Genomic DNA, 286,798 nt, shown 5'->3' with positions numbered 1-286,798 from the left:
CAATAGTGCACTTGTGCCACTGCTGTACATCTTCTCTAATGTGCATGTTGGGGTCAAGATGCATTCTGCTGGGAGGGATACAGGATGGAAAGACATGAGAGATATCTTTCTCAAAGGCCAAAGTCTTGTCACTGAGACCTCCATCCTGGTTATACTTGAAGCGAAGAGGGGAGGAAAGACTCGAGTCTTGAAGGTCGCTGCAGTAAGTAAACCTTATGGGCCATTATTGACAAAATCCTGGAAAAGAGAGAAAAAACTCTTGTGGCAACTGTGTGCTTGCAGAGATGCAGGCTTCCAGTTAGCTGCTGCTGCTGCTGAGCTCCCAATGCTTGCAAAAATTGATGCCTTTTCACCATGACCCAGTATAATACCCTGCCCAAGCCTATAATGCCACAGATCTGCTGACCCACCTCACTAGGTGTTGGGATGATGGACAAAGTTATTAACTTCTTCCAAGGCATGAAAGTTGTGGAGGGATATTTCTTCTGAGCACCTGCAGCTCTCTTACAGTATAGGTGTCCATGAATCAATGTTGCTCTAGGTTGCCTTCAGTGGAGAGAAACAGACATTTCTGGGTGATTTCATCTTATCTGAAGTAGACATCTAAAACAGGGCAGATGAATCATGTCCTGAAGGTGCTCATTTTTCTCTGTTGACAACAGACGCCAGCCCAAGGCAAGACAAATGGCTTTGCCCCTGTCACAACATCACATAGCAAATACAGATGCATCTCTGCGAAGGGACAAAGCTGTGGTTCCTGCAGGGAGGGCTCCTTCCTCCCAGACAGACCTGCTACGTGGCAGCAGCCCCAGTCCCCACCACTGGCCAAAGGTGAGCTACTTTTCCTGAATCCACTTCTGGAAGGACGGAAAGGAGGGACGAGAGACTATACCACCCATCCCTTTGCCCTGTAGAGCTGTTCACTAGCACATGGCTATAGGGTTATAGCGCATTACTTCCCTATAGACTGAAACAGCAGTGACAAGCCTGATGCAAGCAGATAGCCTCCTGTTGCTATGTATTACTGATCATGAATTCTTATTTCCTTATTCAAGCATGACTTCAGTGAGTACCAGACGCAGATTTAGACACCGTTCAGCAGAAGTAAAGGAAAAGAATCTTTTCCTTAAACACTAATTAGGATTTAAACCCAAATGGCACAATATTCAGCCTTTCGTATGTGATACTCAGGAGGAAGAGAGCTCACTGCTAGCTGGCACTCTGCAGCTATCCATTTCCTTAGACAAGAGGAATGATTAGACATGTGAAATCACCTTAGTGATAGTTAAGGAAAATGACAGTTGAAATACCACATTTTTTAATTGCTGAGAGATAATATTTAATTACATTTTTGATGGGTAGGTTGTTTTTTACACAGATAATTTGTCCATGCTCATAAAATTGTGGGCTTTTTTAATATCAATTTCCTTAAGGCACTGATTCTGTGAATCCAGTGTAAGAATCTCCACAAGGAGTAGCTGAAGAGATGAAGAGTCCATAGGCTGCATAAGCCATCTGAATGTGAAAAGAGAAATCAAATTAGGATTTTGAATGAACTTGATGTCCAATTAACCTTTTAGTCGGAAGAATAGGATGTCCATTGTTGCAATCAGATAAATACAAGTTTAGGAGGTGCTATTAAGACTGGACCACAGTGACAAGAAGGTGGTGATTTGCATTGCTACAACAGCAGTGGAAAAGTCCAAACACATCAGTCCCTTGCCTCAAGCTGCAAGTGACTGCTCATTGATCCCCGACTGCTGCACTGGCTTCATGTGTTGCTGTTGTTCTCACTTTACCTTGCAACAAACCAGAACATACAAAACCAAACAAAATCACAGAATCATAGAACAGTTTGAATTGGAAGGGATCTTAAAGCTCATCCAGTTCCAAACCCCATGCCATGGGCAGGGACACCTTCCACTAGACCAGATTGCTCAAAGCCCCATCCAACCTGGCCTTGGAATGAAGAGGAAAGCATGGAGGAAACAAAACCTTTTTCTTCAAGTGTTTTCAGAGTTCAGGGCTATGTTTTAAGCTGATATTTAGGCACTCAAAGGGACAGATAGGATGACTCTGATATTCCCACAGACACCTTTATCCCTTCCCTTTTAACCGTAACTCACCCGTGAGCTTAACTGCATGTGTAACTAGAGCTGCATGGCTCTTCGTGCCTGTGACAGAGTCTGCAGCCAGGGCACAGCCAGGGTTACCTGCAGGCAGCAAAAGCTCATGCTCCCTGTCCAGCATCTCTTTGCTCCATGTCACCTCTTCAGAGTGATGAAATTTATTAATTTCCCAACTCTTATGTCATTTTACGTGCTGAAAAAGAAGATACTCGGATGCCTTTAAGATAGGAACGGAGTGCATTTTAGCATTGCAAAGGCCGTTGAAAGGGAAGTGAGTTTCCAGGCTGCCCTGTCCTACAGACAGCCAAAAATTCGGAAAATAGCGAATACTTAGTTCAAAGAGGTGCTGGAGCACCTGATACGGGTACAGGGAGCACCATCTGGTGGCTACTGCTGCACAGTGCAGCATCTTCTTGATATGATACCTTCATGAACGGCTGGTTTCCATGCATGTCTAATAAAGGTATTAACAACACTTTGGAAGTCGGATGTAATGTTACATTCATGCAGTTTTGTCATTAAAAAACCCTTTGTTTATGAAGTCGGACGTGTAGGAGAGGGAATAATTACCACTAAAGCAGCTTTGGAGTCTGCCCCCCCCAACACACACACCCTTTTCTGACTAACTCCAGATTTTTTTTCCTTGACTGCACATCTGCTGTGCGATCGCACAGCTGTGCTTACTGCAACAACTCAAACCGAGCTGGTGTAGCACAGAACTGCAGAAGTGAGCTGAACTTCTCTTCAGTGACTTGAGTGGTTGTGCAGGCAATGGTCCAAACCCCTGCAGGACCAGGTCTTGCTAAAAGCATCCTGAGTTGTTCATAACTCTGCCTAATCTACACTAATGTTGCTGCCAGTTGTGCTGGTTTTGGCTGTGGTAGAGTTAATTCTCCCAATAGCAGCTGGTACAGGCTGTTTTAGATTTGTGCTGGAAACAGTGTTGATAACACAGGGATGTTTTTGCTGCTGCAGAGCAGTTGCTTACACAGAGCCAAGGCCTTTTCTGCTCCTCACACCACCCCACCAGCAAGGGCTGGGGATGCACAAGGAGTTGGGAGGGCACACAGCCAGTACAGCTGATCCCAACTAACCCAAGGGATATCCCAGACCCTATGGGGTAATGCTCAGCATATAAAGCTGGGGGAAGAAGAAGAAGGGGATTTCCAGAGCAATGGTGCTTGTCTTCCCAGGTAAACATTACATGTGATGGAGCCCTGCTCCCCTAGAGGTGCCTGCCTGATCATGGGACATGGTGAATGAATTCCTTGTTTTGCTTTACCTGTTAAACTGTCTTCGTCCCAACCCAGGAGTGTTCTCACTTCTACCCTTCAGATTCTCTTCCCTATCTAACAAGGGGAAAGTGAGTAAGTATCTGTGTGGGGCTTAGATGCTGGCTGAGGTTAAACAACACCAGCACAGGATCATGGTGAGCTTAGAACATGGCATTTACAACACCATTAACAAAAGCTTGTCTTTCCCTGAATTAAAATGTTGATTATTGCTACAGTTTCTAGCACAATTTCACATATATTTGACTATGGAAGATCAGGTGTCCCCCAGCAGCAAGAGTAATTGAAGAGAAATGTGACCTACAGCACAAATATTCTTCAGCTGCTCAGGGCAAACTTTTAACAGGGGCCATGAAACAGCCAAGTGGATGTGAGCTGGCCAGATCCCATTTTCTCACTGCAAGCTTTCTAACTGCAAGTTGAGCACAGCCCTAAATTTCCTCAAATATTTGGAAACTGAGTCCTTAAAGGAACCATTTAACACTAGAAACAATTGGTAAATGAATACGTCTATATAGCAAAAATGTTTAAACCCAACCCTTTTGCAGCAGCTGTGCTGTACGACTCTTCTCATGAAATGGAAAATGGGTTTCCAGCAGGCAGATCCACAAGCTTAATCCAGTTAATAGTAGATAAACAGGTATGTCATCGATCTGAGTCCCCAGAATACAATGTCTTGGGACGACCCAGCTCTCAAAAAGTAAAAATGATGCAGGTCTGCTTGGATTACCAGTGGTAATATTTCTATTGCTAGATTATTTCCACACTCTTACGCTTTAAAGCAGATGTCAGCAGTTCCTTTATTATAAAGTCCATCATAATGACTAGCTGCAGTCCCTAGTTAAACCAGGCAACATCACGTTCAGGTAATGCGGGCCTGAAGGACTGGCTGGCTGGCTGATGTCACTGCAGCTTGTGCATTCTTCCTGGCACCAGCTGCCAAGGTCCTACCCAGGCCCAAACCCTGCATTTTTCCAGGCCATACTGAGTGCATGCATGCACTCCTTGTTTATTGGTCAATATATAATTAGGATATCCTGAATTCTTGGGTGAGGCATATTGCTATGCTGTTGGGCTTAGATCATCTGCAGCTTGGGCTCCTCTTGTTGGTATTTTGTCTAATTTAACTGTCTTTAGATGCTTTAGTGTCACACTTCAGTGTCTATTTCAGCACAGGGTAGATCCAGCAGAGGGAAATTCTGGTCCAGTGGCTTCCCTGTGTTTATCAGCCAGTTCCTTCTGTTCCTCTGGCATCTGGCTCACAGGCTGGAGGTAAGCAGGTGAGAGATGATATTCCTGCTATTGCCCAGGCCTCTCTTGTTCAATCTGAGAGCATGGCCTATTGCTTTACTCCTCCCTTTTAAAGAAGGTGCAGTTCCCATTCTCCATCACAAGTCTACAATGACGAGGGCACTAAAGGAAATTCCTAGCATAGCCCACACAATCCCAATGGGATAGAAGACGGTGACTGCACAACCTGCTCTTCCATAGCATGACTATATCCAGTTCCAAACTGCCTATGCCCATGGGAATGCTGTGCAACAGCTGAGTATGGTCCTGGTTTCATAGTACCATAATTTTCATCATGTCTCATAAGTTATGAAGCTGCAGCAAATCTTTTGGTTATTAACAGCAATTGGAATTATAAGTTGTGGAAAAGGGAAATTATTTAAAACACAATGGAAGACTTGAGTCTCAACAGTTCCAGGGACATCACATGACAGAGGCCAGAGGCTGGCTGGGACCTCAGTCTCACCAGGAAGTCAGCTTTCAGACTGCTATGGCTTTCAGTAAGAACAGAACACAGTATTTCCTAAGATCTCAGCGTTGATGACAACATGCATGAAGGGAACAGTAGCTTAAGTGACCAGCACTTAGAAGCTAGCTAAAAACTTGAACAGCACAGACTAATACCACGCACCATAGTCTGAGACCTTCAAGAGATTGATGAGAAGGTGTATCACTGCAGTGATGGGGTATAGAGCATGCAGGAAGTCAGCCCCTAGGAAACCAGACTTGCATACTTCTGCTGTTCAGACACTGGTTCACCCCTGTCTCTTAAAGCCAGAGCAGCTCAAGTTTTTCTGGGTGATAACGTCAATCAGTTCCAGGTTAAAAAAGTGTGTCTGAAACAAGCAAGTACCTTTTCTTAGTCTTATAGACCCTGATCCACAAAGATTAAAGGGCTGCTTAAATCCCACTGATATCAACAGGAGCCAGCTACCTAGATACCTTTGAGTATCTTACCAGCAGACTGATTTATTTCCCTGTCCCACTTACTGTGTCTGCATCTGTCGGAGCAGGGTGTGCACAAGCCAGTCTGAATGCTGCTTGGAAGCGAGGAAGCAATCCCCTGTGAAAAGAGATCTGGCTACTCCTGCTATTGTTTTTAGAGAATTCTCAGAGTCCAGACACCACAGTATGGGGGTAAAGGGATTTTTGTTGGAGTAGGGGAAAAGTAGGCTAGATCCATTAGATCCGGCTTCTCTTGTGTAATCTGGTTCACAGAACTCATACCCCTGTGTAATCATATACTGGACCAAGGTTAGCCCTGTTGTTGATAGTGGCCTCAGTCTCCCCTCCTGCAGGTAGAAGAGACTTCAAGTTACATGACATAACAGTAGATGCCTTTGGAGTGCAAAAATTCTAAAAATAGAGATTTTATTTGTAAAGACTTCTTCAGAAAATCATTTAAAATACAACAAATTCTTCAGACAGCTTAAATACATTTTGCATAAACAAGTCCCAGGATTCCATAGTACAGGCCTGCTGCACATGGTCTTTGTTTCAGCAATATTTTGCAAGAACACCAGAAAGATTTAATAACAATGAGTCTGCTACTCAAAGTAGAACGCTCTCCCCCACAAAAAAAAAAAACAACGAACAACAAAAATCAAACAAACAGAAAAAAAAAAAAGAGCAAGAAAATGCTATTAACAGAAGCAAGAGATCTCATTTATATTTTCAACAATAGCTCACTGGATAACTTGTGTTTACTGACAGAATACATTGTCAAGTGACTGCTCAGTGAATATAGCACCAGAGCTAGCTATATTTAAAACCCACATAGAATAAATTTAACAACTACTAATCACACTGACTTCCCAACAGTGAGGTGGGCTGTGACTCCGTAGCCCAGACGTGAGCAGAGGGACAGCCAAGCTGATACTACATGGAAGGAAAGGGATAACAAGTCATGCAAGACCCCTCTTTCACTGGTCCCTGCAAAAACAATAATATTCTGGACAGGAACATAAGCCACCAACAGAACTTTGTGTGCAAAGACACCCCAGGTACTCACACAGCCTTCCCTTCTCAACCAGCACAGCCCACTGGCCTCACAAAGTGACACTGCTGCTAAGCCAAGGACAGAAGAGCAAGGCTGGATGTGACTTCTCTCATCAGGGTGATGATACAGCCTGCACAAAATCAACCTTTCTACAGTAAGGCCAGCTCATAAGATGGCTTCACCCTTCTGCTTAACTAGGGTTCTCAGCAATGTTCCCTCAGGAGCCATACTGTATGCAAGAAAGGAGGTATAAAAAAATTAACACTGGCTGGATCCAGAGGACAAAAGAGTTTCTTGTACACCACTACTCCTGCTGAGGTCCTTTATCTGCTGTGTCCCACAGCATGCTACAGTTCTAGATACCTCCTTACTCTATTCCATGTCAACTAGCCATAACATAGTCCACAAAGGCCCCAAACTGTTCAGGGCCTCAACATAAATGCTGAGCATAGGCATACACACAAAATACACAGACGCAGAGAGAATTGGTTTGTGATGAAATACATAAATTGGACTGAAAATATGCACAGCAGTCTACTGCCCTTTATCACTTGTTCAACAACATATCCCAAGCAGAAAAAATATGGTTTAAACCCAGCCACACAGCTCGTTCACTCACTCCCCCCTTTCTTGCCCTCCCCCTGCTCCCAGAGGGATGGAGAGGAGAATCGAAAGGAATGCAACCCCCACAGGTTGAGATAAGAACAGTTTAGTAACTAAGGTATAACAGAAATCACTACTGCTACCAATAATGATAATAATGATAAAGGAAATAATAAGGGAATAGAATATAACACCTCAGCACCAGCCAACCGGTAACTCATCCCACCCCACCCGACTGAGCACCAACTGATACCTTGTCCAACCCCACAGTGCCCTAGCCCTTCTGGGTAACTCTCAGTTACATCCTGGGCATGATGTGCTGTGGTATGGAATACTTCTTTGGTCAGTTTTGGTCAGGTGTCCTGTCTCTGCTTCCTCCCAGCTTCCCATCCTCCCTGGCAGAGTATGAGGCTCAGAAAAGTCCTTGGTCAGACCAAACATTTGAGTGTTATCAGCTCTGTTCCCAGGCCAAAAGTCAAAAACACAGTGCTGCAGCAGCTACTAAGAAGGAGAAAAAATGACTGCTACTGCTGAACCCAGGACAAATATATCACAGGAGAAATAGACTGTAACCTCATCAGGACTGCAGTTAAGAAAGGACAAGGGGCAATGGGTACAAACTGGAACATAGGAGGTTCCACTTAAACTTGAGAAGAAACTTCTCAGTGAGGGTGACGGAACACTGGAACAGGCTGCCCAGGGAGGTTGTGGAGTCTCCTTCTCTGGAGACATTCAAAACCCGCCTGGACACATTCCTGTGTAACCTTATCTAGGTGTTCCTGCTCCGGCAGGGGGATTGGACTGGATGATCTATTGAGATCCCTTCCAACCTCTAGCATACTGTAAGAGGAGTGAAAAAAGGTAAAGGTTATTTCTTTTCAGTGCCTGAAAGCACAAGATCTGGTTCAATGCCACAGGGTCCTTCAGGCTGCTTTAAGCAGACACTGCTTTGGCATCATCAAAAGCAAGGCAAAATGGCACTGTGTGACACATCCTCACCCAACCAACCATTTTTACCAGGCAAAAATAGATGAGCAAAATACTTTGGCACAAATTAACCTTTTTTCTCTCTTCCCCCATCTAGTAACACGTTAAGGCTGTCCAATTACATACACCTGTATTTAGCATACTATGCATTTTTCACATAAAGGCAGTTGTTTCTTCATAGCCCAACAATTAAAGAAACTAACCTTGAATTAAGAAGGTTCCAGATCAAACTCCTGCTCCTCCAGAAAGCCCTATAACAAACCCACACAGCCCAGCTCTATCACTCTTCCTTTAAAGACTCCTAACCAACTTGCATATGCTAGAACACTAATTACCCTGAACTCATTCTGCAGTCACTGGAGAGAAAAAGGCATCTTCATATGGTGATAAAAATCTCAGGTGAGGTGAATCACCCAAGTGCATAAAGCCTCACAGGATGACTGGGCTCAGCTGTGTGAGCTTAGGTGACCTGCCATAGGTACTAAGATCAGTTGCTGCCTTTGCTGTGTCATCTAAGTATGAGAATATTGAGTAGTTTGGATTATATCACTCTTCATACCCATTGGTTAGGAATCATTGCGGTAGCTATAGTTGATAGTCCAAACAGAAGTTTTTCCATACCTCACTCTAGCACATGCAAAATGGGGAGATTTCACCACTCCATACCTGAGAGCAATGTTAAAAGGATGATTCATTCATTAAAGGTTGTTAGGCACTCAGGAATTTGGTGGTGGCCATTGGGAAGGAGCGGGTAGGGTTATCTTAAGTTAACATACACAATTAACATAGAATTTAAGAAAAATATATTAATTTCCCCTCTTAACAAAAATATGCAAATGAAACCGAACACTTTTATTATAAGTGCTTGTAGACAAAATTTCCCAGAAGTCCTTTAGGTTCAACCAAATATGCAGTCGAACTTTTCTTCTTATAAATGTAAAACAATGTTATCAGAAAAATCAGCAGTAATGCAACTCCAAGTAAAACTCCAAGGACAATCACTGCCACTTTCCAGGGGGAATTTTTTTCAGTTGATGACTGAGCAGAAGAAGCTGGAAATTCAAAACAAAAAAATTTAAAATTTAGAAAATGTCAGCTAGAGACTAGTAGGTGTAAGAAGGCCTGGAGCCCTAAGAGACAGCTGCATTTTACTCTTTGGCAGCCTTGGAAATTTTGAATGATATTAAAAATATTTTTGTATGTGGTAAAGATTCAATAACTTGAAAATTTTATGGACCCCTCTCTATGAACATCCCTGTGGTCTACTGGTGACATCCATAATCATCAGCTCTGAGGATCTGCTTGATGAAAAATATCTAGAAGGTTCTGTGATGAGAGAACTCCAGTCTGTAGCTCAACAAAGAGTTGCTCCAAGGTGTGAAAAAGGGCCATGAAATGGAACTGTACATAATTTAACCCTCACACTCCTCCTTATACTTCCACAGGGAACTCTGTGAAATTAATCAGGATCTGATCTGCCATCTGTACTAACACCTCCCATTACTTGATCCACAAGACAGTGGACTGAAACCAGTCTCTAAACTGATAAGCCAAAACCAGAAAGCTTTCTGATTTCCAGATAAAGGCAATGAAAGGCTTGTAGCACATGTAAGCACACCTCATCTCTGTGGTAGAGATGCATGTAGTAATGGTGGAAAGGCACATAGACAAAATAATATTGCTAGCCAGTGTTTTATGAAGAAAGGGTATTAACTGGAGCAGAAGGAGCACCTGTGTTGCATGAAAAGCCGCCAGCTCATAGGAGCTCAAGGCAATAAGCATACTACCACTACCATGAGCATAACAGATACTGTATTTTGGATCAATATCCTGCACAATTTCTACTACCTATCAGCCTCTCTGCATCTCTGCAGTACTTTGTGTTGCTAAGCCCACACCACCTCTGGCCAAGGAAACAGGGGCCAAAGAGGATTGTCCAGCAGAAGAGGCGAACCCTTCCATCACATCTCTATCCAGAGGGAAGTATTGCAGATGCCACTACAGAAGAAGCCTCCTCATCCCCTTCTCCACTGAAAACCAGTCTTTTAAGATCATCTTGGAGGGTGAAAAGGTGATACACGCTACAACAAGAAGCTCACCTAGCCCTCCTGCTATGTGAAGAGAACCCACCAACCCTTTAAGTCTGGAACTGGGTATATGTTGTGGCTCTTTAAAACAGATCCGTAATCTACATGACATCTAGACTATCTATTCTGTGACTGTTTAAATAGGTCATCTGAAATACTTGAATCTCTTAAAAGAAAGAAACTAATTTATCATCTTCTGTGAAGAGCAGGTGATATGACCCTTTAATCCCCACGCCATCACAGAAAAGCTGTTTCAACAACACTTACATCGTATGATTACTTCAGTTTGGTCACCAAACTTGCTCTTCAGTATTTGACTTAAGTGTGTCTGCATAACAGTCACACTGATGGAGTCTTGGGTTTGCAATAGAGAAATAAAATCAGCGATCACACTCCCAGGTCTGAATCCAAGCACAATGATACTGAACTGGTCATCTTTCAGTCTAATGCGCATTTCTCTAACAACCTGTGTAAATTGAAACCAATATTTGTTCCATATGTGAGTCAACTGAAGCAGCACAGGATGCACGCATCAACATAAAGCAGGATATTTATTTTTTCCATTTTTATAATTCTCTAAAAAATTACTGAAGGAGGATTCTGGAACAACACATAGTTTGTGATTGAAACTATGAAATCTAAGTTTGACTTTCAAAGCAGTAAAAGCAAACTGTTTACCTAGTTATCAATGAATAATGCACTGAAACTAGCAATCCTCCTGCACAGGCTACAAACCTATGTGGGACCTGGACTGTACAATGTTTGAAATTATTAAGTGTTAGGTGTACAAAGCGCACCTAACATTTCTAAAGATACCTTCAGTGTCCCCTGGCTTTTTCAACATGTGCAGCTAAACTTCAGGCATAGTCATGCACACACTAACAGCAAAAACTTGATGTTAGAGGTTTAGAACAGGTAAAATGCTTTGTCACTAGATCATCAAAATCATGACATTACACGGTAACTATGCAAAGACAGACAAGGCTGTGATTTGTCTCTCAGTCACTCTAGTATAAACTAAGTATAATCCCATTACACCAATTGGAATGATTTAGGTTTATGCTGATGTCTCCAAAAGTACAGTTTTGCCCAGTGCTCATGTGGATATAGGGCAAAACCAGGCAGTCCTCCCTTCTAACTATATAAGACTGGTTGAAACATTTCTGTCAGGACTAATCTTTACAGAAAATTAGGTGTTTGATTCAACCCACTAAGAAAAAGGTATATTCTTGCTGCAGATAAGTGTGAAATTTTACCTGAAAAGTCTGAAAGATTACTGTGTTTCATGGATGATAATGAACCTTGTTTCTGAGTCACTGCTGAGTTGTCTACCTTCATCTTTCTCTGTGGGATAAACCCTCACCCCAAACTGCATGTCACACTAAGTTTGCATTAAAATCCAACACAGAAATTGACTACATTTTAGAATCATAGAATGGTTTAGGTTGGAAAGGACCTTAAAGATCATCTAGTTCCAACCCCTCTACCATGGCCAGTGACACCTCACACTAGACCATGTTGCCCAAGGCTCTGCCCAGCCTGGCCTTGAACACTGTCCGGGATGGAGCATTCCCCATAATTTTTGGTGATGTTAGTACAGCCACTATTTGATTTAGCCATTTTATAAAGAAAAGTGTAAAAAGGTCATGCTGACATAGTGCACAAAACCTGAGTGAAATCTTATTAAAACATAGTAACAGGATTCTTGTCGCATTTAATGAGGTTGGAGGAAGCCTCTTAAGTTTACTAAAATAAATTTTGACCACGACAAAATGGAGATGCTAGCAGTCAAAAGACAAGGTTACCTCTGACTTTGTGTTATGAGAACAAATTAAGTACTGCTTATGAAATCTGTGGAGATTCTTACCTAAGAGGTATGATATACTAAAAAAACCAATTTTCTATGCCAGTTATTTAAAAGCAGTCTACCCCAATCTTACAGAAGTTTTACCTTTCCAACAGGCTTATTATACATCAGGATTCCTGAGAGATGTATGAATTATTAGTCCTTTTATTTAACATCCTGATACAGACAGCTAAGTGGCAGACCGCTGCTTCTGCATGTCAGCTTTACTAGGCTCACCCACGCTCTGTAAGCTTCCACTTCCCTTCCCTAGTTCCACCCTGATATGAACCCCTCAAAACTTTCTCCAGTCTTGCAACTGCTACCATGAAGCAAAATGGCATTGATCTGGACAAACATTGCACGCTTGTAAAGGTCTCATATTTCCAGGTATGTGTTGAAATTTTATTTTTGAGTACTATTCTTTTTCCTTCTCCAAGGCATGTTTTTTAGTGAGATGGAAGAAAATAAACAAAATGGGGTGTTCCTTGTGCTTGCAAAAAGAGGATTTTAAAGTGCCTTTCACTAAATATCTTACATTTGAGAAACGGAGAACATACCCCTTATTGGACATCAGCCTTTCTGTCCTTCAGTCAAGACAGTTGTGCTTCCTATACTGTTTTACCAAGGAGGGATTATTTTTTTCTCCTGAGGGATTATATTTTTCTCCTGTCACAATACTGATTTAACAGTGAATCTAGGAGACTATGTTGCTAATCATAAAACTTTTCTTAGTTCATTCATGATGGCAAAGACAATTGCAACAACTTACTTCTGTTTTGATACTTTCAGACATTGTTTTGTAATCTTCACTTTCAGAGTCATAAAGTGTATGATTAAATGTCTGTTTTTTTTAACAAAACACTGCAGGAAAATGCTTGATAATCTGAAAAGAAAAAAAAAGTTAAATAATTAGGTTCATCTCAGGATGGAACTCCACAACTGCTTTTTGGACTTTATTCTGTCATGTATTTCTAATACCATTTGATAAAATAAGAAACTAATAAAATAATAAGAAAGTGTATCATACATGTCTAATCTACTAGATTTTGAACCTCCAGAGTTGAATCTCTTCTTCAATTGTCAGCCATCACAATTCTCACAACTTGTTAGTCATTCCTGTATTATTCAGGATGCATCTCCCTAAGTCAACAGCCACTCTCCCATTGATTTCATCAGAAACAAGATTGGTTTATTACATTTTCCAAGGCACTGAGCATGTTTAAATCCTCTTGAGTAGCTGGATAAGCCCTAAGCCAAAACAAGTATGCTTTACATAGTATCGTCCAGACCAAAAATAGAGTTGGAAGCTGATGCTGAAGTTCGATGAAGGCAGCTTCCTTACCAAAAAAAGTGCTTTGTGAATTGACACAATAAAGCTGTTGGCAAAATACTCATGAAAGTTATTATATATTGTGAAATAACATCCCATAGTTATGAATAAACAAATTTTAAAATTCTGTAAAACGTACATGAGCATACAGTATATTTCAAGTCAGGACAGGCAGTATTCTGTGGTAAGCAAAACTCAGTTCTGTTGAAACAGGAAGCAGGATCTGTAAAATAAATTTAAAAGTCAAGATAACTGCCTCTGTACATGTGTGGTTGTTGCTAGTAAGAAAATCATTAAATAGGAGAAAGCATTTAATCATGGCCAAGGAATGACTTAAGGAGCAGGGTTTTTTTTGCCCTGGAGAGCTTGGAATTGCAGATTATAAAAGTGGAGTATATCAGAAGAAGGGCAGGTGGTGGGTGGCTAGGTGGCATTTGAGAACTTCAGTGACATAATGTTGAGAACTCTAATTTCTTATGGGAGTTAAAGATATAGGTGCTACTGTTACGTGCTTGTACAACTCAGGTAAACTAGAGAGACTTTTCAGAAGTAAAAGTCACCTGCAGTTTCATTTGAAAACAATATGCATCATGGAGTCTGAAAACCTCAGTACTCTTGTCTGGACTGGCTAATCTGAATTATTTATAATGGTTCAAAACAGTAGTAAAGAGTGGTACTGCAGTTTTTACATGGTTAGCTTGCTGTGCGTAGCACTAGTTCTCCTCACAGAGTTGAACATAATCTTTAACTCCACATAAATTCCAGGTGACTTGATCCTTATTGATCTTTTTAATTGGCTCTCAAATGTCTTTCTGGTAGGGCAGATGCCTCCAGATTGCAAAAGAAAATGAAAGTTTGTGGGTTTGTTTTTTTTAAGTAAGGACACTAATAAATGAAAGCCACTGGACTGAGATATTGAAAGATTTGAATGGAAATAATGATAATTCCCTGGTTCTGTGGTTCTAAAGCCTAAGATAGAGGGTAAGTCACTAAGAAGGAGCCCCACATTTAACTGCTGGAATAATTGTCCTAGAAAGGTTTTGAGAATGATCAGACAATTCACTAGAGAACGGAAAAAAGTGTTACAAAAAAAGGCAGTTATATTTTAGGTCAAGAAATGCTGAAAGAAAGCAACGGTTGGCAAAAGGCAAGTTAGATCTTTCAAAAGATATTAAAAGAAATCATGAACATTTTCTCAACCTCTGACCAAGTATGATAAAGTGCAATACAGTTCTACCAAAAGAGGGTAATGCCAAAATAACCTATTTAGCTTCCTTTGACAAGCTGACTTTCATATCTCTTCCAATAGAAAGAGTTAGGAAAACAGAACTATACAGTGCCAAGTGGTAAATTTTTACTGGAAAAAGGTTTGTCTAAATAAATTGGCTAATGAGGAGATGGCAACTTTAAAAGAATAAAGCTTGCTTTAGTGGGATATTACTTGTGGTGTTCCTTGAGAATCAGTCCTATTGTAGAACTTGATCAACATTTCCATTATAGACCCTGCCAGCAATTGCATGTGTTTGCTCTTAAAATTTGTTGATGACACAAAGTTAGAAGGTGCCATTAACACAGGGGAGAACTGACATCTCTTCCAGAAAGAACCAGTTGAAGCTAAGGTTGGAGATGCAGCACTGGGATGAAATTCGCTGAAAGTTCTGCATTTGAGGATTAATAATAAAAATGCCTCCTCTAACCTGGCAGCACAAGCATTGAAGAGAAAATAACAATTAAACAGCCTGTCTCAATGTCTATGTCCTAAGGTGAAATTAAAAGATGACAATGACAATTAAGGACCGCCTGCGTTCACAAAAGCATGTACAACCTAAACTTCACCAGAATTCCTACCACAAATGCTAGCAGAATATTTCTTGTTAAATTCACAGTCAAAATATCCTGACTTCCGTACAAAATTATCTGGTTTAGAAATAGAGCATGGTCATAAATTTCACAGAATAAGCACTCTCTTGCAAACTTCTGTTTAATGCAAGTAGTCCTATCCAAGCAAAGGGATGAGTCAGATACGTGAAGATGACTTACAGGAATAATAGTCTATGAAATTAAATCCAAATCATATTGCAAAAAAGGTATTTTTAGTGTATACTCATTAAAAAGAAATGACAGAATGATTGTGGAAATACCTGTTCGAACAGTAACTGAAGTCCTGCTATCCCCAGCACAAGACTGTTCTTCCACAGATACTGTGTATACATGACCAGGAAGTAAATGTTCAAACACAGTTTTTGTCTCGTTTGTAGTTGTTTTGTTTATCTCCCGACTTCCATCCATGAGGGAGATGGTGTGGAGGCTTCCTCTCCTGCCACCAGTCCAACTGAATTGTATTGCGTACCCAGTCACATTCTGAACTTTGATGGACATTGGCACTGCAAAGTGAAAAGTTTCATATAGCTGAGGGTGGTTGATTTCACTTCTGCAATTCTACACATTTAATATTGAAGGAAAAAATTGCAAATTAAACTAATACCATTTTTTGTAAGTTTTTGTAGGGCTTGTTTCGTCTTTTCCCCTCATTCTCCCACAAAAACAAAAATAAACTGTTTGATCTATAGCTGTAAATCACACATTGATGTAAATTTTTTGATTATGTATTTTTGGTGGTTCTCTCAGGTTTCCCATTCTGAAATTATATCCAGGGATTTTACTTCACAGCTGATATGACTGATAAACAAGAATATTGTATCTGATTTTAATAACTCAAATATTTTATCTCTAGTATTGAATATCAAATATTTACTTACTACAAGGTCCTGATACGAATGTGGTGGTGAAAATTGGATTGGCTGTGGATCTTGTAAATCTAGCCATAGCACTTTCTGGAGGGACTGAGGTCATCTGTACTGTAAAATAGTAATTTGGAAACAGTAAGAAGAATTTCTTTTAAAGTTTCACCAAGTTTATACTATTTATTTTCACAAACAACCCATGTGCATGACCTTGCACTTCGCCTTGTTGAACTTCATGAAGTTCGTACTCAAGCATGTCAAGGTCCCTTGGGATGGCATCCATTCCCTCTACCGTGTTGACTGCACCACACACCTTAGTATCATGAGCGAACTTGCTGAAGGTACATTCTACACCACTGTCCATGTCACCAACAAAGATGCTAAACAGCACCAGTTGCAATAACAACTCCTGGGGAACACTACTCATCACTGGTCTCCACTTAGACATTGAGCTGTTATGAAATACCAATTTTTACCTTATGCATGTGCATATCTCCCACTTAATTCCATGACAGAACTATGACTCACAATCAGAGTACAATTGACTCTTTAGATCTGCATTCAAAGTAGAATACAATTATGCTATAAAAAGAGAAAACACAGCGCCAGTTTTGGTTTGGGCTTGGGGTTTTCTCTGGTGCAGAACAGAAAAAAGCTTCATTCTATTCTTTTCAAATTTGTTTTACCTTTCAATTAAAAAAAAAAAAAAGAAGACACATTAGTGCATACACTTAGCAACTTGGAAAAAAGTAAAGATATACTAAAAGAAAATTACTATTGCCCATAACCGCAGGAGTGGAGGAAGGAGCAGAGGACACGAGTGCTGTGGATAGGTGGGTTGTGGTGGCCAAGCTTTCCTTGGTGGTGCCGCTGGTGCTGCTTTGCTGCAGGATAGTAGTGGCAGCTGTGGAGCCATCAGAAGAGGAGAAGGAGGAATGGCTTGTTGCCACTGAGCTGGGAGCTGGACTGTCTGTCAGAGCATTTGTTGACACAGTGCCTGACCCAGTGCCTGTAGCAGCAGGAGTGGAGGAGGAAGCAGAGGACATGGGTGCCATGGATGGGTGGGATGTGGCTGCCAACCCCACGTCAGTGTTTTTGCTGGTGCTGCTTTTCTGTGTCATGGTAGTGGCATCTGTGAAGCCCACAGGAGAGGATGAGAAGGAGGAGTGGCTCGTTGTTGCTGAGCTGGGCTGGAGGGACAGGGAGGCAGCAGTGCCACTCGCTGTGTCCATGCTGATGGCAGTGGTGCTGGGCCTGGGTGTTGGGAAGGTGGCACTCGTCACCTTGCTCCTGGCAGACACCTCGAGTGAGCTCCCTTCCCAGGTTGGTGACGTGAGTGCAGCCTCTGTCTTCCTTTCTCCTTCCATCATTGGCGGTGTGGAGGGGGTCACCAACAATGTGGCGGAGAGTGAGGGCATCATCTGGGTGTTGGGATTCGTTGTCAGGCCACTCCCCTCGTTCATGTTGGGAGTTTCAACTTTGCTGGGAAGAGCTGTGTCTGGGTTAGCATCAGAGGTGGTGGCTGCGGCAGCCAAGGTGGTTCCCGGGGAAGATGAAGTGGCTTCCACCTCTGTCATGGCCTGTCCCTGCATGATGGATGTTGATGTGAGCTGCAATGCATGCATCTTAATGCTGCCAGACTGTGTGGATGACAGGCTGGCATCGGTGGTCTCTGAGACAAGGGACATGCTGGAGGTGGATGCCGATGTCGTGGAGCTGGGCGTGCTGGGAGCTGGACTGTCTGTCAGAGCATCTGTTGACACAGTGCCTGACCCAGTGCCTGTAGCAGCAGGAGTGGAGGAGGAAGCAGGGGACATGGGTGCCACGGATGGGTGGGATGTGGCTGCCAACCCCGCCTCAGTGTTTTCGCTGGTGCTGCTTTTCTGTGCCATGGTAGTGGCATCTGTGAAGCCCACAGGAGAGGATGAGAAGGAGGAGCGGGTCGTTGCTGCTGAGCTGGGCTGGAGGGACAGGGAGGCAGCAGTGCCACTCGCTGTGTCCATGCTGATGGCAGTGGTGCTGGGCCTGGGTGTTGGGAAGGTGGGGCTCGTCGCCTCACTCCCAGGAGGCACCTTGAGTGAGCTCCCTTCCCAGGCTGGTGACATGGGTGCAGCCTCTGTCTTAGTATTGGCCTCAGTCTGTGTGCTTGTTGTTTCCTCCAGTGCTGTTATATTCTTTGTACCTGGTACAATTTTATAAATGTGAGTTGTGGACATTTACAATATAACTGTACTTTAATACTCTACCAAGTATTACTTTTTTCCTGTGTGAAGATTTCATTTTTTTTTCTCATCTATGATCTTTTTTTTCCCTTTCCTTTCTTCATTTTCATGTACATTCTTTGTTCAACATTCTGTAACTACCTTGACATTCCTATGCTTTTTCATTTTTCATTTGCATAGAGTATCTTTTTACCTTATTGATTTTATGGTAATAATGTTTGTCTGTCAGTTTACAGTTTTAAATTACCGTATTTTATGCTCTCCTATTGCTTTCTACCTAGTCTTCAATTTATGTTCTTTTTTTTGTCTAAATAGAATTTCTTGTACAATGAGATACGTAGTTCAGTTGTCCTCTTGCAGTGCTATATTAATGGTTGGACTCTACTATAAAAAAAGTCTTTTCCAATCTAAATGATTAGATGATTCTATCAACGCTATAAACTGAAATATCTGTAGATAAACAAGGACAATTAATAATGAATGGAATGCATTTTTTCAACATCATTTTCTCCTCATCTTTTTGTGTATATTTTTATTATTTCTTTATTTTCAAGGTGATTTTGTCTTTCTTATGTACTGGCTATCAGGCAGGAAATAAAGCTTTTTACAGCTGAACCCAGGACACCTTGCATACCTTTATGTTGATGTCCTAAATCATAATAATCATGGGAGAAAATTCATTGCTTTCCTGTGTTTACCTGTATATCTATTAGTAAATCTTAACTACGTAAGTTTTGCAAGCATGAAGACAACAACATTTCTAGCACTCACAAAATTTCTTCAGAGGGAAAATCAAGTCTTTTCTTTTTGTTGTGATTAGATACTCAGGCTAATTTGGGCTTATTTCTCTTACTTGGTCAAGTAATATAACCTCGATTTTGAGGAGTGGTTTTGTTCATACTAAAACCAAACACAGCCTTCAGTCTCATACTAATATTACTTTTTAAAAACAGTTATTATCCTGTGTCCTGGCTTTTGGATGTATAGAACTTACATGATTCTTGAAGCAGGTGTAGTGGAGTATCTCTATCAAACTCTTAAGAATCACATTAATTAATTTCTTTTGATTTTACTTACCTGTAAAACCAAAGTTGTATTTTCATATAATTTAGTGTATACATAAAAGCCTGTAATGTAACATTAGGTATTTTGCAAAATTCTTCCTACAGAGTGATATATTTTCATATTTTCTGCATCCCAATACAGTTTGAGTTGTAAGACCCTGGGCTTATATTCTTTGGATTATTAACAGCAAGTACTCATCACACAAGAAACTTATACTCGTCTGCACTGAACGACATGAAACTTGACAGGAAGAATAAAATAATGCAATCTTCTGGATTTCTAGGTGTTATTTCAAAGACTCTTTGCAGTACAATGAGAACACAGAATAAATAATAAATAATCAGTATATGCTTTCTTGTGAGTCTTTTCCTAACAAGTCTCTCAGGGGAGAAAAATAGGCAAAATAGATCATTTACTGGCCTCATATCTAATCTTAAGGCTAAAAAAAGGCGTAAAATCGGGTCAGACACTTCATGTTTAATCTTTTAGATGACAGTTTTCCAAATACTTTGCTTTCATTCTTTTATCTACTTACAGGTCTATATGCATACTAAGATACCTGCTGAAATTCTACACATTCAAGAGAAATTTTAAAGATCCCAACTGTAAATATTCCATGCTACTGTTTTTTACATTAGCCTTCCAGACCCCCACCCCCAGATTATCCAGTGTATCTCAAGGTCATCCTTTAAATATATAGCAATGGTAAATAATCAAATGCATTTTAACTTACAGAGAAAAACAGAGAAAATGAAATGCCAAAAGTAGTTCCAGGTCCCCATGTTGAGTTTTCAGCTCCTTGCGGTAGTCTTTCCGTTTGTGAAACTGACATTTGGAGTTGAAGACTTCAGTAATTTAAATAGGGGTGAGGCTGCATTGTTACATCTCAGCCTCAGCTAATCCTCACACAAGTGGGAACAGTGCCAATGTAATGAAATTCTCGCACCTGACCTCTACTGCAATAACATTTGCAGTTTTCTGTTGATATGTGCTTGGTTTTCTGTAATAGAACAAAGTGCGAGTGTGATGCAAAGGCTAGTGAGTCAAAAGGAAAGACAAAATTAAATGGGCAGTGCATCATATGTGAGCATCTTTTTGCTCAGGATATTCAATAAACAGAATATTTTATCAAACTTCGACCTGGGCAACCCATGACTAAGACACAGAACTGAGGAGCCTTGAGTCTGAAAGTCTTGTCTTTACATTTTCCTGTATTTTTAACTATTTAAGGGTAAATGTTGAATTATTCAGTTATAACTTGTATTTTTATTGTGTTAGAATAGCAAATTACTGGAATTGCGCAAGCAGACATCAGCCTTTGGTTCTCCAATACTATAAAGAGGCTGGAGTGGTTGTAAACCTCTACTACTTCACCTTTTTGAACTATGTGGAAAATACTGGATAACCAAGCCTCTCATTGTTAGCTAAGTTTACCCACATTTTCTTTAGCAAGTAAGCTCTTCCTAACTATAGGCATTTGGTGTGGACAGTCACTGCTGGTCGCCTGCTTTGGGTCACAACCTTACCCCAGTGATACCATACTCACATTCCTTCTCTTCACTGACAAATCCTTATAGAGATCCCAGGCCTGTATGCCTGTGGGCTCATCAGTCACTTAAACATTTACGGTATGTCATATTTTTAATACCCTTTCTCCCTGGGGTTTATGCTGGAAAAGGCCTTCATAAATCGTTTTCAGTGAGACTTTTTCAGCCACACTGTGTGCAGAGGAATGCTGCTGAACAGACAGAGCACTTGTGGTGCTTTTGCAAAGGGAAGCAGTTCCCTCTTTGCAGCACACCGGGAGTTAATACCTGCCTCTCTGGGGGATGCTACCAGTGCTGGCACATCAAGAGCAGTGAATGTACTCAGATTTCCTGCTCTCCCTTGTCTGGAGTGGAGTGGGGTAGAGTAAAGCAGACTAAGTCCTGAAGAAGGACTATTTATCTGAACTTTCTTAAAGTTTTTTATATGATATGCCAAGATATGCTAAGACCTGGCACATCTGTAACTACAGAAACTCTAGATTTTTCTCCAACAGCTATGTTACTAAAATTGGTTTCACTTTGTCAGGGAAGTAAGATGAAAGGAAATAGTCCTTGAAATGAACAGGAGAAAGGGTATTGTTCTCTGGTGAAAGGTAGCAGCTTCAGGTTTGTGCCTTGTTTGATGTAGGAACTCCTGGCAGATGTTTTCTTAGCAATCATTTAGCTGAAATGTTTAACGAATGCATATGAGCTATTTCCTCTTGCATAAATAATTGGAAATCCAATCTTCCTTTTACAGAGGAGGCCTTCATGCTCCTCTCTCTCCTGGACTCCCATCAGCCTAACACCAGCCTTTAACTCATGCTCAGCTTGTGTGCTTATGGTGGTACCATTCTACACATGAGGGTATTGTTTGGACCTAATCTCCTCTCATGACCTCTTCAGGTCCTACTCATCTGTGAACACTGAGCATCAATGCTCTTCCATCCCTTTCAAGGAAAAGGCAGGATATGCCACTCCCTACCTTTCTTAATCAGGATCATCTTCTATGAAGTGATAGCTGTAGAAAATTGGCTGCAAAGTTTACTAAGTCAGGCTTTAACCACCTTCGAAGAAGCACCAGTGGTTTTTTAGTCTACAGTGACACTTAACGTATGTGAAAGGAGTCCTTTATGAATCAAGAGAACAAACCAAGTTCAGATTTAGGAGAGTAAGCTCACTTTTACTAACATACAGCAAATGACATATTAACTTTAAAAAAACCCAACTAAACCAAACTTCTCTTTTCAGGGGTTATATAGACCCAGCAGGGTGGCCGGTTGTTTCATTACAGCCTGTCATTAGAGCTGAGGTTCAGGTAAGCTTCTCTGTTAGGCAGCCTTGATTCCACACTTTCTCTTTTTACACCTGTGACAGTTTATGCCTCAGAATCATGTATTTTCCATTATGCCATATATTTTCCCATCAAATTTGCTTTCTGGTAAATGCAGAACAGGTTTTACCACATGCCTTGAAGATATGAGAGCTCCCACTAACAAAAGGATGACCCTTCCAAGATTTTTAAAATTCTTTTTGACTCATCTTACCAACCTATAAAACTCAACTTCTTACATGTATCTTTCAAAGCTTGTGAGGAAACTCATGTTCCGCCTAGAGGTACAAGGTGAAGATACACAAGGAAACAACAAGACTGAAATGCCATATAGTTCACTTTTTAAAACCTTGGCATTTTGGGATGCTCAAAGATTCTGGACTTTACATAGCAAAAAAACTCCAAAACCTTAAGATATTAATTTCTGTCTGCTTAAGAATACATTGTTAAGAACTTACATTTAATAAGGCCTTAGCTTTTTAGCTTCTTAGCTAAAAGAAAAGCATAAAGCAGCTTAATTGGCAAAGGCAGTATCTTTTATTAAGTCAAAGAATACAATGGGGAGAAAAACAAAACCCTTGTGGGCATCCAAGCCCTTCAGCCAACTTGAATCACAAGCAGCAAATACTGGAGAGAAATGCTAGTTATTTCACAGCTGAAAGACAAGCAACCTATTTTGAGGTACTCAGTTTTCTAGTGCTCCCTTCTGCCAGCCATCACCAAACACTTCCAGACTCTCACTTTCCCATTTATTAGTCAAAGATGAAATTTCCTGTGGAAGTGACAGTTTAGGAGAAGAGGATAATACTGGTTTTAACTTCTTTTATCATATCGTAGAACCAAACTAACATATCCAAGTACCTGCAAAACCAGATCAGTACTGTAAGTGAGGATGTGGAGTGCTCTGTGGGTATTGGGAGTGAAAGAAAAAGGGGGGCTTAGGTAGGAATTGTACTTTCCACATGGATAAGAAGACTGTGAGGCCACATAACTCTCACTGCTAAAAATCAAAATCTGTTGCACCATCTTTCTAGAATAACACAAAAGGAGCTCTGTAATGAACTCTCTTCCGTACAGTAGTGCCTCTAAATGAAACAGCTTTTGTTAAAAGCAAGATGTACTTGCACTGTCACAAGTGCAGTCGTAAGCATTCAAACCCTCCTACTTTCTACAGCCACTCAAGCGGTTTTTGCTAGAGGGTTAGTTTATTTCTTTAATACTAGCTGAGGGTCGGCGACATTTCCAGCTGACATTCTGTACCATTTACAACTTCACTTGTGTAAGAAGTGCCCTATCACTGAGGTTTTTCAAGTACTTGAAGTGTGAAAATCATTTCAGAGAGTTCATCCCATCTGAAAAAGCTACATTATTCAGTGTAAATCACTGTGTTTATTCTAATGTCAGTCTATTATATATTAACTCAGGACTGTCAACCTAAGAGGGTTGTTACTTTATGTTTGCTTTCTCATTAATCATGAATGGAAATGAGGTTCACCCTTGCTCAGCTTCCAGAACTAAATTCTCATTTCACAATTTCAGAGTCAGAGACAATGTGGGGTTTTTTCAACAACTTCACCTATTTGCAACTGATTCATGCATTTCTAATTCAGTGGGATTCCAAATAGCACAGGTATGACATGTATTTTCTACTGGTCTTAAAAGTCTAAAACCATTCAAAGTGTATGGGTTTAAATGTGCACTAAAAATTTATTTGCCATGAGGCTTTAAGGCGTTCCAGACCAAAAATGCAAGAAACAATGAGCAAAATGCTGAGAAGCATTGAATGTTAATCAGATATAAGGAAATCAGATGGTATTACCTCTAGGCATTCAAAGAGTGTAAACTGTCTTGACCAGAGACTTAAACAGCACATCATGTTCCAACAGGACCCATGCTCCCACATCATCCATACCGAAAACCTGGTTGAAACAATCTGGATTTCCCCTTTGTCTCTTTACATTTGGTGAGAAAACAATCAGAGGGAGGTTCAGGAGTATTCCTATCCCTCACCTTAACATCTGTAAAAAGAGGGGCATTTCATGGAATATGGGAACCATGTAATTCCCTCAATATAGATATCGTGCAAGTACATACTGAGAACTCTGAGAAGCTACTTGCTTTTTAGCACACAATATGAGCTATGTGTTATGAGACCACTGTTACACACTGACAAACTAAGGGCTGAAGGCATCTATTTACTCACAGCATGATTAAGATAAAAACATTCTTACTGGAAGGCCCCTGAACAATCCAGTTGATAAAAAGGAAGGAAATTTTTCCCTTATGCTACACAGAACTTCCAGATGCCTTTAGAAGGTTCCTACTCACTGAGGCTCACCTATTCTCCACTAAAGATAAGGCTGTCCCTGCAGCCTCCCTGCTTTTGTGTGAAGGAACTACAGAAAACAAAGTCATTTATGATCCCTCAGACTGTAATCTATGCTACCTTTTCTGAAATGATCAGTCGATACTCCTTGACAATGAATCATAGTATGCTTTATGCACAGCCCATGTCCATATTATGTAGATGGTGAGACAATTCTGAGGCATGCTTTGTGAAAACAAAGACCGACTAAAAAACAGAATTGCATGCATCTTGGCCATTTGGGGCTTCATGCAATGTGAAGAGAGGGAAGGGGAAAGACACTTCCAGGTGGCTAAAACACCTTTGTGGGTCCCTGACCACAAAATGAAAAAAATAAATAATAATTTAAAAACAAAAAAGACAAACAAACAAGGAAACACTCAGAGAAATAATTCACAAGAGCCCTGAACCCTTCTGATTTCCACCTCCCCATAGCTAACTAACAAAAACTCAGCTCCATCAGTCTAAGAAAAATCATTATTCCTCCTCAATTTGGGGAACTTTGAAGTTTAGGTGCTTTTGCTGCATTATAATGGTTGAAAATTTAGGGTAGAAGAACTAGGAATGCTGAAGCCCTGTGTTTGTATAAGAGCTTGTGGCTTAGAAGCCCTCAAGTGTCATCAAATAGGAAGGCTTGCAATGAAAGAAAAATGGTTTCCTAGAAGCTATTTTGTTTAAAGTTGGCAAAGCAGAGTTCCTTTTGTGGACATCTAATGAGGCAAGGTGCAAAGTAGAGGGCTGCAGGGGTAATACATGTGCTTTAATTTGCTCTTCGGAAATAAAAACTACATTTTTCTTTCCACACTTGCGTTGGATTATCCTGGAAAGAACAAACGACAGAAATCAAGAACAAAATGAAAGGACGATAGCAAACAGCAGATAAAGACTTGGAGATACAGCTGAAACGAACTGATACCCAGAGTTCACAATCCAACTTGGAAACACTGTGGCTTCCAAACAGGCATCTCATGGATTTGTCAAAATATCTACTCTGGAAATAAGAATAGCAGAAAATAGAGAGAAGCTTTCTGTGCAGAAGAAGAGGTTTGACTTCCTGGAGAGCAGAGGTATGTTCTGCATTTGGGCATTCCACAAAACCAAAAGCACACCATCTTCAGAGACTATCCATCTCACCCAATAGTACTCCACAGAGGGACCACTGAGATAGGACCAGCCAAGGTAGCTCTAGAACCAGAATCAAAAAAACTTTAGGAATCTTGATGTTTCACTACAGATAATTAGTCCTGAAAAAAAGGTAGCACTATACCAACGAGACTCTGCTGCTTCTGTGACTTTATTAACAACTTTCCTTGACTTCATTCTGTGCTGTGCAGTCTATGAAATTAGCTCATTTTCCAGGTCTGTTACAAACATCTTTTGAAACCCTGAACATACAGTCCCATACTTTATCTTCAAAAGGAAGATCTACTTTTCTATATGGGCTATTTGAATCTTAAATGCTATTTAAAGCAGTTTCCTTAAATAATTGGTATTCTTTAAGATAGATGCTGGGACTACTGCTTCTATGTATGAACACGTATAGTTTCTAAGCTTGTGTCTTATTGCTCATTGGGGATCTCTTTCTGTTCAGAGAGGACATTTGTAGATGTTTTTCTATGATTTTTGCAGGTAAAGGCACTGATCATGCCTTTTCCATTGTCTCACTGACAGGTGCAAGATCTGGAAGATTTCAGGACCAGAAGCAGAAGATGAATAAAACATCCTCATGCTAAGGGTATGTGAAGATCTCTCTTGGCTGAGGACCAAATACTGAACATGAATTAGTCATGGTATTAAATAAGCAATTTATTTCCAATAATTCATTCTATACCTTTGGCTTAAGCAACTGTGTGTAGCAGATAACTATTTCCTGTCTGAACACCCTTGCAGTTCAGTTGAGTTCTTACAGTCTGGGTTGGTACTCCCTGCATAAATAGCACAAGGCAATGGAGCTGCTCCCTGCTGATCATTCAGATCGTATGACCGACGCTGTATTCCTCACTAGTCCAGCATGTAAAGGAACCCACAGGTTGTTAGTTAAATTTTCTTTCACTGGTTTAATTTGTCTTTCACAAATAATTATTACTTTTGTTCACTAGCTACAGGATTCTTTTCTAGACAGGTAGCCCTTATATAGAATCATTCCAGAGAAAGTCTTGATCTTTCCTTCTTATTTACAGTAAGTAAATGAAGGCATAGATCAGGTAAAAAACAACATAATGAACATTTTCAAAGGAGTAAGCGTACATGAAAATGATATAATGATTCATATAATTATATGAACATAAATACTATATGCATTATAGCATGCATTACCTTGAAGGTGTGCACATCTGTATAAATATACAATATGACTCTCCCACCCCTCTGCCTATCTTCAGTACCATGACAGAATGTCAATGCCAATTAATACAATTAGTGAGAAAGTTAATTCCATGAGCATGTGGGTTATTGAATGCTTCCAGCTGCTTTTTTACTCCCTATGAAATAACAGCCCCAAGATTTGTGAATTTAAAAAAAAAAAAAAATTACCTGTAATGACTGCTCAGTGTACCTGGCATGGCAGCACAATCCCTTTTTGTACTCTAGAGCTACATAAAAAATAACCCTATGCAACACAGCTGTGGGAACAAGAAGTCTGCAATGTTTGTGAATAGGGTACAAATAGTTTAAATGGCTTTGGCTTGCTACCATCCCAACTGGAATAGCAAATTTTTTAGTCCTCTGCATAAGTTCATGGAGGATGATGTAAGTTAAGGAATGACTTTTAATTTTTCTGTGGCATTGATTGGAGCAACTCAAAGCCATCAAGCTCCTTTTCTAGGTTAATATATCTGCAAGGCAACGGCAGCTAGGCTTTAGCTATCCATGCCTGTTTCAATATAATTTGTGAGGAACCACTTTGCAAGTCAGATATGGCACCAGGAAGGGCTTAGCTGGAATGCAAATTACTCTTCAGCAGTCTGCCAGAATTAATAGGTGGAGTAGGGGATCAAATTCTTGGTTTGTTCAGCTTCGAGATTTAGTATAATGAAAGGCTCTGTTTCCTCATTACTGTCTTCCTCTGTAGACTCCAGTGTGAGATCAATGACTCAGATTTATTCCCTGCTGTTATTTCTTTGTATCTCAGCTTTTTAGAATGCTCTTTTCTTTCCTCACTTTCTTTAATTTGGTCTGATTTGCTCTCCAAAGGGATATTAATTTAATACATTTCTAGCCTACCTTTTGACTTTGGAGGCTTTCTCCCTGAGCCTATCGGTCCATAGCTTTCAAAATACACATATAATAATTTGGCATCTTTATCTAGAAAGGATATTCCCAGAAACAAAGGGATCTTCTTCTAAGCAAGTTTAGCTATTGATCCTTCTCTAAAACATAAATTCTATTAAAAAGAAAAAAAGATAAAGATAAAAGAAAAAAACTTCAAATTCCTGTAGGATCCCTGAAAAGAAAGTAAACCTGAGAAAGTGCAAATGAAACAACAGAAAATATATGTGAATCTTTTCTGCAGATTGTGTATTTGAAACTACTTATGACTACAGACCTCCTCTTGAATCCCTCAGGTATTTAAACATTTTGATGCTTTTTGAAACATTGGTAGCTCAGCAGAAATACTGAATGCTGTTCTAAGTAACAGCAGTGGGCAAAATTACACTGGTGGGTGAGGTGAAAGGGAGCAGGAAGACAAGCCAAGGAAGAAGCCTCTCCCTCATCCTGTAATCCCGAGTGCATACCTCACTTTGCAGTGCTAATAGTGAGGTGAAAGCCGCCTTCTCACCTCCACTTATCCTGTTAGTGACTCAAACAGCATGTGAAAAAAATTTATAAGGAAGGGTTTATATAGAAATGTGACAGAAAGCACATGGCCAGGGTATTTAAAGAAATACAAGTACTCTTAAGGTATAGTTCTTTACAGGTTTCTTAGTTAACTGCAGGATTTTTTTTGACTGAGTGAAAGTAATTTTATAAACCTGACTCCAGCGTTCACTGTAGGGGCTATCCAAATAAGCAACACTACCTGAAAGTTCATGTCAAGTCTATAAAATTAACTTACAAATGTCAGAACCCGCATTCATTTAAGGAGATAAAAAAAAATGCAGGTGCCAGTTCTGATCTTATTGCTGATCTGTGCTTGGTTGTATATCTACATTTTTTTCTCCTTCCTCTTGGAGCTAAGACATGTCTAAGTGCTTCATGACAGAATGATTGTTGAGGGCTTTTCCCATTGTCCATTGCTATGATGGTATGTTGTGGCTGACTGAACTTCATCTGCACAAGATATACATGAGGGAAGAAGGAGAGGACCAGGACTACACTACTTGAGAGTGAGGTGCAAGTGTGGTTAGTTGAACATGAAGGTGGCTTAAACCGGAAAAGCTTCTGCCCTTTCCCATACAGCTCACTAGTTCTAGTTTGAGCGCATCCTGGACAGGTGTCTTCTGCTTTCACTACTCAAACACAAAGAAAGATGACAATACTAGTATACAGAAAAAGGGCATTTTTGCATTTAGAGAAGCCTTAGTGGGTGTCTTCACTAAGAAAGACCATCAAAAGTTCTGGGAAATTGGAGGTTGCTATTCAGAAACAGCTATGTGGCCTCTACTGTTTCCCACATACCATTACTCTCCAGCTGGACACGTCTTTGTGAGACCCACTCCACCTTCCTTCCTTCCTGCTCCCCCATGTTTAGCTGTGACTGACATCAGAATGGAAGTCATGCTTACACACACCAAAAGCCTATGAAAAGAGATGTCAACAGAACAAAGATTAGGTTTGACCCAGAAAAAAACTTGTCTGTTTTTTCTGAATCAGTCAGTGCATCAAACTTATAAATATGTGTTCATATTTCTTTTTTATTTCTTCAGAAACTGTCTATTTGTTTTGGTGTGTTAAAATGCTGTCACTGCTTGGTTTGTACCTACTTTTGTTCCTGTCTACATTACAAATTTATTCTTTACAGGACAATTATCTGTCTATATCTACAGGCAGGATTCTTGTTTTCCTTATTTCCTGTGTAATAGCACTGGAAAACAACACTTTCCCAAACCCTATTTTACCATGTCACTTGAAATTACTAGCTATTAATACTGCTATCAATCCAGAAATGAGCGGGGGGGGGGGAGGGGGGGGAAGTTAGAGGTTCATCTTCTGACTGAAAAGGCAGGTTTTCTGTCTTGGGCTAATCTTCTAAGTTTTTAATCCAAAGGCATCCTCTCATAGGTTCCCAGACAGGTCTCACTCTTATGCCACAAAGCCTGAGATTTGGCTCATTTTGGTTATCTCCCCAAACTCCCTTAACATCCAAAAGCTTTACCCCCTTTCCCCAAGAAAGTAAAATCTTCACTTCTCCAAGCATCTCTCTTGCTGGATAAGAGAACACAACGATGGAGAGTTCTGGTGAGATTTACCACCTAAACTGTGGTTTCTTGCCACCATGAATGGATTCATTTGACTGGTGAAGTGAATATATCCACTACACTCCAGCCTTGCCAGAAGCTCAGTATTCTAGATTTTGAAAGTATTTTCAGTCAAACTATTGTTAACTGAAGGTGAGGAGTGTGTCCACCTCAAGGGAAAGGGCGGAGGAGGGGAAAAGGGAGAGCTTTGAATCAGGCATGAAGAAGCAGCTTTCAATAGTGATACAATCACACAGGAAGTTACCTCAAAAAGGTAAAACTAGAAATGCATTCCAGTTTTGATTAAGGAAGTTCTTGCTCACCTTCTAGCTGGTCAAAACTGGAAAAAAATGAACAGGTGTGGGACAGAACTTACCAACACACCTAACCTTGATGTTGTCTCACTCATACCCTTCTTTGGCTTGTTCCCCCAACCTGGGGAAATTCCCTTTAATGGTGTGAGTAAACAGTTAACAGCTTTGTAGATGGTTATCAGCGGAGAAGTAGAATGGTGTCATTTTGTCATCTCTGAAGAACAGTGACAAATAAATGTTTTATAAATATGGGAACATGCATCTACATCTGTTGATGCAGAAGAACAAAAATACTGCATACGTTGCATCAAGCCTCAAACCCTCTTTAGGCCATGGGATGCTTTCCAGAGAGGTTATGGGCAGGAAATACATTCAAGAGCACAGCAAAGGCAAAGCTATGTGAAGGAAGGCTCACACTATCCCTGCCCTCCAAAATTTGGGCCTTCAGTTCTACCTAAAGTCTTACCGTGTGCTACATTGGGCTGCATTTCCTCTTTGATTTCAACCCATCTGACCATAACTGTTCAAATCATGCAACTAGCTGCAGTAAGTTATTTGAGTGACTTAAAGCTATAGAACAGGATTTGTATTACAGACAGTATTTCCATTTGAAGAAGAGTAGAAAATACTCAGAATTCGGTTCTGTAAAGAAATGATATGGCATTTGATCTGTATAGCAGTGTATAGAATCTGTCAACCGCCACAAGGCAAAAAAAGAGAAAGCCATAATAGGCATTGTGTATTTATCAGATGAAACTACACAGCAACAAACTGTGAGCAACTAAATTATGATACCTGTTGTTATTTTAAAGGAGAGGTTGAAGAAAGTGTAGAGGAATGAGTGAGAAAATTCCTTCCTGAGGTCAGAACCATCTGCACAGACCTAAGAGGTAGTTACAGATCAGGCAGCTAGGGAAAAAACTTTTTACACAAAACTTTTTACATGTTTTGTGTGTGACCTGCGTATCACACATGGGTTATCAATAAAGAGTGTTTTGTGCGTGGCTCTGCAAATGCTTTTGACAGCTAAAACCACACATAGAGGATTTACATGCACCAGTGGTACAAAAGAATATGGCATATATCATGTGGTAATAAATTCACCCTCCCAAGACATGCCAAGCCATTAAGCTTTAAAATCTGCCAGAAAATATAATACTTTAAACAGTTTGTATTAGAAATATTAAACATGCTCACAATAGAAAAAAACACCAAAACAAAACCCATCTTTTGTTTACCTGTAAAGAATGTGGTTAAGTGTGGGATTCTTAGCATCTGTATCTAACACCACTCAGCAATGCAGGAATATGTATGTAGGGGCTAATCACTTCCCGAGGTCTGAGTTGACAAAGTTTGTGGGAACACTCGCGCTTTCCCTGTCAGCAATTATCAAGAGTCTTGGAGGCAATTAGCACTGGTTTTGACAGTCTTTCTCAATGAGTTTTAGGATTAATTAGTGAGCACCTCATTAAAAGTATGTCCTGTTTTTCCAGGCCATACAAATACAGAATGGATAGTCCCTTTCTAATATGTGTACATGTATCTAGTAGACAGAGCTTTTAGTAGGTGTCCAGCTTTCTCACAAGTACAAGAATTCTTCCATACTCAGCCTCTGTGATTAAGTGCAATGCAAAAAGTGACACAGTTAGAAATGAGAAGTTAAACTTCTCCAATGAAAGTCTGCTTTTCTTAGTATTAAATGTTCCAATTTCTATCTTAATTCATTTATACACCATCCATATAGCCAGGAAATACAATCTAAACATGCATTGATTGATATATTTGGGACATGGTTTTAAACTACTTTGAACAGTTAGTTATATATCCTCTACTTCATGAATTAACAGGAATAATGTGCCAAATCACTTGAAAATTCTCACTACAGTATTTCATTCTGTAGTGAGAATGAAACAATAATTTCATTTCAGATACTGAACAGCTTCCACCTTGTGCTGGGAAGGAAAGTGCATCAGTGCAAAGTCACACAAGGAAATAACAAGATAAAAGCACTTCCTTCATGCATAAGTCATTGCTGGCTTATCTTAGCACATCTACTACAGTTGTCACACCTTGGTTTTGTAATTATGATATCTGGAAAACAAAAGGAAGCAACTGACTTTGCAGTGTTACACAACAGGGTAAGAATTAAACATAAGAGGTGAGCTTTAGGGCTTGTTTATACTTCTGCTGATCTGAAGAGGAAATTTACATGCTTTCCACACCAGCCTTTCTTCACCTGAAGAGGTTTATCTTGCTTATTATATACTCACAGAATAGTCTGGGTTGGAAGGGAAAAGGGTTCCTTTGGGAAAATCCAAGGGAAAAATAGGAAAGCTTGATATAAGCACTGAGAAGTGTTACAGAACCCCAAGTTCCACTACAAGCTGGCATTATGGAGCTACTTTCACTGATATTTGGAAGTGGATCAGGTATGGTGTGGTAGGTTATGGGGTAGCAGTATTCTCAACAGGCTAACACAGTTTTACCCCCCGTCACCAAGAAACTGTGAAGGTGCCTCTGAATTCCGAGAAGAGACTGCCTTTCTGTCAGACACATTTGGGTAGAATTTCCATTTGGGAAAATCTTTTCAGCAAACAGTATCACTATATCCTCAGGAACGTGCTGGCAGCTAATAACACTTGACAGTCTGGGTTATTGATGGCTAATATTCAGTAATACCTGAACTCTTCAGATCCACTCAGGAAATGTCTGGTTTTGCCTCTTGTACTGTCTAGAGCTTTGATATGAAAAGCCAGCCACAAACAATGGTCCTATTTAGTAGCTGTCTTTGGCATCTGGCAATTTGAAAGGCTGGATCAGCAATATTTTGAACAAATGTGGCTATTACTAGTAGATGAAAACAGAAGGATGTTGTGTTTGTTCTAGTGCCAACTTTGAGAGACTAAGTGCTATATATGAGCACCTGTCTTAAGCTTAGTCTAGCATATTTAATTGTGCACTGTATCATACCTGCTCAGTGAGAATATAACATTGTCCACTGAGTTACTCAGCAAAGAATATGAAAATAAGTAAGTGGGATGTTTACTAAATGTGACATTTACTGAATCCAACTTTAAATTTTACATCTTTTCTAGAGCACAAGACCAAACTAAATGTCACAGCTGACAGGTTGTTTGAGGCTACATTTTGCAGTCCATTTAAAAATCAGCTCATAGATACTAGAGATACTTGATACTGCTGGCAATCTCCTGAGTTTCCCAACATTTATTTGACTACCTTTTTGCCTGTTCTCCTCCTTTTCACTTGTTTGGCTACAGCTGTAACATCTTATCCTTGAACAGGAGGAAGGCACCTCTGTTGTCTTACAGATGTATGAGAAGTACCACCTTGTTAAGTTTAGTCTCTCACCTGAAATGACATCTGACTCTCACCTGACTTCTATGAAAGCCAAAATCTGTACACAAGCATGCCCAGACTGTGGTTCTTGCCCTATATACTGGATGTCCTATATCCTGGGCTTCTCTTATGGGACAGTACTTCTGAAGATAAAATAGTGTCCCTCTTCTGCTGCTTACTAATACAGACCACTGGAGATTTCACGGCTTCCCTGGGAGCTTATATGTTTAGTAACTTCCAGGTTTGTTATTTCTAGCACTTCTCCCCAGAGCTGTTTCTTAAACAAATATTGGTATTTTCATGGAGTATATCGACACACATCAGAGAAAGGAACACCTGAAATGGCCCTATGCTATTGACTTACTACATTCCTTTGTTGTAATCATGAATGTAGTGCCTTCCCACAGATAACAGCAACTGATATTTGTGCCATGTCTTGGTACAGTGCATCTTTGCTTTTACTGCTTTCAATTCCCCAGCAAAGCCATTCATATGGTGAGGAATATGAAGTTCAAGGGCAGCCTTGGCTGCAGTGACCATGGAAAGGTGGAGTTTGAGATCCGTAGGATGCCAAGGAGGGTGCACAGCAAGATTGCTACCCTGGACTTCAAGACAGCAGACTTTGGCCCCAACAGGGGTCTTCTTGATAGAGTACCATGGAATAAAGCCCTGGAGGGAAGAACGGTCAAAGAAGGCTGGATAATATTCAAGGATGACCTCCTCCAAGCTCAGAAGCAATGTATCCTGACAAAGAGGGAATCAGGCAAAAATGCCAGGAGGCCTGTGTGGATGAACAAGTAGCTCCTGGACAAATTCAAACATAAAAAGGAAGCCTAAAGTGTGCAGAAGAAAGGGCAGGTAGCATGGGAGGAGTATGAGGCCAATATGATGCTTATGCATGCCCCATGAACAGGCAGTGGGAATTTTTCCACTTCTGGGGGAATCTGCTGTGTGTGGAAAGGTGCTGCATTGACAAGTCTCCTGTGTTACCCCCTGGCAGACAGTGTCACATCCAGACTACATGCCTGAGAGCTTCTTTAGCACAGGGTGGCAGCTGTCCATGCAGCCAGAGAGAGGTGAGTTGAAGAAACAGGCAGAGATTCCCCGAAAGCTCTAGAGTGAAGTACTGCCCACAGCTGGCCTGCTAGGACCAGGAGATAGCAAGGAGAGAAGAGAAATCTGAAAAACAAAAGAGAGTTGTCTTGAAGAACGGTAGTTATTCTACAGAGAGGAAAATTCTCAGTTGCAGATTCACCACAAGCCCTGCAGGACAGACCCCCAGGCAGTGTAGATGTTATGGAGCAAATCAAAGAAGCCGTTAGGTGGCTCTGTGCTCTCACCTTCTTACCAGATCCATACTAGTAGCCAACATCATGCTTTTAGATTAATTGCAACTAGACGTTTCCAGTTCCTTTAACCTGTTTCCTTCCACAGCCTACAACAAAACTTTCCAGACAGGCATTTAAAAGTCAGCTCCTTTATATTTTAATGGACAAGGAAATTTTCCAGTTATATCAGCTTTTTCCCAATCCTCCTGGGACCAGAGTTTGGCAACATTATAATATGAGAGAAAGGACTAATGATGTATCTTTTTATCAGGTGTCAAAAGTGGTGTGTTCTTAGGGAACAATAGAGACACTAAGCATACATACCACTGATCTTAAGTGCTTCTTAGGAAACAATGTAAGAGCTCAAAACTAAATCTCCATTTCTCCATATTTTTTATCATTGTCTCAAATCATTATCTAGATCCGGTGTTTCCTTAACAGAACAAAAGGTGTGCAACACCAGGCTGGAAATGGGGTTGGTCAGTGTGCTCCTCTAGATTTCTCCTTGGTCTCAGACTGACTTGTCTGGTGAAATTGCCTGATCACTGACATGGGGAGCTGACCACAGCAGTCAAGCCATAAGCCCTCCGAAGCAATCAAAACTTGTCTGAGCAGCAGATGGGGTGAAACAGTAGAGACAGAGGGATCCTAATGCACCTCCTACATTTCCTCCTTGATAGGAAACACCTGTGAAATGCCTCAAAGGAATGAGGGTGTGTTCCTCTAAAAAGGGTGACATGGTCAATAGCCTGGCTTGTGTGCCTCTGTACCAATGCACACAGCATGGAAGAGCTGAAAGCCACTGTGCAGCTAGCAAGCTGTGATCTAGTCACTATCACTGAAATGTGGTGGAACGAACATCGTGACCAGAGCACTGCATTCAATGGCTATAAAATGTTCAGAAGGGACTGGCAACAGCACTCTGTTGGTGTTTGGATAACATCATGTATTGTGTTTTGAGTGACGTTTTGCACACTATGCTGCTACTTGAACAGTTCATTATAAGTTGCCACATCCACACAATGCACATCCTCATACTTGTGACTAAATCATAAAAGGAAAATATAAAAGTACAAAAGCCACCAATGTTACAATAATGCTTTTATTAAGACACCAAAACTCTGCTAAACAGACGCAGCCACAATAGCAGTTTCTGCTGAGCATACAGGGTACCAAATACAAGCTACTGTTTTGCATTTCATCCTGAAGACGAGGGCTCAGCTTTTGTAAATGGCATAGGTCCACTGAAATCAATAGGCAAATCTCTAGTCCTGTCACTTTCAATCAGTTCAGGACTGTAAGTACTAAAAACTAGAAAAACATTTGTAGTAAAATAGCATCTCCTTTCACTATGTCCAGACGGCAAACACATTATATATTTGAAAGGAAATTGAGCAACAGTTAAGAGACACCTACATAATCAAAAGCTAGTGGTTATGTTCATCACACTCTGAGATTGCAAAGATAATTTGCAGTTTAATTAATAAATTGAAACCAAATGGAACTTTTTTTTGTATCAGGATCTGATAACTGGTATTTCAGCAAAGAAATGACAGCTCAAGGTTTTCTGATCCTTACAGATTCACTTGAATCCAAATCAGAACACAAATTATTATTCTGAAAGTTATTGATATATTTAAAAGGTATCTATATAACCAAAGATAAATCAGTACAACCTTTTGCAAAATGTAGAAGTCCTTTACCCAGTAATCTTAATAGCTAGCAGAAATTGGACTGGGGGGTGGAAGGGGTGACGTGTAAAAAAAGCAGCTTTCTATTGCTATTCTGTACCAAAATACAAAACAAAACAAAAAAAAAAAAAAAACCAACCAAACCAAAAAAACAGTATCCAGAATATGAGATATAGCTTCTAAGAGTATTTGTGAATTCAAGCTAATGACCAATTTCCACTTGATGTATTTATAATGGTGTCCATTGAACTTGTAGAGGAATTAGCTTGTTTAGTGTAAACTACCGGATTACTTGTGACCCAGACATAGCAGACTCTGTCACTGTGTAGGAGGAGTGCATGTGGCAGTCAGAATCAAGGGGTGGTAGGGACAAGTTACCACACTGCTTTACTCTCCATCTTCTAACACACTCACTGAAGTGGAGGTTTGGGGCAGCCAAGGTTGGAGCTGGAACGTTTGAGAGAGTGAAGAGCAATGCCCCAGGAAAGAGTCCTGCTGGAGATGCTTACTGTGTTCCAGTTTATCCAGCTGAGCAGATTGTTGTTGTAACCAGTGGAGCATGTAAACTGAATCTGTGCTGCTGCGCTAATGGTAGGGTCATGCAGCTAAGCAAAATTGAGCTCAAATTTATAACTATTCAGTTGCAATTGGAGTGCTGTCACTCAGGTGGGCACCGTACTCTGTGGTTTGACTGCACCACCGCTGTGGTGTAATTAAAGAGAATATGCAGGTACCTATTGACATATATGCAAAAATGGGACTGCCAGTAACAAAAATAGTTTCTTTTTCTATTTTTTTCCACTGAGTCCTTGTTAATAAATGAATATACATTCAAATCTCAAAACTCATGCTGAAGAACACACTGAATAGGTTAAGCCTCACATTCATGGTGCCTTTTCTTTATCTGGTGGCAAATCCAATACTAGGTCTCCAGCTTCTGTATGCTTAAGGCGTTGCACAATTAGGTCTTCAATGTTTGAAGCTGTAGCTCGAAGTTTCAACCTCACCTTAAGTAAATAGTGAATCACAAACGGAAAAGGAAATCTCTCTAAGGGTTTTTTAATTTACTTTCTGGAATATTTATAGAAACATTCAGCTTGTCAATAGTAATGGCACAAGTGATGCTAAGGTGGGCATATGGTAACATTGCACAGTGGGAGAGCCAAATATTGGAACTTGATTAGAGAACTATTAAGTCTTTCTTTTTTCCCTTCTATTTTATCCATAATAAAACCTGCCAAAATTCACTTCAATCTGGAGCTGCAGGGAAAAATAGTTCTCAGGACACCAGGGAAGAGCCAGATTAACAAATAAATAAGTAAATAAAAGGAGGGATTGAAGCTTTTTATATACAACATTAGTTTGGAAAAGTCAGTGCTGTAAATAGTCATGACCACCATTGTGAAGCGTGATGAAAGCCAAATGCTGAATGAAGACAATTTTCAGTTCTTCATGTGATGAGACGTGATACAACTAGAAAACATAAAAAGCAAACTGATTGTGACTGAGAAAGGTAATCAACAGCCTTCCAAGGTAAGTAAATACATGGGAAATAAGATATGAGTAGTTCCAGCATCTAAAAGGAGCCCTTAGCTGAGTCTTCAAAATAATGTATCATGTTATGTGCTTGACAATATCCTTTGTGCTACAGCCTCATAGCACAACTGCAGGATTTCCGCTGCTGTCAAATGTTGCAGTCACCCATGACCACTCATGAATGATTCAGAGTGATGAATGAAGACAAGCTATTCTTCTCTCAGCTGAGAGACTCAAAGGCTTCATATATAGGTTTTGACTTCAGGGACATAAGTATCCTCTTTACACTGGATTATGGCTCTCTGGTGGGATCTCTATCACTGATGGAACTGTACAGCTGCTAGCACTGTACCAAAAAGCCCTGGGTACCTTCCCTTTGGGCTCCTAACAGGAAGCCCTTTGGGAAGCAATCAGAGCATCACCCTCACCTGTAGTGAATTCCTAGGAGCTGCCCATAGATATATACAGAGTATGATCTTCATAATGTAAGACTGGTGGAATTAGAGCTAATCATGACTGTGCAAGATTCTGGGAGCTGATAGCTGGAATAAAGTCTTCCCTGACCTTTCTGTGTGATACATACTGAGTCATTGAACTTAGTGAGCTAAATTATCTGTAAATACCATCATGATGAGTCTAGAAGATTTCCTGTGGTCATGGAAGCTGCATTGTCTTATATGAAGCCTGTATCAGGAAAGAGTTACTGACAAACTCTTGTAACTATATCAAATACACTTGTTCCCATCCTTGAGCTGTGAAGCAGTGTTAGGTGTTCTTTTTCAGCAGCCAGCTTTCTCACCTATCTATCTCTCCTCCTCTTAAAAGGGCAAACATACAAATGGTGATGAGTAGCTAGAACATACTCATTTTACAGGAAAAGTGCTGAATCCTGCGATATTCTGGAAAAGTATTAGATTCTTAAGTTGCAGAGGCAGAACATATGGTAGTGGTCAACACTCCTCAGAGCTGTCTTTCCAGACTCTCTGCAGGCCCTTGTAAGTACTGCTTGTCCATTAATAATATTTCAAGCTCTTTACGTCTAAAATCCCACTATTTTCTTGAAAAACACACCCTAAAAAAAACCAAACCCACAAACAAACAAAAACACCAAACCAAAACAAAAACAAACAAACAAACAAACAAAACTCAAAAAAAAACCCAAGATTTTGCACAAAGGGATAACTTCCAAAGCAGATTTATAAAGAGAGTGGTAAAATTTCTCTTGTTATACCAATTCGTGATCCAAAACCAAAAGGGAAACACTTTTTGTGGAACGAGTCATTGGTGTACTTCTAAAGTGGTGCACCGTGTACTCTGAGACTGAAGCCATGAAGGAAGACAAAGAGAAAGCTGTCTTCCTCCTCTGTAGTCTGTAGGGTTTGAAAACAGCAACAACAGTAGAAATTTCATTCTTACTTCTATGACCTCCATCCACAGCAAACGGGACAAGAGGTTCAAATACCCATAAACAGAGGATGCTCCTCTGCAAGTATTTAACCATTTCAGGAAGAGATAAACTGCTAAAAAAATAAAAGTAACAGATCATAATTCAGTACTTACATCTGGCAATCTGGAAATAACTACTCGTAGAACACTTGGTAGCTGAAGTTGTCAGACTTGATTCTGAAGTTGTATCTTCCCATCTTTCTCTGGTATGTGAAGATGAGAAGGCTCACAACTCCCAGCACAACGCCAAACACAGCAAAGGCAATGAGGATGATGTATCCAACTCCCACGCCAGCCTCCTTCTGTCTCTTCAAATCAGATCCTGAAAAAAAAAAAACAAAATAAGATTTGAAAGAAAAAGGCTCTAAATTCCCAAATCTTTTCCTAAGTAAGAAAAAAGCCTTGCCCACAAATTAGCCAAAATGCATGTTGAAGCACAGAGCTGTCGATACTGAAGTAAATCAGCCTTTTTGGGCGGGTGATTCTTATGGAAATGTGTGTGAGCCACAGTCCAAGTTCTCTTCTTACATACAACTGCTGAGTCCTTGAACACATGAGTGTGATGTGTCTTTCAAATTTAACTCTGTAATTTTCTATTAAAATAAGAATTAAAGTGTCAGCACTGATGACTTCAAAATGCTGCCTTATTTTCAGAATAAAATACTCATCTGCCTAGAGGTGAAGCATTCTCCTATCTTAATCCTGCTCCCATTCATCTATGGCTATTAAAACCCACTCAATTTGCTTTATGCTCATCTGGAACATTTTTTTAAACACAAAAGTATTCAGGGAAGGATTTTCCATGTGCTGCTGGATCTCTAAGCTCCCTCCCATTCTGATCAGTGGAGCAGGCATGTGGCCAAGCAGTATCGGCAGAGCAATTAAAGATTTTTTCATGTTTCACTGCCAGCAGTTTACCTGACATCATAATTCATGTTGTCTCCTTCCACACAGAGATGCATGTCACTGTGTGATCTAGCCTCACATTTAAAATGTGATGTGAGCATCCCAATTGGAAGTAGGAGACAACATCTAGTAGTGCCACCTTTGCCTAGGAATCAGTGTAGTACAACACAAATAAAGCTCCTGTCACCAGAGTTCCTTCTGTATAATGACCCTTTATCAATTTTGGAAATGCACTGGGATCTCTGGTGAAAATGGGAGTGAGATCTACATGTTGTAAGTGGTGTACAAAGAAAGCTGTAATTGCTGAGTTTAAAAAAAAAGAACTAATTCAGAAAGGAATGCTGAACACCTAACAGATTAATACTTGCATATAATGGAAGAAGAATACAATATGCTAAGCCAGATTGAGTTTCTATGTCCAAAAGAACATTGTGACTGTCACAGCAGAGAAGAGAAAAATACCCTGAACCAACTAACAGTTCAGCATTAACTTACCTCCATAGTCAAAATAGCCTTAAGTGACTGGCAAAACAGGCAACCAGAAGAAGGAAAGGGGATGACTTCTATCTATTCCTGGTAGTTATGTGTTAGAACCCTGATACTGATGTGTACAAATGCTCTCAATGAGTGTTTTATGCGAATAAGATGTAAATGCAAATGACTGGAGGAGGCCAAATGACTGAAAATCTTAGAGGCCACAAGTACCCTTGAAAACATGGCTGGGGTTAATGCAGAAGAGGCAGATGAGTAACAAATTAGACCTTGCTTGTACACACTGCTAGTGTTCATTCTTTGTTAACCCATATTGTACCACTCCACCACATTGATCAAAGTGGTGTGCATCAGCTGTGCTCTGCCACTTTCTCTCATGGTAGCAATGAAGTCAATGCCAGAGAATCCAAGGAAACACAACAATACCATCTCTTTATCTCCTCTTATTTTGGACTTCAGAGCTCAGCATTATTGCTGTGTAACAAGAACGTAAACACTTGAAAGACTGGTTGCAATCTAAAAGATTACAGCTGCTTTCACACTTTGCAATTTTAATAACAGTTTGATTTTGTGCCTGTTGTACTTGCTGCCCTGTGCAAATAGCTGCATGAAGCACTTTATCCTTTTCTTTTCTACATTCCATTGACAATCTGAGAGTCACTTCACCACGGAGGCCACGTGCTTTTCCACACTGCCACATGGATTCAGTAAGAATGCCTGCTCCTCAGAAAAACAATGCAGGGGTGCATGGAAACCTTATATCACGGGTCTTCAGTTTCTTTTGCTAGTCAAAAAGAATCTTGAAGTGACAGTTACTTCATGTTCCCTTTTTGTAGGCATCTATTCATAACTCACCAGCTGATTTACATAGGGGTCCCCAAGATGTTCTGTGCGTAGCGATGGTTTCACCAGTCTTCATGAGTCGAACTGCACGGCATCTCTGAAACAATCAATTCAAACTTTAACAAGTAATATGGTTTACTAATTAAAAATAAAAAGCCTTTGAATGAGTATGTGAAAGCCCTGTGCAATTCTCACTCACTGGGGTTTTTATTTCTTAATGTTATGCTTTGTTAAACTGAAATGAGCACCAAATGGAAGTTCAAAAGAAATAGCAATAAGGAAACATCAGTATAAAATCTGTGATTAGTCATGCTGGAAGACACTGCTGTGAGCAGGCACTTCACACAGACAGTCTCTTTTCAATTAACTTCCTATTTGGTTTAGAGAAACCTTACGGAAGAATAAACTTCTCACTATTTCTATACGTCAGGACTTTGCACATATTTTTGTTTGGATGTTTCTACTGTCCATGGCAGGCACAACAGATACTACAGATACTACAGCCAGCATCAGCAAAGGCAGCAGCAACTTTCAGCCCTTACCAAGCTGTGTGTCATAGAATCACAGAATGGTTTGGGTTGGAAGGGACCTGAAGATCATCCAGTTCCACCCGAACTGCCACGGGCAGGAACACCTTCCACTAGACCAGGTTGCTCAGAGCCCTGTCCAACATGGCCTTGAACACTTCCAGGGTTGGGGCAGCCACAGCTTCCTTGGGCAGCCTCTACCAGTTTCTCATCACTCTCACAGTAAAGCATTTCTTCCTTATATCCAACCTGTCATTTGAATTAATGCACAGCTCTTCAGTGACACATAAACTACTAATCTGGGAACTACTAGCTTGAAAGCCCTGCCCTGTGAAATGCTGGGGATTAGGTGCTTTAGCTTTGTGTGAGCAGCACCTGTAGAATGCACAGCACACTCATCTTCTGCACAGTTCCTCAGTAGCACCATTTAGTTTGTTTGCTACCTATAGGTTTCTGAGGGGAAGCGTAACCCTTTGGGGTTATTCAGAAGATACTTTGACTCTCCTGGAAGTGCACATAAAAGGAGAGAAAGTGCGGTACCATACTAAAATCAGCCAATGGAACCAGGAAAATGCAGGGCTGTCTTAACCAGCTTGTCTATACAAAAGTGTCTTACCAGCACTACCAGCCTGGTTACACTGAAAAACCTCTACTGTCAGCAACAGTGTCTTTAGCTGCATCAGCCCCCAAAAAACCACCCATGTAGGTATGACTTTCACCTACCCTTGAATAGCTTTCCCAGCTAGGCAGATTTAGAGAAAATAATTACATAGCTACTTGACATCAATGACTTTTTGGTTCCATGTGGCCGGGGAGCAGCCACATTACACCAAACATATGCATGAAAGCAGAACATCACTGTCTTTCCCATTCAAAGTCATGTTTCTTACTCATTTCTTACTACATTGCTCCCTGGTCTCTCTGTGGTTTTTTCTACTCTGAACTATAGAGTACCTTCCTCTCTCCTGCCAGTAAAACAAGGAATAAAAAGACTGAGAAAGAAGAAATAATATACAAGATCTATGTCTCAATATTATGGGCAAAGGGCTGATACAAATCTGCCCTTAAGCAAGTCAGTATTTTCCAGATTAGCAGAAGGATCAGAGGATCACATCCTGGACCCTGGGCGCTTTCCCAGCCATCTCACATTATTTCCAAATATACTTTGTTCTTGTTTCAGTTTTCCTTGGTCTTTTCACCTTCTGCAGCTCCCCTCTTTTCTTTGTAAAAGCCATTGTCATCCTGTGTGCATGTCCGTAGTACCTGTCTTCTCTGCATAACTTCAATCTCAATCTCAGATACTGAATTCACTAACTTTTCATGGGGGTAAATTTTGCATAGGAGAAAAAATTCTATCATATATATATGAATATTATAAAATATATGAAAGAGGAGGGCCTCACTGACTAATTCTGCTGTGTCTTGTTTACTGTGGATGTCTATGTGAATCAATCCTCATCTGGGGCTAGCAGAATTACCCCATCAGAGACCCCTGTAATTCAGATCACAGTCAGTCCTTTAGTTAACCATGTTCTAAAACTCTAATCCGTACAGCTAAAGCCTGCTCTAACACCAAACTCAGAGACTCTCCTAGCAAAGCAACTGATTCCTTACAGCAACCATACCAGCCCATATAGTCCCTGTCATGTCCACCCCTCTTATGTCCCTGATTTGCACTCACCACTGTGTCCCTCCTCAGCTGTGCAGGACACGAAGTGAACATGGGGAAGGCACCACTTCCTCCAAAGGAGGGCTTAGGTGGTTGCTGAAGCACTGATCTTCACTGGGCAAATTCAGCTGTGAAATTGGAGCCATCTTTCAATCTGTCAGCTGTGTTTCCTGTCACTAGTTTGTTGGGGAAGTTTAATGTGGAGGAAGCTTTTTACTTTGGAAAGGAAACGGTTATCTTCTGCTAGCCATTTCTAATCTTTTAGGAAGAGATCATTTGCTTTGTAATGGGCTTAAACTGAGTTATTTAGATCTAGAGGAAAGTGTTAAACAATGGAAGAACTCCAAACTGCTAATGAAAACATCCTTTATAGGAAAAAAGCCAGGAAAGCTGGCAGAGGGTGAGGAGAATTCCTGCATGTCTGCTATAAAGAAAAAAAATAAAGCCATCATCAAAATCTGTTTTTTCTTTTTTCTATGGTAGCAGCACGTTTTTAGATGAAGCAATGTGTATCACTTATATAGAAGTAAAAAGAAACAGAGCAATGCTTTGGAGCACAGATATTTAGAAACCGAAGTTCTTATCAGAACACTGCTTGGTTTATTGCTTTATAAAGCAATAGCCCTTTAAAAAGCCATAATAAACTGTTGGAGCCACAGCCCTAGAAACTTAATGCCACCATGTTTCCTTTTCTGGCACCTAAACTCTCACCTGGAGAAGCAAATCCCTAAGGAAAAGAAAAAAAGGACAGAAAAAACATCCCAAATAAATGTACTCAGACTTGCCTGCTGGCACTGCTAATATGGGTGCTTGGTTTTTTGTGACATGTCCATCTGAGCTGAGACATTTCTGAATAGTCTATCTCACTGTGACTCCTCTTCACTGCCTTCTAGCCACCCATATGCAGAGGTGAAAGGTTCAGTTCTCAGGTCCCCCCAACTTCAGTTTGCCCATTTCTGTGCAAGCTCCATGCTTTTAAGTACAAGGATGAGGAAGAGGCAGAAAGGCGGACACTTCCATATGGTTGTAGTTCTTTCCCACCCATATCTACGCTCAGCAGAAAATGAAGGAAAACTTCAAGAGCTATTTTGAACCGTGTTTGAAAACATTACTCCTTCAATTCCATAGCAGGACTGCATATGGTGTGTTGGAGAAAAATAGCACATTGGAGCAAAACACTTACTGTCCTGCAGGTGCTTCCTGGTCTCTCCATACAAATACGAATTTTGCAGTGTAAGTAAACCACGGAATTGTTGACAAAGGAAAAGATTTTCATCTTAAACTGTGCTTTGCTTGAGTTCCCATTCTCTAGCAGTGTGGTGTATGTATCTGGGATGGGACAGCTGAAAAGGAAGAGAAAAACATACATAACAGCTAGGGCTATAGAAAGCATGTTCTGGTTATAGCACGTAAGTCACGTTGCAAGGCTCCTTTAGAAAGTCACAGCCTGTGAAGCAACTCTCCAGCAGTGTAAGAGCTATTTGCAGCTTTATTCTGAGTGACTAAATAGAACAGGAGATTTGAGAAATGGTTGGAGAGTTGGAAAAGAAGGGAAAGAGTGACAGAAGGATTTAAACTTGGCTTCACCAAACACAAACTGAAGGGACATATAAAAAAGAATAGCTTCTGTTACTGTGCAAAAGGACTACCCTGGATTTTAAAGTGGCAGGTGAGCACAGGGAATATGACATTGGAGTGAGATCAGGGATTCAGACAGGATAAACCTCCCCTTTTACCAGAGGCTGCATTAATATTATGTGTGAGTCACAACACATAGGAATCAACTAACCTATGTCTTGATTACCAAAAGGCACCTAAGTCCTTGGTAAGATGAACCACAGGTGAAGCACACACTTTTCAAATGCTCTTTCACTACTATAAGTGTGGCCAAAGCCACCTCTTTGTTCAGGTCAGAAGTACAGCTCCTTTAGAAAACTATGGGGAAGACAAACTCAAACAACCATCACATTACCCTTTGAAAACATTTTCTTTTCATACCTACCTTTCTTGTTCAAAGAAGGTGTGACCAGTCCAAATGGTAAGGGACTGTGTATAAGAATGATGAAAACACACATAAAAGGCATTTAAAACATAACAAATTACTACTCAGCACCATTGGAAGATCTGAGGTATGACACATGGTATTTGTGAGTGGCATTGCTGTACCTGTTGCTGATAAAAACAAATGAGAGGGGATCCACTGAATTATTAGTTGGAGTTGCCCAGCAGTCAGTTAGGACCACCTTGAGCTTGCTGTCTGCTCTCTGGATTCCCACTTCAATCAGTACATCATCACTGGCAGAGATGCTGAAATTTTTTGGTATTGGGGAGTTTCCAATAAACAGCTGCATTTCTGTTCTGAAGTGTCCAGATCCATGCAGATCCTCAAAGATGGTGTAAAGTCTGAAACACCAATAAACCTCCTTTAAAGACCACAGATTTGACTGCTTGTTTCTATAAGTCATAAATCAGTGCCCATTTCTCCACTCCTTGCACATTTAAATAGTGAGGAGTGATCTGCAGTCCAGGATGTTACAACACTGTTCAATAGGAAAAGATGAAAATGCACCAAGTTTTTAATTGGAAATGCAGGGAGCATAGGAACACAAGCATGAAAACCCAAAGGGTGGAATGTCTTGGCAATACAAATAAAGCAGAGAGAGACAGGTAAGCGAGGCAAAAGGGAAACAAGACTATGAACTCTCTTAAAGTTCAAAATAAGGAGAGAAAAAGCTTAGTGCAGAAGAGAGAAAAAAAAACAGAATGGGCAAATCTGAACAGTAAGGGAGGGACATGGGAAAATGATAAAGCTCAGAGAGAAGGGCCCTGTCAAAGACTTCGTGGGGGGATAGAAAGGAAAATACAGTGTTTGGTCAGGGTTATAAAGCAGAAGGTGGATTTGGTAATGATAGCATAAGCATGGTGCTAGGCAAGAGAGGAGGTGCACTTGCATGAAGTGAGACCATTCATCACCAGAGCAAAGCTTGTGCTGCCACCTCTTCTGTGAGAATGTGCTTGATTTTCTGTGAATGGTACATTTGATTCCATCTTACTTGAAGACAAGGCCTTCCATAAAAAAGTACTTGCATTACAAGCTGATCAAATATGTATTTGTAGGAGTTAAAAATCACAATCCTCAGAACCCACATAGCAGTCTGCATGCCTACATCGGTTGAAAAATCATTGTTCTGTTCTAAAAGCAGGAGAACACTGTTATTGCTACACATGATTGCCCAGGAAGGCAAAGAGAGGTTGGGAATTCTGACTCTTGAACCTGCACCAGTAGCTCCCAAAGGCGTATTTTCATCTGTGGTTTAGCCAGACAACAGCCAAGCTTGTTGACATTTGGATTTATTGACACATTACAAGGAGTAGTAGAGAAGCAGATGGAAAGGATCACCTGAGCACAGGACTCACAGGATGGCCAACTACTTAGCATAGCAAGCAGTCACTGGGTACAGCTAAGGTCCCTGGAGATTTTTCCACTGTAGCAGCTCTTAACCACACAGCAGCATTTCAAAGCAGGCCAAGCTGTTACTTACCCTTCTGCAGTGTATCCAGAGGAAGTCAAGAGATCATTTTGAAACACACAGTGAATGGGGCTAGCAACTTTTAAGTGGTAGATTACTCCCTGAGCATTCCGAAGGATGGTTTTCACTACTGTATTAGTCATGTTCTGCAATGCAGAAAGAAGAAAGCGCAACCTGTGAGCATCAGTTTTTCCAGGGATATAGCAGAGCTACAAGCTTACCAGCTTCAAATGCTTAGGCACTATCCATTCAACTAGCTGCAAAAATTAAACAGATTAAACCTCTGTATTTTAGTTGTGGTACAGTGAGACAATGAAAATCCACCGACCTCCCTCCTCTTTCTCAGTCTGCAATGACTATTGCTCCACAAGGGACTTTCTCTACTTTGGTGTGGCCTGAGCACAGCCTTTCATTTGGGATCCAGAGAAATAGCCATCACGTTTTGTCCCCACTACTGGCGGCAATTGGAGCATTCATGTACATGCAATAATGAAATTACTTTTAAGAAAGGAGAAGTTTCTGACAGCTACAGAGGGAACCCCAAGAGGCATGCGAAGTGACTCAGTTTGGAGAAGCCCTTGAGTTTTGCTGCCTGGTCTCTTTCTTGCCCTCTTTCTTGCTTGCCCTCCAGTCCCAAAGAGGTAATTTTCCATCATGGGAAGGGGGTTCTTTCTCCAAAGAAATCTCTTAGTCAGCATTTCAGCAATCAATAGACTGTAGCACCCAGCTAAGGATGTGCCATTGCCCCTCCCATACCTTCCCTCCCACTGACAAAAAAGTGCTCCGGGGCTTCTCCACAATCATCTCAGGGGACTTACAGTCTCAACTTCAGTGCCACAGTCACGCCAGCCTGCCTGCAGCACAACATGAGTGCCATTGCTGATGCTCACGTTGCAGTGAGGCTCCCCCAGGTACAGGGAGGTTTCAGGAATAGACTCCTGCTGTAAAAACCTCTTCTGGATGGCAAGGACGATCTTCTCAATTCCACAAAACACTTCCACTGCATCTTTAATGGAAACCTCCTGGGCAGGTTTAATGAGGGAAACAGGAGATGCTTGAGGAGAAACACCAGAAGTTGACACAGGATCCATGGTGAGAAGAGGCAGCACTACACTTGTGAATGTGGTGTCCTCCAGACCTTTGTGCTCAGTAGTAAGGTCCACTGAAGTAGAGGAAGGAGCTTGAGTTGAAGTTTGCAAAGATGTCACAGGTAAAACTGTGCTGTGTACAGGCTTCTCATCCATCGCTGTTGCCTTCGGGCTGATAGGAAATGCTGAAGAATGACAAAAATAAAGGTTCTGTTGTAATTTACAGGCTCAGATTGATTCATAAGGTAAAAGCAAACTCTTAGGAGGTAACTCAATTACTGGCAGAAAACTAGCTTCTTTTGGTTTTTTAACCCTCTCTACTTACTGCCAGAGGATGACTTTTGTTTTAAGAGAGTGCCCAAGAGATACATAAAGTGCCTGTGAGTAAAGGTAAAGTGCTTTATTTCCTGAGAGCTGCGGTAATTGGTGTATACATGTATACACAGCTTTTGGAAGATCAGTTCTTGAAGAGATCCCCAACTGTAAGCTGTTCAGGAAATGTTCATATGTTTTTGCCTAGTACTATAGGGACTGCACACTTCTGGACGTGGGCCACAAACAGGAGCAGTTTGTTAAGCTGCTGGCCCCTTTTGTGATCAGTTAGGATCCAAAGATATGACCCTGAGCACTTTGGAAAACCCATTTTGGGGGAAACGCAGGACAAACTTCCTGCAGCAGGCCCACACTGCACATACGTGTCCTGAGAGACACCGTGGAAAGCTGAAAAAACATGTCAGCAGCAATCTTTCATGGCTTCAGGAAAAAAGCAAGCAGAGTAAATGGGAAGCACAGACTGAGATCAATGAGTATGCCAAACACCTGACACCCAGCACAGGCTCTGAGGTTATCCTGTGGCTCTTTGGTGGTAGAAACAACCTAAGTATTCATCCACTGCTGACTTAGAAAGCACCGAGATAATAAACTCAATTTGCAGTGAAACATAAAGGATGTGTCTCATGGCACAAAATTTTCTCTTAAATAATTTTAATGGGTTATACATACAAATATCACCTATTACCCAAGCAACATATAAAATCTGTACATCTATAGATATCCTTCTGCAACTCCCCCACTTTCAGAAACACCCCAAATTGAAAAGGTGCAGGTTTGAGTGTATGAGAAAGAAAAATAAGTCTGAGCTCTGCTGTCTCCTCTGCTCCTGCTAATGGAAATAACTAACAATTTTGACAAGCCTGCCTAATTTTAATAGTAAATTTGAGAAAACAGAACTGTTAAAAGAACCTTACAAAGACAACATTAAATATTAATATAGTAAACTCTCATGACAGGGTATTTCACTGAGAAATACTTAGAAGTCCACTGCAAGACTTTTCCTATTGGGATCCATCTGAAAACAGCAAACCAAATTAATCCCTGGCAACATTTCAAGACCTGTGGCAAGTATGACCATGACCCAGGAAAGATCAAATTGCTCAGTGTTCAGTTAGCCATTAGATAATTAAATATTTTTTTGCCTTCACAACTTCTTCCAGGCTTTTCTGGGTGCACATCATCAAATCCTTCATTGCAGCTGCACTGGTAGAACCCAAATGTGTTATGGCACGAGGCATCTGGGGAGCAGTCATCTTCTTCACTCTCGCATTCATCATAATCTGTTGGGTGTATTTAAGCAAAAGGCAAAGGTGGAGAGTCTATAAATGAAAATGTGATGACTCTGAAACTAAAATCAAGTTCTATCATGATATCATGGCAGGAGCACACTTGTGATACTCTGCTGTACTTGTCAGGCAGCTGCTGGGTTTAGAAAAGGTGGGATACTAGAAGCACAGCCTAAAGGACTAATTTCAGGGCACTGACAAAACCCTCCAGGAGCTGTGCTACCAGTGATGCCCATTGGATACTCACTGAAATGTAGGCACCCTGTTGCAGAGCTCCTATCCTCCTAAACTGATCAACAGCCCAAGGGGATCTTGGCTTCTAAACCCAAGGGCTTCCTCAGCTGCCTTCCCCATTTCAAACTGTCAAGGAGATGAAAAGTAGATGATCAGCATGAGTGAAGGAAGAGGGTTGTGTGACTTGTGCAAGTTGCAGTCCAGTTGCTTTCTTAATTTTTATCTGGCCAAAATTTTCACTTTTGAATGGAAAAAATGTATTTTACCTCCGTTTCTCTTTAAATTTTTATTTGCACAACTTAATTGTAACTGTGCAAATAAAGACACACCGCCATAGATGGGACTCAGAAAGCAGCACCAACCACCTGCTGTGTGAGGGCCTGTCCCTGAGAAAACCATTTGTTTTAGCAGAGGTTTGAGGGGCACAGGCCCTCTACAAAGCAGTGCCACAAGATAGTCATGGTCTTAATAACTCACAGGATGTGTAACTTTCCAGATTCACAACTGTGAGGGTAACAGGCAAGGAGAACGTACAGGGCAGACCATATACATGTTTCTGAAGTCATTGTGTGTGGGATTCTAGTCAGTACCTTACAACAACATCCTTTGGACAAATGTATATAGACACAGAATTTGGTATGCTTTTTTAGAGGTGACACATCGACTCGTGAAACAGGATTCAACAGCAGTTAGTCAGGAGAACTAATTTTCTAGTTACTGACATAAAGGAAAAGAAGCTTTACAATCAGCCATTGTGCTGGTTTTGGTAAAGTGTGGACTTTCACCTGAAGTCCTGACCCACAGATGTGTGACAAAAACACGTACTCCCACTGCAGAAGAATTCACATGTTTGTGTATCTGTTTCATGGGGTTTTATCTCACGCAAAATTACCAATGCAAAGCAGAGGGTAATGTGTTTCCTAATTATTTTAAACAGAGCTAGTTATGTCTGTGTACAGGGACCTATTTCTTCTGGTAGGTTATAAACCCCTCAGTCTGTGACCACTGTTTCTAACATCTCCATATCTTCTTCTGTATAAAATTAATGCTAGCTATAGACAAAAAAGAGCAGTTGGCTTTGTCCTTTTGGATCAGAAGTAACTCAATTTTTATTTCATCTTTTGACATTCTCTGGAGAAAAGCTTATTGGATGGATAAGCAGGAGCAATATAAGGAGAGAGAATGGCTTTTCATCCATTTTACAGATACTTTCATCTCAAAAATACAGGCATGTTTCTAGCACTGAAGTACTATTCGGATACAAGCTGCCCCTTACCGTTTATGGAGAGACTGCTCTTGTCAACTGTGAAACAGGAGCTGTTTTCAAAGGCATCGTGAAAAGTGGCAATGATGTAGTAGATATCCACATCTTCTGCAATCAGTAAATTGAAACTTACCACTGTGCTCCCATTAGTAATACCTGTTACCAACACTTTAATTAGACCAGCATCCATCTGCTGAAGAACTTCAGGGGGCAGAGATTTATGTACCTGCAAAAAAACAAAATTTGGGTGGAGATGGACAGATAGAACCAATTACATTTTAGGCTTTGTACACTGCCTAGGAGAGAGCACTATGCATCACAGTTCTGCTTCGTACTCTAGAGGGAAGCAGACCTTTTGCTTTATAATGTTTCCACTCCACAGCAGCTGAAGGGTACGGTATATATTTAACTATGAATATTAAATAAGCTAAGTGATTAAGATACCTTGTCTGTCATTGGCACAGTTCCTTGTGTCTGGTAACAGAAACGGAGAGAGGAGACTGCAGGGAAGCTCCCATGTTCTGCCTCCCAAAATACCTTCAGGGAGAGAGGTCAACCCAATACAAGGAGGAGCTGCTGATGCAAGTGGAGATACCTCCTGACACTCCACACTGCATACATGTCTCAGAGGGCTCCCTCAGCTCAGGTATGTTACAGCTTAGAGCAGACCAACCTCAAGCCTTCCTTCACAGGTGATTTCTCACCAGAGCCAAGTCTTCAACCCGATTTCAGAAATATTTCATTAAGGCCTTTCCTAAGGAGTATCACATCACTTCTGCAAATTCTGTCTGTTGTCAGGGCACACAGCCCTGGCTCACAGCCCTCCTCCCTGAGAGCCCAAGCACTGGGCTAGGAAATGTCTCTGCACTGTTCTGAATAGCAACAGTCACCCTCAAAGTATTGCAGCACCAAATCACAGCTGAACTTAGGTCAATCTAGAGAAATCAATAAAATAAACATTCACAGTCAGTACACAGTAACCTTGGACGTCACTACTTGCCTAAGAAAGAAAATGCCACCCTTTTCAAATCACACTGAGTCTTAGTCATGATAGCTCCCTTAGCACAATGGAAAACAGAATGGTCCCTGCTTTCTGTAGGATGGGAAAACACAGCTCATCGCGAGACTTTGCATTAGCTGGGCTGCTCAGCGTCTCCATCACCCAGCTCAGATGGAGGCACCGACCCGCCTTGAAGAGATAAAAAGACTGGAGCTGTGTGTTCAACCTCTTCCCTTTCCACCCTCCAAGGCTGCGTACCTTTGGAGGGCAGCCACCCATGGGAACAGCTGTTCCTCCTCCCACAGAAGAGCATTTTGTAGGGTAGGGCACCTGGACTTATGCAGGAGCCCTGGGGGGATGTACAACAGCATTTGCTTTCCCAGCACCATTCCTTTCATCTCCAGGCCCAGCACCAGCCACAAGGAGGAGAAGACACAGGTCAGATGGCAACACCTCATAGGATCAACCCCAGACAAAACACAAGGATAGTATTAATTCAGCTTTAGAGGACATGGGTTATTAATAATAAGTTTCTTGTGCATGGCTCTGCAAATGCCTTTGGCAACTAAAACCACCATTGAGAATTTACATACATCTGTGGTACAAAAGGATATGGCATATATTATGTGGTAATAAATGCACCCTACCAAGACATGAGAGTCATTAAGCTTTAAAATCTGCCAGAAAATAAAATACTTTAAGTAGTTTGTATTGGAAATATCAAAAATGTTCACAACAGAAAAAAGCCAATTTGTCATTTACCTGTAGAGTGTGGTTACCTTGAGAGTCTTAGCATCTCTATCTAGCACCAACTCAGCAATGCAGGAATATGTATGTAAGTTTTCATCTTTCATAGCTTTTGTCTGAACATAGTTTTGTCTGAACACAGATCTGTGCCTTCACCTGTACTCCCTTCTCATCTGTCCTGAAGATTTTATTTTATTAGTGCTTCTTTTTACCTAAGGCTTGGGAGATTGGGATTTTTTTATTGTTTGTTCTTTTTGTTTGGTTGGTTGGTTGGTTGGCTTGTTTCTGCTCTTATTCACATCATTTCTCACACAGCACGTCTCAGAGTGTGGAGTGTCAGGGGACAGTGACGGTATTTGCATTTAGCCACTAAGTGGCACTACAAACCCCTTTATCCAGCACGCTACATGATTTCACAGGTACCACACCCTCGGTTATCAAAGTAATGGTCGATAAAGTGGGACTAGAAAAAAGGAAAAGAAAGAATTAACTTTTTAGAAGGAACTATTCGATGTATAACACCCTTGAGTATAAGGTTTTCCTACTAATATCTTGGGATCCATCATTTATTCTCCAACTTCTGTAGCACACGAAAGAAACATGAGTAATGACAGAGCAGGAGAAATCAGTATGCCAGAAGTGCAATAAGAAAGGGAGAGAACATGAGCAAAATTAACACCAGTGCTAAGGGAAGGGAATGTCCATTACCCCTGTCTTTTCCATGTGACTCCTTATAAAAGGGGAGTCTCCATCTTCTTTGTAGTCACCCTTTCAGTACTGGAACATGGTGATGAGGTCTCCCCTGAGCCTTCTTTTCTCAAGGGTGAGCAGACTCCCTTCTCTCAGCCTTTCCTCATGCGACAGGTTTCCCAGTCCTCTGATCATCTTTGTGGCCCTTCTCGGGACCCTCTCCAGCCTGTCCACATCTTTTTTGTACAGCAGGGACCAAAACTGAACACAGAAGTCCAGGTGTGACCTGACAAGTTCTGAGCAGAATGGAATAATGACATTTTTATCTTTACTGGGGATGCCCTTGTTGATTTGATCCAGCTTCCTATTGCTTTCTTTGCTACAGCTGCACACCGTTCACACACATTGAGCTTGCTGTTCACCAGGATCCCCAGGTTCTAGAGATGCTCCCCATCGTGGTAGATTCCAGCCTGTGCTGCAGTCTTAGATTATGTTTTCCCAGGTGCAAGACCTTACATTTGTCTTTGTTGAACTTCATAAGGTTCTTGATAGCCCACTCTTCCGGCCTATCCACGTCATCCAACAGGGTGACTCTTGCTTCCAAAGTGTCCACTTCCCCATTCAGTTTGGTATAATCTGCAGACTTGGTCAGGGTACACCTGATCCCATCTTCCAGATCACTTACGAAGATCCTAAACAGCGCTGAGCCCAATAATGATCCCTAGGGGACTCCACTAGTGAGAGGTTGCCAGTTCAAAAAGTAACTATTCACCACCACCCTCTGGGTGCAGCCTATCAGCCATTTCCCCACCCACCATCTAGACAGTAACATGTCAGTTTCCTTAGGAGGAGAGTGTGGGAAATGGCATCAAAAGCCTCGGAGAAATCCAGGCAGACAGTGTCCACTGCCTGTCCCACATTAACCACGCAGGTTACTGTTGTTGCAGAAGGTGACCGTTTCTGTCAAGTACAATTTGCCCCTGGTGAATCCGTGCTGGCTTCTCCCAGTCATGTACTTTATGTGACTTGTGATAGCCCCCAGGAGGATTCAGTCCATAACCTTCCATACCACTTATCAGTAAATCTGGTGAGCCAATAATTCCCTGGATCCTCCTTTAGGCCCTTCTTGTAGACAGGGCAATGTTAGCTGTCTTCCGAGACATCCTCTGATCTCCATGACTTCACAAAGATTATGGAGAGCAGTCTCACAATGACATCAGCCAGACACCCTTGGGTGGATATTGTCAGGGCCCATTGATTTGTAGGGGTCAAGCTCCTGTAACAGTTCGCATACCAAGTCTTCCTTCACCGATGGTGGGTCTGCATTTGCATCAACCTGGGTCTTTGTTCCCACGACCTGGGTCCCAACACTGCTGGTAAAGACAGAGGCACAGAAAGTGTTGAGAACCTCCACCTTTTCAGCATTGATGGCAACTAATTCACCTCTCCTGCTCAATAGCAAGCCAGTATTTTCCTTGTGCTTCTGCTTTCTTGTAGTTTTTGACATCTCTGGCCAATTTTAGTTTGATCTGAGATTCTGCTTTTCTAACTGCATCTCTGCACATCCTGATAATGCCCTTGTAGTTCTCAATGGGTATCCATCCACTTTTCCATCTCTGGTATGCTTTTTCTTGGGTTTGGAGCAGACTCAGAAGCTCACAGTTAAGCCAAGACAATCTCCTGCTTTGCCCACTTTCCTTACCTTTACATGAATTGTTTCTGTGCTTCCAAGGAGAGCACTCTTAAAAATCTCCCAGCACTTGCTAGCTCCTTTAGCCCCCAGGGGAGCTTTGCACAGAATCCCTCCGAACTGAGCTCTGAGCGAGCTTCTAAACTCTAAACAAGATTCTAAACTCTAAAACCTTTGTCTTAGTACTAACGCTCAGCATGTTCAGCCAGACTGCAAACTCCAGACCCTAGAACATTATGATCACTGCAGCCAAGGGTATCATTAGCTCAGATATTACGAAGCAGTTAAGACACCCACATTCAAAACAACTTTTCCACTCAGGTACTTAATGCACCTCAGTGAGTGCCTTTTCAATTCAAACCTTTTGTTTTCCTCATTTGTTTTCCTGAGGACAAGCCCTAGCTGCCATCATATTCTCCTTGGCTGTTGGCAAATGACAGGCTGAGTAAAACCCAGGACGAAGAAAATGCTCTCTCACCCTTAGCTATGTTGTTTTTCAGATGCATTGCAAGGAGGTAAAACAAGCCTGGATAATGACAGTGCGAGTTGTCACACTGAGTTTTTATCTCATTTTCATCTACACATTATTCAAAGGATGGTATTTCCATTTGCTGTGCTGCCAATTTAACCACATGGCACCTAAGTGCTGGGGCAGCTCTATGCTAAAGAACATTATACACATCAGGTTTTATAAATGCTCTGAATTGTAGATGGTGACTCCACAGAGATAAAAAAAAATATCTCTGGCAAAGTCTGCGTAAGTGGAACCTGATAGTACTTTTAAAGCCCATGAGACTTTCCTCTATTACTGTAAAGGATCAGTTTCTGCTCCTCATAACTTAAAAACAAAAAATCCAGATCTTTCTGTTTTCCTAAACTTCTTTTTCTTTTTTTTTGCATCTAGAAACACATTTGTAATAAAACACTCACAACATATTTTGCCATATAGAGTGGCCATGCAGCTATAACCTATAGGTGGCTCAGAGGTAGATGGAATCAACACTAACACATCTCACCAGCTGATCCACAAAAGCAGTATGCTGGAAAAAGGACCTAGTGCCTTATTATCAAAAGGGATCATTTTCTGCCTAAAGAGAACTGGGTAAAACTGACACAATACTTACTTTAGCTCCTCTGTGCAATCATTTTACAGATTTCCCTAATATATTTGCATTGGTGATTTTCTGGATGAAGTTACCTTAGTGAATGAAGAAAATAAATATATTCATTTGAGTCCATTTTAATGCTATGCTATTCCAAAATAGCCTCAGGCAGGAAGTGGTGCTGAATGAGAGTGAGGTCAGTGGAGAATTACTCCCTTTTCACTTTGCTAATCATGTCACTCTCATTTTGTAACTGTTTTGGTGATATGATAGCTTGAGGCCAAAACAACTCTGAGAAAGCTGTGCTCCACTAACACATCCAGAAAGGTGCAAACCAGCAATGACCAATGGGAAACTTATTTGATATCCAAGAAAACATCATTCACTGCTAAAGAGATTGCACTTTTCCCTCCTTGCAGTTGTCTCTAACCCCATGCTGGCCTGACCTCTGCCTGAATGCATGCTGCTGTCAGTGCACCCACTGCAGGCAGCTGTATTTCAGTGACAGGTTTTAACGCCTCTCACAGTGAGAGTCTCTGGAGGCCTCTGTGAGGTTTGAGAATTCATATGATTGTCAGCAATGGAGTTATCAGCACAGTTATCAAAAGCCTCCAAAAACACAGGCAGGGGAGATAAGGAATGCTATAAAGGAGCCCAGCATAAACTGCAGTTCTCCAAGCACAGGTGTGTTTGAGTAAACACCAGCAGGAACAAATTTCTGATAAATTCCCTAAGAAATTAGGAGAGTGATACTATCAAAGGCAATGCCTGGGAATTATGAGAGCATTATAGGCACAGCTGATGTCACAAAGTGCTTTGATAACCTGCTCTCTAATTAGAATCAAGGGCAGAGGTGACTTATCAAGAAACCACTCCCTTTCCAGCTACAGGGCTACAAAATCAAGGATGATTACAAGAAATGCCAGCTCTAAGGTACAATGGCAAAACAATGATACAGTTCATTAATATAGTGCTGTGCAGGGCAAGGATATCAGAGCACTTTACAAGTATGCATTAACTTTTCACCACACCCCTGGAGGAAATCAATAAGCCAGTATAACCAGGTTTGAGAAACAGAGGAAATGGAGGCACAAGAGAATCCCAAAATCCTGATCTCACTCTTAAACACAGCTGCAAGCTCATCCTGCAGTCTCAGACAGGGGAACTCAGACCTTACAGATGTGGTATATAGGCTTCATGGGAAAAAGATGGTACACGTGATTTCACTGAGATGGGTAATAGGACATGTCCTTCTTATCTACTTACTTCATCAACAAAGAGGTGTGCAAAGGCTTGATATTCCTCACTGCTTGTGTTGCTAAAGCTCAGAGAGTATTTTACATTTGTTATCCGTACTGTGCCACTAAGCTTCTGGACAGCTGCAAAGTAAGAAAAAGACAATTAAAATACATGTTTTATGGACTGTAGTCCCTGAACAAGTGTGTGACAGTCACCGGCATGTCCAGCAACATGGCGTATGCACCAATTCATAACAGAAGGCCAGCCTTCTGAAACGTAGCCGAAACCCCGAATGCCTAAACATTATTCAGCACCTTAATCTGCTCTGTCTGACCCCCAAATAACTCTCAAGAAGGAAGTCTTATATCTGCCAGCTTTACCTTAGATCCTCTGGAGCATCTGAAATGTTGCTCTATGGCTATGTTCAAGCACCCGAATTGTTCTCCTAGACTCAGCTAGCCTTCCCAGCTTGCCTCTACATGCAACAGGGCAACACCAGTTCCCTCCTGAGGGCAAATCATTGCAGCACCAATGTCTTCCCTCCAACCTCAGAGGAAGGCTAGACAGCCGCCCGAGATTACACGTCTACATTTTAGACAGCTGTTGTAAGACAAGATGAACCCCAACAGGGTTTTGCCTGCTTAAAGCAAGCTGCCGAAGCAGACTTCCTTTATCCCAGTATGCTTCTGATCCCAAAGGAACCCTTATCACCACCACCAGTCAGATCAAAGGATTTGGGCTTGCTTTTTGCTATGGCTTGTCCTGTCACGTGAACATGGGAAAAAGGAGATAAACCACATTAATTTAGGAGATAAACCATGTTCATTTAACTGATGGCAAGAGGAGAAAATGTTCTGAACAATTTTCAAACAACAAAAAAAATACCCAACAGTACTTAAAATGCTTGACAGAACATGAAGAGCTGGCTGAGGTTAATTCTCCAGGTCAGAAATGTCGCCACAAGGAGGAGCTATATATTAACCTTCACCAAACACATTTTTTCCCCTCAATTTCCTGCACAAGGCTATTGAGATACCACTATGGTGGCTCATCTTCTTGCTCCCCAGGCATAATCCCTCCACAAGCTTCTTTCCCAGCATTTGGCAGAATACTGGATTCATTTATTTCAGGGAAAAAAAAAAGTTTTTATAAACTGAACCTGTTTGTGTAGAATTCTTCGATTTATTTTCCAGCCACAAAAACCCCACAATAACAATTTTTTCACTTTTCCCTACATTGACAGATGGCAGTGGGGACAAAGCAAAGCAAAGGAGTAAAGGGAGATTTTAAATTCAGGTCAATATATTGTTTGGTCCAAAATTGTTTGCTTCCTCCATTTGGCCACCAAGGTTCCAAATGAGTTATTTTCCCAGCTCTGTTCCCAGGTTTCACCCATGCCAGGCAGAGCAAAGGATACAGTCTGAAGAAGAGAGAAGGCAGAAGCTGAGCAGTGGCATCAGCAGGGCTGCCCAGAGCTGAGCAGGACTGAGAAGTACAGATGCTGCCACCAGTGACCAAGACTGGTGGTACGAGAGAGGCTGGAGAAGCAGCAGAGCTGGACTTACATGGCTGAAATAGGTTTTCCATGGAGAAGGAAATGAGAGAGAAGCAGAAGTGGGGCTGGATGAGTGGAGATCCCAGGAGGAGGAGAGAGGGGAAGGGAAGAGGAAGGAGCAGAGGGGAGTGCATTTTTGGACTGGAGAGATGTGGAGGGCATGAGAAGTGGAATAAAGACAAGCAGACACGAAACTGAAATAGGTATCACTTACTGACACGCTAAAGAAAAAATACATTTAGTCATGGGCAGGGACAGCAGCACTCCCATCCCAAATAACCATAATTTGAAGACCAAATCTGACTCTAACCTTGAAATATGATTCAGCTCCAATCAGCAGAAAACCCCCCTGATTAGCTGCAGTACATCTGCCCAAACCCAAACAGATTAAGCCCTCCCGCCAACCTAGTTACTCTCAATTACAGCTCTCAAAAGGTTTCCATGCAACTCCTGCCCTACAAGGGATTTGCAGGGCTCTGCCTAATCCATCTTCCACTGGATGAGGAATGGGAAGACAGGTCATTTGCCTTCCTGGGTCTCGAAGATAACATTATAGTCAGCCATGGCTGCAGCATGCTGGTGCCAGAGGATGCAGGAGAAACCAAGATGTGTGGCAAAAGGACAAACAGCACATATTTCAATGAGGCACATTCAGCGCACTGTATTATTTCTTCATATGCTTTGAGAATAAAAACCAAACAAATAAATACTACTTTCAGAGTAAAAATTTATGAAACTGACTACTAGATTAGCAGAAAGAGGAATTATTTTGACATGTTGATTTAGGAAAAATGTGCTGATCATGTAAGAAAATAATTCTTGCATAGAAAAACTAGTTTCAGACACCTTTATCCCAGACCACTGATTCCAACTGTGTGTCTTTCCTGACTCCAGGTGAGGCACTGCTTCTCGTGCAGCCAAATCATTATGCATGTAAGCCCCTGCCAAACTCATACTCACTGCGGTTCATGGCTAGGACTGGTGTCAGGCTGGGAGCTGGAGAGGTGCCTGGCAAAGCTGGTGACCCCAGGGCTTCAGGGTGTTTTTCAGACCAAGAGCTGTTCTCTCTTCCCATCTCTGCATATGCTTTTATAGTGGTGTTGGCAGTGGGAACACTGGCATCCCCTATGGCCAGCAGAGCTGTACTGGGGCCATCTTCAGAGTTGGCTTGAGGTGCATCAAAAGCTGTGTGGCTTCTGGTGGTAGCTGTTTGATTTGGAAACACCAGCAATGACAAACTGAGTTGCCCTTGCCCAGCTGTGCCCATGGGTGCATTTGTGAGAGCAGCCACCTGCTGCAATGCACCAGGGGAAGCCTCTGCCATAGAGCTTTGCTGCGATGGACTTATGGCCAATTCCTTGCTGGCTGTGGCCCCTGCGGCCATGGGGCTGTTGTCCCTACTGAAGTCCATCTGTGATGCCAAGCCTTTTTCCCAAGGGGTTGGAGGAACACTGGTGGGAGAATGACCACGGGGTGCTTGCTCGTCACCCTGGGACAGTGCAGCAGGGAGGTGTACTGCAGTGCTAGTCTCAGAGCCTGTAGCAGCCACCATCTCTGTGGTGGCAGGGGAAGCAGGGTCTGCAGAGCTTACTTCTTCAGGAGCAAACTCTGTGCTGTTTGCTCTTTCAGGAGCCACTGTTTCAGGGAGAGGGTCTACAATCTCACCTGAAACACAACAAACACATTGAAATGGGACCTCAAACGAGATGAGGACACAACAGGGTCTGGCCTAAAAATGAGGCTGAGAGCACTCAGCCATGCATAATAGTGTTACAGAAATGGTTCTTGGATATTTCATTAACACATTATGGTGTATGTGGTTGTTATGATATTGAACCTGGTCTGTGCCTACACAAAGAAGCAGATTTCATTCCTGGGTCTTTTCTTCTGGTTGGCAGGCCAGGGATCGTTACAGTGGGAAGAAATTAGCCACAGACATAGCAAAAGAGGAAAAGGTATGCCTTATGTTCCTCAGCAGTCAGTTAGTAAGCTAATCAAGGGAGGATCTCAAAGATTTCACTTGAAGATGCATATAAGGTTCAGAGACAGGTCATATGTAGGCCTTCAGCCACAGACTGCAATGGTGCATCTATATACACATTGTGAGTTATATAAATAGCTGCAGTAAAAGCAGAGGTGAAAAAAGTTCCCACCATTCATGCCAAAGGGAAACTACATGCCAGTTTTCTGCTCACCCTCACAGTTTCTTCCAGGTCGGGACGGGTTGGTATCCATGGTTGTCTTGCATCTGCACGTGTATGAGCCCATCAGGTTGATACACTCCGCAGACATAGAGCAGTCATTCTCCACACAAGAAGCACATTCATCCCAGTCTGTAAGGCCAAAACCAGAACACTGGTCAGATAGCCTCCCCTCTGGCTGCATTAAGCTAGAAATAATCCTGAAGTAGTCCTTTCTTCAGTTTTTGAATTTGTGAATGTGGTTTTCCCTTCTCATCACTTAGGTGACAGCCAGGCTCTGAGTGATGCACAACACTGTCTGTGTTGTTATTCTCTTGCCCAAAAATCAATCTTTTGTCTTTGTAATCTGAGAAATATTTTCTCCAAGTAAAAACTTTTAAAATATTTTTTTTAAAGTAAACACTTATTCAATGTGAAAAAGAATATTTTAAGTTTGTACTATAGCTATAGCAAAAGCATAGATTGTACATAGACGTTCTGCATACAGTACCTCCAGATACATCAGGCAATGAATGGAACTGTTACCACTAGCTACCAGCAGATAGAATATTAAGTAATCCAAATAATCTTCTGCCTCCAATAAAAGGTAAATACAAGTAACTCCCACGAGAAGCACTCCTCAGTTCATAACAGAGGAAGTGCTAAGGGCAAAACTCTTTTTATAAAAGCTTTCTTGTCAAAGATAATACTGTAAAACTGTGACCTCCTTCTGGTAGTCTTAGGAAAGAGATCCTAGTTCATCAGTGCATGAATATGCTCTAAGGGTGTCCCTTATGTCTAACTTCAGCTGCTCTGGATCAGTTAGACATGCTTCTTTTCATATAGAAATATTTTATTGCTCAGTCTCTTTACTCTTTAGGGATTTAGATGTGCAGTCTTATATCACCATTTGCACCCAGCAAACATGCAAAGGCCGGGTAAATACTCTGGAAATGAATAATCTCAGTGAATCCCATGTGAGCCCTCCCTGTGTGCACTCCCTTGTGCATACACCTTGAGAGCCTCAGGGCTGTAAGTGAGGGAAAGCAGAAAACTAGACTGAAAACTGTGTCTTTGGACAAATGATTCTGATCAGAGGCAAGAAAACTGTTTTGAACAATGCGTTATTGTAACTGCTTGTTCTGCAGACATGCGGGGATTAATGACTGATTATTTCTCTGAAACAAAGAAAAGTCCCAGTCTAGAAACAGAAAGCACAGAGAAGGTGTGTGCATGCACATACATGAGTTCATCTTTCTGCTGTGCTGACAGCCTTTCCCTTTTACTTCCTTCAGCTAATATTTCCATTCTTTCTCTTCTTCATTAGATAATTGTTGCATCAAAGATTGTTTCCATTAGACAATTTCTTGTGCCTATGGCCACATCTGCCAATTATGTTATAGCCTAAGCCATTTGGAGGGAATACAGAAGTACCCAGGACTGACTAAAGCATCAGCAATGAAAGTGCTCTCATTAATGAATTACTATGCTATGAAGTAATTGTGACCCTTCAAACACCATCGGAGAGATGCTCCTGTGCTGATTGCCAGATAATTTATGTTCACTGGCTCCACTGTCTCAGAGGGTTTTCTTTCTCATCACTTAGCATTGTGATAGCTAATGGCTTCACATGGCTTAGCATGGCTTTTTAAGCAAATTTCTTAACCTGTGACGGCCACATTCAGTCATGCATCGGGCCAAAACAGTTATGTTCTCCGTGCTTACTGTCATTTGCTCTGAATACCCACTGTATCTATAAGAGATAAATACAATAGGTAAAAATCTGTGAAATTCTTTGACTAATGATATTGCAGATGGTAAAGATTTGCATGAGTTCATGGAGATCCCAAGGAGGAGAAACCCACAGAAATCACTCTGGATTCAGGGAGTCCTGGAGCAGAAAACAATTGGTAGCTAAGAGAGTATTAGTGAGAAGCATCATACATCTTACTGTATTGTTCTTATTTCAGTTTCTCCAGGAACTGGCTCCTGGGTGCTACTGAGGGCATCATACTGTGCTAGGTGGATCTTGGGCCTGACTCAGCACACATCCCTTTTTCTTTTCCTACCATGCCTCACGCAATAGACAGACATTTTAGTGTCTCTGTTCATCATGGCACTAAACTTAATACTTTATGAGTCTTCAAAGAAAGATGCAATTGCTCCAATCCCTTCAATTATGCTATCCCTTCTGAATTCTCGCTTTTGGTGTTTCAAAATTGAATTCCCTGCTCTGCCACTGTCACTAAATCAAACACATAGCCTTTTGGTGGCCAGGCTCCACCATGGATAGAGGTGGAATTGCACCACTGCTGCAAGAGGATTTGTGTGAGCGTACTATCAAAGGGCATGGCCCAGGACAATCAGGAATCATGAAGTAAAACATCCCATTATACAGATCTTTTCTTCATATACCTCACTCCTTCACTTTATTTTCTACCAAAAAAAGCCTGTTTGGTTAGAGCCAAGAGATAGCCCCCTTTTTTCTCCCCCATAAGGAGGAGTTGGCTGAGCTCCTGGCTGAGTGGTGCTACTGGAGCCCATCTGGTTTTCTGCAATCAAAGGAACAGTTCAGAGCTATTGTCTTTTCCCTCACCACTCTTTCGGGCCCAGGATCAATAACATTTTGGCACACGTCAGGATCCTGCAATTCAGCATCCACAACCACTGTGTTATTTGTAGGCTTCAGGTGCAATTTGTCTCTTCCTGTTTTTTTTCCTGTCCTGTTCTCCTTTACCTCCATATGCTCTACAACCCCAAAGGGAGTTTTCCCTGAGCACAGTAAATAAGCTTTTAAGGGTTCAGTATACTGGGACAGAAGAATAACCCATTCTGTTGGCTTTGGCAACTTTCTGAACTCTGGCTGGCTCCAGCAGCTGAAAACCTGAAGCCAGAACTTAGCTCTTTGAAGATAAAAATGGTGATTAACAAAGATCAAACAAAGGCCTCATTTAACATAAATTCCATACATGTTTCTTTAGTCCTATTCATTGAGAGGACATCTGGGAATTTCTCTCGCTGGATTTCTATAATGAAGATGTTAGATTTCTTAAACTCTGGCCCAAATACAGCCCCACAGCTTTGAAGCACAGAACTGTCTAGAGGCCATGAGTATGTAAAGGCTACAAATATTCCACAGTAATCATATCTGCAGTTCAGTGAGAGAAAGATATGGCAAATTTCCAACTGCTCACAAAGAGGAAAGGGAGGAAAATCAATAAGGAAACCAAGAGTTCCACTTCTCCTTGAACACAGTGGAGGGCAGCAGTGCCTGCAGGTACTGGAGACAGCCAATGCTGCTTCTTCTGACCCCTTCTGAGTTTACGGATAAAGGCCTACAGATGAGTTCTCACATCATGGTTTTCCCTGCAACAAACCATGTACTTTGTCTCTCTACAAAATACTTTTGATGAAGAATGCTGGTGAGACTGTGCACCATCAAAATACAGTCCCTGTTTTCCTGTAAAAAATAAGTAATTACCTTCTACTGCAGTGTTTTGCTGATCCACCGAAAGCACCGAGCCATTGTGCAGGTAAGAAAACACCAGGGCAAGTGTGGAGGCATCAAGTGGAAACTCGGGATCCTGCACAGTGATTCTGAGCCTCGCAATGATGCTTCCAGCTTGCAGGGATTCCACCTGCACTTTCAGCTTCCCAGATTTGTATAAAGCAGAAATGTTGGGTGGAAATGAATTTTCAAGCTGAGCAAAAGGAGAGACACATCAGCGATTAGGAACCCAACAGGAATAGCTCCTTTTAAAACTGAGCTATGGTGGTACCATTTTAAAGATCTATATATACATAACATAGAAAATGTTGTAAAAAGAAAAATTTCAAAGAGTTTCAGAAATCTTACTTCTCAGAGATTACTGAGGCACACAGAAGTGTGGCTCTCCTTGGTGCACATAGGTATCCTTGGAAAATGGTACCCATCTGACCACTGGTCTTACAAACCAAGCTTAATTTTGGCTCAAGAGAGCAGAATACCTTTTGCTCCTGTTTACCAGCATCACAACTGAACTGGCCCACTAAATCTGCATGCAGACTGATGTTAGATGTGTATGTTATGTAAGCTTTTTGTCCCAGGCCTCCTATACGTTTGCTTCTGCACTTCCAGACTCTGGGAGTCTGGTTTGTGCCAGTTGGTGTTAGTGCCAGAGAATGGTTCAGGAAATGTTTCATTTACCAGTAGAGCATAGCTTTAGCTCACAGGGAGTATTTGAAACTCACCAGCCCAAGTCCAACTTGGAGCTGAGTCCAATGATATAGAAATCTCAGGACGAGAGACAAAAAAAATGGAGGGTGTAACTTCAAGAAAATGTGTTGGATACAGCCCAGCTTCAAGGCAATATCACAATTACATCATGGTTGATTATCAAACCAGTAAGCAGACACATTCATTGACCAAATGGTGCTACTTTGAACGTTAAAGCTGGCATACTGCTGTCAACATTTGAGCTGTGCAGGAGCTGGCAGTTTTATCTTCCATCTCCAGAAGGCATCTCTTTGCTTGAGCCTTTTGCTCCTACATACACCTCAAAAAATGCCTTTGAGCACACAATGTAGAGCCATAAATCAACACAGCTTTGCTCCCATTCAGTCAGAGTTTGCTCTAAAAATTACTCCAACCAAGATGTGTAACTGGTCTAAGCTGACATCAGGGTGGGAAGGCAAGAGAGGAGAGAGGAAATGAGATGGGAATGTTATGCTCACAAACACCCAAGGGGGCAAAGGTAACAGGGATGGGCAATGCTCCTGTGCCTTCCTTACCCCATTATGACCATTAGGTCTGCGTTAGTCTCAGAGAAGATTAAATCACAAAAATCCTTCTGTGCAACAAATGTGAACAATCTAAGCTACGGATGGGAAATAAAGCCATGTCAGGAATGAGCAAATGTCTCTTCTTTGCTGCCTTTGAAACGGTCTTTTTCCTCACATTTATATTCACAAATGTTTATGTGTCACACTTTGGTTTAGGAATGTCTTGTTTTGAATGGAGATCCCAATTCCTCTTTATGGGCCTTGCTCTTACAGCAAAACTAGAGATTACTGCACCTGCAATGTCCCCCCTGTTTTGGAAGCTGAGGGCTGGTAATAGACCTCATGACTCAACTTTTGTTTATGGCTGATTACAGCTGAGCATGGTCAAGTGTGTGCATGCAATGAATGGAGCTGGAGAAGAAAGCCTGATCCAGTTACTTTTCCTAAAAGAAGGCAGACCCTTGAGAGCAGTCAGACATTTATTGAGAGGACAGCACTGAAATTAATGCCAGCAATGTCATTTCAATAATCCATTAAAAAGCCTCAAGTCAATTTAGTGCGAGTTTACTGCCAAACTATAGATCCAAGGAAAGGGTCCTTGTTGCCTGCATTTTTAATTCCTTTACTCCTCAGTAGGGGAAAATTCTCATTGGTTCTACTGTTAATAAGGCCAAGGCTTTGATCTGTCTAGTCAGCTGAATTTTGATTCAGTTATAAAGAAAGGTCACAGGAAACAGAATGAGGATTTTCAAGGGGCATTTCAGCCAGGCATAAAATTCTCTGTTATATTAAATAAATTTTAAATTAAAAAAAATAAAAACCAAAACCACATATATATGTATACTTATATATGCATAAAACTCAGAGATATTTTAGCACTACCTCCATAAGCAGCAGTCTTGAAAATTCTTCATATGCTAAGCTACTGGCATTCTTGAAATCATCAGTGAAGTTGTAGTTGAGAATCCTCATAGTAACACCAAACACCTTGGCTTCTGTAGGACATAATACAAAAATACACAGTGACAAAGAAGAAGATGGAAGGATTCAGTCAAAACTGAGCTACCCAGACCAAAATCTCAGATGATGGAGGGAGAAGGCACGGAGAAGGTTGAGAGAGTTTGGTATTAAACTGAGAAAATAAAGCAAATGTTCTGCTACAAGCTTCCTATATAATGAGGAGATGCACATATGTTAGGTCTATAAATACATTTAGGTGCCTAGTTAGAACCAAATGTGAACTGGGTGTGCACATATTCTCATGGACCTGACCCTTCATAACTCTTGCGCTTGAGTTACATCCAGGGTTGCATTGCCTCTGAGCTCATCACTGGTCTTCCAGTCACAGTATTTACTTTTTTTTTCCTGATCTTGGTATTATGGATATAGTAAATATATTCTTCAACTGGAAATAACAACAAAAATGTGCATGCCACTTCTCTGTCTGGTGAGCCCTGATAGATAACATACAGAGCTCATGAACCAAAACCAAGAGCCAAGGAACCTATAACCCCTTTAACCTGTGAAAACAATCTCAGGCTGTTACTCTTTGGACTGATCTTTGGAAAACCTTTATTTTAATAACTACTATTTTTCTCAAGGGCTCCAACTTCATACCCTGAACTCCAGCCCCCTGTTCCTGTAACCACCAGACCTCCTACTTTTCCTGTACAAAGGGAGTAATTTCCTTCTGACCCAAACTGGAGTCAGCCCTCATCTGATCAAATGGGAGGCTTTTATGGATAAATATAAACAGCAGCATTCTCACTGTGGCTAGTATTAAATAGCTCACTGCCTGCTTTTTAAAGAAGATGGGGATAGGATTATTTCTTTATTTCCATGCAGGCTTAGGAAACAATTTAAGGATAAAGGAAAGGCAAAAGTATGTTTGATCAGCACACTAAGGCCCAGGTTGCTAGAATCATGACCTAATTGAACAAAAGCATCCAGGTACTCTGCGAGCTTTCTTACACAGCCCTGGTTATTCCCTTTAATCCCCGTCACTCACAAACACTCAGCTGAATCTGGCCTTCCTCTGGGCACTCTTGGTAGCTCAGCTGATCCCTTGAGAAACCAGTTGACTGGATTTCTCACTGGCCACAGCCATCAACCAGGAAAAATGGGGCTGATGGGAGATGGGCAGCAGCAGAATGCAGTGCCAGGCACACACACACAGAAGCATTCTAGCTTAGTTTGATACCTCTAATAGTCTGAGTCAGCTCCAGCACTGCTTTATTAACTAAGGCCAGAGCTCTGCTGCTTGATAGTTGAGGTCACACAGATACTGGGGTAGATGACACAAAAAGTGCTGAAAGAGGTGGGAAGATGGGAAATGCAGTTCAAAGAGGACCAAATGGATCATTGCTGACCTGCAAGTGAGTGAAGGGGTGAAGGGAGGAGAGAATGCATATATATTATAAAGTTATTTACCTGTTTTAACATTTTGACGAGAGATGCTGGTTTTTCCACAGGTTTCATAGCTGATCTCTACTGAATACATCACACCTGCTTCCAGCTGAGACACATCCACTTTCATTTCCTCTGTCTTCAGGTTTTGTACAATCTCTTTGCCCTTGAACACTTGGACTTGGAAAGTATGGTTCAGAGTAGAAGTGACATTCCAGGACATTTCAAAACTGCTGCTGTTGACGCTGAAGACTCGGTGGTTTCCAACTGTAGAGGGATCTGTTCCAATCCCAGGAAGAGTCATCACAGGAAAAGCAACATTTAATCTTTAAAGTATTGTGGTATTGTAAATCCACTATAGACAAGCTCTTTGACAATCAATAGGGGAAACTCCTCTTTATATTACATCAAGACAGAACCTTCTCCTCTCACACTACAAGGTCCCCTCATCTATAAACCATCCCACTAGAGCGATTAATTTGGTGCTTACCTTTTTTTATTTCCTTTTACTGTAAGTATTTGTGCTGGACCTCACGTAACACTGACAATCAGACAGTGAGTTACAGGTTCAAGCAATAGGGTTAAGTTTGGAATAGTGAATCTGCGTACTCTATAAAAATTGACACCTACTATCCTTCTTGTCACTTTTATCATCAAAATGCATGTCTTCAGGCAAAGGCTGCCTTGATTTATGCCTGGAGAAACCCCACAGACCCCAGCTTATAGAGGCTGGGGGCAGAGCAGCAGGCAGCGTTTCACCTATATATGCTACTCTAGTCCAGTGCAATCACTGTTGTGTCAATGGGAAAAGACAGGACCCTTCAGAGATGATTTCCTCCTCGAAGGAGGAGGTGGTGTCTAAATTGAGTAGGATTAATTGCCCTCTAGCAGAGCCAATCTGTATCCACTAACTACAGGCAGAGCCCAGACTAGACACTTGTCCTGTAGACAGCTGGGGTCAGGTGAGATTAACATCATCCCCCATGCTAACCTAGAGACCACAGCATGCTGCTGCCACAACTTCAATTCTTTCATGCTAATGATTAGCCTGAGAAAAAAGTTTGTTTTCTGAAACTGTTTCAATAGAACATAATTGTTTCCATGACTCTGAGGCAGGTGGCTGCCAACCAGCCCAAAGCCATACTGCTCCAGCACTAGGGGGACTTCGGTTTAATTCCTCTATCTCCAGCTTGAATCAGAAGCTGTGGATGAAATCAAGAATATCCAGCCTGTCTCCCTGAATTAGGCAAATAACTACTTCGAGCTATTTCCTCCAACAAGAAAAACAGGGTGTTGTAAACAAAGTTTGGGATAACTCTTGCCTGAATGGGCTAAAGTCATCCATATAAAGACAGATCTACTGGGGTTTGTTCCCATCACAGTCCCTTAGACAGCTGTAGTGTACAGCAGGGAGAGTATTCACAAAGGTTATTTCCAGTGTAGCACAGCTGTAGCCAACCTCTCTGACTCATGTCCCCCATCAACAACTTCATGGATTCAAAAGCAAGAAGTGCCCTCATCCTGGTGTCTGTGGTCAGTGGGAGCTCCTGTGATTGGTAGCAGATCCTCCCCTACCTTGTTCCAGGACATGCAGTGACCTGTGTTCCAGGTGAGTGAGTGGTGGTGCTGGCCTCACACAGCCCTCACTGGCAGGCTGCTTGTGCTGTAGGATTATCTGTCACAAGTGCTGTGGTGAGACACGCATTTGAATGGCTCACCAGGCCACTTCCAAAAGGCCAATTCCCTTCAGTAGCCATGGGAATAGCAGTAGAGCTTCTCCAGTGGTCAATTCACAGCATCACAGCCCTTGAGCTGAATGTCCCATTGGGGAAGCCTCTCTCCATTTCCATCAGTGGAGAGCCACTCCAAAATTATTACTAGCTTCTGTGAACATCCCTCTGTAACTCAACCAGCCCCAGGAATAAAGGATCAGACAGTGGCTGAATCAAAAACAAGACAATATTCATGCAAATTCAAGGTTACTTACAGCACCCAGCATCTGTAGGTTGGTTAGTTATGGACAACAGACTTGAATTGCTTACAGGCAGGGAGCTATAGTTGGTGTTAACAGGACCCAGTGCTGAACTTGGAGTAGATGTTGCTATGCCTAGAAGGAAAAATAATATCATCAAAGAATTAAAGTATTCCTAACAAAGCAAATCCGAACGAATACTATTCATGTTTTCTGCAGCTGAAATCAGCAATAGATGAAACAGAAATTAAAATAAATGTATTATCCTATCACGAAAGTATAAAGTAATACATTATCTTCTTTTTTGAGATTAAAGGACTGTAAAATTATTTTCTAAGGCATTGGATCTGCAAGCACTTATTTATCTCATTAACTTAAAGCCTATTAGCAGGCCCATTGATGTCTGTGGGACCTAAGTGTATGCCTCTATATTTTGCCGAACTGGTACTGCAAAGTATTATTTCACCCATTGCCAAACTCCGTCTGCTCCAACAGAGGACTCAGTGACCATACAGCAGCTCAAGGTGGGATTATACAACCTTTGTGCCCTGGCTGCTGTCACACAGTCAAAACGGGAAGGAGACTTTGTGGACAAATGATGCCATTAATCATATTTTCCTAGGAAGCTGCGGAGGTGCACTGACAACAGGGTCTGAAGTTAAAGGTTTTGGCAGGTGAGTGAGGACAGCTGAGGGTAGGATAGGAGAAACAACAAAGAACCCTGAAATAAATAGACTGCAATTCAATCAGAAATAGCTAACAGTTGGGAGGTGTGGTATCTTCTCCCAACAGAAGGAGAAAGGGCACTGGGTGCTCCAGAAATCTTTGCCTTGCAAGTGATGCCTGGGATAGGCCACAAAGTCCTGCAGAAACATTCTCAGTATTTCCCAAGGTGAGATCTGCATTTCCTACCTTCCTTTCTTCTGCTCAGCTGGTGAGGAATGACATCTGCATGCTCATGCTGAGGGTCACAGCTGTAATAACCCTCCAGATTTACACAGGTGCTCTTCTCAGGACAAGCATTGAATCCCACATAGGAGCATTCATTGACATCTATGAAGAGGAACACACCTTGCACAGATGTTGATAGCAGCATCAAGACTGATCTGCAGTGTGTGTACACTAGGCTCTGGATATGATAAATTCAGTGTAAATCTGCAGTAACTCTCCAAAAGCAATGCTGGATGTATATGGGAGCAATGAAATTAGAATGCTGCCCTTCCCTGAAGGAGTGATTTCTCTGAAAGTTGGGCTGTGTTTTCCAAAATAAACACAGAACAAGAAGTGACGACAGTGGTGCTTATTGATCTATTTTAGGAGTGAAAATGTCCAGATAACTACATAGTAATAAGGAGATTAAAATAATTTAAACTGAATATATTTAAATTATTTACCTAATATTTAAGAAGTAGGTAATAATATGCCATAGTAATTAACACACTATGAGTAGAACTTGTTTCATGCAAGCTACTGGAAGTAACACATCTCTAAAAACAGAGTATATCTGCTTCCCAGGAAAACGCTTTTTTAAGAGCTTGTTTAACATAACTAATGATTGTGCTACAAATATGGCCCTCCTTGCTTTTTCATCTGAAGATGCTATTAGGAGAAAATAAATTTAATTGAGGAATCAGGAATATTTCCCTCCAAATATTCTCTCCAAAGTAATTATTAACTACAAGCTTCTCCTTCCTACAATGGAAAGGTTAGGGCCATAGTTACAAAGTTTACAAGACCTGCTGTGCTATTTTTGAAAGTAAATGGACAGTCATATAGATGAAACCCCAAGTGAAGAGGGTTGAAACCCCTACAGAAGTTCCACCCATCACAGGATTATAACAAATAACCTTGCACTTCCGTATCAATGACTTCATATGTGCGCTTCACGATGTCCTTCAAGGAAGAAGAAACTTGCATGAGCGGAGCTGGCTGATGTAGTCCAATGAGAACCTGGGAGGCCACTGTCCCAGCATATACTTCTGCATGGTTACTTTGGATATGGTGTATGGAGGCACTCAAGGGCTCTAATGCACCAGTAATCTAGAAAACAAGGGCACAAACACTTCAGTACCTCACACCTCTGCTAGAGCTCTATTTTTGTTTGGTTGCCTCAGACTGTTCCTATCTCTCATGCCCGGGATAGGAAAAGACATGCTGTGCTGCTGTTGCATGGCTCTGCAAGCACTGCTGTCATGGCCGCTGCTAATCCATGCACATGAGCCTGGCTGTACAGCAAAAGCAGCACGCTGTCATCTCCCTCAGCCTTGCTTCTGTGGCAAGAATGACAACAAAGTGCCCCTGACCCAGACACAGTCCCCCTGCACTTCCTCAGCAAAACTGGCGCTGCTGAGTCCACCTGCCCTCTAGGTCCCAGTGCCGTGGGTCAGGTTTGTCTCTTGACAGGTTTAAATGAAAACTGCTTTGATCTAATCATGCTTTGCAGATTTGCAGACATCCAGAGCTGGTTGGTCATAGACCAAAAAACTCAGCTGAGACAGAGATGGAGCAAGCATCACTCAGGCAGGAAAAAGCCCTGTATTTTATAATTGCCCTCTGTCTCTAAATTGCCCTTAGAAGAGACCTGAAAAATTTCCTAAATCAGCTGATAAATCAATGTCATTTGAGCTGCTTGAGGATGCAGCTGACATTCAGTAATTAGGAACAAATTAGGGCCAAATACCCCTGATCTGGCAGAACAAAGCAGGAGCAAGTAGCTAGCAAGGTTATGACTATGAAGCAAGTGGTGGTTACTGAGTAACAGAAACGTGGACGAAACAAGCAACGCAGGGGAGCATTTACATTTAGTACATACCATGGAGTGCAAAAGGCGCGAATGATTCAGAAGATGGGAATCCACTCTGATTAATTCATCAAAATCCATTTTCACAAGTACTGTCACGTTGTACCAGAATGTACTTCCTGAAGCATACAAATGAAAACAGCCAAGTCATCTATGATCTGATGCTATAGAAAGTGACAGAGCTATAGGAAGGGTCTAGGAAACCAAAGGAAGCTTTAATTTGGCAAATATGAAGGCCCACACACAGCCATCATCTACGGCCTTGTTTGCCATATGCTGCAGGCAGCAATGCCAATGAAGGAGAAGAAGCCAGAGAAGGTCCACTGGACCCTCAGCACCCACACACCATTCAGCACTCCTAGGTGCAAGTACTGAAGCTGAATGTCCTGGAATTGATTCAAAGCAGATTCCCATATTTGTTTTATGAAAAGCTATGGTAACAGTTTTTCTGCCCACTCCCACCCTCAGAAGGAAAAATTATGCATATTTCTCTTAGGAGCAGTGTTGAATTTATCAGTAACATACCCTCTGGCACTGGATCCACGCAGCCTGCTCCTTTGGAAGAGTTGCAGCATTTTTTAAGCCCTGGACATTCAGTATCGAAAGTGCAAGGATAATCCGATGTTTCCATATTCTCCTTTGGACAAGCACCAGGTCTTGAGGCAAATACACTGGATCTATTGAGTGCTAAGTAACAAAAACATTTATGAGAACAAAAATACAGAAAAATGTTTCCATAAGACTGTGCAGTTGAATTTATATCAAACACCTCCTCCTCATTTCAGAAGTGCGTCTGTTCTGAGGTTTTCACGGGGAGAAAATAGCAACCTAAAGTACCATTACTTCATTTCAAGAGCCTGAATGTTCCCAGTTTTTTCTCTTGTTCATGAAACTTCTGTTACTAAATTTTAAATTTATAATTTTCCATTGATAATTATGGATAAATGGGGGGGAGAGAGCAAGAGACTGTTTCTAAATATGGTTGCACTAGAAGCACTGCAAACCAGAAAAGGCATCTGATGTCAGCTATGACTAATCCAAATAATATATAATGAGCAAAGGAAACAGGTAATATCTGAGCTAGAAATCAGGAGTTTTCAGTTAGGATTTTGTTGCAACAAAGTTAACTATTAGTTGTAGTAATTGAAAATGAGAGTGGAGACACAACGCTGTTCTCATGTACACTTAACAGGGTTACAGAGAGGGACAGAGCAGAACTGAGCCTGTGATCCACAGCCTGACAGAACTTGCTCTGTATCAGACAGCCACCTTGGTAGGTCAATAGCCCACACTGGACAGCCCTGTGGAGAGGGCAGCTAAGGCAGAAAGTTGCTGATTCCCAAGCCAAGGGCAGACAGTGGTCCTGGTTCAATGGCAGCAAATACTCTTCCTCACAGGAAAAGAGAAAATATTTCTAAGCTCTACAAACATTGCTTTCACTCACGCTTTTAAACATAGCTCCAAGGAACACTCAGCTCTGATCTTTCCAATCCACCTTAAAGATTTCTCTTTTCCATTCTTTTTGAACCTACAGATTTTTGGTCTTTCCCACGACCAACTCTGCCTCCAAAAACCATTTTGAGTCAGAGGCCTAGGTTTGCAGTGGGAGGATGGGGTGAAATTCAAACCCCTGCAATCTTACTTAGAATCATAGAATAGTTAGGGTTGGAAAGGACCTTAAGATCATCAAATTCCAACCCCCCTGACATGGGCAGGGACACCTCACACTAAACCATATCACCCAAGGCTTCATCCAACCTGCCCTTGAACACTGCCAGAGATAAAGCATTCACAGCTTCCTTGGACAACCCATTCCAGTGAATCACCACCCTCACAGTAAAGAACTTATTCCTTATACCAGGTCTAAACTTCCCCTGTTTAACCCGTTACCCCTTGTCCTGTCACTACAGTCCCTAATGAGTAGTCCACCCCCACCATCCCTATAATCTCCCTTCAGATACTGAAATGCTGCTAGGAGGTCTCCACGCAGCCTTCCCTTCTCCAGGCTGAACAGCCCCAACTTTCTCAGCCTGTCCATCAGTTCTGTAGCCCCATCATAGAAGGCCAAAAGTTAAGTTACTTAAGTTACTTCTGGGTCCAGCAAGTCACAACAGCCCTATTCTGTTTTCCAGCATGGACCAGAAACCTTTGCTTCTGGCTCTGGGGCTGGCACTATGGGTTGCTCCCCCAAACAGGCTCTGCTGTTAGAAATCCTTTTCCTGATTTCTAGTCTAAAGCCACAATAAGGTGTGATGTGGCCTCAGTTGCCCTTAGGTGAGTCTCCCACACATTCCCAGTCTCATGCAATTGCTTCATCCCAGCCCCCTGTGCCAGGAGGCTAAGCAGCCTCTCACACTGGGAGCTTGCACAGACATGAGCAACAAGAGATTTTCCTGTATTAGTACATCACCAGAGCTCCTTAATATCCAAACCAGGTAGATCTTGGTAAGATGGACTGAAACAATTCCTCTGGCTCTGAGATTCAGGTGCAGCTCAAGCAGTTTTGAGGTTCAAAGCAGCTTTTTTCCACCTAGGTCTTTTTTTGGCCTGTTTAACTACAGTGTAAAAGGTTTAATGAGTCACATGCAATCTCAGAAAACACTATTGAATCCTGACCGAGTGCCACACCAGCCATTTATCTAAAATCAAAAGGTCATCATTTTCGCATCAGCAGAAACAGATGGATTCACATCACATTTCTGCCTAACTGTGCCAGGTGCACTTTGAAATTCAATTTATGCTCTCCACTTCAATCACATTTGGGACAATCACCTACAAGGCAACACCACCAGCACTGGAGAGCAAGCCAGCCAGCTCCTGCCAGCTGGATAAAGTACAGGCTTGTTCTCCTCCTTTATTTGCATAAATGTACAGAAGCAGAAATGCAGCACCCAGTGCTTAGCAGTGAAAGGTCAGCTACCAGCTTGCATGAAAGCCACGGTGTCGGCTGCGAGCACAGGATGGGAGGATCTCCCAGGAAATAGATGCTGAGGATACCATTAGCTCAGCCATAACCCCCTTCCTCTTTCTCCTTCCTCCTAGAAGGGACAGGTTTCATCCAGAGGGTGCGGCAGAGGCAAGCACCAACACCCTGCACTCATCTCAGGCGTCAGAAGGTGGAGACAAACCTGTGAGGTTATAGAAAGGGCTCCTGGCAAAGCCTGTTAAAAAGGCAGGCTGGCAGTTTTCATCATATGACCCTGTTTTCAGGGTCTCTGAGCACTGCTAAACTGTACCTGCTCAGATGGATGTTTTCCACCCTGACTGCTTCTCGAGGGTTAATTGGGATGGAGGGCAGCGTCAGGATGTGCTAGTTCAGCATCTGACAGATATTTAACATTGCCCCCTCTGAAAAGCCGTATCATTCACTAGAACATAATCAGGAGGCAATGGCTGAAATTCAGCAAGGACACAGCCTCAGAAGAACAAAACCAATCTGCTCATGCTCAGAAGAAATCTAATGAAATTTAGCCACTGCCACCTTCAGAGGGTTCATCCTGCCAGCAGCACCCTGCCAGGTGCTCTACCTGGCTCATGCTCACATCAGCAATCAGTAGAGAGCAGGCAGGGACCCGTGGTGATCAGATGCGACTCAAGGGGTTAATGCAGCCATGAAAGGCACAAGGTGGGTAACTGAATGAAGCAGAGAACTTGCAAGGAAAGACTACTAAAAAGGCTGGGGGTTTTTGCTGTGTAGATGGGAAGGCTGAAGGGGATATGATCAAGGTTTACAAAATCCCAAAGGCAGGGAAGAAGGTGAAAGCAGAGCTGGTATTCACCATAGCCCACAGTAATAAAATGGGTGAAACCACACACTTCTTCACCCAAATGGGAGTAAACTTATGAAATTTGTTGGCACAGGGCATGTGGAGGCAGACAGCTTCAGTGGTCCCAAAAAAGGACACGACAATTCCTGGGCAGGAGGCCCATAAGCAAGCAGACCCCATAGGCAGGGACACCTGTAATTCCATTTCTACAGCTGCTGAGGGACACAAGGGACCCAAAGTGCAGGGCAGGCAGAGACACCTGCTTCTGGGTGAATTCTGGCACCTTCCTACCCCAGGCTGATGCTGCAGTGCTGGTCTCATGACCCTAGTGACACCACTGCCCAAGCAGGGGAGAGAGCTGTGCCACAGTTCCACATCGCTCTGGTGAGACTTAGCATGAGATCACCTGCAGGCTCTGAAAAGTCCCAGCCCCTATGAGGCACCTGGGTACCAAAGATGAATGTGTTGAAGTTACACAAAGCATACTCTATTTAAAGCATGGCCTTAACACTCCAAATCAAGTACTCTGAAATGAACAAACCCCAGGATTGAAGTTGTCTGGGCCTTCTGATTTCATGGTATTTTTATATATGTGTGTTAAAAAAACAGCCTTCATTACATGCTGATGTGCTCTTTTACTCCATAGCTGGAGATCAAGCAGGGGTGTATGGCAGATAAAGAAGCTCTCTGGTTTCATCTTGTGCATTAAGGTGGAAGGTGGCAGCAAACCAGTCAACAGAAGTAACTATACCATTGATTCAAGCAGCTGGAAACTAGCCTGGAGAACTGGGCCCTGCCTCTACCTAATAAAAATGCTGGGAAAATTTTGTACAACAAACTCATCACAGCCTTTTAGAGCCACGGGCTTCACAGCTCCAGGAACCTGACCTGCAGCCCTGGGACCTGCCTAGCAGTTAGAGGACTGCTCATAGTCAGCATGGAAGGACATGAGGCTCTGCGCTCCAAGCACAAAGGTGTTGAAGGCAGCACGAAACATTCTGAATATCAAAATCAAAATAAATGGAATAAACAAATTAAAACCATGCCATAAGTGTCTGGAAGTGGGCACACAAAATTATTCAGTCTCAGTTTCTCTGCAAGTAGTTGTCCAGCTGTGACAGAGAGAGAACCTCCCTCCCTTCCCACAGGCTTTGTGAAGACAAATTGCTGTATGTGAATCGCCCCAGGGTTCACCTTAAGATGTTATAAATATTTTTCTGTTCAGAGAGAAGCTCAGCAGAGCCCTGCCCCATGCACTGAATGAGAAGACCAGGAGAACACGCTGCTGGCGAGCTCTTTGGAGAGGCTCCATCATCCCTGATCACCTCAGGGAAATGTGGTCCTCAGGGCAACGCAGTGCCAGATCCGGTAATTAAAAGAGTTTACTAATCTGCAAGCATAGGCACAAGGAGAGTAAAAAAAGGTTGTCCTATTTAATTCTGCCTTTAAAATTAATTCTATCACTTCCTAACTCTTAGATATTTAATTTTTTTTCCATTTTTATTTTTAAAAGGTTAAAGTAATTTGTGTGTGCATAATACTATCCTAATAGATTGATAGGCAAATAGTAAGAACTACCAAAGTAACTGGACTATGACCTAGACAATTTTTCCCAACAGTAAAGAAACAAGAAAAGAGGGACCTGTCATATCCCAGGCAAGAATAAATGTTTTCTTCTAGGAAGAAAAGGTGGGGAGTGGCCAGGAGCAGGTTGCTGTGAAAGGTCATGGAGACCTTTCCACTCCTAGCAGGATAGAGAGCATGCCAGTATGGATAATGTCAAGAGAAAATAAGAGTAGTTCAACAGCATGCTGCACAGTGGTTTCAGCAGTTCCAGTTTCTCTTCTCATCATTTATTTAAGACTGTGTCTAGACAGTGCATTACCATTCACAGAATTTATGACTAATGCCCTGAAAAGCAAAGATACCGGAATAATGTAAACACAGAAATCACAAAGAATCCATACAAATCCTTTTATGGTTTAAAATATTCCCAAATTAACTTTGACAGGAAAAGCAGTCAAGGTGACCACAATATTTCATGGACAAGCCTGCCCAGAGTGCCCAACAACGTGGCAAGGGCAGAGCAGAAATGCTGCAGCTAAGCTCTACAAGAGATGTACGTATTTGTTAATGTTAGATGAAACAAGCCCATCAATCACTCTCAAGCCTAAAATATCCATACAGATGCTTTTAAAAGGCATAGAATTATACCAGGAAAGAATATTTAAAGTGTTGTCAGGATGTCTTTTCTTTCTATCCAAGAAGATGGTCTTGATTTTCAGGGGTTCTGAAACACCTTGAAAATCATGATTGCTCACAGAGTTTCATGTGAAAATAGAGACAACCATAACTAGCTATTGACTCTTGAGCATTTAGCTGACACATTTATTTGGCAGGATACAGTACATTAAAAACAATGTGTATCTAATTATGCTTTCATTTCTCATCTCTAGAAAATCATTTTAAGAAGAAGCAAAATACAATGACCACTTCTGTCTTCCCATCTTTCTGTTATAAGCATTTTCCTGTGAGACACAATATTCTACAGTAACTGTTGAGAAAGGTCTGGCAAAGATTCTTTGAAGATTCATTTTCCAATGCTCTGAAACAACTTAAAAGTAGGATGAAAACATTGTTCTGGACGGATCCCATGACAAGACATATGGCTCATACCCCCTCATGTCACGTTATATGATCTGATGCAGGAGTGGGTTAGGGGACATTCCCATAGATCTGAGTCACAAAAGTCTTATGACTCAAAGCAAGGGCCAGGGCTGCAATAGGACCTTTCCTTTTTAATCCCTTGTTACAGTGATGTGACTATGTGTCCCAGAGCCACAACTTGAAAAGGGGAAATGGAGAAAATGCAATGTCATACAAAAAAATAGGAGACAAAATGATGTCCTACAGAACTTTTTGGAATGCTGGAACAGTTCAGTCCTGGCCTAGCTAACCCTAACCCCAGATGCCTGTTCATCTTAAAAGCATGTGGCTTAATCCATTAAAAAAAAGAAAAGAAAAAGATACTTTTTCCTAAGCAATTCCTTCCATCTACATCTCAAGTTCTCCTAAAACTGGTAATTTCTTATTGACAACTGGTATCCTTGATGTGGGAAGGAGAAAAACCTTCCATCTTGAGTTGAGTCAAAGATGATTAAGTCCTCCTGAATAGAACCTTGTTAAAACTTTTAAGTTAGTTAGAGCAGATCCACAAAAACTTTCACCAGTTTCCAGAGCTCCAACATAGCCTTTCTTAACCAAGGAAGCCCTGAGAAAATGGCCCTTAATGTAGTTTTGATTGGAAAGCAGTTGGTAGTAACTAGCTATGAGGCTGCAAGTTGTTTTAAATTAACATCAAATTGGGTTTGCATCCTGAGAACTGACCCTGCTCCAAAACAAAGGAGATGTTATCCTAAGTGCATCCTGAATTACTTTTGAGAGGAAAGCTCCAACTGTAAATGCAAGTATGCAGTACTAAGCAAGGCTACATGAGTTACTACACTTGGCCACAGATATTGACACAAACCAGGACAAGTAACGAGCCCCTGCAAGGGGTAGCAGGTAAGTGTCTTCTTCATGCTTACCTGGAACTAGTGAATTTGTGGTTAGGGATTGCAAAGAGCAAAAATTAGGAGCATTAGTTGTTCATTTCTACTCCTTACCACAATGGACTAAATTTTCTGTAGAATTCTGCAGAAGCAATCATTTCAGTGAACAGGAACCTACTGCCCAGAACCAAATTAAGCCTTTACATGTCTCAGTTCAAGTGAATCCTCTTCCATAAGAAGCATTTATTTCAACTCTTAATCTGACTAAAGCTTACCTAAGGAGCAGTAGAGTCCAACTTGTTCGTATCCTTCACAGCAATCTGTAAGAGTGACGGTTTCAGGGACTTCAACAGTATGATACTGCATTTTATAGTATGTCTTGGGACACACCATCCATGGTATCCATCCTCCACAGGAAGTGCTTTTCTCATAGGACTTGTGGTAGGCAACCATTTTAACCACGTTTCTGGTCAGGCTGTAGTTGCACAGATGGTACCCAAGCAAAGAGAGGCCTTTTTCTAGGGAGTTAAAAAAAAAAAAAGCAGGAAAGAAGGGGGTCAGCACTAACTTGTTACCCCAGAGTATAAGCTCCCTGCAGTGTCTAGTTAAAAATACTGTTATGAGAAAGCAGTGACAGAACCTACATAGGTGTGCATGATTTCCAGTAAGGCTGATGCTATGAAGAAAATCACTTCAGAAAATGGACAGACAAAAGAATTAGTAGTGACTGCTTGTCATAGGCATCACTTCAGTCATAAAAAGGTGCAGATTGGCAGACAATTCAAAGAGCTCTCAGTGTCTTCAGCTGCAAGGCAGAAAAGGAGCGATTTAACTCAAGTACAAAGGAAATTAATGTACATTAAGAATAGGCACTTTAAGGGCAGAGTCATCCAAGTACTTTAGATGTCCACTCCAGGCTCATGCTGCCAAAATATTCATCTTTCTCCACCAACTATAAAAGGAACAAAGGGCAAGGAACTCATGGGCAGATGAGTCACGGTAGATGTCTGGAATAAGACATCCTTCAGGCATTGTCCTGCTAGGCTAAAACTGGGTACATACATCAGTGCAAAGGACTTCCAGGTGTCTGATACGAAAGGTATTTCCAAAGCCCCTATGTTGCCTATCTGCATTTGTAGCAGACCATATCACACCAGGCCCTTTAAGAGCAAAGGACTTCCAGGTATCTGATACGAAAGGTATTTCCAAAGCCCCTATGTTGCCTATCTGCATTTGTAGCAGACCATATCACACCAGGCCCTTTAAGAGCTGCTGCAGTGGTTCGTTGACTCCAGTATAAATGAAGTCACTGATTAAGTTCATTAACCGCACAATATCATGCAGACCTGGGAATGGGACTCAGTTTCTGAAGTTCTGAAACCAGTCATGATAAGGAATGAAATCGTTACACAGAATCGTAGAATGGTTTGGGTTGGAAAGGACCTTAAGATCATCTAGTTCCATTCCCCCTGCCACGGGCAGTGATGCCTCACCCTAGACAGTGTTGCCTAAGGTATGCTTTACTTAAAACTGAAATACTTGAACAGGAACAGGAATAAAAAAGAACACAACACAAAGAAACCAAACCACAACAACTGAAACAAAATCAGATGGAATTTAAAAATTAGAAGTAAGCAACCAATAGTCACGTCACAAACATCAGGCTGTCTCCTAATGAGACGCTATAGAAGGGAATGAGTCATGCTGTGTCCCATTTGGGAAATAGATGGGATAGAATTAAAATGCCTCTATCCTCCTTTAGACAAAGCAAAAGAAACTTTAATAAAGATAAATATGAATTGGTTGCAGAGATTCAAGTATGACAGGACTGTTGTTTCTGAGGTGATGAGGGCCAGTCAACAGACAGACTGAAGCTAACATAGTATATGCAATAGGCATACAACTGAAGTATTTACATCTTATCTTATTTTTTACAACTTATCTCCTGCATGAAAAGTTGAAACATATAAAAACAATTCAAGAAGAAAAAAAAAAAAGAAAGATAATTGTCAAGTTCTTAGGAATTATATGCCTTCATCATGTTTAGCTGTCCAGCTAAACAAAAGATATATGCACAATTTGAGCAGGACTGGTGAAAGTTTTGAACAGAATGATCCATTTGTAGTGCAAGGACAGTCCAAAAGAAAGTACAGAATAGATATCAAAGGCCAAAATACATCCCTCGAGTCAGCTGAACTGAGTCACCCAAGTGGTCTTCCTCTAGCCCTGATCCTAGACACTGCTTCAATAAGAACAGTCTGAAAGACTTTCCATGCTCTAGATGTTCAAAAGGCCATGGAGAAAACTGGATTTTCTTGGTGCAATTCCCAAATAGAGGCACAGGCACCTTCCTGATGACAAGGGCACTTTGGAATTGCAGAAGGGAGGAAAGGGGCTGAAACTAACTACAGCCCACCCCCAGCATGAGTAACTCAAATCTGACCGGACCCAGAGAGAGCATCATGCCCCTGGGAGCCCAGCTCTGCTCTGCCTAACCCATCTGTGCCTTCCTCTGGCCGCAAAAGGCAGAGTCGGATGTTGGGGCTTGCTACAGAGAGCACATGTGAGAGTGAGAGACCTCCCAGCAGGCCCCAGGGAGCCCTGTGCTGCTGCTTACATCAGCTCAGCGGGAGAATACTGAGAATAAGGGCATAATTGGAAATCCCACTCTCTGCTTCTTCCTCCTCCCCAGCCTCAAGCAGGGCATCTCTGTGTCTGGTCCCTGAAGAGACAGCAGCTGAAAGGTCTTCATTCCCCTAAAAAGCACCAGGGCTTTTCTTTGTCCTTAAGGAGAGAGTAAAGGAGATGGTCATGAAATGCAGGAAGAAGGGCACCCAGCCTGTCTCAGGAGAGAGAGGCAACCCACACCCTGCCTGACCAAGGAGAGGACCCCAGTGGCCAGGTTGGGGGTCTGACCAGGACCATGAAAGCCCATACTCAGCCACGGCACATAAGTGACTATGCAGGAAGAAACTGAAGTTGAGTGAGCCATTGAAAGTAATGTGTCCTCCCTCCCTGGTTAGCACATCCCTCTGGGAGAGGGGAAAAGAGAACAAAAGTGAGTTCTGTAGCAGGAAGCAGAGATCAAGGACTGCTTTTTATCCAATGCCACTTTGCATCTGGCAGTGGTGCCTCACAAGAAACAGGTAGCTGTCATTGCAGTTTGTAAAGCATTCCCTTGCCATGTGATAATCGTGCTCCAGGAATACCTATCCCAGCAAATGGGCATGTAAGCATGGGAAGAAATGGTATCTCATTGCAGCTGGGTTTGGGGATTTTTTTTCCCATTAGTTTGGGACCCGAATTGTTAAATACCCAAAGTGGAATTGAAAGAATACCTAAATCATTTTGGATCTAGCCTTTATCTAGAAGGAGTGCACAGGCATCTGTTAGTGATCAGGGAAGGTGGGAGGCACAGGTGAAATTTTGTCCTATGAAAATGAGAAAAATAAACTATTGTATTAAGAAATCATACTGTTGTAGTATGAAATTCTGTTAAGGGAGGGTAGGGCGGGAAAAGAAGAAGCGTTCAGCATGGTTCTTCATTGCTACAATCCCTCCATTTCCCCAGAGCTCACGTATTAGCATGAACAGAGCAAAGCAGGGACCGGAAGAGAACAACCGAGTAAGGAGAGCACTGAGGATTCGTGTTGTCCGTGCAGAGCTGAGGCTGGAGCAAGAACATAGTACTGGAAAGCTAAAAATTCCAGTGTCAGCTGAGCTGGCTTAGGCTCTATAGCAATGTGCAACATAAATACAGGTATGAAACTGAGAATAAAATGGTGTAGAATTAGACACAGTTTATAATTAGAAGCTACAGCTGTCAGAGAAGATATGAAACCATATTTCATACTTAAACACTGATACTAGGTATAGAATGAGGCTGCCAAAGCCAAAAGAGAATGTTTCAGATATGGCTATGGTGGTACAAAAAGAAGTTAGACAGAAGGTGACAGGGAACAGTGCATCACCACCAACCTTACTATCCTCCATCATTTCCATACACTTTAAAACAAGCTTTGACACTCACCACAGTTCAATTATTTGCTGACAGCAGTTTCCTGCTGAGCAATATGGCTTAGATCAATTTGGGCTCTTTAGCAAATTGGCTTTCTGTTCTCATTACCCCCTTCTACAGGATTATGGCACTATCAAATGGAATTAAAATGCACTGAATGTTGTTTCCAGCAACACAAAGCTGGTCAATTGCAAAGCAGGAGAATGCAGTCAACTGACATTAGTAGGGCTACATTATGCCTATCATCTCTGGACTTGAGGCTTTTTAATTAGCAACCACCAGCTTTCCAATATCATGAAAAGTATAAATTTTATGTCAAACAAGAGCACAAACAATTAAAGCAAATACTTTATTAATAGAGAAAAATACTGAGAGGAAGGGCTGAAAGAAAAGTCTGCATGGGAGCAGGCTGCTTACAACTGAAGGTCTAACCCAGATCAGAACTGAGAGAGCAATCACAAAAATCAGCAATAAAAACTGCCTGATAGAATTTATGCCACACTTAGCTGCAGTTCTGGAAACCTCAGTGCTCAAGTGCCAGGAAAGCCACTGTGAGCTGGATCTGTAAAATCTCGTGGGAGAACAGCAAGAGCCAAAGCCAAGCCCCTTTCTTGTCTTGGCTTAACCTGAATAGTAATCTTTCGGAGCAGGTTCATAATTCAGTTTTAAAAGGTGAAGGCTCAGAGACATGAAGAAAAATGGATTAAGGGCTCAGTTTTTATGGGTATTCAAAATTCTTTTCAGTGTCAACATCACTGATTTTAAATGGCACTGGTATGGGGGTTCTGCTGACCCCCAATCTATAGAAACCTCTTTCTCAGCTGTGATTTTGACAGAGTAACAGAAAAGTCACTAAGGTTTGAGAAATGTGGTTTGTATTTTAACTGAGACTTGCAAAACCCCTTAAGTAAAAAAAAAATGCAACAAAAAGCAGCCAAAAAGCACATCTAAATATTATTTATTTGGAACCAGAAATTAAGAACAAATTAGGATGTAATTTAGCAGTTACAATCTAGCAATTGGGTTTGGGTTTTCCAAATTACAGCCCATACCGTAGGTGAAAGCTGTCTTCTACACCTTCATTTTATGCATCTCTAGGAATTTGCCAGGTACATTACTGCATCATTTCCTCAAGAAGACATTTTAAAGAGAATTTTCATCAAAATTTGCACATTACTGAACGCAAAGCTGCAATCTTACTCATTCATTTCTGGCACAAAGGAAGTGACAAGGCTTTTGCCTGGGGACAAAGGTTGTATTTCACCTTTGTTGGATTTTCTTTGTTTATTTGTCAGCAGAGGATTCTTAAATAGCCACTGAGATGTTGCCAGTTCTATGGAGACTGGACACCTTGGCCGGTTTATTTCAAATAAAGAGATATCTCACATCCAAAGTAAGCCATCCTACAACAGCCATGGTCTTCTGACCAGGTTTGTGCTACTCACCTGTAATCTCATTCCCCCTTCCCTGTTGCGTGGCTGCCCAGAGGATGAGAACAGAAGTAAGAATGATCCTGGCCATTGCAATGCCTGTTCTAGATAAGCCCTTCTTACCACTTTGTTTCCAGTGTGGTAAAGCTTGACCGTCCGTTCATGTAGGCTTTTGGATTAGGAGAAAAGGTGCTTTGGTTTGTTACCTATTGCAGGTGAGTGATGACTACTGGCAACAGAAACAAAGAGGTTCCGGTGGGAATTTTGCTGGCTCTCTCTCCTTCGTGCTCTCCCCAGGGAGCCTGTTTCTTCTGCCTGCTCAGCTTGGATCCCCGCCTACTGCCTGACTTTGAGGAGAAGGCATTTCAAAATCGCTGGCTTAGTCCATGTTTACCTTTCTGAGCACCTATTCCCTCTCGCACCTTGAACACCCAACAGCCAGGAGCCAGATTTACATAACTCAGATGTCAGGTGTGTGTATCTTCAATTTCATTTCTGTCCACACACTAGGTGATACTATTTTGTAGGTCCTGAACTCTGTCCCTCGAAAACAAACTAAATGTAAGTGCCTGTTGATGTTTTATCCTGAATTTAAGCTGTTTCACTAGCTGCTCTCATTTTGCTCCTCGTATCATTGCAATTTCAGCATCACATAAACCAGAGGAATGATAGGCAAACAAGAACCTTATTAGGCAGGGCATGAATCAGGAGATTTGAGAAACCAAAATCCCTTTCTTTTCATTGTGTAAATAATGAAGGCATGTTCCCAAGATAGATGTGACTGCAGCTTTACAATGCAAGACAGTAACTTCAGTGCAATATCACTTCGCTCACACAAAGAAAAGGAGCAAACACGATATTTTATGAGGAGCTGACAATGAAGTATGGAAAATGACAGGTACAGTTCTCGGTGCTGAGGCAACCAGCACTTAAATACATATTACAGTACTGCAGGCAATTTCATGTGGATGAAAGAGACAGAGGTAAGAGAGCTGGAACCACAAACTCTCTCACTCATGTACACTCAGAATATCAGTAATATCACTTCTGTAGAACACTGCTGGGCAATCAGAGTGTTGGCACTTACAAGTTAGGGGAGCTGGGGCCCTGAAGAACATGCAGGACTGACAAGGGAGTCACAGGATGGTTCAGATCCTCTGGCAAAGGGCAAAGCCAATGCTGCATGCAGTGCTGAGGAACTTGTCAGCTGTTCTTCTGGACTGGAAAATAAAACACTAAGCTTCATGGGGGGAGGGAGGGAGGGAGGGAATGGTAAGGAAAAAAAGGAAAATTAAGGCTTGTCCAGACTTCAACTGAAAAAAAAATTTTTGCAGAAAATGGGAAAACGGGTAGAGAAGAACATTAAAAAAAAAAAAAAAAACACCAAAACAAACAAACAAAACCAGCACACACAAACACACACTAAAAAAATAGATTTTGGAAACATTTCTCCTGTGTCTAAGGAGAATGTGTACCTTAGCACCCTTCTTCTCCACGCACCAGGATCTCTAGTCAGGCTGTATCCCTCAGGTTGCACCATCTACATCTCCTGTCAGCACAGGGAGGCAACAGGGAGGTCCTGGCTGTAGGCTGCACAGAGGATACCATCTGACCTAAAAATCCCATTAATAAACAAACAAATCAATAGGACTTCTGCAGGGAAATTCAATCTGCAAATTAAAATATTTCTCTTCGTGATCTATATTTATTCTTTTCAAGTCTCAATTTTCTGGAAAAAAATACCTTGATTGAAATTTTTCTGCCCTTAGAAATTACTTGGCACCTTCTGTAAAAAGTGTATGTCGCAGACAGGTTCAAATATAGGTAATGCCAGACTGGTGCCTGAATTGGACTGCATCTGGGGTCTCCCACTTAGAATCCTAAATTGCTGAATAGGGGTGCCATATGTCTTAAACAGTTGCTGCTTTCCTGACTTAGCTATAAAACAAATGTGGTCATCTTCACCACTGAGCACTTCTATGAACAAAGTATGATCCTCCAAATTGCAATAAAGGACTAACATCCCCACTCTAAAAGACTTAAGTATACATATTCATCTTTAGGACTACAATAAACATGGATAGAGCTTTGCATATTTACAGCTCAGTCTTGCAGCTGGCAGCTGTGGCAGGCTTATGTTCAGGGTGAGGCAGCTAACAGCGAGTTGCAACTTTATTGCAGTAGTGAATGAAACAGTTCCTAAATGCAGATTATTCTGAACTCCCTTTTCAAATGAAACTGAGTAAAGTCAGTGGGTGCTTAATCCAAACAGTAAATAAGTCATGATAATTTCAGGATTTACAGTGCAATTTTCAACTTCTTTCAGGTTCTGATTCACATCTGCAGTATTTCTTCAGTTGCAATCATTTAGGCACACAGCAACTTACTTTTCAGCAATGCAGACACTGTAAGAGACCACTCAGGCAATTAAGCATGCATCCTATGTCCTGTACAGACACATCTACATCTTCCAGACGTACTCTTGCACTGCATTACCTGCAGTATGTTTAAGATGATGCCCTGCATCCCAGGCAGCTGCTGCAATATGAAGAGCACATGCTTACCCAGTACAAGCTAAGACAGAATCTCTTACAGGGAAACTAAAGTAGATTCATTGACCACTGTGGAAAGCTGACCACTGGGCATGCATGGCTGATTACATATAATTATATTTTTAGTAACCATTGGTGTATATCATAGATAAATTATTGGTCTTTTTTCCTTATTCATTCCAATTAGGTGGGGTTTTTAAGACCCCAGTAGAAACTCTTGCTCTGGTGATGAGGAAGGTCAATGGAGAGAGGAACAGAGGAGATGTTTAGTGGAATAAAAAACCTGGTTGTGTGTGCTCGAAGTGAGCTGGACTCTGCTCTGGAAGGAGCTCATCACAGTCCTCCTGGCCCAGTCATCTGCAGCTGATCAGTTCTCCTGGCTCTTCTTCTGTATTTTCTGTAGTTTCACTTGTAACGTCTGAATTGATCTGAAGTATCCAGTTTATACAAAGAAGTGCAATAAAAGCCATGTCAAAATCTGTTCATCAAGAAGCAGATTTTTAGAAATGGGATTTGACTCTCTTAGACTATACAGTCAGTAATTGGAATATTGTGGCTGGCAGCAGGCTTTCTCATCATACTTTTCAGGCATTTATTCTTCTATTGATTTTGACACAGAAAGGTCAGTAGCTGGAACATTTCTTTTTGCTTTGCCTTTTTTTTTTCTTTTTTCTTTTTTTTTTTTTTAATGAAATAATCACTATTTCAGATGCCCAAAATGGGGACATTTCAAGACAGACTGCTTTGCATCCAGGAAACAGGACTATGCATTTGGGCAATATGGGAATCCAACAAAAGCTGTCTTGGGCTCCAGAAGCCAGCATGCCTTCCTGCAGATGTATAGGATCTAAAGATTGAGAACCATTAAATCATTTAACCTGGCCTCTCAAAACTGCCTGTCAGTAAATTTCTCCCAGACACCTCTTCCAGACTCCCACATTTCAACCTGATTACAGTCTGTCAGTCTGAGAAAGCCCAGACTATGGCCACAGCAGACTGTGGGAATGGATGGAGGTTCCACCAGCCCTTCAGATCTCACAGCAGAAATAAACTGATCCAGATCAGGAATGCAAAGGCAAAACCATGCTGCTAGCTGCCAATGAATGTGACAAGAAGTTCAGATGAGACCTGATTTCTCCTCAGTGATTGATTTCCCTGGTGCCTGTGACTCCCAGTGAATTTTGTCTCACCATCAGGGCAGCCTTAAAAAGTGTTCCTACTGTGACATTTCAGATGTTTAGTAAGGGCTGAGATCAAACTAGTCTTTCCCTTAGTGGGGCATTGCTAAGGTTTCTTTCCTCTTCACTCCTGACCTTTGCGAAGCCTGCAGAAACTTAACTGCCTTTGAGCCTGCAGCTGATCTGTCAAAACTGGCTTAAATCCGTCAGCAGGGCCAAAAGGTGTTAGAAGAGAACAGGCTGTCTTAGCCAGAAGCAACCGTTTTGCAGCTAAAGACAAAACAAAATAAATCACTCCTGCCATCAGGATACGAACTCATTCCAGCTTCTGAAAATCAATACATATAATGGACACCTTAATGTCTGCTTCCCACAGAGACCCGAACTTCTCAGAAATTGTAACTATTTAGCTCTCAAAGATAAAATGCTAGTCCGCAGTTCCAGGGACGTGAATTCCCTGCCTCCTGCTCGTGTAGCCATAAGCAAGTCGCACAGGCCACTGCAGTGAAGTCATGACGAGGACAGAAAGCCCACTATTTCAGACCTCATGAAAGTCACAGCTACAGTACTAAAAATATGGTTTTGTTTATTTTACCTGAGAAAAACAGTAGAACAGAAAAATCACTGTTTTGTCAGCATGTGCTATGCTAGGATGGTTAACTGCTAAACTGGCAATTTTTGGAAAGGGTCCTCATTTCCCTGAGCTTCAGACACACATACAGAGAATGGAATAGTATGCTTGCTTATTTCATTGATGCATTTCAGAGGAAAATACATTAAAGATGAAGGAACATACACAAAGGACACTAAAAAACGCATTCACTTATAGCCCTGAGGGTTAATTAGCTCAACTGTGCAGGCAGAACAGCCCCTGACTGCGTTCAGTGGTTTGGTCTGTCTCACCAATAAACTGCTCCTCAGGAAAATCTTTGGGTTGTGTTTTTTCCCTGAACATGCACAAACTGCTTTAAAGTGACTCATGAGGAAAAAGTTCTTATTGGTAACAGGAGGAAAAAATATGAGTCAAGCGGAGGTCATGCTGAACCTCTGCCTGGCCTCGCTCCTCCGACAGTGCTAGTTGTGCAATCTCAGCACAGAGAAACTCTTGTTTGCGCCGGTGCTTTGATGGCATGGTCCCATTCCCAACACCACATTTGGTACCAGATGAGACTGTTGATCACACCTCATACGTGATTTAGCAGTGCTGCAGGGATGTAAATTCTAAGATGTTTCATAGCATGCTGCTTGGTTTTAACTTTAAACCCTGGTATTCTTGAAAGAAAGCAGTCTGGGCAGTGGGTATTGCCCTTTGCTATGAAGGCTTGCTTGGAAGAGAAGTCGGAGGGTCTCCCGCTCAGCATCTCCCCATGGGGTGCAAGGGCCAAGTCCACCTGAATGTCCCATTCAGCAGAGTATTGTGCCTGGCCTGTATGAGCACTTGGCGATGGGCTCAGAGTGCCTCCTTGCTCCGTCTTGCTGGCTGGACCATCAGCTCCCTGCAGTGAAAGGCCAGAAGTTCAGCCCCAACATGGATCTCACACTTCCCCGCTGACTCAATGTCATGGGGCTCAAGAACAGCAACAATGTCTTGCAAAAACCAGTGACCCGTCCATGGATATGGCCAGGCTTCACTGGTTTGTGCCAGTGCTGCTGCCTGTAACCCTAATTTTGACTGAAAGCACCTGCTGCTCCTCTTGGAAGAAGGATGTCTTCCCATTTCTTACCCCTTTTAAACCCATCTGATACACAGCCTGGATATGAATGGGATGGACAGAGGACTGTGCATGCAACTGGCAGTTCCTCTTGTGAATCCATCTCTTGCATACACATGCAAAGCCTGCCTCTATTAAGCAGATTTGGAGCACAAAATAAACCAACCAAAATATATAATCTGCTTTCTGCTGTTAGTCAAGCTGAGATTTAGCCCTTACCTTCCAGCTGAGAGGTACAGAGAGGTACACACAGACCCAAGCTCATGTTTCTGATGAGAAATTCTTCTAAATTGTTGCAGAAGACAATCTGTAGTCCAAAACCCCTGAAAATTTTTCACAATTTGTTTAAGAGCTTTTATGGATGCATTAGAGTTAAACGCTTACAGGAAGATTCTTGCTTTGAAGCACCTAAAGGAGAATTGTTTCTGCGTGCTCCTCAGACAGCTCAATTAAAAGCAGAGAAGCTTATGAAGGAAAAGGAGCTTCTCAAAGCAGGAACACTGGACTAAAGGAACCTACTATACAGGCAAGGCAAGTGGCAGCACCCCATGCCTGCTGTGTGAATACTGAGTAAGGGCTTCAAGAAAGGTTTGCATAAAAGCACAGAATACTTTAACCCAGTTAGAAGGTACAAGCACTTGAATAGGTTTAGAAGGAGGAATGCAGGAAGTTGTTTTGGGGAGGTGTATAATTTCTTTTTTTCTGCCTGTTAATACCTGTAATTGTGATCAACCCAGACAAACACTGGATTACTCAGTGCAAAGATGTAGGGAGCTCTTTGAGTGGGCAGAAAAACACCAAATGACTAAAACACCAAATGATTAAAAACCATAAGGAGTGGAAGCCTGGGGTAAAGGGAAGCTAGGGCTGAAAGAACAAGAGTTTTAATCTTTCTGCCAAAATGCAACGAAGACAAGTTATGAACCCAAATCTGTGTGTCTGAGGGAATCTGAACAAGCAGAAAATTCACTGGCAGTTTCAGGGATCTCACAGTATACAATGAGGAAATCTTTTTCTTTTTTTCTGCTTGGCCTGCTGTCAAGTGCAACTGATGTTTCAAAATTATTTCTGTTTTGAGATTGATACTAAATCATTAGAGTGATTAAAATAAAAGGATCTTTGGGTTTTCCATGCCCTTCCCCCAGATAAAGATTACAAACTACTTGTAAGAACCCCTGCACCAAGCATCTGCCTGAAACAAGCCATGTCTGCATCCAGACTTGCCCAGAGGGCACTACAGAGCTAAACCACCCTCTGAATTACTCAGCAGGAGGCTATTACCATCCTGCTCTGACTCTGCATTTTGACACGTATACATTTGCCATGCTTTTGCCCACCGTGGGTTCTGTCATCTCAGACATCTGTAGAGTTCAAGCTTTTGCTTAAACAGAGGAGAGCAAAGCTCCAGCTTGCTCAGTGTTTTCTAGTGCACCAGCAGGATTTATTCCGTAAGTATCCATGAATTAAATAATGGAAGAGTAGAAGTCTGATATTAGCCCCCAGGTGTCTCGCAATGGGGGTGCTTTGCAGGACTGTGCAGCCAGAAGGAAGCCTCCATCCTGGAGTGTGAGGAATTTTATATGTTATACTGGGTAAGAGCTGTGCTCCCTCTCAGAAAAGTTTCTCAGCACTGATATTACCACTTTTGATGCCAGGAAAACTGCTGCTCGTCCTACACCCTCTCCTACATGCAGCACCTGCCTCAGTTAGGTAGCATTGCCTGCTTTTCCAGGTACTCAGAAAAGAAAATCATTCCTACCACTGAACAGCATCAACTGCTGACAAAAGCACTGGCAGTTTCTCTACAATTCCATAGTGTTGAAAGGGGAAATAGAAGTCTAAATGATTAGTTTGGAATAAAGACTATATTGCATCAATGGCTTGGTAATCTGCAAAAGAAACAATCGATCACCTTGTTTGCAAATCTAATCAGGAAAAAGGAGTGATGCATGGCAAGGAAGTTTGATGTTTGGAGTGCAAAGAGACTTCACACCAGGTTTTGGCATTCTCAGGTGAAGAGCAATATGTGGTTATGCACTGTAAATAGGAGGAAAAGAATTTTCTTGTTTTTTCTCTCCTTCTGGATTTCAGGCCACAAAAACCACAGCTAAAATTATCTCACTCTATTTAACTGAAAAAAAAATAAAAACATCACATTTTGCCAGATATTGACAGTTGATGTTTAAAGCTCAAAAGGAGATGCTTTTCAAAATGTTTATTGGCTTGTGAAAACAATAGGTTATTTACTGAATCTATTCTGCACCCTTAACTAGTCCAAACGCCAGTAAGGAAACTTCCTGTGTGCCTTCTCCCATGCTGACCTTCTGCATGAGAAAAATTCCCTAGCGAAAATAGATTTTCACTCCCTCCTTGAAATCAAAAACCTGGCTTAGGTTAAGGGGGCACATAACCCTGTCCTTGGTGATACTTGGATTGCAAGTGCTATGGGACAGGGTGCATTTTCTTCATTATTTGCTACTGAAAATGACAGGGCCTTCAGTTCATAAATGCAATGATGACAATGCTACCACTGAAGGATGATGAGAACATGATTATTGTAATGATTAACATTAATCTATAATTCAAATGCCAAGTATAAATACCAGCATGCATTTTTCATTGTTCTTTATCTTTGCAATTAATTTCTATCGTATTCTAAAAACTATTGAATGTTGACCTACTTGAGAGATGGAGCTTATGAACTGATCTAATGCCTCAGATTGAAAGGTGGCATCAAGAGTGTGTCAGTCCCCTCAAAAGGTAGTACTGCTGATATAATTCTGTGCATCTGTTACATCAGTTTCATAAGAACGAAAAGAATCTATGTGCGCTTCTTAAAATGTGTGAGGCAAATGAAATAGGATTGCATTTAGCACATTTTCACTTAGTTATTCTCAGAGATCTGATGGGATAGATGGATGGATGAGGGTGCACTGGCAAAGTCAGCAAAGGCTTTAGGATGGTCTACAGAGCTTCCATGCCCTAGCTGCAATGGATTTAAGAAAGCAAAAGCTTAGCTGATGACAAGAGTAAACGGATGCTTTGCCTATATGCCCCTGATTCTAAGCAATCATGCACCTAAGAGGAAATACACTGAAGAGGAACCTCATTCCTTACGTGCAAAAGATCTGGTTCTGATAGACCTTCTATTTGCAGAAGCAAGTGGGACAAGAATACTTCAGACACTGAAAAAGTTCACATGAGGAGCCCTAAGGGCTTATACACAGCAGCAGATGGGTAGACCCTTAATCATCAGTCTGAAAAAATCACCCTGATGTCACTGCTGGAATTTGATGCTTACTCCAAGATGTGATGAGCAAATTTCGTTACCAGCAAGGTAGAAATCTCACGCTGTGGAAAGACACACAAAAGTATCCTGGTAGGAACAAGTATATCTTTATAGTAACAGGGGTCCAGTAAGAAAGTCTTATCCTATGTCCCACAACTAAAGCAATATTTCCATGTCAAAAATGGCATGGCTGAGTCAGTTTTGCACTCTGAAGAGCTGCAGTGAGTGACAAAACACACAAAATCTCATCAAATTACCTGGAGCTTCATTTGGCACAAGGGTGACATAGACTTGGAAAAATGGGCTGTGTAATTCTCTGGCCCTTGGGTCACAGAAAAGGAGGAACAGACAGAACATTTTTGCCTTTAAGATGTTGCAAAAACACCCTCCACCAAGTAAAATATGATCAAGATGAAGCAAAGGCAAATTCCGGCAGTACTGGTATTCCCTTCCCTTTTGCTGTGCCAAGCAGAAAAATGGGAGGTCTAGCTTTTTATCTGAGTCTTGAAGTCATGTACCTACCTTATGCAACTACAGTCCCCAGCAAAATCAGCTGATTTTCAATCTAGAGTTGTCTAAAAATAAATATGAGAGGACTGTCTGCCAAAAAGGGTAAGGGTTATGCACATAACTCAATGTCCACTTACGAAAATCTTTCTGCATTCCTACAAATAGCAAAAACGATTATTCAAGCTGAAAGGTCTTTTTAATCTAATTTACTTTTAGATCCTCTTCTGTCTTTCCCCTTTTATATTTCTATCAGTCTGAATAGTAAATGAAGATTAATGCTTTGTTTAGTTTTTATTTCTTATCATGTCTCCACCATTATATAATTTATTTTATATATGTATCTTTATATTCACAAACATATGTACATATATATAAACATACAGGTACATGCATAAATATGTACATGTATATACACACATATGTGCAAGGATACAACCGTTGCAAGAGGAAATCTATTTGATTCAACACTGTTAATATTTCAATTTAAGGTAGAGCTGTACCAGCCTGTTGCAGCTTGATCTTACAAAACCCATTTTTCAACCGTGATTATTACACCCTTTAAGCATCACAACTGATACAGAAAACAACTGCAACAAGGAAGGAGCAGTTCTGGCACAGGTAGATGAAACAAAGGTATAAAAAAACCCCAGTGGCTTGCATGACAGTCCCCAGCAACTATGTGCAATCTGTGAGGAGGGAAATGGCTCCCTGTACATTAGATGCTTGAGCTGGATATTGTAAACACCCCCGAGAAGCTTTTATCTATCAGTTTAGTTTAAGCCTCTATATTTAACACGTGCACCATAAAGGCAAGTCCCATAGCACCTTATTAACTTGTTTATTCTTTTCAGCTCCCTGCATTTGAGTTAAATCACATTATGCAATTAGCTGCTATGAAAAGAAATGAACTGCATTTTGGTTTTGCGCGTTTAAAGATCAGTTCAAAATCTGTTCTCTTCAAAAAGTATTTGATGGACTGACTTTGGATCAGCTTGATGTCTGAATTACTTTCCTACACTATGAAAAGAGGCTGCTGCTGAGGTTATGTTAAAAACTACTGAGATGGTGAAAAAAAAACCCTGTGACTCAAACAGTAAATTTTGATGATCTGGACAACTTCATAACCTTACCCATAGGAACAAAAGAATTCATTATTTTTAGGAGGTAGGTGTAACTGGGTGGTCTTCACATGCCACAAAGTTCATCCTGTAGCATATTAGTATTTTTTCCGTTGAAAAGTCTAAATATGAGTATTCAAGTGATTCGGTTATTAACAACTTCTCCTGGCAAATAAAAGGCAGCACATCTCATCTATGCTACATGACGTTTATTTGTATGGAAAAAAGGAAAGACAGTTACCATGTAAACAAAAGAAAAACAAGAACAACATTTCACTCGCTCAGTTGAGCTCATCACCAGCTAAGCCTAATTTTGATGAGCTCTCCCATCAACAGCAGGATCCACTCTAATAGAATTTACCATAAATGGAGATTTGGGGGTTTACTGTTATCAGAGGGATTGACCAAATATTAAAGTATCAATGGCAAGAAGAAACTCAAACTATTTGAAACCATTGGTTTCAGCATACATTTGTTTTCTAAGTGTGTAATAGGTGATCCATGGCTATCATCAGAATGGCTCTGCATGATTGACTTTATGACCTTCATGGAGTCAGTTATTACATGCCTATTTCCAGTGTTAATGTGTTCCCCAAAAAATAAAGGCTATATGAGACAGGTCACAGAAAAAACTCATCCCAGCCCAAGAAACCATTAAGGTTTTTTTCCTCCTCTTATCAGTATATCCCAGGAAAACAAAGGCATTCAACCTCTTTTTATTACTGGGAGATATATTCAGTCACAGAAATATCCCAGTTCCACAAGTGATGGTAAATGCTGTTGTTCAACGGGGGTAGGCAACAGCTTCTTTGCCTGAAGCATACTATGAAATTAGGGTCTTCACATTCTTCTATCAAGCACAGGACATCATGGGTGTATGAGGTCCCCTTTAAACCAATCATGCGTATTGTACGAGCAGTAAGCTATCTTCTAGAGATACACTAGAAAAATTCTTAGTACTCTTTTTAAAAAAGAAAAAAAATTTGCATGCCATGTGAAGACAGTATTAATAAAAGAGTGTACTTAAAATAAACTAAAATTTATATTATGCTATAATAAGCTATTTAGGAAAAGTCCAAGCTGGTTCCCACTGAAAGTAAGTGGGATGAATCTGAGAAAACACAAGGGTGTCTTTCAGTAAATATTTATGTGAAAACAGAAAGAGGAACAGAAACTCGGCCATAAATTTGCCAAGGAGAATAGAAGGTGTCATTAACATTTGCTATGAGCCATGGGTTCTTCCTCCTGGGGAAATCACAGTGGAAAATTGTAAACAAATTTTTCTGCACAGCATCATAAAATAAATTCCCAGTTCTGTATTCAGTGCCGGGGATATTGCCAGGCAACAGCAAATGATTGCTGTATCTTGAGAGAATGCCCTGAATCTATTATTTTTAGGTCATCCGTTAGTGACACAACACAAAGTTTCGCCTAGGTTTTACTCCAACGAGCCCACACTTGAAGCTAAACAGATGTCCAGAAATTTCAGATTAAAATACACAAACAGATCTCTTTAGCTCACTAAAATCTGTATCTATCAAGTGACAACAATCAGTGTGCTGTTTAGCAGGAATTAAGTTTGGCTATGTCCACTTAACATTACCCTTCAGGCTGGCCCATTCGGAGCTTAAAGAAGTCTTGTTAGGGTTTTTTGCTACAAGCATTTATTACCTTTTTTTGCTTAAAACATATTCAGAGGAAATGCTCCTTACTTTTTATTGTTTGTTTGTTTGTTTTTAAATTGGAGAGGAGATGATACTGAAAAGTTCAAGTCTTTCAAGCAAGCAGAAAAGGTAAAGCTCTACCAGAAGCCATAAATTCAGTGCAGGGTTAACAAAGAGTTTTGTGGAGTGTTTACATGCAGAGGTGTATTACGTGATTGTAATAGTCCTCTTTAACTTCAGATTTTTAAAATCCCTGCAAGTTCTGTGTAAGTAGTAATGCAAATGACTTCATTTTCAGATGCTTCCTCTAAAATGTAAATGCATGCATCATCTTTGAACACAAATCTATTAACAATTCGGCATCATAGATGGCATTTTTAAAGACTAAACACTTTGATATTCACCATCCTTAATGGTATTTTATTTTGTCCGCCAACTGTCTAAAAACATGTTTACAGGCAGATTTTTCAGTTTAGGTGGCACACAGTAATCTGTTAAACTATAGTTAGCTGCAACACTTGCAATGGCCTCTCTATACCCATCAGCTGCACCTAACTTACATACAGAGATATGGAGATACAACAAGGTTGAGCCCATTTTTTAACCACTGTATGCAGAAGCAGCTGCTGTCCTTGTGTTGGTACGTGCTCAGGCAGAGGGCTGTTCTTGGTGGCTGACGGCACAGGGGGAAAAAAACTACTATGTCACCCCCTTTGTGCTGGGACCTGCTGCTAAAATTGAACGGCAATAGTTGCTGACGTAGTACCTAAAATACTCAGCAAATGTGCTGGTCCAGGATGTTTCCTGGCGTCCAGCAAGGGTTTTAGTGAATACCTGGCTGCAACTTAAAACAGCATGAAAACTCATAAGGACTTTCCTCTGACCTAACTCCTGGCTAAAGAGAAAAAGTCACATTTTAGCAGCAAAGTGAGCAAACCCTCCAGCTCACTCACTGTAAAGCTGTACTGCCATAAAGATGAAGAAAGAGACCACCTGGGACTGAGGAAGGTGAGGAGGGGGGATCAGGGAAAGCAGAGTGGAAGGGAAAAATGGACGGAGGAATGAAAGGAGGAATGCAGGGAGGGAGGAGACAAATCTGTATGTTGTTAGAAATAGCATTTGTCAATTCCATATACATGTAATAACTCCGAAAGGCCCAATTAAGGCAATGGAAATGCAGAAGCAGTAATGCAGAGATGAATCATCTGACCTAAAATAGAGGGAATGATGAAACGTATAAGGGAAGAAAGTGTATCATTTTAGTTTTAGCAGCAAAATAATTCCAGGTATAATTTTCCAAAAAGGTTTGGCCAGTAGAAACCACAAGACAGTGTCGGTTACTACAGCTTTATCCAGGTACAGCGGAGAACTTCTATCTATTACAAGCTGTTGTTTAAAACTGACATGTCTCAGACACAAAAGCTAGGCAGCACCCAGAGCACCACACATGCCAGCCAGTCTCCAAGAGTGACACCGCCAATTAAGGATACAAAATAAAACAAAGATCAATTTATCAGCTTTTTAAAATAGGATGTTGAATACGTTGTGAATTACAGAATCCCCTCTCACTTTGCCTTCTGCAGGACAGCACTGCACTAATGAATAAAATGAGACCACAGCGTAGCTCTCATCGCAGTACAGGTCTGCAGCAGTTATGAAGCAATGGGGAAAAGTTTCCAGTGTAGACTGCCCATGCATATTCCCAGAACTTTTACAGCTCTAATTTAAATGAAAAACTGTCAGCTGAAGGGCTGGAACCATATCCAGGCAGCTGAGCTGCCTGCCAGAGGAGAGGACAGAATTTCTGTTCCACATCACACATTTCTGCGGATTCCTGGGAACAAATACGCCCGTTCAGTAACTCCAGAGTCCATTGACAAGACTGTAGGGGTCAGATTCCTCAACCACTGATGTCAGGATTTAAGACTAGCTCTAAATCACTCAAACCTACCCTCTCCTCCAGCCTGAAAAATGCTAATCTCTCCTGCCACCGTGTCAGGTTCCAGCAGCAGTTCCCCTGTATGTCATCCAGGCAGCATGCACCCACTGCCTTTTCCCAGTTCAGCTATCTCCATTGTCCACCTACAAAGGGAAATTTATATTTTCACCAGGTTCCCTCCAATAAGGAAATTTCCCTTTTGTATTTAAAGACAACTTTAAGCTACTTTGTGCTAGTTTGGAACTAGCAGGAGACATTAAGAGGAGAAAGGACAGCCACATACACTGAAACACAATAGCTAGGTCCTTCCATGCCACTTTTGAGACTCTTGGTATTTTCTGTTCTATAATTACCCATCTGGTAAGTGCCATCATCTTTTAACCCAGCACCAAAATATACCTGCATAAGCATAAAGCCAATTTCAACCTAACAGCCAATGTCCACTTACGATTTCTCTGGAGCTAAGCCATTGGGTATCATAGCTCATCAAATGCCTTCTATGTGCAGTACAGACAATATTTTAGACATACAAATATCACAAACTACAAAACCAAAAACCAGCTTAAAGCCAGATTTGCCTGCATAGCTTTATCCTCTTTACAATGATGCTCTTTAGCTTCATGATTTGTGTAGAAAAACTCCAGATATTCAGCTGCTTGTGGCAACATGCCACAAGGAGTTACAATGCTGAGGCTTCACTGCAGTCTGCCCAGAAGTCCACATTACTTATGAGGTGGAAGTCCACGGCTGCATTAAAATTGATGCTTAGATACTGTGCACCAAGGCACAAGTAGCCCACGTGCACTTGCACCACCATACAACCCCAGTTCAGGCTGAAGTCCTCCTTGTTATCATTTCCATCTCACTGACCCCTGCTCTTTCTAACTTTAATGCCAAGTGAGGATTCTTGACCTGCTGCTTAGGTAGCTGCATAGGAATCTCCCTTAGGTCTTCAAACTTTGATCAAAACTTTGGGTAGTCTTCCCATTAAAAAGACTTTTCTTTAAAAAAAAGTGGGTTTTTTTTTCCCCTCCATAAGGCCCATGACAGCACTATGGGAGATGCGGCAAGAAGTAATCAGATTGAATCAGGCAAACCAAACAGTATGGCTTATGTGTGAGATTTTACCAATGGAGTTGTTTTCAAGCCAGAAACACTTGCCCTCCAGTTCTCCAGTACAAATTCCAGTTCTACTAGTCACACATAGTCTACAGCTATGATCTCTGCCAACATAACTAAGAGAATGACATTAGTGAAAGCAATGCTCATACAACTGAGGGGAAGCCAGCTGTGTAATGGCATGGCCAAACTTTGCCTCTTCCTATTTAGCATTCAAAGTGGCACGTAGACATAGCACTGTGCAACCACATGTACCTACCAAATCCCTGGAATACAATACATTAGAACCAGCTAGGCCCTAAGCAAGATGCTTGTACTGGAGAGGCAATCAGCCTCTTTACTGTCTATGCATAATTGGTTGATATATAATGAATTACCACAGGGAACTGGGGGGGAAGGGAGCCAACTTGACAAAAAAGCAAGTCAGGTGAAAAGATCTCTTCCAGAGCACTGTTTCTGTACTTCAGCACTGTAAAGCAACATCTACTAAATAAATCCCCATTCTGTTTTAGGTCTGAACTCATCATGCACAGAATGTAATGTGACAGTATAGAACTGACAATAATAAATTCAGTCAGTAGCCTGAACATAAAGCAGTAATTCAGTGTCTTGGTTATTTTTGCTGTGCCACTTGAACTTTCTACTCAGCAACAGATAAATCAGCATGGAGATGACATCAGTAAGGCTGCACAGGCCATAGAAATGTAAAAGCTGACCCATGGCTTTATAGGGCAGTATTTCTGCATTCACTGTCTGAAAGCAGGTTTCAGCTCCTCATCCCAAACCGTGGGCCTGTCTTTATAGCACACAGAAAGGTGTAAGAATAAACTTACAGCTACTATAAATTGCATCCTCTCCTTGAAATACATATTTTGTAGCCTTGGAATCAGCATGTTAGTATCATATATGAAATTACTAAAGTTACACAACAGCACCCTCAGGTATAGTACCTGCAGAAACAAAAAACTCAGCTTTTTTGACTGCAAAAAAAAAAAAAAAATACCACTTAGAAATAACATTTCTGGCACTATTTGATGAATCAGAGAAACGTAGACAGAGTTTTTCAGCAAGACAATAGGTTTATTTCATAACTGTTGCATTTTTGTACTTGATGAAAACTTACCACAAATCACCTCTTACATTTAGATACAGTCTTCTGGAAAGAAAAATAGTCTACACTACATACACCGCATTCTTCCAGCATCTTCGCAATGCATGAACACAAATGAACTTGCTGCAATGCTGAAAATTGTATCCATCTTTGCATAGTCTCTAACCCCAGCAGATTGTTGAGGCCAAACTGTCTGACTGATACTGAGGAATTAAAGCATCAAGCTGACTTTTAAAACATACCACAGCAATAGCAGCTCTTTGGTGCTCTCTGTGATTCATTTATATAAACCTTCTAGAGAACTAAGGCTACAATCACAGTGCTTTCTGCCAAGAAACTTGCTCCCTAAAGCCACATTTACAGGAAAACAGGATGATAAACGTATCTATTGTACTGACGTGAAATTTTGCACAATCATTCCATTTGTTTTTCCTGAAAATAAACGTTGCTAAACACGAACAAAAGCCTTCCTTTTTTATAATAAGCACAAGACACTTCATCTTCCTTTGCTCTTCCTTACTTGGAGTTAGCTTACAGACAGTATTCTAGAATATACTTGCCCTATCATCTGTCTTTCCATTTGCTTCTTCCTTCTTTACATGCAGTTTGTCTCAAATAAAAGGCTGGGATGTACACACTGGTTAACTAGGAAATCAAAGACACTATTTTAATATTGGCTCACACACTTCCACTGTAATCAGAATACTGAGGATTTTATTTTTAGAAGGCTTAGACACTGAACTCCAGCTGAAGTTAATCAGAGCTGTGAAAACTGATAACATGAAATTGCGCCCTGTCTGCTGCACTGTGTCAGATTTTGTATTGCAGTTGCTCCTGCAGCTTTTTATCAACATCTGTCTTTTTAAGTACCCATGAACAGCTTACTAGTTGCAAATGAAAATATATTATTCTTTTAAACAATCATAGTGCCAGGACCATCTGCTTGTTTAAAGAACGTGTGCCTTAATACCTGCAGCATATTTTTCTCTGAATCATTGTCTGACCTGTGGAACTATCACCTGTTTAAGTAGGTACCTATTTACTACTATGTAGTAATATTGCCCTAGAAAACTGCTATCCAGCTTGTCGTGTCTGGCAGCATTTATCTGAAACTGTCCGAGCCATTAGGCAGGTGAATTCTGAGTGGAAAATATTAACTAGATTGTTCTATTTGCAGAAGAATGAGGGTGACAGCTAAAAAAAATATTGGGACTTGGCAATTAGAAACTGCAATACCAGGAATTAGAAGAGTTTTACATTATAGTGTGTCACAGTTATTTTCCTGGTAAGAAATTTAAACCTTCAGAGTCCTGCCTGTGTACTTTGTTTCACACTGGTTATGGGAACACAGTGATTTTTCTAATACTCCCATAGAGTACCTTAATGCCTGGTTGTTTCTCTGAATACTGGCAAGTACTTTTGCAACAAGTGACAGATTTTAAGTAGAAAAAGTGAGATTTCTTTCTACCTGCTAGCACCCATTATGGGAGGTTTCATGCAAACATATTAGGAAATGAAAAACACAAAAACTGAGGCACCCTTTTCCACGCACAGTTGTCAGCAATCAGAAACCGGTAGAAAATTCTATGTTTTGGCAAGTCATTAGGTTTTGGCAGATTATTTGGAACCAAAGCTAGACCTTTAGCGTTTCCAGAAACACTGGCTGCATTCAACAGTGGCTGAAAGGAACCGGTGCATTCAAGTGTCCTCTGCGATCACAAGTGACAGCTCTTCATCTCTCGGAAGTTCTGGGACAGAAGCTGGGATCTGATGGCATGGGGGTAGCAGCCATAGCGTGTCCTGCAGCATTAGCATTTGCTCCACTGATAAGATTTTCAAGGCCAGCTGAGAGACAAGGCAGTTTCTTAGAGATTAATTATCTCCTTCTGCAGTATGTCCTTGGCAACAGTGATTCCAGAGTTTTCAGTGGGAAACAAGTCAGACATAACTCTCTGTCCCTCGGGTACTGCATTTCTGTTGTTACAGCAGCTGTGGGAGAACCCTAGGCTTTGAAAAGCCATGCTGCTGAGGAAGAAGGGATGCAGCAGCAGCACATATTCCTAAAGCTATCAAAGAACAGAATGAACCCCTCTGTATGGACACAAGGCTCAAAGAAAACTTACCAAGATGAAAAATTCTAACATCTATACCTGAACAAGGTTCCCCCATCAAAACAAAGCAAAGTTAGCCAGCATGGCATTCCTTCTGAGGTGTGTTCCTTCTTTAATCTATCTCCTTTCCCAAAACCAAGCTTTTTCTTCTGTCAAACCCTCCTGTTAACACAGGAGTGCCCCAAGGTATCTGAGACACTCCCAAGGCTCTCTAAAATAACCTGACATCATTAGCTCTAAATTAATCACAAAAAAAGTCCAAATCTTCACTGAGAAAATACATCAAAAAGGACTGAAACTACAAATCTAGAAAGACAGCCTAGCTTCAGGATACGACTTCACTCCTATTATTTTTATACTGAAAATGAAACAAATGTTAGCATTAAAATAAAAATAAACTGTCCAGAGTACAAAACTTGGGCCTATAGTACAACATTTGTACCACAAAAAATAGTAAATTCTCACACATACAACCAGTACAAGTGGTTTAGTATTTTCTAACACTGCATGTTTTCTCACAAAATCCATGTCTATTAATCCATATTTTTAAAATAGCTTGCTTTACATTCCACATTTTGCAGGGGTTCAGCTTTTAACAAAATTCCAGTGATTAAGCTTGTTGGCAAGTATGATCAAAAGCTGATCTGAGTAGCTACTGGATACTCCGAATGGAAAACAAACCTTATACTCAACAAACATGCATCTGGTAATAACAGCTGCAACTGCACTCATAGAAATGAAAAATACATCAAACTCAGCACTCCATCAGAGCATTTAAAATTAGAAATGCTTGAAAAAAAATAAATGTTCGTAAACAAGCTATTCTTGAAGAACAAGAAAGTATTCAAATAATGTGAATGGCGTATATGACAAAATTAACCTACTTAAAGACAACTTAAACCCCAAACAATTCTACAGCATGAATTCCTTGCCTAGATTCCACCAGAATCAAGAAAAATCTGCTTTACAGGGAATTAAGGCATCCATACAAGTTGAATAATATCAAGTCAGACTCCACCATGGAATACAGACTGAGCCTTCTGTCCCTTTGGACCACAAAACCTTTCAGAATTATGCTTAAAACTATCTCAAATCATCTGCTTAAGCTTAAGAACTACAGAGAGTACCTGCTGTCTGTTGCCGGTATTACACAAGCCCCTGCATGGGCTCCGTTCTCATGGGTGTACTTTTACTACGGAAACTGACAAATTAAAAATACTGGTAATAAATAACTGTGCAGTAAGACACACTTATACACCTGTGTGTGGGTACACCTTAAAGGACAGGTTTTTTCAGCAGGATAATTCCAGCACAGAGGTTCTCCATCTGTCACATGTGCCCTTTTGGAGAAGTGCAGACAAGAAAATAATTATGGAAGGGCAGTTTGTTTCTGCTTGGCTGAGAACCAACTGAGTGCATATGAGAAAAGTTAGCAGGGCCCTACTAGATTTATGAGCTCAGCTTAATTTCAGAAGTGCTTCACTAACAGCATGGGCAGCGTCACTGCATAAACTGGTTATGCAAACATATCCAACTGCTTTCCTCGTTTTGTTCCCTTTAGCATTGTAGGTCCTGTTGTGCCTCTGGAACACAGCAGTCTGTGTTCCCACACAACAAACACAATCATGGAACTACTCTAGGTGAAATCAAATGGCTTGCTTCGTGGTGGCTCATCACACAGCCACACTCATAGAATAATTGCATGGCTTGGGTTGGAAGGGGCCTTAAAGATCATCTAGTTCCAACCCCCTGCCACAGATGGGGACACCTTCTATTAGACCAGGTTGCTCGAAGCCCAGTCCAGCCTGGCCTTGAACACTGCCAAGGATGGGACAGTCACAACTTCCTTCGGCAATCTGTTCCAGTGCCTCACCACTCTCACAGTAAAGAATACTTTCCTAACATTCAACCTACATCTCCCCTGCTTAAGTTTGAACCCACTATTCCCTGCTGGAACAGAAGCAGCAGTGGTGCAAACCTGTGACTGAACAAAAGCAGCATTAAACATATTACACAGATTCCAGTAGCTGCTTCAGAGCATTTGTGACTTAGGTGGAATATCTAAAAGCCCACTTTGAAAACACATATGCAGATTAATGTTAATCTCTAAAATTTGATTCATATTTAATGAAAAGATAATGGGACAGATTATCCTTCAACAAAAACAAGGGAAATCTTGTAATTCTAAATTCTATTTTAATACTTGTATTTCAGCACATAAAGCCCTATTCAGGTATTTAATTCAAAGTGGATAATATCAGATGAGAAGCAAGCCTGAAGCGATGATAAAGTCCATTATAAATTCTCAAATCACATCAAGACGAACCAGCACAGCAGTTACAAAGGGTCTCAGCCAAAACCCACCAGGGCCCCTACTAATTCCGGGGAACAGTGGACTGGCCTGCAAGGCAGGATGCCACGTGTGTGCCAGTGGGCACAATGTTTCTTCATATACTGAGCTGGTCCTTCACCTCCTGCATTTTAGAAAAACATGGATTAGAATTAATAAACCAAACCAAACCAAAAACCCAAATCAAACGAACACCCCCCTCTCCCCCCCCCAAAAAAAAAATCAAAACCACCAAACCCACAGCATATGAGGCTGTTAAAATAGGTGAACCGGGTTTCCCTCTGCAGCCCCCCACCCGCAGTACACAAGGTCCAGGCCAAGGAGGGGGCACGGGTTACCATAGCAGCACCCTACCGAATCCGACTGTCACCGGCCCCACAAGGGGGACACCGGGCCCTGCCTCTCCGTATGTCCCCCTCCCCCGCTGCCTCAGTTTCCCTCCCGCAAGGGAGCTGGGGGAGCGGGTGCGGGTGGCAGCCGGAGACGTGCTCGGGGACTCCACGCGTTAAGTCGCCGTCCCCGCCACGCGGCGCAGATGGCCCATGCGCGTGTGAGGGCTGCCGCCCGTCCGGTACCTGTCGGGAGAGCAGGCGGCGGGTAAAGGAAGGGAATCCCCGTCACCGTCTACTCCCCATTAACCTTCCCCGCCGCCGCGCCAGCGCGACGGCTCCTCCAACTCCAACCCCCCCCGCCCCTCCGCCGCTCCCCCGCCGGCCAATCGGAGCGCCGCGCACGTGACGAGCGTTCCCTTCGATGACCTCATCCCTGGTGTGGGATGACGTCAAATTCAAGATGGATGGAATCACGGCGGCGGCGGCGGCAGCAGCGCGCGCGGGCTGAGCCGTGAGAAGGAGGCGCCGTAAGGGGGGCAGCAGGGGTGGGGCGCGGCCGGCGGCGGAGAAGGTGAGTAACGGCCAAGCGTCGCGCCCGCTCCGGGGGCTGCCCGCGCCGCGCGGGTCTCCCCGTGTACAAAGGCGTCTTTTCCTGACGTAACTCTGAGGTGGTGTTTTTTTTACCTCCCCTCCCCCCTCACCGAGCAGGGCTGCGGTCCCTGAGCCGCGCCGCGCGCATGCGTCGGTTACGAAACTCCCGTCGTTCGCCTTCCCCCTCCCCCCCCCCGCACCCGGCGCATGCTCCCTGCGCATTGAGGAAGCGGCGGGTGTCCGCCGCCGACGGCCACATAAGACTCGCTGGGGGCTGCCTCCTGCGCATGCTCCGGCTGCCCATCGCGCGCGTGTGATGCGCAGCCCTCCTTCCTCCGCCCCTTTCCCTCCCCGCACGGCCGGAGTCCCGCGCAACTGCGCCGGCGCGGCTGTGGGAGGGCGCGTGTGGCCGTGCTCCTACTTTACGCGCATGTGGGGTGGTGTCGTTGGTGGATGCGGAATTTCGCGCAATTGCGCCTGCGCCCCGCTTGGGGTTGGGTGGGGTGGCGGGAAGGCAGGCGCGAGCGGCTGTACGCCCGCCCGCTCGTGTCGTTCCCCCACCTTCCCACCTCTACCTGCGCGGGCGGGAGGGTGGCGGCATCGCCTCAGGAGGAGGTTGTCCAGCCCCGCCGCGCCGCAACGGCCGCGTGAGGAGCCGCCGGGACGCGGCGCCGCGGAGGCTACCGGCGCTTCCGCCTGTGGGGCTGCCCCCGGGCAGGTGCCGGCTCCGGTCTTGAGCTGTGAAACATGGCAGAGGAGCCAGGGGGGCTGCGTCTCGGTGCTGTAGGTCCTCCCCGGTGTGTCTTGAAGGGAGAGCCGCGCTAGGCTGCGCGTTTCAGGGCGGAAAGCATCCCAGCAAGGTTCCTGCGGCGTATAAGTACATGCAGGTATTAAAGTGTAGCCTGACTAGTCCAAGTGTTCTCTGGCTGTGTTAGTCATGAGGAGAAACGAGTATCTCGTAATCTAGCGGGAAAGTCCTTCCTCTGGACTGCACAGCAGCGTGTGCTATGCCTGCAGAAAGCTATGGGAGGTGTTTGACCTGACCACAGCTGTCAGACAATCTTACTTAAGTCCAAACTGTCACTGTATGTCCAGATTGGATGCAGCTCATGTGAAGTACCGAACGGCAGGAAAACTCAAAGGAGTTGTTACTGAGACAGGAAATACTGTGGAATCTCATTCTGTCCTGAGTAAGCTCTTAATAATGAAATGGCACTTGTTTTAAAAGTTGTCTTTTGGTTGTAGTGGGAGTAAGCAGTAGGTAGGCAGCATGTTTAAGAAGATTGTGGAGAATTCCATACGGTGAGGATCTTGTAGTTTAATTATAGATAATATTGTTATCCTTAGAAAAAAGATTTTGTGAATATAGATTTATTTTTTTTTTTTTGTACAACAAGGTTTTCAGTACTAAATGAGGGGTAATAGATGTGTGTTACAGGTAAACATATTGCTTTTTGTTTGTGTTGCCTGAACGCTGCCAGTTACAGTGTTCTGTTCTGACTTTGCAGTAACTGACAAACCAACTGCTTCGACTAAAATTTTCCAGCAGGGTTATGATGATGTTCTTAAGGGGAAGTTTTGAGCAAACTTTAGCAACTGTTCTTATAAACCTCGTTGGCAAAAAACCCACAAATTATGTGGCCATCTTGGTGGTGGAAGGGCATCTGACATCGCTTTTTTTCAGAAATTTTATTATCCACATGCTGTATGGTTGTAATCTCATAAGAACGTTTGGTTTACCTGTAGGGAGGCCAGACATCTGAAGATGCTGGGAACATCTAAGGAACTGTCATTTGCATGTTCTTAGCAGGGACTTGCAGGGAGATGTCACAAATGACAACCTGTGGAGTTTTCAGCTACAACGATGTGTGCCAGACCAGAATTTATCCAGGGGTTCTCCAGCTCTGAGCTCCCCTGTGCCCACTGGTGTGAAGATGATCCCTTGGGCACAGAACTGAGTGACCATGTCTTTTGCTCTCAGTGGTGTTCTTGCTCCTTCACTAAATTTCAGTATTGCCTTGTGATCCCAAACAGGATTAAAGTCATAATGAGTTAGGTGCTTTTTTTACTGCATAAGGTAACTTACCCTTTAGTATATATTATCATTTATTTGATGTAAAAAGAGGCAATAGATTCTAAGTTCCTGAGGTCCTTTTTGCATTCTACCTTTAATTGTACACCAATGTGATATATGTTGATATTTGCACTTCCTTTTCCTATTGTGTGGGTTCCTGGTGGCAGGGTGATACTTAGTCAGGTGACTCAAATTCAACATGCTTCTCAGTCAGAGAATGCTGCAGATCACTAGAAGCTTGATATCGCTAAGAGATTGGGGTTTGTGAGCTCATGTTTTTGTGTCTGTGATGCTAGAGAATACCGATATCCAGAGAATTAAATAGTTGGTGCTGTGATCTTATAGTAGTGCTGACTATGCTTTCCTTAAAATTAGAGGCACGCTGATGTTTGGGTTTAAAGGACAACTTTACAGGAAGACGTGAGCTTTTTTACCATATTGAGGTTGTTTCTTTTTGAACTTCAGTAGCTGTGAAGCAGATACCATAAAAATAACATCAAGTAATTTCCCATTACAGTATTCAAGATTTTGACAGTTGTTTTATCTGAGAAATAGTGATAAGTATGGTCTATAAACACGTGTAGACTTCCAGGGTGGAGGAAGGAGGAGCTGGGAGAGGAAGTTGTAACCACCATATGGTTCGTACTGCACTGGGAGGTACTATGCTCTGAGTCACACACCACAGTTGCAGCTATTTCCAGCTCTCATTAAAAGAAATTATCAACTTCTGAGCAAGTGAGCTGTTTCATAATGAACTCTACTACGTTTAATGATCTGCAATGCTTGGTGGGGAAGAAAAAGAAATCTTGAGAGGCAGCAAAATCTTTTGTTGCAAGTGGAAAGATTGCAGTATGCCCTGATTTAAAATGTAGGTTCTGTGCAAAGGGATTTGCTTTCCCCAAATATTTATAGTATAGATTGACTATTAGTCTATGTACTGTCATATTTTTTCCTTTTTTTTTTCTTAATGGTGGTATTTAAGACAACAGTTCTCTTACATTTTCTTTCATTCAGCAGTGAAATAAAAAAAGTAACGATCTGTTGTCTTTGATTATTGGCTATTTTATGTATTATGTTGTTCCAGAATAGTCTGGGCATAATTTATGAGCAGGAAAGGAAATGTTACGCAGTAGTTCCACCTTCCTAAACTCATTTTGCCTCCACCGCTACCACCATCAGTTCAGCAGCCTTACAGACCATCAAAATAGAATTTTATCACCTAGTCCTGATTGTTGAGGGGATTTTCTTGCTGAGATTTAGTGAACACACCTCTGTTGTACAAAACCTTTCTTACAATCTGTGATGAAAAGGCATGAAAAATCCTTTGGCCAAATAATTTCAAAAAAATGTTGTAATGCTGTGTCCTGTCATAGTAATTTGTATACAGTCAAATTGCAGTCTTCAGGAAAGGAAGAAGTATTTTCCCTTTTTTTTGTCTCAGAGCATTAATCTCCTTATCCATGGTTTGTCCTACATCAGCACTTTAGCGGTGTGAGTAATCTTTAGGTTGCAGTTCATTCTCAGTAATCTCTTTTTGATAAGTTGTGGTGAGCACAGAGACAGTTCTTACATGGGGAACAGCGGCTGTCTCTGCCACTCTGCACTCCCCATCCCTCTGATCCACTGCTTTCCCTCCACCATTGTGTGGCTCATGCACAGACCGGCACCAAGCCTGACACCAAAGTACACTAGAACTGGGATTGTGCCAGTATTCTCAGTGGGGTGGGTGAACTATTTGGTGTTCTGGTCTGACTACATTTGTGAGTATCTTCAGAGAATCTTTTAAAAATTGTGCACTGGAATAGTAAATATGCCTCACAAAGGTCCTTTTGAGGTAAGAAACATGTGAGGAAAAGCAGCAGAATTACAGTGGTTTCTAATCACTGTTTGCCACAATGTGATTTACCTGTCACAACCAAAAAGAATTGGTTTGATTTGTGCCAGGGTATAACTCTAAGTACAGTCTTTCACCTATTGAGGTAAATGGCCAAATTCCCTGGAAGTTCAGTAAGAACAGGACCAGCTCCTTTTTCATAAATACTTTTGAGGAATAAAGTGTTCTTGTTCATGGAGGGGGATTTTTAATTATATATTTTAAGGTATGTGAGACGTTGCCTGCCTCCAAATGCACGTGGATTTTGAATAAGCTGAAAATCTTCCATGTGCTATTCATGACCTTATAAATCTCTTATGTAAAACTCATGTAAAATTGCTGTTGTCTTTCCCCTTTTGCAGTATCGTCTTCCCAGTATCTTGCCCATAATTACTGATGGCTGAATGGAGATGATGGCTGAATGGCGTTTTCTTTGGATCCCTTCAGTGGGTGGAAGATCCCTGCGTTCCCTGAATCATAGGTTTCTCACTTGGCAATTTTTAGGCTCAGGTTTTATATTAGTTTTGCATGTTTCAGAGTAAGTGCATGACTTTCCCCCCAGTCTCTTGTTCTCATACAGAAATCTTAGCGTAAACACAATTCTGTTGATAGAAAAGTACCTTATAGTTATATAATTGGCTTCTCTTCCCATCTGAAATATACTTTGCCTGTACAAAGCGCCTTTATATTAATAGAAATGTGCCCACAAGTAGGGCTTGTCATTTTCACTATACCAGCAAAATCAAAAGCAGTATGTAGACAGGATTTTATTGTGAATTGGGACAGTTAAACAGGGAAAAAGTGGCTTGTATAGTAGAGCAGATGACTGAATATTATTCAGTTTGGTAAGTGTATCTCAGCATTACCAGAAAAATAATAAAGTCAACCTGGAGAAAGAATACATGTGTATATGTTTGGTGTGTGTCTCCCCTTCTTCAGATTCTCAATTTTATGCATCTCTTACCAAAAAGTCATATGAAATATTTCTGCAGATGAGGTTTTTGTAAGTGTTTATGTTGTATAGCCGTCAAGCCTTTTGGGCTTGCACCATCAGAGACTAATGGCAATGTTACGAAACTCAGGAGAATGAAACCTGAAGGGATATTTAGTGAAAGGTATTTAAGTTTCTTAGTCCCTTGATTTAGTTTACAGAAACTTGGATGATGAGTTAGACACCTTTCAGTTGAGGCACTGAGGCTAAGCACAAATACTTTATCAAACTGTGTTTGCTGTGTTTTGATCTTCATGGACTCTTTCAAGAAGAACCAGAAAAGCTCACAGCTAGGGAACATTCCTGCCCTCTCCCTTACATATAGTAGCTGTGCAATCCTGCAGCCCACTGGATCAGTTTACTGATCTGATAGCGAGCTAGCCCTTCCCTGGTGGGGGAGGAGAGATGAATTGCTCCTTGCAGGAGCAATCCCTGGTTAGGTTAGACTGAGAGTAAAATGACATTGCACCCTTAGCTGCTGCTTGTTTGTAAACAAGAGTAAGGACCAGTGGAACTTTGTGGTGCTGCTCTGACATCTTGTAGTTTGCTGCGAGTTGGGAGGAGCTATTTTGAGTGTCGGTCGGCAGAATGAAGAGTACTGAGTTTGAAAAGTAGCTTCTAATTTCAAAGATAATTCCTTATATCAGGATAACTGTTAATTCTTTGTCTCTAGTGGGGGGCAGAATAGACTGCACAATATTATAGATTTTTTTCCTTTGCTCTCTAAATTTCTGCTGCTTTCTGTGTGAAGGATGAATGGTTGAAAATTAATACATCAGTTTCACACACTAGCAAATACATTATTTGTCTGATTTTATGCCTGTCTTCATACCAATGTCTCCTTACTGATCACCCATTGGAAGAGAAAAAAAATCTGTCTTCATGGAGAAAGTTTGCAGTATTATCTCCAGTGAAAACAGTGATAGCCATTTAAATCACATTTAGTTCAATCCAGAAGAACAGAATCCCCAAACTTGCAATGAGAGATTACTCAAATATTTGGTTAGAAAAAGATTATACAAGTGCAAACAATCTTGCCCTGCATGCTTGGAGCTTGCACATACAGCTTTTGGGGATGTGTAGCAGGGAGCGTGTGTATAAATATATATACATGGACTGTAGGAGAGTATCTGTGTTGCCAAGGCTGTTGGTGGGAGAAGAGGCATTTGATAAACTGCTGTCAAACTGACATAATAAAATCCAACATATGATCCTTGAGTAAAAGTTTAAGCAGTGTAGGTTCCTTTTGTATCTGAACTCATGATGAGTAATGGAACATTTTTCCCCCGCTGTGTCCGAAGCCGCATGTGAATTTTCAGAGCCTTCAAATCCTGTGCAAAGCGCTCACAACTGAGTGCAATATTCCCGAATTTATGTGGGGATACACCAGGAAGTCACTTGTGTTTCCTGGCTGACTCTTATAATCCGTGTTGCTTTGTGTTTTTCCGTGGGTTTGCTCCCACCACACTTCTTGTGTACGTTATCCCTGTTGAAACCCCTGTTCAGTCCCCAGGCTTGCCAGTCTCCTCTGTGTTTCCTCCTCCCTTGTATTCTCTGCTTCTAGCTGCGGTTTCTTACAGCCCTGGCGCCTCCTTGCTGCGGCGTTGCATCTCATTAAGTGTTTCAGGTTCTCACTGCCACCCCCAACATGCTGTTAACACAGCTTTAGCTGACAGCTATGTTGTTGTAATGGAAGTCAGCAGGCAATATCAACATCTTATTTTAGTCGCTTGTGTATTTGCAAGTGCAAGCTGTTATGCTGAAAATGTTCACATAAATACCTGCCTAATTCTACCAGTAAGGTTTCAGCATCCGTCACTTCATTGCTTCTTAAGGTCAAGTTTCAGATGGGCAGAGCTGACTGAACCACTTGCTGACAAAGAATGGGTAGGTTCTTGTCTTCTTTTGCTGCAACTCTGGTGCTTATCTGACCTCTCAGTGAGCTGGTTAAGCTCCTAACCAATAAAATAGCAAAAAGATCTAAAAAGCTGGATTGATTTTGTTTGTTTCCTGCTTCATTTTAGGGAGCTGAATCAACTTACTGGGAGGGTGAGAGGAAGGGGAAGTACCACTTCAAAAGCAGGTGTATGTTGAAGATCAGTAAGCTGCTGGGCCAAAGATTAAGCTTTTTCACCCTTTGCTTGTGAAGAGCAATTTCCTTTTGTCAGAAAGTAAACTTGAAATAGTTGAATTGTCTTTTCCTATCCTTGTTCAAAACCAAAATAAAATAATCTTGCACCAAATTTGGTACTTAGATTTCTGAAATCTCTTTTGCTGAGATCAGTAGAGAGGGCTGTTGAAGACTGACACTAAAATCTGTTCTTGGCTTCATGAAGGAAGGCTGCAGTCCTCCAGCTGAACTAGCCCTTCTTGGATCTGGGCTCTTGCTATCTCTGTTCCTCCTGAGGACCAGCAGCTGCTGGTGTGTGGCACCTGAACACAGACGATGGGAGATTTTTCTGTTATGCTCCTACTGTTTCCTTGATGTCATGCATACATCATGGAATTGAAGAGGAAAAAGCTTTGTTTCCAGTGAGTAGCAAAGACGGTTGGAAAAGAATGGTTGGAGAGAATAGAAGCAGATTATCTGGAGGAAAGACCTTAGGTAGTTAATGGCAAAATAATCTTCGGCTGAGGAAGTATGAGTCCTCAAACACCTGTAATCACATCTAGTATTCAAGAGACTGCCATAGTTATGTTATCTGCAGATAACAGGCTAGGCACACCTTTTGTGTCAGGCTGAGTACAGGGAGCCAAGCATTGGCTGTGAGGACAAACTGTTGTAAGGAGTTTTTGTCTTCCTGTGGCTGCTCCACTACCACAATTTGCTGCCTCTTCAGTTATGCCAATGCAATTGTTCTTGAGATTGTGGTTTAATATAAAAATTGACCAGCATTGGAAAAGAAACAGTATTTGGGTTTTTTATTTATTATCTGATCTGCTGTGTAAAACATGCCTGCAAATATTTGTACTGGCAGGGCTGAAGAAGTGAACTGCAGTGTGCAGTCTTTGATCAACTTTGTTATTGAAAAGTGCTCATGTAGTGAAATTTTAATTCAGTGTACATTTGCTGTGGTAGTCTTTGGGGGTTTTTTTGTATCTAAGTATTTCAGGCTTTCAGTTGATCTGTGTAAACATCTTAAAATGGTTCTGCAAACCAGTTCTGGTTTGGTTCTTGAAGTATCATAGCTTGTTTTATTTCTGACTGTTACATTTAAAGGCTATTAAGCTGAAAGTCAAGCACTTGAATTAGGAAATTCCAGGATTAATGCTGCCTTTGCAGGATTAAATTGGTCCCTTGTCATTTGTGTATGTTGCAGCCTTGGTTACTGTTAAAGTGACAGAGTTATATTGTACAAAAGGGTCCTGCCTCCTTCACCTCACAGAAGACACTGCTCTGAGAATGAAAGGGAGGATTGTAGTAGAATGCTTATCCCTGTCTTATTTAATGTAATAAATTGAAGGTGTCCTGTGAATAAAAAGGAGAATGTGGAAGAAGGATGCGTGACTTGGATTCTGCTTTAGACCTGCAGATATTACACCTGTCTCTACTAATAGCATTACTGGTTTGTGATGGACTGTTGTGAGGAACACATAGTAATTACATGGTGTTTACTCTGTGAGTGTCTTACACAAAACACAAGGCCTGGGTAGCGCAAATTAAAATGAAATATTTGAAAATATTTCAAAACATTTGACTAACATATTCCTTTCCTACTGTGTTCTTGAAGTATGGGTTCTACAGCTGCTTCTGTTGGATGTCTCTGTAATACTGCTTCAATTCAAATCTCCTTCTTAAGCATACTATTCATCTATTACCTCCATATCCTATGCTACAACTTGCATCCCAGATGAGTCTCTTGAGTTTGCAAATTCAGTTTCTTTCAGATGAAGCTAAGAGAAAAGATGCATGCCTGGAACACTTGTTCTAGTAACACTCCGCGTGTTAATGCATGCTTAGGCCATGACACTGGATTAGAGCCAGTCAGACTCCACCACTTTATATTGCAGTGGCATCCACAAAGGAGATGGGTAGCACTGACAGTACTTCTAAGCAAAACATAGAAAGCCAACTAAGTCAGATTGGTTTCTCAAATTCATAGAAGCTTGACTCCTCTGAGTTTTTTAGGGGGGTTGGGGAAATTATGCATTGTAACTCTGATGTGAATTAAGGATAAATTAGTGTTTATGAAACGATACTGCAAAGCACTGGAACACTCAGTACCAATCGAGTGAGGAAACAGAATTCTGCTTTTGCTATAATCATAATGCTGTTAAGTCATTCAGACAAGGTAGTTTGAGACGTAGAAGTGGTAGCTTAGCCCTATGGTATGATCAATGCCCCGAGACTCTGAATGCAGCACACTTTAAGTCATTTCTCAATAATACCGATTTAGACTTCAATCACTTACTTGTATCCATTAGCTGTAAAATTTACCACCCTCATTAATCAAAGGGTTATAGCTTCTTAATATTGTTTTTTATTATCAATTTTCCTTGTGAGCTGATGAATAGTGAAACCTTTTTGTTGTAGCGGCATACATCATGTATAAACTATAAACTAAAGAGTAGTTTCTCAAATCAGCTGTGAAAGAAGAGAATTGCTTCAATCAGACATACCACTGGCTTGTTTTACTACCACCATGGAGGAAGATAGTGTAAAATTCTTAAAGGTTAACTTGAACAGAATTGTAAGTGCATCCATGAGAAAAGAAATTTGATATTGCTGATTTCTCTGTGTCTGCGCATGCGCACAGATAATACAAATTTAAATTAGTGTCCCAGAAGTTCTTGGTTTAAACCAACTTAAAGATTAAAACCTGAGTCTCTTCTTTTGTTAAGATCTAATTAGTAGCAGTGTACTGAGTTCCTGACATATCCTGCAGTATGGAGCAGGTTGTGTTTTGAAGCATATGGAAACGGAGATTTCTGCACTGCAGTTTAATTTGTGCTTAGTATACTCTTGGATGCATCTGAGGATAGCTGTTCCTCAACTTTATGGGTTGTGGGCATAAAGTGCTCTTATTTTAATGAATAAAACAAAGTTAGAATAAAGCAATGCAGGGATACTTCAGTTATAATTGTGTCATTTCTAAGAAACCAGATCCTGTCAGTGCAGCTATAAGTGACATATTTGATAGCTAGAAGTATATGTTAACAATGCTGATTAAGCATAAGCAAACATGATGAATGAATCTAGATTACAGACAATAATCCTCCTTTCTTGTCCCTTCCCAGTATTGTTCTTTCCATCATCCTATTAAAAATGATAACAAAATCCTGTTAATTTGTTTAGTCAGCAGGAAACTGACAGAGTTACTTAACCTCAGAAAAGGGGCTTGGCGTAACTGAGCTTTAGATATCTGATCCAGATAGTTTATCAATGTTTGTCAAGATAGATCTTCATAAAGCTAAAGCTGAGAAGATGATAGTGAAAGGATTGAACTGTTCCGTCATGTGGACAGATGTATTGCTGGAAGACAACACAGTCCACCAGTTAGTTACGTGTAATATTCTGGTTGTAAAATGAGTATTTAGCACTGTATTTGAAAGCGGGCACATGAGGTGGTTCTTCTCATGGCTGTGGTAACAGTTTTATTCTAATTCTCATAGCTTTCCTCCAGACAAGATGCTTTCTTCAGCACTGTTGATGTTGGGTTAGCCAGTTTATGAAATACAAAGGGATTAGGTGTGTTTCCTTTAATCTCTAACAACAGTCACAAGAGGTAACCTACAGCTTCTTTTTTGTTGTTGTTCTTTTTCAGAAACACCAGAATCATGGAGGGGCTCTTGCATTACATAAATCCAGCACATGCTATTTCACTTCTAAGCACACTGAATGAGGAGCGTCTAAAGGGACAGCTGTGTGATGTTGTTCTCATTGTAGGAGATCAGAAATTTCGAGCTCATAAAAACGTTCTGGCTGCCAGCAGTGAATACTTCCAGACTCTGTTCACGAATAAGGAGAATGAGTCTCAGTCAGTGTTTCAACTTGATTTTTGTGAGCCAGATGCTTTTGATAATGTATTAAACTACATTTATTCTTCATCCTTGTTCATTGAGAAAGGCAGTCTTGCAGCTGTGCAAGAACTGGGATACAGTCTTGGAATATCCTTTCTTACAAACATTGTTTCTAAGAGTCCTCAAGCTCCTTTTCCTGCTTGCCCTATGAAAAAGGTACTGTATCAAGATGAAGATGAAAGTAGTTCTCAGAAGAGAAGTGTCATTGTCTGTCAGAACAGAATTGAAGCACAAGTGAAAGGTATAAATCAAACACAACATGATTTAAGCCATACTTCTAAACCTTCATCCTCCGTTGCTGTCAAAACTAGCAGTAGACCACAAGTAACAAAACCAGCTGAAACCCTTCACAACTTGTCACTGACTGAAAGGAGATGGCTGAAAGAAAGCCCTGTGAGCTGTACCAAGGTTCATGAAACTTCTGGAACTGTGGAGGATCAGAGCAGAGGTGGTTTACTGAAAAGGAACACAGTACTCCCTCAAATGCCTTTAGCAGAAAAAGAAATTGCAAGTGATGAACCAGGAAGCAGTGGTCAGCTTTTAAGAGGAAAGGCTGCAGAGATGTCATTAAAAAGATCACGCCCACCAGTCTTGTCTCTACGCGGTACATCAGAATCTACGTTTTTGTTGCGAGAGGCAGGAAAAGGAAATTTTCAAGGTGAAGACAGGAATTTGCTATACTACTCAAAGTTAGGGCTAGTAATCCCATCTAGTGGATCTCGTCCAGAAAACCAAAGTATTGACAGAAGTGGGCCACTTGTAAAAAGTCTCCTTCGAAGATCACTGTCCATGGACAGCCAGGTTCCCATTTACTCACCTTCTGTTGACCTAAAACCTTCACAGGTATCATCATCCTCCTCACTGGGAACTAATGATGCCCAGAAGACATTTAATGTTGTATCTCAAAAGTCATCCTTGAAAGAGTCATCAGAGAAATTAGTCGTAGATGAAAAACCACAGGTAATACACCCACATCGCCTTAGGTCTTTCAGTGCCTCTCAGTCAACTGATAGGGAGATTGCTTCTCCTCTCACAGAGGTGCGAATAAAAACTGAACCTAGCAGTCCACTTTCAGATCCTGCTGAAATAATAAGAGTTACAGTGGGTGATGCTTCAGCATTGGCAAATAAAGACTTTTCTTTTAAAACTGAGGATGATCATAAGGAATCAAGTAGCCTTCCAGCAAAAAGGAGATTTCAAGCTGATAGAACAATACCATTCAAGAAACTGAAGGCAGATGAGCAGGGTTCTCCTAGGTCAGAAGATAACTTTGAGGAAGGCTCTAGTTCTACACACCTTGATGCTGATTTTCCTGATTCTGATGTCAGTAAAGATGAATACAGTGAGTTGGAAGAAGCAAGACCAAATAAAAAATTTAAATGCAAGCACTGCCTTAAAATTTTCAGGTCAACAGCAGGTCTTCATCGTCATGTTAACATGTATCATAATCCAGAGAAGCCCTATGCTTGTGACATATGCCACAAGAGATTTCACACAAATTTCAAAGTGTGGACGCACTGCCAGACACAACATGGAATTGTGAAGAATCCCTCACCAGCTTCCAGTTCGCATGCTGTTTTGGATGAAAAATTCCAAAGAAAACTGATTGATATAGTGAGAGAGAGAGAAATTAAGAAGGCTCTAATCGTTAAACTAAGACGTGGCAAGCAAGGTTTTCAGGGACAGTCTGCTTCACAAGCACAACAAGTCATCAAAAGGAATTTAAGATCGAGAACCAAAGGAGCCTATATTTGTACCTATTGTGGGAAAGCGTTTCGTTTCCTCTCACAATTTAAGCAGCACATAAAAATGCACCCAGGGGAGAAACCAATTGGAGGAAATAAGGCTCTTAAGCAGAAAGATCATATTCATATTGAAAGTCCAGCAGAAAACAAAGAGGTTTATCAGTGTCGTCTTTGCAATGCTAAGCTCTCTTCACTTATTGAACAGGGAAATCATGAGCGACTCTGTAGAAATGCTACTGTCTGTCCTTACTGCAGCCTTAGGTTTTCTTCTCCAGAGCTGAAGCATGAGCATGAAAGCAAGTGTGAATACAAGAAGCTTACTTGTCTTGAGTGTATGCGTACCTTTAAATCATCCTTTAGTATTTGGCGTCATCAAGTTGAAGTTCATAATCAAAACACAATGGCTCCATCAGAGAACTTTTCTTTACCTATCCTGGATCACAATGGTGAAATAACTAGCTCATCAAGATTGCCTCCTCAGGCAGAATCCAATAAAATGAACAATTTTGTTACTGCAAAGGAAGACAGTGTGTTCAGTGATTCGTCAGAACAAATAAATTTTGATTCTGAAGATTCCTCGTGCCTACCCGAAGACCTGAGTGTTTCCAAGCAGTTTAAAATTCAGATCAAAGAAGAGCCTGCGGATGATATAGAGGATGAGGTCACCGAAACAAGCAGGGAGCCAAAGGAAGTAGTCTCCAACAAAGATGCTGGTTTGTGGCCCTGTGAAAAGTGTGGGAAGATTTTCACTGTACGCAAACAGCTGGAGCGTCACCAAGAGCTCTTATGCTCTGTGAAGCCATTTATTTGTCACGTGTGTAACAAGGCCTTCCGAACCAACTTCCGGCTGTGGAGTCACTTCCAGTCTCATATGTCACAGGCTGCAGAAGAGTCCGCAAATAAGGAGCCTGAGATATGTCCACCAGCTAATTCTCCATCACCCCCACCCTTACCTCCACCCCCACCCCTCCCCAAAATCCAGCCTTTGGAGCCTGATAGTCCGACAGGCTTATCTGAAAGCTCCACTACTACTGAAAAATTGTTTGTACCACAGGAGTCAGATACACTCTTCTATCATGCTCCACCACTCTCAGCAATCACTTTCAAAAGACAGTACATGTGTAAACTCTGTCACAGGACTTTCAAGACTGCTTTTAGTCTTTGGAGCCATGAACAGACACACAATTAGCTTTAACAGATAAGTTTAAAAGGTGGTTCATTGGAGGCTGTGTTCAGGATCTCAGATGTATGCCATATAAACTAGAAATTCAAGAGGATCAAAATGACAACAAGGATGATGAAAAATTTGGAATTTGTGATGCTGCTTTGATTTGAAGATTAAGGTAAACCAACTTGGTTAATAGATAGAAAGCAGAATAATTTAAAATACTGTGGTCTGGGATCTAATAGTAACAGAATGATTTTTATTTCATTTAACGCTGAAATGCGATCACATCTGGATTGTATGCATGGATCTTCATCCTGTGATGTTGGTGTGTGCGTGTGTATTATATATGAAGTTATATATTAAATGAAAGAGTAACAACAATTTGGAGTCTAACTGTGAGTTTATAGTAGTGAAATACTGTAACCAACTTCATTATTTTATGGGTTTTTTTTAAGAAATCAACACATGAGCTCCATATAAATACTTGCCATGCACTTGCAGTTAGGGAGGAAGTGGATGGAGTGTCTTGCTGGATTGACTTAGGTCTTAGAAACCTTTAGCAATAACAAAGAAACCTCAAGTTTGAGTAATCCTGATGTTATAGGATACAAATGTGTGATATTTTAAGGGAACATAGGATTGTTTTTTTGTTATATGGAAGTTGTGCAGATTAAAATAGAAAGTCAGCAATATTATTATTAAGATTTTATATAAAAAGTAGCAGCAAGCCTGCTTTCAGCCATTTAATTATATGTTTCTAAGGAAAATTGGGAGGGAGGGTGTACTTTGCTTTCAGTAATGTCCAAAGACTAATTTACTACAGATACTTTGGTAGTTGAAGTCGTATTAACAGCCATCATAATGCAAATGGTACTGTTTATAATATGAACTAAGATTGAATGGATGTCAAACAAGTTTCATAATTTTGTTTCCACTATTTGTACAACTGTTTGTAATTCTAACTACAAAGGAATGTATAAGTATTAAATCAAAAAAAGAGAGCTCATTAAGGGACAGAAGATGAGTTCTGTTCCTACACAGAGTAATAAGCTTGGCCATAAGTACGAAGATATGTTTTAATATAAACTAAAAATGTAAATATTTATATAGACACCTGTATAAATGAAGAAGTATGTATTTGAAATTTGTATTAAGCATACATATCCAGCTCAAAGCAGAGGAAAAAGCATCACACTACAATCACTGCATTTTATGAATACAGTGCATAGAATATTTCTTTCTGACGCTTTCTCTCATGTGTGATACTGTGTTGCAGTTTTCTGATTTGTTGAAAATCATGGTAATTATCGGATGCAGGTATTCTGTGTGGTTCTGTTATTTTACCTCAAATCAACTGGAGTGTTTAGTATGAGATCATTGATATTTACCAGAAGCTATAGTAAGGGTCCAAAATTATTCTGTAAGTAAAAGAAATATTTACCCAGAAGTAGGTGGGAAACTAACGGTGAAAGATTCTTCTACTAGAATTTAAACTGGGTGGAGTGGTGATGAATTAAAGTGAACATAAATGATGCAAACAGTGTTTATGATCCTGACCAACTTTACCCTGTGTGGGTTGGGATAAGGGATTTGCATTCCACACTACATACTCTTGAGTCCAGTCTGTGTTTGCTGAAAACAACAGGATTTTGGTCATGAGTTCCAGGGGAAGCAAGAAAGAATCTTTAATTTCAGCATCTCAAGTAAGAAGAATTGCAAGCTGATACAAAGATTTAGCAAAATCAAGCACAAATATAACTCCTAAGAATTTGAAGATGGGAATCCTTAGTTAGGCACATGCAGGAGGAGATTCTTTTCTCAGTGAAAGCCCAAGTGTGTCAGAGCACACAGGTTTTTTAATCATTATTTTTCCTGTAAGTTAAATTTAAAAGAATTGGCTCAGGATGGACCCCTGACGTTTTTTCAGCTACCAAAATATTGCAGTGTTGCTTTCAAGCCTCTTCTGTTTCATTTGTGTTTAAAATTGTTACAGAACACTTCTAATAGTAATGCGTTATTCTTTTTTGTGGTCCTCTTTCAGGCAAATTATACCTGAACATGATTACGCTAATTTGTTAGAATATCAGTTAAACTCTTTTGGTGACATTGCAATTAAAACAAGGTACTTGTTTAATAGTGACATTTCTAGTTACAGACTTTTTTATTTCACCTAATTAAGACTAAATCTCTTTCTTACCAGAAATAATTTCAGAACAAGTTTATTGCACTTCACCTGGTTTAATAAAATCAGAAAAACATAAAGCTTCCCTAAGTATCCTTTAAATGTATTTAAGAAATCTGTGCATATAAAATATAATCATGGGGTGGGTTTTTTTTAATGGTTCCTAAGTTTTCACCAATGATTCCTCTACACAACAGTCTGCAAATTTATATGTAGCCTTTTAAAAATCAGTGTGCTTTCTGAAGCAAGATGGCAACTAGGTCAGCTGCGTCATAGTCATCTAACTTCCAACTGGAATTCTGCTATGTAATACAATGATAAATTTCACACACTTAAATGGAAAGCTTGTGCAACAGCTTTGAAGGAACCTTGACGTTTTTCCTAGTACACTATGTGTTATAAAAAAATACATAAAATATTTTGGTCTAAGTAGCCTCTTTCTAAGGGTTTGGGGGGGGGGGGTTGTTTGAAATTTTTTTTGAGCTGTGTGGGTTGGGTTTGTTTTGTTTTTTTTTTAAATTCAGTTCCTGTTGTTTAATAAAGGAATTCAGGATCTCTGAAGTTTAAATAGGAGATATTTATATAGCAGTTGTGGTTTTCTATTAGCTTTTATACAGTATCTTAAAAAGCCCTTGATAGAAGTGTTTATTTTGGAGGATACCGAATAAATATGCTTCCACTTATATAACTTTAATATATGTTTTAAAACTTAAATTATGGAAAAAAATGTTAGTTGCTTGTTTATAAATAAAGGTCTTTTGAAGAGTGTCTAGTTTGGCCTCAGCCAAAATAAAAGGCAAATTTATTGATACAAAAGCCTGTCTTCATCATACTTTGTTTAATATTTTAGCTGTGTGCTAAAATGACACAAAGTTCGAGGTCTTGTTAAATATAAAAAGTGGTTTGCTTCTTAAATTTTGTGACAGGAATGTGCAGATGTTTTAATATATAGATTAGAATCTTTAATTCTTCATTTTTTTTGCTATTTTTATAATCTGTTTGGTGTATCTCAGAGGACTATCCTGCTTCAGTAGAAATACAGTGGGAAACGTTTTTTGCATTTAAGAGGAGCAGGGTTGAGCCATGAAACGTATTTTGATTTGATTGTTGTTGGTTTTTTTCTTTTCAGACACTGTGTTGGCAAAGTGTCTAAGTTAACTCCCTTTAAGATCAGTCTTAATTTTTTTAAAACATGTGCTTAAGCTCTTTGGTACATTGGGACCATGATCAACCTTGAAAGAGCAATGGCAGAAAATAGGTACAGAACCAAAAGTTTAAGTTAATTTTCCTCTACATAAAAACTGCATCTACAGCTAGGGTATAGTTCTGTAGTTTTATAAAAACAAAGGACATGAACCAGTAATAATAGAGTCTCTACTTTGGGGGAATTTTTTTTTTTTGTAAGGGGGAGTGACACACCCTCTGACAGTTAATTGGGCAGATAACCTGCTGAAGCAGTGGGTGACACTAGAATTTGTCTTAACGTGTTTCAAAAGGGAGATGTAGCCTTATCCATGAACCAAAACACAGCTCTAAAAGTCTTCTTCCTGCTTTTCCTGTTTAAGCAGGCCTTCTAGTGACATCCAGTAGGTTGTTTTTTTTTGTCTGATGTTTGTTTTTCCCCAAGTAAGACACGCAGGTTTGGTCTGAAGCTACGCGTACTCTTTGTTTCCAAGCTTCCAGTGATAAAACTAGAAGTTACTCACATGGGATAAGGACAGACTATGCCTACCTTTTTGGCACTAAACAGTGAGGGTGCAAATATCTGGCATAAGCCAGTAATCTGGCAGGTGCCTATACTGCTTAATAAAATTGTTTACATTTTCCTACTAGAAGATTTAGATAAAAATCAAAGAAAGCTTAAGGGTTTGGGATTTTGGGTTTGTTTGGTTTTTTTTTATGTTTCTGTTAATGAATCAGTGTTAAAAACTGTGTTGTTGTTTTTGTTGAACACAGCCTAATAGTATTTTTTTAATGTCATTGATTCGTGTTTATTTAAAATGACTTGTGGAAAACTGTACTATAACTGTTGTACATAAAGGGACACTATCAAGAGAAAGGTTGTATACAGTAAATGTACTTACCTGTAGTAAGAATACTTGATATTAATAAAATCAAAGAATTTAAAACCAGGGATTGAGTCATAACGAGCTGCTTTGGCTTCCTCAATTGTTGCAAGGATGTCTGAAAAATACATCTGAGTTCTGTGGGTTGAGCTTATTTTCCATGTTGCTTTTTCTCTCGCTATTCCAGAATAAAGGACTCAATCCATTTTTTGCTTTTCTGGTTCCTCAGACATACAAATTACCTTTTAAAGATGCAAGCTTCCCACTACTGGAGCAGCATCTTTAATTAAAACACGTACATAAAACCAGAACAAACTATCTTTTGCAATGTAACATGCAAAAAACATATAAAGTGCACATTTTAAGGCTTATTCTTGACAGTGTCCCTTTAAAAAAAAAGCCAGGAAAATGGGATCACTTTTAGTGCTTGGGTACAGAGGAATAGTTTCTTACAGTTTCTAGAAATTTGAATTACCCGATATATTTGCTATGGAGTTTTCCAGTTACACAAAAGCACTTGTCATTTTAAAGGATTATAGAGGTAAGACAAAAGAAGCTGGTTTTATAATCCTGTATACTTTACAGTCATTCTATATCTGTTCAATACCTGAGGATGGCTTTTTACTTTTTTTAGGAGTGAGACTTAATAGCTTAGGGTAACTTTTTCTTTAATGTAATGTAAATCCATTGCTGCTTTGTACAACTTTTTCTACTGTGTGTTTTCTTTACTTAGATCTTGACTAAGAAATGTTGGCGCCCAATAAACTTACACTTTGTTTCTTTTGAATTACTGTGTCTTATACTGGAATCTCTTGGCAAAGTGTGATGTTATTGTACATACCATTGTGTCTGCGGGATGGGAATTTTGTTTATAAAAGAACATCTTTTGATCTATTTGTTGGATGTAAATGGTATTTTTTACATCACTAAAATAATGGCTTTTTGTTTGTTTTAGTACATGCCCCACTGAACATTTTACTGGAAAATACAAGAAAACCAACTGCTCTAAACAATCTCAAAAAGTTGAGTACAGCCCAGATTCGGCTTCCTATTCAGAATGGAGCTTTCTGGAAGCAAGGTTAAATCAACTGAGTATCTCTTTCATCTAAAACTGGAGCAAGCCAGATGTTTGCAAATACATGGTCAGGAATGTTTATGGTATTTTGCAGTGCTCTCATCGAAAGCAGTTTTGCTGCATGTATTTCCCTCTTCAAAACCGCCTGGGTGTGGATTCCCATGATGCAGAAAACTGTCTTTTGGGAACAGGGTTTACTAGGCTTCTCTTTAAAGTAAATGAGACATGTTTGAGAACTCTTAGGCCAGTTTTCTCAACTTCTTGGCCTCCACAATGTCTATCCTTTGTGCAGTTTGGTTGAACCCATTGACCAACTTCACTCACATTTAACAGAGGAGACAAGGTCTCTCAAGTTAATCGTTAACAGGTTTCATAAAAATCACTGACTGAGTAGCAAAGAATGGTCTTAGTGGGAAGGACAAGATGTACATCAAGAGCATGTGCTGAGCAGTTATCTGTGGTTTTTATCCCAGCACTTGACATCCCAGTGTGTGCATGTGTACTATCTTGTCAGTGTAAGTGGGGCAATAGGTCAGGTGAAACATATGGCAGAGCTGCACTTCAGAAGTCAGGTGAGCTGTGGAAAAGGCAAAGAGAGGGCTGATAGCTGTTCTCTTAAGTTGTTCACAGAGTCATAAATCACCAAAGGTTTGGCTTCCTCTTTCTCCTTTCTGCATAGGGAACTCCTCCAGCTCTTTCCACATCCAGGTAACATCTATATACAGTCCTCTCTCTGTTACTGTTTCAGAGCAAACTAAGATCTACTTAAATGCTTCATAGAAAATGCCTCTGCTCTAGAGACCATGCAACCTATATTTGACATAAAAGCCAAAAAGCAAACCAAAATGATAAAAAGTTACTGATAATGCTGTAAGTTTTATGCCTATTTTCATGGTGGTTATAATTCCAGCTGTCTGCTTCTCAGACAGTGCTCTGCAAACAAATCCAGTAATGTTTACTTACTTTTCCCTTCACAGGATGTTTCCAGTTATCACCCTTTTTTTAATATACAAATACCAAGAGGATATTTTTTACTTCTTGTATTACAAGTAACCTATGTGGGTAATATTTGTTTCCAGTCCTGAAATACTCTGATAATAAGAATTTTCAAGGTCTTGGCTGCAGCAAAGCAATGTACACAACTTTTATTTCCCCTTCATACTACATGTGTTGAAAGAGTGTATCGAAAGCAAAGCCAGTTTCTGCTAACAAAGAATTTGCTTTAAATTGTCTCTGCAGTTTTGATACTATTCTTAACAGTTTATTAATGTCTTGTCAGTCCAGGGTCTAGGATGGATACAGCTCTTCAATATCATGGAGCCTGGCTGTAGACATTAGCTTAAGCTGGTATTTGTGGGTGCATGTTCTCATCTAGCAACATGCATCCCTACAGTGAGGTCCAGTGGTGTTAAAAACGAGGCAATGATGCCTTTTAAAAAAAGAGGCAAAGATGCTGTAACATCTGTGAAAAAGTTGAAGGGAAGAAAACTTCCCAAAAGATTGTTTAATACTATTTCCCTTACAATCTTGCCTTGGAGAAAGTTCAGATCCTTTTGGAGCACCCTTGCACATCACAAGGGCTTCACCAGGAGTGGCAATTATACCTATGGAGATACATTGACAGTTTCTCCCCCTTGCCACATAAAAGACTTCCTCTCTGTATGGCAGCCCAGGGCTGTGATTAACAAGGCAGCTGCTGTTTCCTGCTGCCTCTTCTTCACTCATCAATCGACTGAGCAGCCAAACACCATGAAAAGGAAACTTGACTTTGTTAGTTTGTATTCAGATTACTTGTCCCAGGATAAATTTGACTGAGGCATGTAAAAGCATGTAAACACATCTTTTAAAGGCATGAGAAAAAAACCCAACAAACTATACAAATACCAAACTGTTGCTCTGAGCAAGCCTGGAGGAGAATTACAGATACTAAAAATGAGATTTGAAATTGGGTGGGGTTTTTTAGCAAGCATTACTACAAGACTGAAAAGGGGGAGATCCACACAGAACCTTTGTTTTATAGAGATGATCCTATAATCTATTACGTACCTCTAACACTTGTGTGCATGCACTAGGAGGAGCCAGAAACAAAAGACTGAACCATCACATCCACCTGAAGAGCCACACTTGAAAGCATCACACCAAAGGCGAACCCTTCTCTATATCTATTTGTATGTATATAAAAATGCATCTGAGTGTGTTTAACTATGGCTCAGTTACACTGTAAGGGCCGAGTCTGGATAAAATTCCCTGTTAGGTCAAAGGCATGTTACAATACACTTTTGTCTAAAAGCTAGCTGTCTTCTCTGGAGTATTTTCACTGTTCTAGAAGGCAGCATGGATTCTGAGATTTTTCAAAAGCCTTTATTTCATACTCTTGCTACTGATTTCCTACAACATTGTTTGAAATGTGTTTGCTCTCAGTCTAATATTTGAAGATCTCTTTTAGTACTTAAGAAGTCCTTTCTTCTTTCTGATGCCCAGTGTTCCCAAAGGTAGTTGGGCTTAGTGTCCTCAAGCATGTGTGTGAGGGACATACGAGTGTTTGTACTGCATGGAAGAAGCACACATCCCTGGGAAGCCAGCAGCTCCTGGGCTGGAGCCTAAGATTCAGGAGAGGCAGGAATCTCTCCAGTAGTTCTTTGCTGCTTCTTCAGCTCTATCTTTGACATAAGAAGCCTTAACCAGTTGGGCACAATGTTAACTCTGAGGCTAAATTAACCCATAGGCAAGAAACGATGTAACTGGAATTACTCGTTGTGTCTATAGAGTGCCGTACTTGAGGAACGCAGGCCACAGTACTGCTCATGCGTATATCAGTCTCTCCATCCCAGCACCATCACCTCTGGTGATACTTGCGCTCTCTGGTGGAGAGAATAGAACTGGCTCCAGCAGGTGGAAATAAAAGAAGCTTCTCTATCATGTTTTAGTTTCTAAAAATTCACAGTATTTTAGTAAATGTATTTTCTAAAAGTAATCATCATAGAAAAAAATAATACTTTCAAACATGTTTTTCCTTCTTCCATTGCAGTGCCAGGTGCAAGTAGTAAAAGAAATAACCATCAATTCCAGACAAAACATCTGTTGCTAGTCTTTGTTCCTCTTGCAAACCCCTTACAAACAGACTATTTACTGGATATTGGAGAGAGGGAGAAGTGTGATCCTACAGAGAAAATAAAAACAGTTATAACAAAGTGATAAGAAACTTCTGTAATTAATGGGTAGAACACTGATATGTTGCAATGAATACTAACACCATGGTGCCATTGTACACCTTGATAGGCTGTAATTCTCCTGCATGAATGGCTTCAAAGAAAGTACAAGTATCCAAGGTGTACCAGCTTGGGTCCGTGGTTGCTCTAATAGAACTGAAACATGGCTTTGCAATTTTGCTTTATACCTGAATATGAACTTTGAAATGATGATTGGTCAAAATAAAACATTGTGACCCATTTCTTTTGAAACTTATCCTATTTGTCAATAATTATATTTTTGGGGCATAGTTGTTTTTTCAAGTTTTTTCTTTTTTTCTTTAGGAACAAGTGTGTGTATGAAAAACATCTATAATAAAAAGCTGTGAAAGCGATTTTCTGATCTAATGAAAAACTCAGTTCCTGGCAGTATGCTTTCTTAAGCATTTAAGAGATGTAGGTGTTCGGGCAAAGAAGAATCGAATGGCCTAAATGAATTGAAGTTTTTCTACTATGAGGTTGTGGTGGATGTATTACTCCTTGTTCAGTAGAGATTGGTGTTTGGACAGATTAGTATCCCCTGGTTTTGCAAAAGGACCAAAAATAAGAGCAGTTAGTCAAAGTGCAAGTCCAATAATGTCAAACCATGTCATCATCTCACAGCTTTTTTGCTATGGAGCAAGACTCCTCCGTTAAGAAGATGTTCTCTGGCAGACACGAGTTGGGAGGAGTTATTCCAGATCAAAAGCCAGCAGAGCTGGCCTCCTTCCCCCCACACTAGCACCTAGTTATGAAAGCTTGCTTAGTGCCACCTCCTGGGTGCCAGACTGCTGACCCTCTTCCAACAGGGCTTCTATGGGAATCCCACCTTGCCTTTATTCCAGCTCTTTGCACACTCTCAGACAACTGTTGCAAAGCAGGGGACAGTATCTCTGATATGTTGAGTCACATGAAACAAGATGGGTCATCTGGAAAGGGTCTACAGAGAACAAACTGGAGAGTACACAAGAAGGATGGCCAAATGGAGGAGCTCATCATCCAGCTTTAGCACTCCACCTCTTCTTGCCCCACAACTCCTGGGCAAATCCGGCAGTCAGCAGGTAGGAGAACATGCCTGCTACCTGCCTCTGGCACAGTAGGTAAAAGAGTGCAGGAGAGACTGAAATGCTACATGTGAAAAAGGAGATGGTCTCTTCTTCTGTAGAAGTAACATGCCAAGGGGTCACATTTCAGACATGAAGATTAACAGGTCTACTTCTGGCAGCTGACTTGCATGGTGGCATCACCTCAGGCTGACCATTACACCAGCAAAATTTCATTGTGAAGACATGGTTCTATGCACCTCACAGGTAAACCTGGCATCACACGGAGTCCTGGGACACTGGAAAAAACTCTGCTGGCCAAAGTGCACTTTTGCCAAACTAAGGATCTCTTACACTATTACACTGTCGTGACAAAGCACTTCTTTCAGACTTCATGTTAGACTGCATGCATGGCCTCTTATGAACCTTCTCTTTCTTTCACGTGTGTAAAAATTACTCTGGAGCTCAGAGACAAAGGATTATTGAGAAAAGTTTGGATTGATTTTATCTCTCTGCATTGTAATTTTATGAGTGATCATTTAATCACAGTGATTGAACCTACTGTGCTTTTTTCTTTCTTTTTTTTTTTTTGTCATTGTTCTGCTCACAGCTCTAAAAATTAAATTGATTAAGTAACTATGATCTCATCCTGCTCCCTTTGCTTATATGTATAATGCAGGATGCAGGATAGTCTCAGATGAGCACTTTGCAGACGCTAGCTCTGAGTGCATACCCTGTCGTGTCACACCCTGGTATACCCATTTGCCTGTGCCAAGTGTAAGCCACCATTCCTGCAAGAAATCTGGGAAGTTCAAACAAATAGTCAAAGTCCTAAAATTCTGCCCACATTCTGTTTGTGGGGTGAAAAAGAGCATCTCTGAACACATGCGTGATGAACCTGGCAGCACTAATTAACGGGTGAGAGTTCTTTGTTGTCCCTGTGCCTTCGGTAACTGCCATCACAACAATCTAACATAGACTAGGTCAGAGGAAGTACAGGGATGTAGCTGTCTTCTTGCCTTTCCAACACAGAGTGGAACAGTTAACAAAATTCATACTTCAAAGGACCAAGACAGGACGTGTATTAACCATGATGAATGATGCATCTGTAACTCTGTTGTTCCAGAACCTTGTAAAATCAACTCTGTATCAATCTCAGTCACTTTACATTATTTAAACTTGCTTTGCAACCATCACTGACAGAGCTATATACTTGCTAATTAAAAGAAAATATGGGAAATGCAGAAGTTGCTTAATAGAAATACAGCACACAGCAGAGCCTAGAAGCATGTCAGAATCACAGTTCCCAGCTTCAAAGTATATGGAATTATGAAAACCTAATTAGTTTAGTATATGGAATTATGAAAACCTAATTACTTTACTAATCGCATCCCCAGAGCTATGCTTTGATGGGCAAGATCCTGAACGTTCAGAGAGGGCCATTCCAAGTTCACAGGTGCACAAAAAGGGAAAATAATTAAATATAAATATTAGCTGCCACATCCTTTGGCTATACTTCAAAAGTAAAAATGTAAAATATTTCTAGTAACAAGATAGCTGTTAAAGTTCTGTTAGAGGAAACTGCCCTTAATAGTTCAGTGTAATCTTTTACACTTTCTTGTCATTTCATGTTCACTACTTGGACTCACAAAATTCCTGCCAGTGAAGGAAAATTCTCTGCATGGCATACGTGGGGAACTGAAACATGGGATAAGCTAAGGGCAGGTTTTCTGCCACAGCACAGTGCTGTATTAGAAATCCCTGAACTATCATCTGCAAACAAGCTGGTATAGCAAAGATACTGGTTTGGATCTTAAAATCAACCAGGCTAGTCAATCTAAGTCTCTCAGCAGGGTCAATTAACCTGTATAGAAAGCTGTGCTAGCATGCTAGCAATATGGCTCTGGTTGTGGATCTCTGGAGGTCTCAGCCCCTTGCTCCTTGGTATCACGTAGGTATCATGTAGGTATACTTGGTATCGTGTAGGCAGATGGCAGCTGGTCAGCGAATGGAGTGCAGGATTTCCCTGTCCCAAGCAAATACTTTAACTTATGAACAGCCTGTTCTTCTTACATAGGTACAGTCACCTAACTGCAGCAAATAAAGCCATGTTCTGGCCCTGTCAAGTTTGCAGCTTATAGGTGCAAATGCGGACAATGCATTTACAACACAAAATGATCAAACTGCTTATCAGGCAGTGATCTGTTCTTCCTCCCAGAGGCCTAGCCCCAACATTCTAACGTACTGTATTAAATGTTGATGGAACAGCCTTTCGGGTATCCCAGGCCCCAGAGAACAAGGTGGAAATCTGGAGCAAAGATTATTTACATTTAATGGAAAAGGATCAGGTCAGGGAATACTTCAGCAAACTGGACATATGGCCCCTGATGAGATGCACCCACAAGTGCTGAGGAAGCTGGAGATGCCATCACAAGGCCACTCTGTATCATCTTTGAATGACAGTAATGACTGGGATAAGTGGCCAAGGACTGGAGGAAGCAAATGCCACTCCTAACTTCATGAAAGGTAGGATGGAGGATGTTGAGACCTGAGACCAGTCATCCTCACCTTGACCTTGAGAAGGCGATGGAGCAGCTAATGCTGGACACCCCTTCCAGACACATGAAGAACAAGAAAGTCATCAGGAGAAGTCAACATGGTTTTACCAAGGGGAAGTCACACTTGATCGATTTCATAAACCTTACAATGAAATTAGTGGCTTGGTAGATGAGGGGGGAGAGTAGATACTGTCTACCCAGGCTTCTGACACTGTCACACATGTGGAGCAAGAACTTACAGTGACATTTCACTACCAACCTCTGTGATTTAATCACTGGTTGCTTGAGCATGTCAGTTGGGCAAAAAATACAAGTGAGGTTCCTTGGGTGGGAGCTGCCATGGGTAAGGAAAGAAACAAAGCAGGCAAAGGAAAGCACAAGAAAAATGAGGACACAAATAGCGATGAGCTGATAAGGTAGCACTCTGAAAACCAAACAGGGACTTAACTAAAAATGAGTGTGACAGAAATAAATTATCACAAAACTTTTCTTTACTATCAAAAGGCAATTTCCTCCCCTTTATTGCAAACCTCATACTGATAACAAGTCATTCAGCATGGCCTGCAGAAAGTACTCCGCTCTGAGTTTACACTCCAGGCTGCAAATCGTGGGGAAACACAGATTTTGGGGGATTTTTTTCTTCGTTCCAGTCAGTTTGACATCCTTGGCAGAGATGATGAAGCACCAGGAATTAAAAGGAAGCCCTTGGATAGGAAGTAGAGGGAACAATTAAATGCCTTGTAGTGTCCTCAGCTATTCCTGCAGTGCTGCGGAGGGGTGAGGAGGAAGAAGCAGATCACAGTCCTGCAAGTGCTACCCTGTTAGGTGAAGGGGTGCCTGCCTGAAATGCTCACCGAGAGGCAACGTGGCAGTTCTATCCACCTAGCTCTGTAATTCGCATGAACTAGGTGATTATGTCTCAGCCTCTGGAACACAAACATTACATCATCTTACTTTTGGGAAGGGGGGGAAGTCGGGTCTGTTTTGTAGCCGACTCCTGCTGCCCACTCGCAGGCGTTACCACGTTTATCTATTGTATGCAAAGACGTGAGGGGCTGTCCGCATTATTTTTCTCTTGCAGTCGTTGCTTGGTGTGCAAACGACATCAGTAAATAACATTGATATAAGGGGAAACGTTTTGTGGTAGGAAAACCAACATCAGTTATTAGTTTGGCACCTCTTCCCCGCGCTTCTGAAAGCCCCATCGTCCCTATTAAAGTTCCCCGCTTTTGCCCGCCCGTGGGACCGCTCTTCTCGCCCCATTCTGCCAGATACAGCAGCCGGTTTCCCTGCGGAGCGCCTGGTCAGGACGCATCCGAACCCGCCCGGCGCAGCCTGCGCCCTCAGACCCCCGCTCCCGCAGGGGGCACTGGGCGCCCCCTCACCTATAGTGCTGCGGGGCTCCGGGGGGCCGGCGGGACGAGTGCCCTCCGCCTCTCTCACAGGGCGCCCCGCCGCCAACAGCGCTGAGCCGGGGCCGGGCCTCCCCTCGGCGCCCCGCCGGCGGGGGCGGGGACTGCGCCGTGGCCGGGCGGGGCGGGGCGGGGCGGGGCGGTGCATTGTGGCGTGGCGCACCCGCGGGCTGCCGGTTGGACGTGGTGTTGTTGCTCGCGGCTCAGGGCCCTGAGTGGGTTGCCGTTGCCCACAGCCGCTCTGCGCGCCTTGGTGGGGGCCGGTAGAGCGGCTCCCATTATGGTCAGCCATGGCGTGGCTGCCGGGCGAGCTGGCCGAGCTGCGTTGGTGCGCTCTGGTCGCCCTCTTCGTGGCGGCGCTGGCCACTCTGGCCGTCTACCTGGTGCAGTACGTGCTGCTGGCCCTGCGGCGGAGCCGGCCACCGCCTCCGCCGCTGCCGTCGCCGCCACCGCGGCAGGACGACCTGCAGGAGGAGGGCAGCTCCGTGCTGTCCTGGGCACTGTCGCTGGGCAGCTGGCGGCGGCAGTGGCGGCGGGCCTGGGTGGCGGCGCTCAGCGCCGAGGCGGCTGCAAGGACGGTGAGTGCCGGGCACGCAGGTGAGGGGCGGCGGGCGGGAGGGCAACGGCGCCGCCCCGCCGCAGGGCCGGGCCCGGCCCGGGAGTTCCGGGCGGTGCCGGCGGCGGCTCCCCCGAGCCCACCGGGCTGAGGCTGGGGCCGGGGCCCTGGGGTGTCCCGCCGGGGCGGGGGAGGGCGGCGTGTGCCTGTGTACCGGCGGGGGCTGCGCCCGCCCGGGGCGAGGAGCGGCTGTAGAGACACCGGGACTTGGTCCGGACGTATCTCGTGTGCTGTCAGCACGGTGCTGGCAGCGACTGCTGGTGTGTTACTGTCCCTCGGTGTGCGTGTGTGTGTGTGTGTATGGGTATGCGATGTATGTGTTTGTATATGTATGTATATGTACTATACACATGTGTATGTGTATATTAATATGTATGTATTTATACACACACACATATAGGTACTTGGTGGCAGTGTGACAGGAATTCGCAGGCAGGAGCTGGCCAGGAGCACGGAATGGGCACATGTGCGGGAGCCGGGAGAAAGGGGAGGAAAGCCGTGATCCCCGGTGGCCCCTGGTAGGGGCTTGTGCACCGATAACATTGTTCGGGCGCAGGGAACAGGAAACAATGGAAACTTCCTGGCCTGGGAGCCAGCGTGGGGCCTGCAGCCCGTCCTTCGGCAAATAGCTCCGAGAGCCAGGCTTCCTTCGTGCTGCCTTACGCCTTGCTGGACCTGTGTGCGTGTCAGCGTAAGACTGAGGGCTGGTGTCCTCCATGCAGCCGAGGGATCGTGGGTGTCTCGGCTATTGGTCTGTTTGCTTTTAGCCCATGTCAGGATGGATGCTCAAATTGTGCCACCCCTTTGCATCCCATCCTACCCTTCTTCCAGAGGCTGCACTGTGGCATGCGGCTTGTTGGTTTGTGTATGTCCAGGTGTAAGATGCGAGGAGTTTAGGTGAGGCTGGGGCAAGCCAACTCTCTGATCCTGAGTTCTGAACCCCTGCCATGCCAGAGGGAAGTGCTGAGCCTAAACTGTCTCAGAAGCGGCATGTACTCAGGTCTCCGAATTCGTGTGCAGCACTCTCCCTAGGCTTAGGAGGTTCCTTTCCCAGCAGCCCACCAAGCTGTCTTCTCATATGTCCGGCTGGGCGAGAAGGAAGAGTGGGGCAGTGCCTGTGTGTGAAAGATAAGGAAAGTATTTAACACTTTCCAGACATCGCTGTAAGTTAGGGCAGCAGAAAGAAAATACCTCGTCTGCCCTTTCAAATTGCACAGGGCAGTTGAGGAAAGCATGCGTTGTGCTAAGAAATGAAGATTTGCTTTGCACTTGTGGAAGAGAAGAGCCCAGACAGCTTGGGCACAGGTGCTGGGAACTGAAAGTAGCTAGAAACAAGCAGCAGCTTCCCGTCCCTGACTGCAGAGCAAAGCCACTTTGACAGGGCCATGTACACCCTCCCTCCCACCCCTGGTGAGCAGCTGCAGCCGTCTCTGGCCATGAGTTCACTGCCTGGCACTGCAGTGTGGCATTCCTCCCGCTGTCAGCCTCCCAAAACAATGTCAGTGGCGCACAGCTAATGAAATTCCTATGTGCAAAACAGCCCCGGGTGACAAGGGAAGCTGTGCTGGCTGCTTGGTGTGGGTAGCAGGTGGATAATGCAAGTGCTGATGCCTCTGAAAGCATGACCTCACTGCCAAAACAGGTATAAAGCTGCCTTTTCCTTGCTGTCTGTGTGAAGACTGAGGAGCTGTCATGACTGCCTTTCGTCACCCATGAGGAAGGATTGGGCAGGGGAAGGTTTCTTTCCTCACCTCTGCAAGATGATGTTTGGATTTTCTTAGTTTTGGCAATGCAGCTCTATTATTGGGCCAAACCAAAAACGCCTTTTAAAACTGCAGCATTGATTAATCCTTATTCAAGAAGAGCAGTTTCACTGAACTCTGACGTTGCTCATGGGCTTCGCTCTGCACTGTGCTATGTACCTTGATATTCTGGTACAGAGTAAGATGAGATGATTAGGCCCATAGTTATGCACTAAGTATAGGTGTTCAGGCTCTACCCTGTATTATGTACTGAGGTGTCATGCAATTAATCCATACAAGTTTTGACATACATTTGCAGTTCCATCTCCGGTTCTTCCAGGAACTTTACTGGCAGTGTATTTTTATTACTTGGTTTCAAGCGACGGGTTCACCACCTAATGATGCTTCCTTTTTTTTCTTCTTTCTTAGGATTCACAGTTGCTTACGTTTGAGGAAGATGACCCACCAGAACCACTTGAGCTAGAAGTTAAACAAGTTGTTAGTATTGTAAAGTCAGCTCAAGAAAAGGTAAATTTCAGTTTGGTTTTGTTTCAGTGTACTTTTGGGCAGGAAATGTTAACTTTTATTATTAATGTCAGTGGGAGTTCTGTTTGTCAATGCTTCTGTACCTGTGACCTAAATTTGTTACGGCTGCTAAGAGGCTGCCTCTCTAGTGAGCCTGTGCAAGCTCTTTGCACTGATTCACTCCTTTTGCAAGTCCTGAGCAGAATGTCCTCCAGGCTTTCTATCAAACGGGCAATAACCAGGGTTATGCCAAGCTTATGGATACGTCCCCAATGAATTTGTAAGCTGCCCTCTCTCCCAACCCCCATCAGAACAATGGTTCCCCATCCTATTGCTGAAGTGTGGGGTGGGGATTTCATGAAGAAGGAAAGGGAAGGGAAACTTCTCCTCTGGGCCAAAAGTCTGCCTCTTGCTGTTTGTGTGGCTGATTACAGGTTTGCTTCAGAAGCTGGAGCTGGGTAAGGATCAGTGGAACAGGTGCAAAGTCCTGAGGGTGAAGTCTTGACTCTACTGAATCCTGTACTCAGTGAGGAGAGAATGGTCTCTTTCTTCCTCTCCGCATACCCCTTTCTTCCTCTTCCCCCACCCCACGTACTGCACAGTGCTTTAATGCATGTAGAGTGAAAATAAGGGAGAATGTGGCTCTTGGAACAGAGTAAACATGCACTGAAAGGAGGAAGAAAAAGTACATATGCATATTAGCAATGATATCTTTCGCATTTCCATCCTAGTGACTGTTAACTACTAGTTACATCTGCACGGGTGCTCTGCTTCACGTACCTGCATCAAATCAGTCTAATGCTTTTCTTCTAGTTTTGCTTTGTTAATTTGGTTGGTTTGTCTGATTTAGATGTTAAGCAGCTCTACTATGATTCCTTTGAAAACTATGCATGCTTATCTGCCTCATACACAGCTCTAGGCACACCCTCATTGGTGGCAGCTGGGGATTGCCAACATGTAAATTTGTGCACTTGCTCACTGTCTTCTTCCCCTTGTCCCTCCTGTTTTAATCCCCTGCCAGTGGTCCCTGCCTCAGCAGTGGTGCTAGAGAGAGACTGGAGTTGGTTGGGCTGTAGAGTAGGCACTAATATTGCTCTGTGCCACTGGAAGACACAAGAATGGGAAATTTTAAGGAGAAGGAGCTACTAGGTATAAAAGTGGTGTGCTGTGTAACATGTGAAGTCAGCAACTGAGGGAGATCCGCTGCAAATAAAAGCTAGTGACTAACAGCAGAAAGATAGGTGACTTGCAGCACAGTGTCTAAAACATTGCTGGAAGGCTGGCAGAGCTGCAAGTGTGTTTGCATGGGCGGTGTCCAGGAGGTTTGGGTCTGTTGGCTGCTCTTGGCCAGCGTCAAAGTTTAGCAGGGGTGCATGGGGCCAGCTGTGTGCTCAGAGTACTGTGCCCATAGCTGCACCATGATGAAAACAGCGTCCCAGGGCTAAAACCCCTCTTTTGTCTCGCATGTGTGCCAGAACCAAGGCACAGCGCTGCAGTCCTGGATTTCCCTGAGGTCATGCTGTACCACTGGGAACATCCCTGCTGCAGTCCTCAGCTGACTTACGTGGTTTTTACCAGTAGATTCTGCCTGCCATAGCAGTGAGGTAAGTTAGTGCCTGTGGTGCCCTCTAGGCACCTTCACCTCCTGTGGTTAAGCTTGGGCAGTGGAAGGCAGCAAGTGCTGACTCCATGGGAGCCTGAGCCCAGGGAGCTGTTTGCTGCTATAGGGCTGTTCTCTTGCTTTCCTCTACCTGTGGCTTTGTAAGCCGGCACCCTCCCTTATGCAGTCTTTGGTTCTTGTCTGACCTTGGGTTACATCATTTCAGTATGTTAATCAAGCTGTTATACTGCAGCCAGCAATCTAATGTGGTTTTGCAGCAGCTTAAACCAATATAAGCACATTTTAAAATGTATTGGATTAAACCAGGTTTGCTTATGTAAAGTGTTTTTTTCTGAACTGCCCCTAAACCTATTTCCATAATCTTGTGCACAGCTGCTGGGAAAATTTCTCTGAATTATCCTTACTTTCTCAGTTAACGTACAACCTTAATATTTATTTGGGTTTCAGTGTATAATAACCTTAGAGTGGAACTCTGATAGCTACCTTAAATGCATGCCTTTCTCTGAAACACCTCAGGAGTTCTCTCATACAGTAATTGTGTCTCTTATGTATTCCTCAGGTAATAACAAGGGTCCAAAGGTGGTTTTTTGTGCTGTTTTCTTTTACCCCCTTGCTTTTCAAGCTCTTTATCTTTGCATGTGAAATTGAAATCTCTCTCTGTAGCTTGTCCAAACTCAAACTTCTGATATGTATTTGCAACTCACTACTGGTATGACTGGATCTGTATGCAGTTTGTGACCGCATGCTGCATGTTTACCAATGTTGTAGCATCCCACAGAGCTCTGCACTTGCCTGAGGCTTCAGCTGGCATAAGACTGTTGGCCTGCAACTGGTCCAAGCAGCTGCTTTACTTGTGGTCTGTATGGCAAGAGTGTATAAGTGCCTTGGTTCAGGAGTCTGGGCTTGATTTAATGCATGTTGTTTCAAATATGTATTTGACCTTGCATCAGAGAGGTTGTGGTCATCAAAGGAAGTATAGGATTGAGGGTGAGAGATCAAAATAGCAGTAAACATGGGATGTGTAATACTTGAATGCAGGTGCATGCTGACAGAGCCCTGTGGTATGTCTTTTGAGGTGGGTGGTCCTCTGTCCTCTTGAATGCTGGGCCATGGGGCACAGCCAGGTGATGAGCCTGTTTGGTGCTGGGAGTGAGCCTTCTGCCTGGGAAGTCTTGCTCCAAACCAATATGGGATTGCCAGCCTGACTGTAATTACTGTATTACTGCTGACAGCCCTGTTTATCACCAGGATGCAGGCTGACATGTGCTGTCCTTAGGTATATACACACTGTCCTTGGCTCGAAGAAGCTGAAAGTTGTAAAACTGGTGTGTGGTCCACAGTGCAGCGCTGCAGACATGGTTGTGGAAGCTGCTGTATGTCAGCCTGGCCAGAGTTGTTGTGATAGGGACAGACCGCTCTGGGGCTGAGGGTTACACTACACTGCTTCTTGACAAAGCCTCCATTTATACATCACCTTCACTCCAGTTTTGGGCCACAGCCTACATATATAGGACAAAGTGGCCCATTTTCATTGTGTGGTGTTGGTTATTTTGTTTTAATAAAGTAAACATTAGGAATATTCTTAGCTAATTCTGCCAGCCTTTCCATTACTACAGTCTGTTTTCAGAGGCTTTGAACTTCACAACAACAAAAAAGGCAACAAAAAAGATGATCCTCTTGAGGACTTGGTACAGAGGGTTTGGATGGAGCAGTCTCCCCTCTTTTCCTGCTTCATACCTAAATAGAAAGGGCTAAAATGCTGTCAGAGTGCCATTCCATTAATGAGTGATACCAAGTTGCTATACAAGGAATGACCGTTTTGGATCGCAGCAGGCAACAGCAAATATGAAAGCCTCATGTTATTTCTTATATGATGGGTCTTGCTGGGGAAATGGTGGAGAGAAAGGAGGACTGTTTCATGGGCATCTGAGAAGTCCTGTTTTCTGATGAGCTGTACAGCATACCTGGAGAGCCCTTATTAACCCACACAGCTGTCATAGCTTCATCTTGGTATCACTTTGCAGCCACCCTGCTGCGAACTGGCAGCCTGTGTTCGTGCCACACTGGGGTGTCAGGGCTTCCAGTTCCACTTGCTCTGAAGCAGGTAGAGACATTGTGCAGCAAAGGCTGCTTTCTGCTCCTGGAAAGACTGGTTTCTCATTGTCACTGCTACAGTACTAACTGAGATCATTCTGAGCTATGTACATGTGTTTCTTTCTGATTATTTTTGGTGGGGTGAGCTGCCCTGACCATCCTGTGCAGTTTCTTTTGTCTTTAACTCCCTGTTTTGCTTGAAAAGCTGTCCTGGAGCTTTGCTGCTTTAACGATGAGGTTTTTTACAAGCCTAGGTGGAATCATGGCCCTTCCAGCTTGATTCTGTACTAGTGTAGTTCTTTGTCTTTATTTACTTTTCTTCCATGGTGCTTGCTGTCATATCAAGCAAATATCATGTAAATATATCATGAAGGAATTCTGTTTCCTTGGTGAAGTTGTTCCTTAAGTATCCTTTCACAATATTGTCCTGCCTTGTAAGTCACTCCTGTGCACCCATTCTCCGCAGCAGCTCCAGTTAAATCTGTCTACTTGAACTTGATAGCTGAAGTGACACACAGCCCTACAGGCGAGGTCTTGCCATGCAAGATCACTGCTTCTTTATGTCTCTGGAAGTACTTTCCTGATGCATTTTAGGCTTTCAGTCTGCCTGTCCTGTGGCTGCTTCATGATGTGACTGAGACATCAATGTCCTTCCTTTGGTGTTCTCCCAGTGATAATGGTGCCCTTTGTATGAGTAGTATTTGTTAATTCTCCTACACATACTCTGTGTTTTGAATTGTATTTCTTTTCTTTTCTTACTTTTTTTCTCATCATTTCCATGTGATGTCTTAATCTTCCTTTATATTGCTGCTTCCCAGCTTGCTTTCCTCAGTTTCATGCTTTCTCCCGAGGGATTTTGAACCTTAACTATGCAGTTGGGTTGGTGCCTGACAGACTCCTTTGTAACTTGCTTCCATTTTCACCTCCGTGCTCACTGTGCTGTCTTCTCCTTTTCAAACACATCCCCATTCACCTTAATGTGGGAATGATGGAGTGCAAGCTTAATTATCAGTATGGTGACCCTACTAAAACAGACAAGAGGACATAATGGATCTCACCTACTTAAGAACTAAGTGTCTTGTAGAAGGAAAACATCAGGGTGGGGATTTGTTTGTTTCAGTGGAGATAATACTGGTTTGGGCACTGTCAGGTAGCCTGCCTGTCTTCCAGTTGCTGCTGCAGATGTGCGCGAGCCTCCTACAGGCTTGTGCCACATCTGCTATCTCGGCACAGGGATCAGGGGTACCTCAGCACTCCAGTGGCACAATGTGCCTGTGTCTCCGCAACGGAATGTCTTGCCAAGCTACTGCAGCACAAACTGGCAAACCTCTCCTGTATTTTATCGTCTTGTGCTGATCTCCATGTCTTCAGCGGTGCTGTCTCTCGAATGGTTTGTAAAGACATGTGTCTTTACAAACTAGCAAGTCTGTTTCTGGTATTTATTTGTTTTCCCCCTTTTTAAGTGCAAGTACTGCTTCCTGTCCTTGCTCTGTTTGATATTCACTTCAGTTGGCAGCCTTATTGAAAATTCTTCCTGTCCTGTCTCCTTGTACTCCCTGCTCATTTGTTTTATCCCCCTCCAGTCTCAAAGGAGTAGATAGATTCACATGCTGTATCAGTTTTTGCTTTGTTTCTGTTGCTGACATGGCAACTCTCTCTCTCCTGCAGTCCTTCCAGCACTCACTCTGCCTTCACCCTGGTGTTTACCATTGTTTTGGGAAACTGGTCCAGAGCTGTCTCATTACATTTGCAGGCAAATTTGCTTTGATATCAGCTTCTAAAAATCCACCTCTGGCTGTACCTGTATCAGACACTTCTCTCAGTTTGTATGTGTCACTTAGTAAACTGCTTGGGTAAAGAGGGAATGGTGAAGAAGCTAGAGAAACCTGCTCAAGAAGCCAGTGCATAGGCTCTGATAACCAAGGAAGATCATGTAGTTCCTATGTTGAACAGCTGTTATGACTATCAAAAGGCAGAAGTTTCTGACTGTAAAGTTTTCTTACAGTTAAGTTTTAAGCTGAGCACACAAACTGTCTGTGTGGCCATTGACAAGGGAAGTTTTCCATGCCAAAAAAAAAAGAGCCTTCTCCTTCTCAGAGGAGTACTCCAAGATAAACACAGAAAGTTGTGGAGGTCCTAAATCTAACAGCATACTGATCCCTACAGTGGAGATCAAGGCAGCTTTCACTGTGTGGCTGCTTCATGGCATGTACTCATTTTCTTGTGAAGATTTGTGTTACATACTACAGAGTATCCTGCTCTTCCTGGAGATACCAAGTGCAGCGAAACTTGCAGAAAAAGGCAAGCAAGGCCTGTGATGCTGAGGGTTTTACCCGTACATGTGATACGGTCATGGCCTGGGGAAGGTGAAGAATAGCTTACCCAGCAGGCCTGTCAGAACTTCCCTCTGAAGTCACGGCCCTTCATCCTCCCTTGGCCACAGAAGGGAACCTGCTGCTACATGTGGAGAGGGGAAGGAAGAGTTACAAACAGGCCACACGTAATACACAGATCAGTGTGTGCCAGTGCCAAAACTGAAACCTCCAGGCAAGAGGACACCATGTGTGAGGAGCAGAGGCACTCACTCCGGTGCTCCTGGAGATGAGACAGCTTCTGTTGCTACTTGAGGAAGAAAATAAAGTGAAATTTTGCAGCTCTGTCCAGAGGAGCCACAAAGGGAAAAAGTCAAGCTATAGAGGGGGAGAGCAAAGCCAGGGGAAGGGCTTAAATAGCTGTGGGTACACAAGTTTGGACACTTTGAGTTTCTCAGAAAAACGTGAGTCTTACTCAAGTGCTGTAGTGCTTTTCAGTCTCCTTTGTTCCTGCAGATGTTTATCAGAAATAAATTTTTTAGGATAATTATACAAACAATTTTAGACATGTGTAAGCAAGGTGTGTTACAGCATCTGCAGCTTGTTGGATCTGGGTGCCCATGTTAGGTAGATGGGGAGCAGAGCCCAGCCACGTCAAGGAGTTTTGCCCCATCAGCTCACCCACACAGTGGGCTAGTGTGATCAGGGTCAGGGATGGAGGCGGGTGAGGGGAGAGGCTGGAGGGTGTTGAGGAGCTAGCAAGAATAACCCTGGCATGGGGGTGATCAAGTGCCAGGAGTCAGCTGAATGTGGGGAGGAATAGCAGGGGGCTGAGAAGGAGCAGGGTGCAGCCTTGCTGGTGAAGGCACCCAAGGAAGGGCTGAGAATCCCTTCCATCGGAGATCCCCAAAATACATGGAGAGACCATGGCTGTTGACAGCTAGAGCTGCGGAGGTGCTGGAGAGAGAAAATACCTTGGTCCTGCTGGTAGAAGAGTCCTGATTTCTTTGTGCTTCTACTTCATCTCATCCTATTTATAATTTAGGAGGTCATGCTTGTCCAGTTGTAAGGTAACAAAAGAGAGCTGTGGTGTTATCTCTCTGTGAGTCCAGAATTAACCAGCCACAGCTTCTGTGTGGTGGTATAAGGGCCTAACTTTTAAAGAGCAGTTTGTTATAAGAATGCCAGGCTTTCTAGACTCTAAACCACAAAGTGTTGATGACTGGGGATGAACTGTGATAAGGAGGGTTGGGAGAGAAAGGAGAGGAAGATAAATTAAGAGCAACTCACTTCCCACCAGTTCAGGTGCTACTGTTTCTTGTGAACATCTATCCTTCCTCTTCTCTGACAACCAGAAAGGGGTGCTTTGCCTGACCCTCCCTTCTACTCTTCAACTGCACAGAGAAAATGAGTTTGAGGAAGCAGGGTGGGTGAGAACATGGAAGAAGAGGAGTGTTGCACAGGAAGCCTCAGTATTCTCTTCATGTGACTGTTCTGGGGAAAATGGCCTACTTGTTTCTGCTCTGGTCTATCAAAGTCATCCACTACACTTCTAAAGGAATGTCACTTAAAAAGGGAAGCGGCAGTTGCAGTCTCTTTAATCAGCTTCTCACCACATGTGGCATTATCCTAGATGAAAACAGAATTGCTTTCTCTTCAAATTCTAGCCCATTCTCTCTGTATTCCTACTCCATAATCCATCCCGCTGCCAGAACAAAGGGATTCAGATGATATACAGGTATATTATTTTCCATTAAGAAACGTGGAACCCGTCATTTTTCTGACTGGATTAAAAATTAGACCTCTGTACCTGAAGACCACAGTTACTTTATTGAAAGTGAGGGGAGAAGGGGGGTAGGACTCTCTTGACGAGGTGTAGAAAGGAGAGTGAAAATTGCCCTACCTGCAGCGTCTGTTTCCAACCTTTACTCAGAAGTAAACATAATTATGAAGAAAGTGGCACATGAAAACACGATTAAGAAGAGAGTGGCACATTAACTCATCTACCAACTCTTCTGCCACACTTTGTTTTTTAAGCAGTAATCAACCGTGTACCTTGGTGTTAGACATCCAGAAATTCCAGACAAATAGCTTTGCATCACATGTGCAGCAAGTCCAACTTGTTCTGAGTGCACTGAACCTCCTATGCATGTGTGGATGAAATGTGCATGGATGATAAACCCACTGCATTTAGGACATCCAGGTGTCATCAGCTTTTGCATCAGATCTGTCCTTTTCCTTCCTTTGCCCTTGAGAAAGAAGGAAGAGCCTATTCATTTTTGAAGTGTTAAAAGAGCAACCATGCCAATCCATCCCTGTGAATGAAAGGAGCAATTCTGTGTTTCAACTCATCTTCCGAGTTGAAAATATACTAGAATCATAGAATAGGTAGGGTTGGAAAGGACCTTAAGATCATCAAGTTCCAACGTCCCTGCCATGGGCAGGGACACCTCACACTAAACCGTATCACCCAAGGCTCTATCCAACCTGGCCTTGAACACTGCCAGGGATAGAGCATTCACAACCTCCCTGGGAAACCCATTCCAGTGCCTCACCACCCTCACAATAAAGAACTTCCTTCTTATATCCAATCTAAACTTCCCCTGTTTAAGTTTGAACCCATTACCCCTTGTCCTGTTACTACAGTCCCTAATGAAAAGTTCCTCCCCAGCATCCTTATAGGCCCCCAAATAATAACAAATAGAATAAGGACTTAGGGTCTTTGGTCTTGTTAGCTATTAAAAATCAGTTATATTCTATCATACTAGTGGGTTCTCATTGACTATGTGGGATTAAGGGTCAGAAATCATTTCTGAAAGGATATAGACTTCGAGAAGACATGAGGGGAACTGATTTGGCCACTTCTAAACTATAATTTGCAGGAGACAAACCTGAAAAGGCAAATCTTGTAGCTTATGAGTGTGGTTGGGATTTTTATTTGCCATGTCCACCTCTTCCCCCTGTTCCTTAGTAATTAAGTCTCTACCTTAATGGATGTGCTCTGAAGCCTTTGATAATGCTCTGGTTCTTCTTAAAAATGTATGCTATAGAGCTCCGGGAGATTAAATGTATTTAAGGAGAGACTGATAAGGATCTTCCAGAAGGTACATGATTCATTTTAAAGCCTTCTGCTTCAATCCCAGTGCCCATAAGTGAAGCAGTAAGTGCACAAACATAATTTAATAGCTTGCATGCAGAGTTTGTGTCAACAGATCTTGCAGCAAGTTATTTGTCTGCGCATTGCATTAACCTGGATAACTTTGCCTGAGTCAGCCTAAGGAGGGCTCAGCTATCCTTTCCAACAGTGGAGATGTAGGGGCAGTAACCACAGAGGGACAGCGACAAGGCTTGGTTTTCAACCAGCAAAGCTGTTTGCAGAGTGAACTTCTCTGTGGCATAATAAGCCATTTTTCAGTTCTGTACCTGGAGCTTTCCTGTGCTACCAGGTGCTTTCTGCACACTCCAGGGATTTTGCAGCCCCAGCACCTCAGTTGGTTTGCAGAGGAGAGGGAGGAAAAATCACTTAGCTATCTGTAAGCTCAGGATGATGACAAGTTAATCTTTCTGCTCTTAGAAGCAAGGGAGTGTACTCAAGGAAGTCCATTACAGTTGAGTGGCATACACTGTTCCCCAGACATTTAGCTAAATCACCAAATTTCAGGGCCTTTCCTGATCTCTTCAAAAACTTGAATAAACTTTTAAAGGCTCCTGCCCCTTCCCACCTGACTGGGAACTGGAACTGATCAAACAAAATCCTCTTCTACAGCAGCAGGGTTATGCCAAAGTTTCACATTTGTAGGATACCAATAAATCAAGTATTGTTTGGTGAAACCATCTGTCCCGTGGTAGCTGAGAGCAGAAGAGCGAGAAGAAGCTTCTTTGTCTCCCTTATGCAAAATTGTGGTTGTTGAGCTTTTAAAACACAGGAATATTTGTCAGGTGAGGAGTTAGTTTTATATTAGATAACAATACAAAAGAAATTTTGGAAAGTACCAGAATTTCCAGGTATTAAATTTCACATCCAGAAGTGGACACTTAAACTACGGTTTATAGAAGGTACGGAACAGGGTAGGGATGTTTATAAAACTGCATAGAAATCTCCCACCTACAGAATTAGCATAATTCTTGTAGTGTAAAGTCCTTCCTTCTCTTAGTTCCTTTCCTGCCTCCAGCAAACCTTTTGAAGACTAATTTGTTTTTTCCTCTCTTACCTCTTCCCACCCCTTCCATTTCATCAGGTGGTTTCTTGCAATGTTGTGGGAGATTCCGTTAAATTTGTTGTCACTGTCTCACCCGCTTTGTCCACGGCTGCAGAAGGTCAGTCATACAGCGTGAAACTCTCTCCACTTCACTTGCAGGTAAAGTGTTCAGTGTTGTTCTCTCTCTTCCTCCTTTCATGACATTTTAACCCACAGCTGAGTTGAGCCTCCTGTTTGCAAAATGCGTACAAGCTCATGTTAACTGTGGTAGAACATTTATTAGCCAACAATTTCCCTCTGGAGCAAGTGATAAGTTCGTAAATTGAGCTGCCTTTTTAGGACACTGTGGATAAGTAACACGTTGGTTAGACTGTTTGAATGTATAGAACACCAATACCCTTTTTTGACTAGCAAGTACTCTCAAAGCTTAAATAACTTCTGCCTTCTTGGACTGTCACTTTGAGTTTACTTACTGAGAAAGTGGTCTCATTCTTCCTTTGGCAAGGCTTAGTATGGAGCTTAACCTTCAATTTCTTTATAGGACACCAGAACACTCTCCAGTAACTGCTTTCCTATCCACAGCTTCAGCTCTATGTGAAAGATGGAGGAGAAGATGTCAAAGTTGACTGGCTCCTCATTAACGCCAATGAAACCAACTTTGAGATCCAGCCACTGCAGGAGGTTAGTCAGTAGAGTTTGTTTGCTGTAATGGCTGAGAAGATGGGTCTCCATCCCTTCAGTGTAAAACCCTGCATAATGCTTTTGGTTAGCAGTAGAGGTGTCTAAGAGCTAATGTATCAGGTGAGGCTGGAAGAGCAAAATGCCTGTTCCCTTCTGTTGCCTCCCTTCAACAGAAGCATGGGGCAGTTACCTGCTGGTAGAGCTTCCTTGAGGTGCTTCAGTGAATTCTGTTATGGTTCATCCAGCAAAACCTTACATCTCTGAAATCTAGGAGCATTTCTCAAGATTACTGAAGCATTACAGATAAACCAGGTCTCTGTCTGACAGAGAAATGACTTTGCAAATATTTTTCATCCACATTCAAAGGTGTGATAAATGCATTTTCCTAAATATCTTCTCTCAGAGCACTTCTGAAGTAATAATAGAAAAAAAAATTGTAATGGTATTCACATTAAGGTAATTACAAAGTTGCCCTTTCATTAACTTGAATCAGTTTTGAAGTTAGGCAACAATAGCTCTGAAACAGCTCTGAAAAAATACAATTATGTAAGGAAATAATGGATGATCCAAAAATATCTTGATGCTTTTAAAATTGTGCCTTATCTTAATATATAAACACTGATTCATTAAGGATTTATTTTTTTTACTGGGACATCCCCTGAAAGATTTCCTTCATGACTGAGACTCTTCTGTCTTTGACCCTTTGCAATGTCTGGGGATTTGTGGCTCAAACATGATGACTTAAGCCTTTTTTACAACAGAGAGTGAAGACTTGATTGTGTTTTGTGAAGCTGGTTTTCTGAATGAAGGCCTCATTAAAAAATAGGTTTATTGTACAGTAAAGATGCTTCTCAAGCCCTTGTACTAAGTGACCTAGAATTGTAATAATTTATGATTATAGTTTTTAAACACAAAAATGTGAAACTCATAACCGAAGACAGATGACTCTTTCAAAGTGTGTTTTAATGTAGACTTTACTGTGCACATGTAGCAGTGTAATAACCTTCACAGGTTCGGGTGGCATGCTGATTATCCACGTATTGAACAGTCATTAAGTACTTACTGACAAATGCAGATGACTCTGGTACAGTCACTGGACTTCACAACCTGCTTTTTGGGAGATGCCAGGGTTTCAAAGGAGTTGCAGCTTGCTGTGCTTTGCCATATTTTTTAAGTGAGCCTGTTAAGTTCTTAATAGTTAGGGGCTTTATTTTCACTTTGAAGTTTCTATTAGCACTTAGGGAAGAGGGGAGGCAATAAACAGAGAGCTAAAGCCTGTGAGCAAGCTACACTTTGGAAATTGCTTCTGCTCCTAAACTTAAATGTCAACTTTTGTGTCGTTTCTTCTTTTGGAAGCAATATTGTGCTTACAAATAAGTACTTTTTTTGGCTTGTGATCATCTACACAGTGGTTTTGTCTTCAGTCAGACACAACCTATTTTCTGTTGATAATAGCTGGGTGAACCTGAGTTGCATTTGGCAAGGTTGCTGACTGGCAGGGCTTGAGTTCACATACGGTGACTTCATGTCCTGGTGTGGTCCAAGCTGGGCATGGTAGCTGGCTGTACACCCTTAGCACATGTCAAACCCAGAGTAAAACATCTTCTGTTAAGCCTTTTTGGTTGGCAATTAAGGCATTGTGGCTCTCCTTTTAGAGGGTGTTATAATGGAGCGTTACTTTCCAAATAAGTATAGTTTAAAATGAGGTTTGGCTGACAGGAGGCTTTTCGAACAAACTGCTTTCCAAATAACTATGGAAACATCAGAAAATACCTAGAAGTCCAATGACTATTGTTGCTGCTGTTACTCCTAAGTAACAGATATCAGATTAGGTTGATGGCAAAGCAAGAGGCAGCTGGGATTTTACAATTGTCAGTGTTCTTCATCAGGATCTAGGTAAGAGCAGGGGAGGGAAATTGCCTCCGGAACAGGCAAAACTAACCACAATTTATCTGCTTATTTAAATAATACAAGTAATGAAATGAATGAAACTGAGGCTTCAGACAGCCTGATTTACTTTCATATTTTTTAAAGTGAAAGTGTATTATCTGCAAGTTGCAGAAATGTGCCACTGCCTCTTTCCTTGGTGACTGTTTGAAGGAGCACAGTGTGAACAAAGCAGTGTTTCTGTAGGACTGGTCAATGCTGTTATATGTTTTGAAATATAGGGACCTGTCATCAAAGGGCAGTTAGGCAAGAAGGCCTGGATTTTTGTACATGACATTCCTGGGATTTTTATGAAACACCCTAAATGTTGCTATAACTCTTGAGTAATTGGGAAACAGCTGTTACTTCAAATCTGTTTGACCTGTTGTTCAAGCTGCAAGCATACCTTTAAGAGTGCAGAAGCCATTGCATGATCATTCCTCTACACCTAAGAAAGGACTGAGGCTTTTCAAATGACAGATTGCCTCTCGTGCCGAGAGCTCTCTGTAATGGAGGAGCATGGTGCAGGGTGTCCAGAATGGCAGAGCAAAGCCTGTGCAGAGATGAGGTTGTTTGAGGCTTCAGCTATTGCTGCCTTGCAGCTTTGATGTGCTGTATGGCTGCACTGGTGTGGGTCAGGTAGTGCTGAAAGCTGGCGGTACAGAGACAGTACTATCAGAGCAGTCTACCAGGATCAGGCCTTCAGTCCCCCACTTGATCTCCCTGCTGGTGCAAATTGGGTGTCCTTGTCACCAATGTGCCTTGTTTTTGCAGCAGGGCCTCATTTATTGGCCATAGCACAGCAGTTGCCAGCATGCTCCCATCAGATAGCAGCATGCTGAAGTGTACCTTTTGTCTGCTTTGCATTCCCCAGCTATTCTGTATCTGGACATGTAAATTAGTTCCCTTTCTTTTAAAGCCTTGTTCTGGAGTAGTGAAGCCTGTCTGGTATGATATCAGCTGAGAAAAGATGGATGAGTCCCCTGTGGTTTAGACCAGACCTTTTTCTTCTGCTTCAATCTTTTCTTTAGAAAAGAAACCTCACTGAGATTTCTCCTCTGCTGCCTTCAGAGCAGTTGGGTATGAAACTGCCCTTTCTGTGATAGCTTAATTTAAAAATGTACTCCCTATAGGGAGCTGAGCAGAAGAGACTTTACGAGGAGTGCAGCAGGGGAAGCAGGCTTTATGCACTTCACAGTTAATTGCATGAAACAAAATCTGAGGTCTGTTCTGATCCCTCAGAGATTGTGATGCTAAGCTCAGATTGCCATGAGATTTTTGAATGGGCAGACGTATGAGCTGGTCCCCCAGAGCAGCGTGACTGTCTGTCTGTACAGTGTACTCTTCAGCAAGGTTGAACACCTCCAAGAGGTGCTGTAATATTTTTTCCAGTGCAGCACAGGATTAGCTGCTTCTCAGCTGTTACAAGCTGGCATAACTCCCATTAAATCAGTGGAACAGGGCTCATCTGCTTATCTGATGACCTGATCTGCTCTCTCGGTGGAGTGAAAAGCAGCACAAAACCTTTAAAAACGCCATCACAAAAAGTAAACTGCTAATGAAACTTCTGGTTTTGTGGCCAATAGTTCTGTTCCTTCCTGAACAGAATGTGGCTTTTTCAGTGTGTATTTCTAGTTTATTGCATAATATAGAAATGCAGCTGATTATTTGAATGATCTCTTGTTACATTTTGTTGTTAGCAACAGAAACCATTCTCTCTCTGACAAGGTTAATGTTCAATAGCTTTGGTGGTTTACATATACCAGATTAATACTTGCCTTAACATCTTTCATTTGAGTTTTGAGAAGCATGATTGTTTGTTTCTTCTTAGGGACAGACAGCAGGGCCATGTGCAATATCTGAAACGCTCAGAGATGTTTTGAGCAACCTCTTTAGCTCAGTTTCTCCATCTGTAGTGTTGAGTACGAAGCCTGCAGATATAAAGGAGATTCAGGTAAGTCTAATTCCTAAATCTTTTGAGAAATGCCCTTCTGCTTAGTGTTTCTATTACATATTCATGACTCACAAGCGAGTAAGTTTAACCCTGTCTGGTGATCAGAAACAGCTGGAATGTATTCTTTAAAACAACATAGCCTTTGGCAGTGAAGGCTTTGTGATCATAACTCCCGGGTGGATTATCTGTTGATGTTACACCCTATCACACGTTTGGTTCCCTATATCAGTGTGACAAAAGTTAAAAGTATTTGGTGTTTGAATGTGTGGGATCCCTCATGCTCTGCTTGCTTTTCACAGAATGTACAGAACGTAAGCCTTCTCCCTCAGGGCACTAGTCCTCCTAAGCCTCCAAGGGCTCATGAACTCAAACTGCTAGTGAAGAACATCGCAGTAAACCTAACTGATCACAGTGCTGCAGGTAACGTAGCCCATGCATTGCTGCTTGCTTTTTTTTCCTTTTGGATGAAATAATTTGGAAGTTCTGGGTTACAGCCTCTTCTCAAAAGAAAATGTAAGGAATTGCTGTACTCTGAGAAACAGGCTTAATCAAGCTTGCACAAAACCATGTGTGTTTTGGTGTATTTGAATATTTAAACACCTTGATCTTGTAAATAAATCCATCATTTTTGAAAGCAAATTGAAATGAGCATGTTTATAAAGTTAATTGATTATTTCTGGATTTTAGTTTTAATTTCTAAAAGTTATCAGTTTGGGTGTGCCCAAGATGAGGGGCTGAAATCCAGCTCTCCATTAACTGTTAGCAGTGACATTGGTTTGGTTCAATGTTACCGCATTTTCACAGCTCATTTACTTTTGAGCAATTTGCTGACCTATCTAAACCCCTCCTCCTCTATGTAAACTCTCCTCAAAGGTGGTGTTTTGTTGCCAGGGATTTTTTTCCCTTAATAAACTACCTCTGCAGGTAGTGGAGGGATTACCTCTTGCAAGAGGACAACAAAGCCAGAAAGGCAGTCACTGTGAGGCTGCAGTATTGGTCTTGGAAAGAAGCACTAAGCCTGTCTCGCAAGTAGTCAGACTTCAGGTTTAAGCGTGCCTCCGTCACTGACTGAGGCACAAGCAGGCATGTTTCAGATTTTGTCAGCGGAAATACAGATTTAAGGCTCTGTTATTTATGGTCACAAAACAATTCCATAATAATCTTTTTAGTGGAAGCTTGTGGCTGCTAAATTAGGCAAGGCACTAGTTTTGGATAAATATATCCTACTTGCTCTACTAGGTTTTTTTTGCCAGTTAGATGTAATAGGTTTCTGCCCTGGAGTCTTGCATAATGCTGCTTGCTCATCCTGGTTGGAAGTGATTCCCCTAAAACTTTCTGCAGACTGTTTTTGTAAAAACAAACTATTTTTAAAGCAGTTCTGGAATTCTTTGCAGTGGAATGTCCTATATAAATAAAACTGCGCTGAAAACTGTAGACTGCAGGAAAGCTAGCTCAGAATTTGTTATTACTCTACAATTTTGCAGTGCAAACTAAACTTCTCAAAAGAGCAGATCATTTTCTCTGCCTTTAGAAGTTTTGAGATGAAATACCTCTGGGTGCATACAGTGCATGCAATGGAAGAATTCATCATATGGGAAACCTCTCTGCCCCCTCCCTGAAAATGAGAGGGAAGAGGACAATTGATGTGCTCTGCTTTGAGGACCCAGATATTGAGAAGCAAAATCACCATTTGCTATCCTAAAAGGAGATGGAGGAATTTTGCTGGTTCCCTAGCAGCTCTGGGAGTGTAAATGCTTTGGAACTGTGTATGAGAAATAAAGCTTCACAGTGGGGTTTAGCCGGTATGCTTGAAATCCAATGGAAATACCCCACAGCTGGGAATATGCTAGCTTCTGGACATAGCTTGCCACCTTTTAATTACTGTTCTCTTATGCTGGTGTTGTCTTGCAGCAATAATTAATTATCCTGTTGCAACTGTGAGACTCAGATGTGCAATATTGCAGGCTAACCTGCATAGATATATAGAGGGCTGGGGAGGGGTGGTTTGTCTGTCTTTATCATTATCATCCTATAAACCATGGATGCTAACATGTTTAATAGGAGCTTGTGGTTTTCCTATAGGTATGTTGGTTCAACTGGTGAGTAACGAGTAGCAAAACTGGTCTCTGCTTATAGGTTGTGCCCATTGTTATCTCCTTAGTTTGTGTATGTAAACAAAGATTATCCTAGATTTAGTACTGTATGGCCCACAGTGCATCATCTATGGCAAAAGTGACTTCTGCTGTTAAGGAAAAAATTGTTAGTTGTGTATACCAGGGCAGAAATGCTGAAACACCATGTTCAGTGTCAGTCTATCAGTGGCTTTAGTGTAATTTCAGGCAGAGCTATACAGGTGCTTCTACCCCAGGGTGCTGAGCTCTGCTGGCAGCCAGAGCGGGCTGCAGAGACATATGGCTAGGTTAACAGAAAACCTCCCCAGGTTCATTAACTCAGACTCAGCTCGCTGTGGAAGCAGCTAAACTACTTACTCCAGGGTTAGCTTGGATCCCAAGTAAGCTGCATGTACATAGCGCTTTGTCTCCTCTAATAACCTTGCCAGGCCCAAGCTGTCTCTGTGTCTGAGATAGGGCTCATCACAGCCCCAGTGCACTACCAGAGGACCACTAAGAGGTGATGATAGTAAATACAAACCTAGATTCTTCTGGAGAACTGAAGGTAGCATATCTTTCATTTGCTTTACACATAGCCAGTACTGAACTTTTTGCTGCTTTCCTTGATATTTTGGAATGCTGTGACTGAAATGATTTCTAATGCTTTGACAGCCATAGAAAATAAATCATTTTAAGAAGACACTGTGCAAACTATTTCCCCTTGAAGCAGCAATATAACCGCTCTAATATGCCAATTTGCGATGCTATCAAATTCCAAGATCAAGGTAGAGATAATTCTGCACCAGTACTCTAAAATGCCATGAACTTGTTAAAAACCACAGTCCGCAAAGCGAGTGTTAACTAACACTACTGTCATCATTCACTTGCTAGGAGAAAAAGCTTGCTTTGATGTTCAAAGAGACTACTGTGACTGTGGCCAGTAGGAACTTTGAAAACCTCTGGGTTTTTTAAAGCAGCTGAAAACAGCTGTACTCCATCCCCGCCTCCCATCCACACCGCCACCTCCTTGCTGTCCACCTCTGTCACCCCATCCTTTTTGATCTTTTTCTATCTGCACAGTTTTTGCTTCATGCCAGAATTTAACAGAGGTTGCCACATTTCACACTATGTACAACAGTGCATAAAACAATCTTGACCATTCCCATTAATGTAGATGGTATGCAAACTGAGGGAATCAGTTTGTTCTGTGTTAGTGTTTGCAATAGTCTGTTCAAAAGTGCAGTTTGTAAGGAAGGGAGTTCTTTGCTTTCTTTCCTAAGTGTGCCTCTTGGTGATGAAATTTTAACAACTGGATATTGATTTTTCTTGCCCTTACAGGCAGCACAAACCTGGTGTGTATAGTTCAGCTGAATGACCCTATGCAGAAGTTTTCCAGCTCTGTAGCCAAAAATGCTGCAAATCCTTTTTGGAAGGAAGAGTTTATCTTGTAAGTAACATACCCACTGAGAACAGTTCTATAGCAAAGCATCTTTTTGTGCTTAAACTCTGTGAGGTTTTTGAGAGAAGAATGGCATTTTGAAATATTCCAATCAGGTGACCTCAGAGAAATCTGGAGCTGGCAGGGACTTCAGGATATCTAATTACCCTCTGTGTAGATATGAGATTACCTAGGTGTCTAGGTCTTCCCTGGCAGATACCTGATTCTAGTAAATGACAGCAGTAACAGGCATAATAAATCACCCTGTGCTTTCACACAGTGCCAGAAAACACGTTAGCAAGGTTTTGAAGTCGCTTTACCTTGAAAACTGCATTTGAGGAAACCTGATGTGTCTCCATTCTCTGCTGAGTCAGAAATATAAATGTGCAAAAAAATAGACTGTCTTAAAAGAATTGTGACTGCGCTTAAAAAGGGAATGTAAAGCTAACTACATCTTTTTCTGTAGGACAAAAATTGGACTTTTGGCAGCCTCCATGGTATTCTGTGATTCATATAGCTTCTGTAAATAAGGTCACAAGTGAGGAGTTCTAAAACTGTTTTCACTTTCTAGCAGCAGAGCACAAATATCTGGAGGCTTCTGTATCGTATGAGTTGAAGAAGGGGGGGGAATCAGTGGTGGCAGTGTGTATCAGAGGGATGTTTTTCTATTGGCTTTAAACACATGTACAGGCAGGCACCTTCCAGAAGCACCTTCCCAGGGAACAGGGGTAGAGATGCTGCCATACAAGATACTACAGATAATGCTTGCTTTTTTTTTGTACCAGATTATTAAGGTGAGAGGCAGTTCATGCACAGTGGAGTCTCTGTAGCTTTCCTCTCCTATCTCAGTTCCATTTCTCTCTACAAATACATATAAAAAAATGTACTTCAGAGAGTAATGCTGCTTGGTTTTGTGTGATGTTTTTATTTCTTCTAGTCACAGCCTGGCATCCACTATATGTGTTCCTTCCCTTGCAAAGCAGAGGCTTAGCTGGCAAGGAACTGAGCATGTATTCAGACCTGTGCCTGTCAGTGCTGAGTGTGCTCTTCCTCGAGGAGCAGTGTGTACTTCTGTGTGTTCCTCCTCAAGTTGAAGGGGTAGTGAGAGTGAGCAGTGCACAGATCTTTTCCTGCCTCCTCATCACAGTCTGATGGACTTCACATGTAAATGTTATGGAATGTGCCTTGCAGAAACAGGAGAACTGGGGGAAGAAGCAACAAGGGTTGCTTGATTTGAAGTAAGGAGCCAGGATCATTCCTCACAAGTTGTACAGGACTTCGAGAATACCAGACTCCTCTGCATGCATGTCAGGGGTGGAGATCATTAGAAGTCCCTATAGTCAGCAAAGGAGACATGTTATTGTAGAACAACGCTGAAAGGTCTCACCTTTTTATGTGGTTGTGTGCACCTGGTTCTTAATCCTGCTGTCAAGTGGAAAACCAGCTAGGAAGTGCTCTTCCTTCAGACACTCATAGTCCAATGACTTACAAGGCCTGATTTTAGTTATAAGGACCTACAGCTTTTGTGGAAAGCCACAGATCAGACTATGTTCTTCTGTGACAGTGTGCTGTATTGCCATCAAGACATTAGGATTAACATCATGTTGATTTCTTCTCCACAGTAGGAGGGAAAAATATACCCTTCTGTAACAGCTTTCTATTCTGGAGTATCTCAAAGTGCCTTAGCCACTGGGTCTGTGAATCACTTCAGCCATCTGTTGGAAGAACAGCATCTGTGCTTGTTGTTCCAGAGCAGACACGTTCGCAGCAATTTTGGACAGGAAGTTTGTAAGAATGGTACCCTTTCCAACTGAAAGTGCAGAGAGAGGGCAAGCAGGATGTGATTCAGTTGACTGGAATTTGGCCTTGACACTAGTGATAATGCTGGGTTTTCCATGCTGTTTTTCCGAAGTGCATGAGGTAAACCTGGGGACTTTTACAGATAGGTGATCAGGATTTGGCTGCATACCTTCTTTCAAGTTCACATCCTCCTCCCTTTTCTTTCTTCAAAACCAAAAACACCTACCAGTCCGAAGAGTGGTATACTGATCACCATATTGGGCTCTGCTTTAGCTTCATGTGAAGAGCAGCAATTGTACCATCAAAGTGCTTCCTTTCAAGTGTTGGAGGTGCAGGAGGCAAGGTAGTGGCAGGGAAAAGCTTGAAACCTGCTTCACAGATGATGTCCCACAACATCTAGTGGAGGTGGGATGCCAAGATCACACCATCCTGAAACACAGACATACAAAAATAAAATACATATGTGTATGCCCTTAAGACTTTTGGCAGAACACCTACTGAGAAGGTTGTAAGTTTATAAAAACAAGCATTACTGAAAGGCTCCTCAGTAGGTACCCCGTTTGCTTGGGGGGCTGACTTAGACAAACGGTTTTGTATCTTTTGTCTAGTTCACCTTGTGAGGTACTGCTTGTGCCAGTGATGAGGGTAATAGTTCACATTGGTTTTGACACACACAGATTGGTTCTTGTTACCTTGTAACATCCTTGAGGCTTATTTTGGGAAAGTAGTACTGACTCCTCACATAAGACTGTAGCTACTTTCATTTACTTGCATCTATCTGCTCTTGCAGAACGGCTTTCCTGCTTTGACAGGATACCCAACAGCTACGAATGGGTTGTTGATTGAACCTGTTCCAGCATCCTGACTTATGGATTTGATCCTGCCAGGAAAAAAATAGCTTCTTAGTGCTGTGGTTTAGCAGTCAGACTGGGGACCATCATCAGCTTGAAGGGCAGGGTTTCTCAGCTACTGGGGAGAAAGAAGGTCTCTTTGAAATTTTAGGAAATTGAACTTGTGCAACAGTGCTGGAGGAAACCAGGCCATGGTTTTCTGGCTATGATCCCTTTAGTCGGTCTTACCTGAGGACAGAAAGATGCTACACATGTGTCGTGATCAGCAAGTTGTACTGCCTGGCTTAGTGTAACCAAAGAAAATTTAGGGTGTTGGCAACTACAATCGGAATAGGAAAGACCTAAGTGGGAAAGAAAACCTGCTTGCCTAAAAAGACCTAACATAGTTTCATTTATTTCACAGTGAACTAAGTGCCAAATCAAAATCATTGCAACTGCAAATAGCAGAAGATGGAAAGTTGGATAGTAAGTATTAAACCTGAATTATTTTGCATGACCACCTTGTGACCTAAACTTTGATATAAGTTCTTTTTTATTTCTAGCTGGCTGTATAGCCAGACACAAAATTGTCAGATTTCCAGACCTGCATTAAAGTGTAGATGTCTTCTGCTGACTTGACCTGGTAGTGAACTTGGGTATGCCTCAAGCATGGATGTAGGCAGTCCCTGGGGGAAGAATAACTGTGCAAGGGAGATAAGCTGAAAACAGCCAGCCAGACTTGTATGAAATGGACAGCTTGGGGAAAATGCATAATACTAATATTTCTAGATGTTTTCTTTTCTCCTAAACATTCTACATATACAGGAAAAAAATAATGGCCAGAAGTGGTGGCAAATAAGTAATGTTTCATGTCTCCATTATTTCCTGTTGCACAGTACTATGCCAGGCTGAGGAATAATTGTAAAGTGGAAAGAAAGATGTGAAAACTGCCGTGTTTGTGCTCTGTGGTATAGAACCAGTTCAGTTCTTGTAATTGGCTGCTGTGTGCTTCCTCCTCCTTTCCCATCTTCTTACCCTTAAATATACTGACAGCTCAGATGTGCGCTGATTTTGTTGATTTTATTTCTTCTAGGTCCTCTATCCACAAAGGTGACTGTACCTCTAGATCTGTTCAGGAAACAGCCTTCTGGCCAGCAAAGTTTTGCACTGAACAGCAGGGCCAGTGAAAGCAGCCCAGAGCCAGGGCCTGGGCTGGGATCCATTAGTGCAGAGGTACTACTGTGTTTGGATGGTTTTACAGTAAATCTTTTACTTTGAGAAGTACTTGCGAATGCTCATCTTGTGCTTTGGACTGTCATTCACAGTGTGGTGCAATCTGTAGCTGAGTTACAGTAAAATATTCAGATTGCACAGTATTTGTGTATATCAAAATACTTAGTTATTTGGCTCTTGAACCTTAGCAAAAATATTAGAGTACTAGCTAGAAATCTTAGTCTCCTTCTTGCATGACTGTGCTTCTAAGGTGACTTGTTTTGTTCCTTTCCTAGTTCTCTTTTATAGAACCCGGTGAATTGAAAACGTGGCAAGTACCTTCTCCAGTGCTGGCCACTAAGATAGAAAAGGATCGCACTGTGATGCCCTGTGGGACTGTGGTCACTACTGTAACTGCTGTGAAAACCAAACCTCGTCTAGAAGGGAGATCATCCCCATTGAGCACAGGTGAGGAAGTCCACTTCTTCCTGTGCTCACTCTTAGGGTTATGCATGGGGATCGGGAGGGTGGGATGTCAAGAAAAGCACTGTTGTCCGGGCTTCCCTGATGTGTCAGAGGGGAGGCATTGTTTGTATGCTTCAGAATCAGGATTTTAACTTTCAGAAAACTGTGGGTTTGTATGAGGAGTGGTTACTGCTCCTTTTAATACAAATTGTAAAACTTCATGGTAGAGTGGTAACATAGAAGATCCTGGGTTTGGTATCAGACTCTTTGAGTGTTTTCTAATGACAGACCATCCTTTGCCTTCTAACCTTGATCTGTATTATGATCCCTAATGAGGATTGGTGTCATCCTGTGCCAAAGTTTATTTCACTGTGTATTTTAGGACTAGATTCTCTGATTCTTCTTGGGCAAAGTATGGAAGTAAAACCTCTAAACAGTGTGAAGTAAGAAAGAGCTGCATTCTTTTAAGTTGTTAAAGCAGATCTTTTACTTAAGTGAGTGTTGTCTAGCATATTACAGTAGAATGTTTAAAAACAAAGTCCTCCCCTTCGCAGGTCTTCTTGTGTCTGGTTACCAGAGACTGTGTTGACAATTTGTATTAAACAACTTTCTCAAACATTCATGATTTAAACAGGCTTTAACACTGGTATCATAGATTTTTATTAATTTCATAGTAAATGTCTTGGGTAGTTTAAATAATCCCAAAACTTGGTCCTCAGATTCTCCTGTGAAAACTCCAGTTAAAGTCAAAGTGATTGAAAAGGATTTCTCTGCTCAAGCTATCCATCCTCATGGTGCTCCAGTCAGCAAAACTTTATCATCTTCAGATACAGGTAATAGAATTGTTCAAAGCTGCTCATAAGAATATGTCTGTCTCTGCTGCACATGGGATTAATATAATCTTTTTAAAATAACAGCAAACCCACATGGCTACTGCCTTTCAACAAGCAGTCTTACAGTAAAAATCTGTCTTGAATTGGTGATTAAAATTACTTATTTTGCATCTGTAACAATGAGCTGTGGTTTGGAGAGGGGAGGTGACTGCGGAAAAGCCAGGGTGTCTCTTCTGTTTTGAATGAAAAGTCCTTTATAAAGGCATGGGAAACACTGCACAAAATTAAAACCCTGTGACACTTGCCTGTAAGGCCACTGTGATGTCCCCTCTACCTGAGGAGACTGCATGAGGCTGGACTGATGTAAGGAAGACTGAATTCTCTTCCTGGCCCTGCCACTGGGCTTTTTGTTGTGCTAATGCAAACACACAGTCTTGCTGTGCCTGTTTGTTCACCTTCCTAAGTCATGTGGCATACAGTTGAAGTGCCTTCTGTGTGTCAGGTGGCATTAGTAATAACTTTAATTATAGATCACTTTGACTGTATTAAACCTAATTTTGACTCTGGGGCATGTTACCTTTTTGAGTCGTAACTCTGAATCCTCAGGATATTTTTCAGTCCTGTGTATGGTCACCATTCGATCTTTCTGTAGCCCTGTAGGCAACAGTAATGAAAGGTGTGACTCAGTCTAGCTGCAACATGGTGTGGAATTCAGTTTTCTTTGTACAGATTTGAGTGGAGACAGGACAATCTGGAGATGATCTAGACTGCTCCTGGCACAGTCGGAAGGCTTTCTGAGACAGAGAAATGGATTGGCCAAAATACAGAAATCTGGGGGACAGTATGATCCAGTAGCTGTAAAAAACTATAACAGCACTTGAGTCTTTCCCTACTTCTAGACTGGAAGTACTCTGATACCATGAAGCACCATGGTATTACTAAGCCAATTTAGGAAATGTTAAGATAGCTCTAGACTGCTGAGTTAACTCTCATAACTGTTTATGATATTAAAGATAGAAAGCACTTACTGGAAAACTCACCTGAAGACAATTCAGAGCACACTGATATGGACAGTGGTTTTATGGGAATGTAGGGGGAATTTCTGTGGAACATTTATACAATACAGCAGGAAGAATTACTCATTACAATAAAGCTTTAACCCAGATTAAAGAAATACAAAGAAGCTTTTGGTATGGCAATAACTCAGGCAGTAGTTATTACAATACCATGCCAAAATAGCAACAGGGACTGGAGAAAAGGTGCTGTGGCCGTGTCATAGTTCTAAGTGATGACAACAATAAGAATTAGCAAGCGCCAGCCATGCTGTTCTGGATGCTCTCTGCTGTCCCTGGAGGCTTTGCAGTGGCTGTGGAGATGGTGAAGTAGAGGTTTGTAGTAAGTGTGCAGACATGCATGGGCATGTATACCCCTCATGCACACATACTATTGAGTTCCAAAAGTATCTGATATACATGATGCAGCATAATTATTGAGGCCTCGTCTTTCATTTGCATTAGTGCAAAGACACTGCTGAGTTTAATTAACACTAGTACTATTCCTGCCTGTATTCTTTTGTTGTTAAAACTCTTACAGAAAGGCCCCCCTCAGACAACTAAATATGGGGATTTTTGTCTTGTTAATTTTCTTAGCCTTGTTTATTCCTAAGCTTGATGAATTTGATGAGTGTATGTTTTTTGCTGTGCCCAAAGTACTTGCATACCAGATGCCAGAAATAGCCATGCTTAAAAATAAACTTGTGCTTGGCACTAAAGAGCATTTTATAATGACAGTTTTGTGTTCCTGTGCAGTGTTTGGAGGGGAAAAGGGGGTGCAGTTCATAGGCTTTGGAGGCAGCTGATAAAGAGCAGAGTGACTGCCATTTTGCCTTCCTCGTCCTACCATATTGCCAAGCAAGTCTGGAAATGCTGAGCAAGGATGTCTGAAAGAAGACCAAAACAGCTACATGAAGAAGTAGTAATACAGGGCAGCTTTGTACTGTGTTAGAACTATGGCTTTTCATGACTGTCATACCTGATGCGCTACCCACTGCTTCTGAGTTACAGTCACTGCAGTATAGCAGTGCACTGAAATAACTGGATAGTTTGTCTGTCTGTGCTTCCTGCCATGTGCAAGGGTTTGTAATTGCAGCTTAGTTACCTTTACTCAAAAGAATGGGCAACAGAAAGACAAGACTCCATATCTGGGTAGTGAATTGGAAGGTGTTTTGGTATGCTTAGTATTTAAAAGATTTGTGCTAATTTATTTGAATTTCATGTCAAGAACAAGCTCTGCCTCTTTTTGCTCTGTTTCTTTTGTTTGTTTCTCTTTCTTCCCTCTGAAATAATGCTTTAATTTCAGAGCTGCTGGTACTGAATGGCACTGATCCTGTTGCAGAAGCAGCCATTCGGCAGTTAAGTGAGTCTGCAAAGCAGAAACCGAAGTCTCCTAGAAAGAAGAGCACCATTATCATATCAGGGGTGTCCAAGGTAGAGCAAAAAACTACACTTCTATTTAATGCTTACTACTGTAAAGTCTTTGCTCCTCTGAGTGCGATGTTAATGTGTTTTCTGCTGTCTCCCATTCAGCAGTTGCTGCAGGATTTAGGTCTGTGTGCCCATTTGTTTCAGTAGCTGTTTCAAATTAAGCCAAATCAGGGTGGGTTTGTTGCAGAGGATGTTTTGGGGTTTGATTGTTAGATTTGACAGCCTGACTGAAAATGCATGGTAACCTCAGATGGGAGTGGGATGATTAGGAGCTGTAGTGATAGGACAAGGGGTAATGGGTTCAAACTTAAACAGGGGAAGTTTAGATTGGATATAGGGAGGAAATTCTTTCCTGTTAGGGTGGTGAGGCCCTGGAATGGGTTGCTCAAAGAAGTTGTGAATGCTCCATCCCTGGCAGTGTTCAAGGCCAGGCTGGACAGAGCCTTGGGTGCTATGGTTTAATGTGAGGCGTCCCTGCCCATGGCAGGGGGGTTGGAACTTGATGATCTTAGGGTCTTTTCCAACCCTAACTATTCTATGATTCTATGATTTGGGAAAACCAGCTTAGGTGAGACCAGAGATTGTCTTTCTCTTGTGTTTTGCCCATGGAGGGAAGAGGCACAGAAAAAGTATGAAAGATATTTTCTGTTTCTTTCAAAGTTGTTAAAACTCTCTGAAAAACCTCCAACTCCTCTAGATTCTGTCCCAGAGGGAGGGCAAAAAAAGACTTGCACATGTTACATAGCATTCCTCCAGACTTTCTTCATCCACAGCCTCTGTCTCCCATCTGATGCTTGGTGCCTGGCTGCGTTCCCTTCCCTACAGGCTGCTGTATACACATTTGCTGTCAAGTCTTGCTGTTACGCACAGGACCCGTAAAGAGCTCTATGTGAAAGACAAGTCAGTGAGCATGGGTCTCTTTATCATCACTGTGCTGTGATGAGAGGGAGAAATGAGCATCAGCTGCCACAGTGCCAGGTGTATCTGCTTGGGAGATGGAGGCAGTGGAACTGCATGGATCTGTGTTTAGCTGATACAGCTGACACAAGTCCGTCTTCAAGATGAAGATGCAGTTATTTTAAGGACCAAAAGATTGTCTATGAATGCTGATACTTCATTACAGCAGCACACGTAGGAAAGAGTCCCATTATTTGCAGTGGTACTTAGGGCTTAGGTGGGAGGGAGACATGTACTTAATTGGGGTTTTTTTCAGTTATTTGCCTTTAACAACATGATTAAAACTTGGCTAAATGCTCCTCCCCTTTAGTGGAGCTAGGAAAGCTTCCAGTGGCTTTTCCACAGCCCTGAGCAATACATGTAAAACTGTAAAGAAAATAAAGGAGTTTTTGCAGGGAGGCTTGTGGGTTTTTTCCAGCAGAGTGGCTTGCATCAGTTTTGTCTCTTGTTTTCACTGGGCAGACCTCTTTATCTCAGGACAGTGAAGCTGCGCTGATGATGGACTATGCTGCAGCCATGGACAGCTCCTGCAAACAAGCAGATCCACCCACTGTGGGGGAAGGTGTTGCAAAAGTCACCTCTGATGAAAAACTGTCGTTAGGTGCTTCAGAAATAGTGCCCAAAACTGATCCACAGCAAAGGGCCCATAAGGCTTGGGATTTGGAGAACGGCAGCCAGCAGTGGGACACCAACACACTCTTAGACCAAACCTGTGAAGAAATATCTGGGAGCTCATTAAGTGTTTCAGAAACTGGGAGCATGAAAAAATCTAAAGGTATGTGATTCTTACCTCTGCTTCAGTGGATGACTGCTTTCTCTACGTTACTGGCAGTATCATGCAACACTTTAGTAGTTCATCTCTTCTTGCTGTTTTTTGTCCTTAAACTCCTTGTGATTGTGATGTTGGTTGAAGTTGTCTTACTAGCAGCCACAGAGAGTGCAGTCCTCCAGCTCTCTGACCCAGGTCAGGCTCCCTTACACTCCCCTCCATCAGGAAACATAAGGGTTCAACCTTACAAGTTGAAGGGCAGCTCACTAAGCCCAACTCAATTATCTGGGAGGGAAATAACCAGCCACATCATCAGTTTGTCAGTGAAAACCATATCCTTGTAAACAAGGACTTGTGCTACATTAGCAGTCCCATTACTATGGTGAAAATGCCAGGGTTCCAGAGTTGCTTTCCGTTACATTCCTTCTTCTCCTTTACATCTCTGAGAACAGGACTCCCCTGCCTTCAATAAAGTGTGTGTTCAGGAAGTACCAGAGCTAAACCAGAGGTACAGCCTCTCTCAACTACGTTGTGAGCAGTTTATCCCTTTTCACTGATTTCGTTAATGCTAGTTTGCTAAAGAAAACGGAAAAAGGGTAATTTAATAAGTAAATAAGGGGTCAGATAATTTTGCTGTTGTCATTACACACCTGCATAGCTGCAGTCTGAACATGTCTTAGGGTCCTTTGTGTTTCCATTATAAATCCATTAACCTCTGAGGCTGTAGCAATGGTTTGTGGCTAAGTGGTAAACACAGGGTCTGTTAGGAAGTCTGACACAAGAGCCACTCCAGTGAACTGTGCCCTAAACAGGCTGCACATTGAAGTTGCAGAAATTGTTGTGTTTCTCACCCATGTCCATCCCTCTTTCTCTTTATTATTTTCTGTTCTTTCCTTATCCAGAGATAAGATACTGTGAAATGGCTTACTAAAGAAACCTCAGTATATTACTAGATTATTGTAATCCCTCCCACTTAAATCATGCACTGGACCTCTTTGCCAAGGCTCTCCCTTAGAGCATTGAGGTTTTCTGGACTTCTCACAGCTTCTTTGCTCCACCTGGTAGATCAGGGTGGTACAGCAACAGTCAATTTGACATAGATTGGCATTGGAAAGTTTTGGTATGCTTGGGGTGGGGGTCAGAGATTAGTTGTGAAGGGAGTTGTCTGATTTGGAGCCTGGAAGTTTAGGAAGCTGTATGGCATATTGCAAAAACTCTGGATTCTTCTTTAAAAGCAAGTGGAAATTTGTACGTGAGGTGTTGTCCAGTTTTGTTGTTCCCTGTGCAGTACACTGCAAAGAGATAAGGCTTCTAAAGGTCCTGTTTACACCGTGTAGTACAGGACTGCTAAAGGCACAAACTAATATTTGAGACAGTTGTCTCATCGTGAAAAAATACTTGTGAAGACTGTCTCCGATCCTTCTCTTTACACACAGACCTCTGGGGAAGTCTGGAACCTCTGCTTTGTCACAGCTGAGGAGCTGTGGAGTGAGACAGGAAATCATTTCAACCCCCCGTCTTCAGTTAGCTTTAAATAGTTCAAGACTCCTGTTTTGTCAAAAACTTTCCCTTAAAGAAACAAAACAAAAACACAAACAAAACTCAAAAAAGCCCTCAAACAAAGCAAACAAAATGCCTTCTGCTGTCAAAAGCCTTGTGTCTATTTAATGTCTTAAAGTTACCTCTCTGTGCTTTTTTCTTTTAATTAACTTTTGCAAGTTAGTTTTTACTTTTCTGACTTCCTCTTTCTTACCCATTCCCTTTTATATACTTAAGAGGACTACTATGCCAGCCAGAATTAATTACCTACACAGTAAGTTATTTTGTTGGTTTGGTTTGGTTTTGGTTTTTGATTGTTTTTTGGTTTCCTTAGAAAATGTAGCTTTACAATGGTTCACTCCTTGTAAAAACTGAAGCAAAACATAGTCTGGCATATGTTTTCTTCTTCCCCCATCCATTTCTTTCCTCCCTCCAAAATTACTTTCCTGTGCTCCCATACTTAGCAGACTAGTCATAATAAATCATTCTTCTGGTGGTCGTGCTGTCCACGTGGATCACACAGAATGGAGAGAAGGGCAGGCTTGGAGGGGGTGCTCTGCATTCCTGATCTCCCTCCATCATGCCCATTCCTGTAGTATCTTCTAATCAGTCCACATCTGATCATGCAAACCATGTGTGACCCCATAACTGTATATGCAGGTGCAGAAAGCTTATTTTAAAACCTGCTGCTCTCAGTTTTCTAGGTCTCTTTTCTAGCCTAACTCATAGAGCTACCAGGACCTCAGCAGGTATTTACGAAACCACCTGGATAAAAATTTTTGGAAGCTGGGAAGGAATGGAAAGAAGCAATCTCTTTATCCTTGTAGGTGTGGAAGGAAATCTTCATTAACAAAAATGAGATTCAGAAGTGATCCAAGCCCCTCATTTTCAGAACACCCTAAACTAGTGCAGAGAAGCCTATGAAGACCAGTCAGTCTGTATACAGCACTCTTGACATGCTCTCTGCTTGTTTCCTGGTGTTAGGGGCAGAGTTGGCATATGGATCCTGTTGAACTCAAGAAGTAAGCATGCAAATAGCACGAGCATCGCCAAGCTTGTAATTTGGTGCATGCCTCCACAGCAGCTGGAGCCACTGTCAGGCAGCACATACCAAACTGGCTAGAGACTGATGGGTGGCAGTGGGGATGCGGCAAGCTTCCATGTAGCAATGACCTCAACACCTCCAAAAACACAGGGAGCTTTCATGTCTGGGGGTACTGCTGCTTGTGCTGAGCCTGTTTTGTTCTCAGGGAAGTGCTGCCTGCAGTTTTTCAGCTGCAGCGAGTTGTCCCAGGCCACCAGCACAACTTGTGCAGCATTCTTGGTTTGTGTTTATTTCCTAGTACGGGAAATCAGTCTGGATGGGTAGAACTAAATAACTGCTTACAGATAAAGCCTTCTGTCCTGCTCCTGTTGGCACAGCTTCAGCTGCAGCTGCCAGGACTGCTGGGCCGAACAGCTGACAGCTGAAACAAAAGCCACACAGCAGCAAAGCCTCATCAATCCACCCCAGCCTTTGCATATTAACAACTGTCGGTGTCATGGGGTTGAACACTGTTTCCCTTATGCTGTTGACAGCAGCTTGAAGTGGTACTGCCCTGCCAAAAAGATCAGAGAGTGATGGGAGAGCAGTCAAAATTCAAATCCACGAGTTCCAGTTGCTTTCTGCTTTCATCCCATCATGCCCTGTCAGAAGAATCGCAGCAGCAGCAGGACAGAACACATTAGAATATCCTCCCAGGTGCTGAGTGCTTAGTCCTTGAAGTATGAAGTAGTAAACCAAAGCACATGTTTGTAACTGCTCTGGTCTGAGCAAAGAAGCCTCTAGCTGCGTGCAGCAGAGCTGCCATGAAAATACCTATTCTGCAGCTGTCACTGTGCAAAATGACGTGCAGCCCCTCAAGTCCTTGGGGGACAAATATGTAATTCTAGCTATCACATGGTATTGCATGAAAGAATTGGTCTCTATGTTGCTTTATGTATCCATTGGCAATGGGAGGGAAAGCAGAATCAAGATTATAGCGGTACAGGAATGAGGTGTGGAAGCTTTGCCAAGGAGATGACTGTCCTCACGTACTAGTCTGACTGCCAGAAGGCTCCTGTGTTGGCTTGCTACCTGGGTCCTCCCTCATTCAGATTGGATCATGCCACTTGGACAGCAGTGTTGCCCAATTCTGCTCAAATCTGGTGCTGTTTTAACATGGGGCTGGTGTACTGACACCCAGCTAAGTGTTGCTGGTAGCTCGAAGCAGCATCCCTGCCAGCGGCAGCCAAGCTGCCTTACACATCAGACATGTGCACATGGAAAGGGATAGTGGAATTTGGCAGAACGGTGGCTGCAAAACTAACCCAAGCTTGCAAAAAGAAGAGTACTGGTGGCTGGTGTTGGCAATGTGGTGGGCTGACAGCTGCAATTGCCTTGGCTGCATAATAGGCTTGACATGGGATCAAGAGAAGGAATACAACAAAACACAGTAGCTTAATTTACCACAGAAGGGATCTGAGCTCATTTCAGAACCTGTTGGAAGCAGATGTAATACTATTTTTAATCTGCTTGAAGTTAATTGCTGTTCCTAACAGGATTTTAAAATATCAAATACTTTGTGATTGTTACTCTAGGTGGTGCTACCCAGTTCATGTAGAGCACATGCTGTCTGGCTTGCATGGGCATACTGCATACAGGTTGACCGCCAGTTAGAGTTCTCCAGCACCAACAGTCCTTCACCTCAAATTAAAATGCCACCTTCATGTTGTGGATCATGGGCTAATCTCTTCCTCATTTGATCCTTGAAACAACAAAGAGTAACATTACTTCTGCTATTTAATTCTTTTTATAAAGTACTCTGTAATTGTGTTGTATTGGAAAGATGGGATATGCCTGTTTGATACGTGAGAACCCAGTGTACAACCCACACCAAAGGCTGTGCATGTGTATGTTTGACCACTAACACAGCTTTCAGAAAAGCATTTGAAATGAATAAAACGTAAGGAAGGAGACTTCCACAAGATGTGTGGATTAACTTCAGAAGCTGAAGTCAGAGGACTAACACTGATTCCTCATAGGCATGTTTCACTGTAGCTCTCCTTCCTTTTCAATAGCATCATTTCTAAAATGAAGGAAAATTCATTTTTTTCTTTAGTGCTCCTCTAGCAATACCAATACATGTGAGCTCTTCTCTCCTGAACATTTCTGCTAGCTTTACAAGCGTGTGTATATACATATATCTAGAACTGCCACAGTCTGTCATGATGCAGTTTGCATGATACTTGCATGGAACAAGTTGAAGTGGAGAAATACATACTTCCATGGAGTCTGAATTTCTCAGTGGTGTTCAGCTGAGAGAGAGCTGGATCAGAAGTGAGGCAAGGAGAATTCAGCAGCATGTCGTGTATGTATGGGTGCCTCTGGCTGAAAGCACGACAATTGCTCACGTTTGCCAGTATCTGAAGTCACGTGTTGCAAGGTGGAACTTGTACTGTTATGGCCTCTAGGTTATAAACCATGAATATTCTTGCTTTAGATTCACCACACTCTTAGTTTTTTAACACTGTTGGAGTAGCTACCGGGGTGATGCTTAAACTGGAAATGCTCAGACCGAGGCTTTTTCCAGTCGTGCTGCAGTTACAGTTCAAGCTGAGCTTCAAGAGGACAGCAGCCAGTTGTGTCTAAGGTGTCCTGCACCTCTGCTGTTTGCTTCCACAGGTTCGATTCTGAAGAAAAGCGCAAAGCTCTTTTTCCGCCGGCGACACCACCAGAAGGATCCTGGGATGAGTCAGTCACACAACGATCTCGTCTACCTGCAGCAGCCATTGTCGGAGGAAGCACGCAAGAAGGGAGGCACACTTTCACGTATTCTGAGTAGAAAGCTCCTTTCCAAAAACAAAAGCAAGAACAAACTGAACGGTGGTTCAGCAGAACCATTCGTACAAGACTGAACACTGATGGGATACTTGCACATCAGTTGACCACTTGTTTACACAACAGTACTAGAGGACACAAATATGGCTGATGACTTGCATAAAACTATGTTCACTAACACAGTGGTCCAGGAACAAACAGAAAGCTTATCTTTTTTTTATTTTACCAGAAGACTTTTTCTCTCTGATCATAAAGTTGCTCCTCCAAATACAAGCAGTGCTAATTGTATCATATCATCTTTTGGAGGATCGTGTGGTTTGTTATAGAACATGAGGGATTATGGGGAATGGTGCACATGGGGAGGATCTGCGTGTAAGCACCTAGTTTACATTAATGGGGAGCTAAGAACTGAAACACCATACCTGCTGTATGACTGAACCACTGTAAAGAGAGAAGGTACCACTGTGTTTCCTTACTGCAGCCTGGAATAGTAGCAACACAAGTCTCACCTTGTTTTTCTAGTCAGGCTGAAAGGGAAAAGAGAGACCCAGATCCAGTTTGCATTGTAGTTTGGAAACGGGTAAGTTTTCAGAAGCAGAACTAAAATGCTGATTAAGATAGCCTACTGTAATAACTGTAGCCTGCTGTAATAACTGCTCGATCCATGTAGGTGGAGAGATGCCTTTGATATTAGCCATAAATCAATGAATTATGCAAATACACTAGCTTATTGTTCAATGTTCTGTGCGTAAGTTATGCTTTAAAAAAAAAATCAGAACTTTTTTTTAAGTCTGCTTGAGTCTTCTCGCAGAGGAAACATTTACAAATTCTTATTTGTAGCTTTTCTTCCCTGTGTGAGAAGCTGCGTTAGTGATGCAAAAACTTAATCTTAGGGGCTCTCATTCCTTCTCCCAAGTACTTGTTAGACAAGTATATTTAACCATCGTATCAAATGCAAAGCTAGGAGCAATAAGTGACGAATAGAGCGTATTTAACCCTATAATGCTTTTCATTAGACAGCTTATTTTACTTGCCAAGCACTTACTGAGATCTTGGAAAACACAGTTGCGAAGAGAGCTTTTTAAAACATAGTAACATTTCCCTGGCTTTCAGTTTCTAGATCTGCCAATGTTGTCGTGTGCTGACTGGTTGGTTGGGTGACTTTTAACTTTTGTTCCTAATTAAATATTGCAGCTGGCTCCTTTAAATTGAAAGGGAAAACTGATGAAAGTAAAGGCATAGTTCTTGTTTGGGCTATTAAGAAGAATAAAATGCCAGTCAGTATTTCCCAGGTACTATCTTTCGTGCATACCTGTACTTTTCCATTATCTGCATTCCTACTGAGGACAAAGGACCAAGCTCGTTCCCTCTAGCCAAGAAAAACATCCATTCCATCTGAACTACTGACATGAATGGATGATAGATTTATGCCTGCTTTGTGAACAGTGATGTTCCCCCTCCACCTTTTCCTCCCCTTAAGACATCCAACACTTTGGCTGATATTTGGGCTTTCAACTTAAATTAGTCGTCAAAAATAAGTCACTGAAGAACAGAAACACGATTCAAAACTTCTAATGGGCTCTGCATTCCTTGGTAAATATTTTACAAAGAATATAAACGTAGAGGGATTTTGGTTTCTGTTTTACCAGAAAATATTAGGACAAATGAATTGTCAAAATGCTTTAACTGAGCCTACTGATTAAAAATGCTGTTTATGCGTAACCTCCTAAAATCACTGTGGTAGTACAGCAGTCCAGACTATCAGAATAGTTGTATGTTTGAGCATGCTGCTTATCATAAAAACACTTGAAGGCATTTTAATATTCTGTATTTTGAAAATGGGTTACACTTGAGTTTTCTAGAGCTGTAATGTGCTTAGAAATCCCAGTTCAGTAATACAGGTTTGTCCAGCTTGAATGTGCTTGAACACATTTGTTTATTGTTAACTTAATACAAAGTAGTTTCTTCACTTCTTTTACAGTGGTTTGCTAAATGAGTGTTAAAATAACTGACGTTATGTTGTCTCAACATACACTTTTTCCCTTGACTCTATTGGGAGCTCTTTGCATGACAGTGACAGGGCAGGGTGGGGGTCAAGTCTCTGCCATGTTTTAAATGCTCAGTCTTGTTTGCTGAAGAAGGAAACAGTAACTACTTACTGAGGGCAAGAAATCAAAATGAGACTGAGCTCCATGGGTAGCATCCCCTTAAACTAAAAAGGTATGGAACTGAGAGTGTAAAGGGAGCATAAAACACTACTTGAAGTCTGCTTAAATTATTGAACTGGGATTTTAATTTATGGAAGCTTTATTGTGTACTTTGGAATGGGGTGGAAATAATACTGAATAAGTTGCAGAAATACAAGAGCAGGGTTTGCTTGTAGCTTACCCTGTGGAACAGATGCTCGCTGAAGCAGTGGTTTTTTTAGTTCATCTTTCTTAAGGTCTTGGTGATCGCCTAAATGCATGTCTTGATGGTGGGAACAAAAGCATTCTATACGGCAAACTGTATGAAGGTTTGGGCTTGTGTATACCGAGAATGAATTCTTAAGATGAGGAAAGCAAGGCATTTGGGGTAAAAAGGGAATTGTGTTTTCTAGCTGCCTTCACTCCTCAGGAAAATAAACATCATTTGGTTTGATGTTTGACCTCTATATCTGGCTGCTGTGTTCCTCACCTCTTCCTACTTCTCTACAAATAATTTATGTCCTGTTGTAAAACTAAGGTAAGGTACTAAATACAAAGGGATGACTGAGTTGCTCAGTTGTGAGAACTCCGAAGGCCCACAATTCTGAATCCCATTCCCCCCTTCTGAGATGATTAAGTTGCCACTGAACATCAGGAGGTCTGAGTATGTACGTTTCTTGTATACATTAGTGTTTAGGTCAGTGTGAGTTAGATTCTGACAGCCAGCAGGAGCTGTGCTACACGGTTTGAGTTGGTAGGACTGTATCTGTAAACTGGTGCTAACACTGCGACATATCCAGTCAGGTGTTGCATGTTGCCTGTGTGGTTGTGTGAAGGATGCTGGAGGGAATCATTTTGCTCTTTTATGTTTTGCAATCTTCATAATTTTAATAACTACACATTTAACAGCAGAACAAATCTCTGCATGATACTACACTGAAAACTTACTGCTTTCTGCCTTCCAACTTAATTACTTCAGGACAGTAGCTTGGAAGCAACCTGTGAAATCTTTCTTCCTTTTTGCTTTATTACACTCTTGTGTTTCTGAATGCAGCAGAGATGGAGGATACAGCAAAGAAGGCACAGTATTTATTTTATGAGGGTTAAGAGATGAAGTCTTGCTTTTAATTTCTGAAGAATTTTTCTGCCCATAACTGAACCTTCTTAATCTGTGTTTGTGGTCTGCTTTGCTCTGTGGCATTTTAGCTTTTCATTTGCCTTGATGTAAATAACCTGCATCCTTATCTAAACATGATTTGCCTTGGCTTTAATTTTCTTTTCATAGATTAAAGCAATAAAACCACCTAGTATCTCAAGCTTGACTACAAGCTAGGTGACTTTCTTAAAGTGACGGAGATCACTTTAGAAGTCACTTCAAAGAGGAGAGTGTCCTTTGTCCCTAGATCACTAGTATTTCCTATCTAGCTCAATCCAGAACAAAATGACAGTTTTCTCACTCCTAACTGCATATGAAACTTGTGAGTCTTAAGCAGCAGGAAGAAGAAGGGATGCCCCAGAAGAAAAACGTTTGTAAAGAACTAAAATACTTTTGGCAAACTTCTTCAACTTAATTGCCAAGTCATAAACTTCAGGCAGAAATAGTGGGGCTTATTCTTATGCTCTCTGTCAGATTTTCTTTTTCCTCAGCTCTTTCTTTGGGAGAGAGGTTGGGACTCCACGTCTTACAGACCTGTAGTTACTGTCTTGCTCTTTAGAGGACTTGGTTTACAGCACTGGGGTTTTGATGTGTTCTACTGCTTGTCAGTGATACCAGTTTTGAAGATAAGTGAAATTTCACAGCATTTCCCTGTACCACATCTCCTTGCTGGTTCTAGGTGGTTTTCAAGGGAAAGCTTCCTGCTGTGTTGTAAAGTTTTGGTGTTCTTGATATGCAAAGTATTGTAGGAAAAAGTGAAGTTGACTACATAAAACACTATAAAATGTCTGTGAGGAAGCAAAATAAGAATCTTGCTTTTGGTTTAACATCTTCTTCAGCTCTAGTAGCTCTAGGTTTTAAGAGGAGCAAGAGCTCTATACAAGGTGGGAGCCGCATGGCTTTTTCATTTTGGTTTACTGCAGTTTTTGACTTGCAGAGCTGAAGTTTGAAGTAAGTGCTTATCCTGGTACAGAATTAAGTATACCAGAGCTCCAGGCTAAGACATTCCCACTGTGAGTGGGGAGAGCTGACCTCATGCTTTGACCTCCCTGACTTTGACAGGACCTAAGTGGATTTATTCATATGTTTAAGATTCAGCATATGCTTCTGTACATTTGTAAGCCACAGCCTTGGTGACAAACAACTCCAGGTTAGTTGTATAAGATGGGTGATAAAGGTGAATAATACCATTTCACTCAGGATATCCAGACTGCTACTATGCAAGGTATGGGCATGGTATGAAAATAACTGGGAAGGATGGGTCTGAGGTCTTTCCAACACTATAAATCTGTATTTCCCGATAATGTATTATGCTGTGATATTCCAGGTGGGGTAAAATGTTCTTTTCCAGCACTCCACTGTTACAGTCACTTCTGTGATGGATGTCTTCTTTTTTTCCTTTTTAATGTGTGTACACAAAATGAAGTTGGTGCAATTACAAAGTCTGTGATGTACAGATTTATTCTATCACCTAAAAGCCTGAGAAGAGGATTTTTTAAGAAATAACTACTGCTGTACATACAATAAAAGCCAATTGTCTCCATGTAGTGTGCTGTCCTATATACCTAGTCTGCCATGCGTCAACAGATGGTTTTCTACTCCCTGTCAGTAATTTGACCCCTTGCGCAACACAGTGCATTCACCTGTTTATTCGGGAGCAGAGTACTCCCCCTATGTTGTGCCGGGTTGTTTCTGATACCCCGGCCATTACCAGGTAGCCCATTCTTGTTTCTTGAGAAATCACCTGAAACGTGGACTGGGTGGGTATCTAATGGAAAAAGGAACTATGGAACTCACTGCGGTCACTTGTTCTTTACATTGTAAGTAAGCATGTGTAATCTGGGGAGCAAAAGGGGAGGAGCATTACAGCCTAGATCTTGCACAGAAGACACCAGTACTAAAATGAGCACAGCTCGGGAGTAGGGTTCTCTTGTGCTGATTTTACTGAAGAAGTTATGTTCTATATTAATGCTGCCACAAAGCCCTACCAGACTGAGGGAAAAAAAACAAAGCCCACCAAAAACGGGCATTCATATGAAAATAGCTGCCATAGTGGTTTTATTTCCCTTCCCAGAGTGCTTGCACCTTCTTTTGCAAGGAAACTGTATGTTACCTTACAGGGTGTTACTGCCCACATTTCTATGCCTGTTTATTTCATCTTCTCAAAGTGCTCAGCTGAAATTTTGTAATAGTCTCCTAACAAACCTTCTTACTTCTCCTTCCTGCTCTGATCTTGGGTGAAGTTTTATAATTTGAGTCATGCCATTTGTGTACGCTACTGAAAGGGACTGTAGTGATAGGAGAAGGGGTAACAGGTTAAAACTTAAACAGGGGAAGTTGAGATTGGATATAAGGAGTAAATTTTTTACTGTGAGGGTGGTGAGGCACTGGAATGGGTTGCCCAGGGAAGCTGTGAATGCTCCATCCCTGGCAGTGTTCAAGGCCAGGCTGGACAGAGCCTCGGGTGACATGGTTTAGTGTAAGGTGTCCCTGCTCATGGCAGGGGGGTTGGAACTTGATGATCTTAAGGTCCTTTCCAACCCTAACTCTTCTATGATTCTGTGAACTACCAGAGCATGAGCAGGGGTGGATGTAGCACAAGTCTGGCATTGTACTCATTCCTCCAGTTCGTCATTCTTGAACAGTGAATGGAAGGCATCTTCATTTTGTTTTATCTCTCTACCCCAGTGATCCTGGTGTCAGACACAAGTTCACATCCGATGTTAACTCTGCAGAAAGGTAGGAATACTGGGGGGAAATAGAGGGTAGGAGGGGAAATCATTTTGGAGCTGCAGGATCCAGACTTACATGGATTGTAAATCCAGACTACTTCAGCTAGGAAACATGCAGCTTAAACTCTGAATTAGTTAATACTTACTCTGGCAAAGTGAATGCACTGCAAGTAGGATAACAACCCTTGTGCACTGGTTGTCTCCTAGGCAGAGGGCTGGAGACAGCACTGTTAAAGTGCATTGAGATGTACAAGGACAGTAAGTAAAAGCAGACTATACTAAACTAGTCAGCTTCAATCGCTGAAAAAACAAATAACCTGTACATGCACTTGGGTCCTGGAAAAATCCCCCTTGCTAATCCTGTGCTCACTGAAAACCTCTCATGAGCCATTTTTAAAGACTAAATAGCTCTCCCTCCTCAATTTAACACCATTTTGCCAAGAAGCAGCATTTTCAAAACTGAAAGGCAGCGCTGTTTCAGTTTACCCAAGCACTTCAGAGAAGAGTCACAATACTCTCTACACTGGGTCCTTGTGCAGATGGGGACGTGCACAGGTAAGGTGAGCAGCAATAAAGGCCCTTGCCTTAGCCAGCTGTTAAAGATGTAGCTGAGAGAGCACATCCCACGGAGAGGTGCCTGCTTGCCGTCATCTTTTTCAGTGGTGCTCTCACTGTGCAGGCTGGGCAGTCACACCACACTGAGTAAGACTTTTGGGGGAAGATGGGATTCCACTGCAGGCAACATGTCTTACCAAAGGAGACTTGGGCATCAACTGAATACCAGAAATACAAAAAGCCTAAGTACCTCTTTGTCCTGGCCTCTGCTGGGGTGTTCTTGGGTGCATAGCACAGGCTGCACCTGGGGGAGCAGCAAATGCTGCAGTAACCTGCACTCGAGGTTTAAACCACTTGAGAAAGGAGGGCACGCTTTCCTGCTCAGCAGCATTCAGCGGTAGCCAATTACACAGGAAAATAGGCATTGCTGGTTACATTTCTGTATTCTAAGGGTGGCTACAGCGTTTGCTATCGAGCACAGTATGGTAACATGCTGGCTAACACCAGGCTGAGCACACTTGAGGGCGCAGAACTCCCGATCCTCGACAGAGCCTAGGTTCGGAGGCCCTTGAGTCCTTGTTCAGGGGTGGGCTAAGGGTCAGTCAGCCGACAACCTCCCGTGTGCATGATGTGGTGTCCCTGTGGGCCCTTCTCGCTTGTAGACAGACTCCTTTAGGAGTTGCTTTCTCCCGGGAGGCAAAGAGCAAATCCGAGGTTGTGCAACCCAGCCTCTAAGCCAAATCCAAAGGCAGCCACTCTCCAACGCAGCGCAGGCCCTGCCGAGGGCGGTACGGGGGACGGGGCGCCACCCCCCGCACAGGTGGAGGACCGCCTGGGGGCAACCCTGCGGCCCGGGGATGACGGTCAGGCCGTCGGCTGCCCTGGCGAGCAGGGAGCGCCGCCATGAAAGGGTCAACGTCAGCGGTGGCACCCATCGGCCTACACTTCCCGTCGTGCTTTGCGGCCGGCCGCGCCGGCTTCCGGTGGCGCGTAGTTTCCGGAGCGGATCGGAACCCGGAGTCCGGATCCGATCCGGGTCTGGCCATTCCCCAGGCAGGTAACGCCGGTTCCCCGCGCTCCCGCCCGCCGCCTCCCCGCCACCCTTCCCCCTCCCACGCGCGGGACTCTCCACGCAAGATCACCGCCCCGTGCTCGGCCTGCGCCACCCAGGCCACCGCGCCTCCTCTCGCCGCCCCGCCGCTCCACAGAGCGTGCGAGGCCGGGGCGAGGGCGGCGGCGAGAGTTCCCGGTGCGGCAGCGGCCACGACCCCGCCGCCTCCTCCTGCGTCGCCTCCTCCATGCCGCCTGTTCTTTGTTACAGCGGCCGCGCCGCGGCGCGCGGAGGGAGGGCAGTAGGAGGGGGGCGAGGCGGTCTGAGGCAAAACCCGGCGGAGCCGCTCCCGGATCCCCGGCCGGGCCCCGCCGCCCGACGGGTTCCTGGCGGCTGAGGCGCCGCTCACCCCCGGCCGTGCCCGCGGTTTGTGCGCGGCCGCGCCGCGGCCTCCCCCTCGCCGCACGCACACACATTCGCACACATTCGCACACACGCAACCGCGAGGACGGGAGGCTCCGGCCCCGTTGCCGGGCGCCGGAGGCGGCTGGGGGACGAGCCGCCGGGGCTGTGTGGGGCGGGGGAAACGTGGGGGGGGTGTCCCCGCAGGCGGGGCTCGGCCGGTAAAGCCATTGGTCTGGGGAGGGTGTAGGTCCTGTGAGGGAAGTGGCCTCAGTGGGATTTGTGCCGTCGGTAGCGGCGTGTTCCCTTCGGCTGCGGGAGTGGGGAGCGCCCAAGTACGAGGGCGAAATCCAAAGGGAAGAGGGTGGGAGGAGGAGGAGGCAGGTCTAGGAACCGGGCATGGGAACCGGCCGTTACCGGCGGCTGACCCGGTGGCTGGCGGCTCTGCCCTTGCCTGCCCTGGGTCTGTAGGTGCACACCTTTTGGAATCACAGAATGGTTTGAGTTGGAAAGGACCTTAAAGATAATCTGGTGCCAGCCCCACTGCCATGGGCAGGAACACCTTGCACTAGACCAGGCTAAAAGCCCCGTCCAACCTAGTCTTGAAAGGGATGGGGCAGCCACGACTTCTCTGGGCAACCTGTTCCAGTGCCTTGCCACCCTCATTGTGAAGAATTTCTTCCTTACAACTAATCTAAATCCACCCATTTTCAGTTAAAAGCCATCCCCCCTTGTCCTGTCGCTACGTGCCCTTGTAAAAGCCTCCCTACAGCTTTCCCGTAGGCCCCCTTCAGGTACTGGAAGAGGTGAGGTGTGTTCATTGCAAGACAAAAGGAAGAAAGCCGCAGCTTGCAGTGCTTGCTGCGCACAGACTTTCTGCCATATGCTTGTTTTCTGCTCGTGTTCATTAAACTTTGCATGTACTCTATGCACCAGAGGCAGAGTGACCATGGTCACTGTAAATGATGGCAAGGGAAGGTGGGTAACCTCACTACCCTCTTTGTGCTCCTCCCAACTGGTACATAAAGTGTCCCACTCCCCCTTTTCAACAGTAGCTGATAGAATGGTAGTTCTTTAGAAATACAGTGCCTTGCTGTAGTTTACTAGATATTCTGCCAGGTACTTTCTGATTACTTTGAGCAGGAGCATGAACAAAGTACACTACATCATGAAGACAACAATCTGTATTTTTAAGTACATTCTGCTTGCACAAATATATTTGCAGTACCCATCTGCCTCTGTTTTCAAGTTACTTATTCCCACTAGTTGAAGCCCATTCTAGAACTTTAATGGAAAACTGAAGTAAGAAGAAAGAGGAACTTTAATTTTACTTTGTTGGTCATTAAATACAGATTTTTCGGGTTTGGGTTTATTTTTAATTTTTTCTCCCCTGTTCTTTTAAAATCTACTGGCAAGATCAGAATTGCTCAACCTGCCACTGCAGCCTGATTTCTTTATTCAGCAGTTTAGAAGGGGAAAGTATGCTGTTACACCAGGTCTGATTTATATGGATAGCTGACAGCTTGAGTGGTTCCCTACTGCTGCACATCATGCTCTTTAAACAGATACCTGTGATGCTGCATCCCCTCAGTGCCTTCATTTGGGTTCCCTTGAGTTTCAGAAGTGTCCAGAGGCCCATGTTGCAGCTGGAGTTTGCTTAGCTCTGTGTATTACTCTCAGGCACAAAGTCACTTAGTTAATTGTACTGGTTATAAACAAAAAACCAGGAAATTCTGGTTTTCTGCCATCAGAATTGGGCCTTGTACCTGTGCTCTAACTTCTGTGTAGCTTTTCACCTGGTTATTCACTGCTTAATGATCGCTCTCTGTTTTATACTAAAATATGTGTAATTCCCAGAGGCTTTTATTATCTCTGCAAGGCAAGGACATGATCATGTGCAGCAGGATGAGTGACTTAATGGAATATTTTTCTGATACAAACGCTTGAAAAGAGAAAGAAAATCAGACATGGCCCACAGCGAGAACAGGTGAATGTGAAAAACTTTGAGTCTGCCTTCAGTGCCATCGTGTGAGCTTGCATGGCACTTCATGACTCTGTTTACCAGCTGGGGTGGGTGGCATAATGTCATCTGTTTCAAAAACCCTTGGGGGATACAGTTGAGATTTGCAAAGAGTTTTGGATCCTATGGGTTCGCAGTATGTGAGTATGTGTTTGCAAAGCAGAACTGTTAAACCCATTTTGGGGCAGCTCTTACACACATATTAGTTTATAGCGAGGTGCAGATACTAACTCAAGGTTAGTAGCTCTCTTTACCTGCATGTTGAGGTGTGAGTTTGTTACCTGTTCCTGTTTATTTTAGAGGGAAATTTTGTTTCATGTTTATTTCAGAGGGAATTATTTCAGCAGGTCATTGTGCTGAGCACAGGAAAGACAGATAACAAATCAGGAATGCTGCAGTGTGGAAAATGAAAGTACGCGCTGCAAAAGTGAGAATTGCACTGATGCAGACAGCGAGATGTAGTGTGCTTATCAACTGTGCAGAGTGTGTTTGAGGGACTTTTCTGCTTTCTCCCCATCACCTTGAACAACATTTCTGGTACTATGATTTCGCCGCCCCTTTGTTGCTATTCTCATCTTTGGTCCCTAGAACAAGACTGGCATGGCTGCTTCTGTAACGCTATGGGTCATCATTCTGCAGTTTGTGAAGAATGCAACACAGGAGAGGCCTAGAAGGTGAATGCCTTTGATGAGCAGGTCATACAGCAGCATTGCTGGTCTTGATGACTGTGTCCCCTGCGTATCTGAGTCACTGACCAAGAAAAGTATTTGTTAATTCAGCCATATTTAGGATTAAAATCTTGTCAGGATACAAACTATCTAAAAATAACTGGATGTACCTCTTGAAACACTGCAGAGCATCTGCAAAACATCTTGGTTAAAAAGCAAAGCAAACCATTTTTGCCATCAACCTACAATGCAGTTTCTATGGCTTGGTTTGCACCATTATATTCTAGGATTCTGTAAACACCTGTTGCATTGCCTACAGTGCTTTCAGGTAAAAAGCTTTTGAGAAATTCCCTGAGTTGCTGCTCATGCTCAACATTGGGATTTTGTATACAAGTTTAAGTGTTTTATCATAACAGTAGCCAAGAAAGGCCTAGCTTGTGCTGCAGATGGGCAGTGTTGGCCCCTTGCTGGAGCAGCGGGTGTTAGGAGGGATTGTGCTGTTCACATAAGGTGGACTTGGGGGGGGCAGTGCTTGGGACAGGCCGGGATGCCCAGACTCAGTGACCAAAATCCTCCTTAGGCTGTTGCCCAGATAACTAAGCAGCAGGATCCCTCCTGCTATGACCAAGAGCCACAGTGACCAGATGTTCTTTTGTATTCCCGTCAGTTGTCATGCTGACTTTCCCACTCAGCCCCCCTCCATGTGGCAGTGGACGTCCTTCGTTAATTGGGAGTAACCTATGGATTTATAAAGGACCCTTTTTGCTTCTGGAGGAGGTTTGAGGGGGAGCGGAGCACGGGTGCAGCCAGCAGCTAAATAGCAGACATTGCTGCCCGGTGTGCACAGGCACCATCATGGCATTAGCAGCAGGCTTGGCACAACTATGGAGTCCTTCCTGAAACAGTGGAAGGGGTTTTGTGGGACAGGGACTTCACTTGTGCTGAGAAGTCAGTAGAGCCGGTATCTGTGTAGTAGTTGCCTCTCTGGGCTCCAGCCTGAGGCGTGTTTCCAGGCCTCAGCCACACAAACTGTATGAAGCATCAGTGTTCAAGAGTAAACTCATAATGGGAAGTGCAGATCCTGAGTAACAGCTGTGCTTATACAGGTCTCTGGCTTGGCTTTTGTTGTAGTGGCAAATGCATTATATTTTTTCAAACAGGGCTCTGCCAGCTTGGTGTGTCTTTGTTTACTTCTCCTCACCTGTTCTCCCTCTCATAGGTTCAGTCTTGTATTCCTTCCTGTTCTCTTGACCAATGTGTTTGCCCTTTCTGCAGCCTCATTCTCGCGTAGAATTGGGTCATGATGTTCAAGTTGCTTTGCTTCTCCCTGGGCCATTGAGAAAATTGCTTATTTGAAGAGGAGAACCTTTTCATGGTTAGAAAAGGGAAAACGATCGTCTAGATCTTGCTTGTGTCATGATCTTAGCCATACATAATCAGACTATTTGCCAACCATTCGGATTGCCTAGACATCACTGAGGAGCCAGTTTTTAATACATACTGTCAAAACTGATTTATAAAAGTGAATATAGGTTATCCTTATTTTACAGGTCAAAGCAAATTGATGAGTTACCATTTCATGGAAGATCAGTTACAGAGATGAGATTAGTTTTCCCAGGTTTTCTGATGTTTGTTACCGCAGTATACCTTTGCCTTTGGAACAAATCATGATCATATATGCAGTATTTAGGTTCTTGACATTATTGTGTTTATTTAATAACTAATCCACCCTTCAGAGGTAATTTTTTAAGCTACTGTTCAATAAAATGCTTCACTGAACCAGACAGGCTTTGTTTCTGTGGTGGTTGTTGCTGGCCTGGATTAGTCCTCTGGCTCTGCTTGTTCTGAGGCTCCACAGGAGCTTATAGCAGGGGGCACACAGGAATGTCTGAAGGTTGGCGAGAGGAGGGATGGGGAATGACGTGTGACAGCATTGCCTCAGAGAGAAATGCCTGTGAACCTACAGACACTTAGGCTTCTTGGTGAATTCAGCAACACAGGTAATGATACAGCAGCCACTGGGGGATTTCTAGCAACTTCAATTTCTTTGCTTTCCATTGATACTCCTGCAGGGGCAGTAATGTGTTTGGGTATTGCTCTGGTTCAGTCTGCATCATTACACCATAAAGGGGTTCTATACTATGGAAAGTAAAAGTCATTCAGAACTAACCTCATCTTTTTTATTTTGGCAGGTTTAAAAATGGCTGGAGATGGCAGTGATGAGACTATGTTTATCTGTAAGTATTAGAAAAGAAAATGATCTAACTCTGATGATGTGACTTGTCTACTCAGAATGTTTGAAATGAAAGACTCAAACAGAGTAAGTTTTTATTTAGAAAAGTATTTATGTAAAGGAAGTTTAAACAGTTTGTGGGGCAAGAGAAGGTTGCTCATTTTAAGCATGAACATTCTCTTGTTTGGGTTTGGTTGGGCTTTTTTGCAACCAGATAAAGAGACATCTGAATGTGAGTTAGCAGAGCAGCTTTTTCATGGTCAAAGTGAGATTGAAGGCCTAAAACTAGCCTAAGCTCTAACGCCAGCTTTAGCAACCAGGGGTGTCCGTGGGGAACTCTGACCTCTAGGCTGAGTGAAAGATCTGCACTTCCACAGATGGAGGACGCAGGCTCATTCTTTCTGGACAGTTAGCGTCATTGAATATGTATTTCATAGACAAAAGAGAGTTCTGGAATTTTTTAATAGAAGTTTGTGTATATACTTCCCTCAAGGTATTTTACCGTTTAACCCATGCTTAGTTTTATGTTCCTCCTATGGCTGTAATCTCTTGAAAGTGTCACGTATGGTGAGTGTAAAAACCTTGGGGAATGTCTACTGTAAGGCATCCCTTAGAGTTTGAGAGACACGCTACACAATGTATCAGTATCAAGTCCCCCCGGCTTTTGTCATTCATCTGCAAAGGCGTGAGAGAAATATGTAGCTGATTACTACATGTAGTTTTGGACAATACTGTGTGCCTCTTGTTGAACCTGTGCAGTGGCTGGTCCTTTGCAGAGGTGGGGGGTGCAGTTGAAAGATGAGGGGAATGATGAAGTGCTTCGTTTCCTCTGGCAGCAAAGCCAAAAGAACCTGTTGCTCCAGCTATTCCTTCCTGTCCCTGTTGGTTATGACAACCCTTTGTAGAGGATAATCCAGTTCTTTTCAGTAGTCTGGTTTGCACATTCCTCTGTGGCTCCTTCACCCGCTCTGGTTTTGCAAATTTGTATTTATCCCAGATACTTTCTGTAATAATTAAGCACAGTGTGAGCTGCAGGCACAGCTAAGGGTGGTGGTATGGTAAACAGTGCTGGAGGGCTGTAGGCTTAGTTGTGATGCCAGTGCTAACTGGACAGCACTTTCCCACAGATCCTTTTCTCTGGTACAACTGTCTGGTGCTGTACAGCAAACTGGATTGGGACATTCATTCATCTGAAAAATAAACTGATGGGAAAAGCTTGATGATCCTTTCCTTGGTTCACCAGAAGGGAGGAAACGGCAGCTAGGCTAGGGGGTTGCACAAGCTGGTACTACCACCATTTGTCAAACGTATGTGGATTTTCACTGCTAAGCTGTTTTTATTGCCAGAAGAAGAAACAATGTGGAGCCCTGCATTGTAGTTTGGGATCCCTTTTCCACATCTAAGAAGAAATTTTTTTGTTAGTTCACTGGGACTGGGATGCTGGGGATGGACTCTTCATTAGGGACTGTAGTGATAGGACAAGGGGTAATGGGTTAAAACTGAAACAGGGGAAGTTTAGATTGGATATAAGGAGGAAATCCTTTCCTGTTGGGGTGGTGAGGCACTGGAATAGGTTGCCCAGGGAAGTTGTGAATGCTCCATCCCTGGCAGTGTTCAAGGGCAAGTTGGACGAGGCCTTGGGTGATATGGTTTAGAGCAAGGTGTCCCTGCCTATGTCAGGGGGCTTGGAACTTGATGATCTTAAGGTCCTTTCCAACCCTACCTATTCTATGAGTCTACGATTCTATGACTGATACTGGGAGGGAGAGGTTTCCAGTTAGGAGTAAAGAGTAGCTTTACCAGAAGGGGTATACCCTGGAATGACGTGGCTTTTTTCTTGTTCTCTTCCCAAAGTGTAACCACCCTCTACTTTGTACCCTTACTGGGGTTACCTGACTTGCCCTTGTGAGCGTGGAGCTCAGGTGTAAATTCACTGTAGGAATATAACCCCTGTGTGATGATCTCTTCTTAAGCTGCATTAGCAACTGACCAGGCAGGGCAGTCTGACAGCTATTTTTTACAGTGAAGCAATGTATATGCATTTGAAATCCTGTTCAGTCAGCTTATTTTAGAAAGCCACAAATTATCTTGGTCTGAAAATTGTTTTTTAGGAACCATTCAGTTCTAGGTAATTTACAGCCACGTAAACTAGAAGTTAATTTAGTTAAGCTAACAGTGAATTAAGAAGTGGCCAAAGTGTACTGTGCAGCAAGCTGACTTGTTTGGAAAGGCACCAGAAGGTATCTTGGAGTTATCTCTCCATGCACTGTGGGTGAAGAGCCAGAGTGGGGCAGGCATGGCTCTACGCAGAGCTGTGCTCCCACGGCTTGTTCATGCCCTGCTGAGACCCTGTGACAGTTCTGCTACTGGTTCTGGGTTTGTGCCTTCTGTCACTTAGAAGACCACCCTACCCGAGCACTTTCTAAAAGCCTGGGTTCTGGGGAAGTTTTCTTTAGCTGCTAGATGTTATGGCACTTTATCTGAAGAATAGTGTCATCTTTAAGCAGAATAGTTACTGTGGATGTAAGGCAATTATTTTCCTTTGAGAGAAATTTTTAACATTTGTCTTCTGATTGTACTGATCATTGTGTGTGTTATCTCACCTACACAAGTGCCAGCTGTCAACTTGATGTTCAATTATACATGTTCTTTTAAGCAGTATAAATAAACATCTGCCTCTATGTATGTATTTTGCCTGGTGTTAGATTTTGTATTTGGCTCTTGAAAGGAGAAGGCAGATGTCTAACGGAATGTTTTCCATCAACCTTTCTGTATGCTGTCTGCTTCCTTGCAGGGTGTGAGGACTGTGGGCAGTACCATGATTCAGAGTGTCCTGAACTTGGCCCAGTGGTGACAGTCAAAGACTCCTTTGTATTGAGCAGGGCAAGGTAAGGAACATTTGTGTCAGTTCTGACTAACCCAACACCCATATTCGTTCTTTAAAGCATGTTTGCTATTTAATGATTGTCACTCTGACAGCTGAAAAGTGAAGCCCCAATCTATGGAAAGCATATGGCCTTGATTAAATAGAAAAATTGATGCATACCCTTAAGTGCTTTATTGAATCAAAGCCAAAAAATAATTTGCTGCTCATCAGGACTTGGCTTCTTTGCTGAGGTTTCTGGCAAAAAGTCAGATACTGCCAGATGGGGTGATGACTTCTGTCTTGGTTGAGTACCTGCAACTGTTTCCCCTCCTCATATATACCTTATTAGATGCATAGAAGTGTGTGAGGATTTCTCATTTGTATGAATGGTTGTGTCCTCCTGCTTGGTATAACCTCTGTAGTTCCTTCACTGAGAGGCAAAACAAGTTGTCCTCTTTATTATGAGATTTTATGAATGATAAGGGGTAGTGCTTCTGTCAGAAAATGTGTGACACCACGGCAGAAACATTCATGCTTGCCAAAAGAAGCAAATAAGCTAAATCTAATTGGGAGAAAACAACTCTAAGTAGTGATTTTTATAGTGAAAGGCAATCAGGAATGTCAGCAAACTTCATATTAATGTGTAAAATGTAAGGCTAAGGAAGAGAAACAACTATTGTGAAGATGCAGGACAAGTCAAAAAAGGAAAGAGAGTTAGATGGCTTCTTGTATTATAAAATGTGCTAAGGGTTTCCATATTTTTTTGGGGGGAAATCATGGACTGAAAATGTGGACAGCATCTCTGACATATGGTGGCTGTGGAGGTCATACTGTGTAATCCCCGTAACAAACACTGAATGTGTTGGGTCTGCCATGTGGATGCCCTGACCCATCTCTGCCTGGGCAGGATACTCTTAGTGTCCCACAGTGTACACTGGCTGCACAGCTGGTTTTCTGGGCCTTCCCAGAAAAGGCAGCTCCTTGCAGCTCCTAACAGGCCTTGCCTTCCTATGCCTGGGAACCTGCCATGGATGATCTTCTGCATCAAGTGTTAATGAGGACTACTGTCTTAACAGGCCTAATGCTATTGTCTCTTCTGCTCTTGCCATGAGCTCCTGGGAAAAGCCGGGTTCCTCCATCCCAATTACATCCCCGTAGGTATACACAGATAGCTTTTTGGGCTGCCACAGCCATCTCTTCCCCAGGCTGGGGAAGCTCTGCTTCCCCAGCCTGTCCTCACTGCTCTAGCCTTTGACCATACTGGTGGTCCTCCCATGAGCTCAGTCCAGTTTGTTTATGTCTTTCCATTTCGTGAGCCTGAAATGGGAGGTAGGCTCTAGCAAGTGCACAGCAGAGGGGGATGATCATTCACCTCAGTCTGTTGGCTGCTACAGTTCATACCATCCAGAATGCTTATGGTCCCTTTTGCTGCTGGGACATGCTATGGCCTCATGTCCAGCTTTCTATCCACCACCTCCCCCCCAGGGTCTTTCTGGTGATAGTACTGGCTGGGGTTCTTTGTTCCCTCCTGCAGGGCTTTGCATTTGTCCTTGGAATTTCATGTGATTCCTATCAGTTTATCTGTCTATCCAGACTATCCAGGTCCCTCTGGATAGCAATCTCGCCATCTGACTATGTCCCAGTTAGTGTGATCTGCAGACTGGACAGGAGTGCACTCCACTGTCCATTCTAGGTTGTTGATAATGATGTTAAACAATACAGAAGTCTCAGCACAAATCTCTGTGGTGCCCCAGTTATGGTACCCAGGTAAAGAACGTAACCCTCTAAGCCTGGCAACCCAGCAGCTTATTTACCCTAGTAGCTGTGTGCCCATCCAGTCCATAACATCCCAACTTGGATAGAGAGATAGCATTGAAAGCCTTACTGAACGGCATCCACTGCTTTTCCCTCATCCACAAACCTGGTCATTTTATCCTGGAAGGCAAACAGTCTGTCAGGCATGAGTTGCCCTTAGTCAATCCATGGTGACTGTTTCTCATGTCACCTTCTCATGTGCCTCTAAATGCCTCCCAGATGGTCTTGTTCCATGATTTTCCCAGGAAGAAAAGTGAGGCTAACCAACCTGCAGTTTCTTGTATCATCCTTTTGGGCTCTTTTGAAGATGGGTGCAACATTTTTCTTCAATCATCAGGGGCCTTCCCTGATGCCCGTGATCTTTCCAAAACAATTGAGAATAGTCTCACTATGGTAGTGACTACTCTGTCAGCACCCACAGGTGCAATCTGTCAGGTTCCTGGGCTTACATGGGTTGAACACTCATTTAAACACTTATGTGATGGACTTGGCTGTCTCTGAAGTTGGGAGAAATACATGTTGACTTCTTTCCATCGGTTTCTGTACTGTTGTCCCATGTGTAACTTTTTTTCCCCCTCAATTCTCTCTTCAATTTTTAGATCATCTCTGCCTTCTAATTTGGAGATAAGACAACTGGAAGATGGGACTGAAGGAGTGTTTGCTCTCACTCAGCTAGTGAAACGTACCCAGTTTGGCCCATTTGAATCCAAGAGAGTTGCCAAGCTGGAAAAGGAGTCAGTTTTTCCCCTGAAGGTAAGACAGGGCACATGAAAAGCAATAGCAAGGAGTCCGTTTTACCCACGATGAATTTATGCTATCTCACACTATGGGAAAAAGATGTGTAGGGGAGTCATTTGGGACATCTTTTAAGCATGCCCTGTAATGGACTAGCTAAACAACCATTCTCTGAGCAACATACAGAACCAAACTACAGGCTCATTCTGCGTGTTCCATATGAACATAGTTACAGGAGACACCTTCTGCATGTGATGATACAAGAGGGACAATGATTATGGCAGCTCATTTCAGTTGTTTTAATGAGTTTCTTCAATTTGATTGTGATGAGTGACATACACACTAGGTTTATGGAACATGCAGAATAAGTATTTTTTTCTGTCTTACATTTGTTTTTTCTTGATAAGTTTTGGTAGGAATAATGTTACAGTAAAAGTTAAATTCAGTTTTAGTTTTCAGTAGTACCTAATTCAGAAGCAAAGATTTAGAAAAGTGAATTGGGCATGCTGTTTGCATTCTCCTCCATTCTCCAGTATTCAGTCATTAAGATTTTGTGAGAAACTGGTTGCTATAGCAAGAATTCTTCAGATAAAAGTTCAGTTTGCTCCCATCCTGCCCCTGGTAGTCTGTCTCAGACATCCTTATCTGAAGATGTGATGGATACATCACATGACATACATGTTGATGCAAGTGTTGAGGCTTGCTTTGTCTCTGATGTGCATTGAATGGAAGCCATTGCAAAAGCAGAAAATAAAGATTATTTTTAACGTTGCATTATGTGGTAGGGTTTTATTATGTGGATATTTTGTTTGGCAGGTGTTCCAGAAGGATGGGCCCCTGGTATATTTTGACACCTCAAATGAAGATGATTGCAACTGGATGATGATGGTGCGACCAGCCACTGAATATGAGCATCAAAACTTAACTGCCTTCCAGCATGACAATGATATTTACTTCACCACCTCCCAGGACATCCCACCAGGAACTGAGCTGCGAGTGTGGTATGCAGCTTTTTACGCCAAAAAAATGGAAAAGCCAGTGCTGAAGCAGGTCTCTAGTATTGCCAATGGTATGTGTGGGGGCCTTTTTTCCTTCCTAAGGGCCCAGTCCTGATAGGGACTGATAGTCCCCTACTGGTGTAGTTGACAGTGCTGTTTATCAAATAGGTTCTGACCCTGAGTTTGTTAGCCTTAGAGTCAGGCTGACCTGCATACATGGTTGTCCTACGAGAAGAAAGGGTAGATGATCATGATATATCTAAGGTTTTCAAAATGGATGGCCTAATTGATGATTCAGCATCTTCAGAGTAATCAAACTGGGTAAATAGTTCTTAACTAAAGAACTGGTGGTTGCATCAAAACATTTCTGGGTAGAAGAGCAAAGGAACCCAAGAATCAGTGGAAGTCTGAACATTTATGCAGATTTGCTCAAGAAGCATTCTCTTTCAGTTGAAGTGAAAATGTTTTGCTTTTGCTCAGAACTGTTACACAGCTTAGAAACTTCCATGTATCTTATGCAGCCCTACATGGGACCCCCTTGAATAAGTTAAGCTCAAGAGTGAACTGCCATGCCACATGATTTCTTGTGCATTGGCAAAGAAAGGCAGCAGGTTTTTTAGAATCTGAATTAGAATTGCCAGAAGTCTTTTTTTCCTCTGCCTCTTCATTTTCTTCTGCTTTGCATTTCTACAGCTAAAAGGCATGGTCCTTTAGCATTGCAAGAGCACTTTTGTTCTGCTCTTGAGCTCAAGTACTCCCTGAATGGTATTACTGCTACTCTGAATATAATTTGGGGTGGCAAATGGCTTGGGGGAGGACATTGCCATCAGCATGCTTTACAGCTGATCTTGATGGTAAGCACATTCTTAAGTGCTACAGCTGAATCTATGCGGTTAAGAGGTTTTTGAATTCTGAGATGTTTCCAGTTGGTATTAACTGAGTTTCCTCTTCAGTTTAACCTGTTCATGTATTTTTGTGTTCATATGGGTATTTAAAAATACTGTTCAGGTACGTCCTGCATTCTGTGTTCAGCACTTTCACTATACACTTCAGAATATGAAAGGCACATTTTGTGAGATTCAGGCTTAAGAATATTCTGGTTAGGATTTTACATGAGAATGTATTTTGCAGGCCTGCCATAGGGCAAAACTTTCTGACTATAGTTACTGCCCTCAGCACAGAGCAAGAGAATCAAAGGGTCTGGAAAGTAAAGAAAAGGAACTGTTTTTCTTCTTCACAGATACGTGCTTGGTAGTGATGGATTCTGATAAAGAGGGAAATAAGTCATCTTCAAAACCTTTGTCTGCTCTCTTCCCCCATAAAAAAACGAAGAAATCCAGCATACCAGCAGCTGATTCAGCAGGTATGCAAAATCATGGTATTCTTAAAGGAGACAGAGGACAGACAGATACAGATCTAGAGAGCTGTCATGGGTACCACTTCTATGCAGATATTATGGTTATATAGCTTTGAACAAATCCTAGTCTAGAGAGGATTTGAAAGTCTGGGTTTTTTTTCTTTTTATTTTCATGGGCACTGTGCTTATAATACATTTGCAGGTTAAAAAATGACAGAAAATCACAACTGTTTCTGACTTTGGAGGTGGTTATTAGTGGAAGTGGCTGGGGGGGTGGCGGGTGCAATTGCAGAGAAAATCTTCAGATGCTCTCTGCAAAGTGTAATAGTTCAAATTATCAGAATTTTGCTCACTAATACTAAAATTAGCCAGAAGAGGAGAATTGTTGCAGATGTGTACAGAGCAATTAATCAGAAGATCCATTCATTTAATTGGATACTGTCACAGTTAAAATGTGAAGTTGACTGGGAAGTTGTCTTTGATTTTGGCACCACTGATTTTTTGCTGGGGGGGGAGGAAACTATGAAGAGTTTTAACAACCCCTGCATCCTCCTGAAAGTCCAATAGAAACAAAATGCTTTGGGAATCCTAAAGTGTTCTCACTGAGATAATGTTTTGGTATTTCCAAAGCTAAATATACCTCTCTTCATTCTGCATATTTGCCTCAGGTAGTACAAAGCAGTTGCCAACTGACAGATCTGTTCTTCCAAGTAAACTGGATTGCCCTGCAGCCGTGCTGGAAGCCTGAAGTGGGAACCTAAGCAGGACCTTAGTCTTCCTGGCAAGGCAATGCATAGCCAGGGTTTCTAGGTTTACTCCTTGAGGCAGCTAAGGAGCAAGGGAACTGCAGAGTCAGGGACAGTTTTATAAGGCAGCCTTCAGTTTTGCAGATGGTGCTTTTTCAGTTTTATTACCCTGTAACTTTGTGAGGCCAGTGGAGTAGCTTACATGTTGCCTGCCAATCTGACTAGTTTTTGAAGTTATGCAGAATCTTGGGGTTTAGGTTTGCTGGTTTTAGCCTCCCAGACAGAGCTCTGAACTTCTTTGTATAGCCTGTGAGGAATAAACTGATGTTACTGAATTGTCTAGTCATTTTTTATTTATTTATTACATCATGGATGAGATCACACTTCTGTAGTGCAGAACGTTGTACGTAACTTGTAGCAGGGACACTCTTTGCCTCAGAGAATGTTTTATTTTGTCTAAGAGACAACACTGAAAAGCAGGAATAAGTTTATCGTCCTATTATAGATGTGGTCCTCAGGGAGAGACAGATGCACTGATCATATAGGAAATCTGTGGCAGAAACTGAGGCACAGCTACCCACACAGTTACGGTGACTGATACCCAGCCCGACCCGAGCAGCGAGTAACTCCCCCCAGTTTATATACTGGGCATGACGTGCTGTGGTATGGAATACCCTTTTGGCTAGTTTGGCTCAAGGTATTCTGTCTCTGCTTCTTCCCGGCTTCCCGTGCTCCTCCTCGCTGCCAGAGCATGAGACTGCAAAGTCCTTGATCAGAGTGAGCATTACTAAGCAACAACTAAAAACAGTTTAGCAACTATTCTCAGGCTGAAGTCAAAACCACAGCACTGCACCAGCTACTGCAAGGAAGGAGAAAAATTACTGCTATAGCTGAACCCAGGACAGCTGCCATTCACTTAACTAATTTCAGTGTCGTATTCCTTCTCTGAGAGTCTTGTAAACTGTGGAATATTCAGCTTTGTATGTACCAAAAAAAATCTCTGCACCTTTCTAGATTTATCAGATCCTCTTAACAAATTCAGACATATCATCCAAGGACTTAAAGACAATGGACAGTGAACAGAGTAACTATTTTCCTCTTTTTTTTTTTCTTTCTTTATTCCAGTTCAATTTTCCCCCTTGTTTCTTCTTTTTCTGTTGTTTTTTTTAATCTGGTGTGAGCTGATATGTTAATGAAAACATCTAATACGGTGGTTTTATAGAACATCTGATTAATGAAATTGAGTTATCATTATCCTCACCCTTACTTCCATTAATCCAGATGTTCTTATTCTGCAATGCTTTTCATGGAGGGCGAAGAAGCTTCTCTTGCTTCTGTCCTCAGCTGACCCAGAAGAGTACTGGTAACACCAGTTTTAAAGGTGCTAAAAATGGCTTTATATTGTGCCTTTGATAATCACAGTTCTTTAGAAAGTGATAAAAGGACCCTTTAGACTTCAAAAGAGCACTGATATTCTCTTTTGGCATCATTTCTGTTCTGACTTCTTATCTGTTCTGATGCTTCAGGTGTTCTTATTTGGAAAATCCTGAAATTATTCCAGCTGCCCCTGTGGGCCTCTGACTGCTTAAATTCTGACTTGTGTTACTCAGGGAGTTACTGCAAGATAAACAAAGCTGCAGCAGTTTTTCACCCTCCCATTTTCAAAGCTTTTCAGTATTTCTCCTTGTGATTTAGTGAACACTCCAGAAGGCAGCGGATGTGCAGAAGCAGAGTCCAGCCAGTGGACATGTAAAGTGTGTTCATCTGCATTCCAGGAGCCTCATCTGCTGACAGGTAAGTGCTAGAAATTCATGAGAGACTACTGAGAAGTGTCAGAATTCTGCTTTTCCAGAGCAGGGCACTGTGAAGCCATGCCCCATCTATGATGCAGTAACATAAAAGTCTTAATTTTTGTATTCTTTAAGAAAAAGGGAAAATGGTAAAACAGGGCAATCAGTGGTCGATCTCTGGACAAACAACTGTGATCTTGAATCTAGAAGAGTTAAAACTTGTGTAGAAAATGACATGTGAATGTTAGGAATATCAGGGATGTGGAACTGCATGAAAAATGTAGAAGCTCAGTGATGCCAGCTTATTCTTGGTAATATTGTTTGCGTGGCATTTACAACACAGATTTAGTAAAGGTAATGAAATACTTCTGGGCTTTTTTACTGCATTTCCTTTGCAGCTATATCATGCAGTTTTCAAAAGAACTTAAAGTATTGAAGAGCTCTGGCCATCTGATGAATCATTTCTGAAAAGAGGATCTAGGCTGCTAAATAACTTCAACATTTGGTAAAACATGCCCATTATCAGGGAGCACAACCTTTTTATAGTGATATCTAATAAATCTCTTAATAATTCACTCCCTGTAATTGTTTCAATGTTTAATAGACATATTGTGACTGCTTTTGAAATAATTTGAAGTGAGTCTCTCCTAAGTGATGTTGCCCTGATAAGCTGGATCAATCCATTTGAGTATTTCATGACAGTTTCTTAGCTCCTTACACTGATCTTTCCCGTCCACCCAGAGCACTTGCTGAGTCACCTGGAACAAGCTAAAGGTGCCTCCCAAACCAGCCAAAGTGAGTCTGTTGCAGAAAAAGCAGTAGAAGCTTCCCCTGTGGATCAGCCAGTGACTTGTGATGCAGCCAGTGCCAGTACAGACTCAAGGAGGAAGGCCAGGCGGGGAAGAAAGCCCAAAACAGCAAAAGCAGAAACACCTCTTGTTGCTGAAGAGAGAGATTCTGCAGGTAAAGCAAAACTTAAGAAACTTAAGAAAATGCTAAGCATGTATCCCCTCTTCTTCTGTATTGAGGCCACCTTAGAAAGACCTAAAAAGTAGCAGAGACAAGATGGAGGTTTTTAATTAGATCACTAAAGCAGACAATTTACAAACTTTGTTAATTATCTCTGAGGGCCTTGTCTACGTAAATGTCGTAGCACCTACACTTAGATTACCTGCATTCTCCTGTGACAGTTTTAGTAACAGAGAAGCCTGGAGAAACACAGAATAGTGGCTATGAGAGACCTGCCTACCTTTCTACAAGAAGGAGCAGGAGATAAAGCGTCCTTCCTCTCAAGAGGAGATACCTTCCTCTGTCTACTTTAAGGCTTATTCTTGAAAGGGACCTTTTTTTCAGGGCCTTACCTTCCTTCAAGGGAAGTTCTAGTAGGAAATTTCATAATGCATAATCAACTGACACCTTAGTAATAGGTTGGAAAGGTAAGAAACTGCCTCCCTAAGAGATGTTGACAACACCTCACTTGTCATTCAATAGTGACTTTTTCTATCTTGCAAGTGCTACTTACCTACTCATTAGGAATCCATTATTTATCATTGACAAATAATATGTTTGTGAATAAATAATGTTGTTCAGTGCCACGCCTCATTACAAATTCTGCATTTGAGGTTTTATTTCTACCTATCCATGTTAACTCTGTACTTTTATGATGTGTTTGCAGTGGAACGTGTATCTGACATTGTAACTCAGGTCACACCTGAAGAGGTAGCCCTGCCTTCAGCTGCAGAAGAAAGGATTATGGAATTGGTTTTAGGAAAAATGCCTAGCACCACAAATAGCATCAGCTCAGTGACAAAGTAAGTGTTCTGGGATGCAGTTCCCTCTTAGGCTTAGTTAAGATTCTGCAGCATGTAACAGCTCTGCTCAACTGGGCCCACAAATGCTCTTTCTCATTAGTGTAAAACTGTGTGATGCTGCTGCTGCTACAAGAGCTGACTCTGCCACAAAGATGGCTTGTGCAGTGGAGGATGGTGGTGCAGAGATGGTGAGATTGGTGGTAGAATTTTGACATATAAACAATGAGAATTTCATTTTTCATTATGATACTGCTTTTATTTAGTGTGATTCCAAAAGTCTCCTACATCTGCAAGGTGAAATATTACTCCCACTGAATGTTGGTGAGAAAACAGGCGAACAGATTTTTGCTAAAAAAGTAAAAATAATAAAATACGCTAATCGTTATTACTCAGTTTTGCATCTTAACTCATAAATGATTTCTTGTTGCTTTGTCCATGTGATACTTCAGATTTTGAGCAGTGGGAGGGGAAAACTTCAGTATAACAGTGCCTCAGGGAGATTCGTAAATATAATTCAACTAATTTAGGTTCTTTATGTCTTTTTGTCTTGGTATAATCGGCTTTTTCGATTATTTTTTGTGTAATAAAACCCATGATTTTTCAAAATTGGCTAGTAGTGCTATATATTGAAGTCCTTAGCAGACAGAGCCATCAAAAATGCACTTCTGCAGGTGGCTGTGCTGGGCTTCTTGGCTGTGCTGGGCTGCAGTACATCTTCTTGGCACCCTGCTGCCCTCTTGTTATATACGCCTTTTGCATGCAAACTGCCAAGCTTTCTAAGCTGAAGAGTGCTAATATTTTCAGATGAGCAGATCAGATCCTTTATGTTCCTCTGAGGGGCCTTCAGAGAGAATCTCTCAGGCTGGTGGCTGCTGCTTTTTTCCTCTTTGTGCTGGGTGAAGATAATTTGGAGTGAGCTGCGCTCTGACATCTGCCACTTGCAGGGGGTGGCCAGGAGGGCACCTTGGCAATGAGGAAGCCCCAGGCTCTTTCCCTCCTGCCAGAAGCTGAGCATAACACTCTTCTAGCTTTTGCCAGTTGGTGGGGCTCTCTCTTGCAACCTGTGGGATACCTTTCAGTCCCTGCCTTTCTTTCTCTAATCCAGTAGGTTTGCTCATCACCAAAACACCATGTCCCTCAAAAGAAGTTTAATTCTCTCCAGTAGACACGGTATACGGCGGAAACTGATAAAACAACTTGGGGAGCACAAGCGAGTCTATCAATGCAGTATCTGCAGTAAGATCTTCCAGAACAGCAGCAACCTCAGCAGGCACATCCGTTCTCATGGTGGGTTTACTTTTGTCTTGCATATTGATTTTGTATCTCATTGGTTCCACATTTGAGTAAAAGAGCTAGGCCATTTTAGATAGTGGGATACATAATTTTAAGTGACTTGGGGGGGCGGGGGGCTGTTAAGTCACTCTAGGAAACTTTTTGTTATGCAGACCAAAGCATGCAAATATAATAGTTGAAAGTTGGAGTATTTAAAATTTGAGTTTAGGTACATATTTTAAACATAGGCAACGATGCAATAGTTTTTCCAAAACTATTCTTGCCTTTAAATATATACATATATATCACCCCCCACCTTCGCAGGCACACGGGCAGTATTGGTGTGTAAATGTCAGCTGAGTGCTTTTTAGCTTGTGATCTGCAGTTACAGGTGTCTGTGACCTAATTGTAAGGATTTTCTGGTAAATAATCACTGAAAAAGCGTGGGGGAACCAAACAAAATTGTTGTCAAAATTGTTGGGAAAGGTTAAAATGAGTATTTGGATCTCCTGAATTACTGAAGTGGCTCATCACTAGCCTGTTTGTTTGCAGTTTGTGCTTTGGTTTCTCCTGCTTGTGTGTGTTTGTGCTTTGGTTTCCCCTGTCTTGCCTGGAGTTGGTTACTATTAGTCACTGACTACTTTCTTTTTATGTTGATTGATCCCCTCAGGTGACAAACTATTTAAATGTGAGGAGTGCGCAAAGCTGTTCAGCCGTAAAGAGAGCTTGAAGCAGCATGTTTCATACAAGCACAGCAGGAACGAAGTGAGTGGAAATGAGTAGCGGGCTCTTTCTGAGCTTAGGTGAAAATGTACAGTGAGCTTCCAGGTGCTGGCTGGGGAGCTTGGGTCAATTATATTTGAGAAGGTATCTGTGTGAATAAGTGAGACATAACTGACAGGGAGAGGTAACACCTGATAGAGCAGTGGATGCGTTGGCAAAGCATGGGCATGCTTTTGAGCATGCAAGTCCTTTTTTTGTGTCTGAATTTCCTAAAGAAAGTCATTTTCAGACATCAGTTACAGCAAGACAAGCTGGTGTTAGCTGGACCTGCATGATCTAGAGATGAGATCTCACTTCAGTTTATGGCAGTAAATGGGATTGTTCCGGTCTTGTTTGCTTGTCCTGTTTCATTCATCCCCACCTGTAGTGTCCCTCAATGTCTGAACTCTCTGGGTAAAGGCTGTGTCATTAAGGTCTGTGCACACATGTAAACCTGCAGTGCTTAACAGTAGCAGCACTGTCCCTGTTGGTGAGGGCTTTTGAGTGCTGCTGCCATTTAAGTATTAAACATGGTTGTAGTGGTGCCTTATCAGTGAATATTTCCATTACTGCTTGGCATTGAGGTCCTAAGCGCTCAGCTTGCTGGAATCTGTTCTGGAGCTGGAGGGTGAGTCAGATTATGTCTTGCTTCTCAAAAATCCTGTCACTGTGTTCGACTGGTGCTTATCAATGAGCGTGTTACATGCACACAGCTGCATGGTCTACTTTTTGTATAGAGCTCAGATGTGGGAACGTGGCAGGATGGTACAGCATCAGAATTTTGCTTCAGTGTGTATTTAACTGTCCTGTTGAAGGAAGCAAAATAGGAAAGACGGAAAACAGAAAAAGTAGTTGAGATTTAGCATCTCTCTGTCAGATGTAACTGGGTGTTTTTACCACTTAAATTCTTACTGTTTGTAATCCTCAGGTTGACAGTGAGTACAGATACAAGTGCACCACATGTGAAAAGGCCTTTCGGATAGAGAGTGCATTGGAGTTCCATAACTGCAGGACAGGTAAGAATGGCTAACCATTCAGTTTCCTCTGGCCTCTCTACTTACTTTGGGGGGATGGCCACAAGTCCATGTCAGCACAGAAACTACAGAGGGAGTAAAAATTTAGATTTTTTGGCATCCTCTCAAGAAGCAACCTGCCCCCTTTCCTGCCAAAAAAACCCTCATTTGTGATAAGAAAAGTGTAACCAGTAATCCATACAGCAATGCATCCATTTAATTTATTGCTTTTTTTTAGCAACTCCTGCCTCACTGCTTTTTCATTTGTATGTTCAGATACCCTGTCACCACCTCTGTTTAATTTTCTTTCCTGAAACTATGTTTTACCTCATTTCTCTGAAATAAAGGAACTGGAAAGGGGGCTGGCACTATCAATAATGTGTAGTTATTTCTGGGGTTGCAGTTTTCTGCTTTCTCATGCTTGCTTTATACTTGCGATAGACTTTCCAGATGTTGGTGTGTTGCTTTTTTCTCAGTATCACTAGAACCTGTTCTTTTTCTCCATAGTCATCTTGTAACTTGTGGTTACAAGTTACATAGTAACATAGTAACTTGTGGTTACTCATATTATTTATGCTGAGGACTGTTATGCTTAGAAAATGACATCCTGGTTACTTTTATGGACCCATAGAATCACAGAATAGTTTGGGTTGGAGAAGACCTTAAGATCATCTAGTTCTACTGCTTTTTCCTGGAGGAACTAGTAGGGGTCCTCTTTACTGGTGTACCAGCAGGTTTTTCATTTGATGTGGTGTGTGTTGCCTCATTAGCCGCCTACAGAACTACAGAGTGGTTCTGGGTGAGGACATCGGATTTTAGAGGAAGCCCCTTGCTTTTAATTGTCTTCGTCCTCCTTTTTTTGTTTTTTGGTTTTTTTTTTTGGTTGGGTGTTTTTTTTACCCAGCCCTTTCCATTTTCCTGTCCTTCCAACTCTTCAATTAGTTTCATATCTTCTTTAGAGTACCTAGGTTTATTTTGCTCAATTACCAGTTTATCATCAGGAATTAAGGACATCAACTTAACTCTTTCTGCTTCTGCTGCCCATTTAGCCTCACGATCAGCCAAATTATTTCCAATCTCTTGATCAGAGTTACCTCTTTGATGTCCTTTACAATGTATGATAGACACTTCATTGGGTAATTGTACAGTTTCTAACAATTGTAGAATTTCCGTTCCATGTTTAGTTTGTCTTCCCTGGGTATCTAAAAGTTCTCGTTCTTTCCAGATTGCTCCATGTGCATGAACTACACCAAAGGCATATTTGGAATCAGTCCATATCTTTATCTGCTTATCCTCTGCCAGCTCCAAGGCTCTAGTCAGGGCTGTTATTTCTGCCTTTTGTGCTGAGATGTTAGAGGGTAATGGTTTAGCTTCTGTTACCTTTGAAGTTGTAGTTATGGCATATCCTGCTCTTCGTTTACCATCTTTAACAAAGCTGCTGCCATCAGTGGACCAGGAATCTGTGCCCTCCAGAGGCTCCTCCTTCAGATCTGGTCAGCACAAATACACTGTCTATTGTGGCCAAGCAATTGTGAGTCAACGGTTCGGTAGGGATTTCCTGAAGGAAAGATGCTGGATTCACAACATTAGTGATCACAGTTTCCACATCATCCAGTTCTACTAGGATGGCTTGATACTTCAAGAAATGTGATCACTGGCGATAGCCAATGTGTACCTTTTTGTTCTAGGACTGTTAGATATTGCATGTGATACTAACATGGTGAACTTTTGTCCCACTGTAAATTTTCTGGCCTCTTGGACATTTAAGATAACTGCTGCCACTGCTCTCAAGCATCCAGACCAGCCTTTACTTGGTTCATCCAGTTGTTTTGAAAAATAGGCTACTGCTCTTTTATAAGGTCCCAATCTTTGAGCTAAAACCACCAAGGCAATTCCGTTTCTCATAGGAATATAGCCAAAAGTGTTTAGTTATGTCCGGGAGCCCCAGAGCTGGAGCTCTCATGAGTTCTGTCTTAAACTTTTAAATGCTTCTTCAGCTTGATCTGTCCATTTTAGAAAAGTTGGATTTTCTTTTAGCAGCTCATATAAGAGTCTTACCAGAACACCATAATCATGGATCCAGAGTCGACACCATTCTGTCATTCCCAGAAACGTCCAGAGATCTTTAACCGTGGATGGTCATGGTGTTTAAGAGATTGCTTCCTTCCGAGCTGCTCCAAGTTCTGGTTGTCCTCCTGTTATTTTGCATCCTAGATAAGATAACTCAAGTTTGAATTAGTTGAGCCTTCAGTTTAGATACCCGGTATCCATTTAGCCCCAGTAAGTTAACGATTCTGCAGTCCATTGAACACAATCTTTCTCAGTTTTGGTAGCAATTAACAGGCTGTCAACATACTAAAGTTGCTGTCTGGGTGGGTGCTTCCCAGGATTCTAATTCTCATGCCGACTGATTTCCGAAAATGGTCGGACTGTTTTTAAATCCCTGAGGTAACACCATCCAAGTGAGCTGTGTTTTTCTTCCTGTTTCAGGGTTTTCCCATTTGAAAGCAAATAAATTCTGACTTTCTTTGTCCAGGGGCAGACAGAAAAATGCATCCTTTAAGTCCAGAACGGTAAACCACTCCTGATTAGTATTCAATTTAGTCAATAAGGTATACAGATTAGCTACTACTGGATGAATATCCTCCACAATTTTGTTGATTGCTCTGAGATCTTGAACTAGTCTGTAACTTTTCCCATTGGATTTCTTTAGTGGCAAGATAAGAGTATTATATACTGATTCACATTCAATTAATAATCCATATTTTAAAAATATTTCTTTGATTCCCTTTTGATCCTCCAATTTTAAGGGATATTGTTTTATTCTGATTAGGCAGGCCCCCCTTTATTTCTACTTTAACATGCAAAGCATTTTTTTTGCCTTACCTGCAACTTCAGATGCCCATACTCCCAGGAATACCTGATTAAGGATTTCTTCTATTTCAGGGAGGCCCTTCTGTTTGCTTTTCTGTTGAATTAAAAATAAACTCAAAACTTCAATTAATTGTTAGTTTTTTATTCTTAATTCTAGTTTGCCTTCTTTAAATGTTGCTTCTTGGCCTCATAAAGATTTTGGAGAATTTGACATGTGTAAAAATTTACGCATTCCTGTTTGTTTTCCCAATTTATACTCTAAAGGTTTCAGAAAGAATGCCTTTTTTTTTGGTGGCCAGTAGCTGCCACATATGTAACAAATTCTTTTCCCTCTGATTTAATGCTGAATAAGTTGCTCCTATATCCACTTAAAAATTCCACTTTATTTCCTCTAGTCCCTAGTTTTAATTTAATCAGTGGATCTGCTAGGATAGATTCCCCAGGTCCCCACCAGTCTAGTTCCAGTTCAGTCACCGGAGCCACTCCATGGCACTCCCCCCAGAGCGGTCTCACTTCCAACGTCCAAACTCCTTACAGTATGCGCACTGATTCTATCCCACAGGAGAATTCAGTCCCTCACCTCTGCCTGACATTCCTCCTCTACCTCTGCCTCATCCTCTCACGTTAGTCCCTCCCCCAGTTTCTACTTGTCCCAAAGCCGTTAGTGTAGCTGTGCCTATAGCACGACTCAGCGCTTTCTTCTCTACCTATTCCCAATTCCTATACGCTCTCCACACTTCTTTAACATTCAAGTCCTGTTCTGTTGCTAGTGACAGCAACCTCTTCCTCCTTATCAATAACAGATGGGGCAGATGCCAAGAGTGCTCCTCTCGGAGGTACCTGTGATACATAGTCCCCCAACCTATCTTCCTGATTACTCTGGTCTTTTGGTTTTGTTGGTTTTTGGTGTTTTGGTTTTTTTTAACTTTAAACGTCATTCCCCCAATATCACAGGCTGAACAACATCTCTCCAGCTTAGCTTTCTGTTTTTCCCTGTCCTTTCCCAAAGCCAAGCTTAGGGATCTGGCAGAGCTATATTTATTTCACATTCTGTCTGCCACTCTGGGTGGTTTCTTAAAGTGAGAAACGTATCTGCATACATCACTTCATCCCATTTTCCTTGCTGTCTTAAAAATAACATTCATTTCAACAATGTATTCAGAGTCCCATTTTTGGGCCATTTCTCCTGATCCTCCAGAGTATACAAGGGCCACCATTGGGTGCAACATTTCACCAACACTTTCTTAGTTACCCCAGGAACCCCCCCCCCAGTTCTTTCCAATGTGCCAAAATGCACCCTCAAGGACTCTTCTTCAAGATCTCTCCACTCTGCCGATTTCCCATTATCAGTCTCGCATTCACACACACATGGGATCCCACAGACACACTCCACATGGTTACAGCACTTGAGACAGAGACTAAAATTGTATCAAACAACAATTAACACTTATAATAGTCTTTAAGACCAAAATTGCAAGACCAAAATCATCACTATAACAAGCCACAAAATAGACACACTCCACACAGTTACAACACTTGAAACAGAGACAATTAGTAACGCAGTTATAACAGTCTGTCACCAATACCAAAATCACAAGACCAAAATCATAACTATAACAAGCCACAATGTAAGTCAAATACCAGTAAAATCCAAAACCGTTTCTACAAGACACCCACTGTGTCTTGCAGGACCCAAACCACAAGATGCCCCCTGCTTCTTGTGGGTGTATACCAAACAGATGGTAGCAGCCGGGTATATGCCTTTACCCACGAGATCTCCTATCTCAATTTACAGAAGGCTTCCAAACCTTGCGTACGCTTATCAAACCAATTTACCAAACCGAGATGCCCCCTGCATCTTACAGACTATACAAAAGAAAATAATACCTTTTATGAGGTGGTCCTTGTCTGCTCCCGCAGTGGTCCGAATGAGCTGAGGGGTCCCTCAGGGAAAAACTCCCATGGGCCCTAGGGAGCCCTGTCCTCAGCAGGTCCTGCAGCCGAGCAGAGAGGGCCCCATCTGGGGTGCCAGATTGATTCGGAGAAATCTCCAGGAACTCGCTAACAGAGTTTCAAGTTGACAAGCAGGAATTCATTATGGCAGAGCCAGGAGACACGCGGATCGCTCCTCCAAGCATGCCTCCCCCAAGCATCAACCAGGCTGTGATTATATTGTCCTTATACATATTCATTAGATTACATACATGACATCATTCTCCTTAGACAATGCCCCCTGTATTCATACAAAAGTGTGGTAGTGGGCTTTCAGACCCCTGGTGGTTATTTCTTCATCACGTTGTTTTAGGATCGTCATATCAGTAACAACCAGGTAGTTCTGGCAAAGCTTATCTTAGTAATTTCCTTTTCTCTATAGTTGCTAACAAAATCTAACGTTTTTGAGGTTACTTATTTACAACCCTATTCTTCAATCAACCCCATTCTTCAGTTTGTTTTTTGTTTCGTTTAGTTTTGGTTTGTTTGGGGTTTTTTTTGTAACTAGCTGCCAGCTCCCTGGATTACCGCCCTCTTCCTTTTCTGTGTGCGCTATGGTGGGCGCCTGTGGCCCCTGCACAGCTCAGGCCCGGAGCAAGCAGCCCAGCTCCCTCAGCTTCCCTGACACCTTTCAGCTACTGACAGTGCCCCGCAGCTCAGCCCCTGCTGCAGAAGGGCCTCCACCAGGGCACCGAGTGCAGCCCTGCCCATGGCGCACCCTCCCCTCACGACTCCAGTGCAGGCACTTTCTGCACCCCGAGCTCGGCGCTGCAGCCTCCCCTCTCACCGGCTCTGTCTGGTGCCGACGCTGCCACCGCCGGGGCAGCCAGAGCGAGGCAGCCAGAGCAGAGCTCCCAGAGCGGGCCCCGGCCCCGGCCCCGGCCCCGGCCCTAAGACGAGCGATCCCCATCCCGCCCGCTGCCCGCTCGCGCTGCCGGCGCCAACCGCCGCTCCACGCGCCGTTCCCGCGCTCCCCGGGCGGGTCCGTCCCTCCTGGCCCCGTCCCCTGTGAGTCCCTGCTGGGCTCAGCGGAGCTGCGGCTCCTGGGCAAGGCCTGGCGAGGGCTCGGGGCTCCCTCGGTGGCTCTGGGCGCTCGGAACCGGGAATGCGGGACGAGGGGTTTCCCTTCGCTCTGTCAGCCTAGAATCACCTGGGTAATTGCCCTTTACATCACCAAAGTAGGGTTTCTCACTGCCTTTCAGAGGGTACAGCTTGTATGAAACTCAGCTTTATGAAGAATGGAGAGTAATGCCAAGTAACCTCAGTGTTCTGTTTATTCAAGGGCAGCAGCTCATTTCATCTTGTGAGTTGACCACAACAAGCAGCAGTATTTGCTCTGCTCTTCAAGGCATTCAACTGTTACTTTGTGGTTGATGCAGCACTGGCAGAGTCTATCTGCTGGACCATGCTTTCGTATTCCAAGAAAAGTCTCAACTACTGAACACAAACCAGATTTCCCATAGGCCTGTTGCCATGCAGTGGCCTGTTTTTGAGATCTTTTACCTTCTTCCCAAACATTCTGTACTGGCTGGTATTAGGAGCCAGTGCTGGCAGAAGGCTTCTGGTAATTAGGTAAGAAGGATTCTGGTGCTTTAGGCATAGCTTTAGTCATGTGATGTTGTGTTGTTATACATGTAGTGATGTTACCAACATCAAAAACTTGAACCAACTGTAACAGAATCCACTTCAAACATAATTTTAATGTGTGCTGGGCCAAAACGGAGAGAGGCCTTGTAAGGAAGTTACAGTGCTAGATCCCATGTTCAAATTAACGTCATACATACTTACTGCCTTTTAAAAAATCTTTAAAGTAAAAGAAGAATACATGCTTTTGCTTTTCCCTCCTCAATCCATATAAAGATGGATTACATTTTAAAATTCAGATCTAACAGAAGAACTACCGAAGCAACTAACAAAAGTATCTGTTTTCATCCGTAAATAACTGCATGGTTTCTCTTGCTTACAGATGACAAGACATTCCAGTGCGAGATGTGTTTCAGATTCTTTTCTACAAACAGTAATCTCTCAAAACACAAAAAAAAGCATGGAGATAAGAAGTTTGCTTGTGAAATCTGCAATAAGATGTTTTACCGGAAGGATGTCATGCTAGACCATCAAAGACGACACTTAGAAGGTAAGTATACTACAGATCAATCTAATTATTACTCTTGAAACAGCAGTAGAGGTGGGAAGGTAAAGGAATTGATTGTGTCTTTTTTTTTGTCAGTTGCCTGATCTTGAATAGCAGGATTCAGCAAAATAGGACATTTATTTAAAATAATAGTAACAGTTGTCTAATTCCGTGAAAAACTTTCCAGTGTTTTTCGTTTCCAGTTTCTACCTTTCAAAGACACTTACCTTTTTTTTCAGTCTCACGTGATTCAATCCAGTGCTACTAACAATTGTGTGAAAGTTGGTTGGCTTATTCTGCAGTAGAGTAGCTGATTGTAATTATATCATTTTCTTTCTTTGAATTCTGTTCTTTCTTTGAAAAGAAAGAATTTTGGTAACTTGAAAATTTGAAGGCAGGGAATTAACTTGCAATGTAAAACTAAAAGTTATTATTGTATAAATATCGTATAAAGGGAATGCTGTGTGATGTTATCTTTCAAATTCTTGAGAATATATGGAAGTGAGACTAGAAGAGTTTACTGTTCAAAATCTCAAACATCTAAGGTTGTTATAGGTACGCAGACCCTGGAAAAACTTGTGTGATGATAGACTGCCGAAGCATTAAAATGCCTCTAGTGATCTAGATGATAAAACCAAAGGTGATTTAAGAAAAGCATCCAGATTGTCTAATTTGGTGCTGTGGGAGTAGCCAACCACCACCAGGCGCTCCTGTGATTCAGACCTTTGTGTCAAGTGCTGGAGGACAGCTAGACCAATGGGTTGAATGGCACTGGCAAGGCATCTCATGTTTAAGTGTCACCAGAACAGCAGCAGCCCTCTTCTTCCCTGAAAGCAGCAGAGGAAGAGGTGTGAAATCCTCATGGAGCGTAAGGCAGTGCAGGATGGTTGCTTCTCTCCTTAGAGGCTGTGAGGGGGAATTTCTGGGCCAGATACCTGATTGAAGTGTCAAAGTCTACTAGATGTGTCTGTTCCCATGCGCTGACAATAACTGTTTTCAGACACTTTCTAATTGGTGTAAAAACCATTAAGCCATAATATATCACTTTGGTTGACTGTTTTTATATTCTTAAGACACCGTTTTAATTTAGAAGTTATCCTTTTGTTAACAATTAAATTCTGCATTGAGGCTCTTCCCAGTATTTCACTCTTCTTTACAGTATTCACCTGAAAGGGCATGCAGATTGGAGTGGAAAAACATGGTTTACTTTTTTTGTTTTGTTTTTTTGATGGGGACTGTTCTGTTAAGGGGTGAGGCGTGTGAAAAGAGAAGACTTTGAGCACAACACAGAAAACATGGTTCGCTACAAGAAGGAGCCTTCAGGATGTCCCGTATGCGGGAAGGTAGGTATCTTTGCCAGCATGTACCATGCAAAGCTCTGCATTGGAGCTCCAAGGATACTGCAGGAGTAGGGTGTGCCTCAGCCCAGCACCTTCAAATGAGTTCTGTGGCATAACAAGTTATCACCTGTGTATTAAACCACAGTAGCAGCCTACCTGGATAGTCACACAGTCCACCAAAAGGTTGAGGTGAATGACTTCCACTAAGGTATGTGCCAAGTCAGATTACCTCACAACTCGGACAGGGACAAGGTTAGTTACCAGTGAGTTACCATGTCATCCAGCTAAGACATTACTCTTCAAACTGCCTTAGCCCCATTATATATCCAAGCCCACTGTGGCCGTGGCTGGTGGGAGCTGATAGGAGAAAGAGAAGAACAAAACTGAAGTTCAGACTCAACTGTTTTTCAGGACACATAGCACAATGTTGAGTGTAATATGGTCTCTGAGTCTGCCAGTGAAATGGCATGGCTTATGTCACTTAGAGTGAAGTTTTCCTGCTGGAATGTAAACAGCTGGAACTAACTGTGCACTGCGAATAATTTTCTGTTAGAAATCAAAGTGAATTCATGGTGTGGCCATGGCACTGTTGTATTTGGGTGTTTAATACTGAAGATCCTAAGTTGCTGTTACCACAGGTACAAAGACTGTGAATTTAACTAACGATTTTATAGTGCAAGGTGTACTCAAGCAACTCAAGCCGGTGTGTAGAGCTTTCATTTTGATGCTTTGGATATGTTACATATCAGTGAAGGTAGATTCTGTGGACATGCCTTTTTATAGATAGGTGGAACATCAGTGACTCAAAAGACACTGTCTAGATATTTCTAAATCTACCCTATGTAATTCTGGTGCCGCTTTTTTGGAAGTCTGCCTCTGACGAATGGCCAATTTAAGCCAGCTCCTTGGTATTGTAAACCTGTATTTTGCTGTGCCAGCAGCTTCTGAGGTTGCCTGCTGGCTGGATAACAGGAGTTCTTACATGTTTCTGGCCAGAGTGAATGAAACAGGACAGTAAATGTGTTTTGTGCTATCCATTGAATAACTTGAAAAGAACTGCAGCCCTGCTGGAAAGGATACAACCCCTTTTCCTTCCTCCTTCTCTTTTAGGTATTTTCGTGTAGAAGCAATATGAACAAACACCTATTAACACATGGAGACAAGAAATACACTTGTGAAATCTGTGGACGTAAATTTTTCAGGGTGGATGTGTTGAGAGATCACATTCATGTCCATTTTAAGGTATTGTGTTAATTTATTAAAAAATGATATGTTATTTAACAGGCACTTGGACATGTCAATAAATACACTGAGACTGTTATTGTCACGTGTTCATAGTGGCAACATAACAGAGATTACATACCCCATGCAGTGATGTTTCTACAGCAGGCTCACCAGTTGTGCTCTGATTTACCCATGGCTCTTTTGCTACATCTGATTGCTACAGAGTATGCAGACTGTCACATTTTAACTTATTTCAGTTGTCCCTGCAGAGCACTTTTCTGAATGCTGTGGGAAAACCACCTCTGTGATGTTTTGTGAATCACAGAGGTTGTTTAGTTTAAAGTGGGGAGAATAATTTATCAGTTAGGCTGCAGACAGATGTCCTAGTTGTACTTTGGTTGGGCTGAGGGGTTACTGTCGTGCCCTGTCTTTGTGGGGAAAAAACAAACGAGAACTAATTGTTCCTGCCCTTTCCATGCCAGTGATTGTGATTCTCTTACATATGCTAGCATTACTGCCTATGTATCAAGTTTCTTACCTGGTTTTATAAAAGTGTTCTAAATCACAAAAATACCTTTATTAATAGTGTTTAATCAAACCTAGATTATTTTAATGTCCCTAGGTTAGCACTGAATTGTAAGGAATTTAATTGAAAAGGAATTGTATTACTCGGTGGTGCTCATAAAAGATGCTTTTATGGATGTAACACTGTACCAGTTCAGCCTCTGCTTACATTAAAGTTCACAGAATCACAGAATGGTTGAGGCTGGAAGGGACCACCAGAGATCATCTAGTCCAACCTCCCGGCTAAAGCAGGGTCACCTAGAGCACATTACACAGGAATTGTGTCTAGGTGGATCTTGAGTGTCTCCAGGGAAGGAGACTCCACAACCTTTCTGGACAACCTGTTACAATGCCCAGTTTGTACACAAAAAATAGAGTATTATTTATTTGGATAAATGGTTTCTCCTTGTTTAGTCATGGACAGAGAAACTTTGTTTAGCTGAATTGAATGACTCAGGAGGGTATTTTAAATAAATAATATTACAGCAATTGCTAATGCTACATGGCAACAAAACTTACCAGGCGTTACCTTTTGAAATAGAAGTTTAATCCATTAAAACATTATATTCTTTCCTGCCCTACACAGGACATAGCACTAATGGATGATCATCAGAGAGAAGAGTTTATTGGTAAAATTGGAATCTCATCAGAGGAAAACGATGACAACTCTGATGAAAGTGCAGATTCTGAGCCTCACAAGTATAGCTGCAAAAGGTGCCAGGTAGCTTTAAATACTTTTCAAATTAACTTGGTTTTGGATGGGGGAGGGAGTAGAGATGTCCATAAATCATTCAGAATTTTAAGTAACATTAAGGGTTCACAAACAGAAGGCCAGTCCACAGGTCTGCTCTCTTCTGCTGTGCTTGTTACCTCTAATCTGTGAAGTTGATGCTCTAGCATAAGACTTGAGGTGGTGTTTTGTAAGGTGAATGCTGAACTCTTAGAAGTGCAAATACAGATGTTTATCTGTGTCGAAGGAAGGAAGCAAGCAAAACTGGAGAAAGAAAGGAACATTCAGATCTTACACTATCCCTTAATTATATGCAAATTAAAATAGTTACAGCATTTCTGAATTATACAGTCCACAAACCGATTAACTTTGATGAGATCAGGTGGTCCTTGAGGGGATATCTAATTTGGAGGATTAAGACTGCTGCTTATATTAAGTGTCACTGGTTATTCATGGCTTACTTTCATTACTAACAGGGTGGTATTAGAAGCTGGAACATACTTTACTCAGCTGTCAGCTGAGAGAGGAAGACTTTTTAAACCTCATACTGCATGGCTTTTGCCATTTTGGAAAGTAGTAATGGGGAAAAATTGAGTCCTTAAGGCTCATTTGGAGTCTGTGCCCTTAGTGGGCAAGCCCACTGTGCCAGGGCAAGGGAAATACAATAGCAACCACTGAGAACAGCAAAACTAGCCAAACTGACATAGGGACAGTGGAATTTTGGTATTTAAACCAGTAACTTGGCCCCTTGAAATTAGAGCTTATTTCAGTCTACACTTAATGTCGTGTAAGTGTTCAACTTACTTTAATTTTAAAGACATGAAGATAATAATACTTGAGTTTTCTATTCCTATACGTGAACTGGTTTTAAGTGCAAACTGATTTTAAGCTTATGTCACTGAGCATGAGAAGATGCGTATCACAGCAGTTAATTATGTGCTTGCTTTCAATGTGCTCATTTAATGCCTGTCACTTAATGGGTCCTTAAACTATATGAAAATGTGTGCTTCCAAATGAGGGCAATTGTGCCATTCAGATGACAAAGCTCTTTTTGGAACTGGGTCTTTTAGCACTTTTGCAGGTGTTTGTGAAGCAAACAGTTGTGTAAGACAGCAGCTGTGGAAAATTAATATTAGATGTAATGACACGGGGAGTCTCTTTTTGGCTGAAAATATCTCTTCATGCATCTCTAAAGGAGAACAACATACGAACGAGTCTTAGTGAAATATCTCTTCTGAGCTTTTTAAGACTCTGTCTTTATTTTTTCTCATCCCAAAATATACTGTCACTAAGCTGTGCAGTGCTGTCAGAAATAGCCTGACTAGTTCTAAAATCAGAGCAAAAGATCTTGCCATTATGGCCCTTTCTCCTGAGATGTTGGAGCATATATGCATATGCAGGGTTACTTAGCCCAGGGAGCCAAGTAGTGGAGTACCTATCTATTGTAGCTCTTCCAGGAGCTGAGCTACAATCACTGCCTGCAGTGCCTAGAAATACCAACTCTTCTGGAGCTACTGCCAACGCTTACTATGCAGAGTAGATGCCCCTGCCATGCCCTTAGAGCCTAAAAGACATCTTTTCCATCTGTGGCATCCTTGCTTTGATAGCTGGTGGAGGTTGGACATGACTCTCTCCAAGGCTGTTCCTTAGTGCACAAGTAATTGGAGGTCCTCTACTTGTGCAGCATAGGAAGCAGAGATACCATCTCAAACTAGTTTTCCAAATGGGTTAACTGATGTCCTGTAGCAGTGTGCTTGTAATGGCCTGTAATGTAATGTAATAGGGGTTCAAGCCTAAATCCAGCTTTCACAGGTTTTTCATCTAGTGATACACAGGGTATTTGTCTGCTGGCTCTGACTCTAGATTTCATAATGTGTTGCTAGGTTGTTGCTGTTCCCAAGAACATTTTTCCCCTTTCATTCACTATTGGTTCATTCTGCAGTTGACCTTCGGCAGAGGGAAGGAGTATCTGAAGCACATCATGGACGTGCACAAGGAGAAAGGCTATGGCTGTAGCATTTGCAACCGACGTTTTGCCTTAAAGGCAACTTACCATGCACACATGGTCATTCATCGGGAAAACCTGCCTGATCCTAATGTGCAGAAGTAAGATGATGTGTTGGACTGATAAGTGAAGCTATCTTTCTGACAGTGGCTCTGCCACCTGATGCTTGTAGAGAATTGGGCTGTACTAAAATACCTGAAACTATATAATGGGTGTTAGAATGCTTACTAAAAGCTTTAAATATATATCACTAATGATTCACTTCACACAGATGCTTAGTTAATGGCCTTCCAGTTTGGGCTTCATAAAGTCTAAATCTGTGATTTTGGCGAATACTTTCTAAAGAGTATCATTTGAAGATTTAGCAGTGCCTGACTGCTCCAAGCTTGCAGTGAACTTACGGGTTTCCTAAGCCTCATTTTTAAAAATAAATTTATGTTTCCGGGAACTTTTGTAGTAATAAATCATAGAATCATAGAATAGTTAGGGTTGGAAAAAACCTTGAGATCATCAAGTTCCAACCCCCCTGCTATGGGCAGGGACACCTTGCTCTAAACCATATTACGCAAGGCCTTGTCCAACCTAGCCTTGAACACTGCCAGGGATGAAGCATTCACAACCTCCTTGGGCAACCTATTCCAGTGCCTCACTACCTGCAGTTACTAACAGAAATGCCTGAAAACCACCTCTATCTCAAGAAAAGAATCATGGTTTCTGGTGTCTGTTTTCAGATACATCCATCCATGTGAAATCTGTGGAAGGATCTTTAACAGCATAGGAAATCTGGAAAGACATAAGCTTATACATACAGGTAAAGATGTTGTGTTTCTTTATTATTATCAGTACTAAAAAGAACTTTCTGTTGCCAGGGCCTGCCTTATGTTTTTCAGGAGGAAGCAAGTTATGTGTTTTTACTGTATGTTAAAATGAGATAAATGTTATATTTGTGCTTTTTTCTAAAGCAGGTAGTATTAATGAAGATATTTGGTCTAGGCACACAATCCAGGTTCCTCATTCATAATATGCAGGATTCACCTGCTACAAATCCTAATTCTGAATTCTGTTCTTCCCAAACTCTTATCCATGCTGCCTTCTCACCATTACATAGGCTGAAAACTGCTATTGCAAAATCATTTTTAACGGCTCATTATTATTTCATGCTATTCAGTGTGTTCCTACCTCAGGCTTTATCTTTTCATTTGTTTGAGATTTCACACAAAAAGCCAGCTTTTCTCTCTCTCTCCAAAGTATTTTGGTTTAGTTTGGGCTACAATATGCATGAAAGATGTGGTTGACAACACAGGTGGACTGTTGCCCTCTAATTCACCAGATTAGTCAGATTTTAGGAGATGCACATTTTTCATTAACATCTTTTTTTGTTTATGTTGTCTTTCAAATTTATTTTTAAGGTGTAAAAAGTCATGCTTGTGAGCAATGTGGCAAATCATTTGCTAGAAAAGACATGTTAAAAGAACATATGAGAGTCCATGATAATATCCGAGAATACTTGTGTGCAGAATGTGGCAAAGGTATGTCTAACGCCTCATTTTCCGTTAATTGTGATACTGAATAGCAGGTGAATATCTGAATTAAACTTCAGAATTGAACTTCCATTCTTAGAATATTGGGAAGGTCCTTGGAGTGCTGTAAATCCTGCAGATTGTGAGGTAGCATCTGTATTAATCAAAAGCCTTATGGTTGCATGAACTATCCCTAATTTTATACAATTCAGTTTCATGGCCTGTAAGGCAAAATTGATTTTGATAAAATCTGCTTCTGTCAGGTGGAGGAGCGCTTGCCTGACTGAGTTCCAATACATTTGCAGCACAAAAGTGAATACAAGTTAATTTTTCCATTCTAGGTTGTTTTCAGGCTTAAGAAATAGAGTAATTTCTCTCTGTAAGAGCTTAAAGAGTCAAGGTTGCTTTGACTTTTCAAACTGTTCGCGTTACAACTTGAACAAATCTGAACTGGTATTTTAGTGGCAGGCATCTCTAATGGTGTCTTGTCTTTGCTTGTCCCTGCTGATTTGCTTCTTCCTCAGTGGTTACTTAGATGTTTTCCAGAGCTTTATTCCTGGAATTAAAATAATAATGATAATGTACACTGCTACCTAAACAATTAAAAATATGCAATTGTGGACACACAGAAAATTCATCTTAGAGCTTTTGGTTAACAACATGTTCATACCGAGTTCTCCTTTAAGGTGGGAGCAATGGACTAATTGTCACACTGTACCCTTTGTCTCAAAGGAATGAAGACGAAACATGCGCTTCGTCACCACATGAAACTTCACAAAGGGATTAAAGAATATGAATGCAAGGAATGTCACCGAAAATTTGCACAGAAAGTCAACATGTTGAAGCATTACAAAAGACACACAGGTGAGGTCTCTGAAGATGTACAGAAGTTGCACTGAATCAGTTAAATCCTTCCTGAAAGAACTCAATGTAGAATGGTCTGGGAGTAAGAGGAAAACTAATAAAAATATGCATATTCTGCTTTTTGAAAAGTTAGATTTTGACCTTTTGTCAGCCAAGACCACCTGATATGCAATGAAAATACATAGCTTAGATGGGTTTGTGTTTTGCTTTTGTGAGAGAGGTTGCTTTGGTCTAGGATAGGTCTAGAGTGTTTGGTTTAAGTTAAGTCTTCAGGTTCTCTTTTCCTGAAAATGAAAACAAAACTTCCCATATCAGTTTCCTTTGGATTCATTTTCTGACAGATATGGTGGTATGGCTTAGATAAAAATAGCTGGTGAAGCTGCACTGGTGCTTCTTACTTGGCTGTGATTTCTTTAGTATTTTTCTAGTAATATGAGATTTGGAATTGTCCCAGATACCTTAAACCGTTTTCACTCTGAATGCTAAATGTGCTCTTCATGCAGGAATCAAAGATTTCATGTGTGAGCTTTGTGGCAAGACGTTTAGTGAAAGAAATACAATGGAGACTCATAAGTTGATTCATACAGGTAAACCCTCTTCCAAACAGTATCCAAAGACAGTATCTTAATTTTGTTCTTAGGCTTGCTGTAGATTTGCCAGTCTTGGAACTAGTGTTACACAGCATGTTACCAACATAAAATTGTTCCTCTTGTTGTGATGCTGACAATACAATCCTCATCTCTGGGGGCTGTTGATAACAGAGTTTCCCTCCATCTGCCACCAGTAGGAAAACAGTGGACATGTTCAGTCTGTGATAAGAAATATGTCACTGATTACATGCTGCAGAAGCACATCCAGCTTACTCATGATAAGGTAGAAGCCCAGAGCTGTCAGCTATGTGGGACAAAGGTTTCTACCAGAGCGTCCATGAGTCGACATATGAGGCGTAAACATCCAGAGGTGAGTTAGTCTGGCATTTTAGCAAGTGTCTGTTAAGCATGCACTTAACTGAATCAGCCCTTTCATTATGTTATGTTTCAGTAGTAAACATATCAATTGTCAGACCCTAAAGTTGAAATTGTTCTGATTATTTAAATCCCTTTTCTTTCACTGCCCCAGTTTAAATGTATGTTTTTTCCTGTTTTGTCTTCATCTGTTAGTGAGTATAATTGATTCTTTTTTCCCCATTGTGTTCTCTGTATTCAGAAGTGCTCTGAAAGAGGTGGTGAATAGAGACATGATGGCAGCATCTGCTGATGGTACAAAATAATTCTTAGTATTAAAAGATGAATGCTGACTGCAGAGAATCTGGATTAGAGGCATGTTTTGTCTAACGCAAAGGGGTTCTTTTCTGTGTTCTAAATTTCTGAATAGCTATTGTGTTTCTCCTCAGCATTTCTTGATTAGGTTGACTGAGGCTTGTCTGTTCCCTTTGAGGCTTTTTTTTTATCATTAGCATTGCTTTGCCATGAGCATTTTATTATCATGATGATTGGGGAAGAAGTTAACAAAAAGCTTTCTTTACTGATTTTTTGATTAAAAATGCAGCTATATATCTGCAATGCAGAGGGCAATTTGTTTCAGTTCTTTGATAAGTTGAGATTTATAGATTCAGCTGCAAATAATGGAGTAGGACACAGTTGATAGGTTTATAAATAGAAATGCTAAAGTAATATTTTTTCAAACACATTGTTTTCTATAGAATCTATCACTTGTGTTCTATCTAGACTATAAAAATAAACATTCTTCTACTGTCGTCTTTAAACTTTGCTGGTTTTCAGCAAGAAGGAAAATATTAGGTTATTTTTTTTAAAGCCATGGTTAATGCGCTTGTATTAAACGTTATGTGTAACATGTTAGATTGCATTGTTTTTGCTTTGTGACAGGATTTATTAGGGCACTGCTTTATTGTTTGATTGTGGTTGTCATTGCTGAACTGCTGCAGTTAACCAGCAGATACCCCTTTTCCTACAGATTCTGTCAGTGAGGATTGATGATTTAGAGCAGCTGCCAGAGACTACTACCATTGATGCCTCCTCAATTGGGATTGTTCAGGTAAATTCCTTATTGCGGAATTCTGGTGGCAGCTAGGTTCCGGGCCTACTGAAGGGTGATGTGGGGACATTACTTTTTTGGTACATAACATAGCTGGGCACAGGCTGATGAACAAGGAATGTGCTTTTTTAGAGAGTCAGCCCGAGCTTAACATGTGTAAGCAGATGCAAGCTGTTATCTGTTTTGTTGGTTAACATGGGTGCTGTTAAAATGTGTTTCTTCAGCCAGAATTAGCCTTGGAACAGGGAGAATTACCAGAAGGGAAACAGCATATGAAAGCTGCTAAACGTGGTCAGAAACGAAAACAAAAGTCAGGTGAGGAGGAGGAAGCTCAAGTGCCTGAGGACCCTGCCTTCAGTCAATACACAGAGAAGGAAGGTGAATTCACAGGGAATGTTGGAGATGAGACTAATTCAGCTGTCCAGAGCATCCAGCAGGTGAGCTCCAGTAGCAATGTGATGGGTAGCAGCCCTGCTTAGAAGGATAGCCCTTCTTTTCTCCTGATAGCAAACAGAAAAAAGTGATGGGAACATCTAGAGCTAATATGATAAATTGTGGTAATATGAAGGTGAACACGGCCTTTTAAAAAAACGAGTTGGACCATTAAGCTCCTTATGTTTGTTTTTATTTATTTTGGTGTTACCATCTCCTTGTTTGCCAGAGCACTAACTGGGTGAACGTGTGACTGAAAGTGTGAAAGTTAATTTGGCTGCTTGTTTTGAATATTTTATATGCCTGCCTCCCATTACGTTCTTATTTCTCTGTGGAAGTTGTTATATTCCGAGCTTTCTATGTTCCCCTGTGTGTATGACTTCTCTTTCTGGCAGCAGCCATCTGAGCTCACGAGCACTCAGGTGATCTTTCTTCATGCTAGATATATGGTGGTCAGCTGCAAGATACAAGGCTGAGTTACCTTTCTGTTTTTCCTCAGGTGGTGGTGACCCTTGGCGACCCAAATGTCACAGCCCCTTCCAGTTCTGTCGGGATGACAAATATCACTGTTACCCCCATTACAACGGCAGCTGGAACCCAGTTCACAAACCTCCAGCCTGTGGCTGTGGGCCATCTGACAGCTCCTGAACGCCAGCTACAGCTGGACAACTCAATTCTCACTGTGACGTTTGACACTGTCAGTGGTTCTGCCATGCTGCACAACCGCCAAAATGACATTCAGATCCAGCCGCAGCCAGAGGCAGCTAATCCTCAGTCTGTGGCCCATTTTATAAACCTGACCACCTTGGTGAACTCCATTGCTCCTCTAGGGAGCCAGATAACAGAACAGCATCCTCTGACGTGGAGGTCAGTGCCTCAGACTGATGTGTTGCAGCCTCAGGCACAGCCAGCGCAACAACAGTCAGGACAGCAACAGGTTCAAACAGAGCAACAACAACAGATGTATAGCTACTAATTTATACTTCGACAAATTTTGAAATGGACAGTACTCAGAGGCAAAACCACACAGACGTTTGGAAAATTTCTAATAGGATTGTTTGCTGGATACCAAACAGAGATGGGCAAATGTTTATACAATGAAATGTAAGCTAAAATTGGATAGCACCCTGCAACACCCTAACCTTGAGATTCTCACACTGTCTCCAGACCTTGCACTGTCTTAAAAAAAAAAAGAAAAATTAAACAGATCTCACCATAAATTTAGCACCTCCTTGCCCTGTGTATTTTATGCAGTAAGACTGAGATTTGACAAAAGCATCATAACACATCTTAACCAAAGCAGGGAGATCCTAAATATCACGGCACTGGTGATTTACAAAACCCTTTCAGCCATACCATGTCTCTTCGTTCCAGTCTGGAAGTTACATCTGACGACCTTGTTCACAGTGAGGTGGAATGCATTTGTGGTCAGCTAGTGGAGACTGAAATGTAAAGACACAAATGGGCAGCAGAGTAATTGTCTTGGTTTTTATCTTCTTTAGGTCTTGTATCTAACAACACTGATAAAGTAGGTGGAGGTTGGGGCTTCGGGTGGGTGAGTGTGGTGTGGAAGAAAATATACCAATTTCACAAAGTATTTCCATTTTAGTCATGGTAAAAACCCTGTACCCATAACACAGTGTTAGTGCTACTTTAATCAGATAGCTGGTCTAATGGTAAAGCAACTTCTATGGTCTTTAGTCAAGTTTGAATCAAACCAGTTATAAACTAAAAAAAGAATGTGATACAGTTTTATGTAATTTTTTGAAGAGCTCTTTCAGTCTTGCTTTTAGCTACTAGGCCTGAAGAGCCAGCAGTCCCCTTTGATCAAGTTCAGGATGTGAATTTTTTTTCAAATATTATTCTTTCATCACGTAATAAACATTTGAGAAAGCATTCTTTTTATACATATACATACATATATATATAGCCTTTGTACTGTACTGTGCATTCCTGGTGAGTATTTGAGTGAAAAGCACTGGTATCAATATGATTAATTATTTTTCTCATCCCCGTATTGCCCTTTCTCACAGAAATAATGTACGGGTTCTATTCCTTCTGTTTCCAAAACTGATTTACAAGATTTATAGTCACGCACAAGGTTGCATGAAACGCAGGAACAAAGAATGTCTGAAGCATCTGCTGCCACATGGAGGCAGCATGCCCTAGTGTATAATGGGCAAAGGTTGCATGACTGGGATAAAAATAGTGGGTTGGGTCAAATGCATTGTTGCTGATACACTTTCATTCCATTCTCCATACATTGATGTGCAGTGTGGACTTTTGCATGTCAAGAAGATAGTATCTTTCCCACAGAGAAAAAGCATCTGATATCAAAAATGAATAAACTAAAAAAAAAAAAAACCCACAAACCAAACCCATTAAAAATGTTGCTGCCTGGAATCCTGAAAGACAAATCTGTACTTACAGCTGTAGCTGAAGAACAAGGTGCTTTGGGGCAGCAGACTGAGCCACACAACCATGCTAAAGCTTTTTGCTGAGGATAAAGCAGCTGCTGTGTTTGACACTGAAGATAGATTGATGGTTATAAAAAACCTGTCTGTGCCTATCGTATTTATGAAAATGTTCTATGTATTAGCAAAAAATACGAGTAGGAATGACTTCAGCTTTGAAAGTCTGTATTAACATGGACTACTTGACCCCTGAAGGATGCCTTATAATTGCTACAACTAACTCTTCCAAAGTATAAATGTTAATTGAAATTAATCTGCAGTGGTTTTCTTTGTGCCATAGCAGTGTCCAGATGCTCACCATGCTAGGCTCTGTGTAAAGTTTAGTTGTGTCAGAACGTGTAGGAATGGGGTTTTTTGGAGACAGGTTTTGTGTGTCAGGTAAATGTCAGTAAGTCTGTAAAATGTCTGCATGGAAGGGACCTATATTTGATGGGACAAGGATGCATATCTAAAAGAAAATAGCTTCTACCAGTGTGGGAAGAAGAATTTTTCATTCCATGGCCCCTTCTCTCTTTCTCAGATCCTTTTCAGACAAATTGTGAGATCCTGTCATTTTATTGACATCCCAACATCCTGAGAAATACGGTTTTATGCCCCTCTATTACCAGGATTATTTTGTTGCTGGCTTGAGCCAGTTAAGTTTCTCATGAGCTGTCCTGTCCACAAATGTCCCTTCATACCAAATCCACTGGTTAAGAGGAAGCTAGGTTTTATTTTTGAAATATGTTGTATATGTTCTTGAAAGTGCTTGAAACTTCCCCTGATTACTGTGTTTGTAAAGGCACATAATCTTCTGGCAGGGTACTTTAGATGGGTTTAAAAAAAAAAAAGGGGAAAGAGATCAAATAGGTCCTAGGTCAAGTTGCTATGGTAAATAAAAGATAACATCTAAAACCATACATTTATATATGACCACATTATGCGTGGAGGGTTACAGTGCTGCATATAGTTTCTAAAAGATCAGAGTTTTGTTCAGACATGTAAATGGTGATTAAGCTTTTCAGGAAGGAGAGGTTTTTTGCTTTAGCTGCAGAGTGAGTACATCTGCTCTGTGTTAGCACTAGTGATAGTAGCATTCATGATGCATTGAATCAACCTGAGTCATTTTACTATGTAATTGCCTCTTTGATAAGAATTGCACATGGAGGTAATCAGCCATTATGGAGTCCTCTCTGACTTCACAAAACTTCTTTATCCTAACGTGATTCTCTGGTATTCAGTACTCTTAGGCTTCCTCTTGTGTGATTCATCCCTCCCGTGTGAATCCCATTTAGGCAAGTCAGCATCTTACTCTCTGGGTAATGATTGGTTCTAGTGGATTTCAAAGGAATGATCACACAGATGCTGCTTGTGACTATGGTGATGGGCACACAAAGAAGATATGTCTCTCTTCAGTCTCCCAGTATCCCCAAGCTCATTGAATCACAGACCAGCCCAGGCTGGAAGGGACCTTGAAAGATCATCCGGGCCAGCCTTCTCTGGGAAGGGGAGCCTAGGTGAGGTTACCTAGCATCCTGTCCAGTCGCATCGACTCTACCATGTCATAGAATCATAGACTAGTTTGGGTTGGAAGGGACCTTCAAAGGTCCCTCCCCTCCCTGCAATGATCAGGTTGCTGAGAACCACACCCAGCCTGGCCTTGAATGCCTCCAGGGATGGGACTTCTACCATGTTCCTGGGGAGGCTGTTCCAGTGGGTGACTGTTCTTACTATAAATATTACTCTAAACAGTGTTCTGCATTACAAGGGGAAACTATAAACACTGGAAGGGCTTTGTCTAGGCCAGGCAATGGAGAGGTTTCTAAAAGCTAATCTTCCCAGAGCACTCCTTTCTGAAATGATCTTGACTTTCCCTGCAACCATTGCTACGGTACCTCATCATCTCTCGGTCTGATTTTATTGTTACTGCTGTTACTAACATCTCTATGAGAACACAACTGTATCTTGGGTGTGCTGCAACATGAAAAACTTGAAAACATCGTTTTGTTCGATTTTCATTTCAAACAAATTTTGCTTGGAGATGTTGGAAATTGATGCCTTTTTGGACAGAGCTTATGTTGGATGAACAGTGACTGCCAGCTGCTCTCCCAGCTAAGCCTTTCTCAGATGAATACCAAAGATATACTGATGCCATTTCAAACTGCACAAGAAACAGAACTACGTAAGGGATGTGCAATCTAAATTTCCCCTGCCAGTCTGTTCCTGGCCTCTTCCACCACAGGATGTGAAGGTTATTGTTTTCAGCCATGTGATGGAGATTTTCTGTAACAACTGTTCAGCAACAAACTGAAACTCCATTGAGCCAAAGGAGTGTGGTTGTGCACTGTCCTATGTATTGTCAGTGTTACTGCTAAGGCTGTTACTTAACTGGATGCTGCCTGTGGCACACGGGATCTGAAGTAAAGGAGCATCAAGGTACAGAACCCTTTCTCTACCGGTGTCATTCTTGCCTGATCCTCAATGCAGCAAACGTGGTTTTTTTCTTTTTTTCTCTCAAATCACAGAGTCTCATAGAAGCATCTCAGGACTGAAATCACTGTAAGCCGAGTTGCCAACAAACACGACAGAAACACTTTATCCTGTTGCCAAGCTGGCACTTTGGGTTTGCTCTAGGGCAAAAGCCCTCATGAAAACAAACCTCAGTAGCGTGTCACAGGCGCAAGCTGCTCTACTCCACAGCCTGTCTCCAAAATGGCTTCAAGCAGAGCCCTGCTGTGCACCGTGGCGCATTTCCGGAGGTGAGCGGCTCCAGAGAGGAGCCTTCAGCACCGGAGCGAGGGGAAACCCCTCGTCCCGCAGCCCCAGTTCCGAGCGCCCAGAGCCACCGAGGTACCCTCGAGCCCTCGCCAGGCCTTGCCCAGGAGCCGCAGCTCCGCTGAGCCCAGCAGGGACTCACAGGGGGCGGGGCCAGGAGGGACGGCCCCGCCCCGGGGAGCGCGGGAGCGGCGCGTGGCGCGGCGGTGGGCGTCGGCAGCGCGAGCGGGCAGCGGGCGGGATGGGGAGCGCTCTGGGAGCTCTGCTCTGGCTGCCCCGGCGGTGGCAGCGTCGGCACCAGACAGAGCCGTGAGAGGGGAAAGTGCCTGCCCTGGAGTCGTGAGGGGAGGGTGCGCCATGGGCAGGGCTGCACTCGGTGCCCTGGTAGAGGCCCTCCTGCAGCAGGGGCCGAGCTGCGGGGCACTGTCAGTAGCTGAAAGGTGTCAGGGAAGCTGAGGGAGCTGGGCTGCTTGCTCCGGGCCTGAGCTGTGCAGGGGCCACAGGCGTCCACCATAGCGCACACAGAAAAGGAAGAGGGCGGTAATCCAGGGAGCTGGCAGCTAGTTACAACCAACAAAAAAAGAGGAAGAGGTGATTGCCCTGCTATAATCAGTGCTGGTGCAGGCTCACTTTTGAGTACTGGGTGCAGTTCCAGGCCCCACCGTTTAGGAAGACCATGAAGACCCTTGAATACGCCCAGGAGAGCAACAAAGCTGGTGAGAGGGCTGGAAGGTGTGTCCTGTGGAGAGCAGCTGAGAACACTCGGATTGTCTGGTTCGGAGAAAAGGAGGCTGAGGGGAGACCTCATTCCTCTTTACAGCTCTTCCCGAGGAGGGGAAAGGGAGAAGGAGGTGCTGATCTCTTCTCCCTGGGATCCGTTGATAGGATGTGTGGGAATGGTTCAGAGCTGTACCCAGGGTGGTTTAGAGTAGACATTAGGAAGTCAAGGGGTTTTCAGCACTTCCAAAGACACAAATCAGGTTACAGGTGGAAAATGTAATTTTATTTATTTATAAATAAAGTTATTTTATATATCTTAGTTTAGTTATTTTCTGTGATTCTAATCACAGAATAGTTTGGATCGGAAAGGACCTTAAGATCATCTAGTTCCAACCCCCCTGCAATGGGCAGGACCACCTTCCACTATACCAGAGCCTTCAAGGCCCTGCCCAACCTGGCCTTAAACACTGCCAGGGATGTGGCAGCCACAGCCTCCTTGGGCAGCCTGTTCCAGTGCCTCACTATTCACAGTAAGGGATTTCTTCCTTATATCTACCCTAAATCTAGCCTGTTGAAAAGCAAAAAGCTGAATCTTATCTCATGGAGGTTTGTACATCCTACAGAAACACGGGGTAGCACTCAGAAATATTTATTTTCTCATTTGTTACGGGGTACTAACAGCAGAAGAGAGTGAGTCGTTGTTGGCTATGGTTTGTGGTGAGTCTCTCAGGAAACCTTACTGTATCAAGTGCTGTTATACTGTCTAAATTTGAAGTTTTCTTTGGATATGTCAGTATGAAAAGTGTTTTTGCAGAAACCCACCAGTCTCCTATCAGTCGAATGAGCTGCATTGTGTAGCTTTTTTTTGGTCCAGAAATTACTTGAAGTTAACAGGCAGGTAATGGTTGAATGTCTTCCTAGAACTGAAATTTCTGTCAGTTTGTCAGAGTGATTTGCTGGTGTTATGCGCACATAAAGATGCATATATTTCTCATCTTGAAAACTAGGAATGGAAAAAATGCCATATATCCAAATGACAATCATATGAAAACTATAGGTGCTTCATGAAAATGGATATGGTAAATAGCTCTGTTTGTATTGCTGTGTGAATAATTCTTCAGTTATGAGATTTCCTTGTGCTATTTAAATTAATAATAATGTCACTCCAGTTCACTTTTGTCCTGAGATTTATTATTGATACAGGCATACCTGTTGGAAAAGCTCTAACCTTTTGTATTTTTGCCAATTTTTTTCATGGTGGTTATGCCTTGGCCTCATCTAGTGTAAAGGGGGAATGAAACATCGGAGGAGGATTCTGCTGACCTGCACCATGATGCAGAGCAAAGCTCTGCTTGAAGTAGTTTTGGAGACAGGCTGTGGAGCCAAGTGGCTTGCATCTTTGAGATCAGCTACTGAGGTTTGTTTTCACATGAGGGCTTTGGCCCTATAGCAAACCCGAAGTGCCATGTTGGCAACAGGATAAAGGAAAAATGTGTTTCTATTGTGTTTGTCATCAACTTGGCTTAGAATGATTCTCTCCAGTCCTGAGATGATATTACAATATTTGCACTGTAAATGGCAAGAAGCTGTTAAATTTTCTCGATTAAAAATGTTGGAACACTGTATAAAGCCACAGGTGTAACCATGGTTGGAAGACACGTTTCTTGCCTTAAAATGCTGTGAGAAAGCTGTTCTGGATTTACTTTCCCTCCTGGATGCTGAGGTGCCAGTGCAGTTCAGGCAGGAGTCTCTTGCCAAGCGCCTGCAGTACAGCTAACGATGGCTGACACCCTGGACTGCTTTTCTAGAGTCCGCCTTACTGATGCTAAGCTTAAATTCCCAAGAGCTGAGCTGAAAGAGGCAGAGAGGGTCTGCTTGGAGTGTGGCAGGGAAGGTGAGGCTGGTTCAGGAGGCTTCAGTCTCACCCCTGGCACCAGGATTTCATCAACACCTGAAGTGTAATGCTGTTGTCTTTCTGCCATACCCGTGAACAGCTCTGAGCATTCACAGTGCTTGGTTAGTTGCTAACCATTTTGAAAAGCTGGTTATTAGGTCCAGTAGCTGCAAAGCAACAATTAAAAAGACTGAGTTTGGGGATTTATTTCCTCTAAAGCTGAGTTTTTATGTTCTAATGTGATTTTGGTGTCAGTTGAGTGCTTCCCTCTATTTTTCTGTTCATTCATAGATTTTGATTTTTAAATGTTTTTACAGTGTCCCAAAGTGTAGTGAAATTGAGAAGACTACAAAAAAAAAAAAAAAAAAAAAAAAGGTAATGGCAGAATGAGGAGTTGAAAACAGGAGAAACTAACAAAACTAATTTACTGCAGATTTCTGCCCTTCTGCCTACAGGAGTCTGAGGTTCCTGCCCTGATGCTAGCTCAAGGAAGGAGAGGACACATGGGCACATGCTCTGGCTCATTTGCCAGAATGACTTGTATAGGGATTGATACACTGGGTGTTGTTAAGGAGATCAGATACCAGCTGAGCTCTGCCAGTCTTCCCCTCAAGCCACATGCTGGTTGCAGGATCTCTTCTTACTGACACAGCTGGCTGTTTTCACAGAGCTCACAGTAATGTGTATCTGAGACTTGTACTTCTCATGTCAAGACACAGATTCAAAACTGGGGGGAAAGAGTAAACCAAGAGCTGAGAAGCAATGAAATAGATTGGAAGGATAGCTAAAAACTGTGGGGGAGAACACATACTTTGCCTGCTGTAGCCAGCTGTGTGGTAAATTGTGGTGGATGCGACACTGTTCACTAAATATTAGTGGTTGCTGCATTCAGGTGCTGGGTTGTTCTTTTTTTCCTAGCAGAACCTATATTCTGTTACTTGTACAGGGGAAAGTGTTAGTGTGTGTTCAGTTTGCTGTAAATTAAATTCAGAGTAAATTACATTTGAATTCACACATAGTCTGTTATATGCAGCAACATGCAAAAACCAGAGAGTAAGATGCTCAAATGACACAAGAATGAAGTAGGTCCACATTCATCACTTTGGGTAAGAGCAAAAGCAAGGCTGTGGGCGACTTTTTCTCAACGGTGGCTGTCCTTTCCCATGCACAGAATAGACTTATGGGACATCTGGATGCAAGTTGGGCACAAGAGCATCATCAAGGGGATGACACTGGAATAAAGAGGGGTGTTTTACCATCAGAAAAACAAAAAATCAAATCAGCTCATTAAAGGAAGGGGTTGGGAAGTTCTAAGCCTCTCTCTTTGCACTGCCAAGGAGCATGAGATAAAAAAGAATGGCTTTCAATCTATTATACTGGCTGGTAGGTAAGAAAAATAATAAGTTAACTGCATATGTGAGCTCTTCCATTCTCTCCACACCCATGCCTGTGTTAACACCCTAGTCTGACCTTTCAAAGGAGTAAATAACTTCATCTGACTGATTTACAGATGGCACTTGTGCGCAAAGGCCCTAGTTATCGTACAGAATTCAACATTGATTTTCAAAGTAAATATGGGTACAGAGGTTGGGGAAGTTTGGGCACGAGTGGGTTCTTTTGGGTGCTGTGTCTGTTTTAAAAAGTAAAGAACAGTGGCTTTATTGCCCTCCATGAAGCCTGTGCTGACGCACACATAAGATTTTTGCTGAAGAGACAGTGGAATCAGTGACAAAGCCACATTTTTAAAGATGCAAACAAGAAGAGCTTAAATTGCATAACCAAAGAGAAAAATGAGAAACTTTGTCCTAAAGGCAAATGCACCTACTTCACATTCACTCTCCTCCCTTTTCCACTACGTTTTTTCCCATGAACTACATGCAAATCCCAACATGCACTAAGTTTTCCTCCAGGCATGATATACTTGTGTGGTTATTTAAGTAAGAAGTGGGTTGAACAGAGATATGAGCTGTTCCTGGCAGAAAGGTCTTGGAAAAAGAGAGCTCTATTTACTGGTGTTGTTTTAAAGTTATCCAGTCACCCCTGCAAGCATTTCTAGTTAATAAGGGGATAGCTGTCATTCTAATTACACAGTGCACACAGATTTCCTCCTAAATTTACAGTTTTCTCACAGTATGGTCAGGATTTCTGAGTCTACCTACTTTAAAAAATGTCTAGAAATTACGTGTAAGCATTTTATCAAAATGAAGAGTGGTTTAAGGAGTAATTCAAGTTGAGCAAGAACTTGCTGTAATCAATTAATGCTCGCAAGGAATCACAAATTCTAGTTGTACAGGACACTTATCAGAGTCTGGGAGCAGTAACTGGTGTGTGTGGTCTCCTACACTTGGCTGCAAAGACTTCCAGCTCTCAGTGGCATGCGTGTCCAGCGAATGAATACACTCTTATGTCTAAAGGTACCTGTGTTTGGCATGAAAGTTATTGAAAACTGTATGGTTTAGTAAAAAGGAGCAACATTGTCAATAGAAAAAGAATGGTCAGTGGTGAGTGGCACTGTTGAGTGGCAGCTACAACAGCAGTCATAGGAAGATGTGTTTTAACCACCCTAAACTGGTTTGCTGCCTGCTTCTGTCCTCTGGACATTCACCTCCCACCAGCAGCTCCCCCACTGCTGCTCATGACATGGCAGTTCAGCCCCAGCTCCACCACCAGAAATCACAGAACCGCTAGTGCTGTAAGGGACCTCTGGAGATCATCTGGTCCACCTCCTGCCAAGGCGGGCCACCCAGAGCAAGTGACACTGGAACATGTCCAGGCGGCCCTGAATGTCTCCAGAGAGGGAGACTCCACGATTCCCGTAAGAAACGTGTCCCAGTGCTCTGCCACCCCCAGTCACCCTGCGGGGCTAATACTTGCCACGGGCGTTAATGCCCGCATGCACGCACACACACACAGTGTCGCGGAGCTCGGGTGAAACCACGGGCTTTGCCACTCTCTGCACCCGGCCAAGGGGCGCGTTGTGGAAACCGCAGCCTAGGCAAGGCTACCGCTCTGCCTTTCACCCTGAGGAGGACAACCGCAACCCCAGCGCGCCCGTTCCCTCCGCGCTCCCCGCGCTGAGCTCGGCTCTGCGCATGCACACACACACCTTCAGCCGGGCAGGTGCGCCCGCATACCTGGCTCGCCCTGCAGCTGTCCCTCGGGGTTCGTTACTGGTGTTGGGCAGGTGTATGGAGAGCTCCTCCGACTGGGGCAGACAGCTAGGGGCGGTGGGATGGGGATGTAGAGGTAGCAGAGAGGGCTGCGAGCAGCTGAGGTGGGTGTAGAGGTACGGGGGGTGTGTGTGTGCTATGGGTGGCTGAGGTGGGGTGGAGAGGCAGTGGGATAAGGGGGAGATGCTGCGGGTCCGTGTCGTTACGGGTGGGAGGGTTTCAAGGTCGCTCCCAGAGTTTTCCTCCCTGGTAGCTTTTGCTTCTGGTCTACTCAGCTTGTTAGGATATTGTGGATACCGGCATTAAGGCCACAAGCATGATGAGGGGTCTGGAGCATCTCTTTTATGAGGAGAGGTTGCAAAAGCTAGGCTTGTTTAGTCCAGCAGACTGAGATATAATGCATGTAAATGTTGCAAAAGTGGGTGCCAGGAGGATGCTGCCAGACTCTTTTCAGTGGTGCCCAGGATGAGCAGCTATGGCCATAAACTAAAGCACAAGAAGTTTCATCTCAGCATGAGGAAGAGCTTTATGTTGAGGGTGGCAGAGCACTGGAACAGGTGCCCGGGGGGGGTCATGGAGTCCCCCTCCTGGCAGGGGGTGGACCAGATGATCTCCAGAGGTCCCTTACAACCCCAACGATTCTGTGATTGGCCAGTTAGATAGTTATACTTGAAATATTTTGTTCCATTAATATTAATACTGTGTGTGGTGGAATAACTTTAAGAAAGTATTTGACAATGGATTATTTAATGTGTAACATAAATGGTAGCCTGCTCACCATTCTGTCTGCCTTTAGGGATGCTGGCGTTTCTGGCTTCAAGTCAGCAAGATGGGGCACCGGACAATTAAAAGGCTTGGTTGTAGCAGTTTAGGTTAAATTGTTGCAGTGTGAGAAGGTTTGCAGTACAAAACTGTCAGGTCTCTCAGAAGCTTTCTGGTAATTAACTTTCTGGAAAGGGAATGCTTCCAGACTGGTATTTTTAGTAGCTGGAAATACAAAGATTCTGCCGGTTTTGTTGACAGTGCCTGCTTAACGCCACTGAGTTGGCATACTGATTCCTGCATGTTTTCCCATGTGCACCCTGTTGGGTTTTATTTTACCCAGTATTATGTCAGTGCTTGACTTGTTTGAATCAATAGAATCAGTAAGAGCATCAGGAAAGACACAGGCTTTTGTACTGATGCTTTAAGCTATTGGGCAGAGTTTGTCTTCCAGATCTGTATGTGTTGATGAGAAAATGAAGAACCTCCTCCCAGCTGCTTGTTACTATCCTCCTTCTAAAATTTGCTGCTGACTGAGATTCATCAGCTGATCTGCTTGGAGGCTATTTAACCTCTTAAAACTAATCCAGATTGCTGGTAATAATGCAGGTTAGGGAGTGTTCCTCTGAGCAGCTGAAGTGGCAGATCTTTGAAGCTAGTAACACAGGGAAGAGTAGGGAGGTGGAAAACCACTGAGAACAGGCCAGTAGTTTTTAAGTTTGCTATTGTTGTATCTGTTCAGAGCCATGAAAAAAACAGTGGAACTATGTCTCCTTGGCTTATATTGCTTTACTCTGACACAAACATGCATCCAGTTGAGCAGAAAACTGATTTAGTTCTCTCTCTGTCGTTCCCCAAAAAGAATTGGCTTTCAGTTGGATCCATTTTCTCATGAGTTTAGTGGTTGGCTGTGCGAGTTCCAGAGCTGGTGAATGTATGTGGTGGATAGAATCAGCCCTTTTCAGTGGGAGCCCACACTGATGTCAGGCTAAAATGACTGTGGAATTGCACTGTTGGTAATGATTGCTTTGGCTTTCTCTGTGGAAAGAGGTTTTACAGTACTGCTGTGGAATTAAGTTACAATAAAGGCAGCCTCAGCAGATGTTTGGGGTGGTGATCATAGGACTCTTACTGTATGGTTGTAATGAAAATGTTAGAACTTGTGGCTTCTGGCAAGGTATAATTGTTTGCAAAATATGCTTTTAGATTCGCAAAATAACATATGCAATAATTAAAGAAAAAAAAACCAAAACAAACAAAAAACAAACAAAAAACCCTAAAGCCCACAAAAAAATGTTCATGTAATCTAGGAGCCTGTAATCTTATCTGCTATTTTCACATGAAGAACTTACAAAAATGTAATATGGTAACTAAAATGCCTCTGTACTTCTACAAATTTTAGGCAATGGCCCCTGGAAGCAAGTTTAAGAACGTTGAATTGATATTACCCTGTGAATGGAAGGAATGCTGCTTTGTAGGGAAATGCATGGAGGAATTTTGTAATCATATTGCAGAACACTTGGATGAGTACCTACAGCACCCCCTGGAAACAGCAGGTCATTTATGTCTCATTTGTCACTCAGGTTACACTGCAGCTTGGAAGATTATTCCTAGCCTAGAAAATAATGTTGACTTCAGTTTACCTGCACCTTGGCTTTTCTGAGGCACAGCTCCATGGAGCCCTTAGACAAGGGCCAACTCCTGCTTTTTGCTTCATCTCTGATTGTCCTGGGGTTTTGTCTGTATTGATAGATATTACTAACATGGAAAGGGACTGGAGACATGATGTCATGAGAATGTCTGCTGAGGACTTTTTCTTTTTTCCCTAAGATTAGGGCCTCAGCAGGGGTCTAAAGCAGATATTACCAAATTATTTTTGAATGCCAGAGTTATTCCCTTTCAGGGAACAGGCCTGCTGCTGCTTAAGGCTTCTAAGTGTAAAGTTGCCCTTGTATGAATCTTTATAGAAAAATGTAAAAGGAAACTTTTACTGTTTTTACGGTAAGATACATACACTGGTGGTGGTGTATTTCACATCTTTTTAATAGTATTAAATGTACTTAAAAGAAAAGCAATCCAATTCTGCAGAAAATTATAGGTAGTGTCTGTGGATGTAATAGCAATAATATACTAGACTTTTTAATATAGCTATTTTGGCTCTTGTGTATCCTGCTCTTTATTCTTAACACTGTAATCAAGTGTAATTACAGGTGTAGACATTTTAATTAAAGGTGAATGAGTTTTAATTAAAGGTGAAAAAAGCAGAATTGGACCAACATTAACAATGTCTCTGTGACCTAAGCTGCAGAGTGTTATAGTATATACCTAAGAAAATACTGATTTTTTACAGTTTTTTCCTACTGAATCCATAAAGTGCCTTTCTGCAAAAAGTTGTGGTTAAGACACAAAGCACTCCAGTATTGCTGCAGTTGTGAGACACTGGAAAATCTATTTGCTACTGAAATTTACAAGTCCTATCTAGTGCATTCTCACTAGATAGCAATTACCAGCTTCTCTGCTAAGGTTACTTAACAGATAGTGAAGTTACTACAAATGTAAGTACTCTTGGGATTCTCACCATTGTGGCGCACGGTTGCAGATTTCATGGAGCGTTCTGTAAGGTCTTATTTCTTTCTTGTGTTTAGAGCAGTACTGGTGTTGGTGGAGAAGTTGTGAATTTGAGGCTAAAGATCCCAGAGAGCTGGTAACACATGTCAATTTTCACAGTTACTACACCAAACTGAAGTTCATAGGCTGTCAGTTATGGGCACTGCACCAGGATTTGCCCATGTGTTTGAAGAGCAGCTGTAGCTGGCATCAGTTACCAAAGACTTCAGAGGAGTTTGTTTGCCACTGGGAGAATTGTGACGTAAGTGAAATACATTGAAATATTGCCATTTCTCTTCCTTTTCAAACTTTACCTTAGCAATCTTTGGATTTGACTTACTATTGGGAATTCTTGCTCAATCTCCCCTCTGAACAATGTTTGCTACTGTCTTTGTAAGTAATACATAATTATTATCATAGGATTCCCAAAATGTAAACAACACGTTTGTGTGATACCTGTGACCTCTAATTCAAATTTTCTTTCTGTGATGACTAAAATGATCTTTTTGACAAAGATGCAACTTCTCTTGTGTTTTAAGAGCATGCATGCAAAACTTTAATATATCAAGTTAAATAAAAAATTAACGAACTTGGTAGTTTGCAGAGAAGCCCAGAGTGTTGTTTGCCTTAAGAAAGGCAACAGTATATGTGACGTTTCCTTGGTCAGCTGGAAATGTCTTGGGTTTTTGTTTGTTTCCTTTCTTTTATTGTAGCAGAAATTAGACATTTGCAACAGGCTGTTCATATAAGCCTGATGTTCTAATGTGACCAAGATTGGTTTCAACTAAAAGTGGTTTGTGTCTTGTCCGCTTTTTGGTGTCCGGAAATAAAATCGTTATCCATTCTGTTGTGACTGTGCAATTTCTGTGTTAATAACCAAGTAAATTTAAGTGATTACCAGTTGCTTTTTTTTTTTTTTTTTTTTTTTGACACTGTTAACATAGGTAGTGCTGCCAGGATAATTAATTTTTTTTTCTGCTTCTTGGATGTGTCCATTCCTGATCAAAAGTGCCTTTGTATTTGTACCAGCATTAAAGGGAATCACTTTCTCTGTCACTTGGCCTCAGAAACAGGGAGCATTACCTGCAAAGGCATGCAAAGATATCCACAAGCATGATGTCTTAGAGATGACATCTTCTTATTATCTCCTTTTGCGTAACTGTTGAGCAAGATAGTTTTCAGAGAAAGAAGTAATGCAGGAAAATTGTCTATCTGGTCTATGTCATATTTTTTCATATTGTATGTTTTTTTTTCTTTCATTTGGGTAAAGTGATATAACTGAAAATGTGAAATATTGGTGAAGAAGAAATAACTGAAATGAGTTGTATTGTGGAAATCAGAAACACTGTAAAGTTGAATTTTGCAAACCTCATATGGGCAGATCTGATGCAGGTTTAGTAGTGCTGAACTACAAATCAAAACAAAATATTTATGGTTTTCAAAGGCCTTTAATTCTTTTTCCCTGATGTCTCTCTACGCCTTTAAATGATTCATGGGTTACCAACCTTTAATCAAATTTCTCTGTTATCTGTGACTTTTTGCTATCAAATTTGTGATAAAATTAATGACATAAACTATGGGTTTTGAGGTTATAAACAAACACTAATGAGGATGAAATTATTTCCATGCACAGGAATGTCAGCTTGGTGGTGCTGTACATAGATACTATATCCCTCATGTGTGTCATGTTTTTGAATGAGTAAATGTACTGCGGTGATGGAGTGAATGTACTTTTATTTTTTGATGGCGTTTGTAGTCCATGCTTTTCTTTGATAACCTTACTATGTCCAAAGTTATTTCCACTTTCATCTTAAATTTTCAGCTTACAGTTTATATATGCTATGCCATAGCATACATATAAAAGGTGAATGCCTCCTCATCTGTCTGTTATTACTGGATAGAATGTTTAAAAATATGCATTTGTCTCTTTTAGCTCTGAATTTAGAATATCTACACTCACATAATACTTTGATACCTTTTTTTTTCCAATAATTTTTATTTACAAGAAATAAGGATTGACATAAAAATCTGAGTGACATTTATAGAGAGAGGTAATTCTGTTGTTAAGTCAATCTGTGAAAAAAAGTATTTTACTTACTAGATTATGCATGGAAGTACCCCATTCTCTTCTTTTTAAAGCTATAAGCTTAGACATAATTCAGAGCATTATTCATGGTAACTTATTTTGTTTACATAGTTTGGTTGCAAACTATTGTCACAAGCAAATCTTATTGCCATTATGTTTCATAGCTTACAAGAATCCTATTTCTTAAAACACTTACTTTTCTTATTGACTCTTTTAAATACACACCCATCAGTCTTACTAGCACACTGCCATGATTGGTCTATTTATTTTAAAAATGAAGATGTCCAGAAAAATCCTCAAGGCCCTCAGAATTAGATTTTCCTGCATCTGTCAGTAAGCACAGTCTTTTGCAAAGCATGCTGGGAAAAAAGAAAAAGAGGCTTAAAAACCAGAAGCAAAATCTTCCCATTCATTGATTTCATGTTCCATTTTTCATTTGTATAAGTGAGCAGTTTTGGCTGATGGAACTTTTTAGTCCACAGCATTTTGCTAAATCTTTTTATACGTGTTTATTCAAGTTCAAACTATGTTGTGAATTTTATTAATGAAAAGAATGTTTCTCAATTTAGTAGGCAGACTAGACTAGACTTGGGAGGTGGAGTAGGGCACACTGCGAAAGAGGAGAACTTTGAGGCCGGGGAAGACTACTTACCTTTCCCACCCTCCTGCAAATATGCTCCCACAGTTATGAATATAATTCTCTTTGAAAATCACCCATACAACTTCCCCCAACACTTGTGGTACCTCCTACTGTGTCAGATTCAGTTTCCCCAAAAGTAAAGTTTCTGACTCGGCCAACTGCCCGAAAACTTCTCTCCTACTTACATATAAATATCCAAGAAAGTTCTAGTGAAAGACTTAAAGAGATGGTGCCAACAAATTAAAATGGGTTTAACCCCCATATGGTTATTCTGATTAAGAAGTAAAAAGGTTTTCGATCACGGTCTAGCTCAGTATTTTTAGTTGTTTCACCTTAATATGCCTATATGCTTTCATATACACAAGACCTTGTATTTCTCAGATCATGTTTCAAGCTCTTCAGAGGAAATAAGGGCTTGTCTCCCTGAGGGTGCTATTGTGAAATACAGTGGAGTATGAATTTAAAATGCAGCAGTTTGCCTGCATTAACTCCTTGTGTGAATGCTCTGTTCTGCACACAGAATGCCTAGCAGCTTCATTTAACCCACTCTACTAAAACTAGAATGGTTAAAACCATGTAATAAATTTTATTTCATTTTTATATTTTTCCTAAAAGTAAAAAAACCCCAGAGCTGTTTAAATTTGAATCAGCTGTACATCATCAGCAGTGGCAATATCAGCCTAAGGAGTCTCACCTGTTTCCCATTTCTTCTTCCCAGAGTTTTGCTTTTGAAAGCCAGATCAGTTCCTTGTCCCAGTTCAGTGTGTAGCCTTACCAAATTTTGCCAGTGCAGCAGAGAGGTTGAGGGTTTAAATTATTTGGAACAGAGAGGTATACTTTGAATTGTGACTGATGACAGTATGCAGCTGAATGACACCCTCTGTTACTTGAGGAAAATGCAATGTGCAGTCTACTTTCACTCTGCAGGTGTGGATTTTTATGGTGTGAGACAGAGGGTAATTAGGGTTTAGTCCCACTTGTCACGTAAGTACTGACTCATGGAGTGCTGTGTCCACAACACCTAATTCCGTTTAATCACTGTGCAGCCTTCCCACTTCTGTTGGAATTACCTGTGCTGCCTTCATAGCCTCCTCGTGAGTAGGAGCAGGTAGAAGTGAAGGGAGGGGACAAGGTAAAATTAACCCAAGAAATAAATCATCCTTGAAAGACACATCCCTGCCCCAAAGAATGGACAGCCTTCACCCAATTAGACAGACTTTTCAACTAATAGATGGTAGGTGAAAATTCAGGACCTGGTTTTTGTGGTGGATACTGCAGAATGTTCTACATTTTTGTAGTTGTAGTAATTGTCTCTGTGTTGGGATGAGTTAATTAGATATTACTGCAATATTTACTGGTGTCTCTTTGGCTTCTAAAAACACTTAATTCTATGTTCCTGTCAGTTGGTTTCCTGCCAAAACAATCTTGTCTTCTCCATGCTTCTATTTTGTTTATAGGTTACCTTCAATAACCCAGTGTGGTTTTATCAGCATGTTGCTAATCATGCCTATGCTACTGAGGAAGAAATTATTGCAGATCAGAAGAAAGCTGTTTATTGTCACTGGAAAGGTAGTTCATATTAAAAAAAAGAAGTCCATTTTTACTTCAGTGTTTGTTACAAAGTTCACTTAGTACTACGTGTTGCATAAGAACCTGTAAGACATCTTCAGATATTTTTTCACACATATTAAACAGTTGTAGAAACATTTTCATTTGTAGGCACCATGATTTAAGTAGAATAGTCCTTATCGTCCATGGGGTTGAACACCCTCAGTTGCCAGTACCAAACAGGGTTGGGTTTGCTCATAATTCTACATGTGGCTGACAGTTCATATACCACTCAAACTGACTTTTCTATTCTACCACTTGGGATCAGTGTTGTCTCCCTCACAACACTTCATAGTGAGCTTGCTCTTTACCTTCTCTGTTACTTTCAAATCAAGGGAAGCACACCTACTGCTTTTTCTTTTTAAACTCTGTGGTAAGAAAGAGCATTTTTAATGCATTCGCTATATTGCTGACTACTTCTTGTGTTAAAATCATTGTCATGGCTTCAAAGGTGGTGTTCTGCCCTTGGCTCTACTGTAGAAGCCACATTCCATTGACAGTCTTTCATAGCAGATGCCTTGATTGTTTGAGTAAGATGTAAACTATGGACTCCTATTTGATGTGCATGCCATTCATCTTCAGACCTACTAAGCATATGAGCAGAACCTATCCAGAAGAACTGACTTTCTGCTGAAGAATAGTGAGACAATTTGTGGGACTCTAGTCTTGCAACAGAACATTCCGTGCTTGCTTTAAACCAAACAATTTGGCTGTGTCTTGTAAAATGTGTCAACAAAGTCCAGGTTTGATTGGAATCCTCTTGGTGAACCCCCAGATAGGTGGGGATGAATTAAAGTTACTTTTAGGGTTAGCTGTTCACTGCAATGATGCCAAAATCCCATCAGTGGATGCAAGATGACATAATTTTGTTCCTTTTCCGTCTTGAGATTAGCTGACAGATGCACTATTTTCTGGCTGGGAACTCACTCCAGTGACCTGATAGTGTAGAATCTGTAGGCTTTAGAGGAACAAAAATCCCACATCAGTGTCATTACAGCTTTGGATAATATAGCCTATTAGAACAGGTAAAGGATCTTCTCTGCCTGTACAGCCTAAATAACAGAATAGGGAGAAGGGAAATGCAGCAGAAAAGGAATATAGTGTGTCTTCAGATATGATTAAGGAATGCCCTGCTATTAGGAACAGTGAAATCAACTGGTTTCCATGTCTATTCTAGCAAGGATGAGAAGCAATGAGTGTCAGTTTTAACAAGAGGTGCAAGTTTTAAGTTAGATAAGCCATTTTAAAAGACTAGTTTAAAATACTTCAGCAGTAGTCATGATGTCTAGTCAATGAAAGACAACTTTTCATTCACAGCCCCAAAAGCAAGGACAGGCCAGTAAGGGCTTATCTCAATGAGGAAGAAGTTTTTGTGAAACTGAAGCAACAGATGGAAAGTGGTCCCCCAGTACCCTCAGTGTACTAGTTGGTGGTCTGAGTTGGTTTGAATTTGTGAGGACACAGCAAGGGACTGTTCTGCAAGCGAAGACAAAGTGGGGTTTAAGGGTGACAGCTGGGCAAGCAGGGAAGTCACTGGCAGGGTGCAGTCTCACAGAACCTGAACAAGAACAGAGCAGGTCTGGCGGTGCTAGCCCAGGTCAGCCACAGCCCAGGCACCACGACCCAAGTCCACTGTGCCAAGACAGGTATGAGGTCAAGCCAGGAAGCCCAGACAGCAAGTCCAAGGCAGGACCAAGTGAGGTACAACAGGGTGTGTAAGTGGAGACCTCAGGTGAAGTTTCTCACTGCTCTTTATTCCAGCTTAGCTGTTTTCACAGAACTGTGACTGAAGCTTGAACAGCCACACTGTATTAGTGCAGACCTCAAACACAGGCAGCTAAACTCTTAGAAGTGTGGGGTGGAATTGGCTGTAGAGGAGGATTACAAAGGTTGACTACAGGCTGCTGTTGGCATACTCAGGGCCCTGGCAGAGTTCACAAAGGAAGGATGTGTGAGAGATACTCAATCTGATATCTTGTATATTAGATTTTGAATCTGTGGTTAAACAGACAGAAGTCTTCATGTTGCTCTAGAAAAATAATCAGTCCTTCAGCTTCTGATCTAGACATGGGAACTGGCCATTTTTCTATTGCCTCTCCTGATCAGAAGTATCATGTTCAGAGTAGAGGTGAAAGAGACACTGATAATACTTCTTCCTCATTGTAGACAAGGTGAGGTTTTAGGATTGCCTTTGTCTTTTATAAGGAGTCTAGACTTTTGTCCCTTTACTATGTGTATTGATCTGGAGCTCAGGAAGTTGCTGGTTATTCCACCAGTTGGAGGTGGATATGGCTTGTTATCAAGGCTATTACATTCTTGTTCTACTTGAAAGAATGTCCTGATGAATAGTAGAAATGGAACCTGGTTAAATGAATTAGTCAAATCATTTTTGTTAGATGAATTTTACTTGTTAGTTTCTGAGACCTAAAGGTATCTAACCTGTCAAATTTGATTCACTTGATTACTCTTACCATGCATCATCTACAAAAGAGTATTTTATCTTTCCATATCTCTTGTTCTTGAGTTCAGTTTTAGTCCTCTTGATTCTTAAGAATCTTTGATTGGGTCCACACTATTTTGCATTCCTAAAAATGTATCTTTCTATATAGCTGTTAGGTCTTTTAGGTAGATGAAAGAGCTGCTTCTCCTTATGTGAGAGTAGGCTATTCCTTCACATATGTCTGAAGTTTTCTCCTGAAACTAGTTCTTTAGCTGCATTTACACCAGTAGATTAACCTACTAGGGATTTTTCCCTTATTTGTCACATGTCAATAGTCAGAGCTTCCTACTGGTGCTATTAGAACCTGCATTGTGTCCACAAGATCAGGCTGTTCCTGAGCTCAAGAGATCTGAGGACATAGCTGTTTATATTTCGAGATAGTTTGGTGGATAGCTGATTGCTTGAAGTTAACCACTATGTGAATGTGTATGTAAAGACAGAAAATGTGAAGACACATGTATTCACTACCCCATCTTGTTCTTCTGGTTCTCCAGAGACCATGAAGGTTGCTGGAGTTCAGTGATGGTGGCAGGCAACAGAAATAGTAATGAATGTTACCTATATTTTACTGTATGAGCATACATTTGGAGTCAAAGACTTTGACACATGAGGGTGGAAAGTGTAACTGCATGCTCTCTGCTGGTTCGATAAAACTGAGCTTTTTTAAAGACACACCTGGTCAACATATCTTGAAGAATTCTGATAAATGGCATTGGCATGGTATTTGTGGGATTAAACATCACCTGACATTTGTAATAGTACCAGCCTGATTATTTTGTTTTTCCTAGAAGCAGCTTTTTTTGTGTATTTCTAAGAATATAAGAATAGAACATAAGTATATTATAGCCTTTTGTGTTTCTACGTAAGAAAGAGTACAGTAGTCATATACAGCTTTTTTTCTGTTTGATTTAGATTGTTTAGGTGTATTTAAAGGAAAGCATAAGCTCTGGGATCATTTAAGAACCCACACGCAGGAAAGAGTGGTAGCATGTCCTACTTGTGGAGGAATGTTCTCCAATAACACTAAGTTTTTCGATCACACAAAGAGACAAGTTTCAGAAGGTAGTAAGTAATCTCTTATTTTTATTTAAGGTGTTTCATGATAATATGCACATGTAATTTCATAAATATTTCTATTTTTCATAGAAGTCAATTAAATGAAAGGGTTTGCTCCAGGAAGGCAGTGTTTTTCCTAAAGTGTAGAAATTCTCTTGACTTTTCATGTCTGATGAATTAGGGTAATGTAAGTGAACAACAGAACACCCTTGGATCCATGTTTCTGCAGAAAAACTATTCACTTGGCAACTGTGGCATTGCACTGCCTCTCTTCCCTTGGTGCCCATGGCACAGTGTGACGTTCCACTGACACTGGAAAACTGCCCGTGAATGGGAAAGACTTTTGATTACTGAAGAGATAACCTCCACAAGAGCCAGACTCAGATTACAAAATCCCTGCAAGTAATCCCAAATGGGCATTTGAATACTTTCAGGTCAAAAAGCTTTTTTTTTTTTTCTTCAGCTTTGCTTTTCCAGTATTTTCTTCACTCAAATACTCCCTACCTCAACAGTTATGTATTAGTTGGCATGCTTTCCTAAAGAGGAAGGGAGAGGTGATTGTTTTTTCTGGTTTTAAGCATTTGGAATATATTTATGAATTGTGGATGTTTTGGTGATGGAAAGTAGGTGCATTCTAGGTAACTGACAGAAGAGCTCAAATTTCAAACTGTGAGTGTTTTGAACAGATTGTTACTCTGTTTGGGGTAAATTTAACTTACTGATAAGCAATCCTTTTCATTAAGCCTAAACTAAATTTTCCTCTGAAGAGCATTGGTAATGAAAAAGAAAACTGAAACTGTCTCAGTGCTCTGTTAGTTTATTCATGAAACTGCCAGCTTTAGGTTATTAATTAATAAGTCTTTGATAAATTATTTATATTGCCACTAAACAGTTTCTCTTCAAATTCAGATCGAATGTTTGTTTGCCAGAACTGTCAGAAACATTTTGCCGATGAAAGGCTGCTACGCGATCACATGAGGAGACATGGTAAGTCAGAGCTTTTTAACGTACAATGTACTTTTCGCAAAGTCACCTTGTACAGAACAGAGCTGTAAGTATCATTACATCGGTTGAGAAAATTAACATGCCAAACTGGGGCAACTGTTACTAATGCTGGGAAGTAAGAATTTCATTGCCAGCCCCTCTGAAGCATGGAAATCCCCTTCTTCATGCCCTCTGATCAGAAAGTGTAAGGGGCTTTCTGTTTTGCAATAGCTCCCATGAAGATGCATGTTCTTCACTTCTGTTTACTTGCTTTCATGACTAGGGGCATGGTTAAAGCCAAAGCTGTATTTTAGCTTGGGCTGCAACTCTGCTCACCTTGCAGTGCATAATCAGCCTCGCTCAAATAGTGTAGTACTTCACTGACCTAATCACAGCCTCCCTGAGGTCCCCAAATTATTCCCACAGGTTATACTACAACAACTATGACTTGCTGGGAAAGAATCCTACAGCATCTTAAGCACAAGGAAACATGTGATGTTGCTGTTGGACATACAGGAAATGCAGAAGCTGAGAGCCGGGTGGGTCTTTGCTTTGGGAAAAGGAATTATTTGAACCATGCAGCCAGACCTGGGTACCAGTCATTTAGGTTGTATAAACATACAAGCAGCTTTGTGCAGACTTGCTCAGTCAGGGTAGATTCTACTTTCCAGTTGCATTCTTAAGGAAACATGATTTTTCACTGTCTGCAAGTCAACACATTGATGCTTAACAACTATGCATTTGATTTGGTGCTTACTGTAACCTGCCAGGACTGAACATATTTGTATTTGAATGGGTTTATAGTTGACATGCATCTGACTAAAATATCTTAATTTTTATATTTTATATTAGAAGATAATTATGTTTGGTTTGTTTACTAGATTAGTTTTATTCCTTTGTCTCAGAGTGATTTTGGACATAAATTGTAAATAAATACAAATTAAGATTTATTTTGGTTTTGTTAGCTAAAGCAGCTGTTTCAACATACTGTTGTTTGGTTTTAGTTTTTTCTTATTTTTTTTTAAATTAAAGCATAACACATATTGGGATAGGTTTTATATAGTAAATAAAGCACATGGCTAATCGAACTGTTTGTTGCTGGTCACTCTGGCTGTGCTTAAACCTTTGTGAGCTGTACAATGTGCCTGTCTGTCCTTGTCCCCTGAGAATTCAGACTGTGTTCTGCTTGCATAGCCAGGGAAAATGGCAAGGTGGCCGGACTTAGGAACAAGGATAATGTGAATCTGTGTCATGTCCCAGTAAACCACACTGAACCACCCACAATGTGAATTTGTCTGAAGGAGCTGGAAGGCATTCCAGGGTCCAACTATTCAGGCACAACTTAAATCCCTTCAGATATTAGAGCCAGCATTTCTCTGGTTCATGATTCAGCTCTCTTTATAAATTCTGGCAGCATACATGTCTGCGTGTTAGTGCAGACTGCCAGTGCAGACACGACATTTTCAGGTTCTTACCCCAGCATGTTTCATAATAGCTTGCTGGGATAGATAAATATCGAAATAGTCTTTTAAAGAGCTTGCATACCTGTAAGAAATGCTTCTGAAATAAACTGTGATGTGAATGCAAATGCTGTAGGTATTCTGAAATCACTACCTACATGGACATTCTTACATGCCAGACAGCCAAGTAAACCACTGGATACTTTCAAGAAAGTGCTGAACTTCACTCATGGCAGTTTTGTAGATTAAGTTATTCCAGACTAGTTTCCACATTAAGCTATTTATTTTAGGGAGGAGCAAAAATACTCATTTTTCCTGGTTTAAGACAAACTATGAGGAAAAGTGTCTATGCAAGGAGTGATTCCAGAACAGTTATGGTGCATTATATTTGCTTAGTTTTTAAGAAGACATGAGCACTTCAACTGCATGTTTTTCTTTTGCCATCTGTAAAGCAGTCAGTGGTTCTAAGATAATGCGTTGTTTAGAGTCTTAAATATAACAGGTTTTGTCTAAATCCAAAACATCTTTGTTGAGACTCTTCCTACTGCGTTCAGCAGGTTGCTAATTCATATGCAGCCAAGCAAACATTTGTTCAACTTAAGATGTTGCAGTCCTGCCTGCCAATCTGCCAGAGGTCCTCCCATGTTCCAGAGTCAGAGCAAACCTGTGTCTCAGCCACTGTAGTTCAATGTCTGGCAGCTTAGCAAGCACCTTGCATTATTATGCCTTAAGCAGATATACCTGAATGTGAAATGGGGAGGCGGAGGAAAGACATGTATTCTTTCTGCCATCTTTTTGAGAATGGTAATACCTAAAACACTAGATTTGCCAGTGCTTGTCTGTCAGAAGGCCTCCAGACAACATCCACCTTTTAGAAATCCTCCCAAAGTGCCAAGGGCAAAACGATAATCATCCTTTTTGTTACAGCCTAGAGAATGAAACATTATCTTCTATGCCTTTTCCATTACCATCTATTTTTTTTAAGTAACTGGAAACATTGTAAGATTGACCATTACTTCATTACCCTCCTTATTGCTTTTGCTTTCCATTTTAATATTTTTTCTGTGTATTTTATTCTGAAATACAATATCTTACTGTTAATATGATATTTTAATATATTTTTTGTCATGTGTCATAGCAGACGATGTCCTGGTGAAGCTGGGATACAAAACTGAAATTATCTTTGTTTCTTTCTTTTCTAGTTAATCATGTTACATGTGCCCTTTGTGACATGGTATGCACAAGTGTCTCCTCACTGAAAGCACACACCAGATTCCGACACTGTAATGAACGTCCTTTCCATTGTCATCTCTGTGACAGCAGGTAAGAAAATCTGGGGCTTGTCGCTATGTGAGCAGAACTGTAGAACCAAGTTGGTGTTCTACGAGAGAGTTAGTAAACAAATAAAAGTGTTCAACTGCTAAAATAATCAACCGGTCAATGAAGAAATCTAATACATTCATCTGATGTTCATCTGCTTTCACCTGCTGAGATGTAGTTCATGAACTTCTGGTGCACATAGAACTGATACTTTAAAAGATGAATTTTCTTGGCAAGACAATAAGTACACCAAAATGGTCATCACAACAAGTTGAAACATGGGGCAGTATTGCCATAAACTGTGGAGTTTGCCATTCTAAACGATTGCTGGCTGTTTACTGGGACAGTTGCAGTCTTCTCCTTTGAGTGATTTTTCTGCCACGAGCTTACAATATCTTCTCCTGTCTTATGCTCTCATTTTTCTGTGGTGCTTTCTTTCGCTTTTGCCATATAATGCCACACAGGAGATAAATAAAAAGCCCCACAACATTGTGATGTGAAAGACCAAGTTATATATATAAGCTCTGGCAAATTATGTTTAACTTCACCGGAGAAGGGGAGAGGTCAGGCCTTTCCGTGCTGGAAGTGGGATAAAGTGAACAAGTGTTTTTGTACTTTTATGTTCTGTGCACTGTGGGTGGACAGCAGGAAATAATCCAAATTTCTAGACCAGAGTACGAAGTGACTGACTGAAAATGACGAGAATTTTCTCTACATGAACAGAAAGAGGGAGTGATGCCTTGCAACATGGTTGTTGAAAAAAATGCCTAGATTTGGGCATGGTGTGGATGTGTGGGAAGAAAGAGGGAATGGAAAATGAAATTCAGAGCACATCAAAGAGATGTCTGTACTATCCCCTTTTCACAGGTGGAAAAACTGAGGTCGAGAAACAATTTACACATATTCCGCTTTCACTTGTCATTGTCAGAGCCAAGAATTACTACCTCCCAGTCCTAAACATTAACCACAAGACTACTCCTCTGTACTATTATATCTGTTATTTGTTTTACCTTGTTTTCAAGTTTTAAGAACGCGTATGATCTGCATAAACATGTTGAAACACACAATGATTCAGATGCCTACAGCTGTGATGTTGAAGGATGTGGTTTTATTTCACGGACTTTACAAACTTTGAAACGGCATTACAAGAGAGTGCATGTGGTGAGTATATTAAATAGCAGGATATAATATCTTGCTATAAATAAGGCAAAATTCCACATTTACATTCCTTTAGTTTCTTGTGAATTAATGAAATGTTTCGTTTTTGCATCAAATCATTTCTAGGACTCTTGCAAGTATTATGCAGTTGCACACTTGTCTTGAACACCCTCCACAGACACCCAACCCCTTTTTAAAAATGAAATAAAATGACAATCGTAATCTCAGCAGCAAAGTATTTCAGGGATTAAAGTCCAGTGTCACCTTTCTCCTCACATTGGTACTCCACACTTAGAGTTACCTGAAAACAGAGAAACAGTAAAGTATGTAAAGCTTACATCACTTTTAATCAGGTGAGTGGCCACAATGTTAAAATAGTTTTGCTATATTTTATGCACACTTGTTGCCTGCTGCTTCATTTTTTGAATTATGATAGTTATGATCACTACTATGTTATAAAATGCATATATTTTAGTGAAAGATATGTGTCACACTGCTACTGGAGTACTGATGGCGTATCCTGAGGATTTCCGTATTCACTGGGGTTCCTTAAACAGACATGTATTAAAAAGCACAGATTTTAAATGTCTTAGGAAATTCACTTCAGAAGAGTTTTCAGCTAGTTTGTGTGGTTTTCCACTTTTCAACAAAGGATTAATTCTTGCCATATGTACCTGCAAGCCTTCAGTGACTCTAACAGTCTTTCTTTTGAAGAGTAATGGCATTCTGAAATACAAATGCCACATCTGTCAGAAATGTTTCTCCTGGAGTTATACATTGACTCTACATCTTCGAAAAGCTCATAAACTCCACAGCCATTCTCGTTTCAGGTATGTTCCCAGATGATTCTTGCTGAGATCATAAAGTTCAGGGTTTTTAAAATACTTTAAGAGATGCAGATATTTAATTAAATGTTATCTTAAGTTTGCTTCCATTTTAAATATTCTGAGCATGAAACAATTTACTACTTAGGTTTCATTAGCACTGGTGTAAAGATAGTTAAACCAAGGAAATAAAAAGGTCTTTATGCTTTTATAGCTTTTACCACTCTGGAAAATCTTGTAACCTAGACTGCTGAAAAAACTTTTTGACCCTGCAAGTTACATCCACGAAAGAGTACATAAATATTTCAACGGCTTCTGTAGGATAAACAAGCCATAATCCCCATTTTGGAACAAGAAAATACAGCAAATAAAATACAATTATGAATAGGTACCTTTTATTTTCTTTTACATGACATGTATTTGATAAAAACTACCTACTGGAACCCTCTTGCAGGTGTTCCTTCATATAGAGTGTCTTTTGTTTAAGTACCACCTAATAAATATGAATCTAATTCATCTTTTAATTGATTGCTGGCATTCTCACTTTTGGCAGTCAAATTAGAAATTAGATTATTCCTACTTCCTGCTGTAAATGCTGTGTTTGTACTTGTATTTTTGGTATTATCGATTTTATTCCCTTAGATATAAAGAAGATGATGAGGGTCATATGAGTTTGAATGTAGCAGTGTATAATGACATCATGGATTCAGGTCAAGCAGTCAATAACAAGACAGGAACAAATAAGCCTTCCTCAAGTCAAAATAGTTTTGGAAGAGAAGGAGAAGACTCATGCAAACGAGACACTTCAACAGTAGAAGTGCTTTTCACGCAGCTTCAGCCAGGGTCACAAGCTACTGGGGAAAATGTTTGGGTAGAAACAGAGACTTCTATGCCAGAGCCCGTGTATTCTGAACTTCAAACTGCTGTACAGCCATTTGAAAGCTGTTGTACTTCCAATGAAGTTGATGAAGCAACACCAATGAATGTGAAGGAAAAACCAGCAGAAATGGAGGTGGGCTTGGGAATTCAGATAGCTTTCTAAAGAAAACAGCCTTTCAACGGATTCTTACTGTGAAAGCTATACTCTTCTGAAGAGGTTTATTCTCTTAAATAAAACAGTTTTTAAAGTCTTCACTTTTATCCTTGACAGATCTTGTATATAGTACTGTGTTTTATCACCTTTCACATTAACTTATTCTAATGTGCTTAAAGAATATATGCAAAATACAATATTATGCACGTATAATACTTTAATTTATAGCCTTTTGGAGAAGAAACTTTTAAGTTCTATATATTCACCTAGCATATATATGTGTGCATGTGTATTTATTTATTAAAAATATATATCCCATGGGGAAAATGTTGAACCAATGCATGAGATAAACAGTTTGAACTGGTAGGTAAAGCACCTCGTTTTCTATTAGCCTCCTACATTATTTATTAGAAATCAGATAGCAGCTCATGAGATGTATATTTAAACTCAGTTTTGGCAGGCTTCTTAGCTTTACTTAGTGACTAATAACTCTTGAAATAATTTCAGACTTTATTCTCATAAAGGACTTCTTAGCTACAATTAAATTATTACATTTAAATGAAAAACATAAGGTATGGCTAAATAAAATAGGTAAAGATGTTCACAGAGCTGGATTTATATAGGATTTATGTACAATTTGGTATAATGGAAATTGTATAGATATTTATTGGCTGCTGGAAATACAACAATGAGAAAGTAAATGAATGGTATTGGCAGTATAACTAAATGTACCCACCTGTGTTTTCACAAATAATTCCACATAGCCATGGTTATCCTGACCTGTTAGGAAAAGTTCATGGCAAAGGCATTTATTTGAGTCTTCTGTAAAGGGCATAGACAAAAAGACAGGTATCTTTCATCACAGTAAAAATGAATGACAGTGTTTGAAACATTTCTTTTAAAACAGGAACTGAATAAGCCCTCCAAATAAAATATCTAAGACTTGTATGCAGGAGAAGGTGGCATTCAGTCAGCTTGAAACCTACCTTACCCTGTGCTAGCTACCACGAGCCAGCGTCCCTTGAGGACCCAGAGGCATTCTCTGAGAAGGGTTTCCTGTGCCACTTTGACAGTGCAACTTTCAGCTCATAGACAGAGCTATATTGTATCTGGGCACCAGAATGTAGTATCAGGCACACTGGGGATAGTTTGAACAGAAGCAGGCTGTCTGAAATTGAAGTGAGCTTGCAATGTAACCCTAAGGATGCTGGGGCACTTCTGTTTGGGAGGATTTACACTGCATCTCCTGTAGAAAACTGTCTCCCTTGAACTGGGCCTTTACCACCCAGCTGCTGCCCGCTGTTGCACACATAGAACATGAGGTTGTGCTGGGCCAGTGGGGAGCTGGGGTAAGGAAGGATGTGCTCCCACTCACCCCCATAGCTGGAAGAGCACAGCATTCTGCCCAGGACCCTCACGAGGGCCTGTAGGAGCAGGTGGAATGGTGATAGTAGCATCTGCTTCCTACATTTGCTGTCACAAAGAGCATGGGCAAGTGAACCCACTGATGAGTTTGTGCCGGTTTGCTACACCTGCATAAGGAATGGGAGTGGGGCTTGCTGGAGGGAGCCCTAAGTCATGACTGTGCACCCATTCTCACTGCTGCTTCAGCCTGACAATTTGGACCAGGTCGTCTGCAATACTTGGCAATCTTGGCCAGAGAGAAAACGAATTCAAGACTCCTGTCACAAATACAGGTACAGTAAAACTGGTGGCTGTAAAAAACTTCCTTCCACAGCTGTCCAGCTTGTTATTGCCTTGAAAGTTCCTGCTTTCTGCAGCTGAGATTTTTGCGCTCAGCTTTTAGTATTATTAAATATGCTTGGCTAATTTGTGGCAATTCAGCTGATGTTTGAAGGGCAGTTGAGCCATCTGTGCAGTGGGGGCAGGCCAGACAGATGTGGGTGGCAGCCTGATTTTAATCTGCCTTTGTGCATGATTCAGAGACCCAGCATTTTTAATACTTTACATTATGGGTACAACTGAGTCACGTTTCTCTGGGCGATGAATAGGTACCACTATAGCCTCTGGGACTTCCCCTGCTAAATATCAAAGGCCTGCAACAAACAACAGAGGTGTTAATGCTTCCCAAAGAAAGAGTCCTTTATAATGGAAAATATTACTAAACCGCAGTACAGAGGAGTCTTTTTCCAGATCTTTTACAATAGCCTAGCAGGACTATCTGATCCAATATCCAACAATTTACTCCTTTGGGTACATCTCCATGCCTACCTGAGCAGGAGGCTGCTGCCTTCCGTGCAAGGTGCACTGCAGGTACTGGGGTTTATTTGCACAAAGGCCATTTGGGGCTTCATGTAACACATTTAAATGTGGCATTATAGATTTGTGCTTAACTTGTGGAACCACGCTTGCAGGGCAATGGTACCACCTGCAAGTTTGACATTGCCACAACTTCCTATGAGCCTGTAAAATACATATTGGAAAACAAAATCAGCTGTGGAGACAGAGACAGTGGGATGGTAATTTATTAATGCAGACCTATTTTTTTAAATAATATTTTCAAATCATTTTCCTCAGTTATGCTGCTTAATGTCCCTCTAGACTTTTACCCTACTGTTGCTTAGATTCCACTTTAGCATCAATCAGTGTTTGCATTCACACAGGGGCTTTGCAAAGCTAAAACCATGCATCTGTTACCTTGTCAGTAATCTTGTATATAATTTACGTTCTTACATTAGTTTGCATGTGGAGGCTTTGTTAACACTCGTGTCTTCACTAGGCAATAGTGGGTTGTGACGATGGACTTCAAAGGTCGTTTTTCAGAGTTCTTTTGAATTTTATGTAAGAAATGTATTAGCACTACGAGATGGTGGTTTGCATGTACAAAGTAAAATAAAATATCCATCTGAATGGAAGCACTTTGGTGAAAGGGGCTTTTTTTTTTTTTTTTCTGATTTTGATACCAAATTCTGAATTTTCCATGCTCATTATTTGCACTGTAATAACTGTACGTAAATCTATTTGCTTTTGAAAATAGGGGTTTTGTCCCTGCTTAATTTTCAACATGATACCGAAGGTGCTTTCTCCCCAGCGAATGCTGCCAAGCACCATCCTGTGGAAGCGTGTAAAGGGTGCCTGCAGACTTGCCCTGCCACCTTGTCCCATGACAGTGTGTGACACTGGGTACTCATTAAGCAAGTGTCTCCCTTGCACACACACTTTATTCAGCGCCTCCTAGAAGAAGGAAGCAGCTCTACAACAAAGAAGATAGGATTTGCTGGCATTTGTGGGACCCAGCCTGAAAAACAACTTCCCATGCACACCAGGTATGAGGTGGACGTGAGTCATTAGAGGCTTGTTCTCATGGAGCCAGATCGTCAGATAAGGCAAACTGGCGCAGCTCCACTGAGTCTGTGAAACCCGCACGATCTTTGGCTGCAGCTCTGGCACGGGACCTGTGTGCATTTCGGTGGGACGGCGCTAGCCCTCAGCTTCGTAGAGGCAGGAGGAGCCAGGCTGACAAAGAAACCCTTTGATAATGACCTCGGAGATGGTGCCCTGCAGCACAGCTAACAGCAGGAAAAAATGTACCTGAAAAATGACAGCGTGTGCCAAGAAGCACAGCAAGACCGATCTTGAGGAAAGCATGCAGAATACCTTTTTTGTTCTCAGAGGCTTAAGAACAAAACTTTAAACCTAGGCATTCTTTTCCCCCATACCACAGTAACAGCCATGTTAGTCATTCACTGCTTACACGAAGGTGATTAATCCTTTAATTAGCTTTTTTTTTCACATTGTACAGGCTCTCTACCATCATAAATAGAACTGATAATGAGATATATGTAAAATTTGGGTTGCTTAATACTTCTCAGTTAAGTTCCTGAATGCAGGGCTTTTTATGATCCTTAGAGAGAGAGAATGTTAGCAACAATAGTTCAGTGGTTTCTAAGAAAGCAGTTGTGAAAAAGCACAGTATTTGTCTCTTGGAAAAAAATTCTCAAAGCTGGTTCATTAAGCAACACTATTGTTTTGCATGGGCTTTAAAGTTTAGTGTCTGGGAGAGGAGAGGTTGCCCTGATCTGGGTTTTGGCATATAATTCCAGGCAGAAAGATGTTAAAATCAATCTGCAAAGCCTACCAAAAGAGAATGTTCTGTTATTGTCTCTACAGCAAGGAGCTTTTGTGACCTCGAACAAACTATGATTTGCCTCAGTTTTCTGCCTCCACTGGTAAGCTCTCAGCTTTACAAGGAAGCCACAAGATTTTCATTAACTTATATTCTGATTTGTTCAACTATTACAGTCACAAGCACTAAAAACATGCAATGAAGGCCCAAGCATGGTCTGCAGCCTACCTTTTAATTCATGGCTTACTTTTGCATGCTCAAATCAATTTATAAAGGAACTGACTTCTAGGGTGCTGAGCAGGCAGAGCTGCCACTCACTTAAGCTCTGAACTAACAAAAATTCATACACATGCTTGACTCTGGGCACTATGAGCCGTCCAGCTGGAGCGTGTCATTGACTTCAGGATTACCTACATTGTACTTTGTTGAGTTTTTTCAGGGGAAAAGTTGGTCTAAGAATTCCCATCCTCTTCCTACTGCTCATTTCCACCTCCGCGCCACACTTGTCAGTTGTTTGTGAGGGTGTGCTTTAAATGAGAGCAGCAAGGAACTCCAGCATCTGCTACGATGTGTAACCATGTCCCTTTCATCACCTTCTTCAGGGGTAGTTTCCTTCCAGCAGACTCACCTCCCCTTCTGTTGACATTAACAAGTACCTGGTAAGTCAGGCCAACCTTCTGATCTGCCTGAAAACTAACCTGGGAGGTTTTTTTAAGTGACATCATTGAGCTGGTGCAGTTACTGTTCAACCACGTGAATGCAAGTGCAACCATGTGAATACAGGTTCTGACACAAAAAGGGAGGGCAGCCTCCTTCACAGACAATGTAATTTTAGGCTGGCTTAGGCCAACTGCAGCGTGGCACCATTTGTGTGTGTATAAAAATCTAAACTTAGCTTAAATGTTTGCACAGTGGGCAAAAAGATGGATTTTTGTGTTATCTTTTTGGAAAGTTGCAAGTTGAAAATGATAGCTTTTTTTCCTACTATGTTTTAAGCTATTACACAGATGCCACCTGCTATCTGTTTACAGAATACAGAAGCAAAATACTTTAGATCTAACATAACAGGGCTAAGGCTCCCTGTTGAAGTTTCATGTTGGTTGACTTCATACACAGTGGGCAACACCTTAGAAGCATTACAATCTAAAAAGATAAGGTTAAAGCACTAGATTAAATCCTGGTCTCTGAAAGGACTGAGAAAGACTGCAAGACAATGAAACAGAGTAGGAAGAGAGTTTCTTTGTGATGGTCCTGCAAATGTATGTACACGGGAGAGAAGGATTTTATACAAGACTGGTCACCTTGTCACAGAAAGATTGGTTTCACATGGCTTGGTCTCAATAAATCTAGTATTGACTGTTGTTTGTCAGTCTGGGTAGCTATTAGCCTATTTTATTTATTTCCAGTCAGTGACCTGACTGCTCCAGGATTTCCTTGCCACCTTCTTCTCCTGCCTCTTGAAGACAAACTCTTCTGGTGCCCTCATCCAGCCTTCCTACGCTTTACCAACTAAAAGCTCAGAGCCTCGGTAGCCGGTTCTCTAGGCACCTTAAACATGAATTTTATTTAAGCCTAGCCCTTTTTGAAAGCACTTAAGTAATTAAAACCCTCTTAGATGAGCTCTTTCCATGTTCTGCCATGAGCTCTCACTCCTTTGTTGCTGCTGTTTGTTGAACTAATTCTCAAATCACAGTGCAGGAAGAAGGTATACTATTTACTATTTTGCTTAAACTCTACTGCCAACTAAGCACAAGCTGGGTTTTGTCCCACTCGGGTTTACAACTTTCACCAGCATCCTAATGAAGCAGGAGCTTGAATGACAACGGAACAAACCACCTGATGTGCTGTGTGGAACAAAGTGGTGCACACCTCCAGAAGGCAGAGCATCTGAGGCCCTAGTTCTCCAAATCACTTCAACTTCCACAGACCTCCACGACAGCATGGCAGGTTCCCCAGACTGATCCAGTTACAGCGGACATCCCAAATTAAAGCAAGGACAGTGATGATAACCAGGACAAGGAGGATCAGGTAGAGGTGTAGTGTTGGGTCACACAGGTGACCTAAGGGCTTGTCTCTAGACACAGTTGTTTCTTATTCTCGATTTATTTATACAGAGGTGTTCTCATTCAGAGTAAACCAGTTTAATCCAGAGTAAATTAAGCAGGAACAAGTCCCTGCCAAATAGAGCCCTGAGAACAGACTTGATGTCCCATGTCTTTTGAAAGTAATTAAATGTCTCCATAGATTCTTTTTAAATGGAGCTTTGCAAAGACAAGACTAACTAGTGCTATTATCCTACCTTTAAAACACATTGTCTTCTATCTATTGCCTAACCTGCCAGATTAAATGATCATAGGCTAACTGCCTAGAACAATCAGTTTGAGTCTCTGATATTCAGTATGATAAACAAACACAAGCTTTATTAGCCTTTAGACATGTGATAGGTGTGAAGGTCACATTGCAGATTGCAATAGCCTCTTTACCATTGGGTTACACACCAAAGGTTGCAAACTCCTTCCTTCCAACGGCAGCTTCCCAAGTCACAGAGTAAGACCCTTTATCCATTGCTCCAAGACCTGTGGCACCTGCAATTAGATCCACAAAAGGATTCAGGCAAAGAAATCTGCCGCTGGGATCATCAAGGCTCCTAATCCCAGGGGCAACTGAAAACCAGACAGGCAGCACTTCTCGGCAGCACGGTTTCCCTAAAAACTGTTGCTTTGGAGCACGCCTGAGCAGCCTCCAGCCTTTGCCACGCAGACCAGGCTGGCTCAAGCATTGCAGCCCCCCGACCGTGAGGCATCATCTCCTCTGCTGAAGGGGCGCAGACCCACTGAGGCTCCTAGAGAAGAGGAGGAAGGAACGCAGTTGCTGGTGCCTCCCTCCCCTTTATTTAACAGCTGATTGTCACACCTCAACAACTGTGCGCAGGGCTCCCCTCCTGCCCGAGGAGCTTTGCTGCACCCCACTGCCAGACCTCGCGGCTGCCGCCACTACCACACGGGACCGGGATCTCACACAGTGTCGGAGCGGGAAGAGGAACCAAGGAACCGCGCTTTACAGGTGTCGGGGGAAGCCAGAAGCGCTGCCCAGGCCCCGGGGAGCCAAGGGAGGGCGCTACGGCAGCAGCACCCGAGCACCGGCAGCGGGGCCGGGCAGCGCCACAGCCGCTCCCTGCTCCGCTCCAGGCAGCGGCGGAGGGGGGGCGGGTCCGGCCCAGGAAGTGACGCCGCCCTGCACCCCCCCGCGGCACACCTGACTCACCTGGGCGGGCGGCGGTGGCGGCGGTGCCGGTCGGTCTGTCGGCGGCCGAGGAGCAGCAGCAGCATGGCGAGGGAGAATGTCGTCTCCCCGTGGGCCATGGGACTGCTGAAAACCTTCGAGGAGAGCGAGTTCGGCAGCTGGGAGAAGATCGGCTCGGGGGGGTTCGGGCAGGTGTACAAGGTGCGGCACCTCCACTGGAAGACATGGCTCGCCATCAAGTGTTCGCCCAGCCTTCATGTGGATGAGAAGTAAGGGGCGATGGGGACAACGGGGAAGTGGGGGGAAGAAGATCTCCAGGTATTGAGGAGCCCTTGGTCTCCTCGTGGCTCCCGGGATGTGCAGATGCAGCCAAGGGGCGACCAAGGGCTCCTTCTTCCACAGCCCTCCCTTGTGTTTTTATCACACAAGGCACACAGATCATGCTTCCCAGGTAATCATGTTTCCCAGGCCAAACAGGATGGTCAGGCTGCCTGTGTGACAACTTCTTTTTGAGCACCAAGCCAGGCAGTATAGCCCAGAGTTACAGATCTTGGGAGCGGGCTTGGAAAAGGGACAGACTGACCCAGCCCTGGGAGCTGTAGCATGTTTCACAGCTCTGTTTACCAACAGCAGTTGTGGGGATGAAGGGCTGACTAAAGTCAGGGAAGAGCTGCGCAATTAAGTATTCCGCAGGCAAACGTGGCCTTTGCCACACTTAAGCAAAGCCCGGACCAACACCTTTGGTTCTGTCGTACATAATGGGGCTGGCCTAGCGCAAAGAGCAAGCGACGTTCCTTAGCCACTTGCAGCAGCTTGGAGAGAGCGGCCGCACGGCTGCAGCCTAGGGCTGGCCTGTTCCCTCGGAGCCGTTTGGAAAGCATTTTGCCCTGCCCTGGTCGTGCATGTATTGGCTTGTGCTAAAGCGTTACGCCTGCTACAGCTCCAAAGGTCACCAGAGGCGGTCCTCAATGGGAAGCGCAGGAGGAGTGAAACTGTTGGATGGGATGCGGGGGTTTCTCAAGCCTCCTGTGTCTCACTCCAGTGAGCTCCGTACTTTGGGAAAAGCCAGCCCTTTACGTTACATTTGCATTAGTTGTGACTGCTGTGTGGTAGGTGGCTGGTGGTTAGCAGTGGGGCAAGCAGCTGGTTCTGTGGGGGGGGGTGTTGGGCTGTGGACATGCTCTCTTTGAGGAGCAGGTGCTGAAGGGAGATGTGCTGGGAAATTCATTTTCCAGCTTCAGGGCCAACGCTTCTGCTTGCATCTGCCCAGGATGAGCCCTCACTGTGTAGTCCAGTGTGGAGCTGTATTGTACTGCAGATGAAGAATAGTGGGAACCCCATCCAGCTCACCTGCCCTCTGTGACTAGTTGTGGGCCATAGCGGAGGGCATTCAGCTATACTGTGCTTGCGTAGTCTGTGTGTGATGGGGGCATACCAAGTGCAGATTGCCCTTCCTAGGAGGAGAAGAAGGGTGTCAGAAGCTCCGTTAGAAACATCCTTCTGTTTTGAGGAACAACAGTGACTTACCAGCTGGTCAGTGTCTGTGCAGAGGGAGGCGAATTATGGCCAAGTGCTTTTCACAGAGCTTTTCCAGTTCCACCTTCATTTCTGGATCTTTTCCAACTTGTGAGCTGATCCTGCAGTTCGTTTTCTGAGATGTGGGTTGGTTCAGACACAAAAGGTTTCATTTGTTGTGGTTCCTGCAGGAGAAGGGAGATGAGCTGGCCTAAGGTCGAAAACGTTTATAAGCCCATCTTCTGCAGGGTAGCGGGACATCTTGCTCATCATCTGAATTGCTGGCTTTGCTGTAGGCATAGCTTATATAACACAGTAAATGAGGCAAAATGTCCTTTTTTAGGGACAGAAGGTGAATATATGCACAGGATAACTGCTGTCTGTGAATAAAATGGAAAAGCCTCAGTTGCAGAGTGTGTTCTACTGGGTTACCCTGCAAGCCTTCCTACCGTTAAAACTTCCAAGTACATTTCAGACTTGATGCTTTTTGAGGCCTACTCAAAATAGTACTGTAGCTGACTAATTTTGCAGTTAAAATAAAAATACCTCCTAAAAATAAGATAGAGCATTTGTTATACTTTTCATTTGCAAAATACATCTAGAAATTTACTCAAATGTTAATTTTCAGTCTGAGCCAAAGGATGCTGTCACCTATTTCAGTATGAACAGTGAATCTTGAGAGTTGCTACCAAATCTCTGTATTAGTATATTTGATGTGTGATAGAGAACCAGTGGTTATAAGGCTTGCAGGTATTTGGAGAGACCATACAAACATGCTGTGGAGTAAACAAAAACGCCTTGAGAACTTGGGAACTTCAAGGTTCCTGCAGCTCCTGGTTAATTTTAACAAACCAGTCCTTGAAACAGTAATTTATTTGTTTTACTGCAGAATTTGTGCTTTGGTTGCTTAAGGGGAGCATTGATTAGAAATGGGAGGGTCCCTGGCCTTTAAAACAGCTCCTTCTGCAAAATAAAGCAAAGCTAAATTTGTATCTGCTTTTTCTTCGGTTGTTAGGCTGTTCTACCCCTTTCGGCAGCCAATAACACTGGCCCCCAAAGAGACTTCTCACCTGAAACCTTTCTAAGAAACTTGTGTCATTCAGATGGTGGGGTGAGGGGCACAGACAGCATAAAACACAACCTCTTTAGTTCACAGGTTGAAACAAGCCTGTGTAATTAGGCAGTTAATCCCAGAGATGAACTTGGCTAGCCATTTCTTGGAACCCTGTGAAGCAGCAGAGTTAGAAGAATTACCAGTGGTATCAGAAACATTAACTGAAAAACATGGAGGCTTTTTCTTATTTATTTATTTAGTACCACATTAAAACCATGTTTGTAGTGGCTCAGTGGGGGTAATACTCTGTAGTCTCTTACTGTGTTTCTGCAGACAGTAAGAGATTTGGAGTAATTCACTTGGCAATTATCACACCATAGAGCCAAGTGGCCTCAAGCAGAAGAAAAACTGAATATACAGTCAGAAGTGTTTTTAAGCCTGAGCCCTCTCAGGGAATTGAGCCGAATTCCATTCCTAACACCTTATTTGCTCCCACTTTCCATCTCCTGAGATCACTTCCTGCATGCGACTCAAGATGCTCTCAAGAGTGAGAGCTTCAGTGTAAGCCTGGAGAAAAGAGTGTGTCACCCAGAAAGGTGGAGGAGCCTCTTCTCCAGGATTTGCAGTGGGGAGCACGGCGTCCCTTCTCTTTACTCCTGTTGGCCAGAATGGAAGCACGGTCTGGAGGAAAAGGGTGGAGAGCCCAGAAAGAACAACCTGGAAGCCTTTGTGGGTTTCTTACAGCTGAATGTAAACGTGCAGACTATAATGAGTATGAACCATGTAACAGTTCCCAGAGAGGACTCCTCACTGGAGGCATTAGCCGGTGGGAGTGATGACAGGGTGTGGAGGTGGAAAGATCTGCCCTCTTGATTGGGAAAATAAAATGAGTAAAGCCCTACATGTGCCTCCCTCTGCAGAACCTGCATTTAGGAGTGCAGCAGAACCTAGAAATTTAAGAAGTTTTGAAATGTCTTGCTGTTAGCAGCTGCTGCATTTATTTAGGTGGCGAAGGTGAATGAATGCCTGTTCTGGTTATCTCTGGATGTGTAGATAAAACTTAATACCCACCTCATGCTCCTCAAAGAGTAGGGATGAGCCTAGCTGTCTGTGTTAACCTGTAATACATTTGTACCAGGGTTATGCAGCAGAGATCTGTGAACAGCGCTGAGATCTGTGTTAACCTGAAAGAAGGAACATTTAAGCTTCTGTACTTCCCCCCTCCCATCCCCAGTATATTCTGCCCTGACCATGCAGTGTTTTTTCTTCTTACTCGCTTTCTTTGAGGATCAGCAGTGTGAAGGTCATTAAAGGTGCACCCTGCAGAGCAGAGGTCGCTGTATGCTCTTAAACATCTGCCATGATGCAGAGAAAAAGAGCCCCTGTAAAAATTCTGATACGTTGTAATTTTGTGGATCCCATCGTCACCACTAGCATAGTTTGTAAAGAGGTAACCTGCATTCCCCACTGAAGAGCAGTTTGGGTGGGCTGGCTGCTCTGCACCTGGAGGTGGTACATGCAAATGGCCATATTATAGGTTTTCAGGGCTTTTTGAGTTTGTTTGGTGCAACTTGAACTGCTCTGCCTCAGACTTCATTAGGAAAATGTGGGGGGGTGGGGAGAATATAAAACTGCAAGGACTGCCTTGGGAGTTTAAAGCTGTATTTTTATAGCAGTGTTATCTTTAGGGCATAAAGATTGGATACACACAAATGCAGATACAGTCATAATTCCTGCTGTTCTTGTGGCAGGGTTTGTGGCAAGAGGGATGGGCCCTGGGGAGCGAGGCAGTGGGCAGGAGTAAGTCCCTTGTCTCTCCAAGAGAATCCGAAGAATGCAGCCCTATCCATTGGGGTCTGACTTTGAGTGGAAGCAGACAGATGTTTTGGGGATGTCAGAGGTCCTCCATTCATGTAAATAGTCCTGATTGCTTTGAGAACAGCGGATCTGTCATTGAGAACTTCACTGACAGAGGTGCTGTTCGGCACTGATGCAGTACTAGATCACCTGGTGTGTGTGCCTCTGTCTTGTAATACTATTATAGGGGAAAGTGTATGCACCCCATGATTTGCATGAATTCATCTGTCCTGTGTGCAAGTTTTTTTAATTCTTATTACCATAATGTTAGGATATACTACTGGAGGGGGAGGAGAATGGAGCCAAGGTGGTTAGAGAAGATAATTCTGACTTTAATTGTGTAGGTATTAAATAAGAAACACTGTTATAACAGAGGCTAGTCCCATGCCTCTTGACTGAGAAACCTCATAAGGAGCTTTTATTTTCCTGCACTTTGGAGGGAAGTGTTTCTTGATGATAATGCAGAATAATGTCTAAGCACCAGGAGCAGCTGAGCAGCATAACCCTGCCCATCCCATACTTTGATCTGTTAAATGTGAACTTGAAGAATACCTACAGCATCCTTTGTTGCAGCATTAGCACTTGTGTATTGCATTGAGAACGCCTAAGACTGTTCTGAGTGCCAGTAGCACCTTGCTAAGGGAAAAGGGAAGGGAAAGACCTTTCATCTTTGCCTGATGGAGGAGATTTTGGTTTAACGAGCTGCTTGTGTTAATAGGATTAATGCAAGGGCACTCCAGCACTTGGCTAATGACCAAGTTGTATTTTGGCTGTTTCTTTTTGTGTTTTTAACTTTTCTCTTTCCTAAAGGTGACAGGAGCCTGTATTAAAGAACTGCCATGTCTCCCTGGCTATACCAGCTTATTCAGTTTTAAATACTCTGGGTTTGGGAAGGATTGTTGTATGAGGGGTTTCTTTAAACAGGAAAATTAGATAAAGGGTACTTGGCCATTAATCAGTCAGTTAATTCACTCATCTACCTGCGTCTGATCCAAGCAGAAAGGGAGCTTTTTTTGTTTTGTTTTAAGTGGAAATTCTCTCTTCATGGGCAAAATGCCCCATTTTAAGCAGCTGAGATCTGTGATTTTGGTGATGCTCTCTGTGGCTGTTGTTAGCCTTGGAACCCCATCCCTGCAAGTCTAGTGGTTCTTGTGAGGCTTTAGCTGTTGCTGGGTTCTTGCCTTGCCTTGGAGGGCTCAGACAGGTATTTTACATCCCTGACTCCAGAGCTCAGCCCGCCGAAGCCTGGTGAATTATGCTGGCTATGCATGTGGCTTGGGGGCAAGGAGTTGGTTGTGTTATTCACAGGCGCTCCCTTCCAGCGTGCCAAAGAGCAAACTGCGTACTTGTCTACAAAGGCAATTATTTCACAAGAAAGTTGCTGTAGGGAGCAGCAGGAGCCAACATGGTGAACAGATGGAGATTTCCCTTATCTTTTTTTTTTAACTCCCTGTGTGTACGTCCCTCTTAAACCATTTTTCATCCAGGTCTTGCCTCTGAAATAGGTCTGCTGCTTCTTGTTAGGCTAGACTTGCCCCTAGTGTGAGGTGTTAACTGAGCTGGGTTATTGCAGGCTGCTACAGCTAGTGAGGAGCAGCCATCAGGTTGGGAACCGTGTTGCCAACTTTGTATGAGCAAACATCAACTCTGTGCTTCCCAAGCAGGCAAAACAGAGGGGAAGGAGTTGTGGGAGTCTCCTAATGTGGAGTATATGGGTTAAATGAAGCTCCCAATATTGCTTCCATGTGGGAGCACTGAGAGTCTCTTGCAGGCTGTGTCTCAGCACAGGCCCTCTGGGTCATCCAGGCATCATGGAGCAGGGGGCAACAACGCGCATCTGCTTATCAACTTTGTCCTATTACTTCAGGTACTGTTCTCCATTAACTAGTATGCGCACCTTGGGTACATTACAAGAACTGTCGTGTAATAAGAAAGGGTTGGTTCACGAAACATTACCTATCTGACCTCCCTGTGTCCTCTTCTGTGAATCAGTGGGTGGCAGCAACAGTGATGCAGCAGTACCAGTGGCCCCGAGCTGCTCTGGGTCTACTCATTGTTGCTGCTAGTGTAGTAGACAGTTCTTTCACACATCGTGTGTGGCTCCCCTTTGTGAGCGCGGTCAGCCGGGTGAGAGGACCCTTGTTTCCTCTTTCCAACTCAATGCTCAGTTGGCCCGTGCAGGCTGTTGCAGCCCTGAAAGCCGTCTGTGAGGTGCAGAAGGAGTGCATGGCAATTAAGGGGCTTGAGCTGGGAGGCTGCAGCTTGGACCGGGTAACGCTTAGCGCTGTGTAAGGTCAGGCTAAAATGACACATAAACAATCCAGGGTGCTCGTGACATATGCTGGTGCTGGGCCTGTTACATCACCAAAAAATGCGTGTCAGGAGTTTTCGGCATCCACTGGAGCTGAGTGAGCATAATACTGGAGCTGCCAAATCTAGGGTTTGAGGACAAGGAAGCTTTTGCTGTGTCCCCCTAGCTAGAGCAGTCAGTTTGCCTCCCCTAAATGGTGGGTCCTAGGGATTCCCTTCCCAAGGCCTGGGTCTGCATGCTGGCAGCCTGCAGCTGAAGCAATGCTATCTGTGCCCTCTCCTGATTAACACAGTTGTATGACTCACAAAAACTTAATGACTTTAGCCCAAGGAGTTACAGCAGTGGTAAATCTGGGCACTATGTGTATCATCCTCATTCTTAACAGCACAGCATAAACATAAAACTGGGGAGATGGGCTTTACACTAGAGATGTTTGCACTGTTGGAAATGTACAACTTGCCTGTGGTTCAGCAACTGTGAGCTACCTACCATTAGGGGCATAAACCAAAGTTAGTAAATGTGGAAATATGCCTGGAGTACAGGTTCGTGAGATGTACTTGGTTCAACCAAGTGATGGTCATGAATGTGGTGTTCAGTTCCTTAATGTTTTGTGCACATTTGGTGTGGGGGGAGAACCAGCTACTCCATCCTTCACCATCTGTTCTCTTCTACCCAGGGAGCGCATGGAGTTATTGGAAGAAGCGAGGAAGATGGAAATGGCAAAGTTTCGCTACATCCTTCCTGTTTACGGCATCTGTAAAGAGCCAGTTGGCTTGGTCATGGAATACATGGAAACGGGATCCCTGGAAAAGCTTCTGGCTTCCGAACCTCTGCCCTGGGAATTGCGCTTCCGCATCATCCATGAGACAGCTGTGGGGATGAACTTCTTGCACTGCATGTCTCCTCCGCTGCTCCACCTGGACCTCAAGCCTGCAAACATCCTGCTTGATGCCCACTACCATGTTAAGGTACGCACTGGGCACTTTGTGCCAGGAACCCACCTTTGGATATTCTTGCATGGCTTCTGCCAAACTGAAAGGCCTGAGAGAAACCAGCAGCATTCCTTTTGAGTTAGAGCGCACCAACCCAGCCCCTCAAATCCCCAAACCTGTCTGCCTGATGCATGCACCATTTCAGTATGTAAACAGAGGTAGAGTTGAGCTTGTGAGAGCTCTCCTGAAATTTTAGGAATGTACTAACATAGTGAACTCTGATTCTGAGGCCTGATGGGTCCTGCTATAAATTTCCTTGCAATAAGGTCATGAGACAGATGAGAACAGGGAGAGAAAATCTCTATCATCTATGCCATTTCACAGCTGTCCATGGGGTAACCTTGTTCAGTGTAGGTCCTTCTGGCTTTGTACACTCCACTAAATACACAAATCGCATTTAAGCTGGAGTCTGGAGAAGCCTTCCCAGAGGCACTTTGTTCTCTTCTTTCATTTGCTCAGAGCATCTATAGTAAAAAAGTATCTCTGTCCTGACTGTTTATGCATGCCAGAGGTAACTTAAAGAAATTTTTGTTTCCGTATCAGCATGAAATCATTTTTGTTAACTGTTTCCAGCACAAGCTAGCAACCTATTTGCCTTCTCTGTTGGAGGTTCTGTTTTGACAGCTGGTCTAAGGAGATTGCTTTCTGATCCTTCCTTTTGGAGAGATAAGAGACTGAAATATATCATTTTCCTGATTCTTCCCCCTCCCCCCCCCCAGTTAGTGGCCAAACTCTTAGCCTTAGAACTGCATTATTAATCATGCTGGCTGGCTGATACAACTCAGTAGTCATAGTACGAGTAGTCACAGATTGACAGTGCCATCATCCATCTGTTCCCTGTTTTCTTATCCCCCTCAAACTAGCAAAATGGCTTTGGTCTCGCTGCACCATACTGAAAAATGAAGGTTTCTTAAATTAAAACATCTTTCCTAATGTCATGAGAATGTTGCAGCCATAAGAGGTGTGTGCCTCTAATGAAGCTGCACCGGAGATAAGTCTCAGCTTTTTTACTATGCCTTAGTGGTGTACTTGGAAAGATTTTCTTTGAGGTAGGTGGCATCTACAGGTGGTCCATGATATTATGACCAGAGCATCAGGATCTGAACTGTTGGAAGTATATTCTCAGACATTAGTGCTGAGGCACCTTTGCTAAGTATTTATTTACTTAAAGTTTGTGCTTGCTTGCATAACTTCTTAAATTCCTAATTGTTGACTCATCTGTGAGCCAAGATATGAAGGCTGTATTTTTCTCACTGTTTCAGGAGGTTGAAATGCTATCTGGTGTTCGTCCTGCTTTATAGCCTATATCTGGGTGGTGATATAATACAAGGGGGCAAGTGCAGGTACAAAAAAAATGTGTTTCTAGTGAGGTCACTGCTGACATCCCTGAACCATTGCTACTTGCTCTGTATATTGAATACATGAGGGTCTTTGGACCTTCTCTCCATTAAGGTCAGAGAATAATAGTCTAATGCAGATCTGTTTCCAGTCAGCGGTATTTTACATTTGCGGGTACCTTGGAAACCCCTCCAAGCAGACATAGGAACCTGCATGCAAAATAAGAGATGCACATATTCTGTGAGGTGCCTTCACTTTAAAAATGTGGCCCCAAACCTTTTTGTGTGATGTGAAGCTTGTAATTAAATTTTGGACCCTGCAGCTTGATTTAATGTGTATTTTCTTGCTGGAAGGCTAATGGAGCTGATGATTGAAGTGTTTTTACTTTTTAAATGTTAGTGTTAATTTAGTAAGTGACTGTCCCTAAGGTGAGTGAAGAGATGTACACTGCAGAAGAAGAGTTTGGAGATAGGGAGGCCTTTATAAATCGTTTGCCCTTGAGCCAGGAAACAGTCAGTCTTCCAGTGGAGCACATTAGAAATGCTTCTGTGCTATATTGCTAGTTAAATGGAAACACACCCTTCTTCTTTTAACAAGCACAATGCTTACTGTAAAATCCCCAAGTGAGGATGATGACTAACGCAGTTGTGCTCTACAGAACTTATCATCAAGTGGGTGCTTCCATATCATAAAGCCGTCTCCTGTGTGCATTACATAAGTGTGTGCTGAATTTTGTTCTTGGGAGGATAATTAAGAGGATGGGATTAGCCTGAGCACTGATCAGGGACAGATACTAACTTTTTCAAAGGCATGTTGGAGGTTTCTTTGGTGATTTTAAACATACGTATATAATATGTACAACACAAGGGCAGGGTTTGGTGGCCTTTTGGAGCATGGATCCATGCATGCCTCCTCCCCGGTGAGTACTGGTAGAACTCACTCCTGACGGCTCCAGCCCCGGCCATGTCCTGCTCCATCTTGGTTGCCTTAAGCACTGTGTTTTCCTTGGGAGGATTATTCCATACCCTGACAGGCTTTGCTAGCAAGGATCAGTCTGCTGCTTTTTCTTTTTTTTTTTAATCTTAATATCAACCTGTTACTTCTGTTTGTACCAGCAAGGTCCTCCTTGCCCCTTTCTCCACTGTTTCAGTATTTATGGGCTAATACCTAGTTTTTGCTTAATGGACTACGTTTTAAGAGGCTGTTCTTCAGCTCCTCTGCCCTCTGTACGCATTCTGGATGTCTCCCCTGAGCTCCCTGTGATGTGGCAATTGCTTGCAGGGAGCTGGCACTGGGGAAGCAGTGCCACATTCCAGCACTACCCTCGTGGGCTGTTTGCTCATGCCTTGCTCCAACGTGATCTCTCTTTGAGGCCCTCTGTAGGAAAATACACCACCACTACCCAGCATGCAGCAGCCTCATACCCTAACTTGGTGCCAGCTGTCATGCCTGCATGCTCTCTCTATTGCTGCTTCCCAGGTTTCTTACCTTCAGTGTCTTATGGTTAAGAGTGTTCCTTTTTGTTCAGGTATTTAAAATTAAATGAACTTGCAACTTAAGACGTTTGGGCAGAAGTGTTATTTGTAAGTTCTTATTTCCCTTACTATACAGCCTGTTCTTTGCATTTCCTCATCTTGTCATATATATATGTGTGTGTGTGTGTATACATATATATAAACACACACACATGCGCATATCTACATGTGTGGGTACATGCATACACAGAGGCAAATCCTGCCAGTTATTTTTAATATCCCAGATTTTAAGAACTAGGAGTGGGATGAGCTGGTCTCAGCTGTGCACTGCTTTAAGCTCACTGTAGTTCCTTTTATTTCCCATAATGCCAGCACTCCATTTTAAACCAGTGTGAAGTTTACCGCATGTTGTGCTGTGCTGTGCTGATGGTCTTGCTTAACTTGGATAGGTTGCCTCTATGATCTTTGTCTTTATTTGCTTCAGCTGAAGAAGAGGCTGCAGTGTTTCAGAGTGTGGAGTTAGAAGCAGCCTAATCAAAGGGCAGATTTGTTTTTCAGAAAGCTGCTTAATGTAGGTTGTTAACTGTAGGTCAGAGTAATACCCAGAGGCCAGACTGGTGAGGAGAGGTTGTTTCTCTTTATTAGACTAGCTAAGGTAGTTAACACAGCCACTTTATCAGCTGTAATGCTCTCCTGTGATTAGAAATGAGAAGAGGCTTTTTTGTTTTGTGTGCCCCTTCTGCCTCTTTCCCACCCCTCCTGATGAAGGTTTCTGTGTAGGGCTGCTGTTAACTGGCTCTTTAATCCCAACCAACAAAGCTGGTTTTCACCTTGATCAGTTCCTTAATTGATCTAATTGTGGTGGCACAGGGAAGGGAACAATACCATTCCTGTTATGGCAATGCAGATTTATGATAGGTTAAAATGGATGCTTGACCATGGCTTTGGCTCCTACTGCTTCTGAAGAGAGCAGTACCAATGTCACACCTGAAACAGGTTTTGAGGAGTTAAGGTCTCAGGGCAGGTTGGGAAAGGGTGGAAATACAGTCTGTTTCAGGAAGAATTCTTTTAGTAGCTAACTGGAGTGTGTTCATAAACACTGAAGTAAAGACATCTGTTTGAAGTACAGACGCTTGTTTTGTCTACACTCAGAATTCATATTTTTTTTCCTCATTTTTAGTAGTCCAGGTCTGTGACACATGTAAGTTTCTTAAAATTTCTGGCATTTCTTAAAGAACAAAACTGAAACAACCAGCCTGCCTCGCCTACCCCCAGGAAAACACACAACCTGCTGCTAACACCCAAACCCTGTAGACAAATATGAGGGCATTCTCACTATCCAAGTGTGCAGAGACTTTGCACAGAGACGAATACTGGATATGCCAGCATTGATTAAAAATTAATCTGATGGCTTTGTTACCTATTTGGTGGAGAAGACCTTTTGGTGAACTCTGTCCCCAAGTCCACTGCAGTGGGTTCTTTAGTCTTATTTGCATCATCAGATGATAAGTGCATGCTTCAGGGTGGCCTGTCAGGAGTCAGCAGTGAAAGCACTTTCAAGCACTGATTTTGTTCCTAGATCCCTGCCATGTGTGGGAATAGCTGACTTTAGTAACCATTATAGCTACATGAGCATATATACCAGTTTAAAAAAGACCAAAAAAAGTTTCAAAAACTAACTTTACAGACTCAAACCACCTAAAATTTTTTGTGGTTTTTACAAACTGGAATGCAAAGGTCCACGAATGTCAGGAGCAGAGAACAGCCTATGTTCACAGCGTGCTCAACTAAAACAAACACAGCTAAAAAGGGAAAGAAAAAAATAATCTTGAGATCTTGGAATCTCTCAGTAAAGTAAGAGTTGCTGGGAAGTGGGCAGGGAAGCACGTACAGCTCCCCTCCCCAGTCGCCGCTCACGTGTTTGTTCTCATGCAGACCTTTAAAGAGCAGAGACCAAGCAAGCTGTCTGAACATGAACAATCCCACTGTCTGCGTGGGCATTGGCCAATGCTTTTTCTCTTCTTCCTACCTCTTCACCGCGTGTTTTGCATGAAGAAGTCTGTCGCCTCCATGTCTCCTCTTAACCCTACTGATACTAGGTATGCTTTTGAAGCATGATGGGATCCACCTGAAATAACTGATGTGAGGAGTGAGATTACAGGTCCTGTTGGATTGTGGAGCAGGGCAGATCCCAGGGTGGGCTGCAAAGGCTAGCGGGGATGTGGAGGAAGAAGTGGGGAGGGGTGCTCCACTCTCACTATCTTCACCAGCAAGTGTGCCTTGTGTTGCAGGACTAGGTACCTGGCAAGCAATTTAAAGGCAAAATAGGTAAGTTAAAGGGCTGTGTTTTCCACCCACTGCACAGTTCCCACTGATGTTTAAAGAAATTGCATGAGTAAATATACCATGCAGTGTGGAAAATTCACCCTAAAGGATCTAACAAAAGCCACAAAAACTGCCTGCAGAATCTTACTATTTTGTGGCAGGCTGAAAGAGAACAGTTCTTCAATTTCCAGTGCTTTCTGCAGAATTTTATATTGAAGCTCTGTTCTAAAGATGTATTTCCTAGTAACTGGTATAAAAGCTAGTCCTTCACAGTAGGTAGGGGCAGGTTCATAAAGTAAAATTCTTGCTAGCATAGGGGAAGGGGGAGGTATGCTATGTACCTTAGCTGTTTCTTGGTCTGTAGGCTGAGACTGTTCAATCCAGTGTGCTTAGCTGCCTGTCTTATCCCCTAGCCTTGGATTCATGCAACACAGCTGGTAGCTCTTAATGTAGGAGTGTCGCTGTGCTGTCTGTATTTCATCTTTAGTTCTTAACTTACACAGTAGGAAAGCCGGTGTTGTTTAGACAAAGAGGAAGGTGTATTACTTTAATTATGCCATATGGATTTCTTGAGGTGTATACAAGTCTCTGCTTTATGTTAATCAAAGGATAGCAGTGTTCCTCCAAGTCGGATCTGTTCAGACTTGCAGTAGTCGGTTCATTTATTAAACTGACACCACGGGCTTGTGTGATTGGGGTTGTGCTTTTGTTCTCTAGTGGAGCACTAAGTGCCCCAAACTCATGCAGCACTTCCTGGGGCAATGAGTTCAGCTCTTCCCAGGGTGATCCAGCTTGCGAACCTGGGTTTCTTGATTACTTACTGCTTCCCTGGACTCCAGTGCTTGGCTTGTGGAGGAGGCCAGCAGCCCTGCTCTGAAAGTGTAAACCTACAAGCATGAGAAACTATTCCTCCAGAGGGCTTTTCTTGTTTCTTGTTTCTTTTTTCTTTTTTTTTTTTTTTTTTTTCCCCAAACATTTTTCTTCTCAAGTAATTCCCACTTTAAGGATTGGACAACAGGTTGGGTATACCTGTGTGCAAGGGTACAGGAGTCCTACAGCCCCTGAGAATGCCTCTGTTGAGCTGTCTGCCCCTGGGAGAAGTTCCTTCTGAAGCCGTGTGGGTTGCTTTGTTTGTTTTATGGCAAAGGGAGATTCCTAGCGTTTGAAGACCAATGGCTGTGTGGCCTGCCTGTTCTCCAGGAGGCCAAACCTGGCAGCAATTTTCTCCCTTTCCAGTAATGGATGCATGTTAGGACTGGCTTTGTGGTTATCTTTAGACAGAAACTTCTGAAAGGATACGGTTAGAGCCTAGTGAAAAAAAACCCAACTTTTTTTTAATTATGCTTGCTGTTTTGAGGGTGAACTTTCTCAAAGGAGAAGCGGTGAAGATCAAAAGGGGAACGAATAAATGAAAAACCTGAGTATTTATTAGATAAAATAATGTATAAGGCAGGGGGAGGGGAGAAATCTAATCTAACATGTACACAAAAATCAGAGTGGTTCAAGAAGACTTGACTTTTCTTGAAATTTCCACTTAGAATAATAGACATTTTTGTCCAGTGGGAAATAAGGAAGACAAAGGAAATTCTTTGCTTGTCTGTTTGCTTGATGATTGGTATGCTTTTGAGAGCAAATGAATGCATATTTGTTTGACACTTGAAATTAAAGTAGAGGTGTGTCCTTTTTATAAACTTGCTGTCACTTGTTTTGTTCATTTCAGCTGTGTTCACTGCGTCACTGCACCAACTTGCCATATCTCCTGGTTGCCAAAAAGAAAAATGCCCTGTGTGGGGTTTTGGTGTGTGTGTTTTGGGGTTTTTAACACTTGGTGCCTCTGGTGTTGGGCTAGTCCTTATCGGCACGGTCAGTGTAACAGTGAAATCTGAAAGCACAATTCTCTGGCACCCATTGGAGAGCTCGTGGTTTGAAAACAGGTGCTCAGAACACTTACACATAGTGTGCAATGTGAGATTACATAGGGAAAGGGGGTGGCAGCACCAATAATTACAGTAAAGTACTTTACACTAGCTAAATTTGACTAGTTTTAAATTACAATAAATTGTCTTGACTGTTTGTTGTGTTTGCTGCGTAACATGCTGCTGCTTGCAAAAAACTGCTCGCTGTTTAACCATAAAGAAAAGACTGCCATAGCGTAATGCTTCCAGAGATGTTCCAGAGTGCTCAAGGCGAGGTTGGACAGGGCTTTGAGCAACCTGGTGTAGTGGAAGGTGTCCCTGCCCACGGCAAGGGCTTGGAACTGGATGATCTTTAAGGTCCCTTCCATACCAATCCATTCTGTGTTCTCTTGGCTTAGTACTTCTCAATGGCCGCTTGCAATATTTTGTTAGGTGATCCTGTTACATCTGTCCCTCTTTACAGAAAATTATTAGTGCCTCTGAAGTCTAATGGTGGCATGCACTTCTCATCCCTTCTTCCTCCATTTTTCCTCCAGATTTCTGACTTTGGACTTGCAAAGTGCAATGGCTTGTCCCATTCTCATGACATCAGCATGGATGGCTTGTGTGGCACAATCGCATACCTTCCCCCAGAGCGCATCAAGGAGAAAAACAGGTGTTTTGACACCAAACATGATGTGTACAGGTCAGTTCACCATGAAAACACTTAAAACCGCTTAAAGTAATACTGTAAAATGAAACCCCTTTTTCTGGTTATAAAACCTAATTAAACATGAAACCCCTAAACGTAGTTTGAGCCTTACCTTGCAAAGGCTTACACTTGCTCTGCTTTTTGCAAAGTCTTAATAGGGTAGAGGCCTTTTAACAAACTGCATCTGATCCTGGGTCTTGAGCATTATTATTCCAAGTAACATTTATTAGTATCTGGCATGGGAGGCCCTCTGCCCACCTGTAGTTTCCCCATCAAAAGGTACATCCCGACCTACTTTTTGAGTCTGTGACAAAATTCTTAGTTATCTTCAGTGGATTTAATCACTCAGTCTTTGATTCTTCTTTCATGGTAATGTTACTAGGGAAAAGAAATCATAGCTGCAGATTAAGAGATATGTCATATTCTAAATGGACTGCATTTCTTTAAAGCAGCTTTACAAGGTAGAAGTATTAAGTAAAATCCACAGCAATGCTTTGCTGCTCTCTGATTTTGTTAGTTTTGATGTGGAGTAGTTGGTAAATGTTACCAAGAACAGCTTGGCAGCCTCCAGCAAGTCTCTTGTGTTTGCTGCCTCAGGTTCCTCCCTGCAAAAAAGTAGACTTTCAAATCATATTCTTGCCTGCATCTGGCAGTATGTGGTCATCAGATGAATCAGATGCAGAAGTGAAGGACAATGAAAAGAGAACTTGGGAAAGTAAATGATAATTCTGTGAGCTTCTTGACTTTTTTGTTGGAGGATCTTTTTAAGCTTTTCTAGAAATAATTTTTATTATTTTTTTTTAATTTTTTTGGTTTTGTAGCTTTTCCATTGTGGTTTGGGGAGTTCTTACTCAGAAGAAGCCTTTCGCAGGTAAGTTTGATATATTGTGGGTTGTTTTGGAATTTTTTAGTTTTCTCCACTGATCAGCACACTTCCTGACCCACCAACCCCAGATTATAAGCTTGTCCTCCAAATTCCTACAGTCTTCTGCAGTAGCCACTTTTAAGTTCTCAAATTCTGATCACAAGTGTAAGTCCTCCTTTGTACTGCACTGTGAAAGCAGAGCCCATGTTGCTGCAGAGGCCCTTGTCTGCATCTTTCTGCTTCTGCTGGAGTTTGCTGTATGGATCCAGATTAGTCTGTGGCCTCTGCAGACTTCTGATATGTTTGTGGCCAACGAGGAACAGCACAGAGCAAAGCCAGCTGGCAGGCACTGTGCTGTTTTCAGAACCAGCCTCTCTGCACAGAGGTTCTATAGTTTATTTGTAGATTGCGGGTACAGATTTGTTCTTTAAAAAAAAATAAAAAGCTGTCTGTGAGAATGAGCCTTGTTCCACCCCACAGTAAATGCACTGATCAACAGGCAGCTCTTTATTCTGTATGACTTTTCCTGTGTGCATGACTAGCCTATGGATAGCAAACATGTTTGAACATGTCCCAGTCTACTATTAGTTTTTTACCCAAGTGAGACATCCCATTTAGCCCAGTGGTTGACTTCAGAGTCAGGAGCCACAATACTGCACTGCTTGATTTGTGTTGTTCTTCACCTTTATGAATAGTTCAGGTACCCGGTCTAAACAAAAGCCGTGGTTCAGCTTTTTTACAGCAGAAAGGGAAGTCCAAAGAGGCAGCACAGAACTGCTGGATTACTTTTTTTTTCTTTGTTTCAGTTTTTTGGGGTTTTTTTATGGTGGAAAAAGAAGGATCATTCACTGACAGTTGTGTTTAAGTGATACACGGGAAGTAAGCGTTAACACATTGAATGTGTTTTGGGAGAATTAAGATGAACTTCTTGTTCCCTGCTGATAAAAAAAGGCAGTCTAAATCTAGAGAAAATTCTGAAGACAAAATCTCAGCCTAATACACTGTTAGTGCTGTTAAGACAAAAGAGAAATCACACCTTTTGCTGGGAGATCTTACTTGGTGTGCTCTTGCTTTACAGAGGAAAACAACATTTTGCATATTATGGTAAAAGTAGTTAAAGGCCACCGCCCAGAGCTACCTGCTGTTTCCAAATCCAGACCTCATTCATGTAATAACTTGATCAAACTGATGCAAAAATGTTGGCAAGATGATCCTGGTGAACGGCCAACTTTTAAAGGTAAGATTTCCTTGTAACTTGGCTGCCCATTTATTCTTCTATGAGTCACGTTATTACTCAGGACTCTTAATCCTTGGGGTAAATGCTGTGAACCTCTGTGACAGAATAAATAGAGCACATTGTATGGTAGAGACAATAATACAAGCCACTTATTCGTTTGTGGAGGAAGGGATTATGTGGGGACAAGTCTGACCATGATGGGGTTATGTAAACTCAGGAGGAATAAGACCTGTACTGATCCAGAAATTATGTACATTTCTGTGTTTATCAGAGCATACGATAAACAGGAGCTAGTGTGGTCTTCACCATACAAAGCATTCAAAGACCCTGGCTCTTGAAATGTACCATTGTGTGCTGAGAAACTGAACTGTTTTCTTATAACAAAATAATTTGTACATTCATTTCTCTGCCAACAAAAGGCAGCTCTGGTGAAAAGCTTGAACTTGCCCAGAGCACCTGCTATGAATTCAGATGAGCACAAGGATGTAGCAAGTGCTATCTCCAAGTGCTATTAGGTAGCATTAATGGGAGAGATTTGCTTCCTCTCTCTCCTCTTGCCCAAACAAGATATGGAGACTGAAGGGGGAGGATGAATTCCATCTTTTTAAATACATATTTCTACATCTGCTGGCAGTAGACGGGCTCCCATTTCAGTCCTGAAGCATAGCCACCATGTAACATCAGTCTGGTCTGAATGTGAAGTTGTGCAGTCAGCCCCTTGCTTAGGTACACACTTGGCTATTCCATCCAGCAGCTCATCAATAGGTACAAAACTGGAATTAGAGATGTTAAGCTTTAATGATAAAGAAAGGCAGCAGGGCATCTCAGGAACATTTCCTATTTAAAAGCAAACCAACCAAACTTCTCTTGCTTTCTTCAAAGAAATCACTTCAGAAACAGAGGCTCTTTGTGAAAAACCAGAAGATGAAATGAAAGAGATGGTAACTCAGGACCTGGACACCAAGAATTCCCCAGAGCAGCAGCCTGAGGTATTTTTCTCTTTCTGCCCCTTGTTCAAGCACACTAGGTTTTGTTGCAAGCAGGTTCCTCTGTGACCTGTAACTTCCCAAGCAACCTTCTCTTTGCTGCTTTTGAGCATTTTCCTGCATGATAGAAGTGGTCCTTCTTGGTGAAGGACTGAAATGCAAATGTGACAGCAGATGCATGGACCAGCTCAGGAAAACCTCACGGCAGAACTGAGGGAGAGCAGGAAAGTTAGGAAGTAAAGGCTGGAACTATGTGGGTATGATACTGTAGACAGGAGATAGGTGGCTCTAGTGGCTGTGTGAGCACTGATGAAAGCTGCCCTCCTGCATCTGAGAATTTTCAGTTACCTTACTCAGAGGTTACATGCAGTATTACAGCGCTTAAAGGCTGCCTCCAAACATTTTTCTTCCTATGGGGACTCATGCTTAGTGTTCTTTACTGACCTTTCTAAAATGCTTGTTTGCTTCTCTTGAAGGGGATTTCTGCATTATCCAAGACAAAACAGGAGCCTGATCTACCACTAGTTAAGGATTACAGTCTGTCAGAGTTGTTGTCCCAGCTGGATTCAGGGATTTCACAGACTATGGAAGGCCCTGAGGATCTCAGCCGCAGCTGTTCAGAGTCCAAACTTGCCTCCAGTGACAAGCGGCTTTCAGGAGTTTCATCTGTAGATTCAGCTTTTTCATCCAGAGGCTCCCTTTCCCTTTCCTTTGAAAGGGAGAGTTCAGGTAACGGTCAAGCTTTTCTTTGTAGTTGTTTGGACTGGGGCATGGGAGTCTTTGGATTGGAGAGTAGTCATAATAAAGAATAGCATTCTGGCAATCACTGTTAGTCTTGCTTTCTCTAGTCAGCACTGCAGATTTGTTTACTGGAGGTAGTTATTTAACAGAAAAAAAGAATGAGGTGGTTCCCAAACGTGATCTAAAGACAAATAATAAATCTCACTTACTTTTGAAAAGAAGTGACCTGAGTTCCCATCAAAGCAATTACAGAATCAGTCATGTAAAGTCTGGTTGGAAGAGAGGTCACCTAGTCCAACGTCCCCCTGGAAGTGGGACTAAAGCCAGTGCCCCGTCAGGTCAGCTGCGTTTGTGGGTTTTTTCAGTTACCTATATAAGCCCAAGTCTGAGCACTTTTTTGAGAAGACTCAAGCCGTGTTCTCAGCAGCCCCTATCAACATTGTAATAAAGACCCTGATGCACACAGCCCCCTCCATTCTCAGTCCAGTGCTGCAAAAACCAGTTACCTGTTTTCCAATTAGGCAAACAATGATTAGTGCAGGGAGATCAACCACAGCATCCTTGGGTCTTCATTCCACAAGAAACAGAATAAAAATAAGTGGGGCTCTAAATCTGAACTGAAATTGTTTTAGAACTACTGTGGGAGGGGGCTTTCTTTGCAGTCAAGTCATTTCTGAAGCCACCAGATATGTTAGCTATAGGGAAAAAAGATTTGATGGCTATCAGAATTGATGGTGTCTTTTCCAGGAGTAGTTTGGGTTGGAAGGCAACCCAAAGCTCATCCTTAAAGGTCATCTAGTCCAACCTACCTGCAATGAACAGGCACATCTTCAGCTAGATCAGGTTGCTCATGAGCCTTGTCAACCTGATCTTAAGTGTTTCTGGGGATAGGGCATCTACCACCTCTCTGGGCAAACTGTTCAAGCGTCTCGCCATCCTCATTGTAAAAAACGTCTTCCTTGTTTCCATCCAGATATTGGTACTACAGACATCCAGAAGAGGAAGCTAACAGAGGCCATTTTATCTGGAGACACCAGCAAGCTAATGAAGATCCTCCAGCCTCAAGATGTTGATATTGTTTTAGATGGGAACTCCAGTCTTTTGCACCTGGCTGTTGAAGCTGGTCAAGAAGAATGTGTCAAATGGCTCCTCCTGTACAATGCTAATCCTAACCTTACCAACAAGAAGGGATCCACCCCTCTTCACATAGCCATTGAGAAGAAATTTAAAAGCATTGTGGAGCTGATTATGGCTAGGAAAATCAATGTTAATGCCAAAGATGAGGATCAGTGGACTGCTCTTCACTTTGCTGCCCAAAATGGGGATGATTTCAGCACCAAAATGCTGCTTGATAAGAATGCATCCTTAAATGAGGTAGATTTTGAAGGCAGAGCCCCCATCCATATAGCCTGTCAGTATGGCCAAGAGAATATTGTGCGGATCCTGCTGCGAAGAGGTGTTAACGTGAACATCAAAGGAAAGGATGACTGGGTGCCACTGCACTATGCTGCCTGGCAAGGTCATCTCCCCATTGTAAAGCTTCTGGCCAAACAGCGGGGTGCAAATGTGAACGTGCAGACTGTGGATGGAAGGACCTCACTACACTTAGCTGCTCAACGAGGACACTACCGTGTCGCTCGCCTTCTTATAGACCTGGAGTCGGATGTCAACATTCAGAATGGGCTCTTGCAGACTGCTCTCCACATTGCTGCTGAAACAGGCCACACAAGCACATCGAGGCTGCTCCTTAAGCATGGTGCAGACATTGAGGCAGCAACAGCGGAAGGATACACTGCACTGCACTTGGCATCTCGCAGTGGCCATTTAGCAACGACAAAGCTGCTTGTAGATGAAAGGGCCAGTGTTTTAGCCAGGGGCCCTTTAAATAGGACAGCATTACATCTTGCTGCAGAAAACGGGCACTCTGAAGTAGTAGAGGAACTTGTCAGTTCAGAAAATATCAGTGTTTCTGACAGTGAAGGGTTGACAGCTCTTCACCTGGCTGCACAAGGAGGGCACACAAAAACAGTTGAGGTTCTTCTGAAGCATGGGGCATACGCTGACATGCAAAGACCCACATGTCAGACCCTGCTACAGCTTGCTCAGCAGGGCAGTAGTAGTTCAGTTACTGTGTTGCTAAGTGAGACTTAAACAAAAGGGACAGAACTTGCTACCTTTCTACCTGGTGCAAGAGGGTTGCTGGAGCTTGATGCAAGGGCCTTCTCCAGTTGTGCACTGACCCACTCGTCAGCATGTCAGCTGATGGACTGAGGTGGAACCAGCAGAACCTACTCGTGTCTGAGTGTGCAAGTGAGAGCACACATGGACTAAGACTGGATGTAAGGCTAAGAGCCAGAGTCTGCCATACTGTGGTCTGTATCAGTCATTCTGCGTGTGCCTGCCTGTCTGTATATTGACATTCCTCTCCCAAGGATGTTGTGAGAGAAGGATGCAACTTGTGGGTTTCTCCATGCTTTTTTTTTTTTTTTTTCCATGTGCCAAACTAATTTAAGAGCTAACATTCTGCTTTTTTATTTTTCTGAGGAAAACAAAAACAAAACCCCAGAACTAGGATGATGTAGTGATGTAGATTACTGGTTTATTGCAGTGATCTATATTTCGGGCTGAAAGCCTCCAGCATAAAATAAACACAACACAAATCTTCTTGAAGTAAATGCTAGAGATGAGGAAAGGGCTGCTTAAGATACAGCTAACCATGTTTGTGTCAGAAGGTACTCGGTTCAATGGAGACATTGATTGTAGATTTCCATGTACTCAAAACTGATAAGACAGACATACTAACATGGCAGGATTCCTAAAATACAGAAGGAGAAGTAAAAGCTTAACACTGGTATCTTCATATACAGTACCACCCTGTATGTATTTTAAGATCAGTAAGCTGAACTAGGTGCTTAGTGGTTTGTCTTAGATGAGAAAATCAAAGCTAAAATTCATACCAGACTGTAACTGGATGGTGTATTCTAACACCATGATACCTATTTGCATGTTTGGAAGGCTGATGACTAGACTGATATACTGTGTATATAGTATTTCTAGCTGTTGTATGCTTTTTTTCTACTGAAGAAAATAGATTGCATAGAGTGGGTATGTTTTAATACACCTTTTAATTTCACTCTTTTCAAAGTTCAAATGTGATCTGTTATTAATAAAAGAAAGACTGTGTTCCATAGCTGTCTGTATTTTGTAGTTGTTAAGCAACTGAAAATCCATTGACCAGCAGCAACACACAACTAATGAGTTCAGTGATGCTGAGTCTCAAACTGTTAACATGGAAGGCTGTCTTCAATTTCACGTTCCCCTTAGCTTTTATATGGGAGGTAAGGAGCTTGAATGAATTTGAGGTGTCTTTACAGAATAAGTCTACAGACTAAAGCCCCGTTTAACCTGTGCTGTAGCTGTTCAGGAAGTCTGGTTTTCTTCCCCATCTTGAAACCAAGTCAGCTGCTCTTTCACGTTTCCTGGTGACTGGTAGGCTGCTGATCTCCTCTCCTTGATGGTGTGTTCCCACTGTGTGTGCCACAGAACAAGCAGCAATGTGGTGCTTTGCTCCTACCTCCCTGACAGGAAAGATGCTCCTGCTCCAGAGCTTTATTGCACATACCTCGTGGCAGTGATAGGAATGATTCTAGGAGTCAAAGTGCTCCTCTGAGAATATAGTCCCCATGAACTTCAATACTTTCTTAAAAACCCAAACCCAGCCTCCTGTCATTGGAGATGGTGGTGGCTGAGGGCAGTAACCAAAGGAGGATGGGTGCTTGCTGCTGTTTGGTGGTGTTCCTTGCTCCAAGTAGGCACCTTCTGTGGGCAATTTCCCTGGTTCAATTTCTTGAGCTTGAAGAGAGTTCACTGCCTGCCTAATGAAGCTATTAAAGAGTAGATGGTGAAGCCATGCTCATGCCAATATGCGGAGCTTGCACAGCAATGTGCCTTTTACTGGAGTATGGCAGTCACAGCAAGCTTCCTAAAGGTGCTGACAGTGAAACTTCTCGTTAAACAAACAAAGCTGTAATTTTCTTACTGCTTCCTTACAACTTCTTTTGAGACCAATAAGGTTGTCATATTTCATTAAGCTGTACTTAATCAGTCACTCTTTATAGCAACTTCAACCACAGACCACTTAGCCTCTCAAGTCCTGTGCCACTATGATTAAACACTTGGCCTAGCCTTGTACACACCATACCCTTCTATTTCAAAGTCCTCCCAAGAGTGAGATCTGAGATGCCTTAATTCCAGTGGTATTTGCCTGAGCTGCAAAAGAGCTGTAAGATGAGGTAGCAACAGTCTTGTGCCTCCTAATAAAGGTGGTGCATGCCAGCTAGGCAAGGGGAAAGTACACTTTTAAAATGCTTTTAAAACAGCTCAAGCACTGCTTTGCCAGTACATTCCTTCAGTGCCTAATAATAATAGCACATTAGCTTCTAATTAAACATGAGGCCACACTCATGAGTCTTTATTTTCCATGACGTCTTTCACAATAGCAGGCAGCAGCTGAGTTACACAGAAGGCAACACAGCTGGCACAGGGGACAATAAAAAACAACGAAGGGATTGCAATGACATGATGGCTGTGTTGGAGTGGGTATTTGTCCCCAGGAACCAGCCTTCCTTGGGGCAGGAGGGGTGAATGGGGGTGCTGAATTAGGACTAATGTAGCAATTAGAAATTACTGTTTTGTAAAGGCCTCCTGCGGGTGACTTTCCTGGTCCTATGTTCACTCCCCTGACTGAGCCCAAGCCCTAACTGGGTGACTGACCTAAAGCTGACAGGCATTTCTTTGCCTCTTTAAAACAGTGCTCAAAAAATACACAGACCAATCTAACGGCACTATCAGGCTTTGTCACTACTTGCCTGCAAAGAATAACCAAACCACCACCACCACCAAAAGAACCAAACCCCACTCTACCAAAAGAAAAGAGAAATCTCCCGGTCGTGCCTTACTGCACACTCAATATTGATTTCTTCTCCCTAGTTTAGTCGGCAGGTTGAACTCAGCCGCCCCAAGTCTGAAAGGAAACCTGTTTCCCACCCCGCTTTCTGACAGCTTCCCTCCCTCTGCTTCAGCTCCCACCCTAAAGGAAGCCAAGACAACAGCGTGAACCAGCTCGTAAGCCTAAGGCTCTACCCACTCACCAGCAGCTCCAGCCCTCACGTAAACCCCTACAACATGCACAAAACCCCACACGCATGAGAAGCAGGCTTGAGAGATGGTGTGAAGGCACCGGGGGCTTTATGGAGCTGAGCTTTCCTCCAGGTCTGCCAGTGCTGCTTAAGTACCCCCTTGCAGCAGAAAGGGCTACAAGATGAACTTAAGCACTTCTTGCTCGCTAACTAAGTCAGGTAGAGGTTGCTTGCAGGCTTTCTGTGGACACCACACTAACCTGCTTCCTTACGGGTTTTGACCGTGGCCCCAGTGGCTATTTCAGCCCAAGAAGTAACTTAAGAAAAGCAATACAGTGAAATGGTGTTAGTGACCATAAGTTTCACCTTTTCATCTCTAGACGTGATTTTTCAACCCGGCCTCTGCCTGCATGCCTGTGGTAGCACAGTCTGGGTTTCAGCCAGCGCCCGCTGGTGCCAGCTCCCTGTGCAGGAGCCCCAGCAACAGGGAAGGTGCCTCACACCATCCCCATTCCTTGCTCCTCCATCCCAGCCTCCGCCGCCGGGGAATAGCGCAGGCTCTGATGCATTACCTGTCTGCGCAACAGTTTGTTCCCAGCACCCGGTAGCTTTATTTACCTGCTACTTAGCACTAGGTGCTGCAGTGCTGTGTTTCTACAGGCCTCGGGAGGACTCGACAAGCCTGCGGTTCAAACACGCTCAAACGGTGGTGGTGGCAAGGGGAGAGAATTGCTGGGTGATTGCAAAGAGGCCCGCAGGCAAACCTCAGCCCTTTCATTCCTGCCTCCTCTCAAGCACAACAGGGGTGCCAGAAAAACAAGGCAAGTGGGAGCTGCTCTACATGGTCTCACGGAGAAGCGTAAGGAGGGGGATACCTGCTCTCCTCCATGCTCCTTTAAACCCTGCTGAGTGGCACAAGATGCAGACTGGTTCGCAGGTGTCCCCAACAACAGAGGCAAAGCCTTGAGGTGCTGCAGTGCTCTGCTGCTGGGTGCAAACCTGTGTTATCTCCCCAGCTGCCCCTGAGCCCTGCTGCTGATCAGATCCCATCATCCCAGCACCTTGGGAAGCCTTTCCCCTTCCCTCCCCTTCTGAAACAGGGAGGACTTTCTTCAAACAGCACTAATTTTGATCTGTCTCTTTGCAGGAGACCCATAGAAGTAATGAAGAAGAGGGAGTTGGGCTTCTTTACACACAAGTCCTAGGGCCAATCCTTAGTCTGAGCTAAGATTTCAGCGGCACTTCGCCAAAACTCCCTGCACGTGCACCCGGGTCCCTGCATGAAGACTCTGACTGCTTTTGCAACACCAGTTTGGAATTGCAGAGGGATGGATCATGCACGACACTGCTCTGCTCCCTCCCTTCTCCGTGCTTTAACCCCGCAGCTGTGGCAAAACGCCAAACACCATCCCTCCTATCGCCGCCCTGAGCCAGGGAGAGATTCACAACCCAAAGTGAGTTCTGATTAAACAGGGCAGCGTAACAGCACAGGAAGACTTTTCGACAGGGGAGGCGGCACAGGGCATATCCCAACACGTTGGGCTGCTGCGGTCGCTCGGAGGCTGAGCATCATGGGCTGCCGGCAGCGAGACGCGGAGCCGGGGGACAGCGTGTTGCGGCTGGGAGCGGCGCGGGGAGGCTGTGCCCTTGGGGAGGCTGGCATGACGCCTGCATAGGTGGCAGATCCCTCGCTGCTGCACCGGAGAAGTCCCGAGAGTGTAGGAAACGAGCAAAAATAGGGTTTAAAAATCACTGCTGCCACCGCCTGATTTACCATGTGCTCTTTAAAAGCTGCGGAAGAGCCTTTCAGGCTTTCTGCAGTTACATAGACCAAAGGCTGTTTAAATACTAATAAACAGCAACTTGTGATGTGCACAGAAACACCAGGGCCTGAGAGGTCCAAGTAGAAACATGCAGAAGGAAAAGATAGATACTACAGATGTAGCAATGGCAAGCGGAAAGTTGCTCTGCACTCTTCCCTGGAAGAGCAGGCAAGAGCCATTTGCAGGCACTGCTCTCTGGAACAGGCTCTGCCCCACAGGCAGAGAGTAACCCTTGACAGCAGCAGGAATAAAGGCCCACACACTGCACTCACAACATACATGACAGAGAAATTTGCCTGATGAACTCCCCCCCTGTCTTCATTACTTAATCAGAGAGGAGGAAATAAATCCTGACAGAGCCAGTTTTCACATGGGTTCATGCCCTGACCCTGCCTCAACAAGAACCAGGTCCAACAAATTTCCTTTTTATCTATTTACATAGAATTGCTTTTCTTAGTCCACTAACAAGCAAAACATGCCAAGTTCTGTGCTGCCACTACAGACATCTGCCATGTGTTTTAAACCCTGCAGTAAGGTTGGCTTTAAGCATCAGAGATGCTTAGCTAAGGGCATTGTAGGAGGTTAAGTAGGCCACAATTACAAGTGACATTTGGAACATTTAGCACAGTAGCTATATCCAAAGGCACATATGCAATGGGGTTTAGACATTTGCAAAATCCAGTAGTTTGTATGTGGTGAACATAAAGGCTGACTTCAGCCTAACCTGAAGCCCCTTTGCCAGTCTCAGGGACTCATGAAAATCTCCTACATCTTCCTTATATATATTAAAAAAAAAGGTATTTTTAAATCTAAACAGCAGACTCGTCGACCCAATCTTGTAGATGCTGGGTGACTTGTGTTTAATTCAGCCTGCCCACGAGCTTTCCAAAGCAGAAAAGCCTTTATTCTCCAGTATCTTCCCACTTGGTCCCAATTCCTGAGCACAACAGCATCCCTTTACCCACTGCACCCAGGGCACAACTTGTATAGTACCTTCAGCACAGGTGGGAGGTACCAAGCTTTCTGCCCACATTGAAGATCCTTGTTTTAACACACATGGATGCGCAAGCCTATGCCTCAACTGAGCTCCATCATCAGGCGCAGCAGGGAAGAAGAGGCAGAGGAGGAAGCTGCACTGCACAGCTGCTGCTATAGTGGTAACCATGGCCTGGGGGGCAGAGCAGCAAAGGGCCACCTACCACCTGTGAGCAGCCAGGGCTTTCTGTTTCCCCTTCACCTAAATCCAGGTTTGGATGGTGGTTAATTAAGGAAAGGGAGTATTGCTCTGTTGCTCTCCAAGTCAAATTGCTTTCAGGACCATCCCTGTTCTCCCCTCACCCTTTAGGCTCCTGACACATTTCTCAGCACACCAGTTCCCAGGGAAGAAGTTTGCTTTAGTGCATCAAACAAGGCCAACTGGCGCAGACACAGACAAGCTCCTTTTCCACAGCTACAACTCTCAGCGTGCTTTGCCCCCCCTTTCACTGGGTAGGATGAAAGTGTTTTGGGTTTTTCCCACCAGTGTTTACCGAAAAGGTCCCAGCTCTGGGACATTTCCAAAGTAAAACTCTTTGCAGAGTAGGAAACCGAGGGCTTGCTTCCCATCCTCGGCTCTGCCAGCTTCGGGGAAAGGGAGAGGTTCAGTACTGCTCCCAGCATCCCCTTCCTGGGGCAACAGCAGTGCCAAGGACACAGCCCCAGACACGCTTTCAGTGGAGCACCCTTTCTCCTTCCTCCTCGCAGGCCCGCCAGGGGTAGGCAGCTCCGCGGCAGCCCTTTGCCCTGGGTGGATGGTGAACCCTGGCAGCTCACGTGGCATGTGCCGGCACGCACTGCGCTTACAGGTGGCTCCGGCTCACAGCGCCCGCCTTTCCATCAAGGGAGGCTCCTGCACTGGTGAGGCTGGATGAGGTTTTCCAGACAGCTTTTTATCAGGGAGGCAGCGTTGCAGATGCCGCTCAACTTTCTCTATTCACTTCTCCCATTAGCAACCAAAACGGCCGCTTCAGCCTTAAGCCAAGGTAAAGCCCAGTGGTGAAGGCAGTGGTAATTAGCTGTGCTGGCAGCACACCCAGCAAAGCAAAATGGCTGGGTAGTCATCATGGCTCATAACCAGCCTGTGCCAGTGGGAAGCTGAGGCCTCCCTGATCCTCTCCTTCCTCCCTCTGAAATTCCCTCACCTCTCAATTAGTTGCCTCCTTCCTGGAGGAGCTGAAAGAAAAAATAAACTAAAAGGCCAACAAATGGAAACGAACACACCAGCTTCTCCCCACTGGCAGAGACGTGTGCCTGAAGGGGGTTCCTGTTTGTCCCCACTGGGGTGCAAGCTGGCAGTGGAAAGGCAGGGGTGAAGCAGGGCTGGCTTATGGTTGAGCAGAGGGTGCATCTCCCCAGCAGTGGCACAGCTAGCCAAGATCACCCTCAGCAAGGGATTATTTTGCTCCATGACGTTTTGGGGGTGGTGGGGCTGTGCCAGCCCCCAGACAGGCTTCCTAGCTGGAGTGGGTTAGGAAGAGTTGCTCCGGGGCAGGCTGTCATTCCCTTAATGACAGCAACCTGTTTCCAAGGGATTTTATGCATCTGACTCCCATTAAAACCAGAGGGACGCCGACCTAAGGGACTTGGCCAGCATCACGCTTGATGCCTGCAGGCAGGCGGGACTCCTCCTTCAGATGCTACATCCTCTGCTGCCTCCTGCCCCAGGGAAGGGCTGCGATGGGGGGGATGCACCACAGCACCTGCCGCTTCTCTCTAGCCAACAGCCCCATGCATGCTCTAAGGCACCCAGAAATAAGGCCCTGCAGGGCTTAAAGTCAGGTTTTTTCCATGTAACATTCCCCAGGCTGTGCTCTAAGGTGTGCTGTATAGGGTGCTTGTGCATGCCACCAGTTTGTCCCCTCTGTGAGCTCATGGGCAAGGCTTTTCCGCTGCCCCTCTTCCCTCTGCTTGACTGCTCCAAAGCAGCTGATGCCACAGGTTGGCACAAGCATCTCCAACAAGGCGGCATGGCTTGCAGAAAAGGATCTTCACCAATCAGCCCCATGGCAAGCGTGCAGCAACCCCAGCTGCTGCTGCATCCCTGCTGCTGTTTGCAGGCAATTAACAGGGACGTGGGACAGGGTGAGGCTGGGCGAGGTAGGAGACCAGAGGCAATAAGGATGGGATGTCAAGCTGTTTCAGCTTTTTGATGTGACTCTTTCTTCACTGTGATCACAGGGACGGTCGGGTGCCTGTGCATGTGTAACTACCCACGCAGGCACACGCAGGTTTACAGGCGTACATGTGCCTGCTTTCTGCCTGCACACATGGGCATGCAGCTGCGCACACAAGTTCACAAAAGCAATATTCATTTCTCATTTTAATGGTGAAAATTAACCACTTTTCAAGGCAGGGAGCTCTCAGACCACTACATCCACCAGGCTCGCCCCAGCCCAAGCCACCTACAGACACGGCTGTACTCCTTTGCCTTCAGAAATGGACTACAAAACCGAGAAAGGAGATGGCAGTAACACATCACTGCTCATGCAGTTCTTTGCTAACTCCATCCCACTAACCACTTGGTACCACAGCAGTTTGCAGATCTCCCTTTAAGGTACTTCATCCCAGCTCTCTGAGGTCTATCAGAGCATCTGAATGGCTAAAAGCTGCCTCAGGTTGTGTCCCCTGAGGCTGCCAAAGGCTTGAGTTAAAGACATCACAGCACTGCCACAACCCTGTAAGCCACTCCCATGAGATACTGATGCTGTCAGAAAGAAATCAAATCCTGGCTGAGGAAGAAATGTGCACTTGCACAGCTACAAGCACTGGTATAGTTGTGCCCATTCAGATATTCCCAACCCCATAAACACAGTCTGGATCAGACCAGCATTCCCAAAATTCAGTGTTCTTCCTCAGATTCCTGTGTTAAAAGCCTAAGAAAGACTCAGAACATAATCCTGCTCTAAGAAGTTAGGAAACAAAATGGTCAGAAGGAAAATTGCCTTCCACATCCCAGTCACTCATCCCAGTGTTCACATTACCTATAATAAACATTTAAATATTTCCAGAATCCTACACTGTTCTCAACAGTTATCTTTATTGTCTATTTATGTACACATAAATATACACATATTTCTTATAGAGTCATAGAATAGTTAGGGTTGGAAAGGACCTTAAGATCATCAAGTTCCAACCCCCCTGCCATGGGCAGGGACATCTCACACTAAACCATATCACCCAAGGCTCTGTCCAACCTGGCCTTGAACACTGCCAGGGATGGAGAATTCACAACTTCCCTGGGCAACCCATTCCAGTGCCTCACCACCCTAACAGTAAAGAACTTCTTCCTTATATCCAGTCTAAACTTGCCCTGTTTAAGTTTTAACCTGTGACCCCTTGTCCTATCACTACAGTCCCTAATGAAGAGTCCACCCCCACATCCCTATAGGCCCCCTTCAGATACTGGAAGGCTGCTATGAGGTCTCCACGCAGCCTTCTCTTCTCCAGGCTGAACAGCCCCAACTTTCTCAACCTGTCTTCATATGAGAGGTGCTCCAGTCCCCTGATCATTCTCGTGGCTCTCCTCTGGACTTGTTCCAGCAGTTCTATGTCCTTTTTATGTTGAGGACACCAGAACTGCACACAGTACTCCAGGTGAGGCCTCGTGAGAGCAGAGTAGAGGGGCAGGATCACCTCCTTCGACCTGCTGGTTACGCTCCTTTTGATGCAGCCCAGGATACGGTTCGCTTTTTGAGCTGCGAGCACACCCTGAAGCCGGCTCATGTTCATTTTCTCCTCAACCAACACCCCCAAGTCCTTCTCTGCAGGGCTGCTCTGAATCTCTTCTCTGCCCAACCTGTAGCTGTTCCCTGACCCAGGTGTAGGACCTTGCTCTTGGCATGGTTAAACTTCATGAGGTTGGCATCAGCCCACCTCACAAGCGTGTCAAGGTCCCTCTGGATGGCATTCCTTCCCTCCAGCGTATCAACCGAACCACACAGCTTGGTGTCATTGGCAAACTTGCTGAGGGCGCACTCAATCCCACTGTCCATGTCAGCGATAAGGATGTTGAACAAGACTGGTCTTATGTTTATATACACACACAGACATATATATATGTGTGTGTGTGTGTGTATGTGTGTGTATATGTGAAAGCCCTTGAAAGCATTCATTTGCTCAGTCTAAAGACATGCTTCTTTTGGATTCTGCTCCTACCGCTTGTTGTGGCAGAGTGAGCTGTCTTTACCTCGCTTTCTTGCAGTCACATGACATACAGCATACAAACACTAAGTTTCCTCTATGTTGCTACTTACTGACAACTGCTCCAACCCCATCCCATTTTAACAATCCAAATCCAAACCCAGCAGCAAGGGCTAGGGTTCAAAATGATATGTACGGCTGCTGCTCCTGCATCATAGGGGACTGAAAGAGCTGGAAGTAACTTACTTTTGACCTTACATCTTTGCAGTGGTTTATTCCTCCACCTGTACTCTAGCTGCCTTCTTCAACACGCTCTTAAATAACTGTCTCTACTTATGCAACAACAGCCTTAAGTTTACAATAAAAGACAGTCTTTGGCCCATAGAGAAGGTATTTACTGAGTATTTCTGACACCCACTACAGATGCATGCATGCACACCCAGAGGAAGCTGTCAGTTGCAGTGCTAGACTGCTTTTACAAGCAGCAATGTATCATAGAATCACCATAGAATCACAGAACACTTTGGCTCGGAAGGGACCTTAAGGACCATCTAGCTCCAGCTCCGTTGCCATGGGCAGGGACAGACACCTGTCCTTCTGCTGTTTTCCCAAGCTCCATTTGTTTTCTCAGGTTTGCTCCAAACCCTAAATACATTCCATATTAACAAATTTAACAGAGAGCAAGATGCAAGGGGCAAAAATTTCCAGCCAAGTGGACCACAGCCCCCAGTATAGTTGGGTGTATTTATCTCAACTGAAAGTGTCCTCTTGCCCCCTTCCAGTGCCTGGTGGCAGCCAGGGGCTCCATGCTGAGCCCCAGCCACTCCTCACCAGCTGTGCAGCAAGGGACAGCTGTGCCCCATCAATATGCCAGAATCTTATGGCTTCCTCAAAGGGCTCTTGAGTGGCTTTAATTACCTTCTTTAACCAGGTATCAAAGCTCCTGCCAACAGCAAGTGGTGGAGCAGACCCAGCCTGGGGAAGGCACTGGACAGCAGCAGGGCCCTGCCATTGAGCCCCCTGGCAGGGGTGCCTGTATGGAGAGTGAGCCCCAGTAGCTCGGCTCTCTGGCAAGCTTCGTTTCTGAAGGGGCCTGTTCTGGCGAGAGGAGCAGACCAGTTCTTGAGCGATGA

The 286,798-nt window shown here is 42.4% G+C and overlaps 7 protein-coding genes and 4 long non-coding RNA genes across 25 annotated transcripts; 5 read left to right on the top strand and 6 right to left on the bottom strand.

Moving 5' to 3' along the window:
• Window positions 1-8,162: 8,162 nt before the first annotated feature.
• Window positions 8,163-18,523, bottom strand: LOC133215344 (mucin-2-like). Its single transcript, XM_061359355.1, has 7 exons — window positions 17,393-18,523; window positions 16,323-16,416; window positions 15,705-15,947; window positions 13,703-13,786; window positions 13,003-13,116; window positions 10,655-10,853; window positions 8,163-9,352 (listed from the first exon to the last, which is right to left on the bottom strand). The coding sequence occupies exons 1-5, from the start codon at window positions 18,521-18,523 to the stop codon at window positions 13,067-13,069; spliced, it is 1,602 nt and encodes a 533-aa protein (XP_061215339.1). The 3' UTR covers window positions 8,163-9,352; window positions 10,655-10,853; window positions 13,003-13,066.
• Window positions 18,524-37,710: 19,187 nt separating this feature from the next.
• Window positions 37,711-87,131, bottom strand: UMODL1 (uromodulin like 1). Its single transcript, XM_061359354.1, has 23 exons — window positions 87,091-87,131; window positions 81,795-82,195; window positions 74,727-74,888; window positions 74,214-74,320; window positions 73,249-73,441; window positions 72,314-72,454; window positions 71,417-71,536; window positions 69,454-69,708; window positions 67,906-68,018; window positions 65,744-65,963; window positions 62,278-62,415; window positions 61,043-61,747; window positions 58,555-58,667; window positions 52,071-52,284; window positions 50,391-50,554; window positions 49,637-49,661; window positions 48,672-49,168; window positions 47,866-47,999; window positions 46,490-46,726; window positions 45,507-45,666; window positions 42,140-42,224; window positions 40,001-40,208; window positions 37,711-38,377 (listed from the first exon to the last, which is right to left on the bottom strand). Exons 1-22 carry the CDS (start codon window positions 87,129-87,131, stop codon window positions 40,021-40,023), a joined length of 4,413 nt encoding a protein of 1,470 aa, XP_061215338.1. The 3' UTR covers window positions 37,711-38,377; window positions 40,001-40,020.
• A 295-nt stretch (window positions 87,132-87,426) lies between these two features.
• Window positions 87,427-89,681, bottom strand: LOC133215274 (uncharacterized). Its single transcript, XR_009726362.1, has 2 exons — window positions 89,464-89,681; window positions 87,427-88,187 (listed from the first exon to the last, which is right to left on the bottom strand). It is a non-coding gene; the product is annotated as an uncharacterized LOC133215274 (long non-coding RNA).
• A 17,765-nt stretch (window positions 89,682-107,446) lies between these two features.
• On the bottom strand, window positions 107,447-108,253 carry LOC133215273 (uncharacterized). Its single transcript, XR_009726361.1, has 2 exons — window positions 108,196-108,253; window positions 107,447-107,744 (listed from the first exon to the last, which is right to left on the bottom strand). It is a non-coding gene; the product is annotated as an uncharacterized LOC133215273 (long non-coding RNA).
• Window positions 108,254-108,394: 141 nt separating this feature from the next.
• On the top strand, window positions 108,395-130,731 carry ZBTB21 (zinc finger and BTB domain containing 21). Of its 5 annotated transcripts, XR_009726360.1 has the most exons (4): window positions 109,208-109,430; window positions 112,853-113,028; window positions 119,247-122,590; window positions 127,619-130,731. XR_009726360.1 is itself a non-coding variant. In XM_061359205.1 (3 exons), exons 2-3 carry the CDS (start codon window positions 112,895-112,897, stop codon window positions 122,434-122,436), a joined length of 3,324 nt encoding a protein of 1,107 aa, XP_061215189.1. In that variant the 5' UTR covers window positions 108,413-108,523; window positions 112,853-112,894; the 3' UTR covers window positions 122,437-124,074. The 5 variants fall into 5 exon arrangements, 4 of the variants coding, with proteins under 4 accessions (XP_061215190.1, XP_061215189.1, XP_061215188.1 ...); XM_061359205.1 differs by lacking the exons at window positions 109,208-109,430; window positions 127,619-130,731 and adding an exon at window positions 108,413-108,523 and having other exon boundaries at window positions 119,247-124,074; XM_061359204.1 differs by lacking the exon at window positions 127,619-130,731 and having other exon boundaries at window positions 119,247-124,074.
• A 5,404-nt stretch (window positions 130,732-136,135) lies between these two features.
• On the top strand, window positions 136,136-174,591 carry C2CD2 (C2 calcium dependent domain containing 2). Of its 4 annotated transcripts, XM_061359202.1 has the most exons (16): window positions 136,136-136,556; window positions 138,766-138,864; window positions 149,127-149,246; window positions 149,670-149,768; window positions 153,526-153,648; window positions 153,948-154,068; window positions 157,098-157,206; window positions 160,252-160,313; window positions 160,921-161,060; window positions 161,336-161,507; window positions 162,224-162,337; window positions 164,696-164,823; window positions 166,240-166,552; window positions 168,323-168,359; window positions 169,070-169,107; window positions 171,789-171,817. In XM_061359202.1, the coding sequence occupies exons 1-14, from the start codon at window positions 136,269-136,271 to the stop codon at window positions 168,346-168,348; spliced, it is 1,914 nt and encodes a 637-aa protein (XP_061215186.1). In that variant the 5' UTR covers window positions 136,136-136,268; the 3' UTR covers window positions 168,349-168,359; window positions 169,070-169,107; window positions 171,789-171,817. The 4 variants fall into 4 exon arrangements, with proteins under 4 accessions (XP_061215186.1, XP_061215185.1, XP_061215184.1 ...); XM_061359201.1 differs by lacking the exon at window positions 169,070-169,107 and having other exon boundaries at window positions 171,789-171,927; XM_061359200.1 differs by lacking the exon at window positions 168,323-168,359 and having other exon boundaries at window positions 171,789-171,926.
• A 4,932-nt stretch (window positions 174,592-179,523) lies between these two features.
• Window positions 179,524-220,581, top strand: PRDM15 (PR/SET domain 15). Of its 5 annotated transcripts, none has more exons than XM_061359197.1 (25): window positions 179,524-179,630; window positions 184,907-184,951; window positions 187,742-187,835; window positions 190,228-190,381; window positions 191,180-191,432; window positions 192,602-192,724; window positions 195,160-195,258; window positions 195,996-196,217; window positions 196,930-197,065; window positions 198,171-198,352; window positions 199,008-199,102; window positions 200,028-200,115; window positions 206,945-207,112; window positions 208,358-208,452; window positions 209,560-209,691; window positions 210,824-210,958; window positions 212,910-213,073; window positions 213,704-213,783; window positions 214,382-214,501; window positions 215,225-215,356; window positions 215,860-215,943; window positions 216,141-216,316; window positions 217,331-217,411; window positions 217,636-217,848; window positions 218,343-220,581. In XM_061359197.1, exons 2-25 carry the CDS (start codon window positions 184,915-184,917, stop codon window positions 218,817-218,819), a joined length of 3,540 nt encoding a protein of 1,179 aa, XP_061215181.1. In that variant the 5' UTR covers window positions 179,524-179,630; window positions 184,907-184,914; the 3' UTR covers window positions 218,820-220,581. The 5 variants fall into 5 exon arrangements, with proteins under 5 accessions (XP_061215181.1, XP_061215182.1, XP_061215179.1 ...); XM_061359198.1 differs by lacking the exon at window positions 179,524-179,630 and adding an exon at window positions 182,302-182,720 and having other exon boundaries at window positions 198,228-198,352; XM_061359195.1 differs by lacking the exon at window positions 179,524-179,630 and adding an exon at window positions 182,302-182,720 and having other exon boundaries at window positions 198,174-198,352.
• LOC133215269 (uncharacterized) lies at window positions 214,445-218,334 on the bottom strand. Its single transcript, XR_009726359.1, has 3 exons — window positions 218,161-218,334; window positions 214,681-215,048; window positions 214,445-214,579 (listed from the first exon to the last, which is right to left on the bottom strand). It is a non-coding gene; the product is annotated as an uncharacterized LOC133215269 (long non-coding RNA).
• An 8,162-nt stretch (window positions 220,582-228,743) lies between the features above and the next one.
• On the top strand, window positions 228,744-247,982 carry LOC133215266 (histone H4 transcription factor-like). 4 transcript variants are annotated; one of them, XM_061359191.1, is made up of 11 exons: window positions 228,744-228,847; window positions 229,652-229,758; window positions 231,020-231,173; window positions 232,263-232,486; window positions 236,408-236,519; window positions 239,971-240,123; window positions 241,024-241,101; window positions 243,761-243,881; window positions 244,901-245,039; window positions 245,751-245,866; window positions 246,503-246,990. In XM_061359191.1, the coding sequence occupies exons 3-11, from the start codon at window positions 231,023-231,025 to the stop codon at window positions 246,900-246,902; spliced, it is 1,494 nt and encodes a 497-aa protein (XP_061215175.1). In that variant the 5' UTR covers window positions 228,744-228,847; window positions 229,652-229,758; window positions 231,020-231,022; the 3' UTR covers window positions 246,903-246,990. The 4 variants fall into 4 exon arrangements, with proteins under 4 accessions (XP_061215175.1, XP_061215177.1, XP_061215173.1 ...); XM_061359189.1 differs by lacking the exon at window positions 228,744-228,847 and having other exon boundaries at window positions 229,575-229,758; XM_061359192.1 differs by lacking the exons at window positions 228,744-228,847; window positions 229,652-229,758 and adding an exon at window positions 229,810-230,326.
• LOC133215267 (uncharacterized) lies at window positions 245,198-248,841 on the bottom strand. The gene is made up of 3 exons (XR_009726358.1): window positions 248,130-248,841; window positions 247,630-247,673; window positions 245,198-245,337 (listed from the first exon to the last, which is right to left on the bottom strand). It is a non-coding gene; the product is annotated as an uncharacterized LOC133215267 (long non-coding RNA).
• Window positions 248,842-253,982: 5,141 nt separating this feature from the next.
• RIPK4 (receptor interacting serine/threonine kinase 4) lies at window positions 253,983-276,069 on the top strand. Its single transcript, XM_061359188.1, has 8 exons — window positions 253,983-254,492; window positions 261,637-261,928; window positions 269,543-269,691; window positions 270,519-270,568; window positions 271,641-271,799; window positions 272,682-272,788; window positions 273,262-273,514; window positions 274,500-276,069. Exons 1-8 carry the CDS (start codon window positions 254,308-254,310, stop codon window positions 275,675-275,677), a joined length of 2,373 nt encoding a protein of 790 aa, XP_061215172.1. The 5' UTR covers window positions 253,983-254,307; the 3' UTR covers window positions 275,678-276,069.
• The last annotated feature ends 10,729 nt before the right edge of the window (window positions 276,070-286,798 follow it).

Source organism: Neopsephotus bourkii, unplaced genomic scaffold (genome assembly GCF_033783945.1).
Source record: "Neopsephotus bourkii isolate Nb327-2 ecotype Australia unplaced genomic scaffold, CSIRO-AGI_Nbou_v1 NB_962, whole genome shotgun sequence".
Lineage (NCBI taxonomy): Eukaryota > Metazoa > Chordata > Aves > Psittaciformes > Psittacidae > Neopsephotus > Neopsephotus bourkii.
Note: the sequence above shows the minus strand (reverse complement) of the source record. Positions and strands in the feature narration are given on the sequence as shown.

Bases quoted from the DNA above. Each gene is read 5' to 3' on its own strand.
- PRDM15 (XM_061359194.1), top strand. From the start codon at position 182,696: ATGCAACACAGGAGAGGCCTAGAAG. The intron at 190,382-191,179 runs GTAAGACAGGGC...TTTGTTTGGCAG, and splicing joins AGTCAGTTTTTCCCCTGAAG to GTGTTCCAGAAGGATGGGCC. The intron at 215,357-215,859 runs GTGAGGTCTCTG...CTCTTCATGCAG, and splicing joins GCATTACAAAAGACACACAG to GAATCAAAGATTTCATGTGT.
- UMODL1 (XM_061359354.1), bottom strand. From the start codon at position 87,131: ATGAACGGACGGTCAAGCTTTACCACACTGGAAACAAAGTG. The intron at 68,019-69,453 runs GTAAATAACTTT...TATGTCCTACAG, and splicing joins TCGTCAAAATGTTAAAACAG to AAGCCAAGGTGTTTGGTGTT. The intron at 46,727-47,865 runs GTAAGTAACAGC...TTGGTGTTTCAG, and splicing joins TCTGGATACACTGCAGAAGG to ACTTTACACCATCTTTGAGG.
- ZBTB21 (XM_061359205.1), top strand. From the start codon at position 112,895: ATGGAGATGATGGCTGAATGGCGTTTTCTTTGGATCCCTTCAGTGGGT. The intron at 113,029-119,246 runs GTAAGTGCATGA...GTTCTTTTTCAG, and splicing joins TTAGTTTTGCATGTTTCAGA to AAACACCAGAATCATGGAGG.
- LOC133215266 (XM_061359191.1), top strand. From the start codon at position 231,023: ATGGCCCCTGGAAGCAAGTTTAAGAACGTTGAATTGATATTACCCTGT. The intron at 232,487-236,407 runs GTAAGTGAAATA...TTTTGTTTATAG, and splicing joins GCCACTGGGAGAATTGTGAC to GTTACCTTCAATAACCCAGT. The intron at 240,124-241,023 runs GTAAGTAATCTC...CTTCAAATTCAG, and splicing joins GAGACAAGTTTCAGAAGGTA to ATCGAATGTTTGTTTGCCAG.
- LOC133215344 (XM_061359355.1), bottom strand. From the start codon at position 18,523: ATGTCCACAACTCACATTTATAAAATTGTACCAGGTACAAAGAATATA. The intron at 15,948-16,322 runs GTAAGTAAATAT...TTCACTTTGCAG, and splicing joins ATTCGTATCAGGACCTTGTA to TGCCAATGTCCATCAAAGTT. The intron at 13,787-15,704 runs GTATTTCCACAA...TTTATTTTACAG, and splicing joins TTCAGTTACTGTTCGAACAG to ATCCTGCTTCCTGTTTCAAC.
- RIPK4 (XM_061359188.1), top strand. From the start codon at position 254,308: ATGGCGAGGGAGAATGTCGTCTCCCCGTGGGCCATGGGACTGCTGAAA. The intron at 269,692-270,518 runs GTCAGTTCACCA...TTGGTTTTGTAG, and splicing joins ACCAAACATGATGTGTACAG to CTTTTCCATTGTGGTTTGGG. The intron at 272,789-273,261 runs GTATTTTTCTCT...CTTCTCTTGAAG, and splicing joins CCCCAGAGCAGCAGCCTGAG to GGGATTTCTGCATTATCCAA.
- C2CD2 (XM_061359199.1), top strand. From the start codon at position 136,269: ATGGCGTGGCTGCCGGGCGAGCTGGCCGAGCTGCGTTGGTGCGCTCTG. The intron at 153,649-153,947 runs GTAAGTCTAATT...TGCTTTTCACAG, and splicing joins CAGATATAAAGGAGATTCAG to AATGTACAGAACGTAAGCCT. The intron at 164,824-166,239 runs GTAGAGCAAAAA...TTCACTGGGCAG, and splicing joins TCATATCAGGGGTGTCCAAG to ACCTCTTTATCTCAGGACAG.